This window comes from Cupressus sempervirens, chromosome 4 (genome assembly GCF_028749045.1).
Source record: "Cupressus sempervirens isolate cs-2001-9-10 chromosome 4, ASM2874904v1, whole genome shotgun sequence".
In the NCBI taxonomy this organism is placed as follows: Eukaryota; Viridiplantae; Streptophyta; class Pinopsida; order Cupressales; family Cupressaceae; genus Cupressus; species Cupressus sempervirens.
Genome location: NC_143121.1, coordinates 403,873,610 through 404,161,967, shown reverse-complemented (window position 1 = coordinate 404,161,967; position 288,358 = coordinate 403,873,610). Strand labels below are relative to the sequence as shown.

Here is a 288,358-nt window from a genome sequence, read left to right as displayed (position 1 = left end):
ATCCTTTGGATGGTCAGGTACAAAGAGCATCTGAGCAAGGTAACACACTATACTTATCTATTACTAAGGAAACTTCCCTTCCATTTTTGAGCAAGAGCAAGGTGACCACCCCTAGTTGCAAGGAAACTCTTTGATCCATCATCCCTACAATCTACATTCAATTTTCTTTCAATTGAATCTTGGTTGAAAGAGACTATTGATAGAAACAATGTAGTGCCTCTCCCATTTGATTTTTGTAAGTCATCATGATGGATGCTAGCTTCATGATCTTTCTTTGTGATGTGATTGTGATATGAATATTTACATTGTTCTTGTAATAATCTTTTAGTATTGTGCTAATAAATAATTTAAATAGATTATTTAAATAAAAATTAATTGCATGCTTAAATTATGTAATTTTGTATAATTGTTTCTTTGGCTATTATATATTGTGCATCTACACTTGATTGTGTTTGGTTGTTTTACAGGACTTATATCCCTTGTAGTGACATATGGAGTTAGGAATTAGGCCTTTCATGTTGACCCAATATCGTCCACGTAAGGATGATATATCTTTTATTGATATTTTAATCATCTCGTAATTGGTAAATCCAGATTCATAATGCATTATGTAATTAGACCCGTGAGTCTGTCTGCGCATTTAGGAATCCATAGTGGTCATGGAAGTCATTTAATTATTGTGATTTAATGTGTTAAGGGAAATTTATATTGATTTACTTTATTTTAATTATTGAAAACTTTGTTGTAGTTGAATTTCATTTAATTGGAATTGCTCAATTTTGGTCTAGGTTGGGAAGGGATTTATTTAAGTAAGCCATTTATTTTCCTATTTTAATATTTTTCTTTTAAAGTAAATATATATCCCAAAAAGTGATTTCTTTCTCACTTCTTACTTTTGAAACTTGATTTTGGAGAGAAAAATCCAAAATCCTCTTGAGGAATTATAATTTTGCTCGTTGTGAGAGTTGTGGGTGTGGGATCAGTGTGAGGTTGATCTTGTTGGATCTAGCTTGGGGAGACCTTGATTTGCCAAGCTTTTAGACAACGTTCAATAAGTGATTATTTTATCACATGCATTCTTATTTTTCACCTTTTGGCTGCCAGATAGGGCTCTCCCATTTTTATTTTTTGGCTCTATTTTAGAGTTTATTTTGGATAGCAATTTTCTAGAAGGCAAAGAACTAGTGTTCCCCTCCATTCATGTATGTTGGTTCTACTGGGTTGGGTAGGTATGAGCATTTGATTGCCTCTTGACTTGGGGTTTTGGTTTTTCAAACCATTATACTGGTCGTTTCTACATACAAACTCTAAACCCAAATTTTATTTGATATCTAGGGTTTCTATACTAGATTGTAAAAAGGGTTTTTTAATTTTTGAATTCTGATCATTTATGATTTTGCTTCAATTTGTGTGCCACCTATCTTTCTCAAATATTTCTTGGGACTAATTTTGGTTCATTGAATTGGAATATATTTTAGGTTTCCAATTTGACCATAGTTTTTATGGTATTTGTATCAGAATTTGTTTAGAATTTGTACTCTCAGATTTAGACTAGTTTAGTGAGTTCTTGATATTTGGTGTTTGTTGCCTCATTTAGATTCATGTAGAATCCATACTCCTAGATATAGGTTAGTTGAGTGAGATTTTTATTCTTTTTTTTTTTTGTGTCATTTCTCATATCCAACCCTTGCTTTAGTATTATGTGATTATTCATGAAGTTGGTTGTGCCCAAACATGAGCATGTGCATGTGCATTTGATGAGTTCTTGCAAGACCCAAACTCTCAAATATAGGTCAATTGATGGATTTTTAATTTGGGGTTGGGTTGGGAAGTTGCATTACCTCTAGGCACTCATTTTGAGATGAGCATGGGTATGTAGGGTAGACATTTGGAATGGCTTCTCTCGCATACCCCAGTTGTGTTTTGATAAGGTAGCATGAAGAAGTTCTAACAAGTGATAACTAAAATAATAAATGGGTAATAAAACTTAATATCAAATAATTGAATGCCTATATAGTGTATCTGAAGGCATGGTGTGATGGTTTCCTCGGGGATTCATTCTGCACCAGTGTGATGGTTTCCTAAGGGATTTTTTCTGCACTGATGTAATGGTTTCTTGAGGGATCTGTTCCATATCTGGTATAGCTTGGGCTTTCTAATCCCAAGAGACTTACACTCCACTAGAGTCCCTACATAGTTATCCATAGTGGATCTAACTAGTGACCTGATGTATTGCATTATCTTCAAGACCATATAGATGTTGGTATCATGTTCTTGATTGGCATGTGTGTTAGCCATGGGTGATAGCATTATGTGATTGTGATCTGATCATTATCTCCATCAGCATGGTAGGACTGGACCTATGAGTTCCACATGGTTGGGAGACATAGCTACCTATATCACTATTTGGGACTCGCATATAGAGATAGTCTATTTTCAATTTGGGGTGAGTGCTAGATATTCACTTGGTACTTCAATGTTTTCAAAGTATGTTTTCTTGTGATTTATGATTTACTTTGGATGCATTTGGTATCATGTTTAGATGATAATAGTTGTTACTTGATGCATTCCTTATTATGATTTTGTATCTTATGATTTGGATGACATTCGTTACCATCACTTTGGATAGTGTTGCTATTAATAGATTAGCATGATTGGATGTATGTTTCCCTTATGTTGGTATTGAGAGTATTGGTAAGAATAATCTCATGATACAACTCCAACTATCTTGTTAGTAATTTTAGATTCATTCTCAGGGGATGGCTAGGGCCTTTTAAGTCTCATGATGTTATTATGGAGGGAAGAAACAAGCACAATTGGTTTTATTTTGGTGGCTAAACTGCTTGTCTTTTCCTTCTTGTAATAGTTGATTTATGCTCATGTATGTTCATTGCAATGTTTCTTTCCACATGATTACATTAGAAGCTATGGATTAGATGTTTTGGATTAGAGGTTATGTTATTTGACCTCCTTTATGCTCTCGAGTGATCATTCCTAGATTTATGTGGATCTGGTACTCCCTAGTATGGAGGTTTCATGTTTTTATGCATTTTATTCTTGCCTTTTTGTTGGGTTGTTGGAATTTCTTGCATGGGAAGGGTAATTCCTTGTGCAAGAATGTATTTTCTCACATGGGCATACATTCTCCTTTGCATGTTTTTTACTTCCTCATGTGACTATGTACTTCCTTGTATAGAGAAATGAAGCCTCGCACAAAGGAATGCAAACCCTTGTGCGGAGCAATCCAAATCCTTGCACAAAGATGTGAATCCTTGCATGGAGTGATGTGATTTCTCACATGCAGGAATGTGAATCCTTCCATGCAGCAATCCAAATCCATGAATGACAAATAGTGGGCATTTTTTCTTGGCCAAGGAAAGATTGAAAGTTGTTTTGGAGACCCTTTTGGATTCCACACCTTCGTAGTTATAAAGAGATTTTATATGGGGTATAAAATATATCATTTAAGTATAAGTTGATGTATATTTAATTCCTTATAGACTTAAGATATATTTTAATATATGCAATGATTCATATGGTTAGTTGGAAATGGACTTCTATGCTTAACCATGCTAGGAACTTATTCTTTGGGCTTAAAAAGAACATCTCTCCTTGTGTGTTCTCATGATTTGTGGGATCTTTGGTTCATAAGTTATGGTTTAGTGCATGCAGATCTTTGGAAGTGTTTGTTAGACTTCCACTAGTGTAGGTGAACATGTGAGTTTAGTCATGTTCCTTATTCTTATCACTTTGTTTAGTTGTTTCATTCTTGCACTTGGTTACTATATGTGGCTATTAAGTAACTTATCTTAAGGAAAAAATTATTTAGTTCATGTTTTATCCTTGTGTTCAAAGGATCTTTGTGTAGGGCATTACAAAGAAAAGGAGATGCAAGGAAAGTGCTCCATCTAAAGATCTAATTGCACAAGAAACTCAGTCCCAACTAGTGTCAAATAAGGCAAAGAAACAAAAGACCCTAGCAACATTGTCAACTGATGCAACTACTAGACACATGCCTGTGAAGATTGCAAAACCTCAAAAGGAAGGTAGGTTTCATGAGCTAACTAGAAATATTTTCCAAATCCAAACTATTCATATGGGAATTCTAGTACATGATTCTATGGTCAACATCTAGAAATCAACAAATATGAAGATTGAAGACAAGCTAGAGGAGTTAAGGATAGAGAAAGAGGTATTGAAGGGCTCAAACAAGAAATCAATTGATTACAGTAGAGAAGCACTTGGCGATACATCTATCAATACTTTTGATCCAACTATAGAGGAGAACAAAAAATCTATTGACTAAGCTACAACAAGAGAAGCAATTTGGTTGAATTGATGATTTCTAGATTGAGGAATTGAAGACCCAAGGTCCCCCTCTCATAGTGAACCTTGGAAATCTATTGTTAGACACAAATAAATTAAGAGAGGCAGTGCTAAGTCACTAGAACTAAATGAGGAAGAAATCAGTAAGCTTAATAGATCAAGTGGACCTATTACAAGAGGTCATTATTGTAAAGACTTATATTTTTGTGACACATGTCATCCTTAAGTCAGGTTAAGAACCTTTGCTTCATTGGAAGCAATATGTAGAATTTAAGGTTGAAAGCTTAGTAAGGTCAGAAGAAGAATTAAAGGGTATATATAATTCAATAAAAGAGGTTATGGACAAAATATTTGGATATCTAAAGGTTCTACATATTGAATCATATGTCACTGATAATAACTAGCTAGTAGACATTGAGCAAATGAAGACTAAGTTTCTAGCATTTATTGAAGAAATTACCAATCTAACAAACTTCCAAGTGGAAAAGATTTTGGAACTCACAACAATTGATTGTTTCCTCAAATGTGCAATAGAGAAACTCCAATCGAAGGTCTCCAAAGTTGAAGAATTGATAGAAATACATGATCATTGGGTTGTCAGAGCTAACAACGTCCTTATGTCAAGTGTCAAAGAGCTAAAAAATGTAACTAATACTATGAAGGCACATAGAGCTAAAGCTTTAACTCCAAAGAAGAATTGATGCTTTTTTGGGGGAGTTGTATTCTTCCCGGAATGAATCTACTACAATATGTGACAAGTTTTTCCCCTTTTTTAATTTATCTTTACCTCTCTCTCTCTTTTTGACTTTGTAGCCAAATCTAGCATTCTCCTCATAAGCATGTTTTGTAATAGATGACTAACTAGTCAATCCTATTTTTAGTTACATCTACCAAAGATGCTATGTATTGTAAGCATGAAATGTAACTGGCCAGAATCTAAGGGCCTATCAATGTAACCTTTGAAGAAGGGAATAAGATCAAAAAATTATTAGTGTGGAAAAACCCCTATAGCTTTGACTATTGTGTGAGAATCTACGTCTACATTTTAATTTTGTTGTTCATGTTATCATAGTTTAGTTATGTATAGTTCTTTGGAGTGAATTGTACTATAAATGAAAACTATGGGACTAAAAATAAATTGTTTTATTACTTTCCCTATAGTGATTTCACTATCATTTATGGAATTATACCATTTCCTTTGTTCTATACAAATTAGTTTCATGTGCATTTTCATTGTTGTGTGAGAAGTTGTGGGACATGATTGATGTGAGTTGTTGAGTTAGAAGCAATCTATGGTTGTGGAATCTCAGCAATTCGGGTAGTCTATGGGTTTTTCAGTTAATTATATTTTCTCTTCTCATGTATTGTGCATCAATATTTAAGCGTACATAGTTGCATCTTGCATTTAGTAATTAGATTAGATTGCATTTTTGGAGTTATAAGAACTTCAAAGTGACTCATACACATCCATGGTCATGGAGGTTGTGAGTTATAATCATAAATTCACTTGGGTTTCTTAAAAGTTTGAGAAATCTAGTCATATCCTCTTTTACTCTCTAGTAAAGAGCATACCCTGAATTCATTGATCCACTAAAAACATTATTCATTGTAGATCTTTTCATATAAGAGATTTGTACCTTTCAATTTAGGGTTCCTTGATAGAACACCTACATTGACCTATTTTGATGGTTTTAGCTTAATCTTCCACCACAATGGGCATGTTAAGATTCAAGGTATAAACCAATTTAAGGAAGACAAACTATTAAGAAACTTATTGGACATTAAATAGATGTCTTGTCACTGTTAGTGGCATTCCCTCTTCCATCGGCTCTACATGCATTACAACCTTTTTGGCACAAACTTGCAATTATGTGAAAGATTTGCAAACATTTAATCATTTAAAACAATTGAACTAGATGCCAAAAGGACAAATATTTAGGGACCAAGGTTAAGATTAAATAATTTCTAGCAACTCAGCTTATTTATAGGCAATTTAAATTCTTCTTTCATCATTGTTCATCTCATTTTTGGTAATCAATAGTTTGGTAGTTATAGTGCTTGTTAAATTCTATTTTGATTTACTTGGTGTGATAGACTAGTAGTCATTTATCTATAACCTGTAGTCATTTTTCTATGGTTAATTATTTCAAAAATTATGAATCAAGATGGACACTCTAATTCTCTTAGCATGCAAATTGGAAGAGGACAAGAAGGCCTTTTCAGGTGACGTCCTTGATGAAAACCTGCTATCCATTCATAATGAGGTTTTTCCCACTATGGTTTTCATTATTCATGTTGTGAATATGGTTTTGGGGTGTGACAATCTACAGAATGAATAGTATTATGTTCTAGCCTTTATGCTCAACCTTGGAGAAGAAAGGGTTGACATTTTTTTGCTCCTAAAGAATACTTTAAAGCATAATACTATTAGAAATAATAGTCCACCAAGATAACTAAGAAAGGGGGGTGAATCACTTATCCATTTAAAACATTTATCAACCCTAATTAATCTTAACCGTTCAATTAAAGTAAACAACAACCATAAGAAGAATTACATACACAATTAGACCATATTTGTTAACTAGAGAAACCCTTGATTAGAGGGAAAACCTTGGTGGGAATGATGCCCACAAAGATATACTAATATATATACCTTGTTAGAGGATGGACCCCTTTAGGAGTTTATAAACACATTCAGTATATAAGATTCCATGTTAGGAGACTTTGAATCCCTATTAGGAGATTCCAACCCTATTAGGAGTTGTGCCAACCTTGTTAGAAGTTGTAAAAGGTAGAAGGACCCACTGTCCAAACAACTTCTGGGGCAAGACCATTGAACTTAACTTTCCAACAGATCTCTCAACTATTCCTTGTAGAACAATTGTTTGTATTGTGCTTTAACTTATTTACTCTATCCTATCAACTAGACCAATCACTATCAGACCTTGTAGACTAGGTTACAAACCTCAAATCCAAATATCAAACCTTAGCAACAATTTTTTCTCCAACTTTTCTCTACTCTTCTTATCCTCACATATCAACCTATCTCTCTTCTCATTCACTCTTTGTGATTCATGCAATCATTCATACATAACTAAGGAAAATGTCCTTCCTTTATACCGAATCCATAAAATAATTCCCTAAGTTGGCTATTACATCTTCTCAATTAATTATTATAGGACTTTATTAGAATACGTTATACTTAGTGATAACATTAACCTATCACCTTGTAACTTGAATAAATTTCTATATGTGTAATATTATGATGAGTAAGCTTAGCCACACCATCTCTAACATGTCTTCTACATGCCTTTAACCTTGCTTCTCAAGTTTACTAGAACATGCTTCTATAAACTCTATCTCAGACCAATCTTCACCAAAAATTGCATAACTTCTTCTAGACTTAATATCTTATGCACCCAAGGTTAGCTTCATGTTGTAGACACTTTGTAGTATCTCCCATTAACCTCACTAGTCAAAATACCCAATGATCTATCTATACCAACTTGATCTTTACCATTGTTTTTCTGTCAAATACCATAAAAAACTACTATGTTGACATCAATGAAAAACACAATCATGAAAGTAACATATTATCAAAATAGTGTTTCTACAATACTCCCCCATAGGAATATCATCAACATTCATGCTTCCAAAAATCTCCCCTTTTGGCATTGATGGCAATATAGATGAAAAACATCTAGTTCCAAGAATACCAACAGTTAAAGATTGTTATCCTCTTTTCAAATCATCTTCATCAATCATACATGCTTCTCCTCAATGTGATCCATATCAAAAAAAAAATCATGTTGTAATCTATCCTCCATTGAAATCAATTTCAAAGGTTTTAGAAACCATCTATCACTACAACAACTATCTCTAACCTGCTCAAGTGTCCAAAGACACTATTCAAAACAACATCTATCAAGAGTCCTAGATGACTCTATCCATCACAAATACTACTCCATATAGGAAGCATCAGCATGCAATCCAGACAAACAATAGTGCTTTATATCACTAGACTAATGCACTCTTGCATCATCTACTCTAATGTAGTTAGGGGCATAACCCCTAGCATACCTCACAAATACTCAAAAGTCCATTTGGGAAGACACTTAGTGAAAATATCTACAATCTACTCTTTAGTGCTTACATACTCCAATTTGATTTCCTTTACTGCAACTTTCTCACTCAACATTTGATATTAGATAGAAATGTGCTTAGTCGTGGAATGCAAAACTGGATTCTTAGACATATTCACTGTGCTTGTGTTATCACAATGTATGATAACGGGTTCACTAAATTCTATCCTTATATCCTTCAATGTCTACTTCATCCAAACAACTTGATTACAATTATTTGCTACTACAACATATTTTGCCTCTGTTGTACTCTATGAGATATAGTCCTGCTTCTTTCTTAACCAAGAAACCAATCTTCCTTTAAGAAAGAATTCTCTACCACTGGTGCTTTTTATGTCATCCATATTACCTACCTAATCAGCATCAGTATAAGAATATAAAGTGAAATCATTAGATCTGTCATACCATAATCCGAACTCTGGTGTTCCCTTCATGTATATAAATATCCTTTTAACTGCTACATAATTTTCTTCTTTGGTATTAGCTTTAAATCTTGCAACAATTCTAACTGCAATTGTTATATTCAATCTTGTCTGAGTTATATTTGCAATCCTCCAATCATATGTGTGTACTTCTTCTACTCAATAGTAGGCATCTCATCCTTTGTAGATAACTTGTGTCCAATTATCATAGATTTTCCAACTAATTTATATGTTTCCAAACCAAACATTTTCAATAGATCTTTCAAATGCTTAGTCTGAGAAATAAAGATTCCTTCTTTATCTTACACAATTTGTAACCCTAGGAAGTATTTAATTTCTCCTATCATGGCCATTTCAAATTCCTTCTTCATTTCTTTTGCAAACTTGTCACTTTTATCATGATCTCCTCCAAATATGATATCATCAAAAAAACTTACCAAAATAATCAACCTATCATCTATTTCCTTCTAGTATAAATTATTGTTTGTTATACCTTTGCTAAATCCATTTTTTGTCAAATGCTTGTCCAACCTTGCATACTAGGTTCTAGATGCTTTGTTTAAAGCCATACAATATTTTCTTTAATCTACATACCATGTCCGTGTCATCTATTAAAGTAAAATCGTTAGGTTGTTCTATGTGTACCTCTTCTTTAAGTTCTCCATTCAGAAATGTTGACTTGACTTCCATCTGATACACTTTGAATTTCTTATGTGCTGCATTGGCTAAGAATAACCTTACTACTTCAATTTTTGCCACAGGAGCATAGGTTTCATCATAATCTATTCCTTCTTGTTGTGAATAAACTTTACACACCAATCTTTCTTTTTTTCTTACATCTTCACCTTTTTCATTCATCTTGTTCCTAAATTCCCATTTTGTTCCTATCACATTCTTATCTATTGGTCTAGGGACCAATTCCCATGTCTCATTATTCACTATCTCATCTAATTCTTCTTTCATAGCTTGCTTCCAATAGTCATCTTTGCATGGCTCATCTACATTCTTTGGTCCTACTTGAGATATCAGAGATAGTTCTTCATTGATTATGCTTCTTGTCATCACACTTTTATCTCTGATGTTGATGATCTACTCTAGTGGATGATTCTTTGTCATATTCTTACCAGAAGTAGGATTTGTTATCTCAATTCTTGGCTCAGTTCTAGATCTAAGCTTTGTTCATGCCTTTTCTCACCTTCATTTTGCAAATCATTGTTAGTTTCAAAGAATACTTCATCATTCCTTGGTTTAGTAACAACAACATTCTCATCATTAGAATTGTAGTCAACTATTCTTTCTTGTATCCTAAATTTCTTGTCAACTCTTACACTTCCACTTAGAACAATAGTCTTAGTTCTCAAATTATAATATCCATAAGCTCTATTTTTCAATAAAACCAAAGAAACATACATTCATCACTTCTAGCATCAAATTTACCAACATCATAATCTCTTTTCATATAATATTTGCTGCCAAAAATTCTAAAATACTTAACTGTAGGTGAGTGACCAAACCATAGTTCCTAAGGGATTTTTTTGTGTCTTTCCTAACCTACACTCTATTCATAGTTTAAATTGTTGTATTCACATCTTCTCTCCAAAATTTCTTGGATAAATCATTCTTAGCTAACATAGCTCTTGTTTCTTTTGTTACTGACCTATTTCTTCTTTCTACAATGTCATTTTGTTCAGGGGTTCTAGGAGCTGAGAAATTGTCTTTTGGTTCCATTAGCTTCACAAAAGATGTTAAACTCATTTGAATTAAATTTTCCTCTTCTATTTGATCTCAAACATTTAATCTTCATACCCGATTCATTCTCAACTTTATTCTTGAATATCTTGAACTTGTCAAATGCCTCAAATTTTTCTTTAAGAAATGCAACTCACATCATTCTAGAAAAGTCATCAATAATAATCATTAAGTACCTTTCACCATAGAATCATTTAGTCTTTGTAGGACCACTAAGATCTATGTGTACAATCTTCAACTTTGTTGTAGTAGTAAAATTCTTTCTAGGAAAAGAAGTTTCGGTATGCTTTGCCAATACACACTCATTGCAAATTGTGTTAGTAGTCTTTAAAATCTTAGGCAAATCTCTAACTACAAACATATTACTAGTTTTCACAATGTTGTCAAATTTTATATGACACAATATCTTATGCCATAACCAACTGTCATCTACCTTTGCAACCAAACATGTCATTTCAGTGGGATTCAACTGAAATACATTACCTTTAGATCTAGGTCCTAGTCCAATTACCTTTCCATCTTTGTTTCTAATCATGCATGTCTTCTCTATCAACTGCAACTGATAACCTTCATCCACGAGTTGTCCAACACTCAAAAAGATTGTGTTTCAAACCATCAACAATATATACATCCTTAGTGTTACTCTTACCATCAAGAGTTATAGATCCAATATCTTTAACATGGCAAGGTACATTGTTTCCAACTCTGACAATGCCTCCATCATAACTTTTGAAGTCAACAAACTTGTTCATATCACCATTCATATGATGTGAACAACCACTGTTAATTATCCAATCAAATTTTTTTTCAACTTGTGATACCAAAGCCATTTTCTCTCGACTTTCTTCTTTATTAGCCACAAATCCTATTTCATCATCACTAGCAATTATTTCTTGTTAATCATATTCATCTTCTTTATTGGCATACAAACAATCTCTATCTCTTCTAGGTTTATACTTTCCTATATACTTTTTCTATCTTTTAGGGCACTTAGATGTAAAGATTTTCTTACCATATTTTTCTCTTCTTACAAGAAGGGCTACTTCTATCTTTATGTCCTCATCAGATCTACTACTACTAACAAAATCTCTTGTAGCACTTGTGCTCCTTGATAGATTAGGTTGAATGTTTATGGCACTAAAAGTTATCTCTGTTCTAGACAATTCTCCAAACTGTCTAAGCTCATTCTCAACTGCTTCTAGTCTCCCACGTAATGTTTCCTTGGTGAAATCTTTGGTACAAGAGATCAAAAATTGTATCATTTGAACTACTTACTTAAATGGTGACATTAAACTCTTCAATATCTTCTAGATCACCTCATTATCTTCCTTGGTTCCTCCTTGAGATCTGATACCTACAGTAATTTCTGATATTCTTCCTACATATGTTCTTATAGATTCATCTTCCATCATTTTAGCATCTTGAAATGAACAAATCCAGCTTTGCCACCTCAATTTGTTAGAATTTTCATCACCTTCAAAACTATTTTCCAAAGCTTTCCAAATCTTATGAGAAGTATCAATTGTTTTTACCTAGCTATACTCTATTTTAGGAAGTGCAGATGGTAGTGCTTCTCTAGCTCTCATGTCGCACATGAAAATTTCTCTCTCATCTATAGTACTAGTTTCTAGTGCACTTTCAACAATAATTTTCTTTTTTGATTTTGTCAAGATCCAATACGTTGGAACCATACATAGAAAATGTGTCTTCATCTTTTCCTTCCATCTAGCATAATTTGTTCCATCAAACTTAAGACTATCCTTTCTGAATATGTTTCCCATGGATCTCCCAAAGTTGTTAAACTTTATCTTCAAGGACTTGCTACTCTAATGCCAATTGTTAGAAATAATAGTCCACTTAACCATTCAATCAAAGTAAACAGCAACCATAATAAGATGCACATACACAATTACACTAGATTTGTTAACTAGGGAAACCCTTGATCAGAGGGAAAACCCTAGTGGGAAAGATACCCACAAAGATATACTGATATATATATCCCTTGTTAGAGGAGGCACCCTGTTAGGAGTCTATAAACACATTCAGTACATAAGAGTCCCTATTAGGAGACTTTGAATCCCTGTTAGGAGATTCTAACCCTATTAGGAGTTGTGCCAACCCTATTAGGACTTGTAAAAAGTAGAAGAATCCACTTTCCAAGCAGCTTATGGGGCAAGACCACTGAACTTCACTATCCATCTAATCTCTCAACTATTCCTTGTAGAATAATTGTTCATACTATGCTTTAACCTCTTTCCTCTATCCTGTCAATCGGACCAATCACTATCAAACCTTATAGACCAAATCACAAACCTCAGATCCAAATATCAAACCTCAGGTCTTAAAATAAAACCTCGGCAATGAAGTTTTCTCCAACTTCTCTCTACTCTACTTATACTTGCATATCAACGTGTTTCTCTTCTATTTTTCTCTTCATGCTTCATGCAATCATTCATACATAAAAAAGGAAAATGGCCTTCCTTTATACCAAATCCATAAAACAATTCTCTGAGTCAGCTATTACACCTTCTCAATTAATTATTATAGGACCTCATTAAGAAAACATTATACTTAGCGCTAACATTAATTGGTCACCTTGTAACTTGAATAACTTTTTGTATGTATAATATTATGATGAGCGAGATTAGCCATGTCATCTCCAACATGTCTTCTACATGTTGTTAGCCTTGCTTCTTAGAATAACAATTCTGCTAAGAGATATAACAAGTTTACCAAAACATGCTTTTGTAAACTCTATCTCAAAATAGTCTTCACCAAAACTTGCATAATTTCTTCCAAACTTATCATATGCACCCGAGGTTAGTTGCATATGCTAAACACTTATTAGTATCTCTCATTAACCTTGCTAGTGAAAATACTAAACAATATGTCTGTACCAACTTGATCTTTACTGTTGTTCTTCAGTCAGATACCACAGAAAACTGCTATGTTGACATCAATGACAAACACAATCATGAATATAACATACTATCAAAATAATATTTCTATAATACTCCCCTATAGGAATATCATCAGCATTCATGCTTCCAAAAAATACATGGGCGATGACATTGACATTGTTTCTCATGCAGAATTAGGGGTAGGGATCCCTTGGGTAGGTGAAATCAACAAGTTTCGAGAACTTGACTAGAATGTGGCCATGTAACAATTTATGTTGGGTCCGACTATTGGCCAATTGAAGTGCTATAAGAAATGGACATGAATTGGCAACAATATTCTCCAAAAATGGTATAATTTGAATGAAGTGACACATGCCAACTTGTGGCTTCAATAATGCATAGACTTAGTCCTCTTGTGCCTTCTAAACATACTAGTACAGTAGTTTCACTCTCTATTTTTTTTTATCAAATTACAATCATTGTACACATGTCTCCCTGTAGATTGTAATTTTCAAGGAATATCAATGAAACTTTTGAGTTCCATATAAAAATTTGTTTTATTATTATGCTTGCTTTTGCAATGTAACATTTTTGAATTTTTCCTATAAATTTTTAAGAAACAAAATATAACATTTAACATTGAATTAAAATTAAAATATTAAGATTTAATATTTAATAATTAATTTAATTAATAAATTAGTTACTTTAGTATTCACTAGTATACAATAATAGAATATGTGGAACAAAAATGATATTTACTTTTACAATCAAATTTATTTCTCCATTAGATGGGTTTATTTTACAATCAAATTTAAAGTATCATTGGAAAACTATTTTATTTTAAAAATTATAAATATTCTAATATATTTAAGAACTATATGATTAATATTATAAAGGGGATGCATCAATTACCATTGGATGAACAAAGATCAATGACTTCAGATGTATTTCGGGTTGAATTCGACAACTAACTAGTTTTTCCAAATGCACCTGTAAAGAAGACATGTAGAAAACATGTGTCAAGTGTGAAATCACTATGCTCATACTATCATCATTTGATCAATTTAGATCAACAACACGTGATGATTTTTGGGTAAATCTGGGGAAGCTCAACCATTTTTATAAATGTCACCTAGAAAGAAGATATGTGTCAACTCTAATTACTAATAAATTCATAATGATGTTTCATTATTAAATTATTCATATTGTGATAACTTTTAAATTTTAATTAAAACTTTAAGTCTGTTATCTATAAATTAGAATGATTTAACTATATTGTATTAGGTCCTCATTTATAGCCTAATATAATTATTAAAGTAGTTTTCTAACATAATAGTCAAAATATTAAATCTTTATTAACTACTCATTTTTTCATTAAAACTTTGATTATAACATACCAACTTTTTATTGTCTAATCATCATCAAAAGCATAAAATAAGATAATTATTTTGTTAACTATAAATGATTAAGTTTGAATTACACACATCCACAAATACATAGATTTTTATTTCTATTTAATTTTGTTATGAATATATTCTTATTCACTCATAAAATAATTTTAAAAAATATAAAAGAAATAAGTCATTTTTTATTAAAAATAAAACATAAAACATGTAAGGAAACTCAAGTGCGGAAATAGCTTCCTACACTAATCTCTGAAGAGAAGTATGCTGCAAATCCTATTAAAATCTTTTACACTTACACATCCAATATCATGTAAACAACAATATTTCAGCCAAGCAAGCATAAAGAAAATAGACAGAGAAAGAAACACATAACACAAAGATTTGCTGGTGGGGAAAAACCTTTCGGTAAAACAACCCCACCCCTCCAGAACCTGCACAATGTATTATCTTCAACACAAGGTTACAATACACTTGCAATGCAAGTTCAACAGCGACAACAAAAGACTCCAATAGCAACTCACAGTACCAACAATACACTTTCTTGCATCCACCTCTTCGCAACCCTAAAAATGCTTATATCATGCGCTTCACTTTTAGGGCTACTCCCAAAAGTAACCGTATTAGGGTTTTACCATTCTCTGAGAAAATAGGAACCCCACTATTGGGGTAGAGTGTACAGTACTCAAATTTATCAGTTGCCACATGTCTTCACCTATCATTGAATCTTCCTAACATAGCTCTTATGTGTCATAGGAATCCGTCATAACTGTTTTAACAATGATCTCCTTATACACAATTCAAGATGCCGACACATCAACATTATTTGCAAGAAATACATTTTACAAAACAAATAATAAGAATAGGAATTATCCAAGGTTGAGACACCTTATTCCTAACAAAACATCTTTATTCAATTTTTTTTTAACTAAAAGATTTTTATCTTTAATAAAATTATGTTTTACTCTCAACTAAATTATTACAAATTACAATAAATACAACTTGCTACTTGGCACTTGTTTTATCATAAGATGTCTTATTTAAATCTAAAATTTTAATCTTGGATGTACTTTAGATCACTTTGGACAAGTGTTTATACAATTTCAATATTATATAATATAATATTAGTTAATATTATAATTATTATAATGTCACAATTCTTAATATAATAAAGGGGATGCCTCGACTACTACTGGATAAACAAAGATTGACAGCTTGAGATGTATTTTAGGTCAATTTGGGAAGCACTCAACTTGTTTTCCCAAATGACCCCGAAATAGAAGTCTCTAACTCTTCAGAGAGAAATTAGCAATAATCATTAAAGTTAATCTCAAATTATATTGTAACAATGCATGTTTCTTAATAAATTATTATACTAGTTGTACATTGTACAATGTACATAATAGATAATGTTAAACCCAATCTCAACTCTCCTACTTCTACAATTTATAGAATTTGCTTTTGTGTAGATTCTAGGGGTTTATTTTCATTGTTCAATCTTTAATCTCTACACAAACTACCGAAATCGTGCAAAAGTATTGGAGCATCACTGATCATAAAGGTGTTACAAACTTACAATTTGCAAGTTGCAACGTAGTCCTATTCATCTAAGACAATGCATGGGCTATAGTTATCAATTTGTTTCAACTTTCTAGGAAAGATCGTAAACACATTTTTTTTAGCACAATTATTAACATTTTACTATAAGTGTAGTATCGGTCATAGAATTTAGGGTATAATTTTGAATTTATCATGCATTATAAGTCTAAATTGTTTACATTCTAGTAGCTAGGTAACTTGCAAAGTAAAATATTATAATTATAATTTAGGTTTTAAATGTCGATCACACTTGTAAATTGTAATTTGTGACTATGTATAGTTTTGTAAATTTTTCAACGTGACAAAAACATACAAGAGGAGTGGCACTAGCACTGGAAGTGCAACCCAAAATAAAATAGAGGGGACGGGGAAATCATTTTTTGACTTGTAGAAACTAATTAAAATGTTAGGTTTCACTAATGAATTCCACAATATTTGTCATCATGTTAACTCTAGGAGTATGAAAGCAATCAAACATGCAATTCAAAATAAGTGGAATGATCCACAAAAGGAGTCAAAATATATTAATAAAAACCAAATGATAGGGTCCATTGTAAATAAATTTTCAATATGGACTATGGGAACAACATAATTAGGGTTTCCTCCAGTATTCCCTTGTCTAGAATTTGTAATGGTTTGTGTCAAAAAATATGACGAAAAAAGAAAAGCAATTGTCAATCAAAATACACAGAAGGTAATTATATCAATAACACATAGTGAATTTTCTAGTTTATTGGACCTATGGTATAAAGCACAAAACCCAACCCACATTCACCTACGAAATTGGCAGAAACATATGAGAATGTATGACCAAATAGAAAACATTTGTATATCAAAGGATTAGTAGACAGATTCAATATGCCTCATGATCATAAATTGCCTTATGAATTGGATTTTTTCCACAATGGGTTGTGTCCTTGCTATCAATGTGTTTGGGAAGTAATAAGAAAGTGGGTACCAACAATCTGGAAATGATTTTCAATATTCATTGTCTATGAGATCTAGTAAGATATAATTATATTGAGCGCGTTGTTCATCACATGCAAGAAAAATTGTTAATGATTAAAATAAGTTCACACTCACACTCACAAATGACATTTAGATACACGACCTACTTGAGCTATCTTTTTTTATCAAAGCATTGTCAAATATTTGTAACAAACAAGCTTCAGCTTAATTTTGGTATAAAAAAAAATTGAATGGACACCTGTGATTGGGATGAGTGATTCCCAAAGGGACTACAAACACTTTGTAGACTTCTTTTTGCAACCCCTTTATCATAAAATTACAAGCACTTTGATTCCTAGATTCTTTGTGTCTTGTAAACAATTCATTCAACTAGGAAGTCAAATTCAATGGTTGACTGGTACTTTATGGAAGAGTACAAAGTATTAAGGTTTTACGATTCAACAATAGAACCCTACAAACTTCTAATACATGTGATAGGGAAGGTATTTTGTTAGTCTAAAAATGGTTTTAACACTTGAGTGCCAACACACTTAACCACTTTCCACATTGAAGCCAAGCACACTGTGTATGCCGAGCCACAGCATGTGCCGAGTCAAAAAATTCATCAGGTGTCGAGTGATCTTCAGGTGTCGAGTAGTCTTCAAGTTCCGAGTGAAGATTAGGTGTCGAGTGAGTACAGGTGTCGAGCATGATCTAAGTACCGAGCATTATTTAGGTGCTGAGTCTTAAATGATCTCGAGCAAGATAGGAGCATATACAGAAGCCAAGTTACAAAAGGTGTTGAGCATCAGGAAGCAGTAAGTGCCGAGTAACTCAGAATCAGCATATGAGTTTGAAACTTCACAAACTCAAATGTAAACCATTTTCATAGTCGACATAAGACAAATCTCGAAAGATTTAGGTGATAAGATCAAATCATTTATATTTCTTATGCAATCTACATGCAGCTAATAAGAAAAATGGAGAAGACATGCAACCAATAAGAGATGTGCAAGGAATAAGAAAAAATTAGAGATTAAATATGGATTGTAGATCCATACCTAACCCTAAGTCTTCGAGTGTCTTTATAAGGAAGATCAAATCACATTGAATAAGAGAGCAAAAAAAAAGGGTGTATAAGGAAGACTAATATCAGAGAAAAGAGAATCAGATCACAGAGGATCAAGATCAGAAAGAGCAGATCAAGTGCCTATATTCAGCAATCGAAGGATTGTAAGCCATTAGGTTTATTATACCTAATACTCTTTAGTCATTGTATTAGAAAGTAAATCCTGTGATGATAGGTTAGTTTAGCAGCTATTTTATAGATCCTTTAACCAGGTGACTAAATCCTTTAACAGGGTGACACTTCATGTAAAGTGTTTGTAAATCCTTTAATCAGGTCACTATTGATACAGTGTAAAGCCTTTGACAGGGCAGGCCTTTAACAGGACATACCATCAGAAGTGGTCAAACATTATTACTATAGTAATTTTGTGGGTATCATCCCCACCCCAGTTTTACCTTCTTATTTCTGGAGGGTTTCTGGGTTACCAAATCTTAAGTGTTATGTGGTGATGTATATTGGTTTCTTAAGATTGCTTAATATTTATATGCATGCATGTTCATTTCAAAAATATGTTATTAAGGATTTGAAACAATTAAAAGGTTAGTACTTCTAATTCAGCCCCCCCCCCCCCCTCAGAAGCATTCTTTCCAATAATTTATTCCAACAATTGGTATCAGAGTTGAGTTTCTCTCAAAGAAAAGCCTAACAGCTTGGAGGAAAAGATCTAAGGATGGAAGTTTTCAAACTTGGAAAGATCATTGAAAACCAGGTGATAGATGTGCATCTCGCTCTACAAAAGGTAGAGGAAACTAGAGTGAAATTAAGAAAATCTTTTAAAAGAAGAAAGGAGACAGCCATAGCTGAAAATGACATACACTACAAGGAGATTGATACCACACAAGTGTTTTCCAATGGAGACATTGAAGAATTTGATGCAGCAATGGCAGAACTGATGGAGAAAAACAAAGCTCAAGAAAATGAGATAAGATCTCTCAAGATGGAACATGAATCACAGGCCATAATGTTATGTGAAATCACTGAACAAAAGAAAAGAGCATTTGAGGACAGAGTCATGATGGAAGATGACAAAAGAAATCTTGCAAACAGATTGGAAGAAAAATGTATTGAATTAACAAGGATCTCAAACATGCAAATGGATACACTTTTTGAAATGATGAACCTTCATCATGAACTTAATATGAAAGATATTGAGATATCTACTCTGAGGATGCAGAATGAACAATTACAGAATGAATTCAATAGAGAAAAGGAGATAGCATAGAAACTCAACAAGTCAAGCGAAGCCATAAAGTACTTTGAACAGTTGTTGAAATTCCCAAGATCAACCCATGATACATCAGGACTTGGATACAATAGCACTGAAGTTGGTGAATCATTAAAGAGTGTTGAGCAAAGAAGTGACAAAGGTAAGGATTTTAAACCCACTTGTCATTACTGTAATAAAAAGGGACATACTGCTAATATTTGTAGGAGTAGAAGAATCAATCAGCCAAACACACATAAAAGCAAGAGTTACTATCACAAGTGCAAAATGCAAGGACATATGACACAAGACTATGGATCCAAAATCCCAAGAACACAAAGATTGGATGGACATTGTCATAATTGCAAAAAATATGGACATAGGGCATTTGAATGCAAATCAAAGCCCATGTGAACATCAAATCAACCAGCAAAAGGGAATGAAAGCCACTACCATTGGGATTATAACACCAGGTATAGTTGTCACTATTGTCAAGAATATGGACAAATACCCCAAAATTGCATAAGAACACATTTCAAGGGAAACTATAAAAGATGGTTGAGCCAAACCACATGCTTTAGTTTCTTGAAAATTGGTCATACTAGCAAGAACTGTCCTACAAGGTCCAAAGCACCAAATATTGAAGCCAATAAAGGAAAAGAAAATATTGATGTCATAAGAGGAAAAATGAATAAGACTTGGAAGAAGAAAGATGAATGCAGTACATCAAGCAAAAGGATCACTTCACCTAACGGGTCAAGTGATCACACTTCATCAAACTAAGCATAAGGGAGATATATGGGACTGATATACAAAGTTATATCATACATCAATCCCAAGACAAAGAAGCATTGAAAAGAAGAATTAAGCATAAGATAAGATGCTAAGACTAAAATTCGAACAATGATGCTGAGTCATCTTTAAATGTTGAGTAAAATTGCTTTTGATGCCAAGTTATCAACAAAGTAAGTAGATGCCAAGTAATCATAGTTGTCGAATGGATGCCGAGTTGAAAAACATTTGGAAGTCGAGTGACAGGTGTAGGTACTAAAATGCATTAAATGCAAAAGTTTCTTCTGTTGTTTAAAAGTAAAATTCGATTCATTCTTGAGCCATTCAAATGAAGAGCGATTACTTTGAGCATGTATGAGCGATTTTCAAGCTTTCAACCAATGATTTGTAGCAATTCAGTAACTACCCAAGCGATCTAAGTATCTATCCAGGTATTTCCTTCAAGTGCCAAGTTTTACTATTTGAGAAGTTTTGCTTTAAATTGTTAAAACCCTAGTTTAGATATAAATGGCGTCAAGCTCAAAAACGATCCAAGAGAAAATGAGCCATGAGATTCAACTTGTCAGCAACGAAGTTAAGCAACCTGAGTTTAGACCTATACCAAAGATTGCATACAAAAATGATCCCGTTGGTGCCCTATCCGCCATCCCTGAAAAAGTTGTTATGGTTCAGGATGTGCGAAAATGCTATAATTGTAAAATAGGAGCCATAGGAGATTTGGAAATCTTTAATGCCTATGACAGACTCTATGATAATGGTATTCTGAAAGATGATTTTTCTGTCATAGAAAAGAAGGGTTTAACCAAAGCCCTAATTTTTCCAATCGTATTAAAAAATGAGTGGATACGCATTATACTCAACAGAATCCATGATGGATCATTTTGGTTAGAACAAGGGAAAGTCAAGATTACTAAGAAGATGGTTCATAGGGTTACTGGCTTTCCAACCCTAGATCGGCCAAAGACCTTGAGAAGAAAAAAGAAAAAACAATTGAGAAAAACACAGGAGCAAAGTGGAACAATAGAGGCATGACTATAGACACCATAACTGATCCCCTTTTAGATTTTGCTGTAAGGATCATATCACATAAGTTTTACCAATCCATCAAATTAAATAGTGTACCCTGCATAGCAGTAGATGTGGCACATAAACTTGTAAAGAAAGATCACACTTATGATCTTGCAGAACTCTTGTTGCAACAGATCAATGAAAATCTTGGAGCTATTAGAAAATCCAAGGGAGCACAGTGCAAATTTGGTTCAGTGTTGGTTTATATGTTCTTCTATGTAATGAAGGAATTCCCTTCATTTGGGAAAGTCAACTGGAGTCAAAATAAAATAATTGTTGATCAAATTAATGATTTCATTGCACAAATGGGAGATAGCTTTGATGATCAAATGTCTATCTATTTTGAGGATTTCAAAAATGCAATGAAGAATAGAATGAGAATACCAGTCTCACTGTTAGAAAAGCATATAAATGACATATGTTCTCTTGTTGATATTGATTACACCTACATTCAAGCAGTCCTTCCTAGAACAAGATGGCTTAGACCATTAGGATATGAGCTTGATGTTGACCAAGCTTCTGCAGCCATCACAGCTTTACTTGCAGACGAAATGGACAAAACTGCCAAGGCATTTGGAACATATGACACGGTAAAATCAAGAATAGTTACAGAACTCAAGACAACCTCAGCAGTAACGAAAATGGACAAGCTGGTAAAGCAGATAAAGAAGAAATTTGGTGTTGGAGAATCAAGTGCAGTAAGTGAAGAAGAAGAGATTAGTGAAGGAGAAGAAGAAGGTGAGCCAGAACAAGAGCCACTTGAATTGCCTCAAAGTCAAGGTGAAAAGAAAGATGAGAGTTCTGGAGAAACAAAAACCAAGGAAGCACCCATCAGAGGTAGAATCATCAAAAGGAAAACAAAGACACCTCCTATTTCTCAGCCCTCACCAAAGAAAGTTGCCGTGCAAACGCCAAAGAATCCAACAACCATAACTACAACAAGGGCCTCTACCCAAAAGGCTAAAGAGGAAGCCACAAAGAAGAAAAATGCAAAGGCACAAGAAGAGCCAAAGAAAAGGAAAAGATATGTGGCCTAACCTGATACTAATGAAGAAGATCAAACTGAAGAGGTAAGTCCTCCTAAATCATCAATTGATATATTATGTAAGAAGATTAGGAATGGAGACTTAAATGAAATGAAAAAGATTGATTTCAATGAGTTCAGTAAAGAGAAACAAAATAGCATAGAAGAATCAGTCTATGCATTAATCGTACAGTTCAAGTATACACCTCTTGAACTAGATGGACAATTGCCAAAGGAATTGTCTAAAACTATAGAAGACAGATAGCATCTATGCCTAATGATGGAGAAAGAGATGAGGGAATCAACCCTAGAAAACCTACTACCAGATTTAACAAAAGAATAGGTAACTCAAGCAGTCAAAAGGCATAACAAAAGGTTTACACCTAAATATAGGGCATTCTCCATCCTGCAAAAGAAAATTGAAGAAGTTGTGCAGAGAACAACAAGAGTTTGGAAAAACTTGTACAAGATGTTTGAAGATGTTCTTGAAGAGATATACAAAGAGGAAGCTACTGCTAAACCTGAAGAAAGAAGGAAGAGGGGAGAAGAGAAAAAAGAAGAAGAGAAAAAGGTTGAAGAAGAGGAAAATAAGAAAGAAAGAGAGGAGGAAAGAAAAGATGAAGAAAAAGAAATTGATGAACAACAAAGTGTGCAGGGCACACATCTTTCACCTCCTAGCTCGCCTCACTCACCTACCACACTTGTAGAAATCATAAAGATTAAGGATGTTGTTGACACTACATGTCAAAACATCAATCCATTAATTGCAATGGATCTTACTAAGATCCTTGACCAAACAACTCTACAAGCACAATTGTGTATAAGTCCCATATTGGTCAGTGTGGACAATCTTCAAAAGTCAGTAGATAAACTCAAAGAAGTCAAGGTGCCATCACAACAACCACCTCAAACCATTCAAACTACTAGGCTTACATTTCTACCACCTCCATCACCACCAAGATTAGTCACTCAAACTCATTAGGAGCCGAGTGCAGCAACAGAGGTAATCACAAAGACAACATTTCAGATAGCGAGTACTCCTCCAGCAACAATGACACAACAAGAAGAAGACAAACAAGAAGAAGAGGATAAGGAAGAAACTCAAAATAAAGAGGAGTCTGCAATACAAACTTTGATTGAATTACCAAAAATAGCAACTCCCACCAAACCCAGTCATGAGCAAAGTACTGAAAAGATAACCTTACATGTCAGTACACCAAGTTCAAGTTCTACAAGGGTAGCCAGGACCATCCATTATGGTATTCCTGAGCTTGATGAAGAAATCAAAATACCCTACTATGATTCAAGCACTCTAAATGAGGAAAAGATGAATGAAATACATAGTGCATCGGATAAGAGGAGGAGAAAAGAGGCAATGAGAAAAGACTACAAATACAAGCAGGCACTGAATGAAATAAAAGATATATTCGTGGATGCTTTTAGTCTTCAACCTCCAGATGCAAAAAGGCCAATACTTGAGCAATTATCTGATATTGTTGACCAAGTAAATAATGAAGACCATGATACTAATGTAAATCTATTGGAATGGTCAGAAAAGAAGTTTATAGGCAAAGTCAACCAGAAAATAGCTAATAACATAATTTTGGGACAGGTTGACCTAGCCAAGAAATTGGAAAATGTAAAAAGTGTATTAAGGAACATATTTTCCCTTTACAGCAAATTTTGTGATTTTTCCAGGTTCACACACGAAATAAATGAAAAAATTTTGAACCTTGAGAGTAAATTAAAACTCTCCAGCACGCAACTACCCTCAGATCCTACATAGAGTGAAAAGAAATTTGCTCATACATTACACACTCAGAGGGAATTAGCTGCATTATCAGCAGAAGAGGCCACTATCAAAGAAAAGTTGATGCAAATTCAGGCCTCCATTACTCCTCACTTAGAAATATTACACAAGGAGAAAATGTATGTAGAAACAGTCCTGAAGAAGGATCCCAATATTTCTACACATGAAGGACTGGTTGATCTCGTAGCAGACCTTGCAATCCAACAAAATTCATTGGATATTGCCTTAAATAATTGGGATGCAGCTCTCCAAATACTCCTTGAGGTAAACAAGATATTTTTGGCCAAACATTGCATTACTATTTAGGACCCTTTCACATAAGTATCAAAAAGGGGGAGATAATATTGTGAAGATATATTAAAGAGAACATTAGGCATAACGGCACAAGACATTGGCATGATCAACTCAGGGGGAGTTATAAGAGTTATAATAATTTTGAGGTATATATTGTAACTTACAAATGTTTGATAAACCTCTGTATACATACCAAGTAGATCAGAAAACATACTCATAAGATCAGATAAATATTGCTCAGTTAAGTGTTTTTGACACTCATGTCAAAGGGGGAGATTGTTAGTCTAAAAATGGTTTTGACACTTGATTTCCAACACACTTAACCACTTTCCACATTGAATCCAAGCACACTGTGTATGCCGAGCCACAGCGTGTGCCAAGTCAGGAAATTCATCAGGTGTCGAGTGATCTTCAAGTGCAGAGCAGTCTTCAGGTGTCAAGTGAAGATCAGGTGTCGAGTGAGTACAGGTGCCGAGCATGATCTAAGTACTGAGCATTATTCAGGTGTCGAGTCTTAAACGATGCCGAGCAAGATAGGAGCATATACAGAAGCCGAGTTACAGAAGGTGTCGAGCATCAGGAAGCAGTAAGAGCCAAGTAACTCAGAATCAGCATATGAGTTTGAAACTTCACAAACTCAGATGTAAACCATTTTCATAGCCGACATAAGACAAATCTTGGAAGATTTAAGTGATAAGATCAAATCATTTATATTTCCTATGCAATCTACATTTAGCTAGTAAGAAAAATGGAGAAGGCATGCAACCAATAAGAGATGTGCAAAGAATAAGCAAAAATCAGAGATTAAATATGGATTGTAGATCCATACCTAACCCTAAGTCTTCGAGTGTCTTTATAAGGAAGATCAAATCACATTGAATAAGAGAGAAAAAAAAAAGGGTGTATAAGGAAGACTAATATCAGAGAAAAGAGAATCAAATCACAGAGGATCAAGATCAGAAACAGCAGATCAAGTGCCTATATTCAGCAATCGAAGGATTGTAAGCCATTAGGCTTATTATACCTAATACTCTTTAGTCATTATATTAGAAAGGAAATCCTATGATGATAGGTTAGATTAGCAGCTATTTTATAGATCCTTTAACTAGGTGACTAAATCCTTTGGCAGGGTGACACTTCATGTAAAGTGTTTGTAAATCCTTTAATCAGGTCACTATTGATACAGTGTAAAGTCTTTGACAGGGCAAGCCTTTAACAGGGCAAACCATCAGAAGTGGTCAAACATTATTACTGCAGTGATTTTGTGGGTATCATCCCCACCCCAGTTTTACCTTCTTATTTCTGGAGGGTTTCTGGGTTACCAAATCTTAAGTGTTATGTGGTGATGCATATTGGTTTCTTATGATTGCTTAATATTTATATGCATCCATGTTCACTTCAAAAATATGTTATTAAGGATTTGAAACAATTAAAAGGCTAGTACTTCTGATTCACTCCCCCCCTCAAAAGCATTATTTCCAATAATTTATTCCAACATATTTGCATTGGAATATGTACAACAGATGGAAAGAACATATGTACTCTTTCATGGTCAACAAAAGATACCATATTTTTTTCCTTCCTTGTAGCATGTGGAGGGTTCCCAATTGATAGAAGAGCATTCAATGGGGCACAAGAATTTTTTATAGTTTTTAAGTTTGATATTTTCAGGTATTGGTAGTATAATTCACTAAACATAATTGGTACAAATTTTGTGAACTCCGCAAGCAAATGATAACATAAGAGTATGTCATTGATTGAAAATTTTAAAAATATAGACACTTGGGAAGCGGTCAAAATAGAGATGGAGAAATGCGCTAGTGAAATCAATATTTCAATAGAGGAATTGTCAGCACAAATTAAAGAATTTCATAGACAGAAAGAAAATGTGCAAATTGTGACATCCTACAATTTCTAGCAGAAAGTGGATCATTTAAGTAAAAATCTCTTCCAAATGCCATAGATAATGACTCTATAGTCACACATTGGTGTCGATCAAAAATTATTATTTTTGGAGAAATGAGGAAGAATCTCAATGACCCTAAGACCTCTGTAGATTTTGAAGACATTCCTAAGGATGAAACATTTAGTAGATTATGGGATAATGATCATCTAGATGCACCAGCAGAATAACATGATATAGAGGATGAGGACGATGAGTATGAGGTTTTTGAGGATCCTACATCCACCGCCATAGGCACTATCACTAATTCCACTAAACCCACTCCCCAAACTACTACTAGTACTACTACATTAGCTTCAATTGGACAAGATGTTGCACTCACTGATTAGACAAGGGAAAATTATGGCATAGAGACAAAAATGATAGAAAAATGGGTTATACAAGTGATGTTGGGTTGAGCCCAATAGGTCAAGGACCTTGGTATGCACTCTACATACCAGAGCCACCAAAACCAAGTCATAAACTAGTCATTGGAGATGAACCAGATGACCCATTAGTTTCATCAAAAAAAGTTGAACCCATTACAAAAAATACATTATTCATCCCAAATTAATTTTCACATGTCATTTTTGTTAGAAATTCAAAAAGGATATTACAAGCATAGTTTAACAAGAATATTATAGTCATTGAAAGAGAAGAGAAGCAAATGGCTGTACATACTCATACTGATATAATGGTTGTAAAAAAGCCATCGAAGCAATCCACAAAATCCACTTGTTAGTGGCAATGGGGAATGATTGGGAAGGGACAAAATCATTGATAATCCTCATAATGAAATTATTACAACCATATGCATTGGTGGAGACAAGTATAATCTTGCAAGTGTTCTTTCTCCATTCAAACATCATATGTATCTACTGAGCCAAATTTGAATTTTGATAATAGATTTTTGACAAACCCAAATAATGAATAGTAAAAATAATAAGGCATTCAAGAATGATGTAGTACTTGACATGGCTTATTCTTAAGAACCTACATCCAGCAAGATATTTCCAACACATAAAAAAAACAAAGAAATGATGGAGTTCATGATTGTTTTGCCCCACAACTAGATAATAATCTACTAGAGAGAGATAAATCCAGCATATTTTCATGTTTTCACACTATCAATGGATTTCTCCAAAGCTAAAAATGTGGACAAAGTGAGTGTGGAAAAAAGACCAACTCTGTGGTCTACAATTTACTATTCAAGATGGAGAGAGAGAAAAAAGCATTCAAGAAGGCAATTGAAAAGTTAAAAGAAGACTTGGCACATTCAAAGGCAAAGGAGAAAGAAGCAAATAATAGGTGCAAAGAAATAGTAAAAAGGATAAAAATTTCTTCCTCTCAACAAGCAACTACATAACCAGAAAAATATGGAGGCAGAGATAAAAGTTCTGAAAAAATAAGTGGAAGGCAACAAAAAGCTAAGTGATGTAAATGTGGAGAGGGAAGCAAAACTCAAGAAGTTGAAGGAACAATGGGAAGAAAGAAATAATAAAAAATTAGTGATACTCTAAATCATGTTAATATGGATGCAAATGTGAAATTCAAAGAACTTGGGAACACAATGCAACTAATAAACAACTTGAGGATGAAATAGCATCTGCAATAGATATTTTCAAAAATTTGGAATCTAGTGGACTTACAATCAATAACATAAATAAGGAATTGGACAATGAGAGGGAAAAAAGAAAAATAGTGGGAAGAAAAATAGAGGAAATAAAGAAACAAAGTGAAAATCAATTGGAAAAAATGGTGGAAGAGGTATAGAAGGAAAATAAAAAATCACAACCTACGAAAACAGTTTGATTGAATCAAATTAAAAAATTAAAAATTAAGCCAAGCTAATTAATGAAAAAAAGTGGGGGGAAATTATGGCAAATTTTGATAGGTTGTGTGATTTGTTTGAATTGCATCTAAGTGTTTCAGCTCTTTGTGGGAGTATCAAAAAGAAGATTGGGAAGATAAAAAACATTTCTAAGGTCGAGAACACTATAAGACATATTATACACATAATCAACACAAACAGTTATAGGTATTTGACCAACAATGGATCGCATGACTGTGTTTGTGCATTAGTAAAGTCATTAGCTATCACTCAAAAATGTCAGAATATAAGGGAATGACAGGAACATTTGAACTCAATTGGGAGAAAGTTTACCAAGATGGATGACAAAGAAAAATTAATGATAAGTCTTGGTTTGTCTAATCCTTGCCCTAGTAATTCATCAACGAATTTCGTTAAAAGGGAAGCTTACCAAAAAGAGTGGGAGGCCAAAATGATATCTGAAGTAGTCTAGTTTCCTCAGGATACAACTCCTAAAGGCATTTTGAATTGCATCAAACCATTGGCAAATTTGAATGCACTACTAGATGTAGCATTGCTTTCAAATAAATCTTCCAAATATGGAAGTCTAACGAATGTAGGTCATCTACTATAACATAACAAATCTTCAAACTCCAAATGAAGTAGAAATCAACATCCTAAAAAAGTTGACCAAATATTCAATCATCTCATAAGATATCCATCAAAGTATGTGAAACTTGGAAAGTGTTTTTAATCATCTTTGCATTGTTTATTTTATTTCAATTTCTAATGGTTTGATATGAGTTTAAAATTTGAAGTTTGTTTCTTGAACATGATAAACATAGCAGAGTCTAGATGCTATTTGTCAAACAGAATCTAAGACTCTTCCCATGAAGCAAAAGGACTTGAAGCTATTGTTGCTCGCTTATTTCTATAAAAGGGAATTCAGGGTCATTTGCTAAATCTAATGGTTGTACACTTAATACTTATGATTATGAAAGTGAGTATCGAAATAACTTTGGCAAAATGGATTCATTGAATTATATCATTTATCATGTGTAAATAAAGTAATGAGAATGAATATGAATTTTATCATATGAATTGCTATATTTTCAAAAAAAAATCATCAAGGATTGTACCATAACAATGTATCATATGAGCATGATGCATAATAATGAAAACAAAAAAATAATAGTAATGGTAAGAGTTGAATGATTGATGGAATCATCTAACATAAAGTGTACATGTTTGTTTGACATTAAACATTTAGAAAATGAAATAACTTATTATGCATGATAGATGAATCATGATGAGATTCATAGAATATTGTCCAATATCTAGAATGTAGACTCTAGTAATTACTAATAAGTAATAAATTCAGAGTTGAAACATCATACCATGACTGTTAGAGTTGTCATAGCATCTCATCTTCTGAACCTTCAAATTTCTCACCATCAAGTTCAAACAGTCTTTCATTATGCTTCATGTTTTCTTCAGTTTGCATACCTCTTCTTGTGTGATCCTCGGCTTCAACATCAATGCTACCAATACCACTACTTGAGTTAGTGATCTCATTGTTTGTAATGTTACCCAAACCTCTTCTTTGACATTTCTTCCTCCACAATTTCAGTTCCCTTTCATAAGGATAATTATTGACTTCATATATGCATGTATACAACCTTAGGCAATTTTCCAAATTCTTGTCTAGTTTGTTTTTTACCTTTGACTTTATGATCCCCAAATCACTGAAAACTCTCTCATCCTCCACAGTCCCCAATATCATGGTCAAACATAATTCAACTAGCTCAAAAAATTCTGATATTGAATCCTGCAACACTTCACTCTAAGCTAGATTTCTCCAAAATTTGGTTACCGGTCCTTCTTCTCTAGGGTTCCACATAAGATCATATAGTTCCTTCATTCTGTTTACAAAATTACGTGACTACTTTCTCAAATGAGATTAATCTAAAACTACATTTATAGTTACCCCATTGATTTCTTTGGTTTTGCAAAATTTATCTATTAAAAGCAATAACTTATCTCTAAAATATTTAGGACTTCTTAAACTCCAATAATGGGGAAACACAACACATATTGATTCAAGTAATTTGTGTCAATACAATCTTTGTCTAATTTCTGAGGAAAGATTATAAGAAATTCCCTTCATAGAATTCATTACAGACTCCACAATCTGTTCAAACACTTCCTATGTAATAGTTATTTTTGTTGTGTGTGTTTCCTTCCTTTTCTCGTGGACATGGGCCTTCCATATTAGTGTAATGGTATCTCAACACCCCATATATTGGCACATAATTCCCCCTTTGCATTAATCTTTAAAAATTTATCAAGACTATCCAAATATGTGATTCTCATTCACCCTAAAAAAATTTCGTCCACAAAAAATGAATCTGGATTCCTATAGAGATTATCGAGGGCCATACATATCATTTTATGCAGCATATTATATTCTGCAATATGCATGAATCTTTGTTTGATCTTCTTCATTATATTTCTCATTACCTCTAGCATGGGGAGAATGGTTGCTAACATTAAGAGTGTCTCTACATTACTTAACCTTTCAAGTAACTTGCCATATTTCTGTTGACCACCTTGATCACCGTGAGTTGACTCTTTTGTACCAAGCAATGATGGATATTTTAGAAAAGCTTGATGAGTTGGTCCATCCAAAGTGATCCATCTGGCATCATTATCCTTAAGAAGTTTTCTCCAATTAGTTAGTCCCTCAACAAATAGTTGAAATTCCCTGAATTATTTAGGACTTAGACAAAAGTGTTTATAGATCTCTTTGATTACAAGTTCAACTCTGTATATTTTTTAAGAGTTTCTAAAAATATCAAAAGTTAGATTCATTTTGTGGGTCATATTGTAGTGAATGCCAACAATGTAAGGTGCAAAAAAATCTTTTAACTTTGTCACAAGACCATTATTGTGGTCTTGCATTACTGAAGCTCCACTGCTCTAACACACACCAACTTTTGGACAATCGTCATTTCATCTATACCTCCATATTCAATTAGAGAACTCTTTACTAGTTCAAATATTTTTTTAGCTATTGAATCATCCTTCAATTTAACAACAGTTAGGAGATTGGGTTGGCGAACAAAATTGTGTATAGTATAGACATGCATGCATACCTAGAAAGTATTGTCTATTGTTCTCACCTCATCTAAAGATAATGCAATAAAATTTAACTCTTTAATTTTTTATTTGATAATTTCCTTTTCAACCTCAGCAAGACATATTTCCCATTATCATCCATTGTTTACTGACCAGTGACTCCTCGGATAATAACAAACTTTCAAAAAGTGTAACAAACCACTCAATCATGAGCAGTCTATCATGATACACCATTTTCTCAAAATATAGAAGACAACACTTGATTGAAGAGTTTTACCCATTTCTTCAATTTTCATTTCTTTTCCAATAAAAGATTCAATTGAGTCTTTTACTTTAGTAGGTTTCATCTGTATTTTATCCTAAGATTCTAAGATTTTTGCATTCTTAACATATTGACATTCCTTCTTGGTTTTCCATCTTGTCAATGATGTTTACACTCCATCTATGATTTTCTTATAATACACTTTACCCATATATTTTTCTATGGTGTCAATTTTTAGCTGCAACATATTTTCCTTTTAATTTATCCTTGTGCATATCATACATCTAGATTCTACTAAAGACTCGCCTTCTTTTCAATTGCGCATGGGTTCAATGAATGGATACTTTGAGGCCCATTCTATTTGAAAATTCCTAATCAATAGATCCCAATTCTAATCTTTTTGGATTTTGCATCATGCATTGTATTTATTTTTTCTCTTTTCTAGTCATGCACCATCACCATCTTTGGAATTCTCATCCAATTTGGTTATATTATTCGAGCTACTTTGGGTATTTATATGAAGATCTTGGCTACTTTGGGCATTTACCTGAATATCTTCTTCAAGTTCATTGTGATCAGAGATATCAAGTTCGTCAACTTCTTCAATATGTGTCAATGGCACTGGCACTAGCAATGGTTGGGAATCTTGTAAATGTACTTGTGATATTGTAGCTTCCTGATTTTGGTCACTAAAATACGATGAAAAGGTTTTGTGAGTGCATTTGGTTGGCCTTTCTTGGCTTCCACCACATATAAGACTCTTACCCTTATTCATATTTGACATCTCCCAAGAAATCTAGGCTGCCAAAAAATTCAAGTTGTTCAAAACATGACAGCCGACTATTGCATATATTTATCTAAATAGTAATCATTGATTGTACGACATACACTATGAAATATAGATGTCTTATGTCTCCCTGGTTACTGCATGACTCAGTGGTACTAGTCATTGGTCCCAAGTGATAACTGGCCACTACAATCTAACTTGTACCTAATAAATAAGAATGAACTCAAATTACAAAGTACAGAGAGATAGGGATTTAAATTACTTGCCTTTGCCTAAATTGCAGTCATCACACTCATGACTCGCTCGGAAATGATCTCGACAATTTGAGAAATTGAGACTTTGTTATTGATTGAAATTGAGACAACCTACTGACCTATGAATGTATTTATACCACTATTTTTTTAGCGAATTTTGTGGAGATATTATAGTGTATAAAAATGTTTGGTGAAACCCACATAAAAAAATGTCTTATAATTTTGAAGGCGAACATGGTTTGTTGAATATATAGTCATGCATAATATAGTTGGTGAAATTGAATTACTATGTGACATGCATCCACATAGTTGTGGGGCAACTGTCGTCAATTTCCTAAAATATTTTTTAAAACCAAGGGCAAATTGAGGTCATCCAAAAAGTTCCACTTTGGAAATCATAGATGAATGTGTTTAATTTTTCGTATGCAAAAAATATTTGTGATTGGCTATTTCGTGTTGAAAGGAGAGTCGATGGCATAAATCTCATGGCAATGCGCCCAAGGGTGTGATCCATATTTGGTAAACTTAGGGTGACATGTCATAACACATGTGGAAAAAATTCTCAAACTTACCTTGGTCAATGAGAAAAATTCACCACTTGGAAAATATTTGCCACTAAAGTAAATGTTGGTTGAGGATAGGATCAAGGTCAACTAATTGATTTGACAGCTTACTTGCACATGATGGAGAGATCTACCAGAATAGACAATACACAATTACATTTTGTACCAAATAGTTCACATGTATATGCCAATCAATACAATTTAAGCTATGTCATTGGGCCTTTGGATTTGCTACCATTGTGGATGTGAAGATCAAATAGATCTGATCAATTGTAGAGAGAAGGGAAGCATCTCCTCGGAAAAATAATTAACTAGTGATTATGATTATTTATGTCTATAAACATAAGAATTATGTCCATTGTTAATATATGTTAGTAATAATGTAATAGTGGTTTTTTAATTTAGTAGAATATATTAAGTCTAAGACTAAGATGTCAATAACGCAATCAACACAGCCTCTACAAAATAGAGATGTTCAAAGCTAAATATTGTAGAGAACCAACAGAATACAAGGGACACTATGAACCCATAAACTAAACTCACCTGGAGATTATGAAGATAAGATAGACATTGCAAATATCCAGCCAAAACACAAAATACCCAAATCTATAAAGTAGAGAGAGAACTCATTAACAAAATGGATTCAAGAATAGATTCAAGAAATGAGAATATTGAGGTGAGCTTAGACACATATTTTCGGCCTTACGAGGTCCCTGAAGTGTGATCTCCTTTGCCATGTTCACCATAAGATGTATTTGCAATGCTTGTAGCCATACACCTATTCAACACGGTCCACCATTTTGATTAAAATATTATCAACCGATGGAAAAATACAATTTTTTTCCTAAATTAATAATTCAAAAATAATTTGCCAACAATTAAACCTTCAAAGAAAACCAAACACTAGTTTTAGAAATCACCCATATCCTGGTCTACATACCCTACATCAATTTGATCATTTCTAGAATAAAAACCCTAGGAAAAAGATTTGGCCAATTGTCACGACCGCAATGGAAGAACACGTGTAGAGATCAAACCTTAGATAGCTAAGGATGCATATGACAACATTGTCACCATAGACTCAAATTTTAATCACATTAGTTCATCGTTTAGACAGCTGAGTTGGAGATTCAATCATTCTGCAATCTCTCCTTACCCCATGGTCTCATGGTTGTTTAATGGACGATGAACCAGGGAATGCCTTAATGTTTCCTCAACATTCACCGTGTAATGCCCCGCCTGGAGATCCTTGGAACAAGGTTAAATAAAAGCTAAGTTTTTTTTTTTTTTAAAGAAGTATGGATGCACACAACAACCAACAAACAAGGATCCTGAAGATCACGACGGAAGACTAAACAATCATCCTAACACCAATGGATCTCCAAATGCCATTACTGACCAAAAACAAAAAACTACGAAAAATGCAAACAATTTTGAATCCGAAACATTCCAAGTTCAAAATCAAATGCCAAGGGATTCAAGAACACTATAGAGGGTAGTCAAAACACCTCTTGAAAACTTTTAGACAAATCGAAAAGCATTAGCTATCCACCCAAATAGGTTTTCCCAAAGACCCAGGTGATACTTTTATGCAATATTGTGCAATACTTTCCTACACTTTCCAATATCACATGACATTTTCTCTTTGGGTGTGCGATACTTTTCCAATATCATGCGACATTTTCTCTTTGGGCATGCAATACTTTCCAATATCACATGACACTTCTTTGGGCATGCAATACTTTATAAGTGTCGTCCAATGCTGGAACATTGCTGCCTAGGATAAGTAAGAAACGTTCTAAGGACAAATAAAGGGATAAACAGAAAGTCAGAACCTCCACACTGAAGAGTACCAGAGCCACAAATCGAGGCAAAGACACTCAAACACAATAACTACCAGATGGAAACTACATCTAACCATCTAAAATATAGCAATAAAGGAAATGTACTAAAAGCAACATCGCAAAGAACGAACATAAGAAAAATCATGTGCAGTTCCTCCCAACCATAATAGCATCATGAGACCTCGAAGATCCTAGCCATCCCCTACGTGTAACATCCCAAGCTACCAACTAAATACTCGAAGCTATCTTATGAGGGCGTTACTACTAAAGCATAATAACATCGCAAGAACAAAAAAATCTAACATGCTAACAAGTAAAGCAATAGATAACCCAACTAATCAAAACACATTATCTAATCATATGCTAAACATCATAATACTGGAATGTGTCAAATAAACTATCTAAACATGATATCCATACATTCCAATGAAAGCATAAATCACAAAGAAGCATACTCCAAAATCCAAATATACCAAGTGAAACATCGAGCACTGATCGCACTGGAATAATAGAGCGTCACTTTACACTGATCCCCGACAGTGGTATAGGTAGCTACGCCTCCCAACCACGTGAAACCCATAGGTCCACTCTCATCATGTTGATGGAGATAATGATCCAGCCACAAGCGCACATAAAGAAAACGTTCATGGCTAACACTCATGCCAAACAGTAAAATGACTAAAACCAAGATCATGAGACAATGCAAGTACTACAGGTCCTGGTCAAGCACTAAATGGATAACTATAGAGGGGCTCATTGCATAGAGAGTCGCTTGGCATCAGAAGGCCCACGCTAGTATTGGCAGCTCATACTTCCCAATGGAAGGAGAAAAATCCAAAATCTTTTTATTATCTTAGTTTCATTACCACCTAGTATTTTATTTAATTATCACTTGAATAAAACTTCTTCACACCAACCCTCGGTAAATAGTCGTCGGGCTGCGAAAATAGAAGCCCCGTTCATGGTGCTACCCTACCCTACCCATGCTCATGAGTGCCCATAGGCATGCATATTCCCAACCCAACCCCAAATGATCATAACTCAACTAAAATACAAATGGGAGATCGAACTTCGCAAGTCACTTGACAAATGCACATGCGCATGCTCATGTGTGGCGCACCACCATCACAAAGATCATAACACAAGGACTGGATGAGAACACAATAGAAATAACACTCAACCGAATATAAGCTCAAGACGACATATGTGACACACATCCCAATGCAATATAAAAGTGTGACAATGATCTAAATTCTCATCCTATAGATGATCCAAGTCCACAACCAACATCATGTCAAGAAAACCCAAGAAAACTAGGCAGCATGCAAGTCAAGGTAAAAAACCCAAAAGCTCAAAAACTTTGAAATTAAAACCCATTTGGTCTTAGGGAACAAAAGCCACGAAAATCAAATAAAATTTAGGTTCAAACACCATATGCAAAAACGGCTAACATAACGGTGCGAAACCCCAAACTCTCCTCTCAAAAACAAGAAAAAAATTCATACTTGACAACCAAACAGAACCAACAATCAGAAATAGAGGGGAGCACTAGTTCTCAGCCTCCTAATATACAGCTACCAAAAACAGAAGTAGAAACGGAGCTGAAATACAAAAACAGGAGAGTCCTACCTAATAGCAAAAGGGGCAAAAATAGAAAACAACCAGATATAATAAATATCCAGTGAAAGCTACCGAAAGTCACAGCAAAGAAAGGTCTCCTCAAGCTAGATCCAACGAGACTGATCTCGCAAAGATCTCACGTCCATAACTCTCACAACGAATAGAAACACAATCCTCCATAAAAGGATTTTAGGAAAAACTCTCAAATTCTTAATTTCCAAAAGTGAGAAGTGAGGAATTAATTTCCTGTTTGGATACTTATTCACTTTTCGAGTGAATAATTGATTAACGTAAATAATTAGAAAGCCTAGTTAAATCCTGAATCTTCCCAAACGAAAACAAACTATTCCAAGTAATTGGAATTCATCTATGGCAAAGCTATCAAAAATTAAAAGCAATCAAAATAAAGCCCAAAAATCCAAAATCATAAAAAATTTCTTAACAACTTTTGCGACAATGTGAACCCGTAAAGGCACAGACATGTTCGCAACACTAATCACATAATGCAAATAAGTCTGGATTTATCAAAACACTGGAAGCTCTAATTTAAACATTTAAATAAGATATGTCGACCATACAAGGACAACATTGGTAAATATGAATAGTTGAATCACTAACTCCATGTGCCACTATCAGGGATATAAATCTTGGACACTAAAACACATGATCAAATGCAATTGCATATAATAACATAGCTGAAGCAATAAATACATTAAGTAACCTAATTTAATCATTTATTTAATAATACCTAAATAATCCATTTATATCACTCACGTTCGCATAAAGCATAACAATGCAAGAATGAAATAAATAACCATAGCATTAAATTCAACACATAAACTTGATCAGAGATATGTCCAAATACCGAATAACTAGATATCATCATAAAACATATTGTCATCTCAAAATGGCATCATCATGCAAATATGATCAATTGAACTTTATAGTAATCTAACATCTATGCTACTGAAATCAAAGTATAACATCTAATCCTCAAGTCATCTCAAATGTAAAACATAACAAGAGTAACAAGCATCTCTCGGATCGAAATAAACAAGGTGCAGACTGAAAACACGAGAGGCACTACACACTACGTGTAGACAAGCATGCAAAATGCAAGAGCAAACTGGAGGCATGTGGAAGGAATGTCAGTGGTCTATAACTTTCTTGTTATTAATAATATCCCTATGCCCTCACATTGACTATGGTTTTCAAGTGGTTTCTTTCATTGGTATTTCGAAAGTCATTTTGTTAAGCTAGCAATACACTCAAAACTCTTATAGATCAGTTAGAAAATTGTGCATGTCTATTCTTTGCTAGTCGTCTCTCTGTATTTTGTGCTACCTCCTGCAACACACTGCCAAATGCCTTGCAAACTGTATTATCTTCCCTCATACTTTATAAAATTTGCAGACAATTCGATGCCCCCTACTCCAATCCAATCAAATAATAGATGAACAATTTTGATAAATTTTATGATTAAAAAATGTGCATCTTTCTTTGATGAAACATAGCACTCAATTACAAATTGACGAACATCTGAAAAATGCTAAAATATAATTAGTTCTTAGCATTCAATTTAATCACCGAGTATTGTGCTAACCCAGGCAATAGTTCTCTACCTTGGCAGAAACTAATAAACACTTCATCTACTCTACCACTTTTGCAAATCCCACCATTGTATAATGTGAAGAAAACAATGAGTACATCATCCTTCCTATATCCCTAGTGTGTTTTCCATTCAATCCCCTCATGCAAAGCCCTCATAAGGATGTCACAATCAAAAAAATTTGAAAGTAATTTGTCAGGTACCCAAGATAACGGATGCTTGGCACTGGGTTGAGTTGCAGGGATGCCACCTAGGTAAACAAAAAAACATATGAACATAATTTCCATCTTCTGTTTCACTCTGAAGGAAGTTGATTCTATAGAGGTTGTCAATATTTAAAAGGCCACCTAAAAGTGTGGTGATGGGATATCAAGAGGAAAGCATTTGGTTATGGACCTATGGTTGAATGTAAAAGATGGAAGGTTATTAGGTCTCCTGACTTACAAAGGGTATTAATGGACTGCACAGATTTTCTAAATTTAGGAAAATAAAAACTCACCGATCAGTAAATCGCAGGGTAACGTGACTCGCGGCGAGTCACGTGAGTCAAGCGAGTCAGCGAGCCGCGCTGACCTTGCCGAGTCACAATGACACATGACTCGCGAGCGGCGAGTCACGAAGCGTGACTCGCGTGACTCGCGAGTCACCGAGTGACTCACATGACCCGGCTTGCTTGACTTGGCCGAGACGGGCACGAAACCGGGCCATAAAAATATAATTTTTTGCATTTTTTTTTTGTGTGTTTTTTTACATATCTCACTCATATAACCCTAAAAGGGCTCCCATAATAGTATATAGTGAAAAGAAGAAAGAGAGAGAGAGAGGTAGAAGAGAAATAGAGGTTTCTTCTTTTGCAACCAGCTGAAAGGAGGAGAAAAGCTTGCATTTGTGACATTGGAGCTTGCATTTAGATCATCAAGGAGTTTATAGGAGCTCTTCTCAACACTTCCCAAAGCATTTGAAAGAGGTAAGACTTGATTGTTTAGATTTTGATGATTTTTTTGTCTATGCTTATGGGTTTTTTGCATGAATTTTTTTTGTTTGTTTATGAGTTTTTTTTTTACTTTAGATCTTCATAAAATGCAATGCTGAAATGGTAATATTTGGTCTAAAATGTCTTATTGCAGCAACCTTTACATTGTTCCTTAATTAAGTCATAATGGCTTCTGGAGGTAAAAAACCCAAGCTCTCTAAAGGCAACAAAAAAGATTAGTGTTGGAAGTTCACCATAGAATTTCCGGGTAGAAAGAGAACTCAAACAAAATGTCTATTTTACAAAACCATTAATAGTGGGGGGATAAATAGATTAAAATACCATATTGTTGCCTTACGTGGTCATGATATTGAGCCTTGTGGAGCTGCATCTGTTGAGGCTCAACGTTTTTGTTATGTAGCCTTGGAAAAATATGAACAAGAAAAAGAATTTTAAAAAAAAAAATTAGAAGAGTTAGCTTTGATTGGTTCTAGTTCCCTTCCACGCTCATCTGCAAATGTTTCTGAGTCAGTAGGCTATGTTGGAGAAGGTTCTTCCCGTCCCCCCTATCGTCCTAGTGCTTTTGTTGCTCATGCTTCTTCTACATCTATTCATGCTACTGTTGCTGCCCCTTCTAGTAGTGTTGCTCTTCTTCGTCCTAGAGTCAGAAAATCTAGTAAGTTGGACAACTTTTTTGTACCGCGTACCACTCCTGGTGCGCAACCCTCACTTGAGAGCATGGGCTGGAATAGAGAGATACATGAAGCTGGAGTAAGAGCAATTTGCAAGTTTTGATTTTGTAATGGGCACCCTTGGATGTCCCAAAAAAACTAAACCAAATTGCTGAAAGGAATTATGTCAAACAGTTTGCATTCAACTTCTTAAAACCCCTTATAACTCTGGAAATCAAACATTTATTTGTTTGTTGTGTTTCGTGCATGGAATTGGTATCATACAACATAAACAAGAAAGAAACTACAATAATATGCAAAGTGGAAATGAACGGCTGCTAATAAAATGTTATTTTCAGAATTCATAAAATCAAATACATGGCAGATTTATCAACTCGCTAATTACTTCAGCAGTATTGACATAATACTCCAGCCCATGCTTCCGAACTTGCTGCTACAATACTTTGTCCTTCAATCAGTCCACTACCTTCATAATACCATTACCTCAAAGCGGCATAAGCGTCAGACAAGTAGGGAAGGAGATATGAACAAAATATCAAATCTGCCTGTAGCCGGAAATGCAACTAAACTGCCTGATAATGAAGCCAATACGAAAGAATTCCAAAGGCCAAACCCCAAGGGAATGATGTCTAGAATGTTACAAGAGAGGATAGACGTCCTCAAATGCCAAGAACAAAGCTACAACTCACACACCAATTTCTTCTCATATTCAACCTGTCTAATGAAACTACAAATGCTTCCTTTTATTCTATTCCCACGGGTCCGCTCAACTCATATGGGCAATGTGAGATAAAGATGTGTAATATAAAACGTATATTAAAATACCCCTTATGTCTCCCTTGGGTACACATCACCATAAAATAAATATTAAAGTAACACTTTAATATTTTACAATTAAATTAGATGTTACTTTAATAAAACTTCAAGCATTAAAATGTATTAGCAATCGGACTCCGAATAATGCGAGTGATAGCTCATCGGAAAGCTCTCACCGAGGAGTATCAAATCCAATCACCAAAATTGACCTGCACTGTGTCCTGTTGACTTACTAAAAATAGTAAGTATGCCTGAAACTGAGTAAATCAACTTCATTTTGGCCCAAACTGGAAATGACTAGGCCAAAACACTCCAAGATCCCATTAAACCCTTCGTTAGCCCTCAGGACCATGTAGAACAAGGCTAACGCACACACACTTGGTCAACTGCTAAAATGGGGACATTACAGTCCGCCCCCCTTGAAATTGCTTGTCCTCAAGCAATCTCAGTCCAGCCTGCTGAATAACCTGCTCACTCTCCCATGTAGAATCTTCCTCCAGCAGATCTTTCCATCTGACCAAATACTCCTTCACTATCCTATTTCTAAGCTTCCTCTCTCTGGTATCCAGAATAGCCTCAGGTACTAACACAAGCTTCCCCTCCTCATCCAAAGGGGGTAAATCTGTAGAAGGCACTACACTCTGACCAATGGCTTTCTTAAGCCTAGACACATGAAACACATTGTGCACTCGATTGCCCTCTAGAAGCTCAAGCTCATAGGCGACTTTGCCCACTTTGCGAATCACCCTGTAGGGAACATAAAATCTAGGTTTCAACTTTTCAGCTCCGCTCTTCTTGAGCGATGACTGTCTATATGGTTGTAGCCTCAAGTAAACCATATCCCCTACCTCAAAACTGCGCTCTATTCGGTGCTGATCAGCATACAATTTTTGTTGATTCTGGGCCTATTGTATATTCTCTTTGAGCACTTTCAGGATGTCCTGACTATCCTGCAATAAGTTTTTGGCTTTGGGCACTCTACTGTCCCCCAAAACTAAATCCATGAAGCTAGGTGCTTCATAACCATAGAGTGCCATGAAAGGAGTCATCTTGATGGACATATGATAAGTGGTGTTATAACAATACTCTCCCATATGCAACCATCTGATCCAAGCCTTTTGTTGTGTAGTTACATAGTTCCTCAAATATCCTTCCACCCATTTATTCACAATCTCTGTTTGCCCATCTGTTTGCGGATGATAACTAGTGCTAGGTGTAAGATCTGTACCACACAACCTAAACAACTCTTGCCAAAAAACACTCATAAACTTACTATCCCGGTCGCTGACAATGAATCTGGGCAACCCATGTAACCTGAATATCTCTTTAAAGAAAAGATCTGCCACCTGTGCTGCTGTGTAAGTGGACGGAATAGCAATGAAGTGAGCAAATTTCGTCAAGCGGTCCACTACCACATAGATGCAATCCCTTCCCTACACTCGTGGTAAACCAGTGATGAAGTCCATCGAAATACTTTCCCATTTCCTATCAGGAATGGGCAAGGGTTGTAATAAACCTGCAGGAAATGTGTGTTCTCCCTTATTCTGTTGACAAACCACACACTCCCTGACATACCTCTGAACATCATCCTTGAGCCCTTTCCATGAAAACCGCTCTCGGATCTACCTGTAGGTCTTGAAGACCCCCAGATGTCCAGCTGTGGGTGCATCATGAAATGCCTTCAGTATCGCCTCTCTCAAATGTGATGACGGAATCAAATAAACCCTGTCCTGAACTCTGATCAATCCATCTATCACCTCATAGCGATCATCCTGTATAGTACCTGAAATCAATCCAGAAGCCCAAGCATCTCCGACATACTCTTCTATAATCCGATCTCTCCAATCTCCTGAAATCTATGCCAGAGCACATAAGTGAGGTCTCCGAGATAAGGCATCAGCCACCACATTTTTCTTACCTTTGACAAACTCTATGTCAAAGTCATAAGGCTGCAATTTAGTCACCCATTTTTGTTGCTGGTCATTAAGATCACGCTGGCTCATGAAGTATTTAATACTGTTGTGATCAGTCTTGATCAAAAAACGTCCACCTACCAAATATGATTGAAATTTGGCCAATGCATGCATTATGGCCAACATCTCCCGGTCATAGACAGAATAACTTTTCTCAACTCCTCGGAGCTTCCTACTCTCGAATGCAATGGGATGCTTCTCCTGCATCAATACTGCTCCAATCCCATCACCTGATGCATCACAATGAAGCTCAAAAGGCTTCGTGAAATCTGGTAGAGCTAGAACTGGACATGAAGACATTACCTGCTTGAAATGCTCAAAACACCTCTGTGCTGCCCCTGTCCACACGAAGGCTCCTTTCCTGGTAAGATCTGTCAAGGGTGTAGCAATCTGTGAGAATCCCTTAACAAAACTCCTATAAAAACCACATAAACCAAAGAATCCCTTAAGCTGTGTAAGGTTTGTGGGAGTAGGCCATTCTACAATAGCTCTAATCTTTTCGGGATCAACCCGAACGCCATCTGCACTAATGATATGCCCCAGGTAAAGGAGCTCAGTCATGCCAAACTCACATTTAGATTCCTTGGCATACAATGACTCTCTCTCCAGAATAGATAACACCTCCTCTAGATGATGTAAGTGCTCCTCCCAGGTCTTACTGAAGACCAAGATGTCATCAAAGAAGATCAAGACAAATCTCCTCAGCTGCTTCCTGAATACCTGGTTCATACAACTTTGAAATGTAGCAGGTGCATTGGTTAGACCAAATGGCATAACCATGAACTCAAAGTGGCCATAGTGACATCGGAAGGCTGTTTTCTCAATGTCCTTTGCTCTCATCCTGATCTGATGGTATCCGGATCGCAAATCAATTTTGGTGAAGAAGCATGCCCCATGCAACTCATCAATCAACTCATCAATCCTAGGAATGGGATACTTGTTTTTAATTTTTTTCTTATTCAATGCCCTGTAATCGATGCACATGCGCATCGTCCCATCCTTCTTCTTTACCAATACTACTACTGAAGCAAAAGGGCTCTTACTGGGCCTGATATGCCCCATCTCCAACAAATCCTTAATCGCCTTCTCTATCTCATCCTTGTGTTTCTTAGGATGACGATAGGGAGTAATCATAACTGGTTTGGCTCCCTCCTCGAGCTCAATAACATGTTCCATCCCTCTGTCAGGAGGAACCCCATGAGGAATATCGCTAAATACTTTAGCGTGTCTATCAAGTATCTTCTGGACATCTAGTGGATGACTCTTTTCTTGTGGCTCTGGTGAAGTTGGCATAATGTGGCACTCTGCCGCCCACTCTATGTCATCATGACGAAAAAGTCTCTGCATTCTCCTCAAGGACACTACTCTGCAACCTCCATCTGAAAGCCCTCTAAGTACCACAGTTCTGCCCTCATGCTGGAATCTCATCTCCAATTTCGCTAGATTGAGTGTGAACTCAACTAGTGAAGCCATCCATGTCATGCCGAGGATGACATCATAATCTCCCATGTCCACAACATAGAACTCATCCTCCAACTCGTAGCCATCTCCAAACCTAATGTGAAGATTAGATATCTTCTGAGTGCATAATAACTTATCACCGTTAGCCACCATGAATCTAAACCCATCATGCTCCTCTGTCTGTAACCCTCTCCTGGCTACCAACTGTGCATCTATGAAGTTATGTGTAGCCCCAGTGTCAATAAGAGATATCACTTTTTGCCCCTGGATAGTACCCCTGACCTTAAATGTGATTGCCTTTTGGGCCCCTATCAAGTGTGCCAACGATCTATCATCCTTAGGAATGTTGCTCTCCTCTATAGTGTTACCCTCATCTGAATCGGAGTGTTGATCCTCCCCTTCTGACTCTGACTCTTCTGCTGAAAAATACTCCATTTGATTTGCCTTAGCCTTGAGAGAACATTTATGAGATAAGTCCCAAGGCTCTCTACAATGGAAGCCCAGCTTCTTCTTTCGAAGTTCATTCAAGGTTTCATTGTCTAGTCCTTTTGATCCTTCTTTGGGTTTGCTATACTCTTTCTGAAATGATTTTTTGTCTTTGTCCTTGCGGTAGGAAGAATCTGTTGAATGGTTTTTTCCTTTGTATACCGAAGGGGCTAAATCTCGTGCTTTTTTAGTTGCTTCAGCTAACGTGAGTGGATCATGTCCCTTCACCCAACCTCGTAATGGATCAGCAAGACCATCACAAAATAACACCACCAATCTCCTAGGGGAGATATCAGTAACAAGTACAGAAAAGCGCTGAAACTCGGCAATGTAAGCATCCACAGAACCTGACTGTTTTAACTGTGCTAGCTCCTTGAAATGTAACTCGGGATCCTTAGTGTCAAATCTCCTAATCAATGTTTCGGTGAATTCCTCATAGGATGTAATCTGATTATGCCCCAAAGTCACCATGCCATGATGCCACCATTCATGTGCAACGCCATCCAAGTGCATAGCCGCATACTTGATAGCCTCCTCCTCAGGCATAGGATTTAGCTACAAGTATGTATCTACCTTCTGCACCCAAGCTCGTGCAGTCATCTTCCTTGAAGCATCATAATAAGGTAAAGAAAGTTTTCCAACTTTCTTCCTCAGCTCAAAGTTTTGATTCCTCCATCCTGCTTTAGGCATGTGTCTCATCCTCAAGTCCATATAATCTCTAAGAGAAATATCCGCCTGAAACTCTGGTCCACTAGCCTCCCAGTCCCTCCTGAACTGATCCTGTAACTCGGTAATCTGCGGTTCGTTTACTGGTTGAACCGGATCTCTGGGTGGAAAAGTGGGTAGAAGAGGTCTCGAGCTCGCAGTCCGTGCTGGGCGTGCAACGTGTCTAAAGTTATCAGCCTCATTCCCATTGTTGCCGTGTCCATTATTACCATTAATGTTATTCTCAAGACCATTGTTGTTGCCTTGGCCTTCATGGTTATTGTTTCCCCCGTTGTTATTGTTTCTCTCGTTGTTATTGTTTCTGTTGTTGGCATCACCTGGATTAATATTGACACCCATCTGTCTAGCCATGAGCTGCAACATCATGTCCATTCGCCTATTCTGCTCTTGCTGCATATGCTGCCCCTGCTCTAATGAATCTAGTAACTGTCGGAACAGTACCTCCCCCTGATCTGGACCAGCATTTCTGCCTCCGCCTAATCCTGTATTCCTGTCATCTCGATCACCCATATTATTGTCCTGATCACAGAATATCTCCTCTGTGTCTGTATGGTTGAATTCAATGTCCCCCTGCACGGATGTACTAGACTGTTTGCTTTGCAAGTCTGAAATCCTATTTTGTCTTGCTCTGGTATCGCGGAAATTATAAGACCCCTGTAGCATGCTCAAACATAAATGCTTAGCCTGTGTTTTTTACTTACTTTTTCCCTCTATCCGGCTGTTCCAAATTCCCTATAAGACCTCCACAGGATGGCAAGACTTATAGCTCTAATACCACTGTAATGGGCACCCTTGGATGTCCCAAAAAAACTAAACCAAATTGCTGAAAGAAATTATGTCAAACAGTTTGCATTCAACTTCTTAAAACCCCTTATAACTCCGAAAATCAAACGTTTATTTGTTTGTTGTGTTTCGTGCATGGAATTGGTATCATACAACATAAACAAGAAAGAAACTACAATAATATGCAAAGTGGAAATGAACGGCTGCTAATAAAATGTTATTTTCAGAATTCATAAAACCAAATACATGGCAGATTTATCAACTCACTAATTACTTCAGCAGTATTGACATAATACTCCAGCCCATGCTTCCGAACTTGCTGCTACAATACTTTGTCCTTCAATCAGTCCACTACCTTCATAATACCATTCCCTCAAAGCGGCATAAGCGTCGGACAAGTAGGGAAGGAGATATGAACAAAATATCAAATCTGCCTGTAGCCGGAAATGCAACTAAACTGCCTGATAATGAAGCCAATACGAAAGAATTCCAAAGGCCAAACCCCAAGGGAATGACGTCTAGAATGTTACAAGAGAGGATAGACGTCCTCAAATGCCAAGAACAAAGCTGCAACTCACACACCAATTTCTTCTCATATTCAACCTGTCTAATGAAACTACAAATGCTTCCTTTTATTCTATTCCCACGGGTCCGCTCAACTCATATGGGCAATGTGGGATAAAGATGTGTAATATAAAACATATATTAAAATACCCCTTATGTCTCCCTTGGGTACACATCACCATAAAATAAATATTAAAGTAACAATTTAATATTTTACAATTAAATTAGACGTTACTTTAATAAAACTTCAAGCATTAAAATGTATTAGCAATCGGACTCCGAATAATGCGAGTGATAGCTCATCGGAAAGCTCTCACCGAGGAGTATCAAATCCAATCACCAAAATTGACCTGCACTGTGTCCTGTCGACTTACTAAAAATAGTAAGTATGCCTGAAACTGAGTAAATCAAGTTCGTTTTGGCCCAAACTGGAAATGACTAGGCCAAAACACTCCAAGATCCCATTAAACCCTTCGTTAGCCCTCGGGACCATGTAGAACAAGGCTAACGCACACACACTTGGTCAACTGCTAAAATGGGGACATTACAGATTTTTCTGCGACATTCCATTTATAGTAGCCAAGTACTTCAAGTTTTCAACTTCATTTATATTTGATTGTTTTACGTTTTAAGTTTTAAAATTTATATTCAATTTTATACTTTTAAGTTTTTAACTTGATGTTGAAAATTTGAAATATGCTAATTAAAATGTTTTTATAAATGTAATAGGACTCCTTATTGGCAGGGGATGATTGATGCAATTTCCATCTGTTGTGCGGGGTTCAAAGCACCCACTGAAGATGAGTTGAGTGGCCCCATCTTGCTATATATGGTTGAGGAGATGAAACTTGAGTTGGAGGACCACTAAAAGATTTAGAGCCAAAAGGGGTGTACCATCATGACAGATGGATGGACAGATAGGAGGTCCAGAACCCTCCTAAATTTTTTTGTTTCTAGCGGAGGTAATTCATCATGTTCTACTTCTTGAAGTCTAAAATTTAATGTATACTATTATTGAATAACGAAAATTTTGTTTTATTGAGTATTGATTTTTGATTTTTGAATGATAATTATTTTGTTTAATTTTCACTTTCAGGATCCACCATGTTTTTGAGGTCTATAGATGCTTCCTCATGTGTGAAAAATGCAAAATTCTTATGTGAGACTATTGAGGAGGTCATAAGGGAGGTGGGGGAAGACAATGTTGTCCAAGTGGTGATAGATAATGTAGCTAATTATGTTGTTGTAAGTAAAATTTGAACTTCTAACTTTCTAAGTTCTACATCTAAAAAATTTGTTTTAGTTTTTCATTAAATTTTGAAAATTAAAAGTTTTTTAATACATCAAAAAATTTCATTGTTTACTAACTAATTTAAAATTGCTGCAGGAAAACTATTGATGGAGAGACACTCAAAAATCTTTTGGACTCCATGTGCGGCCCATTGCATCGACCTCATGTTAGAGGATATTGACAAGCTTGTATGGGTGAAATCATGTGTTACCAAGGCCAAAAATCTTTGTAAGTTCATCTATAATCATGCCTTGGTCCTCAGCACTATGAGGAAATACACGAAGGAAAAGGAGTTGGCTCGTCCTGGTATCACAAGATTTGCCTCTAACTTTATCACACTAAAATCCTTGTTGAGTTCAAGGTTAGAGTTGAGGTGCATGTTTGTTGGTCCAGAATGGAGTTCCTCCTCCTTTGCGAGCAGCACTGCAGGGATAGATGCAACAAAATGCATTTATGATGATGATGATTTTTGGGAGCCATGTTCGAAGATTGTGCAAGTAATTTAAAATTTTAAAAGCTTAAGTCTTAAAATTTTATAAATTAATTTGTCTCATACATATTTTTGATTTATATTCATTGTGCAACTTTGCAAAGTTTCATCATTCACTAAATTGGTTTTTTGTTTAATTGTTTTGTAGATCACCGAGCCCCTTGTAGCCCTCCCACGAGTTGCTGATGGCGAGAAACCCTCTATGGGCTACATTTATGAGGGCATGGATAGGGTCAAGGAGACTATTAAGGCCAAATATGTAGGAGTTGAGGAAAACTATGGCCCTATTTGGGACATAATTGATAGGAGATGGCAAAATCAGCGTCATAAGCCCATCCACGCAACAGCCTATTACCTCAATCCGGCATACCGTTTCCTTGATGATTTCAAGGCAAATGAGGAGGTTCTTAGTAGCCTATACACAATGGTATCGAAGATGTCTCCTAATCCCACAGAGATATTGCTTGAGATGGATGCCTATAATAATGCATCAGGGCCCATTTTTTCAAGTCAAATTTGCAAAGAAGGTCATATAAAATTGCAGCGAGGTATAGATTGCAGCTTAAGCCTTATACAATCTAGTTTATAAATTTCTAGCTTTAAACTTAAAGCTCAAATTTTGAAATGAGACTAATATTTTTTTGTTTTCTTTTTTTCAAAATTCAGATAGATGGTGGCAAATGTTTGGGCCTTCAACCAAAAACCTTCAGCAAATCGCCATCCGCATTTTGAGCCAACCAAGTAGCGCTTCTGGATGTGAGCACAACTGGAGCATGTTCGAGCACATCCACTCGAAGAGGCGTAACAGGGTGTCTGTGCAGAAAATGAATAGTCTAGTCTTTGTGCACTACAACCTGCGCATTAGGATCAAGGAGATTTTGGATAGTGACACCTCTCCGATTACTCTAGAGGAGGTTGATCCAGAGTCTGATTGGATCACTGAGGCTACTAATCATGTCTTTGATGATGAGGACCTACAGTGGCTTGACCAGGTAGATAGAGAGGGCCAGGCTGAGGCTGTGGCTATGGCAGTAGAGGACCAGAGAGCTCCAATTGTTCCTAGTGGCAGCTCACAGAGATTGGCAGAGCCAGAGGCAGAGAGTACAGTTGATCCTAGAGGCACCTCACGAGCTGATGCTATGGCTACTAAGACATCCAGGACCTACCTTAGACGCCTTACTAAGAGGCATTTTGTAGATTATACTGAGCCTGAGCCTGAGGTTGAGGCTGAGGTTGGGGATGAGGATGAGGATGACGATGATGATGAGGATGAGGATGATGATAAGGACTACGACTAGGAGCCATAGCTGTAGACTTATAGTCTTGTTTTAACTTTTTGTTTAACAGTTTAACAGTAACTTAATATATGATCAGCATTTGGAACATTTGAATTTAATGATGACTATTGAATCTTGATGTGTTGGATTTCATAATGCATAAATGATAATACATATACATTTTGATGGTTTGCATGGATTTATCTTAGTTTGACTTTAATTACTAGTAATATAGTATTTACTTTTAGCAATTTACCTTTGTAAGTTTGTAACTTTGTAGTTTGTAGTATTGTACATATGTAATCGATGTTTGACTTTTAAGTTTTAAGTTTTTAACTTTAAGTATGTGGCATGTGCATTATGATCAAATGATCTTCTATTTAATGATGTTATTGTGTCTTTATGCTTTATTCAATAATGGGTGCATGGAATGTTCTTTAAATCCTAAAAAATCTCAAAATTTCGAGATTTTTTCACTTTGCCGAGTCACCGCCGAGCCGGTTCACGAGTCAAGTTACCCTTGCCGAGTTCGAGCCAAGTCCGAGTCTCGGTACACTGGGACTCACGAGTCAAGTTACCCTTGCCGAGTCCGAGTCTCGTTACACTGGTAAATTGCATGTCATACACAGCTGGATCACAACACTGTAAAGAAGCTTGAATATCCCCGTGTTGTACCAAATATCGGTAATAAAAGATGTAATTCCATTTTCGTTAGCTTGGAGTGCATGCACAGCTTGACAGAATTTCTGTGAAAGAGATTTCATCGATTAGGATGTCATGCATGCAAGATTTAACAAAACCAACCAGGTGCTAATTTAATTTTTGACCAAAACAATTATGTCCATGACTTCATCTTACTATCATTTGTAACAAAACAATTTGTTCAAACTAGAGAGCACACAAACCACATTCTCTACGCAACATTTCTGTCAAAACCCATGATCAAGAGTTAAAAAAACTTCAAAGAGAATCTTCCCAAACATTACAGAGTAACAATATACGTAAAACTTGCAAATCTGAGCTTGAAAACATTACAGGTCAAAAGTTTGATGCAATAAACACGAGTAATCTGATTATAAACCCTGAAAAACTTCTTTTTTGTGTTTTTGCGGCTCTCTTGAGGGTTTATACTAGTGCCTATTATCTTCCTCAATCATATTTGAAAAGAAATATTCACAACCAAAACCCTCCCACTATCCCAGGAGATAGCGAACTAGGCAGACAAGCCCTCATCGAATTTGTTGATGGACACAATAAAGTCGGCAATTCCTCCTCCTTGTAGATATGTCATACTGTGGGGTTACTCATGAAACCGCCTGGTTTCCCTGGCTCAAGGTGGTTGCAGTCACCCCCAATAACTGTAACATAATACACGGCAGTCAGCTCTGAGATAAAGGCACTCCATTATGTTGATACCACACTTTATTCATCCATTTGTTAAAATGAGATATCGGATCCTTCTTTATTACTCGTGTCTTTCTCTGTGTTGCCTTAATCCGTCCCTCAAATACCTTCATGCCTCTCAATATTTTTACCAAGCAGAATAAGAGATATAGAGCTTAGTAGTGCTGTTCTATTCTAGCATACAATGATGTTCCAACTTGAGCATTCAGTTCCCAATAAAAAGAGCATATCTGATATCTAAATGGAATCTCATTGCTAGAAGAATGAGCGTGTAAGATGAATGAAGGGTTAAATATGACTCGATAGGAAACAATAGAGGATTACTAGATTATAGTAAACTTAAGAATAACCGGACAAGCTACAGAAGAGAACAAGACAGTGTTGCTCAGAAAGTGTCTTGAATATAGTTTCAAGGGTGGGAGAGGATCAAAATAAAACCATATTGCATCATCTGCTTTACTGGAAGTAGAGCTGCAATAACTTGTGCTGGCAACGATGTTCAAACTCACTGGCATTACACTAAGGTACATGGAATTCAAAAAGTGTGGTACAGGGAATTCAGAAAGTGTTCATAATACAGCACCTAATCTAACTGAGAAATCAATGCAATATACAATTTCACAATTTTTAAACAGATTTACATAAATGTTTCAGTTTGAAAAAATATTGAATAATTGAACTTGCATGCACTTTTTATTGTACTTTGCCAATGGTTCACAGTTACAGTAAAATTTACACTCAGATCTTTATCAGTCTCGCAGCTCTAAAACCAATGCATCAATGGCAAGTTTAAAGCATGCTTAGCCTTTTATAGAAGTGGATATCTTCAAAATACAGAAGAATTCTCATTTACAGCATGGGAGCCATTTCAACCTAAAATCCAATGTGAAAATGCATATATACAGTTCAATTAGTGCCGAATATTGACCCACAAGACCAAGTCGTCAAATAACAGCCTACTGAAATTCGTTATAGTTTCTCTTATCCAATAATCAAATTACAAGGATATCAGAAAAGAGCATTCACTCTTAACATTTCCGATTATCTTTAAATCCAATCATTTCTTTAAAAGAAGCTAAACTATGCTTCAAAGGCAGGAGGAGATCACCTATTCCATTAAAACCACCAAGTTGCCTGAGTAACAAGCCAGAGCCCCTCTACGGTAATATAAAAATTCAAAAGAGTAACTCCAGTCTGAAATCTATTTTTTTCCAGTCAGATATAGACGAGAGAAGATGGCAACACCACCAACAGCCAGTGCAACTGCAGCCCAGAGTTTCACAGATGATGATGATCTTGCAACTGGAACTTCTAATAAAGAAGATACCTGCTACACATAATAATAGTCATAGGCATTAATTCATCTCTTCATGAAAAAATTGAATGACCAACTCTCCTATTACATAAAGCCTTCTGAAAGAACATAAAGCTTTGTCAAGACCATAAACAGCGAAGGAACATAACTGGAATTGGTTGCTTCCAACTTTTCTTAATCCCAGACAAATGTCCTCTTCCAACAACTGCTACGACTGAGTTACTTTCACTTGCAACTTTAAGTATTGTAGATGACATATACCTGCATGGGAGAACTTCAGTACATGTTCAACTGTTATGATTACAATGATTTATACTCAAGTGCACGTTTGAAGCTTTCAGGAACGATCACATCAAATGCTAAAAAATAGCTGCATTGCACACAAACAAGACTGTTCACCTACATTGATCCATGACAAAATATGCATTCAAACAGAGAGGTGTCACACAGAAGCAAAAAAAATGGGGAAAAAAATAAGAGTACAAGAAGTATATGATATTTTTTAAAAGTTGAAGTTTGAAAGGGAAAAAATCAAGTTAAAAAATGTTGAAAAAGATACAAAACTACTTGTTTTTAAATTTTAAAGGCACTTCCATGGCATAAGAGACATAGAGCATATAAAAGGAGATAGTTTAACCCATAGAAGCATAAATCATTTGGGGAATAAACATGCAAAGCAGAGGAGTGGGATTTCTTTTTTAAATTAACAAAAAAGTCAGATTTACAGAAAGAAGGTAAAAACTAAAGAAAAAATATCAATAAATACTTTTTAAAAAAATTAAAGGACATTTCCATAGCATGGATGATAAAGTTTAGATGACAAAGGACTTGTATAATTGATTCAAAGCACTTGCACAACCTCCTCATATTTTTTACGGACTCAATCAAGCTATGATTGAAGCAGCATCAAAATATGATAGTGGCTTTCATGTTTTTCAATATCAGAATAAAGCTTTCTTTGCAAAATGTTGTCAATACAAGAAAATATTTATATAAGTAGAATTCATTTTCTAGAATTCTCTCAAGTTACTTTTATTATATATACTCAGCAAAAAATTATTACAAAGTTGGCATGATATACATAAATGTGAAGTGATGTATACACATGTATATACCAAAACAGCTTTATAAATGTTGAACTTAGAGATTGAATTGTATAAATTATCTAATTTCATTTTCAGTGGAGTTTTAAAAATCTTGCGATTTGATTAAGTGTAAGAACTTACAATTGACAAGCCTAAAATGATTATAATGATTATAATAGGATTCTTTGTTTTCTCCAAAATAAATTAGGCAAGACTCTATTACCCTTCTCTGTTAGATCATATCATCATACTGCAAAAAATAAATAAGGCAGCTTTTTTACAGTCTTCTTTTGTTTCATATTGTAATAATTTAAATATTTGAAATTCAAACAAATAAAATCAACGTCAAAAAATAAAAAGTATCAATCAAGTTATACAATATATTCAATGCAGAAAGAGAGGAAAAATATGTTTGTAATAGCCCGTCTCACATGCTACTTCCTGGCCCTGCAACACTTTCAACCCAACTTTCTCAGCTGCATCTTCAACGTCGCATGTTGATTCCGTCAAGAAACATGTCACGCTTATGCAGGTTTTTCCAATTTATGCCACTTTTAGGCCTGTAGTTTTTTTGTAGATTAACCATTGCATTTTGCTGATCAATTGCATGATAAATCGTCACAAAAAACTTTGAAAGTAGTCAACCAAAGATTCCCAATTTGAGGGAAATAAATCGCTGCACATGCTGACAGTTGATTAATCACACATAATCGCATTTGTTTTGCACTTTTTGCTTCTATGCTATTAATATATAGAAATAGTCAATGATAATTTAAATTCTGACACTACTTATAATATTAATTATAAACTGTAGGGGTTCATTGCTTTCCTATTAAAGAGCCATCTATAATAGATCATAATACTTATAATTTTAAAATTAGTGTATAATATTGATTATATATTTGATATCATCAAAATCCATGCCATGATAGCTGCTGCAACACTATCTCACATGCCCTCCACAAACCCTTTCAAATTTCAGTGATGTTGCCATTGCTCCTCCCACTCTAGTTCAGGGTTTTTCCAGTGGTCAAAAAGAATAAAAGGACAAAATTACAATTTTTTCCACACTAATTCTGCATTCACTTCACTTTCCTTGAATCAACCATATTTTTGAGTGATTCGTCAATTTTGCTAGTTTTTTGTTAGATTCTACAATGTTTTTTTTTAAATGTCAATTTTTAAGGAATTTTAATATGATTTTAATGTACTTAAAATGCAAAAAGGTCATTTAAAATCAGGTCAATGATATTTTTCATGAATTGGGATTTTTTCAAGGAAAATATTGCTTGGCTCTACGATTTGAGATTAATAAGTTAAAATCAGGATCTTTTGCAGATTTAGCCCATTAATTATCCCAATTTGTCTAAAATAGCAGAACGTAGTGTAGCGTATAACATATAAGATTTGCTCCTAAATGATTCTTTGGTAAGTCTTGTTTGAAGTTGATGAAGTTTTTGTCGAGTAAACAACAAAATAGTTCACAGAATGATAAGTGAATAATCCTTTAGTCTTTTATGAATTGAGTGGATGGTAAAACGTTACTAACAACATTGCATTTCAGACTATTGCTGATACCAAAAGAACATTTAATCATAGAGATTGCACTCTCATAACAAACCTTGAAAGCTTTGAAAACATAGTAAGACTGCAGAACAACTACAATAGACATGTTTGCACTACCCTGACATAAAAGAAAAGAACATTTTATTGCTATAAAAATTTCTGGTAGGAAATTCCAATGTAACATGGGGACACGCACCCAAGTCTAAATCCCCTTGAACCAGGTGTGTGGACATCCCCAGGATGGCTACACCATGCAACCGAGCACCCCTACCAGCAGCGGTTGGCCACAAGTCATCCCTGTCCCTGTCTGGAACACCAAGACGTCGGTGTCAAAAGACATTACCTACGGACTGCCCAGGCATCCCTCGACCACACCCAGGACAAGATGGGGTGCGGCCAGTGACAGCAGCCTCAAAAGTGAAAATATTTAGTTTTTTCCCCCCTATTGAATACTAAGACTATGTGGGTCCCAATTAGGGATGATTAGTCATTAGAGGCCTTTCATTGTTACATTTTGACGTGATTTTAAATTTTGCCATTTGTAGAACTTTGTACTCACTTTGATATTGATCATGATTCATTATATCATGCTGCTCTAGTCATTGTAGACATGATTATCTCTATGATGTATAATATTTCATATTTGAACAAAGATTTAATCATTTATATGAATCATCAATCATATCAATATGTTACTATATTGAATGTGCAATGATTCTTGTTCGTGTTTCTATTTTGCTATGTTCAAATATTTTGTATTTGGTGTGTTCTGCTGAAACATCTTTTCATAATTAGCATTTTAAGTTATATAATCAAACAATAACGGAGAAACCAATTCTCATAAAAAGTAGTCTCAAATGGGCATGAATGATGTATTTTCAAAGATTCAAGGTACAAAACGAAGTCACATCCAAAAGCTTTGCTATTATACCAATCCTTCAAATTTAGTTAAAGTGCTAACTCGTATAAATTAGATCACCACAAAACGTATTTTACGATAGATATGCATAATATCAAAATAAGCATACAAAATCACAATAATCAAGATTTTGGTGTCACAAAGTTTGGTCATATAAGTGCAATATTGGGTTACATACAAACATTAGACTGATGTTTATATGCAGCCATGGATTTTTGTAGTGCAACTTGAGAGAATGATGAAATGTTATGAAATTGGAGATGACCTATACAACTTTACCTCTTCACTTCTAGTAAGGAGACTAAATAATGAAACTACAACATTGTTGTATTCATCTAGTAAAACAATTATATGATAGAGAAATTATATTCCATCCATTTAGCCAAGAATATGGATTATTCTTTCCAGAGAACTAATTTACAAGACTAGCACTATAGAAAAAGAAGATCAATTGTTGTTAGGACCAAATAACCAACCAATCTTCAAAAATAACAATTTAACAGTGAAAAAAAATAAAAATAAAAAGTAGGATTGAACCATGATAAAGTAGACATAAAATATGAAGTAGAGACAGGGAGCTAAAAAATAATCTCAAAATATGGACCTTACACCTGTGATAAACAGTAAAATACTCTCTTTAGGTGGAAGCCTCACCAAAATTAAATAAATTTAACACTTCTATCTTATTATTTTAAATTGAAGGATCCTTCTGATGTGCCCATTGAAAATTTTATTTAATATCCAACATATCTAAGCAGGCACAAAATCAAATTGTGTATGAGTGTATTGACGGTATTGACAGTTATCCAAGCATTTGAATATAGGTAAAATTGAACAATGATAAAGCAGACAAAAAATATGATGTATGAGCATTGAGCAAAGGTATAACCCTGCAATATAGACCATTCACTTGTCATAATGGTAAAATATTATATTTTTGGATGGAAGCCAACGAAAATAAAATAGATTTAATGTTCTTTATCTTGTTAATTTAAATTGAAAAATCCTTGTGATGTGCACAAATAAAATTTTACTTTAAGAGTTTATTCATCTATTTGTATGAGCTGGTTGAATTTTGTTTAAACACTATTTATATGGCATGACCTCATAGAATGTATTTGCAGAAGATTTACAGCCAAAAATTGCAAACTTTGACTCAAATCACTGTTTGCTGACCACCTGCAAGTTTGCAACTAGTTTTTCCTTCTATACATGTCATAGCAAACCCTAGTTTGTTGTGCCATTAGAATATTGTATAATTACATTATCCATAAAATATTTCACCATGTTGTAGGTTTTGAGGGTTTCACAAGTTGGGAAGTGATTGATTGTTTCTAGATACAAATTAAATATTAATTATTATGCGAGTTAAAAGAGAAAGTTGAAAATCACAATCGACATTTTTTTTAAAGGTGGGATATTTGAAATATCCCCTATAAGGACTGGACTTCAATTTTCCCTAGAATTCCCAAATTAGGTAGCGATTATAGTTGGGAATAAAAACTGTCAACTTTATATCTTAATTTAGAGCCTACAACCAGGTTAGTTATCATTCAGAAAGATGAATAAGCATATAATCCTGCAACGTAAAAAAATAGATACTAATCCTCATTGAAATTTACATAATGTACGTGTGAGGGCTTTTCCCAACAACCCATTCACATTATGGAACACAGTGAGAGAGATCATACAAGGTGCTTTGAGCCTAAGTAACAAACCCAAGAGCCCAGAATGACACCCACCATTTGGCCTCTCAGCCCCACTCAGTAATACTCTACTTGAATGGAACCATGTGCTACTAGCATCCCTCATATCATCATATGTATATTCTCCCCTCCATAATTGGACAGCAGATTGGATTAAAGATTGAAAGGAATCTTTACCATGACTAATTATGCACGCGCGTGCACACACACACATACATGTTAATATTGTTGCTTTCGTCAGATCGAATTGATCTATAGTTAAAACTTAATCTTGTATGGTTATTGGTTAAACATTATTGCATTTGATTTTATATATTGTTTATTGCATTTGATTATATATATATATATATATATATATATATATATATATATATATATATATATATATATATATATATATATAGACACACACATATAGATTGTTGTTGTTAATAATGTCCAATGGAAATTAACTTAGAATAGCCAACATTGATTAACATAGAGACATGTCTCTTCTACTCCTATATATATGTATTCGGATCTGCAGTTGGAAAACACATAAAACATATACAGTGCCATTACATTGACGTCATCTTGAAACCTCAACACGGTATTAGGGGAGGTTGTTTGCTGCAAATTATCAGAATACAAAGCAGCCTTGCAAAAGATACCTGTTGATCTGTGTTGGACGTGATGATTGCAAAGTAAAGGTCTAGAACTTCAAGATGTGGCAATGTGTTGATACCCTCCTAGGGTATGGGGATACAATTCGCACAATAATTTCCATATCTTGTTAGTGCAAGTGACAATAAGGATCCGGATTTGGGAATTTAAAATTTGTCTCTGTCCTTTATGGTCGCGCAAAGTAATTGGTTAGCCGCCTCTTTTCATCTCAAGGAGGGTAATCAAGAAATCAGAGAGGTGGATTCTGAAGTAGGATGATACTCTCGCGTGAATCGACCAAGTTAAGGAACGTGCATTCCTTTTCATCTAATTCACAAATAGTAGGCTTATCTTATAATTCATTTCGTGATTGGGCAAGAGGGTCATGGCAAAATTTGAAGAGTGCGATAAATGATGGATGGAGGAGAGACTTGACGAGAGTATGCAATGTTGGAAACGGACGAAAAGGATGTGACCATGTTAAAGGAAGGAAATCTGAGCAATTTTATCGCCAAAAATCATTTTGTTATGGTCAAATTTTATGCGCATTGATGCGGACATTGTTAATCTTTGGCTACCAAGTATGTTGCAGCTGCAACGAAATTGAAGGGAGATGTTGCTCTAGCTAAAGTCGATTCTATTGAGGAAAATAATCTGGTGTGCAAGGATTTCCTTCTATATATTTCTTTGTTGATGGAGACACTTCTATTTGCAGGGATGATTAATGCTCTGAGACAGTTTATACTTCCTCATCTCCCTTAATAGCCCCAGACGCCATACTGAAATAGTAATATCGAACGGAAACAAAGTACCACTGAATTTGTAATCTGAAAATTACAATATTGGGAAGACATCATGCAGAATTGAAGAACCATTAAAAGAAGAAGATCATTGGTGTCGGTAGGAATCATAGAGAAATTGGTTGAATACTTACCTTGAAGATTAATGATGCAAATAATAGAATAGTTTATCAAGATCATCCAAGCCTTACAATGTCTAGATCATTGAAGCAATTCACCTTGCTCGATGATGAGATTCGACATGTTACAGCAGTTGCAGAAAATCACAAGGGACATTGCAAGGCCAAAGATTATCTCAGAGACTCAGTGTATCAGATCCATTGAGTGGCAAATGTAATATAATGTCAACTGTCAAAATCATATTATCACAAATATTTGTAAGACTTGGCAATGGAATAAGTAATAGTGGTAATAGCATACATGAAACCCACATAATCATGGGATTAGAAGAATTCATAAATGCCAAATAGACTTACTCAGTGAATGATTGATTATATCGACATATGTATTTTTGTGGGAGCCTTCAAAGAATTAAGAAGATTTCATCGTTGACTAGGAAATATACACAACCAATTGCTCAATACCACCAAAAAACAAAAATAGATTTGATGGAGTTAGTTTGAATTGTTAGATAATGGATGAACCACAGTAACCAAGTCCTTGTATTCATCTTGGAAGAATCATCGAACAAGTGTTTGAGAGGGATAATTTTATCTGAATGTCAATGTCCTAAATGCATGTACAGTGTACCATTGTCTTTGTTTACCGCATAGGTTAATTAAGAAATGCACACAGACAATGAACAGCATAACTCCCTATTATTATTCGCATATGCCAAACAGTACATTATGCTTGAATGATCATTTACAATAATCCCGAAGGGTGTATAAATACTTTCCGAAGAACCTTTCCGAAGGAGTCCATCCGCCACATACAACATGTCGCTACATAACAAAAACCTTCCCGAAGGGACCCGTTGGCTACATAACAATAACCTTTCTGAAGGGACCCGTTGGCTGATACACAATTTCTACCGACAACAGTCTTCTAAAATGTCTACAAATAAAATCTCCATTTATAATCAGGATGACAAGTTGGTATTTGAAGCCGTTGCGGAATATATAGCTTTGATGGAAGGCCTCAAGACTGCCTACTCTTTTGGACAAGATTGTATCTCAGAAGCAGTTGACGAGTGTTTTAAATGTAAAGTTGAGCCTTTTCTTTTAGTTGAAGTGATACATGGTGGTGATATTATGGACACTATAAGGAAATACAAGGATGCTAAAAAAAAAATGTTTCTCAGTGGTCAAATTGTGTGTAGAAATCTATATATGTAAACATTTATGTGAAGCAGAGTAACGAGACTCGGACTCGGCCCAAACTTGGCAAGGGTAACTCGACTAGTGACTTGGTTCGGACTCGCCTGTGACTCGGCAATGACTCAGCAAAGTGACAAAACCCTTGAAATTTAGAAAAAATTTAGGACTTAAATAAATTTCATGCACCCATTATTGAATAAAGCTTAAAGATATAATAACATCATGAAATAGAAGGTAATTTGATCACATACATAACATACATCATTTACATAAGTACAAAGGTAAATTTTAGAGGTATTAAAAAAATTTTGAAAACAAAAATTAAAAATCAGACGAGTCAAATGAGTCAGCCAAGTCGGGCAAATCAGCCCAGTTGACCCGCTAACTCGGGGTCATGGGTCATTTTGACCTGGCTGAGGTAACATGAATTGCCGACTCGGATGACTTGCCCAACTCACGACAAGTCTCGTTACTTTGATGTGAAGAGACTGAAGGAATTTATTCTATTGCATTAGATGAATCTCACTTGAAGAATTTTTTGCTTTGTTATGCCCCTTTTGCCACAAGCTATAGCGGAATTTGCAATTGCCAACCTTGTTAAAATGGTTTTTTTCTCAAAGAAATGTAGAAGAGGTTAATTCTTGTTATAGAGAAGTAGAGATAGGTGGAGGATATACGTATCCTAGACACAAAACACGTGTCTGTGAACTTCCGAATTTTATATGTCTTGGAAAATCTTGGGTTTGTGTGCCTATGATTTGGTGTAGTAGTGATTTGCTCTTATTTGGGTTTGTGCTCTCATCGTCAACAACCCTTGCTCATACAAATGTTGAATAATTTGTGTCATCTTCATATGTGATCTCCTTGTTGGCAATGTCTATTTATTGGAGACAACTAATACAATGCAATTAAATGGAGATGATGTCAAATGTTTGTAGCCTGTGTGTTTTGACTAGGTCTCCTAATTTTGGTTGAAGATTTATTTGATTGATCTTGATCAAAATCATTGATAGATTGCAATTTGCATTACTGCATTTGTGTGGGAATGAACATGCCTTCCCTAAGGAAAGTGAAATGACTGGAGCATGTCAACAAGTTTGACTTCTATGCTGCTAGATGCTTAAATATGTTGGATGAGGACATACCAAGAAGTATAAAGAGGATGACACCAAGGATGCAATAGGAAGATGAGAGATTATGCAAACTGTATGATGCTGTTACTTCCTTAATACATTTAGCTATATCTCCCACCCTCTACAGGTAATGCAAGGTGGAAACACTATTTGCGGGAAATGCAAGGTGGTAGTGTTTTCTTCAATTAAGAGGTCTAAGACCTCTTCCACCCTCTACAGGCAATACAAGGTGGAACAACCATTATTTCTGCCAATGTCAATTTATTAAGGGTATACTGACAAGGAAGTTGGGTGCGTGGATGCTTATATAGCTAGAGATTGAGTAATTAGATTTGAACTTTTTGTTGCTGGGTGAATTCTATGTTGATAAGGACTCCAAGTTTTGGCCTACTGTGTGAAGTGAATTATCAATTGAACTGAGATCAAGATGATAAATTCATTGGTGGCAGCTCTTGAGTAGATAACTTGCGTGAGGACTCTCCTTGTTGCATGTTTTCCAAAATTGATGCAAAATTGTTCAATGATATAAGAGTGAGAATTTTACATTGTGAGTCCAAATAATAACCAATGTTCCATTCTCACTTGAACCATCTTTAGAAGGGAGATGTAAGGGAAGGGACATCATAAGAGTTTCAAATCTGAATCATCTTTTGATTTGATGCATATGGGATTTCATTGGAGCAACTTGTATTAAGGATGTTGATGTGCAGAGGAATATTCTTCAAGGAAAGAAGAATGATGCATTAGAAATGTTGTCGAGTGAAAACATACGAGACTATGAAATAAAGACAAGGGGCTCTTTCATGAAGAGGGAGCAAACTACAATGCAATTTTGTTCTACAATCAAGATTGATCATTCAGATGATCTTATGACAGTCGTTCAAGAGTGAGTAAGTAGAGGATCTACTTCAATTCAGATTGGAGGATCTTGGACATTTTTTTTTCAAAGGGAGTCCAACAAGAAACCTTGGACGTAAAATTCAACAGATTGAGATCTGCTTAATGAGGAAGTTCAAGGCGAAATTCCTTGTAATGCATTGTTCTCTATGAGAGAGAAGTTTGAGTTGAAAGCCTTTGTTCCACCTTCTAGGAGAAGCTATGGTGGATGCACCCTTTGACATGGTTCATGGTGGATATCATGTGAGTTGCTATTTTGCATATGTGGATAATGTCATGAAAGGTGACAATCTTTCATTGATGTGTTTGTGAGCTCACTATTGTAAGGTGACGATCTTAACAATGGCTTGAGCTGTTATCATGATGGAGTACATTAAGTTGTTGTCTCATAATGTGTCAAGGATGATGATAACAAAAGTATCATGATAGACTACATTAAGTTGTTGTCTTGGAATGTGTCGGAGATCATGATAACAAATGTATCATGATACACTACATTAAATTGTTGTCCCAGAATGTGTCGGAGATCATGATAATAAATGTATCATGATAGACTACATTAAGTTGTTGTCCTTGTGATCATGACTGTTATCTATAAACTATATTCAGTTGCTGTCCCGAAGTGTTCCACAAATCAGATAACTCATATCCTTCTAGGATATGGCATATTCTCTTAGTAGGCACCATGGACATGATGCCAATGCACATACCAAGAGAATATAAGTATGATGAATATCATATGGTTGATATTCCTTGTTGCACCATACATAGGATGATATCAAAAAATAACATCTTTTGTGATGGATATATGTTGATATCCTTAAAAATATTTTTTTAAGAATATCATATTAAGATGATATCTCTCTATATGTTTGAGAGCATAATGTGTTCTATAACAATCCTCCCTAGTTAAGAGGGAGTGTTAGTGTTGTAGCTTCGGTCGGATTGAATTGATCTAGAGTTAATCCTCTATGGCTATTGGTTAAACATTATTGCATTTGATTAACCATCAAATATATATATAGTTGTTGTTAATAATGTCTAATGGAAATTATTATTAACTTACAATAACCAATATTTATTAACTACTCCTATATATATGCCTTCAGATCTGCACTTGGAAAACACATAAAACATATACAGTGCCATTACATTTGCAGTGATCCTGAAACCTCAATAACACAAACACATATAAGAAGCAATATGTTTATCTCCATACACTCCTACTTACTATCAAATGTGGGAAGACAATATACAAAATCAAAGTTTCATGTATCTGTATCATACCAAATGCTTGAGCAGTATATAAATCTGCTGCCTTAGTTCTGTTAAGTGATAGACAGTGAATCACCTATCCAATCAAATGCTTATGCTCTCTACTTTGATGTTGTCTTAAATCAAAACTTCTTATTCCATCCATATCTCCATATCTAGTTCGAGGAGACATCTCTTTGAAAAGAAGTGTCCATTTAAATGATCATGTCTCCTGATCACTGCACTTTGCCATCTTTTATTAACGACTGCTTTATACTTATGAATCCCTGCCTTAACTAATAAAAATTTAACTATTATTCATTGGTTGTCCTGGAATTGCTATCTTATTTTATGTTTAGTTACTGCTATCTTATTGACCTAAGAACCTAAGTTTAACTGGCAAAGGATGCCATCTGATTCTTAAATAAGGCTTTGATCTCCTATTTTGCAAGGACGTGACAATATTTTGGGGGGAACTCATCCGCACGACATATTTGCGAAAAATCAGGTACAACTGGGATTCTTTGAGACCACAAAGTGGGTTTCCTGTCATAACACAAGGCCAGGATGAGAAGCAAAGCACTCCACCACCAGCCCAAAATAAAGGCCTTCAAGACCACAAGAACTATCATGGCATGTGCAATTTTTTTCGTTTTTATTACTTTTAACCAGGGTAACGTGACTCGCGGCGAGTCACGTGAGTCAGGCGAGTCAGCGAGCCGCGCTGACCTCACCGAGTCACAATGACTCGTGACTCGCGAGCGGCGAGTCACAATGACTCGTGACTCGCGAGCGGCGAGTCACGAGGAGTGACTCGCGTGACTCGCAAGTCACCGAGTGACTCGCGTGACCCGGCCTACTTGACTCGGCCGCGACGGGCACGAAACCGGGCCATAAAAATATAATTTTATGCATGTTTTTTTTGTGTTTTTTTTCACATATCTGACTCATATAACCCTAAAAGGGCTCCCATAACAGTCTATAGTGAAAAGAAGAAAGAGAGAGAGAGGTAGAAGAGAAATAGAGGTTTCTTCTTTTGCAACCAGCTGAAAGGAGGAGAAAAGCTTGCATTTGTGACATTGGAGCTTGCATTTAGATCATCAAGGAGTTTATAGGAGCTCTTCTCAACACTTCCCAAAGCATTTGAAAAAGGTAAGACTTGATTGTTTAGATTTTGATGATTTTTTTGTCTATGCTTATGGGTTTTTTGCATGAATTTTTTTTGTTTGTTTATGAGTTTTTTTTTTTACTTTAGATCTTCATAAAATGCAATGCTGAAATGGTAATATTTGGTCTAAAATGTCTTATTGCAGCAACCTTTACATTGTTCCTTAATTAAGTCATAATGGCTTCTGGAGGTAAAAAACCCAAGCTCTCTAAAGGCAACAAAAAAGATTAGTGTTGGAAGTTCACCATAGAATTTCCAAGTAGAAAGAGAACTCAAACAAAATGCCTATTTTGCAAAACCATTAATAGTGGGGGGATAAATAGATTAAAATACCATATTGTTGCCTTACGTGGTCATGATATTGAGCCTTGTGAGCTGCATCTGTTGAAGCTCAACGTTTTTGTTATGAAGCCATGGAAAAATATGAACAAGAAAAAGAATTTTTTTAAAAAAAATTAGAAGAGTTAGCTTTGATTGGTTCTAGTTCCCTTCCACGCTCATCTGCAAATGTTTCTGAGTCAGTAGGCTGTGTTGGAGAAGGTTCTTCCCGTCCCCCCTATCGTCCTAGTGCTTCTGTTGCTCGTGCTTCTTCTATATCTATTCCTTGCACTTCTAGTGATGTTACTGCTGCTGCCCCTTCTAGTAGTGCTGCTCTTCTTCGTCCTAGAGTCAGAAAATCTACTAAGTTGGACAACTTTTTTGTACCGCGTACCATTCCTGGTGCGCAACCCTCACTTGAGAGCATGGGCTGGAATAGAGAGATACATGAAGCTGGAGTAAGAGCAATTTGCAAGTTTTGGTTTTTCTACGACATTCCATTTATAGCAGCCAGGTACTTCAAGTTTTCAACTTCATTTATATTTGATTGTTTTACGTTTTAAGTTTTAAAATTTATATTCAATTTTATACTTTTAAGTTTTTAACTTGATGTTGAAAATTTGAAATATGCTAATTAAAATGTTTTTATAAATGTAATAGGACTCTTTATTGGCAGGGGATGATTGATGCAGTTTCCCTTTGTGGTGCGGGGTTCAAAGCCCCCACTGAAGATGAGTTGAGTGGCCCCCTCTTGCTAGATATGGTTGAGGAGATGAAACTTGAGTTGGAGGACCACAAAAAGATTTGAAGCCAAAAGGGGTGTACCATCATGACAAATGGATGGACAAATAGGAGGTCCAGAACCCTCCTAAATTTTCTTGTTTCTAGCGGAGGTAATTCATCATGCTCTACTTCTTGAAGTCTAAAATTTAATGTATACTATTATTGAATAACGAAAATTTTGTTTTATTGAGTATTGATTCTTGATTTTTGAATGATAATTATTTTGTTTAATTTTCACTTTCAGGATCCACCATGTTTCTAAGGTCCATAGATGCTTCCTCATGTGTGAAAAATGCAAAATTCTTATGTGAGATTATTGAGGAGGTCATAAGGGAGGTGGGGGAAGACAATGTTGTCCAAGTGGTGACAGATAATGCAGCTAATTATGTTACTGCAAGTAAAATTTGAACTTCTAACTTTCTAAGTTCTACTTCTAAAAAAAATTGTTTTAGTTTTTCATTAAATTTTGAAAATTAAAAGTTTTTTAATACATCAAAAATTTTCATTTTTTACTAACTAATTTAAAATTGCTGCAGGAAAACTATTGATGGAGAGACATCCAAAAATCTTTTGAACTCCATGTGCGGCCCATTGCATCGACCTCATGTTAGAGGATATTGGCAAGCTTGTATGGGTGAAATCATGTGTTACCAAGGCCAAAAATCTTTGTAAGTTCATCTATAATCATGCCTTGGTCCTCAGCACTATGAGGAAATACACGAAGGGAAAGGAGTTGGCTCGTCCTGGTATCACAAGATTTGCCTCTAACTTTATCACACTAAAATCCTTGCTGAGTTCAAGGTTAGAGTTGAGGTGCATGTTTGTTGGTCCAGAATGGAGTTCCTCCTCTTTTGTGAGAAGCCCTGCAGGGATAGATGCAACAAAATGCATTTATGATGATGATGATTTTTGGGAGCCATGTTCGAAGATTGTGCAGGTAATTTAAAATTTAAATTTAATATTTTAAAAGCTTAAGTCTTAAAATTTTATAAATTAATTTGTCTCATACATATTTTTGATTTATATTCATTGTGCAACTTTGCAAAGTTTCATCATTCACTAAATTGTTTTTTTGTTTAATTGTTTTGTAGATCACCGAGCCCCTTGTAGCCCTCCTACGAGTTGCTGATGGCGAGAAGCCCTCTATGGGCTACATTTATGAGGGCATGGATAGGGTCAAGGAGACTATTAAGGCCAAATATGTAGGAGTTGAGGAAAAGCCAAATATGTAGGAGTTGAGGAAAACTATGGCCCTATTTGGGACATAATTGATAGGAGATGGCAAAATCAGCTTCATAAGCCCATCCACGCAGCAGCCTATTACCTCAATCCGGCATACCGTTTCCTTGATGATTTCAAGGCAGATGAGGAGGTTCTTAGTGGCCTATACACAGTGGTATCGAAGATGTCTCCTAATCCCACAGATATATTGCTTGAGATGGATGCCTATAATAATGCATCAGGGCCCATTTTTTCAAGTCAAATTTGCAAAGAAGGTCGTACAAAATTGCAGCCAGGTAAAGATTGCAGCTTAAGCCTTATACAATCTAGTTTATAAATTTCTAGCTTTAAACTTAAAGCTCAAATTTTGAAATGAGACTAATATTTTTTTGTTTTCCATTTTTCAAAATTTAGATAGATGGTGGCAAATGTTTGGGCCTTCAACCAAAAACCTTCAGCAAATCGCCATCCGCATTTTGAGCCAGCCAAGTAGCGCTTCTGGATGTGAGCGCAACTGGAGCATGTTCGAGCACATCCACTCGAAGAGGCGTAACAGGTTGTCTGTGCAGAAAATGAATAGTCTATTCTTTGTGCACAACAACCTACGCATTAGGATCAGGGAGATTTTGGATAGTGACACTTCTCCGATTACTCTAGAGGAGGTTGATCCAGAGTCTGATTGGATCACTGTGGCTACCAATCCTGTCTTTGATGATGAGTACCTACAGTGGCTTGACCAAGTAGATAGAGAGGGTCAGGCTGAGGCTGTGGCTATGGCAGCAGAGGACCAGAGAGCTCTAGTTGTTCCTAGTGGCAGCTCACAGAGATTGGCAGAGCCAGAGGCAGAGAGTACAGTTGATCCTAGAGGCACCTCACGAGCTGATGCTATGGCTACTGAGACATCCAGGACCTACCTTAGACGCCTTACTAAGAGGCATTTTGTAGATTATACTGAGCCTGAGCCTGAGGTTGAGGCTGAGGTTGGGGATGAGGATAAGGATGATGATGATGAGGATGACGATGAGGATGAGGATGATGATGAGGACTCCGACTAGGAGCCATAGCTGTAGAGTTATAGTCTTGTTTTAACTTTTTGTTTAACAGTTTAACAGTAACTTAATATATGATCAGCATTTGGAACATTTGAATTTGATGATGACTATTGAATGTTGATGTGTCCGACTAGGAGCCATAGCTGTAGACTTATAGTCTTGTTTTAACTTTTTGTTTAACAGTAACTTAATATATGATCAGCATTTGGAACATTTGAATTTGATGATGACTATTGAATCTTGATTTCATAATGCATAAATGATAATACATATACATTTTGATGGTTTGCATGGATTTATCTTAGTTTGACTTTAATTACTAGTAATATAGTATTTACTTTTAGCAATTTACCTTTGTAAGTTTGTAACTTTGTAGTTTGTAGTATTGTACATATGTAATCGATGTTTGACTTTTAAATTTTAAGTTTTTAACTTTAAGTATGTGGCATGTGCATTATGATCAAATTATCTTCTATTTAATGATGTTATTGTGTCTTTATGCTTTACTCAATAATGGGTGCATGGAATGTTCTTTAAATCCTAAAAAATCTCAAAATTTCGAAGTTTTTTCACTTTGCCGAGTCACTGCCGAGCCGAGTCACGAGTCAGAGCCAGGTCACGAATCAAGTTATCCTTGCCGAGTCCGAGCCAAGTCCGAGTCTCGTTACACTGCAGTTTTAACCAGTTATCAATACTTGGGAATCAATTCACACAGCTGAGATCCCAATAATTATTGATGATAAAAAATTTAAATGACAAAAAAATCAGGCTTTAAAAACGTTTCTGAAAATAATTCCAGTGGCCAAAATTCATGCAAAAACTCAGTGAGTCTGAGTGAGTTGCATGCAAAAGCACTCCAAGTTATAAGATTTTGTAGAACTCAGGCACTGTCACTCTGCAGGTGTATCCAACAAGTACTAAGGGTCAATACTGTATTTATGTTCCATAATACTCATTGTTACAGCCAGGACTTATAATATTTACCCACACAAGGTGGCATTCCAATACAACGAAAGTAACAAGTGCTATCATAATTTCTGGTTTCTTATATGGCCACTTATAGATTAAAACAGCTAACAGAAGGCTAATTGGGCATATGCATTGACCTTCAAAAAGGGAACAAAAGCATTTGCACTCTGATTAACCACTGACACTTCCAGAATAAGTGTCTCTCCAAAGTAAGAACCCTGTTGGTTCTACTCCTGTTCAACTGGCACTGCTAGATTGATGTTTTTGTTATTTTGTGTGTTTTTTGTGCTTTTTCAATATCTACGAACAGTGCATGAAAGAACAAACTAAACATTGCAAACAATGCACAAGAATTCCTCTTTCTTCAATTTAGGAAATTACTTCCACATATTAATCAATTATTGAGATCACTGACATAAATTGACAGCACTACGAAACCTGATTTTTTGATGCCACACTACAATTTGGCTCCCAAATTGTATAAAGCTAACACACACTGCAAGAAGACTCTTATGAGATCACATCTGTAGCAAAAGACAGCCCCAAATTACCTTGTGTTTCATCATGGAGGATTCTCTAAAGCCTGCACAGCTTCCATATCAGGTGCAGCTGCTACAAAACACTGTGAATTATTGTCTAAAATCTGTGATTTCCATCTGCTGTCTGTCCTTATCACCTCAGCTCAATAACTACTGAAACCTATATCATACTTCACCAGATTAAAAAGCATTCATCACCATTCATGGCTCCTAGATGAAGCCATCAGTAATTGCACAAATTCATTGGATCTATCACCAATTCAAAGTGCTCAAAGCTCGATGAATCCACAATTATCCCAAGCTGAAGTTGAAATCCTTGGGAAGTTTCCAGAGACTCCTCAAACTAAATCAGATTCGTTCACTCAACACAATGGTTTGGTTTCTCTTCCCTGACTTTTATATTTCCATCAAAAAGTTGAACCCTGAATTTCCTCAGTGAGACACTTTAATGTTTTTGATATTCCCTTTATGGGTATGCATTGACTAGCAATGCACCTTAGTTTTGGGTGCAAACATCAAAATAAACAACTAAAAACCATTAATGATGTCTTTAACCCACATTCACTTAATAGACTTTATAATGGCCTTTGATGCCAAATCCAACTTGCTTTTGAGTTGTTTTTTAAAGCATTAGCTATATGTGCATTTTAATGTCCCACGTTGACTTGGTGATGCAGAGCATCCAACAGAAACATCAAGTCACCAAGGGTATTGCTGACCCAAAACCAATTTATGAATCTTAATCTGATTCAAAAGGCCTCTAACCAGATTACAATCCTTTTCCAAATTCCAAAAATCAACAATCAGATCAATAGATATCAATACAAATAGAATTCACCCATATTACAAGGCATTCATAACCTTCACACAAAGACTGCAAATGTATCTTGATACAAAAAACATGAATCAAAACCTCAACCTTCACCAACCAACACTTGGACCACCCTTGAAACGATTTATGTAACATGACTTGACTCTACATGGTCACCATGAACACAAACAAAGCATATAACAGATTTCTGCCACCTTCATGCAGCAGCAGCCGTAGGAACTTATAGAGAATGATAGGTTTTAGAACTTGGCTTGTTGGATCCCTCAAACATCACAACTAATTTTTCTGGAAGGAAGAGAGATTTCTTGCAACATCATCTATCCGTCCATCTAGCTTTCAGGTCTTTACTCAACCATACACAATTGTACCAACATATTTTGCTAACTGGTAACTCTAGAAAAAATTCTGAAGAGGCTGCCTTCACAAAAATGATCATAAAATTCTCATTTATCCATGAAAATGGATGAAACTTGAAGCCAATTAAAGTTAATTCATAGCTAACAAGTCCCAATGGTTTCTTTCCGATGATAGGCTGTACAATTCTTTACAACTCCATGCAATTTGCCTGTTCCTGTCCCTAACAGTTTATTGGAAAAATTATTGTTACTTCCACCAAACATCATACAAAAAAGTGGAAATGGAATCATATGAAAGGTCTTTCACTAATCTATCCTTCAAAAACACTTACACCCCAATATTACATCAAATGTGAGCCTCCATGGCTCTGTAACTATTGCAGACCTCCAGAATTACATGACAGTTCAAGAGTTTAATAATTTTGACTTGGCAAGTCCCCTCCAAACTGCTCTCTCCGTTGATCAAGACCAAACATTGTTTTCATAACCTTTTTAAACCTTCCATAACTCCTTTTAACTACCTAACCAACTTGGAACAGATGGATTGCACATTTCCATCTTTTTGCACTTTTTTTGAAGTTGCAACCTTGAAAATATTTGCATTTTTGACACAATATTACTAATCTTTGCAAAACTCATAGACACCTTTAACATGACCAAAAGGACTTATTTTGACCAATTACAAATTTTCAAACCCTTTTCCCAGACATTTTGACCCTTTGACCAACCTTGACCTATTTAGGACCTTTTAGGTTTCTTTGCACAACATGGCTCTTAAAGCCTTACAATGAATTTTCTTTATAGCAATGGTCTTTTTCAACCTTACATACATTAATAAAGAAAAATGTGGTTTGACCCAATGTTACAAGGCTTGGAATCACCTTAGACTCGGCAAGTTGGTTTCTGAGCTCAGACTTGGACTAAACATTCGGCCTCGGTAAAGACTCAGAAAGGACTCAGCAAAATGAAAACCCAAGAAAGACAAATATATTTAAGAATTTAAAACTTTTTACACTCATCATTTAGTTGATAAACATCAAGGATCGAAGTTGTCAACTCGGATTCAAGGTTCAGGTTCATAGGTTCGGGCAAATCTTTTTTTCCCATTTGGGTTCGTGAGCATAAATATATATATATGCAAAAAAAGAAAAACGTGCATATTTGTAAAACCAACTAAGTCATTTCATAGTATGAATATATCAATGTTACTTGATCATTGATCAATGCCAAATATCAAAGATAAACATCAAATACTCGCTCACTAATCTATGTCCATAATGTAAAGAAAATCATACATTGAATTACTAAATTGCAAAATGAAATTTCAAAACATAAGCTAGTTCATCAGATTGATAGATAATAAAGTTTGAAACATAATGATAAATGAAAAATGTTTAATAGTTTATCAATGATCATAGACTCACAGTATCAAAGATGCAAATGGGTCATCAAAAAATGAGGGATCAATGGTTTCATCCCCAACTACATCTACATCATCATCATTGGAACCCAAACCAGTTTCACTAGCTCCAGATGTTGTCACATCCTCCTCGTCTTCCAAAACATTTAGCAAGGCAATTCTAGCTAGATCATGGACACTCATATCCAAGTCAAAGGTCTCAAGTAAATACATCCCACAACTTCTCTGGTCCCTTCTTATATCTTGGATTCTTGCATGATAGGAGGCACCATTTGTTGTAAATATATACTAAGTCCTCTACTTTCTTGGAACCCAACCGATTATGCTTCACTGAGTGGATAAAGGAGTATGTACTCCAATTCTGCTCAACAGTAGAAGAGCTCGCAAGCTAGAGAGACAACCAACAAATTTAAATTAATTAGAAATTGTAAATTTAAAATTATAATACAATAGGAATTTCAGAGTGTTAATTCTACAAGCTAAGTGGCCATAAAAAAAGGAGGAAAAAAAAAACTTAAATAGTTACCTATGACATGATCTTAATCGCAAGAGGTTGGAGGTACAAGTAACCTTGCCCATGTAAGTATCACCATCCAATGACATACATTCTACTTTGGTCATTGATTGTATCCAGGTCTGCAATATTTCCTAAGACAACGTCTGCAAGCTCTCTTCTAACATCCGATGCCACCTCAGAATCGCTAAAGAGCCTACTAAAAGCCTTCTTATACCCACTTGCAAACTAAGGATCTCTGTATGGTGTCACTCTACCAGGAATAGAAAGTATCTCACCGCTATAATACCTAGGAGAAAGTGCATATGACAGGAGGTGTAAAGGTGTAGTCATCTTATTCCAATGATGTAGAACAATTTTCTCCAACTATTTGCAGAAGGTTTGCTCAGGATCCTGACCTCTCCTCTGAATGATCTGGGATGTCAAATAATGTTCATGTAAGTTATCTCAATGTAGTGTTAATTAAAATTAAAAATCAAAATGTCTCAATAAACAAGGATAACATATTGTATAAAAATTTAAACTTACCGTTTTCGCTCTCTCTAGCATGGAGTCCATGGCATCATATATGTCCCCCAAACAAGGCTCACCAATGTTGGCAAACCGAAGCATAAATATGGTGGGCTCGGCGAATTTTAATACATATTCCACCCTATTCCAAAAATCATCAGTCAAGATCATATCCTTTACATTTTTAGCCCTTGTTGTATTGGCTTGCTTCCATCCGCCCCATTGGTTGCTAATAACCATTTGGCACAATGCTTCTTTCACCTTCACGAGTCGTCTAAGGACTATTATGTGTGAAAAAAAATGTGTTTCAACAACCTATTACCATGTTAATTCAAATTGTAAGTTAATAACACATTTCAAATATGCAAACAACACAAAAAAAAATTATTCAATTATATAAAGTATGACATAAAATGATAAATGAAACTAACTAGAGTTTAAAATTTACCTTTAGTAATTCCAAGCCGGAGAAATTTCTGAAAAATTGTTTGTGACCTATGGTGCTTTGTCACAAACATTCGCATCTCCTTACCCTCCTCATACACGTTTTTCACCCATTCAATTTGGGTGCCAATTGCTTTCATCACCAAGTTCAAGGAGTGGATGGTGCAAGGTGTCGAAAAGATATGATCATGTTGTGCCTCTACCAAAGCACTTGTAGCCCTACAAACTTTACCATTGTTCGTTATTACTTGGACAACATTGTCAATTCCCACGGACTCTATGGATTCAATGAGAGGCCTGGCAATAAAATTTGCATCCTTTACCTACCCTTAACAATCAACCACCCTCAAAAAATATTGACCCCTTAGGGGAGACAATAATCACATTTATTAATGGACGGTTTTTGCAATCTTTCCATCCATCAGAGACAATACTCACCCCAGTTTAGATCCAAGAATCTCTTATTGGTTTGAGGAGGGTTTCTACCTTCTTTCTCTCATTATGCAATATGGTGGTTCTCAAATTTTCATATCCAGGACCTTGGTTACCACAAGGTGCTTCAATTATTACTTGCACCATCTCTCTCTAATTAGGAGATATCACTAGATTGAATGGAACACCATTTGTAAAGAGGCAACGACATTCAACCTTTATGTTAAGAATTTCTCTCAATTCATTTTGGAAGGCCTTATCTAATGGGCCTCTCTTGTGGGATGGGGGTGTTTCTATTTCTTCTTCATCCATAAAAGGGGTAGGTAGGAAGGGATGTTTTCTAGTGGCTGTTTGAGAGGGTGTTGTTGGTGGTTTTTGCTTTGTTCCATCTTTTTCCCCTTGGACACTAACCTATCAACCTCTTGTTTTTCTTTTAACATGCCTACTATTTGAGAAGTTGGCAACCCCTTCTTAACTCCATCTGAGGGCCCCTCACACATGCTAATCCCTTGACCTACAACGCCTATGAAATGATGCTTAACTTGGTAATATGAGCTTCTATATTGGGTTTGGCAATAATTGTATTTCCATATATACCTTCCCCCTCCAACACATTGTTCCATTCTTGTTGTATAATTCCATGGAGAACTTTTATCGATTTTAAATTTTTGGGGTCCCTCCCCACCCACTGAACTTTGACTACTCATTCTTGCAATCTATAACAAAAATAAAATAAAAATATTCAAAACTTTTACTAAAACTTGAAAAAAAATTATAAAAATGAAAAAACTAAAAACTATCAAAGAAACAAAGGAAAGGATCAAATACATACCTGGAACACTCATCACTAACTATTGGAAGAATTTGAGACTCCACAAACAATCTCTACAACCATCTCTTCAAACTTGCAAAATAGTCACACCAAAATGAGAGAGCAAAATGAGAAAGAAAATGAGAGATTAGATGAGTGAAATGTTTCTTATTTGGCTTCTTTTAGGATTGCAAACAAAAAAGTATTAAAAAATTCATTGTTTTATGTTTTTTATGTCACTTTTTTGGCACCATGGGTCGCAAGTCCACACTGTTACATCCCAATTTTTGCCCTAAAATTTTTAAAGCTAAATATAACTATTGAACCAAAAATAATTTTTCTCACGTTCAAGTGAAATTAGTTTATGATAGTCGTTGTTTTATTATGATAGTTATAGCCGTTGTTCTATATATTCATGTTCATCTGAAATTGAAGTAGTTATCTTTAGTCGTTGCACCGATTTAATTATCCTATAAGTTAAATTAGTTAAATTTAGCCGTTGTGTTCATGTGAAATTGAAGCAGTTATCTTTAGTCGTTGCACCGATTTAATTATCCTATGAAGTTAAATTAGTTAAATTTAGCCGTTGTGTTCATGTGAAATGAAATCAATTAAATTTAACCGATGAACATTTACAATGAATCAATTAGTGTTTATGATGAAATTTCCTAACGATTTTTATCTAACGATTATAAATCATGAAATTGATGTTTTGGAAAGAATGTTGTTTTAAAGGTTGCAGGATGAAGACCGGAGAAAGAGGGGAAGCATTACGAAATGAGGTCATCAGAATGGGATGGACATAAGATTCAGTCGTCAAGAATGATAGGTTTTACCTAAAAAAAATTCACCTTGGCAAGTTTATTAAGACTCGACAACAAAATATCTTAGTGGAATCCGCATGAGCTAAAATTAAAGTTAGAAAAAAAATAATATAAATAATGATTATAAACAAAATTCTTACCTTAATTTAAATTATCAAATAATAATATTACCTTACGTTATTTTACTCTCTTAATTAAAATCATAAATATATAAACACAAGATTGCACCGTTACATTAAAATTCTAATCCAATAAGCCACCTTGTATGTACATATTTATAACTTAATGAAGACAATAAAATAATATAAAATAATACTATTAATTTGACCCTTCATTTCCTCTTTCCTTCTTTTTCTTTTAAATCGTCTTCTTCCTTATTTCCTTCTTTTAAAAAAATACAAACTATGAAAGAATTCATAATGTAACGGCAGGAAGCCGTAAGGACAAGCTTAGTTTTATATATAGCACTTGATTCTTGTCATTTTCATCGTTCTGAACCGACTACCGTTCCTCACATTTTTCCCTCTAAGAAATGCATATTCTGATCCACTAAGGAGCCGTCTGTCACTTAATATTCTTTCTTTTATTTTCTATCATCTTTTGTATGCCCGTGGAAGTCTGAGAAGGACGTGTAAAGCTCGGGAATATCAACCAATGCAGAACCTGTGTCACGTAAGAGACAGAACGCTATTTCCTTTATTTCTTTTCTTCTATTGTTATCAATGCTGAGTCGGCTTTGTCTTTTGATTTATACCTTCAAATAATGAGTCAAGCCGTATATCTTATGTAAATATTTTTTTGAAGAGTCGCTTTTTTTTTTCAAGTTTATGTTTTCTTTTAACCACGTGAACAATAACAGGTCAAGCCTTAGATAAATACAAATGTATACTCAATCTAGTCGCAAGATTAGATAAAGCTTGTCAAATGTTTATGAATAAAGTATGTAGATACAACTTAAACTCCTCTTTTAATCTTTGGTTAAGAGTTATAATAACTAAGATGGTATCAAGAAATACCACTGGCCAATGCCAAAAAAGTGATTAAGGTGCCAACCTTACAAATGAGGATAAAAGAACAGGCACCAATGAGTCACCAGCTGATGGCTCGGATTGTGGTGTTAAGATGTTCATAACTTGTTAGAGGAAAAACAAGAATATAGTCAGTAATTAAAAATTTACTCACATAAATTTAATAGATTTTAGCTCATGCAATTCCACTTTGATAATTAATTGTCGAGCTGAGTGGTGGAGATCGGGTTATAAAAACCCACCTCTGAAATCCCTGGCCAGGGCGATAATAGGCAAACTTGCCACAACAGAATAATCACGTTGTTGTCCTGATGCTTCATTTATTCAATCGAATAGCTGTTGGGACCTCAACCCATCTGAGTACTTTGATGACTTGATCAATGAAAGTCTCAAGCCCGACCTTAGGGTAGGGAGGGCCGTTCTATTAAATTAAAACCTGTGGGGATTAGTAAAAGGTCCACGGTTGGGAGGTTAAGCCTATGTTAATGCTTCTCCTCTCACCAAAGTCAAAGCTTGGACAATTAATTGGAAAAGTCTCTCAAGCAAATCAGTATGATTCTTTTTCTTTTAAATAGTATTCTTTCCTTTCAACTGAAAGATTTTTGGATGGAAAAGATAGATGTTATCATAAAAATCTAGTTCGTTTTTGGTAGCATGTTAAATGCATCTTTTCATTCCAGCATTTTAGGTCTGGAATTAAATTTCAGCATTTAGTTTAAATTCAAATTCAGTAATTGAATTAAAATTAATCTCAATAATTTTGAATTAGATTTAATTTCAGAAATTAGTTTAGATTTAATCTCACCAATTAGTCTAGATTTAATTTCAGCTGATTATGTAATTTGATCGAATATGATATAAAATGGAAACTCAATAATGTGAAAAATGAATTTCAAATCAGTTAGTTAAATGTTGAAAGTAGTTGTAGAAAAATCCTGATGTTACACACGGGTCCTCCCAAGTCCGCCTTAATTTTCCCGGGTTTGCAATGGGTCCGGACAGCATCCCAATTGGGGATTGTAGGACCCACAGTCCCCAACAAGGACCCTATCTAGACTTGCAACAGACCCGGGCTCGAATCCGGACCTGCACCTGAGCTACAAGGTCTGAACCCAACTTTCTAGACAAAGACCCAATAATTGATATAAATAAAAGCTACTCTTCACACATGCACAAGTTTATATTGATCATATAAGTATCAATGCAAATTTCTAAGGAAATTAATTAAACTAAAATTATAGAAGGTATAGATTATTTATTATCATGTTGAGAATTGTGTTCATGTTGAAGACTGTTGGTGGTATCTCCCTTGAAGTCGACTACGAGGTTGCTCCCTCAAAGTAGCATATTATTATTAAGTGTTTACAAAGAACATCATATTGTATTCTTCCACCATGCATGTTATTTCATAATTGCTTCGCTTGATTTTTATTTATTAGTAGATTAGAAAGATCATTATGAATCTTTAAAATGACATCAAGTTTCAACTACATAATTGCTTAAATGCCATCATCTTTTAACTTTGTCAAATAGTTGGTTTAATAGTCATTTATTCTTTTCAATCTTTTACAAACCTTAAAAGTGTTCATTTATTATTCTGGAGATGTCCAATTTGTTAAAAGTAATGTATTTCATTTATTGCAATACTCTCAAATTTGATTGTGTTGTTTAAAAAATCTGATACCTGGTTCCAAAACTGTGATTACAGTCTATGAGATGACATTGTTTTTTTCGCAAAAAATTTAGTGAAATCCTAATTGTAATCTTCTCTATAGACAGATTGTTATGTTTTATGCCTACTACATGCAAGACACTTTATACTACTCCATATTGATTGCTTTATTGGCAATCACCATTAAAAAATTTTGGAACTTGATATTGCAATATAATCATAAAAGCCAAAAAAATTGTTAAAAATTTTTAAATGCTTATTTTTTACTTTATGGCTTAGCTGGCCATGGAAGAGTCCTTAGCCACGGGACTCTTCAAGTCAAGAGAGCCCATGTACTCTACGAGTCCAGCAAGACTCTACCAGGACTTCGATGAGTCAAAGTCCAGAGGCCAAAAAACTTTGTAGCCTTGACTCGGCTCGACACTGGTTTGACCTCATTATACATCTCCATGGCTAAGTGCTCTTGCACCATACAACTAGCCTAGAAAATCTTCCAACTCCCTTTGAATGATAAAATAGCAACCTACGATAAATCCTCTATCCTTGAGTGATCCTCTCTCTGAAAACCTACTCCTCCTTGCCTTGGTGTCCCTCTTTGCCTTCAACCTTTCCTCTTACCATTCCTCTTTCTCTTGCCATCAAGTTTATTAAGTTTGTAGCTTCAGTCAAATTGATTCGATCATGAGATACATTGTTGATGGTAAATCATCATTTACATAAATATTTTTATATATATAATATATATGTATGTTATATTATATATATATATATATATATATATATGGTTATTTATATTATTGTTAATATATTATTATTATCTAAAGATGATTAACAATAGAGACATGTCTCTTCATGAGACATGTCTCCGCACATATTTATAAGTCTTCAAATCTGCATTTGGAACACACCAATAACAATGGCAGTGTTACTACATTTGCAAAAATCGATCCTAGATACTTCAACATGGTATCAAAGCCAGGTTGCAAATGAAACATGAATCAGAATCAAAGATTTATAAAAGAGTGTTAGGGAACTGCAGAACTCTGTGAGATACACACATGAGATTCAATACTACTAAAAGACTACTCAATGGGTTATGACAGCATGACTTTTTCGAGCTAATTTTGATACGATTTGTTATTAAAAAGGATGCCAAAAATAACGCAGAAATACGCCGCAAGAGATTTTGAACATAAGATACATGTTGTCGCCCCTCCCTTATGGGTTTAAACATTAAAGTGAAAATATCAAAACATATCTTTGTTTCCAAGATTTATCATGATATGTGTGTGAAGAAAATCCCCACAAATATGGGGGAGAAATCAATCAAGTTCAACCATCATTGGTTTAAGCACTAGTTTTGGATGCATACATGGTTTAATAAAATCAATAAAATTACGCAGCTCCTTAGTATTACCAAATTAAACAATCGGGAGGTAAAGAGACCAAGACAGGGAATGCAAAAGAAAATTAATCAGTGAGATAGTATGCGATCATTGTTATCCATCCTACCATTAAGCAAAAAACCAATGTCTTCTAAGCCATCTAAAGACATTAATGTCCATCCTTCAAAGGCTATATGAATCAACTTCACTTCAAGAAAAGGAGGAGATACATGAATACTCAAAGATCATTTTGTAGAGGATTAAAGAGATTTAAAATAGCTGTAGATTAGAATGAACACGAGCTATACAATTCATCTTATATATATATATATATATATATATATATATATATATATATATATATATATATACACCCATTGTCAGGACTTCCAAATTGTCCTTAGGCTATATCTATTGTTTCTTTTGATGAAGTGTAAAAGAGGAATCAAGCAGAGAAGGGGAGTTAAAAATATATTGCAGACATTTACAAAACATCAATTTGGCAATAAAGTCACTATGGTAGTAATAAGATTATGAATACACCACAAGTCACAATCATGATGTCACAAATTGATCCTCTTTCATTAGAAGACAATACTCGATCAACAACTATAATATGCATGTAATGTCCCCATTTTTGCAAGTATCAAAGTTTGAGAGATTAACCTATTATTGTGATCCTCTTCGGCTAATTATTGTGTATAGAGGGTCTTCTAAGGCAATGGTTTTGCTTGGGAGGGTCTTATCTTCTCCACAATTCAATAAGTTCCACGTTGGTCTTCGTTTGGCTCAAATCGGATTTCATTTGGTCATAGTTTTGTGTACTTACTATTTGTGGCAAGTTCGGTGTTGATTGAGATGGAACCTTTCTATTTTTGGAAGTGCATTTGGTCATATGGAGAAATAATAGGTGTGACTCCTATTTTAAACGAGATATTTAAATGATGAGCATTTTGGGAGTTACAATATTTTTAGTGGCCAAATTATTATTACATCATTAAATGACTTATTATAAAGTTATAATTTAACTTTATAATATCACTTGAGAGTTGAGTCATCATTGGAAGGGGGCCATTTATTTCATTAATATTATGCCTAAGCAGAGGATTAAATGTTGCCAAAAGAGTTAAGTTCAAAAGTTTCAAGAGTTGAGCTCTTTTGGGAAACTTTCACAATTTCAGAAAGTTCAGTTCTTTTGGAAACTTTTGTCAACAGAGGCATTATAAATATGAGTGTTACATCCCAATTTTTAACCTAGTTTGAAATATAGATGTTGAAGTTCACATGAAGTCAATTGGTAGTTTAATTTGATCTAGCAAAATGGTAAGATAGTTAGTCGTTATGATTTCAAGTGAAGATGACATGCTAGTTATTCGTTAATCACAAATTCATGGAATTAAGACGAAAGGTTAACTAATATGATTATTTATAATTTATAATTTAATTACAAAGAAATTCCTTGCAGGGAGCTTGTTCGAAGGGGGTGGAAGCATTGCCAGAAAAGAATTAGGCAGGACATCACCATCATTGGATAGACAGGTAGAGGACTAAGCGATTTGTAACAGTATTCATCTCTGGAACTGCATGAGTTGTTAATAATTAATTAAGTTTAAATATAAACATATTTTTAAAATATTTTTAATTATCTTTTGTCGTATTATTTTTTTTAATAATAGTTTATACATGTGCTTTTGAATATAAAATATTTTGGCATCTTTTAATAAATTAATAGATTGATGTTTTAAAAAAAAAAAATACTTATAAGTTTTTAATAAATTTTCGAATTATATAATATAACATTTAATGATACTAATAAAACTTTTTCACCTTTGTTCCAACGTTTCATATTTCCAATCTATGGAAATTAAAATCGCATTAGAGTCTTGTAACGGCAAAAGATGAAAAGTCGATCAATATCTTTTATATTGCCTTTGTCATTTTCAAATGGGGGCAACAACATTCCCGTCTGCTCTTGCCTTCCGCCATAATCACAGAGTTCTGACTTTCATTAACCCGAGTTTGTCCAATCCTTGGAAGTGTTCTGCCGTGAGATATCCAGTCGACCTTTCTGCCCCAAGCAATCAACGCCTTCAGCATCAATCTAATTTACCACGACACCAGATATCTGAGCTTACGTGAATCTATCCTGCACATCCCTGAGCGACGAAAATTCGGTAGACATTCACCAGACTGGACGCACCGTAAATCAAAGCCAAGTAAGGGTGTACTAAAATCGAATTCATTTCCTTTCACTCACGTTTTTCGTCTTTTCTATCCTCATTCTGAGTCGAGTTAATACAAAGTGCACAGATTAGAGTCTTGATGTTTTTCTTGTGCTCAGAATAATAGAATAATGCCAACAGAGCTTGATTACTTCGCTGTTTATTAGAAAGATAATCTTTTGATAGAAGCCAATTATGGAAGTAGTAAAACTTATGTTTCCATCCTAAACATTGTCGGTTATTACCAATTTCCAACACTTAATTCAAATATACTTTTTGAATAAGGATTATATTTTTAACAAACCCTACCATTAATCTACAGTTTGTGTCATGAAATGCTCTGTTCTCAAACAAGCAAAAGCAGTAATAAAGATCAACCCTGAATACCAAGGAAATTCTGAGGATGTAGAGTCTCAATCATATGAATAAGTGTAAGATGTAACGTTTCAAGCACCGAGGAGACACCGAACTAAAGATTTGTCGATGGTTAGTGAGTGCAATGAGTTGTTCTTTTCTAGTGGTGAGTTGGATATAATATGAGTTCATTCCGCTGTATCTGTGTGTATTGAGAATTTGCTTATCAAGGATATAGATATTGAAAATTAGTCGGAGATATAAGCGTAGGAGACCAGTAAGAATGTTGCCAAATTTAGAATGGCCAATTGTGTTTTTCTTTCTAATGCAACTGTTGAATCAAGAATGTTCAATGTGTCTCTTTTTCATTAATACAATTGTAGACTGAATTGAGATGGTCAGTAAAAGAATTCTTGTTCTTGGAAAACTGTCTCAAACCATAAATGTTTCTTTATTCATAAGAGAGTATTAAATATGTATAAAAGATATGGATATTCAGTTCAGAATGTATTACAAACATTCATACCCTACAAGAGTGAATTTATTGATATTAAAGAAGCACCTGGAAATCATGGGCTTGGAGGCCTGATGAGATTGAGGGGGTGTGAGGAAAGATTCATCAACAATAAGAATCAGTAATATCAGTTATAACATTTTTAATACATATCATTAATAATAGCTCATGCATATTCCTATTATGATGATCTCCTGCTACCAAGTCGTATGGCGTGTTATATATCACGATGCCCAGTGAATGGTAAGATGTTCCCTGTCAATTCCGGGTAGGGAGGGCCTTTCTCGTTAAGAGATTGTGTGCAGATATATATTGTGGTCCGAGGTTGGGTGGTAAAGCCCCTAGCAATGTTTCACCTCTCTCAAGATATCAGATATGCGTCAAACAAAGATAAGCCATGAAATCAATTGTCTATCAAAAATAGGTATTATCATTTTTGTTTATGAGAAAGTAAGATTAAATTGAGGTATTTCATTGTTATCATCATTTTACTGAATATTGAATATAAGTAATTATCTCATTTTGAGAAATTGTCACAGATAAGCAATCAGAAGGAAAAGAAATCCGAAGCCCTAATTGATTGTGTGACAACTGGAACCTTAATTGAAATGGTGGTATTGGAAGCCCTAACTGAATTTGTGGTATCGGAAACCCTAGTTGAATCCATGGTTGCGGAAGCCCTAAATTGAATCCGTGGTCGCAGAAGCCCTAAGCGGTAAAGCAGTACCAAAAGCCCTAAATAAACTGATGGTAATTGATGCCCTAATTGGTAAGATGATATGTGATGCCCTAATTTAAGTTATAATGGTATTTAGTGGTATTCATCAAATGATTTTTGAGATAGCAGTTGATTTGAGAAATTGTTATAGTATATTTGTGGACTAACCCGGGTGGTTGCAGAAGCATACTTAGATGAATTTCAATCTCTGTTTTTCCGAGGTATGTGATTTCAATTTCTGAATTAATTTCATTAAAAAGTATTTCAAGTATTTAGTTAAGAAATTTTGTTAACTGACTTTAACGGTAATCTTCTTCACATGAACATGAATGATGTAACTGCCTTCTTATGAAGTCGAAGATAAAACTGTATTCTATGCTTATGATAGATGTTAAAATTAGACCCGAGAAAACCAATTGTTACAATGAGCTCATTTCATTGGGAAAAACATGCTTGAATATTTATTTGATTTTGTTGGCTTTGTGGCTTTCTGAGATTCTAAAGTTTGTGCCCTTGCTGAAGTGTAAGTGTATGTTCTGAGGATTTGTTATACACTGCTGAAGTACAGTGGAAGATTGTCTGAAATTGGTAGTGCAAATTGTTGCTTAAGTATAGCAATTCGATTTGTCTTCTCAATTGCATTAATTGTGCAAGAGAAGCTGATGTTTGTGAGTGAACTGGTTTGATTCGAATGGGTTTGGAGATACACATTGTAAATTGCAGACCTGCGTTTTTCTTTGGAGTTTGATGTTTTCTTTATTGGGGCAGCATCTATTACATGCTAACTACGATCCACCTTAAACTGGAGGGAGCATATTATTGTACATTGTTCCTCATACAAATATGCTGTAATTTGATATCTACAATAGTCACCTACAAGTTCTTTATTTAATTGCAAATTTCTTGTGAGTTGTAGTTATGTGTTTCAGTCATTAGATTGCATGCCAAGTGTTTCTAAAAATTTCTATTGGCTGTAGATACACATTTCACAGGCTGAAATCATATGTATGTATTTGGATGGTCAAAAAAGATTGTATTTGTACTTCAGCTTCTTTGTATAGACATCTAATAACCATTTGCATGCGTCTAAACTAAATTTGAACCATTATAAGCAAGTGGAAGTAATCTAAAGATAAAAGACAACGAGATGGAGATTTCATGCGAAGTGTTTGACGAAATGTCAAACCATTAATCTTGTGAAGAAATTTTGATGTTTAATTAAGCTATCACCTGTTGAGGGTTATTATAGTGGTACCAAAGTGGTTTCCTACCATCCTATGGGATAGGAAAGTTATTTTATCTTCAGATTTGTTAATGCATTTAAAGTGACCAGCACTCTAGCATTTTCTAGCCATAGACAGACATAGGAGCTCTGGTAGTTCTAGAAGTCGGTGGAGTAATGAGGAAGTTAGCACAAAAATGAATGCTTTGTAGGAGAGTATGGAGAAACTTAAGCTTCATCAACAGAGGTTGGTAGAGAGCTTGTTGGATCTAGAGATAGTGGAGAGGGCAGCAAGGTATATGGTTTTTGCCTTTAGAAGACTGATATTGAAGTTGTTGGGATGGAAGCTTGAGTTTTCCCCAACAGGTGTCGATGATGTAGATGTACCTATATTTAGTACGACACCTGTTAGTCCTATTTGCAGTTTTGATGATAGACTTATTTCACAAGGTCATGTGGTTGTGTCAGTGGCAGCAGAGGATAGTGGCACTAAGTTTCAGCAGGTTAAGGCTCCCAGAGTTGTTGTAGTTAATGAAAAGACGGTCGATGCAGTTGTTACCACTAATACTTCCGTCTCTCTCGAGGAGGGGATTATTATTGGAGATTTCTATGTGAGTTGTCATAGTGTTGCTCCAATGCAGGAGGCAGTTGCTTCCTCAAGTGAGGCACATATGGAGTGACCCAATTGTGATGTTGGTGATGTGGGTGTTTCAGCGGAGTCAGTAGATGTGGGTTTATGCTCCAATATTACTGATTTGCATCATGACGTTGAGTCATGTTTGCAGAGTCAGGTAACGACAATTAAGGCTCTATAAGGTGGTGGGGATGCAAATAGTATGGACACCTCTAATGATTTGGTGGATGATGCTATGAGTTGCACCGAGTATGATACCCCTTGTTAGATATTGGGTGATGACTTCGAGTAGGTTTTAGATGAGTCCAAGGATCGATGTTTACAAGATCTTACTAATGAGGTGGAAGTTGAGATATGCAGGGAGATTGATATTGCAACAACTTCTATTTCTTCGGATGAGTTGTTTGAGATATTGAGTAGTTGTATCTCGGATGCAAAGGTGTGTGAGGACGATAGCACACATGCGGTGAGCAATCTTGTGGTGGGTAGTTCTAATTCAGTTTCCTATCATAGTACAGTTAGTGAAATAGAGAACTTGCATAAGAGTCAGGGGTTATAGAGGCATCATGTGACCAGTCAGTTGAAGGTGAGTGATAGTGACATTTCTTCAACTCTTGAGCATTATGATGCTATCTGTCAGATGTTAGCTACATCTGGTTGGGGTGCTCCTATGTCAGATGAGCACAATGATAGTAGTCTTTCCCTAGCAGAGATTCATGCACTTCGAGAGGTTGTCAAGATCTTAAAGCATTGTTACTCTCATTTAGTTGCTGACAGGGATTACCTTCTGAGGTGGGGTAGCACCTATTATGAGATGTTGTTAGGGAAAGAGGAGGTGGCTAGCTCACCAGGAGCTTGAGGTGACTATGGACTCACTCCAATATGCTCATTTAACTCTTTAGGAATCACAGTCACGGTTAGATGAGGTTACCATGGAGTTAGAGCAGGTACAATTGACACTAGCCCCAAACCCTCTTCAATTACATATTGTGGTTGGTGGTGAGTTTGCTTCCATGTTTGGGGATGGGATGTGATGATGTGGTTGACACGTTTGTCAAGGATACGGGTGCAATAGGTAAGATGAGGTAAGAGTATCAGTGCAGTCGAACTCTCATGATGATTTGCTTCCTCCTACTAGAAGCAAATCTATTTCATCTTATACAATTGATAGCATTGGGCAGTTGGCGGTGCCACATTTTCAGATGGATAAGCTATGGGTTGTGGGGGAGTAGGATGATGCTTCCACATAATTACCATTGCACAGAGTCTTTCATGGAGTATCTTTTGGAGACTTCGGATGTGCGAGAGGATTCATATAGTGTATAAGGGTACTCTCATCCGAGGCTCTCGTGCTATTCAGAGCTTGGTGGGAAAGATTGTAGAGACTCTATCTACCATGCTTCCCCACAGAGATTTTGAGGTTGGGTTTGCTGAAAGGGTTGCCCAAGATCTTGCTCGACCAGTAGTTCGGAGCCTGAGATTGGAGTCGTCTCCCGATTCCTAGTTTTGTACTAATGAGTCATTGATAGAAATTGGAGCTTTCTACCGACATTATACAGTGGGGTGCACTCATCATTTTTCTTTTGACCCACAAGTAGAGGATTTGGTTTCACATCGGTGTGCATTGGCTCCAGTTCATACCATCCATTATGGAATTGATTAGCACCATCTTTTGCAGATGGGATTGACAGTTGCAAGTTAGACTGCTTGTAGTATCTACATACCCTGAATAGTTTAGCAGAGGTTGGAATTAATATCAATGTTTCAGGTATCTATAGATGTTACCATCTCCACAATGTAGTTGGGTATGAGTGTCAGTTTGATGGGGACTCAGGTGTGGATAGAGTTTGGTATTTCAGTTGGGTTGAGTTCTGATGTGTTGTTGCCTTTCTCAGTGCCTACAGTTGGTTTTCAGATGATTCTAATATTGATGTCAGTTATTTGAGTAGTGGTGCTACACGAGTTGCCTGTACACAACAGGGATAGTACACAGTTCTACCCTTGGGATCCAACTGGTTTGTGATATTCATTTTCCTCCAGGATTGCTTGGGGACAAACAATCTTAGAGAGAGAGGATTGTAATGTCTCCATTTTTGCTAGCATCAAAGTTTGAGAGATTAGCCTATTATTTGTGATCCTTGTAGGCTAATTATTGTGGATAGAGGGTCTTCTAAGGCAGTGGCTTGGCTTGGGAGGGTCTTATCTTCTCCACAATTCAGTAAGTTGCAGGTTGGTTTTTGTTTGGCTTAGATCGGACTTCATTTGGGCCTAGTTTTGTGTACTTACTATTTGTGGTAAGTTGGGTGTTGATAGAGATAGACTTTCTATTTTTGGAAAGTGCATTTGGTCATATAGAGAAATAATAGGTGTTACTCCTATTTCAGACGGCCTATTTAAATGATGAGTATTTTGGGAGTTATAATATTTTTAGTGGCCAAATTATTATTAAATCATTAAATGACTTATTACAAAGTTATAATTTAACTATATCACTTAAGTTGAGGGTTGGGTCATCATTGGAAGGGGCCATTTATTTCATTAATATTATGCCTAAGAAAAGTATTAAATGTTGCCAAAAGAGTTCAGTTGGAAAGTTTCAAGAGTTGAGTTCTTTTGGGGAATTTTCACAATTATAGAAGTTGAGTTCTGTTGGAAACTTTTGTCAACAAAGGCATTATAAATATGAGCTTATTTCATTGGGAAAAACGCTCTCGAATATTTATTTTCTTTTGTTGCCTTTGCGGCTTTCTACGGTCCTGAAGTTTGTGCCCTTCCTGAAGTATAAGGATCTATTCTAAGGATTTGTTATCCGCTACTGAAGTATAATGGAAGATTGTCTGCAATTGGTAATGCAAATTGCTGCTGAAGTATAGCAATTTGATTTGTCTTCTCAACTGCATTGTACAAGAGAAGTTGATGTTTGTCAATTCGAAAGGGTTTGGAGATAGAAATTATAAGTTACAGACCTACACTTTCCTTTGGAGTTTGATGTTTTCTTTATTGGGGTAGCCTCTATTACATGCTAACTGCGACCTGCCTTAAGTTGAAGGGAGCATATTGTTGTATGTTGTTCCTCATACAAATCTACTGCAATTTGATATCTATGGCAGTCACCTCCAGATTTTTCATTTAATTGCAAATTTCATGAGAGATGTAGTTATGTGTTTCAATCATTAGATTGCATGCCAAGTGTTTGTAAAAATGTTTGTTGGTTGTAGGTACAAATTTCATAGTTTGAAATCATATGTATGTATTTGAATGGTCAAAAAAGATTGCATTTGTACTTCAGCTTCTTTGTTTCGATATCTAATAAAAATTTGCATGCGTCTAAACTAAATTTGAACCATTACAAGCAAGAAAAAGTAATCTAAAGATAAAAGACAGCAAGATAGAAATTTCATGCAAGTGTTTGACGAAATGTCAAACCATTAATCTTGTGAAGAAAATTTGATGTTTAATTAAGCTATCACCAGTTGAGGGTTATTACAATGCCACGAATAATCTTTGGAAAGCTTTCAGAACTAATGAGTACCTTGAATTAAGAACCGCTGCAGGATACAAAAAAAGAATTAGAAGGAAGGAATCAAAGATAAATACAATCACATACCCATAACTAAATTGGAGTGCAACTAGAAAAATCAAAGACTATGGAGTTAACATTCATAGCTGGAGAGTAAACAACAAAAACGATTAGAGATAGCTATCAATATTGTCACACATCAATACAGGACAAACAAACAAAAAAATTACTACCTATCGTTAATGGTGATTATGTATTCTTGAAGAAGTTTATGTTCAGTCATGGCCCTTTCTGTTTGATCTATGACATCTTTCATTGGTCGATCCTTTCTCTTTTGACCTCAACATAGTTGAGCATTCCCTCTCCTTGGGTCGGGTGTAGATTGGAAGAAATCAGGGTGAACGCTGGAGAATCACAGAAAATTATTGAATACATTTCATCAGGGACCCATAGTTGGGTGATAATATTAATTTACATATACAAGGTATCATTATTCTTGAGAAGATAATGAAGAAGAGAAACAAGTAATCCGATGGCTATGATTTAAAGAAGGATTTGCAGGTGTTGTGGATGTGTGGTGTATCGATAGTTGAGCCCTTTGTCTCAGAGCCAAGATCTCAAGGAAATCCCTTTCAGGAGAAAGTAATATCTTGATATATATCATCTTATTCATTGTTGATTGGGTTAATTCCAAGCAAAGATATTTAACAGGTTGGAGCAATTATTCATAGTTCCTTGATGGTGATTCACTTTAGATTCAAGTGGTGACAACTATTGGCTTCATCAAGTGAAAATCATAAAGCAAAATTTGTATAAATAAAACTAGAACCGTTGCTTTTCAAAGCAAATTTATGACGAAAGGGGAACCAAGAGACAAGTAGTTACTATCCTCGTCTGGGTTGCATCAGATCACCATGCTGATGTGAACTTCAGCCAATATGACTACGCTAGATTCTTGCCCAATCTCCCTAGTACTACCCAAAAAGCTTGGATGAGCATTCCAGACCTAGAAGCATATTCTCTCCAAATTCTTAAAGACCCTACCACAACCACTACTACCATGCTTATCTTGGAAGTGTTGTCTACGCATTGTACTGACAAGGCTTACCTAGGTAAAGCTTCCCTGCACTCCTATTTCCAAGAACTTCAAATGATTCCCAAAAGGATGATACTAATCACTTGGGTACAACCAAAATGGGCAATGGGACAAGTCATTCCCATCAATAGCATCCACTCAAATGTTTTTAGCACATGAAGAAAGTCATAAATGAAAGGGAGGACTGATAGAACATTTTGAGAAGTTCTAAGTGAAATTCCTTGTAATGCATTCTTCTCTGTGAGAAAGAAGTTGAGGTGAAAGCCCTTGTTCCACCCTTTGACTTAGTTCATGGTGGTTACTATTTTGCATATGTGGATTATGTCATGAAAGGCGACAATCTTATCAATAGCTTGACCTGTAATCTTGACAAACTACATTAAGTTTCTGTCCCGGAGTGCCCATAGTCATGATAACAATCATATCATGATCAAATTAAATAAACTTGTCCTGAAGTGTTGGAGATCATGATACTTGTCATGATATAGTTCATGACATTTTGATTACTAGTTATCTGATTGATTTCATTAAATTTCTATTCCGGAATGCCAAAAATCAGATAACTCATATTCTACTAGGATATAACATATTCTTTTGGTAGGCATCAAGGATTTTTGATGCCAGTGCACATACCAAAAGAAGAGAAGTATGATGAATGTCATATGATTGATAGTTGAATCATACTTCGGATTATATTGAAAGATAACATCTAAGTTGATGGATATATATTGATATCCTTAACTATGTCATTCCAAGAATATCATACTGAGATGATATCTCTTCATTTACTTGAGAGCATAATGTGTTCTATAACAATCCTCCCTAGCTAAGAGGGAGTGTTAAGTTTGTAGCTTTAGTCAGATTGATTTGATCATGAGATACATTATTGATGGTAAATCATCATATTGACAAATATTCTTATCTATATATATATGGTTATTTATATTATTGTTAATATATTATTATTATCTAATGATAATTAACCGTAGAGACATGTCTCCTCTCATATTTATAAGTTTTCAAATCTGCATTTGGAACACACCAATAACAATGGCAATGTTCTTACATTTGTCGAAATCGATCCTAGATACTTCAACAAGGTTCACCTACAAAAGGGCACAAGATTGTCCAATAACAACTTTACCAATTTTAAAACATTTATCCAAACAATAACTTGAAATGCTGAAATAGACAATTATGCACATGAGCACAGTAACACACTGATTTACGTGGAAACCCCAAGGAGAAAACCATGACAAATGAATGCTTCTTATATAAACTTGTTCTTTTACAATGCTTTGTAGGCCCCAACCTACTAGAGGCTCCAACCCCTATGTTTATGAGTACCTACTCACTAGAAGCTCCAACTTCCACACTTTACAGGCCCCGACCTACTAGAAGCACCAACCCCCTCACTTCATAGGCACCGACTTCCACCTTTGTCTTGTGTCACTCTTACAACTGATAATGGAAACTATAAAGCTTCTCCTTTGGAGTCAGTGAACTGTTCTTTACTTCTCCTCCTTAAAACTTAATGAGTATATTTATATATCAGATAATAATCTACATATATAAAATCTTTTATTTACACTTTTGAAGTGTAATATATATATATACACACACACATATATATCAGATTTAAATATCTGAATATATATTTTCTTCCTTCTAACTGCTGACTTTTACTTCCTCACACAACCTCCTCCTATCTTCTATATATTTTCTACATCTCCACCACACTATATGTATTATATATTGTTTTATCATTGCTTACATACTCCTCTTTTATTTGTCTTTCTCTTTTACACCATACTCCTAATTTATATCTATATATACAAATCAGATTTTAATCTTTGTCCCCTCCCCACAAGTAAAATCACTTAGTTGTCACTAATCCTATTTCATCACCCTAATCCTGTGTGTGTGTGTGTGTGTGTGTGTGTGTGTGTGTATCATGTCCCCTCCCCGTAGATAAAATCACTTAGTTGTCACTAAGCCTATTTCATCACCTTGATAGGCTTAAGTGAGCTGCTTAGGGCTGTCTCAAACATGGAAGTTGGTGGCAGGAGTTAATATTTTATTTATTTCCTTCCAGCCCAAGCCTTGACTTGGATTTTATGTACCGTAACATTCCTCTCTCACCACCTAATGTTGTTGCGTCATTATTTCCCTTCTCACTTTCGGTTACATTGGATGGCAACAGTCTTTCTTTCAGGAATTGCTTGTAGCATTTCTACAATCGTATGTTTCACCTACCAAGTCCCTTTTGGTGCCTGTTGATGCGCGACGATGGAGGGTGAATGCCTCACCAGTGCTCCAATTTCCTCAAGAATGAATTTGAATTCATGCCCTCCTTCTAGTGCCAGATAATGTTGATGCGAGTTTTGTATCACTTACATAACATATTAGGATTTGAATATTCGATATGGGATATCAAACATACAACTCCTCTCTTGAAAAGTTAATGCTCATGAGACATGAGTATAACTCCAATGTTCCTTACATCGTTGGATACTCGCTCAGTTTTATCGATGTGATTTGTTGGTAATCACGTAGGCGGCCTTACGCTATTCATTCAAGGATGACTTGGACTTTGGTGGAATGAAGGTGATAGTGACTCGGTTTGTGAAATGTGCGGAGGCAGATAATGTTGATGATGGTGGTGATGGAGGATGTGTCTGCCAGTGATGATGTTGATGGGAAAGCGATGGTTGTGGAAGGTGAATGGATGAGTTCTATCACTTAACTTACTTCTCTAAGCTTCGACTACCCAACTACTCACTATTCTACTCCTATTCCTATGAATGGAAGGTTAGCAAATGGACAGGGATTGAACCTAATGAGAGCTGACCAGCGGCCTCACTTCCACAGGTGCAATGATTCAAAGGAATAATAAACTAGCTTACCACAAAAAGCTTCCCAACCAGCCACTAAGATGCTAGTGGTCTAGTATTGATCCCTATCAAACATTTACCAATGCTACCATACAACTATCCATCTACTTCAACCTCACTTAAACAACTTAAACAACTTGAAAAGAAATCTAACTATGTGGAAGTAGAAAACATGCAATAATACCCAATGTTCTTAATCAACATGCAAATCGTAACAATGAAGAAGAGAGAAAATTTGGTATTATCTTCGCAACAATTTCTCCAACCACTTACAAATGAGAGAAAATGGCCTTATATAGGGGCTAGAAATACAACGAACGGTGGAGATCAAAACAAGATCAATGATCCAGATTGGATCCTAAAAACCCTAATTAGGGTTGCCACCCCATCGACCAATGAGAAGCTGCCACCTCATCAATGGACCAATGACAAAAGTGCAAAAAGTGGCAACCAATGAGAAGGCACCAAAATGGTGGCCAATCAAAAATAGACACTTGTCCTATTCTAGAAGAAAGGGAAATTGCCACTTGGGCTTACATCAAATGATCTTCTAATATAAATCTTCCCTTTTCTTTCATTTTCTTAGCTAAGGCAATGAACTTAGCTAGCCTTTCATTAACTTCTTCCATAAGAGGACAAGGTGTGTGCTTTGTCTCGAGTTCCGTTGATTTCACCATGCTGCTTGCTACTTGTAGTATCCTTTCATGATCCTTCTCATATTCTTTTGCAAATCCAATAAAAGCATTGAGGGAGGAAAGGGTGCCCAAATGCTTCTTCTTGATAGCAACCTTTCCTAACTTACCCAACCTCAATCCAAAATCTGTCTCGTTGACATCCTCTTCTCTGATATCTTCAAAATCAAAGGTTGTGTCGTTGTTGTTCATCATGGTCGTAGTGGAAGTGTCAATGCCTGGGCTGTGATGTGCAACTGCCTTTTGTATATCCTTTTATGGTACCACCATTGGTATTGGTTATTCGCCTCATTTTCAAGAAGAAGGGTGTTTTGGGCATCATATCCTCTTTGTCTTTTTAGTGTTTGTCCGCCTGGGATTCTTACTCGCACTAACATCCTCCATACTCATCGCCCTATTACGGGATGGTAGAGTGGTGGACCAGAAAGCAAGTAGAACCAAGGGAAGCAATCCTTAGACTAGAACGAAAGAGAGAAATCCACTTAAGAACCCCTTTCAACTCTAAATGATTTGAAATTATCTTTACCAATAGCCAAGGGGGATTGTCCTTCCTTTAGTCTGTCCTTCATCTATATCATGTCCACTGTACCGATATTGGTGTCAGTTATTCTCTTCATTTTCGAGAAGAAGGGCATTTTGGGCATCATATCCTCTTTGTCTTTCTTAGTCTTGTCCGTTTGGGATTCTTACTTGCGCTAACATCCTCCATGCTCGTCGCCTTATTACGGGATGGTAGAGTGGTGGACCAGAAGGCAAGTAGAACCAAGGGAAGCAATCCTAAAACTAGAACGAAAGAAGGATGTCAGCTTAAGGATCCCTTGCAGCTCTAGATGATGAAAATTCACCTTAACCAATAATCTTACAGCGACTTTTCGGAATTAAGACTTGACCTTAAGAACTTCAAATCCCTTGCAAATCATAAATTTATTATGCAATTCACCTCCACATAAAATTACCCAACCTAGGGCAAAAATCGCAACCTCTTGAAAAAATCAGAATTTTATCTTCCACAAATTTCAGCTCTCACAAATTTCGCCCTCCACAAAATTCGGCTCCCACAAATTTTGGCTCCCACAAATTTCGCCCTCCACAAATTTCAGCTCCCACAAATTTCGCCTTCCACAAATTTCACCAAGCAAGAAGAGTGCAGATCTGCTCTTGCAAAATCACCAACACCTTGAGAAGGAGAAGTGAGAAGTGAGGAAGAAATGGGAGAGAGGCCTCCTCTTATACCCAACTTTTTTACTCCCTCCAAGTTGGCCGACTTGGACCTTGGGAGCAAGAAAAATAAATAATTAATGCAAAATTATGGCTCACAATTAAATACTCAGCTAAAATTAATTTTTCCATGATGAAAATTAACTTTTTAAATTGCCAATTATTTCTAAATTGCAAAAGGAAATTAAATGGTGCCTTGGAGATGTTAAATATTTCCATTTAATGAGGATTTAGTAATTAATACGTCATTAAAATTGGATTTTGACTAACCAAAAGCCATTTTTCAATATTAAATTACCAATTTCATTAAAGGCAAAAAGTTTTCAAAGCAATTTAATCCATTTAAAGCCAAATTTTGCAATTTTAATTCAAATCAATTTAGCTAAGCAATTTTAGCATTTTAACACATAAAATTATTTCTCTAGAGCCTAAAAATCGATTTTGCAATTTGACTTCACTATCACAAAAAATAATTTTCTTCACCAAAAAAAATAAAAATTAAGATTTTCCAAAAGACCAAATTTAACAAAAATTTCATTTTTTGAAAATTATCCAAAATTATACAATTATGTCCAAATTTTCAAAAAAAAATGTCCAAGTACAAAATTCACAATTTTATCCTGCCAAATATTGCTCTTTAAAATTTTGTCCGGTCTAAGGATGAAATTGGTGGCTCTGGAAAATCAAGTTGAAAACAGGTGAAAATAAGCTAAGCCTCCCCACTGGCCCTGAAGGTGTCCAAGGTGTGAAATCTTCAAATTTGAAACCTCTAGACTGAAAAATTGCTAAGGCAATCGAAAAAAGGGGGTCCCCAAAATTTTGGGGCGATGGTGTGAAAACCTCACAACAGTGCCATCGCGCGTGTGGGAGAGAGGACGGAGAAGATAGCAGATGGAATTCTTTGTGGAGGTAAACTCTAACACCAGGAAGGATGTAGCCCCTTCTCTTTAATGGATAGGACGACACCCCTGTCTAGTCCATTTGCTATATGCTCCAGCTTATAATTCTCAGTTGCTCGTTGTCTCAAATCATTGATGCAAGGTCCATTGTTATATTGTTAAGGACCAGAGAAGAATCGCAATCATTCAGGAATAATAGCATCATATTGGTTGGTAACGGCATGAAATCATTGAGTTGGACTCTCAGGCATCGTCCCTCAACCTATATTAAATGTTTGGAACCGGGTGAGTTGCGTAAGGAATCATCTACACTCAAGACTACTCGAGCAAAACACTTCCATAAGCAATAGGAAGTGTGTGTTGTTCAGGCTCGACTTGCATATGAGTCAGGCACTGGTTATAGGTTCATGTTTCTATAGGTTCAAGCTGAGGTAACCTCATATGGTGTGGCTGGTGTCCCTATACCAAATGTTGGTTAGTCTTTAGTATCCAATTTGTGTGTTCAATAAGTGAGTTCAGATTTGTAGGTCCATTAACTCTGTTGTTTCAATTGGAATTTGCTTGCACATGGATTTCTGAAGTCTTTAATTCCAAATATTTGGGCTTGATATTAGTAGTTCATGCTAGATTTTTTATGATTAATGTTATTCAAAGAACCATCAAATAGGAGAGTTACTTAAGCATAGAGTACTAATCTCTTCAAGCAGAACCAATTATCATTATCAAACTCTGGATTTTCCAAAGGGGTATATCATAGTGTTATTAGAGCAATGACCCTGCTGCCTTGTGGTTATTTTAATGCGCTAGTAAAACAGAGAACCACATGGAATTTGGAAACCACCAGCAATCCTTGAAGGCAAAACAGTATTAGAGGTCATTGGGGTACATTCCATGGCTGAAAGAGTACCAATTGCTCCCAATACACTAGAGGAGGCAAATAGAGAGGCAATGGTGATATGTCCCCTTCTTCGCACTAGTGTTATGGCACTGGGTTAATCTATTTCCACATCCGGATAGATTAACAGCATCAACAATCAAGATGCTTACTAGTTGTCACACTGGAAATTTTATTTTAAGTATATCAATTATTATATTAAATGTGCTTGGATAAAGTTACTTTATGTTTATTAAGTCATTTACTTTATAAAATGACTTAAGTGACTACAGGACAAAATTGTTGTTTTATCCGACATCTCTTATTCCAACGTTTTCCCCTCACTTCGAGGTTACAAATAAGAGAGCTTACCTTAGGATTTACACAAGAGGTTTTATGAATTCAAAATATTCAAAACTCTGGTTGCTTGGATGTGACTGAGTAAACCTCAAGGACGAAAAACCCTTGAGAAGATCTAAAGTTGGATGTAGCCCCAGTCTTCACATGAACTTTTTTTTTTGTCAGTTGAAATCAATGGGTAAATGAAGTTTGGACAGGTGAATAGTAGTGAGGGAGTTATTCAGGAAATTGGTGCTAACACATCCAAACGCCTTGATCAGTGAGTTGGCAGTTGAGAAGGGGAACTAGCAAGTCATTAAACCCGATTTTGTAAGTCTGTATGTTATTTCCCAGACTATGGCATTTGTTAGAACTGTTCTTTGACAGTAGCAGGCCGATATTGGCTATAGATCACTCGACGGGAGGTAACTTCATGTTTGTGGAGTGCATGTTGAAGCACATTTACGAGCTAGGCGTTGACAATGTTGGTAACAGTGAAAACGTGGGTCACCTGTGTTCACGACATTGTAGACATTTCCTATACCATCCTACACTGACATCTAACCTTGGATCATTGCACTATGAGAACATTGACCTCCAATGCAAGGTAGTATTCTCCAGCACCGCATCAAGGAAGACAAGTTAGAAAGTCAGCATTCCTTCTAAGAGAACTAGAACAGTGGAGTAGCATAGTCTAGCTACAAGTCGGGTCACTAAAGGTACTCCAGTAATCTAGGTCTGTGAAAGCTCATCCATTCATCCCTGTCAATTGCTTATGTTACATGTATTGTTGAATTGATACTTTGCACTCGAAACTGTAGTTAAACTGTCATTAATTATGGGTTGTTGTGAGGCATTAATATTGAGATTTGAATTAGTTTCCCTAGTCCCGGGTTGTGATCTGAACAATGTCCTGGACTGTCATTGATTGAAAAAACAAACATTTTTGTGGTATTAATATATATGAAACAGTAAGACTATCGTGCTACCGTTCAAGCATTACTGGTTACATTGCAAGTGTTTGACAAAATTCCCATCAGTTTGGTTTCCTATTGTTGTTTCATTCTAGCATAGAATACTACAAAGGGAGACCCTACAAGATCTAACGGAAGGACATAATCAAGTGGCTAATGTCTTGCAGCAACTCACACAAGCCATACAAAAGATGACTATGGGACCTAGAAGACCTCAACGTCACCATAGTATGGGTGGAAGTGTAGTTGGGTCACCACGTGGCAGAGAGATATTCACTCGCACCACAGATAGGCCCTTAATATCGGTTTTTGCTGAACAACGGGATGAAGTTGTTAATGTGGGAGACATACCTAAAGATGTCATGGCTATTCATGCGGAATGGGGCCTATTTCCAGACAATGTCAAGGCGGTTTTGAGCTTTGTTCAATATATGAATCAGTGAAGAGAGATGATAAAAGCTAGACAGGATAGGAGGCCCAGGACTCCTAATAGAGATTTAAAACATGCTATGAACAAGCTCTCATTATGAGTTTTTTATGGTAGAATGAAAACTACAGCCAGAGCTTGGATACTTTTCTCCCACTATAACCCATGCCTGAAGCTGATGCTATCAAGCTTTCTACCATGCATTTAGAGGGGTCAGCTTATGATTGGTGACACAATGGGTTGGTAACCCATGATCATGGTATGATTTCTTCATATGAGGAATTTAGCAATAAGCTGATTAATAGATTTGACAGGAAGGACATTGAGGTTTATTATAGGGAATCTGTTACAAGATTCAAGAAGAGTTGGCAGATTAACGTATTTCCGAATGATTCATTCATTAACAGAGGAACAAATGTGTTCCTTATAAAGAATTACAAGGACATTGTTTCTAAAAGAAACAACGTAGACTGAAGACGGAATTAGAAACAAAACTAGAGACAGGATAGGAAACATTCCTATCTAGACTGACTGACGGACTACAGACAAGTAGTTGACTATTATAGAAAGTATAAGATATTATCTTAATACCCTCCCTTAATGGTCAACGTACGGATGTCGGAACATTCTGTGATAATTGAGACCCTCCCTGGATCTACAGAATGTTGAAACCAAGAAGCTTTGCCAGAAGAGTGCTATGACTCAAAATAGGTTGCATTTACAAAACTTCGTTTTTGTGGAAAAAACGGTAAAACCCAGAATCTCACACAACCTTGCGTATTACAGACAACTTGAAATGATTTTTGAGGAAAAAATCAACAAACCCAGAATCTCACGCAACCTTGCGTATTACAGACAACTTGAAATGATTTTTGAGGACAAAATCAACAAACCCATAAAAAACAGAAATAGATTCAAAAGGCAAAAAATGCAGCTTCGCCTTGATCAAGACCTGGAGAAGTCGGATGCTGCGTAACACCCAGAACAAGTTGATCGGTGTTTCGATATTTGAAGATTGCGATGATGCGCTGCTTCCAGGTTCCATAATTGCGACCATTGAATTTGGAATCATTCTCGAGCAAAATATTTGTCAGAGATGCCATGGCACGTTTTTCAATGAAAAACTGTGAAAATCTGTAAAGGCACGTTCTTCGAGGCAAAAATACGAACCCAGAAGAATCAAAGAATGACCCAGAAGAGAGCTCGAAAAACCCAGAAGGAATCTGCTGTCATTTTTTGGATCCGCTGGCTCGAAAATCGAGGCACCCAAGAAAAACGGACGACAACCCAGTTGAGCTCTCGAAAAACCCACCAAGAATCTGCAAACAAAATATTTTTTCGACCCCAAAAATTAGGGTTTCGTAAAAAAACGGCCCTGGCTGAAGAAGGCTTGAAAAAACTTCAGATTTCTTGATAAAAAATGGCAGATTTTTCTTCAAGGATCGATGTGCATGGACGAATGGGGCTAGAGTGTGCTGAACAAACACAGGCAGACCCGAGTTCGGGAATTTCTCTAGGCCAAAAACCCTAAGCGGGTTTTAGAGAAATTCAACAGAAATAATTTTGAAAAAATTTAAACAAATAATTTCAGGAAGAAATTATAAATTTTTTTGAAAAAATTTAAGTAATAGCTCTGATACCATGTTACAAGATTCAAGAAGAGTTGGCAAATTAACGGATTTCCAGATGATTCATTCATTAACAGAGGAACAAATGTGTTCCTTATAAAGAATTACAAGGACGTCGTTTCTAAAAGAAACAACGTAGACTGAAGACGGAATTAGAAACAAAACTAGAGACAGGATAGGAAACATTCCTATCTAGACTAACAGACGGACTACAAACAAGTAGTTGACTATTATAGAAAGTATAAGATATTATCTTAATAGAATCAACTTAGCTCAAGCACAGTGGATTGTTGGATGCCTACATTGAAGAATTTCAGAAGATATGTGTCATGGTTCCAGACATGACTGAAAACAAAAAAGTAATGTGATTTGAGGAGATATTGAGTGAGAGATTCAAGGGATTCGTCAAAGTGTTGAAATTGAATACTTTACAGGATGCAATCAAGATGGCACTTGATTCGAATAGTTCATCTCTAGTGGTGAGCTATCGAAGGATCCAAAGCCAATCTAAAATTATCAAATCAGACTAGGAGTGAGCCATCTAAAACTGATTTTGAGTCAAGAAATGAGCTAAGGAGGAGAAATCTATGTTTTACACATAGTTCCAAAAATTGCCTTGAAATCGCCGAAATCGCCGATTTGGCGATAAGATTCATGACTCCCGACTTTTTTGGGATTGAAAATCGCTAGTGGCGATTTTTTCTTGTGAATCGCCCAAATTGGCGATTCATGGCAAAAATCGCAATTGGGTATCTCCAAAAATCGGCCGCGCCAACAAGCATAAAAAGTTGGACTTTAAAAAAAAACACATGTTTTAGTTGCTTTCTAATTTGTCTTTCCTCTTTGTTATAACCCTAAAGAGCCTTCTATTTGCTTAGCATGAGTAGAAGAGAGGAAGAGTGAGAGAGAAGAAGAGAAAAGAAAATCCATAGGTTTCCAACCGACAAGAAGGAAGAGCACTAAAGAGATCAAAAGTCCATCTGGGGAGGCCATAAATTGCATTGGGAGCATTAAGGAGTCAATATCAACACTCCTCAACTCATTTGCAAGAGGTAAGTGCTGGGTTTTTTTTGCATGTTAGTGTATTATGCATTTTTTGTTAAATTTTTTAGTGTTCATTTGCAAATCTTTAATGTTTTTTATTTCTGCTAAATTGCAAACTAGGGTTTTTTTGTTTTGTAGTTTTTGTTTATTAGTTGCAAACTTTGATATTTTACATGAATTTTTTTATTGCAGCAGCCCTTTGCTTTCATTTTCCAATTTCCACAATGGGTAAAAAAGATGAATGCTGGAAATATAATGAAGAGTTTCTTGGGAGAACCAAATATCAAACAAAATGTATATTTTGCAAAGAAAAAATAAATTCGGGAGGTATCTATAGAGTGAAATACCACATTGCTGGCATACCTGGCCATGATGTCACAATTTGCACTCATCAAACTGTTGAAGCAAAACGCACTTGTTTAGTGGCATTAGATGTTTAGTGGCATTAGAAAAAATTGAACAAGACAAGTTGAATAGGAAAATGCAACTTGAAGGGTTAAGAGGTATTGGCTCCCGTGCTCCCACATCTGCAACCGCATCTACATTTGCATCTACATCAGCTTCCACATCCGTAGGTTGTGTTGGAGAGGGTTCTTCCAAGCCTCCTTTTCATCCTAGTGCTAGTGCTCATGCGAGTGTTAGTGCTAGTGGTAGTCGGTCTTATACTGCAACAGAGTCCAACACCAACCTATTGCGGCCTAGAGTGCGAAAAAATAGAATGGATAGTTACTTTGTGCCCCGCACTACTGTTGGCTCCCAACCCACGCTTGAGGAAATGGGTTTGAACAAGGAGATTCATGATGTTGCCAGAAAAGAGATTTGCAAATTCTGGTACTTTTGCAACATTCCATTTATTGCAGCCAGGTAATTGATTCTTTTTTCTTTGTTATCTTTAAAGTTAAAGTTAAAAGTAAAAGTAAAACTTTAATTATATCTACTTGTTTTATAATTTGAGTTTTTGACATCTAAATTTCTAATCAATATCATTATCTATTTGTGACAGGGCTCCTTATTGGCAGAACATGATAGATGCAGTTGCCATTTGTGGTCCAGGGTTTAAAGCCCCAACTGAGGCTAAGTTGAGTGGATACCTCCTAGATGAAATGGTTGAGGATATGAAGCATGAGCTTGAGGACAACCGAAAGGAGTGGATCGAAAAGGGTTGCACCATCATGACTGATGGTTGGGCAGATAGGAGGTGAAGAACACTCCTCAATTTTCTTGTATCTTGTGGAGGTGATTGATCATTCTACTTTCCTACATACATAATTTTGAATCATGATTGACTATTTCAAATTTTGATTTGTTGATTGCTAATAGTAATTATAATTCGTTGTTTTGTTACTTGTAGGATATACCATGTTCCTCAAATCCATTGATGCTTCTGCTCATGTAAAAAACGCCACATACTTATGTGAGGTTATTGAGGAAGTTATAGCAGAGGTGGAGGAACAACATGTGGTGCAAGTGGTGACGGATAATGCAGCAAGTTATGTTGCTGCAGGTAAACTTTTAACTTTTCAAGTTTTGAAAATAAATTTATTTGAATTTTGAACTTTTTCTAATTCTAACTTAGAATTTCTAAGTTTCCCAAGTTCTAACATGTTTGAAATTTGAATTTCTAATTAACTTAAAATTGTTGTAGGTAAACTTTTGATGGAGAGGCACCCCACCATATTTTGGTCCCCTTGTGTGGCACACTGCATTGACCTCATGTTGGAGGAAATTCGCAAACTTGAGTGGGTCAAGTCATGTGTGGAAAGGGCAAAAAACATATGCAAGTTTATTTATAATCATTCATTTGTCCTTAACACAATGAGGAAGTACACAAGAGACAAAGAGTTAGCTCGTCCAGGGATCACGAGGTTTTCCTCGAATTTCATCACCTTGCAGTCCTTGTTGACATCAAGGGATGATTTGAGGAGCATGTTTGTTGGGCGGAAGTGGATTTCATCTTCCTATGCTATAACCACTACAGGGATAGATGTGGTGGATTGCATATTTGATGATGATGGTTTTTGGAAACCTACTAGAGAAATCCTTAAGGTAAATTTATTGCAATTTAACATTTAATATTTTACAGTTTACTATGCCAATTGTTTAATGATTTAGTTTTACCTTAAGTTATATTATTGAATTATTCTATATTTAAGTTTTGACTCAAATTTTTGTTTTACTTTATACGTAGGCCACTAAGCCCCTTGTATCTCTCCTAGTAACTGCTGATGGGGAGAAGCCCTCTATGGGCTACATATATGAGGGCATGGATAGGGCCAAGGAGGCCATTAGAGCCCAGTATGCAAGAGTGCAAGAGAAGTATGCCCCTATTTGGGACATCACTGATAGGAGATGGCAGAATCAGCTCCACAGACCCATCCATGCAGCAGCTTACTTTTTGAATCCGGCATTTCGCTTCCATCCTGACTTCAAGGCGGATAAGGAGGTTCTCATCGGATTATATACAGTGGTCCAGAGGTGGAGTACTGATGAGGATAGCAGTGCTACAATTATTGAGCTTGATAAGTTCAATAATAAAGAAGGGCCACTTTTCTCTAGCAGGATGGCCATAGATGCTCGGGAAACAATACAGCAAGGTAAAAATTAAATAATATATTCAATATTCATGAATCTAGATTCTAAACTTAAAGTTGATTATGTAATTTTAGAGTTAACTTGTAATTTGTAATTTGTAAATGAGACTAATTGTTTTTATTTTCCCTTATTTCATATAGATGGTGGCAAATGTTTGGGGCCACAACCCCAAAACTTCAAAAAATTGCCATCCGTATTCTGAGTCAGCCAAGCAGCGCTTTTGGATGTGAGCGCAGTTGGTCCATGTTCGAGCACATCCACTCGAAGAGGAGAAACAGGTTGACAGTGCAGAGGTTGAATGATCTTGTCTTTGTTCATTACAACCTCCGTCCTAGGATCAGACAGATTTTGGGCACTGACTCCTCTCTGATCATTCTGGAGGAGATTGATCCAGAATCAGAGTGGCTCACAGAGGTTGTGGATCCAGGCTTCACTAAGGAAGACCGTGCATGGATTGACCAGGTGGATATAGAAGCTAAGGCATCTAGAGCACGTTCTTCAGGCATTAGTAGATGCACATGTGCACGCACAGACACAGGCCCTAGCGACGTTCGTGAGCCCATCTTACATGCAGGAGATATGGCTCGGCAGTCCTCTAGGACCTACATTAGACGCCTTGCTACTAGGCAAACTGGATACTCAGAGGTTGAGGCTGAGGCTGCAGCCGAGCTTGAGGATGGTGTTGAGGATGATGATGACTATGAGCCTAAGGCTTGAGCTGGAGCCTTGCTTTTATATTTTGTTTACAGATATTGATACTGAATCATTGATAGACATATGTTTCAAACTTTCATGGATCTTCATCTTAGATTCTTACACACATTTATAATTTGATGTCTTATGGATCATATTACATACATTCTATGATTTAAATCATTATGATCATTTGATTTCTATTTACTTCAGCTAGCCTACAATTTACATTTTAGATAACATAGTTACGTATGTGATGGATTTTATGTTCCATGTTTATGTATGTTAAGTTTTAACTTCTATTTGATGATGTTATAGCGTGTTTAAGTTATATTCAATAAAGGGTGCATGAAATAAGTTTTAAATTGTTAAAATCTTTAAATTTAAAGGGTTTTTTCAAATTTGCCGATTCATCGCCGATTCACTGCCGATTCACAATTCGATTTGGCCTTGCCGATTCCGATCCGATTCTGATTCACATTACTTTGGTTTTACATGCAAGGAACCTTGGTCTCCAAACCACAGATGCAAGGGAAAAGGCAAGGTTCACTATATTGAAGTGTTTCAGACGAAGAAAATGATGGTAACGAATCTGATGACAGCGAAGAGCTGGTTGATCATTAGCAGCCCCAGTTGAGTGTAATAACCCAATCTTGGCTATAACAAGAACAATTTCTGGTTTCTTCAATTTCTTATATCATTTGGATGGTTTGGCATTTTATAAAGCCTTGGCAAGTATACAGCCAGTTCTGATGTAACTAACATAATTCAACTTTATATCCAATATTTGAAATGTAATGTCCCCATTTTAGCAGTTGACCAAGTGTGTGTGCGTTAGCCTTGTTCTACATGGTCCCGAGGGCTAACGAAGGGTTTAATGGGATCTTGGAGTGTTTTGGCCTAGTCATTTCCAGTTTGGGCCAAAACGAAGTTGATTTACTCAGTTTCAGGCATACTTACTATTTTTAGTAAGTCGGCAGGACACAGTGCAGGTCAATTTTGGTGATTGGATTCGATACTCCTCGGTGAGAGCTTTCCGATGAGCTATCACTCGCATTATTCGGAGTCCGATTGCTAATACATTTTAATGCCTGAAGTTTTATTAAAGTAACGTCTAATTTAATTGTAAAATATTAAAGTGTTACTTTAATATTTATTTTATGGTGATGTGTACCCAAGGGAGACATAAGGGGTATTTTAATATATGTTTTATATTACACATCTTTATCCCACATTGCCCATATGAGTTGAGCGGACCCGTGGGAATAGAATAAAATGAAGCATTTGTAGCTTCATTAGACAGGTTGAATATGAGAAGAAATTGGTGTGTGAGTTGCAGCTTTGTTCTTGGCATTTGAGGACGTCTATCCTCTCTTGTAACATTCTAGACGTCATTCCCTTGGGGTTTGGCCTTTGGAATTCTTTCTTATTGGCTTCATTATCAGGCAGTTTAGTTGCATTTCCGGCTACGAGCAGATTTGATATTTTGCTCATATCTTCTTCACTACTTGTCTGACGCTTATGCCACTTGGAGGGAATGGTATTATGAAGGTAGTGGACTGATTGGAGGACAAAGTATTGTAGCAACAAGTTCGTAAGCATGGGCTGGAGTATTATGACAATATTGCTGAAGTAATTAGTGAGTTGATAAATCTGCCATGTATTTGGTTTTATGAATTCTGAAAATAACATTTTATTAGCAGCAGTTCATTTCCACTTTGCATATCATTGTAGTTTCTTTCTTGTTTATGTTGTATGATACCAATTCCATGCACGAAACACAACAAACAATAAATGTTTGATTTCCAGAGTTATAAGGAGTTTAAAACATTAAACAGAGACATAAGAGGTTGAATGCAAACTGTTTGACAAAAATCTCTTTCAGCAAATTGGTTTAGTTTTTTGGGACATCCAGGGGTGCCCATTACATGAAATGATTTAGAATTTCCAGCAAGACTTTTGTTTTTAATGCTTGACAACCCACAACTTGCAATACCAAAGACAGTATGGAAGTATAGAACATTAACTTACAATTTCAGATCAGTATTTTATTCATTCAAAACTCAGAAGATAATACATCTAAGAACCTGATTTAGAGGCAAAGGGCAAATTCTCCAAGTCCACATAACCATGTTGGCTTCAGCGTGTTCTTCTATACTAGCAACCACTTCTCCTTTTCCTAGTGTGAGCTTGCAACTTGAACACAAATCTGCGATTATGCTTGCAGATTTCAAATGAACACCCAACACTGACTGATATAATGAATGGCAACAATGATTTCAACCCCAGCTTGTGTCAGTATGTCTCAGACCTGACGTTGGAATGTGAAGGACTGTTGGATGCTGCAATTGGTATAGTTATATAGACGCCTCAACGCAGATTCCAATTTCCAGCTTATGCCAACGTTGCAGACCTAGTCACTTCATAATCAGAATTTCACTATGCACATCAAACACTTATTTTGTAAACAACACTAATGCCAACAGGGAATTTCGGATGCCCAGGATGATGTAATATAGAGGCCCTACTTGTAATCATGAATTACACATAGATTGGGTTTAACTAGAGAATTCGATAGCTGAAAGAAGTATGGTCATGTCTGATTTAAGCAACCAAATAATGGTCAATTTTCTTTAATGCAATAACCATCCAGAATGCTGGTTACTTTGGCCACCCAAGAACAGTATAGAATTGGCATCCAATGTCCAATCAATCCTCCCAACTTCAATCTGCGATTTCTTAAGCCAATGACCACCTCCCAGAAACAACAGTATGGATAAGGAGACGTTGAATACATATGGATTCAATCTCCTAGCCCAATCAACCCCAGCTAGCATTTCAGATTTCAGAACTTCTCCACATACAATTTCTCCAATGCTTAAAATGCATACAGATCCCTTGCTTGGAAAAGCTTCTCAGACACAGAAATAAAAATGAGAAGCTAATGCAGTGTTTGCATACAATTTCCAGAATTATCTCCAATCTCAGCAGTGATTATAAACAATCTTCAGGAATGGAATTCACAATACCTCAGCAGTGAATTACCCACGAATTCTCAGAACTCCAGATTAAGATTATTCTCCTTGGCCACAGGAATACAATAGGAAAATGTTGGCTAATTGTATACTTCAGCACAATTGCCAAGAACTTTTGAGACGAGACCCTTATACTTCAGCAAAGGCTCATAAATCAGAACCTTAGGAAAGCCACAAAGGCAACAAAAGCAAATATATAATCAAGCGTGGTTTCCCAATTAAATGAGCTCTCATTTATAAGCTTTCATTGGCCAAAGTTTCCTTAAAACTCCACTTCAGAAATTGTGGAAGTTTCCCAAAAGAACTCAACACTAGAAACTTTCCAACTTGTTTTTTAGAAATATCTCTTGTAGTCATTATTATAATAATATAAACATTATTATAATAATGCAACTCAACGATTAATATATAAATAAGAGTTCATGCAATTTATTACTTTATTAACTGCAGGTGACGACCAATTGTTGAAGCCACCCGCTGCACTGCCAAAAAAAGCAATTGCCGAAAATAGACTTACTAAAAATAGTAAGTACACAATTGAGACCTCCACAACACCTTGTTAGTTCACGAGGGTCACTATGATGAGCTAACTTCATCAAGTGCATAGACCTGCCAAAATTGGGGACATTACATCGGGAAAGGTAGATATACAGGGTTTCAGATCAACTACCTACAGTTGCTACCCTTTTGAAAGATCTTACTGGTAATCTTATTCATCTTAAGGGGGTAGTCAAGGGGTAGCGAATAGTTTGCTTGGTGCATACAGGGGCTACATTTAATTTCATCAACACTTCCTTGGCAGCCAAAAGGAAGCTACACATGAATACAGTTTCGTACTTTGATGTCAAGGTTGTCGGGGGTGGTCTTCTTAATTGCTCAAGAATGGTTTGATAGCTTCAAGTCAAGTTAGGGAATTATAACCTCGTGTCATATTTTTATGTGATTGAGTTAGGTGGTATGGATGCCATCTTGGGATTGCAATGGCTCCAAACTCTTGGTAGATACACCATTGATCATGATTAGAGATAGATTGAGTTTATGGAGGATGAGCAGTAGGTCATCCTCAAAGCAATGACTGATAGGGGTCTAAGGATCATTTCAGCCCATTGGATGGAACCCATTTTGAGACATGAGGACATTGAATGGGCAGCACATTGTTTCATCTCCACCAAGTCTGATCCAAATTTGGAGCAGCAGCATCAGATTGAGCCGTGTTAAATAAGCAAAAGAGAGTTTTTGGTGAGATTCAATCTGGTATACCTCCTGACCATGGGTTTGAGCATGTGATAGAGTTGGAGGAAGGAGCCAAGCCAGTTATTACGACACCATATCATCATCTTGGTATACATTCCAATCATGTATGAATCACATATTTAATAAGCAGTTGCATAAGTTCATTCTAGTATTCTTTGATGATATTCTAATTTGCAGCAAGACATGGGAGGAACACTTGCACCATATATAGGAGGTCCTAGGAATTATGGAGCAGCACCCATTGTTTGCTAAAGAATCCAAATGTGAGTTTGGATTAATAGAGATTTTGTACCTTGGGGATGTGATCGGTGCTAATGGAGTTAAGGTGCATCGGGAAAAGATTCAGGCTATCTTAGATTGGCCACCACTGAAGAATGTGTCGGATTTGAGAGGCTTCCACGGGTTGTGTTCTTACTACAGGAGATTTGTGAAGGGATTCTCACAGCTGCAGCACCTCTTATTGATCTTACGAAGGTAGGGGCTTTCAAATGGTTTACAGACTTGGAGATAATACTCGATAAGTTCAAGAGGGTAATGAGCACTTTCTCAGTGTTAGCATTACTTGATTTCACCATACCATTCATCTTGGCGTGTGATGCTTCAGGTGACAGAATCAAGGTGGTCCTCATGCAAGATAGGCACCCTATTGCCTATGAAAGCAGGAAACTAAAGGAGCATGAGAAGTTGTACTCCACCTATGACAAGGAGATGTTAGCCATCATGCATGCTCTAGCCAAGTTCAAACAGTATGTGGTGGGTGGACGTTTTGTGGTAAGGATGGATCATAATAGTTTACATTTTTTCTTGGGACAAAGAGCGTTGAATGAGAGGTAACAAAAATGGATCAGCAGGATCCAAGCTTATGACTTCGACATTGAGTACATCAGAGGGAAGAACAACATAGTTTCTTATGCCTTACCTAGGGGACCAGCCCATGCCACTTCTTGTTCTATGACAAAAATTTCAGCCAATTGGATATCTCACCTATTAGTCGAATACTCCAAAAATACCTTCGCTTGCAAGGTTATGGAGGGGCAAATTCAGGATGACAGGTACTTGGTAACAGATGATATCATTTATTACAAAAATAGGCTTTACTTGGTTTCTAAATCCAAACTGAAGGAACAGATCATGCATGATTTTCATGACAGCCCTACAGTAGGCCATCCTGAGTACTTTAAGACCAAACAAATTCGTCAAAGGTTTACATGGAAGGGTCTAAAAAATGATGTTTTTCGTCATGTGAGGGAGTGCTTACCCTGCCAACAGAACAAATCAGAATATGCTTACCCTGCTGGTTTATTGCAGCCCCTACCAATTCCAAAGCACAAGTGGGAGATTATATCTATGAACTTCATCACAAGCCTCCCAAAGGTTCAAAGTAAACACAATATTTTTGTGATGGTAGATTAACAAAATACGTTCATTTCTTTGTCGTTACAACTGATTGGACAGCCTCTCAAGTAGTAGCTTTGTTCTTTAGGGAGGTTTTCCGATTACACAGTCTACCCAAAACCATTGCTAGTGACAGGGGCAATAAGTTCCTTAGCATGTTTTAGCAAGAACTTTTTAGGCTTGTCGGGACTCAATTGACACACAGCACTAGCTATCATCCCTAGACAGATGGTCAGACGGAGATAGTTAATAAGTGAATAGAAGGGTATCTACGCAACTATATTTATGGGCAGTAGAGGGTCTAGGTCAGAGGGTTGTATATGGGTGAATATTGTTATAACTATGCATATCACATGACCATTGGTATGTCTCCATTCAAAGCACTATATGGGCATGAACCTTGCTCGTTTGTGGACTTAGCTTTAGCTAATAGCCCAGCCCCATTAACCAAAGATTGGTTGCAGGAGTAAAAGGACATTTTATCTACTCTCAGGGAGAATATGCAATGTGCTCAAAATTAGCAAAAGATTTATGCTGACCATCATCGAACTAAGAGAGTTTTTGACATCGGAGAAATGGTATTTCTATGACTCCAACCTTACCGACAAAGTTCACTTGAAAAGAGGGGGTCCGAAAAGCTCCAGCATAGATTTTATAGGCCTTTCACGCTAATAAGGAAAATTGGGGAAGTTGCATACAAGCTGGAATTGCCTTCAAATAGCCGGATTCATAACATCTTTCATGTCTCCTATCTTAAAAGGGCTTTGAGACAACATGCTACTGCATCCCCAAGACTTCCGCCACTTGATGAGGAGAAAAAATTGGAATTAGTTCCAATAGAAGTGTTGGACACCAAAGAAAGACAACTAAGGAACCAAACCGTTAGAGAATACATGGTCAAGTGGGCAATTTTACTAGTTGAAGACACTAATGGGAGGATGAGCAGATTCTAAAACACCCAGAACTTCGATAGCTTAGGGACAAGCAATCTCGAGAAGAGAGGATTGTCATGTCCCCTCCCTGCAAGTACAATCACTTAGTTTTAACTAAGCCTATTTTGTCACCTCGATCTAGGCTTAAGTGAGTTGCTTAGGGGTGTCTCGAACATAGAAGTTGGACGCAGGAGTTAATATTTTATTTATTTCCTTCCACCCCGAGCCTTGACTTGGATTTTATGTATCGTGACATTACCTCTCTCACTGCCTCATGCTATTGCAAAGTCATTTCCCTTGTCACCTACGGTTATGTCGGATGGCAATGGTCTTTCTTTCGGGAATTGCTTGTAACGCTCCTACAGTCGTGCGTTACTCTTGCCAAGTTCCTTTTGGGGACGGGAAAGATAGCAGATGGAATTCTTTGTGGAGGTAAACTCTAACACTAGGAAGGACGTAGCCCCTTCTCTTTCATGGATAGGACGACACCCCTATCCAGTCTATTTGGCATATGCTTCAGCTTATAATTCTCATTTGCCCGTTGTCTCAAATCATTGATGCAAGATCCAATGTTATAGTGTTAAGGACTAGAGTAGAATCGCAATCATTTGGGAATAATAGCATCATATTGGTGGGTAACGGAGTGAAATGATTGAGTTGGACTCTCGAGCATCGTCCCTCAGCTGATATTAAATGTTTGGAACCGGGTGAAATGCATAAGGAATCATCTACGCTCAAGAATGCTCGATCGGAACACTGCCAAGAGCAACAGGAAGTGCATGTTGTTCAGGCTCGACTTGCATATGAGCCAAGCTCTGGTTATAAGCTCATATTTCTACAGGTTCATGCAGAGGCAACCTCATATGGTGTAGCTGGTGTCCCTATACCAGGTGCCAGTTAGTCATCAGTTGAGTGTTTAATATCCAGCTTGTGTGTTCAATAAGTAAGCTCAGTTTTGTAGGTCCGTGAACTCTGTTGTTCCAATTGGAATTTGCTTGCACATGGATTTCTGAAGTCTTTAATTCCAATTATTCGGGCTTGATATTAATAGTTCATGCCAGTTCCTTTTATGACTAATGTTATTCAAAGAATCCATCAAATAGAAGATTTGCTTATGCATGCAATACTTATCCCTTCAAGCAGTACCAATTTCTATCATTATCAAACTCACGATTTTCCAAAGAGGTGTATCACAGTATCCTTCTTATTTATGCTTCGCACACTTCCATTACACTTCTCTTTCTTATATATTCTTCTTTACATCTATGTTCTATTTCTCTTTTTTTTCATCCACTTCTTACTCCCTTACCTTTTGAAATTACTTCTTGTATTTATTCAAACCAAATAACCAAATAGTATGTGTCTTTTGGTAAAAGACCCATCTTTCATAAACTATGCACCTTTTCTTTTTTAATTTATTCCTTGTTTATCAAATCACTAATAATTATTGTCTTCAATAATTTAACGACAACATAAAAATATTGAATCTAAAAGTCTGAATGCATATTCCATTTTCTGTATATTACTATCGATGTCCGATATCCGTATGTTCTGTCTGCTATTTAATATTGCTGAAGACACTATCTTATATCATCATTTTGAATATTCTAAGATTGCCATGTTTGGGAACTGACTTTAATAAACATTTGAACGCTGATATATATCAGACAATATATTTAATGACCTGTTGATGGTCAATGTTATCACTGGCTTAAACGGTGTGCATGATGTCTCTGTATTTGAATTAGACTTTCTCAACTCCTAATGGCACCTCCAGTGCTGCATCTTTCCTATTGGAATTCATAGTCTTTTCCTTTCATACACTGAATTGGATGAAACATGTATCCACATAATTCCTATGATATATGCACTGCCATCATTGCATATTTGTTTAAACTATTGGGAGGACCTTGGACTGTAGTTGTTATTTTTACACCCTGCTTGATAATATTTGTTTGTGCTGCCATATCAGCTATTGTCTTTACATTAAAAGTGCCTGGGCAGTTGCTATATATCTTTAACTGCTTTCTTATTTTTTAATAGAATCAGTCCTGATAATAATTTGAACACCTGGGTGCTACCACTCACATAAGCTTCCACACAATGACGTGTGTTCCCATTTCATGGTTGCTGACAGTTATCATTTGTCTCTTTCTATTTATGTGGCTAGTTTTTGTCTTTGTTTTCAATACTTATCGCTGCCTTCAAACATTATGTATTCCTTCAAACAAGCCGCTCTTTAAAAAGTATGGGCACTATATGTTATCAGTCTTGTCCTTATTATCACAGAAGTTTTATCTTCATAGGAGAACTCTGTTGCTGAATTATAACATTTATATTTTTGTCTGTTTGGATGACATGGCTATTTTAGCCTCCTAGTTATTTCTGTTTATTACTGCTGCATACATTTTTTATTCTTGTCTATTTACTGATATGTTAATCACAGTCAAAATTGTTTGTCTTTATTCTAGTTTGTCTTCATCTGATTTTTGTCACAACTATTCATTGATGTTTCTTTTTCATATTACAGATGCCTCCAAATATATAATTATTGGGTGTACTCCAGCGTAATGGAGTCATTGTATGAATATCACACTAATGAAATATTCACACTTCAAATATGAATAGATGAACTGTATCAATCTGTATATTTTCTTCTCCAAACTGTTAATATTATTATGACAATAATGATTATAATCTCTTTATAAACTGCTCACAAAGTCTTCATATGTCTGCTCAAGAATGCCTCATATCACTGTTACGAACAGATGAAGTAACTGTTGCATCATGTTCATAATATCCACATAATCATCTACCATGAGAGCCTCGTCTTAACTCTTGACATCGATGACAAAATATAGCAAACATCTCTGAGTGCTCTTGACATCAATGACAATATTTGTATCACTTCCACCAAATTTCATGCAAACAAATGCAAATGGATTCATATGAAAGGTATTTCATTAGTCTATCCGACTCTATCCTTCAAAAACGCATAACACCAATATTACATCAAATGTGAGCCTACATGGCTCTGCAACTATTGCAGACCTCCACAATGACATGACAGTTTAAGGGTTTAATGATTTTGGCTTGGCGAATCCCCGCCCCACCCAAACTGCTCTCCCCTTTGATCACAACCAAACATAAGTTTTATAACATTTTTAAACCTTCCGTTACTCCTTTGAACTGCCTAACCACCTTTGGAACCAATGGATTGCACATTGGCATCTTTTTGCACTTTTTTGCAAAGTTGCAAACTTGCAACTTTTTGCATTTTTGACACAATTTTACTAATCTTTTCAAGGCTCTTTGTAGACACCTTTAACATGACAAAATGGACTTATTGACCAATTATAAAATTTCAAACCCTTTCTTGGACATTTTGACCCTTTGACCAACCTTGACTATTCAAGACCTTTTATATCTCTTTGCACAATATGGCTCTTAAAGCCTTACAAATGAGTTGTTTTCATACCACTGGTCTTTTGTGACCTTAAATAACATAAATAATCATTACAGATGAAGAGGAATGTGGTTTGACCTCATCATACATCTCCATGGCCAACTACTTCTGCACCACTTATGAGAATTAATAAACAGGGCCCTCATTATTAAATTCATTTAACAGGGCAAAAAAAACATTCATTTAATGCACCTTTGAAATCAATTGGCCCCACTTATTAAATACTTTATAACTTTATAATGTACTTATCATTAATAAGGCAGTTTTATCAATGATAAGTAATATCAATATAGTAAGCCCTCGTCAATGACTTACTATAAATAGTAAGTCCCTGAATAGCTTCTCTCATCAACAATACCAAATCTCAACACTACCACCAACCTATTCGGTTGTTCTAACTAGTCCGTATGTCCGTCCATCTATCTGTCCATCCATCCCTCCATCCAGTCCATTGTTCGTCCATCCATCCCTCCATTCGTCCGTCCATCTATCCATCCCTCCCTCTCTCTGTTTGTCCCTCCCCTCCTTCTCTCCCTCTGTCCATCCATCCATTCATTCGTTCATCCATTTGTCCCTATGTTCCTCTATCTATCTATCCATCCACACGCCCTCCATCCAGTCCATCTGTCTGTCCGTCCTTTCGTTGATCCATCCATCCATCAGTCCATCAGTCTATCTATCTGTCCATCCATCTCTCCCTCCGTCTATTCGTCCCTCCCTCCCTTCATTTGTTCCTTCCTCTGTTCATCCCTTTGTCCATCCGTCCATCCATCCATCCATCCACCCACCATCCAGTCCATCTGTTTGTTCGTCCGTTCGTCCATGAGCTTTCCCATTTCTATTGATGTTTGTTGTTTTTTAAAGTTTTTTTTGTTATTTTTTATTAAGAAAAATGAGTATGTAAAATTTACTTACTTTTGTTGTTCAAATATAAAAAAACATAGGTTTCATGTTTGCATTTAGATTTTTCATGTATTTTGCATAGATGTAATTTTTATTGAGTTTCTTCATTAAAATGTAGTAATTGCATACACTACATGGTCTGACAACATTAAATATTTTTAAAAATGAATGAGCAACCTAGAATACAAACCTTAAACGTATAACTTACAATAGTAACCCTTAATGAATAACTTACAATAGAAACCCTAAATGAATAACTTACAATATAGAAACCCTAAACAAATAACTTACAATAAAGACCCTAAAGAAATTTTAACACCTAGAATGAAAACCCATATACTTCATTCATACACAAAATAAATAAATACCCACTAGAACATAAATCTCAAGCCCTTAACCCCTCTTCACATCAAGTATAAACTACTAGGCAAGGCTATTTACCCTCAACCAGAAATCCTATCCACCAACCTAGGTTGTAGATAATGTGCATTAAAGGAACCATTAGATCTTAAAAAGTTTATATCCTTGAGGCTCTAGGCTCTGTGTAATTGAAACTAGGCATATGTGTACCTATATTCCTAGTAACCATCCCTTAGGACCCCTTATGTATCCAGGACCCTTAGGATCCATTATGTATCCTTGGACCCCTTAGTAACCCTTATGATACTTTTGGTCCCTTAGAACCCATTAACGTATCCTAGGCCCCATTATCTATGGACCACATAGCACACATCAATGTATCCTAGGCCTCATAATTTATGGACCCCTTTAGCACCCATTATATATCCTAGGCCCATTACTGACCCCTTATGGCTCATCAATGTGTCATACAACTTTTTATGATACCAACGACCCCTTGGTACCCATCAATGTGTCCTAGGACCAATTAGAATTCATTAGGATACATACGACCCATTATGCATTATAGTGACTCATAAGATGTCATAAGGGATCGTACAAAACATTGATGGGTCCTAAGGGTCATAAATGGTCCTAGGACCCATTGATGTATCCCAGGTCCCCTTAGGAAGCCTTAGGACACTTACGACCCCTTAGGACCCATTAATGTTTCCTAGAACCCCTTATGACCCCTACAACCATTTTTAAGGATGTGAGGTTGATGGTTGTCATTAATGTCAACATCCTTTCTCAACCTCTAGTGTTTTGATAATTGTGTACCAATAGGATTTGTGTATCAATTGCATATTGATTCTTGTACACTGATAGCTTGTGTATTGGGTGTTGTGTTTACCGATGTTTGTATCTTAAATGCTTTGTCATTTTGTGCATCAGTGGTAGATCTTAGCGCTGGCAGATCTATTTAGCATGCAACATTTGGCACATCGTGCTTTTTGGGCAGATTCTTTGTGTAGCATATGCTTAATGCTTTGACCCTAGCCACTCTTCGTAACATATTGATCATAATTATTGGCACTCAAGTTCGTGATATTGTCGCAGCGTGTTTGATTGCTCGAGAAGCATTGTACTGGTCAAGGTGGTTCACATCTCATTCTCATCCCAAGAATGTTTCAGTGTGACCTATTTCAAATCTGTTCTAGCAAACTTGAGGAGAGCATCAAGTATAAATAATCACTTCAAATCGATGATGTGTCAGTGCGTGAATTTGTGATATGCTTGTATGTGATTTATTTGTAATGCAAGTGTGAATTTACTCGATTGATTGATTCGAAGAGGTGCATGTAGTAGCAGCAGACTGTATTCCAGTTTCAGAGACTATATTCTGTGGTGGATTATACTTTCATCTTACATATACTGCCTATAATCCCATTTTGTATTAGCAGTGAGGCCTATTCTATTTCTGGGTTGTAACCACATTATAACTGAAGTCTACCATCAGTAACCCTTGTTGCAGTGAGCATAACCGACAAGCAGCCTTGGTGTAAAAATCACCTTAACAGGTTTTTCAATTCATGAAGATTAGCTTCTCAATTGTTTTTCCCAAATTTGGGTTTTCCACAATTGGTATTAGAGAAAAGCTCCTCAGTATAGAACTTAACCGCTTAAAGCAGATCCGATGGCACACAAAAATAAATCCCTATGCTCAATGGATCCAACTACAATTCATGGAAAGATTAGATGAGAGATTTATCTAGTATCAGTTGGCAGCTACAAAACCTGGAAGCATGTGGAAACAAAGTATGTGTACCCTCAGAATGGTTTGCAAACTACAGACAAAATCAAAGCTTATTGGGAAAATAAGAAGGCAAAGTATGAAATTACTAGTGCTTTATCATAATCAGAACTTGCTAAAGTAATTTGTTTGACAACAGCTTTTGAAGTTTGGAAAAAGTTGAAAGAAATCTATGTTGAAAATGATAAGCTAAAACTTTCTAAGAAATTAACTGCAACGGACATTAAGAAAATCTAAGGATGTAAGACGGTGAAGACATTAAAAGTGATTTTCAAACAATTGAGAATGTTGTAAATGAAATTAAAAATCAAGGCATCAGCATTACTGATGAAGACTTTATGGAGAATATCTTGATGGCATTGCCTTACAGTTATAGCGACAAAGTATCAACTACAGAAAAGGTTTTTGATCCAAATAAATTTACCAAAGAACAATTATTTGACATTTCAACAGCATTTGAATTGGGTAAGTTTGGCAGAGACAAGAGCAGATCTGTGATGGCTTTCAAAGCGGCTAAATCTGAAGAGCCAAATGGTGATGTTGAAGAAGAAATAGAAGCTAAATTTGCAAAGAGACTGAAGAATTGTATTGGCAAACATAGAGGTATGTTACCAATAAAATACTCTAGGTGTGATAAGATTGGTCGTTTGGCTACTAGATGTCTTGAGAGAAGACCTAGGCGAAAATTCAAAAGATCCAATTAAAAGGCTTACTATGTGAATGAAGATGCTAGTGTTTCAGATGATGAATCAGATGGAGGAGATTACTGGCTTTATGCTGAAGAATAAGATGAAAAATGATAAATCAGAAATTGATCTCTGATATTTGTTGTAAAGTTGATGATGTTGAAAGTTGAAACTGCTTTATTCGTTATGAGAAATAAGAATGAATGGCTGATTATCAATGGTTGTTCTCATCATATGACTAGTGACTAAAGAAAATTTGTATCACTTGATAAGTATGATGGTGGCTCTGTTAGCTTTAGTGAAGATAAGACAGCATATATTATTGGAAAATGATCAAAATTACATTTGGTGGAAAGAATTACACTAACAATATTTATTATCTGAAAGGTTTGCATCATAACTTGCTGAGTGTTACAGGTGTGAGAATGGTTATGATGTCATTTTCAAGAATGCAGGTTGCGAAATCAGAAAAAGGACAAGAGCATTAGGACTGGCAGAAACATGTACCAGCTTGAAGGAGCTACAAAGGATGTTTGATATATTAAGTTGATAACAACTGGCTCTGGTACTGAAGGATGTACCACATCAATTTTGACAACTTGGTAAGAATAAGTACGTCCATGTTGTTAGAGATTTACCAAGACTAAGCCAACCAAACAATGTGATATGCAAAGGATGTCAAGAAGGAAAGCAAGGAAGAGAAACTTTCAAAAAAAGTTCTTTCATCTACCGGTTTATTGGATCTTGTGCACACCAGCATCTGTAGTCCTACCAGAACTAGAAGTTTTCAAGGTGAGAGATACTTTAGAGATTTTATTGATGATCATTCAAGGCCAAGCTATAGTTGGGTTGCATTTCTAACAGAAAAGTTAGAAGCATTTGAAAAAATCAAGATATTCAAGGCTAGAGTTTGGTTGAAGGATTAAATGTTTGAGACCTGCTAGAGGTGGAGAGCTTCTTCTAATGATTTTGAAAAATACTACGAGAATCATGGACTCTAGAGACAGTTGTCACCAGCTAGAACACCACAGAAAAACAGTGCTGTGGAAACAATGCAGGAGGCAGAAAGGGCCATGATCAAGAAAGCAAATCTACCAGAAAATTAACAGCAGAGAAGATGTGCACACACTAAACAGAGTTTTATAGCAAAAAAGATATTGCAACACTTCATGCGAACTATGCCGTGGAAGGATACCTACTACAAAATATTTCAAAATCTTTGAAAGAAAATGCTATATTCGAAAAGACAAAGATAATTTGGGCAAGTTTGATATTTGATGAAAGAAATCGCATCAGACTGACTAGGAGTTCTATGTGGGTCCCTTAGGCTTATGGCCTCGTGGATGTCATTAAAAAAACTTTCATTTCATTTCATTTCTACCAGAAGAAAATCTTATTGTGGTATAACAAAAGGTTCAATAAAATCGTAGATAGTGTGAATGTGAGGAATGATGAAGACTTTCACAAGACAATAGAAAAGTCCATTGATTATGAGTCTGATACAGAGGAAAAGAAAGACAATAAGAAGGAAGAAGAGTCAAAACAAACACCTACATCTACCAGTAAAACCCTAAGGTATGTGCAGAAACATCATTTCTATATCAGATTATCAGTGATAAGAACAAAGTTGTTACCAAGAGTAAAGCAGCACATGAAAAAGCTTTATTTTGTCTACTATCAAAAGTTGAACCTAAATCTACAACAGAAGCTTGTAGTGATTACAATTGGATTAAGGCAATGAAAGAAGAGCTAATCAGATTGAGAAGAATTAAACCTAGGAGCTTCTACTCAAACTGACAGGAAAGAATGTGATTGGTACAAAATAGGTGTACAGTAACAAGATGGATGAGAATAAAAAGGTTGTAAGGAACAAGGCTAGATAAGGTTACTCTCAGGTTGTAAGAATTGATTTCAATGAAACATATGCACTTGTTGCTCAGATGGAGGCCATTAGGACATTCTTGACCAAGACCACTTATGACCCCTTATGACAGCTATGACCCATTATATATCATAACAGGTCCCAAGGTGTCATAAGGGGTCGTAGCGCATGTTTACCAGTCTTATTGGGTGTAAAATGGTTCTAGGACCAATTAATGAATCTGAAGGGGTCATGGGATACATCAATGGGTCCTAGGCCCATTTATGACCCTGTACGAACCATTAATGTGACCTATGACCCTTTACAATCCCCTATGACACCTATGACCACGTACATACCATACTGATATTACTCTCTTGTCTAGTCACAGTACCAAGATTTAATATAGGCGCCTGTGTATATTCCAACCAAAAAAGGTGCAAATCATTATCCTCTTCCAGATTTCAGTCTTTGTCGTTCAAAGAAACAGTGACGGTGCAATACTAACAAATTGTCTGCAAAAGGTTTCCTTCTATCATATCATAATTATATTTGTTTGGAAGGTTGGTTAATGATTGGTTGCATTATAACATTATGTGAATGAGTAAAGTTATATTTTTTTTACATTAAAGAAGCTAATCAACAAGAACAACCAAGATAAGCAGAGAATAGACACAGTGATCAGCCTAACCAGAAAACGTGCTGACCAAGAACAAGAAGATACAGTAGCAGGATTATAGAGAGAGCACCAATTACAGAAAATACAGAGGCATCTGTAAAGTTTATTGATCATTTATTGGTGGAGACTTACTAACCCTTATAATCTGAATATATAAGTATCTTGAACAATCTTCAATTTAATTTCTTATAAATGTATTTCTGATCTGGAATGAATGTCCTTATATATATGAGTATTGATTTCTTTTGTCTTTTTCTGATATTGTTTTATATATGTGCAGATCTGAATAGACTGAGATGCAATTACCTTTGTGATTGATTGATTCAGAATTCAGAATTCAAGCAATATATATAAGTATGCCTTGAGGTATGTTTACGTAGGGGTATGATCCTGCGTATCCATACCCCAACACATACCTTTAGAAGGCACCAATCAACATACTGAACTTCTTTAATAATAATCGCAGTCTTAACAATGACTGGTGACAGTTCATAATATCGGCTATCCTCATCAACCAATACTACACTTATTCGATGCACATTATCTTCATCGATATATTATCTCATTTGATTATATTGAGTTCATCAGTTACTATATATATATATATGAGAACATATGAAACATAAAGAGTTAGATATAAATGAGTTACATTATTCAGTTTTATATATATGAATAATCAGTTTTAATATAAACCAAATATATTGCTTCAATTACCCTGAAGCTAATATACTTAACACTCCCTCTTTAGCAAGATGGGAATTGAAGGAATTATGATACAAGGTTATAAACCACTTAAAATGTGGTCAAATTATGGTGTCCGGCAAAATCTGGCCCGAAGAACCATAATAAATTTTCATAGTGTCCGGCAAAATCAGGCCTGAAGAACAAGGATAACACTTACTCAACACTTTTTGGTGCTAGAAGTTAGATCAACAATAAATAAGGTCATCACCTTATAATAGTGATCTTACACAAGAAAGACCGTCACCTTTCATAACACAAGTTTGCAAACAATCTAATTTCAATTATTCATGAATATATTAATTTACAAATGTAATTACAAATTTGTCATACCAAGTTTACCTCTAAAGTAAACTATTTTCAACTTTGCAAGAAGTTTGATGAAAATGCTAGCATTTTGCTCATTTGTGCTGATATAAATCAGCTTGATGACAATTCTGTCAGCCATGTTCTCTTATATAATGATAAGGAATCTCGATGTGCTTCGACCAATTGTGGAAAACAGGATTTGCAAAAAGCTTGATGCAACTCTAGTTATTACAATGTAATGTCCTCATTTTTATCAACATCAGAGTTTTAGGGATTAGCTTATTATTGTGATCCTTGTAGGCTAATTATTGTGGATACAGGGTCTTCTGAGGCAGTCGCTTGGCTTGGTAGGGTCTTGCCTTCTCCACAATTTAGTAAGCTACAAGTTAGTCTTCATTTGGCTTCGATTGGACTTCGTTTGGGCTTAGTTTTGTGTACTAACTATTTGTGGTAAGTTGGATGTACCCTTTTTATTTTTAGAAAGTGCATTTGGTCACATGGAGAAAAAATAGGTATGACTCCTATTTCAAACAACATATTTAAATGATGAGTATTTTGGGAGTTATTATACTTTTAGTGGCCAAAATATTATTAAATGGCTTATAATAAAGTTATAATTTAACTTCATAATTTCACTTAACTTGAGTGTTGAGTTATCATTGGAAAGAGCCATTTATTAATTAGTTAAGCCAACTCAAGTGAAAAAATCTAATGGAAGCTTCTAATTAATGTTGTGTGGCGAAGCTTCTTGAGTGGAGTTACATTTTGGCAACAAAAAGGGCATCCGGAGGTTATAAATACAAGCCCATTTGTTGACAAAAGCATGCTTGGATATTTTATTTGCTTTTGTTGTCTTTGTGGCTCTTTTTGAGTTTTGATATTATGTGGCACTTGCTGAAGTATAATGGCCGAGTCTGAGAAGTTCTTGGCAATTGTGCTGAAGTATACAATTGGCCAACATCTCCTACTACATTTGTTGTAGGTAAGGAGAATAATCTTGATTATTATATACTTATTGAAGCATCTGGCTAAGGGTTTGGAGTTTTAGAATTGAGCATTGATCCTACAGCTGAGGTATTGTGGATTAGTTTCAAGGTTTGCATCTTCCATTTCTATCATTATTGTTACTTGGAAGAAAGTGTGTGAAATTCTGAGATGTAATTAGATTCAATGTTGATGTAAATTGAATTGAGAGATAAATATGGAGTAGTTCAGTTTTCTTATAAAGTTACATGGCATAGTAAATGAAATGCAAATCTATCATCGCCATTGAATTGAGCTTGGTCATCATCAGTGTTGTTCAAAAATTGCCTAATCTTGGTGCATGTGATTTAGTCAACCTTGGAGTTCTTTTTAGTAGTACTGGCATTGTATGCTAAATATTTTCACGTAATATCAAATGTCAAAAATATTAGTATTTGTTCGAGCTATAGCCAAGCAGGGTTATTACAATGGTATCAGAGTGGTTTCTTGCCAGCCTCTAAGAATTGGGCTCAATTTGATCAGTGTTATATTTGAGAGATTTGGTTTTCGGCATTATGGATGGTGATAGGAGGTTTGGTATTCATTATACCCGCAAAGGGAGTACTTCGCCAAGGGATGGAGACTTTGGGAAACAAGGTACTGTGAAACAGTTGGATGTGCTAGCAAATGAGATGAATCAAAATCACAAACAAATGAACCAACTAATTTCAAATCTAAGATTTGATGAGAGAATGATATGGTTTTTTCGAAGAGAGAAATGTGATGATATAATTGTGGCTACAAATGCACGAGACATTTCTTATGAGTCACCACATGAGCTGGGCACAGTTGAGGTGGAATGCGATGAGAATTCAAGTCAAGTTGAGTCAGATGATGCAGTTGTTGGCATGAATTTCCAAGATCATGTATTTGATGGCGATGCAACAATCGTAGGAGTATGAGCATGCGAGGATACTGTCATATCAGCAACCACTTCTATGTCGGTCTATCCATCTAGCGAGGAGTTTAGCAGTAGTATGCATACAATTGTTGATGTGTGCCATGATGGTAGTACACATGTCATTGATGATGAGGTGAGTGGTGAAGAGGTAGAGTCATGTTCTAGTTCAGATCAGTACAGTGTGAGGCTCACTTCCTGGACAATCCTATGCTTGACATGGATGCAACATTGTCTTATGAAAAACCGCTATTTAAGGTTGATGTTGATCACTGACTAGAGTGGACTTGGACTCAATTTTAACCAACTACAGATTCAGTTCAATTTTTTGTTGTTACAGTTGGTGATGTTCCTATATCCACATATTTTGACGTGGCTACACCTATTGTTAATACAATTGGCATAAGTACATATGGTTCTCCCGTAGCTACATCTTTTTCAGGGATTGTTGGTGATGATCAAGATTCTAATCCAGTATATATTATGTGGGTGGTGACTAAGAAGAAAAGTATGTTGAGATTTCCTATGCAGTTATCTTCTGGTGATGCCCTGACTTTTACATTATCAACACAAGTACTCAGTGCAACATTGCAAGCGATGTTGATGGTCCTGATGATATTGGCATGTAGTTGGTTCAATGTTGATAGGGATGCCACACACTTCTTCATTTGGGACCTAGGTGGAGGTTGGAGTTCATGGTGTTGCCGGATTGCTTGAGAATAAGCAATCTCGGGGAGGGAGGACTATAATGTCCCCATTTTTGCGAGCATTGGAGTTTCTAGGATTAGCCTATTATTGTGATCCTCGTAGGCTAATTATTGTGGATACAAGGTCTTCTGAGGCAGTGGCTTGGCTTGGGAGGGTTTTGTCTTCTCCACAATTCAGTAAGCTAGAAGTTGGTCTTCGTTTGGCTCAAATTGGACTTGGTTTGAGCTTAGTTTTATGAACTTGCTATTTTTGGTAAGTTGGGTGTTGATTGAGATGAACCTTTCTATTTTTGGAAAGTGAATTTGGTCACATGGAGTAATAATAGGTACGACTCCTATTTCAAACAGCATATTTAAATGATGAGTATTTTGGGAGTTATTATATTTTTAGTGACTAAAATATTATTAAATGGTTTATTATAAAGTTATAATTTCACTTAAGTTGAGTGTTGACTTATCATTGGAAAGAGCCATTTATTAATTAATTAACCCAAGTCAAGTGAAAGAATCTAATGGAAGCTTCTAAGTAATGTTGTGTGGTGAAGCTTCTTGAGTGGAGTCACATTTTGGCAACAAAAAGGGCATCTGGAGGTTATAAATACAAGCCTATTTGTTGAGAAAAGCATGCTTGGATATTTTATTTGTTTTTGCTTCCTTTGTGGCTTTTTCCGAGTTCTGATATTCCGTGGCCCTTGTTAAAGTATAAGGGCTGAGTCTGAGAAATTCTTGGCGATTGTGCTAAAGTATACAATTGGCCAACATCTCCTACTGTATTTGTTGTAGCTAAGGAGAATAATCTTGATTATTATATACTTATTGAAGCATCTAGCTAAGGGTTTGGAGTTTTAGAATTGAGCGTTGATCCTACAACTGAGGTATTGTGGATCAATTTCTTAAAGTTTGCATCTTCCATTTCTATCATTATTGTTGCTTGGAAGAAAGTGTGTAAAATTTTGAGATGTAATTTGATTCAATGCTGATGTAAATTGTGTTGAGAGATAAATGTTGTAGTTCAGTTTTTTTATAAGTTTCATGGCATAGTAAATCAAATACAAATCTATCAGTGCCATTGAATTGAGCTTGGTCATCATTAGCATTGTTCAAAAATTGCCTAATCTTGGTGAATGTGATTTAGTCAGCCTTGGAGTTTTTTTCAATAGTACTAGCATTGTATGCTAAATATTTTGACGTAATGTCAAAAGTCAAAAATATTAGTATTTGTTAGAGCTATAGCCAAGCAGGGTTATTACACACAATGAATTACTGTAGGACTTAGTTGTTTTCCAAAGAGTCCAGATACTAGCTTTCTCAGCCATATTGCTTCACGTGCTCCTATGGAGGCTGCCATGTACTCAACTTCGGTGGAACTCAACGCCACTGTTGGTTGTTTTCTACTAAACTGGGATATCATTGCTGATCCAAGACTAAAGCAACAACTTGTAGTACTCTTGCAGTTTATGGAACAACCGACCCAATCAGAATCAATATAGCCTTGAAGTTGATCTCTACATTTTTGTACTTCAAACTAAGACCAATAGTGCCACGCAGATATCTCAAGATATGCTTGGCAGCCATCAAATGAATCTTTTTTGGTTCACACACAAAATGACTTAAAACATTTGTAACATAGCAGATATCAGGTCTAGTATTTACAAGATACATAAGTGATCCAATGATCTGTCTGTAAAGAGTGGGATCAATAGCATCAAAATTCTCAGCTTCTTCTTTTAGTTTGTGTAGATTAGTTTCCATCGGAGCTGTTAGAGGTGTATTGTCCATCATTCCAAATCTAGTCAGAATGTCCTAAGAGTACTTCCCTTGATTTAGAAAAATGTGATCTTTCTTTTGACAGACTTATAGTCCCAAAAAAGAGTGTATAGGCCTAGATCATTTCAAATTCAGCTATAAGATCTTATTTGCATTTTTCAATCAAGTGATCATTACTTGTTATCAATAGATCATCAACATATAAAAGAAGTACTAACATGTCATCATTAGAAATTTTGAGGAAGACGTTAGGATCAACTTCATTCTTTGAATATCCTAATTTAGTGAGGTAGCTATCTATCCTTTCATACCAAACTTGAGGTAGCTATCTATCCTTTCAAGTTGTTCAATATATACGTCTTCATTTATGACACCTATTGGGTGGATATTTTGCAACTGACAATTTTGGCTAAAAATCCAGTCGAAAAATAGGATGTCCAGCCACAGCGTGTGAGACAGAGTTTCTCCTACCTTAAAGAGAAGACTCCCCCTTCTCACCATTCCTTGGATCAACTCAAGGTAAGCAAGAAGTCGAGAGAGTTTATAAAATGGGTATTACCAATATCCTTTCTTCTTATCTTTCAAGAAAGAATCCACTTACTCGTGGAGCGAGTAATGGGTAAAGTGAATTTCTAACTACACTTCTCTCAGGAGCTAGAAACAGTAATACCGATAAACCTTCACTAACTCAAAAGCTAGCTAAAAATGTACCGGTTTGGCTCTAAGTCCGGCCTTACTTCTATTTGAAAAACTTTATAATCAGGGCACAAAGACTCCTAAAAGGAAGTATAACTTAACTATATTGCAAATTAAGAAAGGAGTATAAGTTACAGACAAAGCTTCTAGCTATATATTTCCACAACCACTCTCAGTCAAAGCTTCGGCTTCGATTGCTTCTTAAATCACTATGCTTTTTTTTGAACGCACATTAATAACATGAATCAAGAAAATAGGCACAAATGACAGTCAAAGCTTCTAATTTTCTCTATCACAATTGCTTCCAGTCAAAGCTTTGTTGTCGGTAAATGTATAATGTAGCCGACGGGTATAAATGTAAATGTCACGCGCCTGTTCGGATACTATTCTACCCATCGGCTACATTATACATTTACCGACAACAAGCTTCGAATCCAATTGCTTCTTTTATTCACTTTTCTCCCAAATTTGTACTACATAATCAAAGTTATGCTTGCACAAATGTGACAGAGATTTCATACAAAAAAAGATGATTTTTACAAAGAGGGGGCACTCCTTTATATAGGCAAAGGAGTTGAAAAAAAGGTGGACGAAAAGGTGGGAGCAACTCAACCAACTTTGACCTAGTCTAACCAAAAGAGAAAAACAGGGTTACATGCAACTCGCATTACATGTTTTACATACACATGTAACTCGCATTACATGTAATTACACATTTTCATGTAATACATCCTCTTAAATTGCACACATGAAAGAAGAAGAAGAAGAAGAATGATGGAAGAGAATTGAAACGATCCTAAGGATTGTTCTGAAGAGCCTTGTACTTGGTTATGCTATCCTGAATAATAACAGGATTGCGAGTTCCTGTACTTTGTAGCACTGCATTCACCTTGCTAATCATGGTGTTGCATCTTTTGATAGCTTGATTTTGATAAATTGTCTGCTGTCATGTGGAAACTTGATGTGATCTAGCTTTTCTCGCTCAAATTGTCATGAATTCTCCTTTGTAGATTGGTATATTCTAGATTCTCTGACACTTTGAAAACCTTCTTGATGGTGTCTGGATGTAAACTCGGAACAACTTTCCATCAGCACCTTTAACTCTCTTTTTTTTTCAAATAAAGTGCTTGGTGCATGGGAATGCATGCAAATGGAGATTGCTGATTTTTAAAAAGTCACTTAGGCTTTCAAGATGTCATTGCACGGAAAATGGATTACATGTAAATGCAATAAGCAATGGGAAATGAAAAGCATGGAAAGATGCGAAAAAATGCATTTGCTTATGGAGGCACGAATGCATATGGAGAGATGGAAATGGAAAATGGAAGGATAATCAACTTTATAGTCATCTTTAGTGAAAAGGTGAAGAGGAAAATGACATCTTTTTGACTTTTCAAAAAGTGACTTTTAATCAAAATCAGACCTTTGAGATGCAATTACATGTAAGGCATTTTCTATAATCGTGTCATGCAGATGGATACGAAAAGTGAGATGAGTGTGAATGGAAGCGGAAAATGGGATTACATGCATGTGCGGATGGTGAATGAGATAGAAAACATGTACTCACATTTGTCAGATGAGATGTGAAGTGTTGTGACATGGAAGATGGAAGTGAAACGTGATGATGCTTTCACATTAAGTGAAGCAACAAGAAGTTTGTGGGAAAAAACTTGTGACTTCTCCAAAGTCGAGAAAACCAACAAGCAAGCACAAAACACAAAAACACAAAAGAAAAACGTACCTTTGAAAAGTGACTCAAACATGCCAAGATGCAAAGCACTTCAACACACAAATTTGAAATTGGAACTTGGGAGGGAACCAAAAACATGAAAATGAACAAAATCTTCATTCTTAAAGAAAAAATCCACTTTCCATGGCATAGATTTCAACAAATGGCAACCATCAAGAAATTATGTGCATAAAATCAGCAAGATAAGCACAAATTAAATAGCAAAAAAGAAGAAGTCCATTTACATGAAGATTAAGTGCCAAAAATGGAGAAAGATACTCCAATGTTGAAAAATTCTCCAAAAACGTTTGAATCTTTCAACCTTTTACAAATTCGAATAGGAAAGGGCAGAAAACAAGGAATAGTTGTTAAAAGATGCCAAAACGTACCCTGAAATTGCTCCAAGATCCAACATTTTTAAGATGCATATGCTTGGGACATTTTTAGTGAAAAACTTTTTTCACCAAGATGCAAGACCAAATCAATTTGGTGTTTAAACACCAAAATATTCATCAACATGCAATGCAATCCCCAAATAAAGACAAATCAATTTGTATTGGAGCTAAAATATGGATAAAAAATAGAGTTATTTGTTGATTTCTTCAAAAACATGCCCTAGATTTCATGCAAACCCATCAAGAAAATCTCCATTTATGATCAAAATCGGGTTCTTGGAGGGCAACGACATGCATTTCTTCAAAATCGGACTTTTTGGAGGCCAATACACATACTAAAACATGCTTTAGTTTAAAATTGAACTTTTTAGAGTCAATAGCATATTATAAAATGTGTAAACAAGGCAAATCGGACCTTTTTGTGTCAATAACATATTTTAAAATGTGCAAGCGATCAAAATCGGACCTTTTAGATGCAATTGCACATTTTAAGTTACATCTCACATTTTAGATGCAAAGACATAAAAATTTAACTATTGATGCAGTGACATCAAAAAGGTTCACTTTTGATAACTTTTTGATGTAATGACATCAAAAAAGTCCACCAAGTTGAACTATATATGCAGTGACATGTAAAATGTCCACTTTTGATAACTTAAAGTCATCTAATCCACTTAAATTTATAAAAAAGTTATTAAATGGGTCATAAACAATATTTATCAATCATATTTAAAAATATAATATATAAACATCATTTTAAAAAGTAACATTTAAATAAGCATTTGATTTAAAAATCAAAAGTTAAACTGGAACTATATAGTTATATAGTTACATTAAGTGAAAAATTAAAAGTAACTCAAAATTATAACATAAAGTGCACTATAGTCACTTTAAGTTAATATTTTAAAGTTTAAAGTAACTTTAAAACATAACAAAAAGTGAATTTAAGTTATATTTATCAAAAAGTGAAAGTCAAATTAAAAATATATCATATTTTTAATTCATATCGTTGCACCAAAAAAGTCCACTTTTGTGGCACTAAAACAGGCATATCTATTGATTGATAACTCTGATTGAGCTATAGGTTAGACTAAATCGAAGGGAAAAGTGAAAGGCATGACATGAGAAAAATCAAAGTACTAAAAACCAACAAACGCAAACTCAAAAGCAAAGAAAAGGACAATGAAAGCCTCAAAAATCAAGCAAAGGCTCGACGGAAAGCAAAACAAAAAAAAACGTGATGAAAACTTTCAATAAAATGATTTGATATATGAATTGAAATGGATCAATCGATCAACATTAAGCAATTGAATATCAAATTCAAGCTTAGAGAAACGCGAAACTAGCTTGAAAAAGTTTCATGCTGTCACCAACATTTTGTGGTGACAAAATGCAAGACAACAACACCATTCAAGAATGTGGTTTTGACATCCTTTGGATGTTGCAATTGCAATAATTGTTCTTACGGAAGTGTAGCAAGCAACAGGAGAAAAAGTTTCCTCATAATCAATACCTGCCTTCTGAGAAAAACCTCAAGCAACAAACCTTGCTTTATGCTTTTCAATACTGTCATCAGAAGCATATTTGATTTTGTATAACCATTTTGATGAAACAACTGATTTGTCTTTTGGTCTAGGTACTATATCCCAAACATCATTTTGTAATATGGATTGATATTCTTCAACCATAGCATTTTCCAGGCTTGACAGGTTACGGCTTCTTCAACAATTGACAGTTCAGATTTAGTAAGCTTGGTTACTAAAGCAGTGTAACAAGATTTGTTCCTAGTTTTCTTACTTTCCCTGAAAATTTCATCTAGCTCAACATAATTTTCTTCAATCATTTCCCTTGCCCATAATGGCATTTTCTTGATATTAGTGATGTCTCTATTATCTATATCTAGTAATGGTTCATTCTCTTCTAATATTTTCTCCCTCTAAATTTCAATTTGTAGATTTTCATCTAAGTCTGTGATGAGCTCATCTTCCATATTTGTAGATAGTTGTAAAGCAATGTTTTCTTCAAATATGACATCTCTGCTCACTTCAACTAATCTTTGTCTAGGTATATAGACTATAACCTTTGGAGTTCTCACTATACCTAACAAATATTCCTTTCTTCCCAGATGGTTCTAACTTATTTCTTTTTTCTTTAGTTATGTGAATGTAAACAAGACAACCAAATATTCTAAGATGACTTCAGTCAAGTTTAGTTCCTGAGAAAACTTCTTCAAGAGTTATGTTTTCTAGTATGTGGTCATCTATTTTGAATGTATATGGTTGTATTGATGGCCTCTGCTCAAAATGAGAAATGTAAATTTTGATCATGAAGTATGGCTTTGGTTGCTTCAACAATGGTTCTACTTTTTCTTTTTGCTACTCCATTCTATTGAGGATTATAAAGTACTGTATACTCCCTCTTAATCCCAACAAAAGTACAAAAAGCTTTGAAATTTTCAGAGGTATATTCTCCTGCATTGTCTGATCTTGGCATTTTAATTCTTTTTGACATTTGATTTTCCACTATTTCTTTGAAGTCTTTAAATTTTGATAGGACCTCATTTGATTCTTTGACCTTTAAATAATAGATCCAAGTTTTCCTTGAGAAGTCATCAATGAATATTATGTAGCAAGAGAATCCTCATAGAGAAAGTGTTGGCATAGGTCCACATAAATCAGAGTGCACTAGTTCTAGAACTGATTTAGATTTGTGTTCACTAGGAGGAAAAGGTTTTTTTTATATTCTTTCCTAAAGCACATCCTTTATAAGTGCCTATATGTTTTGAATTTAGGCTAGCTGTTACAGTGGTGATTTTTTCTATATTTGGAAGTGAATTGAATCCAATATGTTTGAGCTTTCTATGTCATACTTCATTAGAATTTGTCACTTTACAAGTTAGAGCTTGCTTTTGAATGTTGCAAAGTTTATATAAGGTCCCGTTTCTAGTTCCTATGGTGATAGCATTCTTGAGATTGGTGTTTTTGGGCCAGTACAATACTTTGTCTTCATTGAAGGTGACTTGAAACCCTTCATCAGCAAGTCCAAAGATTGATACTAGATTTCTTTTTTATGCTTGGTACAAAAAGAACACCTTTCAATTTTAGTCTAACACCAATTCTCAGTTGTATAAAACAGGTCCCAATTCCTTTTACTAGATATGTGGAGTTGTCTCCAATGGTAACTCCTTTGGTGAGATAATTTCCAAAAGTTTCAAATTTATCTCTGAATCCTGTTATATGTTGGGAAGCACCACTATCTATTATCCATACATTTTCATTTGATTTCATCTCACTTGATAGAGTAGAATAAAGTAACAAATTTTCATCCTTTTTAGTTTTGGCTAAGGTAGCTAGGATTATTTCCCTTTTTGGACAATTTCTAAAGGTATATCCGAATTCCTCACACTTATAACATTTAACTTTGGAGAAATCATTTCTTGTGCAATTATTATTTCCTTTCCTCTCATCATATTTCTTTCCTTTGAATTTCCTCTTCTTTCTTGTGTTGTTGGAGACTGAGAAAAGACCTTGGTTTTCTCCCAAGTGATTTGAAATGATCCCTCTCGAAATTAGTCTTGATTCTACTGATGTGCAATCGTTTTATAGTTGATCCAAAGCTGGTATTAAGGATCTATTGACAACCTGAATGAATGCTTTCCAAGATATAGGTGATCCTCTAAGTGCTATTATAGATAGTTCTTGGTCTTCTACTTTGCTTCCAATAGAAGATAGATGACTGTTTATTTCAGAATTTTTTCCCAAGTAGGATGAAATTGACTCTCCTTTATTCATTTTTGTATTCATCAGTTGATTTTTTAATGTAATTAATCTGCTAGAGTCATTCATTTCAAATGTATCCTTAATTGTCTTGAATACTTCGAATGTCTTTTTGAGATTTGAGATGGATGGAAGAATATGATCTTTTACTGAATCAACAATAATTTTCCTGGCTTTATTATTTCGTCTTTTCCAAGTGGCCTTTTCTACCTCATCTTCAAGTATTGAAATGTCTGATTCAATAAAAGATTTTAGTACTAATTCTTATAGGATTGTTATAATTCGAATTTTCCATGAGAAGAAATTTGCTGCTCCTTCCAGCCTAGCCTTTACTCTAACATTATTTGACGTGTTTTGTCACTGTTGTTTCAAGAATCTAACTTTAGAAGCCTCTCCGCCAATTAGGCTCTGATACTGTGTAAAGTTTATTGATCATTTATTGATGAAGACTTACTAACCCTTATAATCTGCACATATATAAAATAGTATCAGTAAAAGACAAAGGAAATCAATACTCATTTATAAGGATATTCATTCCAGATCAGAAATACATTTATAAGAAATTAAATTGAAGATTGTTCAAGATACTTATATATTCAGATTATAAGGGTTAGTAAGTCTCCACCAATAAACGATCAATAAACTTTACAGCATCAAGCCATGACATAAGAAAAAACTGTCAATTGGAGAACCCAATTACTGATAGCTATACTTGTCATAAGGACTCATACTATTGTCTACACTATTGACATCAGGAACTATTCTATCTTTGTTTCCATGATCCATCATAGGCTCCAGGTTCAGTCTATGGTTTCCATCAAACATGTCAGAGGTAACATTGCTTGCATCATGGTCCCCTTCATTAATAAACAGCTCTTGATTGATCCTCGGGCTCTCTCGGTCAGTTCTTGGGCTGACAATGTCATTTTGAGCAATGCTTTCCAATCCCTCATAAGCTTGAATGTCTTTGCAGAATATGACTAAGTCTCCATCCTTTAACAGCAAGTTGAATCTTTCTCTAGAGATGCCCAAAGTGACAGTAACCTGTGACATAATATAGAAATGGGTGAGTTTATGATTAAACTCAGTAAGATCCCACTTCATATTTTGGAAAATCTCCTCATTCATCTGTTTCTAAATGGACCATAAAATATGGGCACTGAGCACAAACCAGAATTTGTTCAACTTGTCATCACAATCAGCACAAAACCAATAAGGATATCAAGCCAAAAAACATTGTTTGTAGTATTCCACTTGAAAGACTGACCAAAACAAAGAGACCAAATCTTTCTAGCAAAAGGACACTCAAAGAAAAGATGTTCATAAGACTCTTAACAATTGCATAAAGAGCAAACAATATTTTGAAGGCTACCATTAAAGAAAAAGTATCCCACAGTTTTTTGAGCAGGAGGAACCATCTAAAGCAAACAATTTTAGGTTCAACAAGTGAGTGCCGAAAAATTCAAAGATAAGAGCCATCTTGAGTTTAACCAGTTGGATCTCCATTTCTTATTAATGTGATCAATGATTCCCACATCTTTTTTAAGTATATTATAAATGTGTTCGCTTTTGCAATCATTAAGCTTTCTGCCATCTTCACATTTTATATAGTCCATCATTTGCTGGGAATTCAGCTTCTTTCCTGGAAAAAACTTGCCAACTGCTTTAGTGATCAGGGTATATGTCTTCTTTTGAGCCACAGGGATGTTATAACTGCTACTAATACACTCCCAGGACCCCATATGCCCATCAACCAGAATATCTTGAATGAGATAAATGCCTTTTTTATGCCAGATTTTAGAAGAACAACATTGAGAAAGAGCAAGAGGTTTGTTGTTAAAATAAATGCTCCATCAGATGGACCTGTCCTCAACATAGAAATGAGGATTTTTCCCCACAGCATACCTAGAGCAGATCACAGGTTTAACCTGACAACAAGCCCTCCATATAGAAGAAAAAACTTCAGAACCAAACACTTTGATGTCAAAGTCCCCAAAAACTAATCAGCAATAGGGATATTATTCCACTGTTTCCCCTTTTTAGGGATAGAGCTTGAAATATTATTTCTAATTAGGATTTTCCAAGGCTCATTCTCATTCATTGCCTTAATAATTTATTTATAGGCAAGAGCAATGCCTTGAGCCTGTAAATCCCTCAGTCCAAGACCTCCAAGATTCTCAGGCGAACAGCACCACTCCCATTTAACATACTGTCTTTTCTTATTACAAATACCATCAGACCAGAGAAATTCTTTGAGAATCTTCTCCAACTTATTAGTATGGGATTTTGCAAACAACCAAGTCGAAGCATAATAGATAGCATGAGAGGATAAAACTTTTTGTACCACTTGAACTCTACCAGCAATAGATAGCAGATGAGTTTGCCATTTACTATGTTTGTTTTCAATTTTAGTAAAGATCCAAGACCACATATCTTTGATAGAGGGCTTCACAGCAAACAGAATCCCTGAGTATCTTACCATAGTGTCAGGCCCAACCCATTTCCATTCCAATTGACCAAGCCATTTAGGAGGCTCAACAGTCCATCCCAGAACAGTAGACTTACTAAGAGCAATTTTTGCCGCTGATGCATGACAGAACATTTGCAGCCTATTGAGGGTATTATTAAATATGTTTTCATCAACTTCCACAAATAGGGAAGTATCATCTGCAAATTGTCCAATTGCCAGTTCATCATTGTTAGGCAGTGTAGTTCCTTTGATAGGAGGTCCCATGTCTGCACTTTTAAGAATGTAGGATAAAGCATCAGTAGCTAAAACAAAAAGGGATAAAGCCAAGGGACACCCTTGTCTAATAGATCTACCTAGAGGTATTGGTTCTAATAGTTCCCATTGACCTCAATAACCGCGGAGGAGTCTTTAAACAGCACACTAACCCACTTGCAAATATAAAGAGGCAAGCCAAGAGCTTGAAGCAAATTGATGACAAACTACCATTCAATCCTGTCATATGCTTTCTCAAAATCTAGCAGAATCATTGAAATGTCCCTTTTCTGATTTTATATGATATTTCAAACCTCTAATCATATATTTAAAATCAAACAACCAATATTTCAAAGATCCACCAATTTCTCAATAAACCCCAAATCGGGTATGCCCGAAATAGTGCCAAAAACTTCACAGCTTCACATATTATTAATAAATCTGAAAGTGGACATTCTTATAGAAATTTCAGCAGCATAACAACCTACAAAATGACATTTTCAGATCTGTATAACATTTACACAACAGCTCCCAAACGGAGGATAAAAACAATGCTCATCGGGCTCCCAAAAACAACACAGAATAGCCCGAAAACACCACAAAACACTAATAATCTATCACAGAAGTATAATCACGACCAAATACATATATTCAGCTCTATTTTAACATCTAAAATTCTGAAATACAGCAGCAACCCAAACTGATATGAAATACTCAACCGGAAACACCAAACTCTTACAAAAAACACACCCGGAAACCCACAAATCTGCACTGTTTAGCACAAAGGTAAACTCTGCATGAGCATATGCACATGGAATGGCTTTAAACTCCCGTCCTTAGCCTTCCTGGGAACCTGCAAACTCCCTTTCTTGGGTCTCCTTCTCCACATGTTTGGCAGCCTCTGAAGAACAACAAAGAAATGAGCAAAATCAAGTTCTGGAATGAGCCCAAAATGCCTCCAAACCCCTTAAAAGAGGGCATAACCCTAACTCACGTCCAAGAGGGGTTAATAAAACATATTTTAATAATAATTTTCATTTATTAGTCCATTAGCTTCCAAAAATTATCCCTTTTTTCCGAAACTTCACCTTTTTGGGCCTGCCTGCCTTAGAAAAGATTATTATTTTTAATTATTTGAAAAGAGGACATGACAAGTCCTCCCTTTCCAAATATTGCTTGTCCTCAAGCAATGGCTGAACAATAAACCAATCAATCCACTTGGATCCCAAATGTAGTCATGAACTATACTATTGTCAATTAACACAGGCTCCTGCAATATCCTCTGCAATATAACCAAGAGGAATCCATAATCAAACTGACAATTACTGCTCAACCAAACTCCAAAGTCACAACTTCCATAGTCAGAAACCCATGAGACACAAACTCTTAGAACATCAAAACCCAAGTAAAGTGGACAAATCAAACTACCAACATAGTAAATATCATCAACGCATCCCACTGGCCTATACAGAATGTACAATCCAATTCTGCAACAATGGTGAATGCTCCCGAATGAAACTGTACCATGTATGGAGAATCCACACATTGTACAACTCCTGCAGTCAAAACAACTCTGCAGATCACCGGCCATTGTCTCATAACCATAACTCCCATGCACTCCTGATGGTGAAAAGCCATCACAAGATAAACAGCAAGAAATGGAACCCAAACCAAATTTGCCTGCCATCAACTCCTCAACACAAGGATCAAATGCTAACTGATGTACATACCCTGCAATATAATGTTGATAAAAAAAACCAACCTTAGTCAATAGCTCACCATGAACAAGTGATACAACCCACTGTGACTGATCACCAGCTAAGTCAGGAGATGTCATAGCCAAAGGAGTAGAATCAATAACGACACCCGCTGAAGCATCACTCCAAAACTCTTGCTCTAAGTCATGTATTATCAAGCTGTCAACTGCAGAACCTATCGCCATGTCGTGCCCATCACAACTCTCATCCTGAGGCGTCAAACTCACAATGTAATGTTGATAGAATGCGCCAATCTCAGTCAGTGGCTCAGACTGTAATCCAGATGTAACTAACTACAATCGATCACTAACCAAGTTGGAACTGACTACTACCTCTGAAGACATCGCCAAGGGAGTAGTATTAGAACCATGCCAACTGTCGGCTCACCAACATCACACATGGTCTTTGATACAACATCTCTAATTTTCGTGCCATTAGTACTAGAGGTTACCACCATGTCAAGCATACCATAACAATCTGCTGCAGCACCCAACTCAACTGAACCTGACTTTAGTGGGGATGAACCCGATATGCCAATGTTAGTATCAAGGATGGATGCATCCCCATCTCCACTGTCTTTGACAATCTCGACCATGGACATCCTCAGATCACCAGACACCATAGTTTGTGACTGTACAGAATCTGGTAAAGACTGTAGTTGCTCTAACTCCATGGTCACTTTAGCCAAATGAAACTGTGACTCCTTGAAAGCCAACTGTGTACTCTCAAGAATCTCAGAAGTCACCTCAAGCTACTGAGTAAGCTCACTCACCTCATCTTCCTTCGCCAACAATGCATCGTATGCTATTAGCCCCACTCCATAAGATAATCTCTATCAGCTACCAACTGCATATAATCCTGTCTCAGAATCCGGAAAGCCTCCCATAAAGAGTGGAACTCTGTCAAGGAAAGATAACTGCCTCCCTGCTCATCACTAGTAGGAGAACCCCATCCATAAACTACTAACAATTGACGAACAGCATCGAAATGTTGGCAAGCAATACCAATATCTCGTTCACTAACTCTCAACTGACTAGACACATGATGGCACTGACTAGACTGTATCCTACAAACCTCCTCTGACGCACTATCTAAAGGAGTATCCTCAAGGTTACTGGTCTCTAGAGTATTACCATCCATATCATGCGAATCAACTCCAACACTCATATCAACATATGGAGTATCAAAAACTGTAGCACTGCTATCCAACTCCTCTGTACCAAAAGAAACCACCAAGGAAACTAAATCTTCAAAACTACCCACTGCATCCTCCTGGATGTCATCAATGCCAATATGATCCTGAGACTCATCTGTACATACTGCCAAATATGAAAGATCATCAACACATTCCAGCAAAAATGGTCGACTGGATATATGAACAAAGCCCAACACTGGTGTATAAAAACTAATACCAACATCGGATAAGCTACTGGCACAAAAAAAGACAACACCATGCAATCTGCTAATCAAATCCATGATAGCACCCAAACAATCACTGCTACCAAAAAGTGTTAAAGATTTCCAGTCAACTAAATCCCAAATGCCAATATAACAATCTCGAGTCCATATCTGTAAACTATAATCAGTTGGTAACTCAAGCAACCTCCTCACCTGAGTAATATGACCAATACCAACTAATTCCACATACCTGTCTGACATTGTCCCTATATCCTGGATGTGAATGCACGATGAACTCGCAACATTATCAATGACCACATATGATCTACCATTCGCAGAAAGCTAAGTATTAGGAGTGCAAGATGAAACTAAACTCAATTCCATGCTATGCTTATCCCCATGTCTCTCCCAGTCTTGTAATGCCAATGGAGTATTCACCAAAGAAGCTTGAGTGTCCTCAAGCTCGTGAGAAAGCCTGTCAACTTCCTCCTCCTTCCTCCTCAAGGCATCTGAATAGTCTCCAACAAGGCTAAGAAGATGGTCACGATCTGATAGAAGATGTAAATAACTCAACTTCATCGTTCCCATTCCTTCCCTAATCACTTGTAAGTCAACACAAGAAGACTTTGCCTGAACTCCCTTATGTCTACCCTATAACTGAATCATTTGAATGTGATCCTCTATCATATCCCGCATCCTGTCATGATGAGATAATGAAGTCACAATACTATCTTTGTTCACCTTTAGCTAGCTGGACAAATCATGTGAAGTACTACCTGCCTCAACCTCATGTGATGAAGCATCTAACTGTACCTGGTACTCTTTCTCAGCAAAGTCATGAATGCTCAATGTCTGCTCATCTCTACCAGGTATCTCACCATCATGCACAACAACATCCTCATAATCATCATCTAAACCCACTACCTCCTGTGGCAGAGTAGAATCTGAGACCTCTGCTTGGCTATAAGCTAGTTTCTCAAACTCCTCATACAAGTTCTTGGTAATTGTGTCATCCGCCCTGTGAGAAAATCTGCCAAATAGAAATCCAGTCAACTTATCCACCTTAGTTGGGTCGGACAACATGTCATTCATCATATGGTGGTGCTCAACCAACTGTTCAGACATGTCATAGCTTATTTTCCTAAGTTTATCTCGAATGTCTAAATAACCATCCTTCCTACTATTCTGACTCTGGATATCAATTGTCCAAGATTGTGTCCTCTGAGACTCTGTACTATACCTGTCCATTCTGGATAAAGTAGAGTGTAACCCCAATAGGTTATAACTTCTTCAAACACCAAGAACTAACATGCAAATGATTAGAAGTAGCATGCAACCATAGATTTTGACATGCAGCTGATTAGAAGCAACATGCAACCACCAAATTCACCAAGAACTAACATGCAAATGATTAGAAGTAGAATGCAACCATAGATTTTGACATGCAACTAATTAGAAGCAACATGCAACCACCAAATTCACCAAGAACTAACATGCAAATGATTAGAAGTAGCATGCAAAAAAAAATTTTGACATGCAGCTGATTAGAAGCAACATGCAACCATAAATTATGACATGCAAGATTTGGGTAGTTGTCAAAACTGACATGCAAATTTCTGCAAACCCTCAGGCTGGCAAGATCATAGCTCTGATACCACTAAAATGTCCCTTTTCTGATTTTATATGATATTTCAAACCTCTAATCAGATCTTTAAAATCAAACAACCAATATTTCAAAGATCCACCAATTTCTCAATAAACCCCAAATCGGGTATGCCCGAAATAGTGCCAAAAACTTCACAGCTTCACATATTATTAATAAATTTGAAAGTGGACATTCTTATAGAAATTTCAGCAGCATAACAGCCTACAAAATGACATTTCCAGATCTGTATAACATTTACACAACAGCTCCCAAATGGAGGATAAAAACAATGCTCATCAGGCTCCCAAAAACAAAACAGAATAGCCCGGAAACACCACAAAACACTAATAATCTATCACAGAAGTATAATCACGACCAAATACATATATTCAGCTCTATTTTAACATCTAAACTTCTGAAATACAGCAACAACCCAAACTGATATGAAATACTCAGCCGGAAACACCAAACTCTTACAAAAAACACACCCGGAAACCCACAAATCTGCACTGTTTAGCACAAAGGTAAACTCTGCATGAGCATATGCACATGGAATGGCTTTAAACTCCCGTCCTTAGCCTTCCTGGAAACATGCAAACTCCCATTCTTGGGTCTCATTCTCCACAGGTTTGGTAGCCTCTGAAGAACAACAAAGAAATGAGCAAAATCAAGTTCTAGAATGAGCCCAAAATGCCTCCAAACCCCTTAAAAGAGGGCATAACCCTAACTCACGTCCAAGAGGGGTTAATAAAACATATTTTAATAATAATTTTCATTTATTAGTCCATTAGCTTCCAAAGATTATCCCCTTTTTCCGAAACTTCACCTTTTTGGGCCTGTCTGCCTTAGAAAAGATTATTATTTTTAATTATTTGAAAAGGGGACATGACAATCATTGCCACATTTTGCCCGCTCATCTTAGCCCAATGCATGCCTTCCCAATAGTAATGAGGTTATCAAGAATATATCTCCCTTTTATAAACCCAGTTTGAGTATCAGTGACAATGTACTTGAGATAGTATGATAATCTTCTAGCCAGAATCTTGGCAATGATCATATAAGATAAATTTAACTGGTTATGGGCCTCCAATTTTGTGTAAGAGATTTGTCCCCTGCTTTGGGAAGCAAATTAATAACCCCTTTGTTGACATTAACCCCTAAGGATCCAAACTCATAGGCACAATCATACATTTTCTTCAGATTTTCAACAATCCAATCTCTGTTGAGCTTATAGAATTCAGTAGTAAGTTAATCTATACCAGGAAATTTATCATTTGCAAGAGACCCAATGGTTCCATCAATTTCTTCCGTTTCAATGTTCATCTGAAGAGTCCTGAATTGATCCTTAGAAACTTTTCTTGGAATCATCTTAAGACACTGGTTCATGGCATAAGTGTTGCTATCCTTCATTTCTAAGGAAAAGGGATTTTTACAAAACTTAACAAAAGTTTGCTTAATCTCAGAGTTGTCAGTAGTATAACCATCTGACCCTTGAATACCTTTGATTTCCTCCCTATTCTGCTTTGCCTTAATCAGGTTGAAGAAGTATTTAGTGCCTTTATCGCCCTCTTTGATCTAATTAGCTTTAGACCTAACTTTCATCCCTTTAATTTTGAAATTTTGGATTTTTCTCAACTAGTCTTTGACTTGAATCGTCTCTTTTTGAAGCTTGTTATTAAATTTGTGGATTTGCAACTCTCGCTCAGTCTGAACTAAATTTTTCTGATAGAAATTTTCCTCCTTCATTCTATTGTGGGCTTCATAGGTACCTATGAATTGAAACATATTTTTCCACACTTCCACCAGGTGATCCCATATGGTAACCAGGGATTCCCCTATAAGAGAAAATTTCACTAGATACGTGACAGTTTTAATAGCCTCTTCAGAATCTTCCACATGCAACAAGGAGGTGTTAAGTTTAAATGTCATCATCCCTCTTTTTTGGGAGCTTTGCTTATGGGAATTTTTTAGAATAATGCAAGCATGAATGGGAGAACGATCAGATATAATTTCTGGAGTGACACTGGATTTGTACCTAGCTTATGGCAAAGATCAAATATGGAAGAATTCAAATAAATTCTGTCTAGCCTGCAATAAATTCTACTCATATTAGATTGATTGTTGCACCAAGTATACCAAATGTTATCATATTCATTTCTCATTCCCTTGAGAGGATCTCTTAAGTTGAATTTTCTTTTGAATTTGTTCCAAAAATATAACTCATTCCCCTTCCACTTATTCCCTCCTACTTTATCTTGTCTATTCTCAATCACATTGAAGTCCACTATGAAGGACCAGTAAGCTTTAGGGAGATTAGTGGAGACCCATTCCCAAAGACTATCTCTCTCTCTATAATCATTGGTGCATAGACATTACAGATTCCCATATCAATATTATTGATTTTGATGATAACCCAAATAATTCTTTGACAGGGTGACATACCTTTGTTAATGATATGTTTTGTCCATTGAGGACCCAACAACAAAGCCACTCCTTCAATACCTTTATTATGTTTAGAGTAGAAACAAGTAGCTTTTTCCCAAAGGAACTGAAGAGAGCTATAGGCTTGATAACCTGTCACTTTAATTTCTTGGAGGCAAATGATATCTTTTTTTCCAAGTTTGTTACACCATTTCCTTACAATGTATTTTTTGTCATGCATTTCAAGCCCTCTAACATTCCAACTGTATATGTTCATCATAATTATTGAGAGGGGGTGTTATACTGGGTGCTTCATAATCTATTAAAGCACTGAGGCAAATCTGCAGATTTAGTCTTATTTTTCTTTTCTTTTGCTTCAGTGCTGTTGGTTCTTTCATATGTTTTCCTTTTCTTTTCCCCACAACTTCAGTAAAGCCATCCTCTCTCCCTTCTATGATTGATGGTACTTTTTGGATAGCATTCACCTCTGATGGATTCTCAACAATATGGAGGTGGTTTTCATTATTAATATCCTTCTGCTTCTTGGTATATTGTTTTTGTCTTTCAAGGCTTGACTTTTTTCATTAATTCTTTGAAGTGCTATCTGTTGGGCATTTAACTTAACAACATTATCTTCATTCACCTTTTGTTTATCAGCCTAAATATATTCTGGATGATTAGCAGATGGGTTGTTATCATTAATGCTTTTATACTGGTTAGCAGGTCTAACATCGAATTCCTCTTCAAACAAAGGATTGGTAAGAGACACAAACTTGTTCAACTTATCGTCCATTACATCCTTCATAGTGTCCTTATTCTTGCTTTCATCATTATTAGTGTTATGACCTCCTTTAGGAGTCTCCTTTATTCCAGAACCACTTTTACCAGTATTAGAACATTGACCGGCGTTTGGGTTAGGGTTATTATTGTTAAAACTTTGAAGATATTTTTGAGGACGGAGCATTCTTTCCTATTATGACCATTAATTTTACAGTGGAAACAAGCACCTAGATCACCAAGTTTTCTCAATACCCCATCTATAAGTTTCTCCTTCTAGATTAACAACAATATATTTGGGAAGATTAACATCAGGGTTCAAAGAAATCAAAATGAAAGGCCAAAACTCAGGCTGTAAGCTTTTTATTTCAATCCAGAAAAGAGAAGCTCGAGTTAGGTATTTATCACAATCATTTTTTGAGGACCAAGGGATGGCTTTGAACAGGGTTTGCCCTACATTACACATACCTTTGTTTAAAAGGTTTTCCTAGATTTCCATGTGTTTTGGAAAAGATAATAAATAAACCTTTCTGTATCATTCTACTAAATTTTACAAAAATGCCATGCTTTTTGCCCCATGTATTACTAATCCAGTCATCAAAGAATTTCCTGTCAGCTAAGAAATTTAAATCCATGCAAATGAAAAAGACAGCAATACTCTTTAATCTATCATGCCCATATTTTATGGCTTTGATCATATCAACATTTGGAGAGAGGTTAAGTTTCATACTTCTCAACGGGACCTTACCATCCTTTCTTCTCTCACCGTCATCATTCTCTGTATTGTTGTTGTCATTGGGGTTTCGTCTATATCCATCGAAGTCCGTCCCTCCTCCTCCTCCTCTTCCAATGACAGCATTACAAATAATGTTTCCATCGAATCCTGTCGTTTTTGGAATCACAACCACTGGACTTTCATTGTTAACCACTGCCTTATAAGATGGTTCGATGCCGTCTCATGATTCCAGTACCCTCCTCATCTTGAATGGATTTGCTGGTGTTATCTTGCCTTGTCTTCTCATCATCACCGCACGGAGAAGCCATTCAATATAAGATATGGCCGCTGGAATCTGGTTAAATGCAACAAGACTCTTACCAAACAATGATTAGGGCACACATGAGCAACACTGAAAATTGAAAGCAAAGAAAAACAGAACAAAGGAAACCCTGCAAAGAAGCTAATACAAATGGGAAACACAATCACACACACGACCCAGCATAAAGCAAAAAAGGGGTTCGATCTTCGTCCAAGTGTATCTGAGACGCTGCAACCGGAGTACGGGAAAGGCTTGTGGAAAATATTTATATATTCGAGTAGAGTTATATTGAATCATGAGCATTAAATTTAATAGCAACATTTAGAAAACACAAACAATGATCTTTGCAACATATACAAGATCTGCTTGCAAAGTGTTTGTCTAAATGTCTAAACACAAAACAAACATCTGTCACGCAACAGTATGACAAATGTTTGACAGAATGCACTTGGAGGGGAAAGTACAGAATTAGGTAATTAGAACTGTTTGACAAATGTCTGAATACTGATTCATTGAGAAGTCCAGTCATAGAGTCTCAATTTGGCCAAGATTCCTTAAGGGATCTTACAGTGGCATCAGAGCACCGAACCTGCCATCCTGATGGTTATAAGTAGTGAAATGTAAACTTTGGAAAATATGCCTAGTATGGGAAAATTTGTGAAAAATCTAGCCTAAGCACAGAAAGCTAAAAGGAAAGAAACACTTAGCTTGTTTAACAAATATGACACTCTCCCTACACATTAAGAGAGACCTATCTTGCATTGATTTCATGGACTCTCATCTAAGGCTGCATTACAAGACTAATTTGGCAAAGTAACAATACTGTAAGATAGCTCATGATCTATTTGCACAAGGAGTTTACAAAAATTTATATGTGTTTTCAGTTTCAGCTGTCACTAATCAGTCTACAAGTGAACAAAATTCCAAACTAACTATTAAGGAAAACCATATTGTTCTCATTGAAGCAGGTGATTGTGAAACAAGTACTGAACCAGTGCTTGAGTGAGCATTGAAGAGGAAACAAGTACTTTAACTTGCAACATACAGATGGTCATGGGAAAGATGTTATTGATTGCACGAGTTTCTTGGTAAAAACTTGGAAGTAGAGCATATAACATATAGTGAGCATATTGATAGCCTATATGACGATGTTTTCCAATAAGTCAATAAAGCTGACTCTATATCTTATGTGAGTGTTCATGCTTATGTTTGTCCAGGTGAAATGGTCCCTACATATGGTGCAGGTCCTTGGGATGGATCTACTTTTGACCATAGTGTTGCTCCCACTTCATCTATATAGTAGGGCATGAAAGATGGAAATTAATAGCATTGATATGTATAATGAAGGACAATCAGTTACTTCATGTGAATCTGATTTCTCTCACACCCCTGCTAGCTCACATATTTTGGAAGTTACTGAAGGAAAATTTTGTAGCTCTATTATATTTTGAAGACATACATGGGATGATTGAAAAGCACCTTTGAGAGGAATAACTGGAGAGGGGATAGGAGGGGCTCAAAGAAGAATTCTCACATTTGCAGGTGATCAAAGAAGGGATAAAAAGAATGAAATGAGGTCATCTGCTCATCTTGTTTCAGATCATGATCATCTCCTTGATCTTGCAGAGATTTATTCAAGGTCATTGAAAAAGAAGGAAGAAGTAGACACCCTTACCTTTGAGCTCTTGAGTATGAAGGATTGTACAGTATTTGCATGGTCAGTCACCACATATCAACAGCAGGGCCCAAGCTGTTGCATGTAGAGCAGGTATATGTTTCCAGCATAGGGGTCAGCAGTCATGTTGACAGCTGGTAGGCATCCCCAAGGAATTAGGAAATGGCTGAATGGGGAGTGCCAAGAAATTACAAAGCCATTGCTCTCCTATGTTTTCTTTCTAATGTTTATCTTAAATTATATATGGTTTTAGTGTTGTTAACTGTTATTAGAGAATGCTTGATGGCCTTCTTTCTGTCATGTTGCTAGTAGTATGCTCACTGCTATGCCATTAATAAGCTTGTTTAAGCAGATCTATGTTTGAAAGAATAGTAGGGATGGAACACTAATAATATTAACCAGAAAAAGGACAAGTTGCCAAAATGTGATTTTTGATAAAGAAAAGGAGATTGTTGCAGAAGAAAGAGATAGGAATATCAAAATCCAGTATTACTGTTCCATCGTATATCTTTAAGCTTATCAAATGTATCAGAATCTGTTAGTGCAGGGAAGGAATTATCACTTCCTGAGGTCGGTTGATAGTTCTATTTCAGAGATAAGGGCCAGACATTGGTGCAGACAGTAATGGTTCTTCTGTCAGAAATGCACTACAGGCCCCTACTGAATTTACATTTTTCTCCTCTGTTAGTGCACACCAGTTCAAACAGTGTTCATGATGAGGTGGGTGATAATGCTGAGGATGTTGATGCTCCTATAATCCTATTAAAAGTCAATGTTGTTGTTTATTCATCTCTTTATGAATCAATTGTTGTTCTTAGACTCTTGAATATTTTTGAATGGCGTTAACTGATTTTGTATTTATTTTGCATATAGGATGATCTTCTGTTCCAGAAACATGAAAAATTATACTTCATTATTTTGTACCAAACTAACTTGATGATTCAGCATTTATCTAAGTCAAACAGATGTGTTGTATGTACATTTCATACAATATATGACTTTGATAAAAACTGATATCCAAAAATCTCATTACAAGAATTCTCTCAAAGATAGAAGGAATAAGACGAAAAGGTGACTGGCGTGTGACCTCTCCAAAACAGTGTGACAAAAACCTTTCATTGCCATACAATTTTTGCACAGATACAATAAAATGCAAAAAAGTCAACCTTAAGACCAAGAGGTGACTGGCATGTGACCTCTCCAAAACACAGTGACAAAAACCTTTCATTGCCATACAATATTTGCACAGATACAATAAAATGCAAAAATGTCAACCTTAAACTATGGAAGACATGTTTAAGATGCAATTCATAAAGCTTTATGACATCTCGTTTCATTTGATATGAGTGCACTTTTATTTGCAGGGGAGACTTAAAATGTACTTACAAGTCGCGCTCATGAACCAATGTCTCTATCAAACTTGGAAATGTCTTACTCATTTCTTGGATCAAAAGGGTCAGCACATCAACATCACCCAGCTCCATCATCTTTAACCATCAAAAGAGTGAGTGAGTTAAAAAATCAAGAATGTATTATCATCTAAATAGAAGTACAAGAATCACCAACTAAATTAAGTTAATGGCAAACTATAAGATTATGTTAATAGAACAAAGATCCATTGGCAATAAGCTTTCAAAGTCTAATTCAATTTTCAACTAATTTGCAACAAACTTTCAAAATCTAATTCAGCTAACAGATTGATTTATACTTTTATTCCTGATGAGTAGTGAAACAAATAAATCATTTTTTCATACAAATACTTTATTAAAAGTCCCCATCCATATGTGCAGAAACATATATGAACAACAATAAAAGTAACCATCTGTTGTATTTAAATATGTAAATGAATATATCCTCAACATGAAGACTATGAAAAACAGACGGAAAGGAAGCACATGTTAGGGACCACTAGGTTAACTTGATAACCTCAATAGTGTCATCATAAAGCAATATTTTCTGATCATGATAATACCAGTTTATTATTTTTACCCAAAGAAGGTTTACCTTATTAGAATTTAATAGTTTATACATCTCTCATTCTATATAAAATCCCAAAAGTAGAACTAGTATTGTAAAACAAAAAAGGTCCAAGCATCTATAAATTGGTAATGAAAAATAAATTTTAGCACATTCTTTGTATCAGATTTTGTGGAGCAATCCAGTGCCATACATAGTATTATGAGAAATATTTATACATTTAGAAGATGAGTAACCGTGTATTCATGGGTTCAACAAATAACTAGTAGTAGCCCAAATGCTAACAAATTATAACAAACAAACAATCTATGTGGGATGAAGGATAGAATACCCAAAATTTCCCCCTTATTACATCATTGTTTCAAATTACTAATAAGAGAACCTTGAAATGTTTTAAACTTCACAGGGGTGAGAGGCTTTCTGAAGATATCAGCACATTGTTCTTGTATTAGAAGAGTTAGAGCTTGATGTTGTTTTGCTGAACATTTTCTTATATGAAGCGACTGTTGACTTCAATATGCTTCGTTTGTTTGTGAAACACTGGACTACGGAAAAGATGGAGAACAATCTGATTGTTACAATGGAGGACTATAGTCCGATTTTGTGGTTCCCCCAATTCTTCTAATATGTGATGCAACCAAACTGCTCCACACACTGCTGCACTTGCTGTATGATATTCTGTCTCAATTGAAGAAAAAGCAACTATGGCTTGCTTCTTACTTTCCCAATAAATAGGTCCTGAACTTAAGAAGAAAGCAAAACCAGATGTCCTGAACTCAGGGAGAAGTAAAACCAGATGTGGATTTCATGTCAATAATTGAACATCCATAATCTGCATTAGTATACCCTGTCAAGAAGAATTGATTACTCCTTTTATATTCCAAAACATGATTCATTGTACCTTCAATATACATCAGTACCCGTTTTGTTGCTTTCCAGTGACAAATTTTTGGATCTTCCATAAATATTGATAGATAATTAATAACTAAATTAATATTTGGTCAGGTGTAAGTCAAGTAGATCAAACCTCCAATCATCTGTCGATAGAGAGTTGCAATCACATGAGGAGATATATCAGACATAAATGATTGAAGACCCAATCCCATAGGGGTAGACATAGGTCTGGAATTCATCATTTTGAACTACTCGAGCAATGTTTTGCCATATTTTCTTTGTGATACAAAGTTATGTCATTTTGTTTGCAATACCTCGAAGCCTAGACAATATTGTAGTAGCCAGAGATCTGCCATATCATAAGCCTTCTTCAGATCATTTTTTGTTGTTTCAACCATTGCTTCTGAACTACTTGTGATAACCAAGTCATCAACATATACATTAATGGCCATAGTATCCCCCCATTGATCCTTGAGGTAGAGATTCAAATCAAAAGGATGCCTAGTGAAACCATGTTGTAACAGATGTTCATCAATTTTTATATACCAGGCTCTAGGAACCTGTTTGAGACCATATAGGGACTTGACTAGTTTGCATACCTTTTCTTCTTTTTCAAGTGCAGTGTACCCCTCTGGTTGGAGATGGTAAAATACCCATAATACATAATACACTTAATAGAGATGGCAAAATACCCATTGAATTTTGGAGATAACAATGGCTTCGTCCAAAGGTCATGTTTGAGCTAAACTGCAGAGTAAATAGAGGAGTTGAATCATCTTCAGAAGTCCTGATTGCAGAATTCATTATAGGCAGCTGGCTATAATAAATTGCAGTTTCTAGACAAAGTTTGTAAATGTTTTGAGGCAGTCTATCCATTATTACCACCCATGAGAGTCCCTTAGAGGTTGGCATCAATCTTCTAGGGAAAACCAATCAAAGTTTGGAGTTTCAATGATCAATCCATCACAGGTTGAGCGGCTAGCAGATTATATGCATTGAATGATGAATTTGAGAGGATTTGGCAGAGATTTACAGCTGTGTAGGATTTCCGGGTTTTCCTTACGAATTGCAATTTAATTTCCTATATCAATAACAGCATTGTCATCATTGTTTTTAAACTAGGATGTCCAGTTCGGCCCTGGACCAGCCACAATATTAACTAGTGTGGCTCAAGTTTGGTCTGCATGTGGGTCCGCACAGGGTCTGGCCCACAGAGGGTGGTTTGAACCAAACCGCACCCAGTTCGGACCCAAGTGGACCAGACTGTTGGTTTGAACCAAACCACACCCAGTTCGGACGCAAGTGGACCAGACTGGAAAACATTGAACCACCAACAAACTTCATCCCACAGAGGGTCAAAGTCAGCAGCCAAGTTGATTTCTTTTTGCAAATTTAATTATGTTTTGGCGTGCCTCTTGACACCATCTTGGGGCCACTGCCCCTAAACACCCATTGAAATATTTGGGGGAGAGGGGGGGCTGTACTAATAAAAGTGGGGGAAAAGTTAACCTTTGAGTCTGATTAGGCTCCATGTAACAACATCCACAACCCTAAAAAGTGGATTCCAAAGGACTATGTTGGCTTCCACATCTCAGCTTGCACTTGTTGAATTTGAAGATTTTAACTCCAATAATCTGATTGGCGCAGTTGATCCCATTGGCCTTAACTCCATTTGTGAGTCAACTGCTGCCAATGTAGAAGAAGAAGAGGAGGATGATGATAATGATGATGATGATGATGATTAGTATTAATAAATTTTTAATCAATTAGTTGAACCTGAAACAATGATACTTGATGTTATGATTTATCACTAGACATTTTAATCTTTTGATGTGGAACTTGAGTGTATGTCAATATGATGCTATGATGCTATGATCATGATTCATGATGCTATGATTACACGTTTATGGTGTTTAAATGTTTTTATGATAGTATGTGGCATTCTAAACTTAATGCATGCTTCTGGGCTTCATAAATATGTATATATAAAATATATAGTTAGATATAACTTTTATATGTTTTTGTACTAACAAACCTAAACCCCTTTCCAATATTTTGTCATACCAGCAAACCGGATGTTCAAACCTGAACTTGAACCTGAATCCAAACTAACATTCTAGTTTTTAAATAAATATTTTAAAGAGATCACTGCTAGTGTTTATCTTTTGTAAGAGTTAGATTTGCTTTGTTGTTTATGCTTGTCTTTCTGCTGCCAGCATGGTTTATCACCTTAAAATGGCTTCTTGGACGATGATTTGTTGGATGATCATTTGTTAAAGGAGTTGTACCAGCATATTTCCACATTATGTCTAACTTTGTCACACATTTGACACTTATTTTGCATTCCAGATGAATTTCAAGATTTTAGAGGTCCACTGAACTGCATAGCCATGGCATGCTCCTCCTCACCATGATCATGACTCATAGGATCTTCCTTTAAAAGAAGATTCGCTAGCTTCTCAAAAGTGGGTGTCGTCTTAGTGACATTCACATTTGTCACGAAGACTTTATATCTGGAAGGTAGTGCTTGGAGAACAATAGGCACCAGAATATCATCATCAATTGTTTCACTCAATGCTTGTAGGAATGTTCTCAACTCAACAATCCTTTTAAGAAAGGATCCTATTGCTCTCCACTCTCCGTCTTGAGGCCATATAGTTGATTTTCCAAATTTAGGATATCATTGGAGACATTTTTCTCATACATCATCTTGAGTTTGTCCCATGCATCCTTGGTTGTGGACTTGTCATAGATAATGGGTTGAACTTCATCAAACACACTGAACAAAAATAATCAAATTTTCCTTTTTGTCAACTTGATCAAGCTTTTTCTACTCATCACATTCGTCTTATGGCATGTTGGGGTTACATTGACAACATCCCAAACTTCTTCAAACTCGAGTCGAGTTTCGAGTTTGGTCTTCCAGATAGAATAATTATTCCCTCACAATAGCTGAGAATCTGGAAGAAGGAACATTGGAGAACAACTTGCCATTTTGTTAGCCAAATAAGCTGTTATCCTTTCCTAGTTATGCAAAGCAACACTACTCTATAAAAGAAAGGATAATATGGAAGCTTTAAAATATAACTGATTTGGGATGACTTAAACAATGACCTTACTATGATGCATTTTCAGTGTTCTTAATCTTATTTTCATCTTAAAGTTCCTCACTATGAGAACTACATTATAATTACAAATGTCCAATAAACGAAGAAATCTATGCTACCATTATTAGGGAGTACATAAATAGAGCCTCTCACATATGAATTGCATATACATATCCACCAAAACCATAAAAAATGATAGCAGATTCCTACCAAATTTGAGTACTTCTAAAAAGATAAAAAATAAAATCACTTATTTGCTTGCATGTGTATGTCATAGATCCACTTGGTCCTGCCACTGGTTACACAAGAGTAAGCCTCATTGCATCCAAGAATAATGTCTCCAAAGAATTTTACCACGACATGCGGTTGATGCACCAGTTTGAAAATGAAGGTGAGGGTTCAAGTTACAATGAGCACAAGACTTTGGTCATCACCAAGAATAGCTTTGATCAACATGGTCTAAATTGTCACTATTGCATATACATGTCACCGAGCTTTCTTTAAGTGGTTCGAAAGGTTTGACTACCAATATCCATTTTCATCCCAATTTTGATCTCCCATTCAGGAATTTTATTATCCTAGATGTCATTGATTACTATCCAAGATGAAGACAAAACAAATGCCCCTGATGCTTAGTAGTCGATCTAAGATAAATAGTGGGGGATCTTCAACTTGACCAATGAATAAGTGTAGACCAAGTCTACACGGTAAAAGCTATGCAAACTTCTTCATATCGACATCTCGAGGAAGTTCATGAAAATGGGCATCTCCTCTATCAATGCTCCAACACATAATGATAAGAGCGCTGCCAAACTCACGATGGATGGAAGAGAACCTGTGGATCTTGCAAAATAATGGAACGCAATCACTATAGAAATAAAATTTGTCTTGAAGCCTATAAGCTGAAGATAAAATTCTTTAACTTTTCAAATGTATCAACCATCAGCCACAATGGGAGTCATTGTCTCAGATCTGTCATGATTGACAATCTAATCCAATAGTTTCCTAAATATTAAATCTTGAAGAATATCTGAAATAGCTAAATTACTTTGCCAATTTTTTGGATGCTCTAATTTCTCACCTAGGATTACTATTCACTCTGATACCATATTAGATTTTGCTGAGCAATCTAGTATCATGCATTGTATTATGAGAAATATTTATACATGGAGAGGATGACTACCAATGGATTCTCAGGTTCAACAAATAACAAGTAGTAACCTAAATATGCTAAAAACTTAGGACACAAATACAAACAATCTGCATGGGGTGAATGATCGAGTACCCAACACTTTGATCGCAATCGTATTATGAATTTTCGTTTCTTTATGTTTTTCTGTCATATAGGGCTTCTTTAATTGATCTAAGAGTCATTATTATTATATATGAATTAATTACTGACCATGAACCTTATGTGCATTCACATATAATGTTCTCTTTTTTGAGTCAAACCTGATTAATAACATTAAAGAATTTTATTCCACAATGTTTGCAAACAATCTGCATGGGGTGAATGATTTAATACCCAACGCTTTGATCACCATGACCTTGTTTAATCGTATTACAAATTTTCGTTTCTTTATGTTTTTTTGTCATATAGGGCTTCTTTAATTGATCTAAGAGTCATTATTATTATATATGAATTAATTACCGACCATGAACCTTATGTGCATTCACATATAATGTTCTTTTTTTGAGTCAAACCTGATCAATAACATTAAAGAACTTTATTCCACAATGTTTGCCCTAGTAGAAATACTACAGTCATTGAAATACGATCCAATACCTAAAGCATTGTCGCCCAATGTTGTATCAAGTAGAGGCAAGGCTACTTCTCTCAATGTCTATTTTATTTTTCAAGAAATTCAAGCTAGGAGCTAGCCATTTGACTCAAGTCTTTTACATTTTTTAAGTAGAAATGTAAAAGGTTCTTTTATTTTCACAAACAAATCTCTTCCATGGTGCATGGTGGTACTTAAAAAACATAAAACACTTGATACATTTGAGGATCACCTACAGTTCTCTTGACATGTAATGGATCTGAATAAGGGGTCAAACAAAAGATGCTCAGTCACAAGACTAGATCATAACAGATTCAGCAGCTGACCCAGTTCAGAATTTGTGCTATCAATATGCAAAACAAAAAAGAACAACCAAAGTGTAAAACCAGATTCTATTAGTACTAACCATATGAACCAGTACAATTACCTTACAGCCAGGAAGTACAAGTCACCATGCAAAGGATATACCTTCAATAGATCAGCAAACATATCATTGAAGATCTAGTTATTACAGCCACAAATACAAGGAAGATACATAATATATGTTCCAACTTACAGGTAAATTCCATTTAAATAGCAATAAGGAATTTAAATATATCTAGACTATGATAATTTATGTTTTCATTATGTGTTGAATAAGTAGAAAAGAAGCCACTTTTCCATGAAAATACAGACAAATTCTGAAAAGCATGAAAAGGCAGAAAGAGCCAACTACCCCAGCACAAGAATACAAGCAGGGATCCATTTCACAATTGGACATAAGGTAAAGCGAATAGTCCCAAAGGTCTAATAAGAGGAAGCTTTTTAATGTGTATTCCCAACATAGACACTGCAGATATATTAGCTTTTACTTCTTATCCATTATGTAAATAGTCTATGTATTTGAGCCCCACAGCCAAATTGATTCAGCCTTTGTTTTGTTAACTATCTTTTCACATATATAAAGTGTTATAACCATGCAACTAAATTTTGAAGAGAAAACACATAATGTGGCTCATGCAGATTATTTTCACTAATAGTAATCCAATGTGTGATCATAATACATGATGTCGCGGTCAAATAAAAACCCATTAACTCCATGGAAAACTAGAATTCAAAAAAGCATCCCAAATGTACATGTCATCACATTATTACACAACTTCAAAATAAACAAAACAATTTTTTTTCTGTAACGAAACCTATATGCAAACAATCTTGGCAGTCAATCTACACCATACAATGTACATCAACCATGCATCCCCACTTGAACCGCCTCCTAATTTTATCAAGTAACAAGGAGTATTAGCTTACAACAGACGTCCCTGTTTATTCTAGTTCTGCAAAAATTTTGAAGAGGCTGCTGGAGTGCAATGATCTCAAACCATCTGGAGTCTCGGATTTCTTTGAAACAAAAATATGTCCTATAGATCAGTTTTCCAGCAAATTATCAAATCCAAATATCCCAGGACATAGGTACCACCATCCCAAATCAGACTTCTCTGCAACATTTAATTCCCAAATGACATTTCTCAAATCCACAAAACAAAATTATGAAAGCATTATGTGATGTTAACTCCCTATTTTTCGAGGTATTTTCAATTCCAAGTGATCCAGGCACCAGTGCAACCCAGGGGGTTAAATTTGTCTTTGCCTTGTTCCCCTTGTGTGTTTAGAGAGCAGTGCACCCAACGTGCAGCATCCCTTGCAGCATGACATGCATCAACCTGACCAAAACTTTTTGATGGTCATAAAGTAAAAGATTCTGGCAGTGTCAATGCTTAAGTACTAATCCCAGATCATTATGTCACATGGCTAGTGACTAATCAACTTTTTACAATTTTATCGGATGTCTCCAAAGAGACTCAACTCTTTACAATTGGTTGTCCCAGCAGCAACTCAATGCATCTCAAAACATGAACTGAACTCTAAAGTTAACCCCCACAATTGACAAGGAGTTCAAATTAATGAATTATCATATTTCTGCACAGCTTGACTGCTACATGTTCACACAAAGTTTCTGTAGCCCCCAGAATGTACAAGGATTCCACTACATTCACTGAAACACAATCGTCCTCACAAACCTCTCCTTCAGAGAAGAGTACATGAATTCTATTATATCCATAGGGACCTACCTGCTTCTTGGACTTCTCAAATCATCACATTGAAAACACATACGTGCCTATACAAACTCTGAAATTCATAATGTTATGCATTATACAATTCTGTTTGAAACTCATGTTGGCTATATTGTTCTCCACATGTGATTGTATTTCTTTTTTCTCCACACTTCAATTGCTGATTATATTTACTTATGCTATAACACATTTAATTATGTACTTTTCATTTGTTGTCAAAACCACCAAGTCATGCTCTATTGATTTACTTAAAACTAATTATGATACCATACTCGTGGAAGAAAGGTGCATTGTTCAATCTCTGCCGAAGATATGTGTATGTGATTAAAGTGTAACACAGAAAGTGAGAATAACACGTGTTATAAACACATCTGGACATGTAACTTGACAAAAAACAGTAAAATGAATGCAAATAAAAAATACAAATACAAATTTAAAAATTACCAATTACTTTAAACTATCCCTTTTATTAGATTGCCAAACTTAAGTTGTGTACTCCCAATGTAAACTTTATAAAAAAAAAAATCTCTTCAAGTTCAGACAAGCAGCATCATTGCTGTGTTAGTATTATGCTACCATGCCAAGTACTTCAACATGTGAAATTGAGTGTATAGATAATTTGGCTGCTATGGGATGAATTTAATTTCTCATTGGGATTTAGTTTTCCTCTATCTCCCATAAAGAACTCCAGCAAATAGTTCTTATAGTTCTTGTTGGGTGGGCCCCTCTGAACTACAATACTCAGTTCATCACTGTTAAAAAAAACACTGGTTTGTTATAACAAATATTTGTTATTGCTAAATTTCAAACACAATATTGGAATATGGAAATAACTGATAACAGCTGGTTATGTATAAATTATCACAAATTGCATATGAATCGGCCAATGCAAGTTATTTCTCCTCTATTCATTCAATGAGATTCACAGAGTCAAATACGAAGGCAAACATAATTAAACAATTCCAACTTTCAAATTTGTCACTCGTAATCCACTACTGATATGCAACCTCAATATCCAGGAGCAAATGAATTACAAAGCTTCATGCCAACCATACAACTCTGAATTAACCAATTAATTTTTATGAGTAAGGCAATCAAAATTTAGAAGAACCTGATCATTCTCCAACTACGCTCACACTAGTAGCAGAGTAGCAGAGTCCTAAGCAAGGTCGCAACTTCTAATTATTTGAACACAAGCTGATAAATCAGATAACCGAACCTCGAAGGTGGATTGCAGACTGTATAGGCTGAACACTAGCTCTCAAATGCTAGCCGCAGGTCACCAACAGTATCAGACAGGCTTGCAGGTGCCTGGAGATAAACACAGTACCAGCAATGGCAAACGCAGTCCCTCAATTACACCCACAGTTGCCTGAATATTGAAACACACGGCCTGTTAATTAATTTGCAGGGCCTAAATGTTGATCGCAGGCCTATGGAAATTGACGCAGGCCTCAAATAGACACAATTTCTGCCACAGAATGGACGGCAACCTCCTAGAGCATGCACAGGCATCTTCAATGAAGGAAAATAAGACTTAAACTGCGGAGAAAAGCCATGCCTAGCAGCTAGTAAACTGGGTGATCCAATCCAACTCCATTCACCAAATTCTATGACAAACTTCTCATAATGACAGACCTCTTCAATACCCTGTTATTCCAGTATCTAAATTGCTCCAATGTCAACAGATTGAATGCCAGACAGAAGGTGCTTCAGATTTTGAGATAGGAATCATCAAATTTCCACAACTTCCCGCAAAACAGTACAATATTGATAACCTCCAGCAAAAATATATCTTTCAAACCACAGAAAGTACAGTAAAGGAAGATGCCAACCATTCTCCAGAAATTCAAATGCAGACCCTTCTACCTCAGCAAGGGCACTGAAAAACAACAAACTCAGAGACTCTTCACAAGAAACAAAAGAAAATAATCAATCAGATGATCAGATCCCTTTCTCATCAAATGGACTCATATTTATAACCCCCATAGGCAGAAAATTTCCCAAATGCAACTTCACTTAAGAAGCTTCACCAACACAACATCATTTTATAACATTATTACAATAAAGTTCTATTATAATAATGAAACTTTAATAAATAATTAATAAATATGAACGAATGCAATTAAAAGCCCCAATCGGATGTAGGTGACGACCAACCAATGCCACCATCTACACTGCCAAATATGGCAATTGCCTAAATTTGACTTTCTAAAACTGTAAGGCCACAACTGAGACCCCCAAATCACCCTGTCAGCTCATGAAGGTCGCTATAATGAACTAACTCAATCCCTAAGATTGCTTGTCCCCAAGCAATCCCAGAGCAGAAATGTACACCATAGTCCACTTGGATCCCAAGGGTGATACTGTGCAATAGCTCTGACGCATACAACTAGTTCCTATAGCACCAGCACTCAAACAACGGATATCAATAACAGAATCATCTAAAAACTGATTGTAGGCATTGATGGAGGCAACAACCCACTGCAACTAAAACCAACTAAAATACCAACTCTATCAACACCAGAGTCCCCATCGAACTGAAACAAACACCCAACAACACTATGGAGTTGATAACAACCATAGATACCTGAATCACTACCAACTCCAACCTCTAATAAATTGTCTAGGATGTGACGATACAGCAAGTGGTCTAACTTGCAACTACCGATCCCATCTATAAAAGATGGTGCTAACCCATCCCATTGTGGATGGTATGAAACTAGAACCAACCCATACTGACGTAAAACCAAACCCTCTACCTGTGGGTCAAAAGAGAAGCTATGAGCACTCCTCACAGTGTAATGCCAATAAAAACTCCCAATCTTTGTCAAGGGCTCATCAGCATCAAACTGGGAATTAGGAGATGGCTCCAATCTCTAACTCCGAACAACTAGTTGAGCAAGATTCTGGGCAATCCTCTCAACAAACCCGACATCAAAATCCCTATTGGAAAGCATTGTAGCCAAGGTCAGTATGATCTTCCCACCAATCATCGTAAATCACGAGAGCCTCGAATGGTGTACCTCAAATACTCTGTATGAATCCTCCTGTAAATCCAAACTCTCAAATAAATACTCCATGAACAACTCAATGCAATAGAAATTATATGTGGAAGCATCATTCTGCTCCCTCGCGAGCCACACCTTATCCCTTTGAAAACATGGCACTGCCAACTATCCAATGCTACCAATTGTATGAGATGAAGAAATAGATTTACTTCCAGTAGAAGGAAAGAAATCATCATGAGAGCTCGTCTCCGTTGATGCCCTCACCTCCTTTGTAACTACTATACCCATATCTTGGACGAATGTGACTACCACATAATCACATCCCTCATCCTCAATCGTGGAAGCAAACTCACCACCACGCACCACAATATGCAGTTGAACTGGATTTGGGGCTGGTGTCCAACATACCTACTCCAACTCCTCAGTAACCTCAAATAAATGTGACTGTGACTCCTGGAGAGCCAAGTGACTATAAAGAAGAGAATCCACAATCACCTCAAGCTCATGAGTGAGCTCAACCACCTCCTCTTTCCCTGACAATGTCTCATAAAAGTGCTACCCCACTCCAAAAGATAATTCATGTCAACAACTAACTGCAAATAATTATGCTTCAAGATCCTGACAACCTCTCAAAGTATATGAACCTCTACTAGGGAAAGACTACTATCACTGTGATCATCTGATATTGCAGCACCCCAACCAAATGCGGCCAACATCTGAGAAATAGCATCATAACACTCAAGAGCTAAAGAGATGCCACCATCACTCACCTTCAGCTGACTGGCCACATGATGCCTCTGTAACCCCAAACTCCTATGCAAGCTCTTTGTCTCGCTAACTACACTATGATAGAAAATTGAATCAAAATTGCTCACCACATCATCGCTCACCACATGTGTGTTATCGTCCTCGCACAAATCTGCAATCAAGATACAACTACTCGGCACCTCAACCAACGCCTCCTCTAAAGCAGTGGAAGCCCGCGCAATATCACATTTCTTCCCCCTCAACAGAAAGTCCCAGTAAATCCTAATCATGGGACCCATCCAAAACCTCCTCAGGGACAACACCAAACAACTAGCAAGGAACACCAAAGCTGCTGCAGCTCATAGCATCATCAAAGAAATCATTAGAGGTGTCCATACTATGACATCTCCTAATACAACCTCAATTGTTGTCACCTGACTCTACACACATGACTTTATGTCAGGTTGTGAATCAACAACATTGGAGCATAAACCCACATGCATTGACTCCATTGTAACACACATATCACTAAAATCGTAGCTAGATAGCCCCAAGCTCTCGTCTGTCCCACCCAAGAAAAGGTGTTGCCTCCTACTCTGAAGCAACACTACAACAACTATCATATAAATCAGTGCTCACACTCTCTACATAGTCTCTTATAACAACTACCCCCTCAAAAGAGTCTAAACACTCAATGGTAATAATTGCATCATCTGACTCCACACCCTCTGCAACAACTCTATATTTCTGAACTAGTTAAAACTTAGTGTTGCTATCCACCAATAGCACTGACAAATCCACATGTCGTTGTGAAATAAGTTCATCATCAACATTGCGGATAGGACTAATGGATGTTGTAACACAGGTACATCTACATCATGAGCACCTATTGGGGAAACTCAAGCCTCTTTCCCTGCATCCTCAGAGTCAGTCTACTAAATGCAGAAACCATATAGCTCGCTGCCCTATCAACTGTTACTGGATCCGATAGTCTCTCCACCGATCCCTTCTAATGAAACTTAAGTCTCTCCATATTTTCCCTCAAAGGATTTATTTTCTCACTATTTTCCACACTACTCTCTTGGATCCCATAAATACTAGGCCCCCTGTGTTTATCCATAGCTAGAAAATGCAAGAGTGTTGGTCACTCCAATCAAAAACAGCAGATCTAAAATAATATATATTTTTCTACCGCATAGGATGGCAAGAAACCACTCTAATACCACTGTAAAAACCCCCACCAATTCACTATACCAAATATTTGTTTTTGCTAAATTTCAAATACAATATTGGAATATGGAAATAACTGACCACAGCTGGTTATTCATAAATTATCACAAATTGCATATAAATTTGGCAATCCAAGTTATTTCTCCTTTATTCATTCAATGAAATTTGCAAAGTCATATATGAAGGTTGTATGGGTGAAAATAGGCCCTCAGAGTTGGATTGCATGTTGTATAGGCTGAACACTAGCCCTCAAATGTTAGTTGCAGGTCACCAATGGTAATCAGAGATGCTCCAGGTTGCAACACAGGTGCCTGGAGATGACAAGAGGACCAGCAATAGAAAATGCAGTCCCTCAATTAACCCCATAGGTACCTGAATATTGAAACGCAGGGCATGTTAATTAAATTGCAGGGCCTAAATGTTGATTGCAAGCCTATAGAAATTGATGCAGGCATAGACACAATCTCTGCCACAGAATGGACAACAAACTCCTAGAGCACGCACAAGTGTCTTCAATGCAGGAAAAGAAGACTTAAATTGCAGAGAAAAGCCAAGCCCAGCAGCTGGTAAATTGGGCACTCCAATCCAACTTCAGTCACCAAATTCTATAAAAAAATTGCACATAGTAACAGCTCTATTTGATAGCCTTTTATTCTAGAATCTAAATCACTCCAACATCAACAAATTGAATGCCAGACAGATGTGAAACGGTGCTCCAGATTTTGAGATGGGAATCACCAAATTCCTCCACAACTTCTTCCCACATACCAGCAGAATACTGATAACCTCCAGCAAACATATATATCTTCTGAACCACAAAAAGTACAGCAAAGGAAGATGCCAACCAATCTCCCGAAATGCAAATGCAAACCTTTCTAACTTAGCAAGGGCATAGAAAAACAACAAACTCAAGAACTCTTTCATAGGCAACAAAAGAAATAGTCAATCAGATAATCGGATCCCTTTCTCATCAAATGGGCTCATATTTATAACCCCCATAGGCACAAAGTTTCCAAATGCAACTTCACTTATGAAGCTTCACCAACACAACATTATTTTATAACATTACTCTAATAAAGTGCTATTATAATAGTAAAACTTAAATAAATAATTAATAAATATGAACCCATGCAATTAAAAGCCCCATCTGATGCAGGAGATGACCAATGGCCAGCACCACCATTTGCATTTCCAAATATGGCAACTGCCTGAATTTGACTTACTAAAAATAGTAAGCCTGCAACTAAGACCCCCAAATCACCCTGTCAACTCGTGAGGGTCGCTATAATGAATTGACTCAATCCATTGCGTGAGCTCACCAAAAATGGGGACACTACAATCTCAAAAAAGTTGTTAAAGATTAGAAAGAGTATGCATAGTGACAGTTAATTTTGCCAGATTCAGCCAAAAAAAAATGTTTATTTTTACTCCAGCTTCAGTTAGGTTGAGCAAGAATTATTGTCAGTTTTTGCTATCAAGAAAATGATTTCTATCATGTGTTGTTAATGCTTTCTCTCTCTTGTGATGGTGGCCACTTGTTTCCATTCTTTTGCCAAGTTTTGATAGACATATGAAAAACATCTATTCTAGTTTTTCTCTATGTCACGAGCCCTAATTAATGTATATACAAATATTTTCTAATGTGTATATATACTTAATGTAAATGTCATCTTAAACATGTACCATCAATATAAATTGATATGCAATTAATACTATTGTTAGAAATATTCATAATTAATCAATTGATAATAATCTATATAATATGATTGATCAATCTAATTAATTAACAATATATTATTAATCAATGCATATAATAATGAATACTACTAAGCAATGTATAATTAATACTGACATTAATAATATTAATATTATCACTAATCAATATGTATTAATGTTAAGTGTATCGATAATAAAATATGTATTAGTAATAATACGATCAAGAAAGCAACCGATCATTACAAATTATACATTACAGCAATAACAAATCTATGAGCCATAGAAAACTAAACTAATATTAAACCCATCGATTTGAAATGAGGGTCTGAAATGATGACGAAGGGGATCGTATCCAGTCAAATCCATATAAATATTAGTTGGAATAAGATATTAGCCGCACAGAACAGAGAGAAATAAAAAGAAAGGAAAAAAGATAAAAAGAAATTAATCAAATTCCTTGCAAACCAATTTCCATGCATATATAAGGTCAAGACAAAGTTAATAAAAGGCGAGTTTAGAAGGGGGATAAAAGAGGTGTTAAAAAGTATATTACACAACACCGAAAGCAAGAAGTTGAATAAGGTGAGTCCCTTTTAGTAAGTTGAAAATGCAGTAATAAATTGTCCATGGATAAGTCTCATTACATTTGTATATTAAATGAAATATATGTCAAAAGTTTAGCAATTTTGAGACATATTAATAAACTATACTTGGGTAATGTTGATATAGAGGAATTAGGTAAATAGAGGAATTGATACAGAAGAACTAGGCAATATGATCTAAAGCAATGTGTGTGTGTGCATGCGCGCGCGCGATAGTTATATATATGTGTATCTACAATTATAAGTCCCATTATGTAGGGTCATGTCTCAGGAATATATACATGGTATTGATATTCTATATATTACATATATATATACACACACATATGTGTATGTATATAGAATACAACCTATTAAATATAAGGAATGTTTATGTATTCATAATTAGATTTATATGTATAAAAATTATGCGAATGTATATATTTTGATATGCAAAGGATTTAGAGTGTTTATAGGCTAACCCCTTTATTCTCTCACTATATCCCACGGAGTTGATAGATGGTGTTGTGTAGAGAAAGCAGAGTAAGACCAGAGAATGTATTGGTGTCAAGCACCTTATGACAAGTAAATCCATGCTCTCCTTAGGGTGATTTTAGGAGGGAAGTAAGGAATCAAGGTCTAAACATTTCAATTACTAAATGCATTATAAATTATATCCAATACTTAAATTATATTAATTGGGTTGCATGGTAATGAGCTCTCACATGCAGATGCTAATAATGAACAAGCTTAATTCAACTATTAAATAAAAGTTCACAAATATATTGTATTCATTTACTTGTTTCACTCGAAGAAAACCTACAGAAAGAGTAGCATTACCATTTTGTTGAGTTCTTCGGGACTTGGTAGCCAAATAGCTTGGAAGACCATGGAGAATACAAATTTAATTTTGTGCCATAAGCTCATCTTTTGCCATGTCCTTCGCAATGTAATCTGAATCATTGTAACATTCCAAAATATCTATAACGGTCTTGCCAATTGAAAATATAATCTAGAATACATGTTTTTTTGTTAGGAACAGTGGCACAAACAAAAGACTAAAGTATCAATATCTGTTGAATATTAGAGGTCAAAGCTTAATGAAATATTCTAAGCAATAAAATAACTCCAACACAAATTCGATGCAATATATAAAAAGTCTTCAACAGACAAATCAAAAATAAATAAAAATATTATCATAGTCAAATGCTATCAATGAGAAATGTTGAAGTATGCTGCTCAAAATGACAATTTAAGACATTTCAGAAAGAACTTGCCTGGACAGGACGGTCGCCCAATACAACCTTGGCACCATATGTCATTGCTTCTTCAAATGCAGTTCGAAACTCAGCACCGGGGAAGACTTCAAGCTTCTCGGCAACCTGCAAAAGCTCCTTACTAACATCAGGAATATAAAAAGTGATTCAAAGAAGATGAACAAAGCATAAATGTGATGCCATGTGGAATTGGAAAATAGGAGCACAAAAAGAACTTTTGGGAAATCATACCTTTGCAAGAAACCAGCTGTAAATAACTCCTAAAGCATTCACATTTTTGTTCCTCCACGTATCAATCATGTCACTCAAGCTGGGTACCTGTATGAAAATGTAAATATATTATTGATACAAAAAACGTTTGCTCATTTCTGATGAAATGCGTTCTGCTTCAGATACTTACAAAGAACCAGAAAGATGGCAGGAAATGGATAGAAAACATGAACATAATGGAATATAAATGTAATGAGCACAAACATATTATTCTTCAATACAAATTAAATCAAAAGTTGATGTTCAATGATGCTGCAGTTATCAACAGAACATCTTGCCTGAGTTTTAGTTGAAGACTAACAACCAGAAGGCATATGTTGTTTAAGGGAAAGATAAGGGTACTAAGAACACTGTTGTTTCAAGTTCAACATCCCAAGCTACACCAATATATTCCTTTCTAAAAAAGCAATCAATTGCAGTAAAGGAAGAAAAAGGATTCACAATCCAAAAGAATTCATAACCTTAGCATGGCAGCAAAGTGCACCACTTTTACAAATCCATTAGAGATAAGACTTATTCACTTGTCTTTGAGGTCTACCATATTCTAGAAGATTTTGTTGATTTTCAATTCACAGAATGAAAGTTCCTTATATATTGAAAAGAAGAAAAATTTAAATTGGACCTTATAAAGTTAGAAATCATGTATTTGGTCGTTATGGTGATGACCATTTCATTAAAACAGCTTTGCATTTTTGTTGTAATCATTAAGAGTTTGTAGTTCCACAGTTTGCATACTTTAGGTTAGTGTTTTTTTTATCTGGTATTAAATTCTAGATAATACTTTGTATGTGTCTGTCTGACATTTCAATTTGTATTTCTAGACTCACCATTTGGACATGAAGATTGTGGGGATAATCTAAAGATGTCATTGACACAAATTAAGCATTAGTCAGTCATAGGGATAACTTTAAGAAACCCCCCTTTGAAAAAATGTATAAAATCGTGGCGAATCCAACATTATTTTAGGAGCAAAAATTTAATTTCAATTGGCAAATTTTTTTTCCAAAATTGGAAAAATTTTAATTTTATTGGTGATTTTTTTCCCGTCGTATGATAATTTTGTAAAACCGTGGTGAAACTTTTATTATTTCAGAAAATCGTGACCAAAAGTAAAAATATATAGAAACCATAGATTTGTATCATCCAAGATACGATAACCCTATTTAATGACCATTAGATGATCCTAAATCAACGGTCTAAATCCCATTCAGGCCAAAAAGTTAAAGTACAACAAGTTTCAGAGAAAGTTTCCGAAATAATGACAATTGTCCACAATATAATCTATTTCAGGCCAAAGATTAGAAGGATAAAAATTTCCTAAGAAAGTCTCCGGAATAGAGACACTTGTCAAATATATGTACTTTACCTATAACCCGACTTAAAGTTTTACCGTAGGTTGGCGAATGTGACTATCAATTGAGACATGCCTTGGAAATTGTGGGCGAAAAAATTTAATTTACCATGTGGAAAAATTAGATTCTATTGGCGAATTCATCGTCAAAATAAACATGATTATGTATCATTATTGGCGATTGGTCTGAGCATGTGACCTAGTTTTCATAAATTGCAGGCGATGTTGCCACCCAAAAAGTGCCAAAAAATTTGCCAAATTCAAGGTCCCCAATGAGTGAGATTAGTCATTTGGCAAATATTCATAAACCCTGGTCAGTCAAATACTAATTAATCTTGTTTTCATACTAAATTTCTTGAAGATCAAATTGTTTGAATAACTAACTATTTAGTTATTTACTTAATGTGGATGTTGAGATTCGATAAAGGAAGATGAGTTTAGGACTTGAATTCTCAATCAATATAGGAGATGAAGTTGAGATGTGTCCTTTTTTATAGGCAACCAAAAAATCAGCAGAGTTGCATTTCTATTGTATTGCACTCTTCTAGGCAAGATTGCATTATGATCCCTATAACAAAATTAGTGTGGTAGCAGGTTGGAAATATCAACACAAAGTGCACCTCCCAGATTTATGGGCCAATCTTGCAGATGAGAATGAAATCAAAAAGAGAATATATTCCAGATTGGGACTCAATATGATAAAAGTGTACAAGATCATTCAGGTACCTGACAAGTGGAAGAGGATATGAACATGATCCAGTCTGAATATGACGCAGAAAGGGAAAAGTTTGTCTAGCCTTATGATTGGTCCAGGAAAGGAGTGTCGAAATTCACAAAATGGTAGGGTGAGCATCTAAATCAGCAGACTAAGGGTACCTAAAGATAGCTTAACTTATAAATTGATGGTTCATCAGCCATTACAGGAGGATAGAACAAGGCAGCCCTCAGGATTGAGAGTTGAAAAGGAAGAAATTTCACTAGAGAGTGCTCAATGAGATAAGGGAAAGAGTGTTTCTTTGGAAGTACAACTAAGATGTAAGCCTAGCCTTCACACTGAAGAACCCCAACAAAGAGGAAAAGGTCAAAGACTACTCTATCACCCAATCAGATTCCAAGTTTGCAAGAGATTGACCCTTTCAAGTTTTCAACAGAGGAGAGGTAAAAACAAGCAGAAGGATAGAACAGGAAGATCAAATGAATAGGTCGGTGCAGGACAGAAAAAGCATCAATACTTATCATGAGTTTGCCCAAGGAAGAGACAAAGTACAAGATGTTGTCGTTGAGGAAAGCCTTAGGGCCATTTTAGACAAAGAAATGATGGATATATAATTTCCTAAGGCAACAACAAAAAAGTTTTGTCATTGAGGATGAGATTAATGAAAGACCATACAAGGACAAGGGCAATTATCAGTCCATTATTCTCATCGTGTTGTTCCAGATTGGTTAAGGAAAATGCTACAAAGAAGTCAAGACAAAGAAATTGAGCTGACATTCAAGTTGCAAGAAATTCTTAACTGGGCCAATAGAACAGAAGAGCAAGGCCAGGCCAAGAGGTTTGCACAGTTCACCAGAGGAGAATCTGGATCTAGGAGCTTATAGTTTGCAGTAACCATAGTCGACAAAGCAAAAGATCGAATTACTACAGATGACTATAATAAGTTGGATGTGGGAGATGCCTCTCAAGTACAGCTTATTAAAGAATTTGAGGATTCTTCGCAAGTGATGAAGGAAAAGATGGGGAAGTAAAAAGGGAAATACCAGAAACTGAAAAGAGAGAACAAGGCTCACTATGAATATTTGAACGGCTTATCCCATCTAGTGAGGGAAGAAAGCCAAGCCTTTGTTTTTCCTACAGTTCTTCTAGCTGAGTCAGTAAAAGGTATTGAAAATATCAAGCAGATTTCTCAAAATATAGAAGCTTAGATAGAAGGCATTCAAAGAGAGGCATACAAATTTGTTGATGACTTGGTGCTATACGAAAGAGCATTGACCATCCTTTCTAGGATACATATCATAGACAGTCATGGGATGATGAACATGTTTATTAGGAAGAAGTAATCTCACACCTACAAGCTTTAATGAAGACCCTTTGGCAGATGTTGCCCGACAGTGGAGTGGTCAGAAAAGAATTGTATTATTTTGCTTGCTATAGCGCAGTAATCATGGCAAAGGAAATGTTTGATCATTTCAATGTGGAATCCACTCAATTGAAGAAGGTTGTCAAAAATATTCAGCAGGGAATTTCTGACACACTTACAATATTGTTATCGTTAAGAATGGCAGAGAATGATAGTTAGTGGCTATGTTACCCCAGGTTTCCAGGACTGGGGGACGTGGGGACGAGGAAACGGGTTTCCAAGACGGATTTTTTATTCTCAGAGTAGGGGACGGCAAGGGACGGTAGTGGGAACAACTATATAAAAAGTAGGGAAAATTTAAAATATACAGGGAAATTTTAAATATTCATATAAAAACATGGATAATGCATGCTTATATAAATTATAGAACCTTAACATATAATGTTTGTGTTAAATTATTTAACTTTACAGTTCACATGAGAGTGGAAACCAAACAAATTATCAAAACTGAAACATTAATTTTATGGGACACCCAAAGGAAAGGTTTCCAGAAGTTTCCAAGTTTCTGGGACGGGGGGACGTGGGGATAGAGTCAATTTTTGTCAAAAACGCGTCCTCGGGTAACATAGGTTAGTGGACAACTTAAGAAGCAAATTGGAGTCCTTTTGGTTGATTTAATTCACAAAGGATAACTGTGAGAACATTTTCATTTTCTCAAATGTCATCCACAGGTAGGACTCATAATTAGATTGGGAGAGCAATTTGAGCAAATCTAAGCGAGAGATGACAAATCTGGAGTTCAAGCTCGAATTGGCGCAAAGTATCAACATAGATGAGTTGGAGACCGTGTTGATTAGATTTTGAGCATTTAAGGAGCAAAATCAAACATAGGATATTCTTGGAAAAGGTGCATTTAATGCATAATAGGCATTCATGTCACCCCTCTACTACTAAATGGACATAGTGAGCATTTATTTCCAATTAAGAAGGTGGTTTTCTTTCTAATTGGTCTATGTCAGCCCATGAATTAAATGCAAATTCTCTCTTCTTGCTCTAACCCTAATTAGGGCTAAGGTGGCACAATTTGGGTCTTTGAATTTATTTCAATTTGGGTCATTCATTGCAAGACCTATATAAAGGCCTCATCTCTCAAATGTAAAGGACAGAATTTGGAGATCTTTGCTATGAGCTACTTAGATAATAAAGTTATCATTGAAATTTTATCTCTTGACGTGTCTTAGTACTTGCATGTTCTCTTTGTTCCCTCGCCTAGATTAGATTTGTTAGATTAAGTGTTTTGATTTCAATGGAGAATGTAATGATGCCTAATGAATTCTATGGCTCATACTATTGATAATTTGTCAATTGTAAGTTGTGTAAAGTTAGTCTGAGCCTTCCCTCTTATGGATGCTTAACTTCTATACTATATGTGCATTGTTCATTTTGATGGTGCCCATTGTGTTATGAAAATCCTTTGCATAACCCACTAAAAATTGCACCAATTCTTGTAGAGTTGTAGTTGATCTTGGAAAATTTTGGAATGTCCATCAAAGCATCTACTCATAACATTGCACTTAGGAGTAGAATAGAAATTTAAACCCTCATCTCTTTAGATTCTACCTATTCAAGAAAACCAAAAACAAAAGGTACTCTCATCATTATATCATCTAACAACCCTCATATCTAGCATCACTTGAAGTCAACTTGAGGTATATAACATAAGGCCCCTCGTGATAACAACATACTGTTGGTGTAAAGATAAAATTAAAAAGCTTGATTAATTCAATTCAATTCAAATCAGATGACATTCATTGAACAAAAATACCTTTAAATGGGCAACATACAACCATCCGAACAATTTAGTAATAACCACTTGATAATTATAAAGCAAGAGCTAAACTCACTAAAAGAATTTTCACTATTGTAATACGCCAACAGCCCCCTCACCCCACCACCCCTTCCTTATTACTACAATTTGAACAAGAGCGGAACATTGCAAGGGCTTTGAACCCAACCCTTCTAAAAGACTTAAATGAAGCATCTTCACCAATCGTCCTGGCTCACTCAAGAAACAAAAAACTAACTACATTTGTGGATATCTTCATTTTCTTGCTTATCCAAGAGGTACTAAACTGACTACATTAGTGTATCTCCTAACTGGAGAACCTAATTTGTACCACATAGGTGTTCCCACCTCCCATGCACAATGAGACACAATTCCTTTGAAATCCACATCTCTGAGTGTGTCTAGTGCCTCCTCTAGTGTTACACATGAGACGTCTTTCCTCTTGAAATAGTCACTTGATTGGAAACCTCAAAGTGGTCGGTCTAATTCTACAGCAAGAGTAAACACAATGGAAACAAGTATACAAAGAGAACCAAGCTTTTAACAATATTGTTGCTTCACATCTGAATCATCATTTGAACTTCCTTCAGCTTCATTATACTTGTGCAAGTCTGCAATGTTGAATGTAGGTGATATATCCATATCCTTGGGTCCATACTCTACTTCATAAGCATTCCTGGAATCAAATTTCTTTATCTTAAAAGGTCTAAACTTCCTCATCTTCAATTTTTTATAAGTCCCAACTAGAAATCTACCTTTCTTCAAACAAACCATAACCTCATCTCCTACTAAGAATTCCTTATGTCTCCTAGTCTTATTTGCTTTCTCCTTATACATTTGATTCATACTTTCAAAATGATGTTTAATCTCCTCATGTAATTCACAAATTCCTCTGCTTCAACACTCCTTTTATTCTCTTGCTTAAAATCTCTTACCTCTGAAAATTGCTTAAGACTCATACCATTAAATTAGTAAATACTTCAAATTGTGTCTTTCTTGTACTCCTATTTATCAAACAATTATATGCAAACTTTGCTTGTGCTAAAACCAAAACCCAATTACCAAGCTTATCTCCAATCAAACACCTCAACAAATTTTGTAAACTAGTGTTCACCACCTTCGTTTGTCCATCGCTTTGTGGATGAAAAGTAGAACTAAACTTCAAATCAGTATTAAAACCCCTCCAAAATGTTCTCCAGGAATAACCTACAAACTTGCTATCTTTGTCTGAAACTATACTCCTCGATAACCCATGCAACCTTACAATCTCCCTAAAGAATAAGTCAACTACATTGACTGCATCTACTGTGACATTTTAGAGAATCTATCCACCACCAGAAATATAGAATCATAACCTCTTTGTGTCTTCAGTAATCCTAAAACAAATCCATGCTAATATCCACCCAAGATCTACTAGGTATAGGAAAGGTGTATACAAACCCACGTTCTGACTAGTACCCCTAGCAACTTGACAAATTCAGCAACTTCAAACAAATTTCCTAACATCCATATAAACTTGTGGCCAATAATACCTCTCACTCACCAGACTTACCATCTTGTCAATACCAAAGTGTTCGAAAAGTTCTCCACTATGTTTCTCCTTAATCAAATTATCCCGCATTGATCCTCTAGGTATGCATAACTAAACTTTTCTAAACAACATATCACCCTAAAGAAAATAAATCCAACCACTTGCTTCAGTCAACTAGTGCCAGTTCCTTACAAGCTTCCTATGCTTCTATAAAATCAAGATATGTCTCTATAAGTTCTTCAATTCATCAAACCCAAGAATTTCTATCCTCATTTCTGTTAGCAAGTTTCTTCCTTCTACTTAATGGATCTGCTACTCTATTTGACTATTCACTTCTACGCTTCAACACAAAAGCATAACTCTACAAGAGCTCAACCCATTTCATGTACCTTTGATTTATTTTTCTTTGACTATTCAAATACTACAATGCTTTATGATCAGTATACGACACAAATTCCTTAGGCAACAAGCAATGTCTTCACTTCTTCAAAGCTTGAACTATGTGATAGAACTATTGATCATAAGCCAAATATTTCCTCTTCGCATCATTCAACTTTAACACTGTAAACAGCAATAGGCCTACCTTCCTAACACAACTCCAATTGCATTCACACTTACATCACAATCTACTTGAAATACCTTGCTGAAAGCCGATAAGGCCAATACAAGTTGTTCAAAAACTTTATGTTTTATTCATTCAAAACTCCAGTCAGCTCCATATGTCTATCTGAAACCCTTTCGATCACCTCTCATACTTTATATCATATGATTACAAACTAAATTGAAATTCTTGATAAGCTTCCGATAAAAACTAGCCAATCCACGTAATGATCCAACTTCCCCAACAATCTCTAGTGTAAACATTCCAAAATTGCTTTAACCTTTCACGATCCATTTTAAAACCTTCAATTGAAATCTCAAACCCCAAATACACTATCTCTTCATGAAATAACATTTCTTGATATTGATCAACAACTTTTCTTTATTCAAAGTCTACAACGCTTGCCTTAGGTGCAACAAATGTTCTTCCTTACTCTAATTGAAAATCAGAATATCATCCAAATACACAATCACAAATTTACCCAAGAATTTCTTCAATACCTCATTCATCAATCCCATGAAAGTACTAGATGCATTATTTAAACCAAAATGCATAACCAACCATTCACACAGGCCCTCATTAGTCTTAACTAAGGTCTTTCATTCATCTCCTTCTCTAATTCTGATATGATGATAACTACTCTTCAAATCAATCTTGGTAAAATACTTTGCTCCACTCAAACAATCCATTATGTCAACCAACCTAGACAAAGAAAATATATCCCTTACTCCGATCTTATTGATAGCTTTAGAATCAGTACACATTCTCCATTCTTCTTAGGTGCTAATACCGCAAGTACTGCTCAAGGACTCAACCTTTCTCTAATCAAGCCCTTCCTCAACAATTCTTGAACTTCTTTATTCAATTCCTCATTCTTTGCACGTGTCTTCCAATAAGGTGTTTTGTTTGGTAAGCTTGCTCCCCGAACTAGATCCATACAAAAATTGATACTTCTAAAAAGGGGTAACTCATTCGCTACACTATTTGAAATGATGCCTTCAAATTTTATCAGTAGTTCCATGATCTCCTTAGGCTGTTCATCTGGTTTTTTTTTAATCAGGTTTCTTTGAAAGCAAAGCATAACACATACTCTATTTCATCGTACCATTCAATAATTTCCTTCCTTCAACCAAGCAAATCCTTACTGTGGTGCAATTTTCAGTCTTTGGATCTCCTACCAAAGTTAACAATATTTGCTTCATCGCATTTGCTACTATGGTATAATTATTCAATCATACTGCCAAGGTCTACCCAACAAGATATGACAACAATCCATCAGCATAATATCACAAAGAATTTCATCATGATAATATCCAATCTTAAATTTCACTACACATTATTTACTTGTACCTTATGAATCCCTTGTCCATACAATCTAATAAGACTATAGGTGCTTCATCCTTGGTGATTACAACCTAGTAACCACTTCCTCGAATGCTAAGTCATCTGAACTCCCACTATTAATAATGACTTTGCAACATTTTCGTAGAACTTTACATTTGGTCTTGAACAAGCTTTTCTTCAACACCGATCCTTGATTAGGTTCCTCATTATACAGCCCTCTCATTGTATCACCTAATTTAGTAGTGTAGTATTGAATACTAATACTAACAAAAGCATATACAAAACTAAAGCAATTAACACTTATGATAGGACAGGATTATCACCAAAAGGAAGGCAAACCAAGAATGGTAAGCTCCTTGGGTGTAACCTATGATGAGTAGATATGTCCCCAATGGATAGGGGATGTATGCTCACAGTGTGCTCAAGCTTCCAATGGGTGGGGTTTTTTACTAAGAGTGTAGATGGGTGAAGGTTTCAACAATGGAGGTGTGGATGTATTTCAGCATGGTGATAGTGTAAAATGGTTGTGATGTAGTGGTCAATGGGGCATTATAAGTTTGCATAAAAGTTGATGATGGATTGTGAGAGGGAAGGGCTTTATTTATAGGCTAAGGGGTAGTGAAATGGAGGGTCAGAATACAAGGGTGGAAGAATGATGAGGGAGGGCTAAGATTTTTTGGAAGGGAAGCACATGGATTGTGCTTGTTCAAGGCTCTAGCCTTGTGACAAGTGTCACAAGAGGATTGGGTGGTCACAAGAGAGGGTAAAAAGGAGTAATGAGGGAGGGTGAGTGTGTAAGAAGGATGTAAGAGGAATTAATGACATGAAAGAGCCATTAATGCTCTCGGATAGGGATGGAAAAGGACAAGGGAGACTTCTTGACTTTGGCTTGGGTTAGCAAATCTTAACCCTTGCTTAAAGTTGTGCACATGTTTAGGAGGGGGATTAGACTTAGTTTAGAAAGGGAGTTAGGGGACGAGTGGCTTAGCTTTGATGGGATGGGTTAGTTAGAAGACTAAGTGAGGTTAGTATGGGTGAATGGGTTGGATTAGGGGTAAAGATAAAATTTAGGGATGTTTTAGGGGTTTGGATAATTTATTTAATAAATAAGGAATGTGGGATTAAATTAAATAGATTTGGAGATTTATTTAATTTAATAGAGGAATAGGGATTTAATTGATAAATTGATTTTGGGTTATCATTTGATTTTATCAATTGGACTATAGCTAATTTAATTAATTAATTAACTACGAGATGGCGATTAATTAATTAAATAATAAATATTTAATCAGTAATGTCCTAGGAGATGACTAAATACAATTACCTAGTGATGTAATCAGATTTAGGTGTCTACATTTTGCCCTTCTTTGACATAGTGTTGGAATAACATTATTTCAAAAAAGTTTGAATATAAACGACGTGAAGAAGACTTTTTAAAGCAACATGGTTGCTCCTGTTTTGAGTAGAAGAGGAGAGAATGGACTGTGTGATGCCCCCTCAAGAAAGTAGCGGGGAAAAAAAACAAGGCTTGGTGACTTCTTGAAAAGTTGCAGTACGCCAAGGGGAGCAGGAGGACAGAGAAGGATTAAAAGAGCGTGAATAAGAGAATTAAAGGGCAAAAAGAAATAATGTCGGAGGAAAAGGAGGTCGCGGGAGGAGTCATAGAGCAAGATAGGGCACCGCAGGGGGCCTATAAGTGGCTTGAGGGGGGCTAGAAATGGTTATTTGCTCTCATACGGATGGTGAGATATTGCTTCTTAAAGCTCTAATTTGGACGATACAAATGGTTGTGCTTGGACGACCAGAGCATCGAGCAGATGTGGTGTGGTGGGAACAAGTGCAACGAACACCAGATCGTTCGGTAGGGTCAAAAAACCAATCTTTAACATTTTATTTTGTCGTATGTTTAGCATTCCCACGTCATAGGAAACACAATCCTGCGGACACAAGTTCGACGAGATCAACGAGATAGCAATCCCGCAAAAAACGGCTAAAGGGGATGGGTGAAAAAGGGTGTAGAAACACTTTTCGCAAAATCGCGAATTTGTCCAAGAAGATTTTGCAGGATTGCGAATCTAGTAGCAAGAAAGTGATCCCACCTACGAAAATGCGCTCTAGGTGGCAAAAACGCTATTTCACTACACCGAGTAGGATCAATGCGGGAACGGGATAGGGGTTGACCGCTAGGGTAAAGGCTAAGAGCAATCCCGCGATAAGCAAGGTCGGCGGGATCGCCTGGTTTCAGCTCGCACGGGAATGGGCCTGCGAAAACGAGGGCTAGGGTTTGGGGGGTCAAATTTTCAAAGAGTGATCCCATGATAACTTGTTTCGGTGGGATTGCGAGTTGCGAGTGTTGCGAGAACACGATGGCGAGAATGTGGGAAAAAAGGGAAAAGGAGAAAGGTGCGTAAACAAAAGAGGGATTACAGTAGAGGGATGGGAGGTGGGGGGGTTAGAAGTTAGGTGATGTAAACATGAAAAGGAAGACTGACATGCTGACGGTTTGTGTGCAGTGGTCTCTAGATGCTCTAGTGTCATGCGAGCGACGAGCGGCCGTACTATGCGCCAAAGAACAACTTACACCGGCTGACTGGGTGAGGATTGATGGCATTGGCCTGGGGTATCTGGCGAGATTGCTCCATACACGGACTTACATGGCAATGGTGACTGGCTTGTGCAAGCGATGGCATAGTGAGATAGGCACATTTCACTTGTCGACAGGAGGATGTCTATAGGATTTTCAGATTACCAATACAAGGGATGCCAGTGATGGCAACGAGAGAGATGACAAGAGAGGCAGCGGTGCAGCGACTGGTGGGACCAAGAGTAGCATACCGAATCCAGAGTGGACACTTCCCATTAGATGAGCACTTGGACCGGGCAGCTGCGAAGAGGCGGATATACTTCTATGTATGCGGGCTAGTATCGAGGTACATTACCCCAAATACAGGTAGGACAAGAGTCACCTTGGCTTTGATATCGACCATCATGTGGATAGTGGATGTTGGAGTCCCTACGGCCTTAGGGTCTTTGATGTTGGCAAAGTTGTACCGAGATCTACACCAAATAGTCTATCAGGGGGCAAGACAGCAGGGGAGGAGCATGGGGTTTCCGACATTGTTATAGATGTGGGCGTGGGAGCATATCATGGCATTCAGGCCGATTGGACGAAGAGATAGGCAAGCATAGGAGCCAATAGCATATAGCTGAGGGGAGCCACTAACATATCACCATACCGAGGATGTGGACTACTGGCGAGTCCAGATAGATGAGATCCCAGTGGTGTCATGAAGACCATACATGGGTCTCGGGCCATGGGCAGAAGAGAGACAGCACCTGCCATACACCATATCACCATGCTTCATTTTTGGGCAACGGGAGTACATCACAGAGTAGTATTGGCTGGATAGGGCCTTATGACAGTTTGGATGGGTATAGGTGGATCCACGAGAGCCGAACTAGTATCAGCGGGTTACATGCGAGCCAATGACGATGTTCGGGCCAACACTCCGTAGAGATGGACTGCTATAGGTATGGCGAGACTTAGTGCCACAAGAGACGAATTGGTTTGGCGAAGTAGCAGATGTGAGCTCCACACAGGAGTATCGAGATTGGTTTCAGCAACCGACACCAATAGGCCGAGCACAGGTGACGAGAACCGCAGTGGTGGCAGGAGAGATAGCTCGGGCAACTAGACAGCGCAGATATGTAGCCAAGGACTATGACAACAGGCAGAGGCGGTGGCACAAGAGGAGGGGTCGGTTAGGCAAAGGCGAAGGGGTGTGAGGGAGGTGAGACAGGAGGAGAGGGGGGGAGAGCCGAAGAGGGGAGAGGAGAGGCCAGCAATGGAGAGGAGACCGCAAGTGGAGGGTAAGCAGAGGCCATAGGGGCCAATAGGTGGAGGAGGGATTGGTGGGGGGAGTGGTGGAGGTGGCTTGTTGTTGGGGGGAGGGGATGATGGATTGGCAAGCCGATACGCATCCCTACAGCAGACACACGAGGCGACCCGCTAGTTGCTATGAGACACTCAGCAAGAGAGAGATCAGTTCAAGATAGAGCGAGATCAATTGCGTCATGAGTGCGATGTGATGCAGGGACAAGCGGACAGAGCAGGGATAGAGGTGGGGACATTGCGGGTGGAGGGCAAGCGGTTGGAGGGGAGGTTAGAGGTGGTGACTACGAAGAGGCAAATGTTACAGGCGTCGATGGACACTGTCCAGGAGGAGAGGGATAGGTTGGTGGTGGTGGTGGTGACTCTGAGAGCACAGATGGCGGTAGGGGGAGGTATGGATGAGCTGAAGAAGATGTGGGGGGAGGTGGAGGAGTTGAGGGAGAAAGCAGGGTTTTACCGGGGGAGATATCATATAGCGGTTCCAGCTGATCAGATTAAGCATTACAGATGGCACGGTCAAGAACAGTTGGGACCCATACAGGCATGCAAGGAGAGGGAGAGAGTGGTTGGAGCAGTGGAGGCTCGCAAAGGACAGGTGGGTCTCAGCACACAGGGCAAAGCCAGAGGCGAGACAGGGGGATTAGTGGGAGGAGGGATGAGGCAGAGGGCTCGAGTACAAGAGGAGGACAAATGAGGCTGCCACCTCCACTAGCAGCAGTGCCAGGGGCAAAGAGGGACACCTACGAGTCCCATGATGAGGAGGCCACAGATGAGGGAGATCAGTGATATGATGCTTTTGACATAGTATTGTTGGATATATCGTTGGATGTATTTGTGCAAGCATCAACCCGATCTGTTGATATGGTTATTTGTATGATATGGATACTAGATATCTGGACTATGATGGCCTTTGGTATTTTTGCAGGAATGGGTGATTTATTCTTTTATTCTTTGTGGATGAGATATAGATATATAGATTGGATCATTCTTTGGGATGGAATATGGATGTATGGACTTATGATTTCATGAGTTTGTTTACGATATGGATGATTATATATGATTAGATGTAGATGAGAGACTGATGTGTTTGTATGCAGCATGTGATGCTTTTATGAGAGAGATGATGTTGTTGACAGTTTGTGATGTAGGATATGATGTTTATGATGAGTTTGTTTTGACAGTGCTGATATATTTGTAATGCAGGATATGATGTGCTTTATGATGAAATTTTGAAAAATTGTGTTTATGATGATGTTTATGATAACTAAAAATAATTCAGAACAAACTTTAAAAGAGAAATGGATGCAATGCGTTTGGACTTTTGGAAAAGATAAATTGAAATGAATGTGTCTAATAATAATAATAATAACATGACCTAAGAGATGAAATGTGAATGTATGATAAAAAATGGGATAAAGACAGATGCAAATTTATGATGATGATAATGCTAAAAAGAAACTTTAAACTATGATAAAAGATGATAAAATGAACATAAACTATGATAATGACTTATGATTAAATGAACACAAACTATGACAAAATGAACTTGAGTTTTATGATGATGGAGCATAATTAAAATGAACACCAACTGGGATGGTAAAATACTAAAATGCGGTGTATAATAATAATAATAAAAACATGACCTAAGAGATGAAATGTGAATGTATGATAAAAAATAGGATAAAGACGGATGCAAATTTATGATGATGATAATGCCAAAAAGAAACTTTAAACTATGATAAAAGATGATAAAATAAGCATAAACTATGATAATGACTTATGATTAAATGAACACAAGCTATGTTAAAATGAACATGAGTTTTATGATGATGGAGCATAATTAAAATGAACGCCAACTGGGATGGTAAAATACTAAAATGCGATAAGTGAACTCAAAGCTATGATGAGAACATATGATTAAAAAAAAAACAAAAAGATTGGGCGGATAAAACATGATTAATGCACCTAATATGTGATGAATGAAGTGAATCGATGATGGTGAAAGATGATAAGATAAATCCTAACAATGATAATGGGCATGATAAATGAACACAACCTATGATGAGACAATATGGTAAGTAAATTTAACACTTATGATAGTGGACATCACAAAGAAATAGAAGCTATGAGGATAAAAAGTAGGATGTAGGAAAAATTATGATGCTGGGATATGATAAACAAACTCAATCTATGATGATGAAAAATGATAAAGGCTGATCTTGAAAAATATGAGAAACGGATTTTAAAGAGTATGATGATGGAAAATGATTTGAAAAGAACTCAAGCTATGATGATAAGATATAGGATAGATGAATTTAAGTCTAGGATGTTGAACTGTGATAAAGAACGTAATTGATGATGATGAAACCTTAGCCTAGGGATTTAGGATTTGTAAGAGTATGATAATGAAGATGAACTCAAAGTTCGAGGATAAGGAAATTGAATCAAAAGATTCTGACGATGGAAGGATCCAAAGGGGGAGAAAGATGGATGATGTAAAGAAAGAATGCAGCCGAGGCAAGTGATAAAGAAAAAATAGAAGGGAGTTAAGGGGGTGTAGGGATGATAAGTGATTACAATATGAAAGGTAAGTAGAGCGATAGGAAAAATGATGTGGGGTGTAAGAGGATGGTGCAACATATCATTGATCGGTAGGACCTTGGTCGAGGGGAAGGAACAATATGCACAACTTTAAACAGAACATGTGTAGAAGACTAAGGGGAATGGGGTTGAGTAGGAGATCGGGATGATGGGGAAAGGTTAGAACATGGGGGATAAGAGTTTTGAGGGAGGGGGGGTAGAGAGGATAGGTGTGATGTAGGAAAAGAACGTGTAGGAGGGGGCGGGTACGGATGTGTGTGAGGGTGATATGAACAAGTAATTCTTCGTATGGGAGAAAATGGCGAGAGTGGGGATGTACTGGAAGCTTGAGAGTGGGGTACTTCGTAAAGAAGTACCACCATGTAGTGCGAGCACTTTATTTGATATAGGAATATTAGGGATATGCCCAGGTTACTAGGAACGTCAAGGCCTTTTCTCCAATATTACATAGGACTAACTCAAACAAGCACGCAAGGATTACCCTAGCATCACACATGAGTCCCAGAGAAATCAGCGTGAAAACGATGCTGGGTGATCCACAAGCAAACGGTATTGCCCAACTGCATCATGTGATCATAAAGGAAAACATGTTTGGAATATGCAAGGGTGATATCCAATTGACTCAAAAGCAGAAAAAGACCTTGGTCAAAACCATGCTTTCAAGTTGCCCTAGTCAAAGCACACCATGCTATAGAAGACCATGGCGACCGTGAGGAGGGGACAACTAAATCACATGGAAACAACCCATTTGAACTACGGTACAAGGATGGGATAGATATGTGAACTACGGTAGAATACAGGATCTAGGTACAGTTTTCAAACCGATGAATGCTGAAAGGAAATGTCGCGAGGTGTTTGGAGTGCGAAGGTGAAACTCTTGAGAACACCTTGGAAAATCGGAAGATGGGCGATGAAGTGTCAAGGAGTGATGGGGGAGATGTATGTCATTGATGGATAATGAATAGGATAAGTATACCTAGTGCCTAATTGCTAGGCTTTCACCAGGGTACCTATCCAAGGCGCTTGAATTGCCAAGTTTTCACCATTGGACACTAATTTTTCTTTACCTGATTTTTTTTGCAAGATACACTGAGGATTTTTAGGTATAAAATTTCTTGAGGTGAATGATGTTGGTGGGATCATTCAAGACTTCACCCTGAAGTGTGGATAGCTGATAGGCCCCTGAGCCAAAAGATGTTGTGACCACGTAAGGACCAAGCCATGTGTGCTCAAACTTGCCTTTCTTTTCTCAATCAGCTTGAACCTTCATATTTTCTTTGAGGACCATGTCTCCTTGAAATTGGCATGGATGGACCTTCCTATTGAAGTTGTGCTTGAGGCGATTCTACTAGACCATGAGGTGGTCATAGACCTGTTGCCTTTTTTCATCAAGTAAATTGAGCTAAGTAAGTCTAGCCACTCTATATTCCTCATCTGATATCTGGCCCCATAAAGAAATGTGCAGGGATGGGAGTTCAACCTCAATAGGTAATACTGCTTCAGTAACATTAACCAAGGAGTATGGGGTTGTGCCTATGGATGTATGGAACGAGGTATGGTAGGCCCATAGGGCGGGGTTGATTTGCAAATGCCAATCACGGCTGGAATCATTGACAACTTTCTTTAGGATTCTGAGTAGGATTTTATTAGTGGCCTCCATCTGACCATTACCTTGTGGGAAGTATGGGCTAGAAAAATAATGATGGATATGAAGGGAAGTGAACAATTCTTCCACATTGAGATTTTCAAAATTACCTCCATGGTAAGTAAAAATGGTAGTCGGGATGCCGAAGTGATATATTATATGATATAGGATAAATTTGGACACTTGAACTCCTGTGGCAGTGACAAGGGGGACTGCTTCTATGCACTTAGTGAAATAATCGGTGGCGGTGATTATCCACTTGTGTCCTTCTGAAGAGAGAGGTGTTATAACACCAACAAGATCAAACCCCCAACACGCAAATGGCCATGGTGGCACAATAGGTTGCAAATCTTCAACTAGGGCTCGAATTAGATTAGCATGTTGTTGGCAAGGTAGGCACTGTTTCAAAAAGTCACATGCATCACGCTCTAGAGTAGGCCAATAATATCCAGCCCAAGGGATTTGCTTGGCTAGAACTATTCCGCTCATGTGAGCACCACAAAGTCTGGCGTGTACCTCTTTGAGAGCCTTTGCAGCCTCGTTTTGGTCTAAACATTGAGAAAGAGTATCATGATAGCCACAACGATATAGGGTTTGAGCTATGATAGTATAGCGGGATGCTCTACGAATAAGGTTTTGGCGTTGGGTTTGTGTGAAACAAGGAGATATGATACCATTTAGTAGGTAAGCGTGAATTTTATGGTGCCAAGGGGATTGGGGACCAACCAAGACGCATACCCGTGTTGATTCATCGTTCTCGTGCACAGGCTCATGTAGCTGTTCAACTAAGAAATCATACTGTGTAGCCTCTCGCGGGATCTCCAAAAGTGAACCAATAGTGGCCATCGCATCCATTGCCTTGTTTTGCAATCTAGGTATCTATATGAACTGAATTTGAGTAAAATGTTCCTTTAATTGGTCTACCAACTCCTTGTAGGGCTGCAGCTTGTCATCCTTGGTTTGATATTCATCCAAAGCCCGCTTGATAATAAGCTGTGAATTGCCATAGACCTATAGCTCTATGATATTCTATTCAACTACTATTTTGAGCCCTGCAATAAGGGCCTCATACTCTGAGATATTGTTGGTACACTAGAATTGTGTGAGACCAAGAGTATGCCGACTCCGGAGCCATGGGATGTGTGAGACCCATTAAAGTATAACTTCTAGTGTGGTTGTGCATCTACTAAGCAAAGGTGTTCATTCGGGAATTCCATAATGAGAGGGTGACCCGCAACCAAAGGTGCATCTACCAAGTGATCTGCTATAGCCTGGCCTTTGATAGCGTTTCGGTCAACATATTGGATGTCAAATTCGCTGAGAAGCATGACCCATTTAGCCAGACACCCTGTGAGCACTACGTGTAACAACATATACTTTAATGGATCAATTTTGGATATGAGTTGCACAGTGTGGCTTAACATAGAATGACGCAACTTCTGAGTGGTAAATACCACAGCTAAGCAAGCCTTTTCCATTGGTGTGTAATTGAGCTCATACCCCACTAGAGTATGGTTGATGTAGTAAATAGCCCTTTCCTTGCCTACATTGTCAAGTTGTGCTAGAAGAGCACCTAGTGTTGTTGGGGTAGTTGTTATGTATAATATGAGCAGGCGTCCTGCAACCGGGATAAACAATATAGGTGGATTAGCCAAATATTGCTTGATCAATTCGAAGTTGCGTTGGCAAATGGGGTCCCACCTGAAATTCTGATCCTTTTTGAGTAAATGTGTAAATGGTTGGCACTTATCTGCAAGCTGGGAGATGAACCATCTAACTAATTGTAGTTTCCACTGAAGAGAGTGCAGTTGCCTGAGTGTTTGAGGAGCCATATCCATGATGGCCTTGACCTTTTAGGATCAATCTCAATACCATGCCATGATACAATGAATCCCAGGAGCTTTCTCGAGGTAACGCTAAAGACACACTTCTTAGGGTTGAGCATAAGGTGATATGTAGCCAATCGATCAAACACTTCCTCGAGATGAGATAAGTGATCAAGGGCATTAAGAGATTGGACTAGAATATCATCCACATAATCCTCGAGAGTTTTATGGATTAGGTCATGGAAGATGACTGTCATGGCACGCTAATATGTTGCCCCGGCGTCCTTTAACCCAAATGGCATCATGTTATAACAAAATGTCCCCCAAGGGATGGTAAATGTTGTCTTATGCTGGTCTGCTTCTGCCATCTGAATCTGATTGTATCCAAAGAAACCATCCATGAGTGATAAGAGCACATGACCTGCAATGAGATCAACAATCATGTCTATATTTGGTAATGGGAAATCATCCTTCGGGCAAGCCTTGTTGAGATCTTTGAAGTCTGTGCAAATCCTAATATCACCAGAAGGCTTTGTGATAGGTACCATGTTGGAGATCCATTTTGAATAGTCAATTGAGCAAATGATCTTTGACTCTAACAATTTTTCTAACTTTGCTTTAACTAGTAAAGCAACTTTGGGGTGCATCTTATAGAGCTTTTGTTTGACAGGTTTAGCCTTTGGATCCACGGCCAAATGATGTACTACTAACTTGGGGCCCAAACCCAACATGTCTTGATAGGACCATGCAAAGTGAGCAACATTTTCACGGAGTACTTCAATGAGGAGATCTGCCTACTCGGGTGGTAGAGAGGCTACAATATATGTGATCTATGGTACCTCGGTCAAACTGATATTGACCAGTCTAGTTTCTTCTGTCAAGACTGATGAAACAAGCAGCTTGGGATCCTATAGGGGAAGGATGAAATCTCCATATTCGGGTGCCTCCAAGAGGTTTTCACCGTCGGATGCATCCTTTATTTTCTTTTCATTTTGTGAATCATTCAATGGCGCTCCAGAAGAGTTTTCACCAGAGGATGGTTTTGTTTTGCTTTTTTGTTTCATTTTTTGGTCCATTTTTGCGACTGGAGATTTCCTCCTCCCCAAAGGAACCTTTTGGATCTAGTTTGTAGACATATGTTGATGGTGGTGGTGGCCATTTATGTGGTGTTTCTGCCTCCATGAATCTAAGGAGCGTGTGTTCTATAGAGAATTCGTCAACATAGTCAACACTTGGTTGGTCCCAATCAATGAGTTCGGGGTGAGCAAGTGATAGGTCTATGAGATTTAGGGATAATTGGCAGAGCACAGAAGCTCCTAGGATAATTTCCTCAAGGAAGATATCATCATAGGATTTCTTTTCTACCTCCTCAAGAATATCTTTGACCTCAACAGGACTGTTTTGGATGTTTGTTAAAGCATGGCCTTCTTTCATGGTGCCCCCAATTACAAGGAGTCCATAGCCTAAGCCTTTCTTTTTCTTTTCTTGGTATGCTTCTACAGGCTACTTAATGCCTGACTCCAGACGGCCTAGACCACCTCCTTGATAATCCCATTTCTCAATAGCAAGGCGATGTGACCATAGGTATTTTTGTTTGAGGTGATCAAGAAGTTCTTCACTTTTCGGAGGTGGCTCTTTGTATAGCCATGTACTAATGTTTGGAGCAGTTTCCTCGCCATTGAGGATACCCTTGGTAATAAATGTGGTAGGGCCCAGTTGTCTGAGTTGAGGGGTCATATCTGGCCTTGGCCCCTGATGTGTCAAGCGAACTTGAGTATGCGGATCAAGTGGTAAAGCGTCAATAGCAAAAGCATCTATGAGACTATATTCGCCACAACCCTGGTAGTTGATCTTAACCGTGGAGAGGGTGGAAGCTAAAATGGTATCAGGATCGTGGCAGATGCCAAAGGAACTAGCCATAGTGTGGTCAATTTCGATTCTAGAACAATGGTCAGTGTATGAAGCTTTGACGTATTGCAATAAGAAAAGGGTTCAGGATCTGCGTGGATGGTTCCCTCAGTGCCATTATGAAGAATTTGATGCACTAATGATATGTGGATGGAACGGCCTTCATGGCGTGAATCCATGGTCGGCCAAGGAGGATGTTGTATGGAAGGTTAAGATCAACTACATGACAAACTGTTTTTTGAGTGGCTAGGCCGACTCTAACAGGTAGCAAGATGGTTCCTTCGATGGTGCATTCCAAGTTGTCATATGCTTTGATGGTAATGACCTCATTAAGGATATCTGCCTCAGTGTATCTTGCTTGTTTGATAAATTTTAAAGTACATAGATTTAAAGCCGATCCATTATCTATCATGGCCCTTTTGACCACAAAGTCAGAAACCATGACAACTATGCAAAGTGGAAGTATATGATCAAGTTCAATTGCTGGGATGTCGGAGGTCTTGAAGGACAGAGCACATGATGCAGAAAGGTGGCCGACCAAGTTGCAAAACTCGGTGTCATTTATGTCAGTGGGGACGCATGACTCATGGAGAGTACTATCGAGGATCTCTTGATAAAGTGGGCTTATTCATAAGAGATCTAGAATGGAAATCTGAGCTGGCGTGTTGCCAAGGTGTTCCAGGAGATTATATTGTGGTCCTAATTGGGGTGGTCCTGAAGGTGTTCTTGATGGAGGTGGTCTTGATGGTGTAGATACAGATGGGCCAGCTATATTGAGTCGAGCTCGTCAAGTAGTAACCGCACATTAGGCATCTGGGCCTTTGATGTTTATATCATTGATAAACGGCTCAACTTGTGATATGCATTCAATAAGGTTTCCATAGTCTAAGCATGTTGAGGTATAGTTTTGAGACTTATCTTGGTTATCGCCTTGTTTGCTTTGAGCATTGTTCAATTTGTTGACGGGAGTGTTTGTAGGTGCTTTACCTATGTTTGTGTTATGGGAAGGAAAAGCATTTTGGTATATCAATAATCCTGCATTAGATGAGGCTTGTGCCCCCACTGTGATCTCTTTCTGATCGATAAGGTCTTGGACGTAGTCCTTGAGTTGCATGCACTAGTCCTTGAGTTGCATGCACTTGAGGGTGGTAATGCCCTTTGACACGACCAAATTTGCAAAACTCGTTATCCATATACCAGGATGCCCTAGACTAATTAGGTTCTAAGGGTTGTGTTTGTGGATGTCTAATAAGATTATCCTTGGCTAGTTTCTCAAAGATTGTATCAAGAGGCTCCCCCAATGGGGTGTATACATGGGGTTGTCTCTGAACACGTGCTTTAGGTCCAGCTAAGAGTGTGATAACATTAGTCTGATTTTGATGGCTAGGTATTTGGACATATTGTGGATTGTTTTGCATAGGAGGTTGTTTATAGATTGGTGGTTGTTTCTAGTAAGGTTTTTGACAAAATGTGGTAGGTATGTTGGTTGTGCCCCAATGATATGAACATGTCAGGTGTTGGTGACGCCATCAGTAACTATGTTCTTATTCTTATTCCAATACCGTGGTTTGTCATTGCTTGGGCCTCGGTCCTAGGTGTTTTCCTTGTAAATCTTGATTATACCATCCTTGATGAGCCCCTACTCGAGTCTCATCCCTTTTTCCTTAATGTCTTTATATGTTTGTAAACAGTTCATAACCATGTGATGGGCAAGACTAGTATGTGCGTTGTTAATAAACATTTTGACAAGGTGACATTCTAGGATGGTACATGAGATCCTAGTTGTGAGGGTTTTCCAACGTTGTAAGTATTCTGCAAGGCTTTCTCCCCCTACTACAAATAACTCAGCCTCGACTAGATGAGTATATTGAGCCACAAAGGCTTCAGAAAGATCAGCAAAGGTCTTAATGGTACCCTGGGGTATACAAAAAAACCATTTGAGGGCAGGGCCCCCTAAGCTTTTTGGAAAATGTCACATGAGGAACACATCATTATAGGCTACTTTTTGGCAGTGAATATAGAAATCCTTGATGTGCATGACTAGATCACTTTTTCCTCTAAATTTATCAATCTTGGGGATCTCAAAATGTTTAGGAAAAGGTGTCATTGTGATGGTTTTGTCAAATGGATATCGACAATCATTTTCAAATTGGAAAGTTTTTATCCCATCCTTGAGGGCTTTGAGAACATTTTTTATCTCTTCCCATTTAGAGTTTATAAGCGAGGTAACGGGTGCCCCCGGTCCAGGCACTCCTAGTGTGAAATATGTAGTGGATGCCGAAGGTTGGCATGAAAAAACTTGACTGTTATATGGCAGTGGTTGAAAAATAGGTTGCCCTACTGTTGGGATGGATGTCGTGGGTTGGTGGAATGTAGTTTGGGCATATTGTTGCATCTACTAGGTAGACTTTTGATGAGGAATGTAACTATGAGGCTGTTGCCCTACTAGAGAATTTTGCAAGGATTCCTAGGCATACTGCTGGTGTGATGACTGCAGCTGAAAAGATGGTAGCGCTGGCAATACCTAGGCCATGCGTTGGGAATGTATACCTTGCCCAATATAGGTTGGTTGTGCTCCAGCTTGAGAGAGCAACTGAGTATTAATATGTGCTAGGTAATTGACGTGAGGAAGAGTGTTCACAACCAAGTATTAAGGTTGAGGGGTGATTTGGCTATTGCCTAAGGATGGCATAGAAAAATAGTTGATAATGGGTGGTAATGAATAGACTTGATGAGTGAGGGATAAATGTGACTGAGGTATGGTCATGGATGCAGTGATGAAGGAGATACTAGTGGTAGGCCCTCGTGTCGTACCAAAACTCCAAGGCCCTAAAGGAAATGAGGCCGAAGTACTTTGGCTAATAACAAATGGATTAATAGTGATGTTGGGTGGGATGGAAGATGAAGTATTTGACCCTAGTGGAGGCATTCTGGTAGTGTATTGGGATGTAGGTTGGATGTTTATGGCACTAGTGAATGGATTGGATGTGCTTTGAGATGGAAGGGTAAATGCAGTGTTGCTAAGTGTAAAAGGAGTATATTGCGAAGCAGGGATATAGGTGGTGGAAGCAGATGCAGATGATACACTTGTGGTTGGTTGGGATGTGGTATGTACTAAGGTTTGTGTGAGGATGGGATGGGTGTTTTGTGGAATGGGAGCAATGACCTGGGTTGAGGGAATATTTGGGTTTGCTGGTTCTGCTTGTGTTTGTTGGTACCCGCTACTTGGTGAAAAGAAAGGATCATGAGGGACAGATGATCCTGTAGATGGTGGTAACCATCCAAATAGGGGATGTGTAGGATTTATAATGTTGGGAGGCAGCAGTCGTCCAAAATCAAAGGCACGAACATTATCTCTTAATAAGTTTTCCATGATAGTCTCCTTTTTTCAATCTACAATGACATTAACAATGGTTGCATGGCCAGGTTGATTCATGAAAGCATCAATATCTATGGAAGAACATATTTCTTTAGGAGTTTGTGGTGGTGGATCCGGTGGTGTCGTAGAAACCCCAGGGTATAGCTGAGCCTGAGCCGAGTTACTACTAAGACTAGGATCCATGTCCTTCTCTTTCTGTTTGTTCTTATGGAAACGTGTGGTGGGTGGCATGAAAGTATGACTTCCCTAAGGATGAAATGCAAAAGGATAATGATAAGTGTATGTGAAAAGATGATTTGCCTAGGTGTGACTAGGGTAGAGGGATTTCCTAAAATACAAAGGAGAATGTTTGAAAGTGTGTTTAATGATACCTAAGGAACCTAAATGATATGGTACTAAGTGAAGGAGATTGTGTTTCCCTTAAGTGTGATCTTGAAAATGTGATTGTGATATCAAACACTAAGGTAGCCTTATGACCCTTTGGAAGACAAATAGGGATCAAGTGTGTAACCCAACCTTTTGCTCAAGGTGATGTGGGACACAAGTCACATTTTATCCGAAACAAATGCTTAGTTTAAGAATAACTATGATAGTGAGATGAATGGAGATTTCTTTTAGGGAAACAAAGCTTAATTAAGGTAATGCTAAATGTTTCTAAGTGATGAGTAAATAATGGTGAGCACTAGGGCTTAATGATGCTTAATTTGGAGGACTTTGAAAACCTAAAGTTGATGACAAAAAGGGAGAGGATGAGTCTACCAAATGCCTATATGCGATGAGGAGCTAAGCCTATGAAGAGATAAGTGCATAAGTGTGTGTGAAGAAAGAAGGACCTAATCAGAGTAACACTAAAGCTATTAATAAGGCTATGGTTAACACCTCGTCGGAGAGTTAGGTTCTGAATTTTGTAATCCCACTCAGTTTGTAGTGCAATGTCTCCTCTGTTTTTCTCAATTTGGTCTAGTTTGGCGATCCTTGGGTTGGGGATATATTTCTTGTGTTCTGCTTCTATTTCCTTGTAAACTAGTATTTGTGGTACTTTAGCCTTTTTGAATTTGGTCTTGGTTTGGCCTAACATGAGATAAATCTATGAGATCAGATCACAACTGTGGGTTTTTTTAGAGCCAGTGACTACACTAAATATACCTTTTAAGCTTGGGTTGAAAACATATATTAGTTGAGGAGCAACTAAGTTTCAAGAAATGGTGTGTTTATGAAAAAGGGAGGCAAACTAGGCTCAGGTTTGTTGCAGATAAAATTGCTAACAATCCTTTTGGACAAAGGTAAGGAGGATCTATTTTGAAGATGAATGTTTTGTTTTATAAGGAAACTTTTTTTGGTCAAGTAAGATAGCTAACAAGGATATGTTGAAAAAGACAAATTTGGACCAAGGAGAAAAAAGTTTGTTTTGCAACTGGATTTTGCTAATAGTTGTATTTGAGATAGCAAGGATAGTTTTGAAAAGGGTAAAATCGAACCAATGAGACTAAAGTTGCGAATGGACTTGCTAACAACTGTTTTTTTAAATAACAAGGATAGGATCTTTCTGACGCGATGGATTATGAGCAAACAGTTTCTCAAAGGACAAAGCAACTTTGAGAAAGGCAAAGAAGTGATCTCTTTAGCAAAAAGATTTGATAGTAACCATAGAAATTGTGTGTTTTACAAATGTTTTTCACCGGTCTTAAGCACAAATAAGACAATTCAAACACACTCTTTATCCCTAAGGTCAAATTTTGGTTGCAATATGCTATTCAATGGCCCACAACTTGATGTCTCCTAATTCTAGTGCAATATGTCCTCTAATTGAAAAGACAAATCGATACAAGAGTCAATCGACAAATGATACACATCAAAGAATCTTCAAGGCATGGCAAATAGAAGTTCCCCTTCTGTGGGAACAATGACCCTTGGAGATGAAACCCAAGTAGCCTTATGCCTCTACTAGGGGAGCACAATGGTGAGTACTCTTGGGGGATGCTGTTTCCCTTGCACCGTGAATTAATATACCATGGATAAAATCATGATGACTAAAATAGGGTTGTAAATAGGTCTGTGAAGTCTCTCCAAATGGTTGTTACGTATGTGATCCACTTAAAGATCTATTCCAGACATGCTGAAATTGTGGGAAAGATTTCCCACCTCAGGCTAACCCTAGAAACACACTGCCCAAACTTGCGTGATAGAGCGAGAAAGTTTACCTTTCCCCTCATTTATATACCGGGCAGATTTTTACCAGTTTGAGCTTCTCACCAAAGGGGACACGCTTCCCAAAGGTGGATGAACTTGCTAGAAGCACTCCTAGGTTGTTGTGGATGATCTTGCTAACAATTTTCGATACATGCGTCGTGTACTTTAAGGTCTTAAGTTGCAGAAAATAGAGAAGACCAAGATGTGCTAGAGGGCACAATCTCAAAACATGCAAGGCACTTGATTCATTTCTATTTGGACGCTTTAGTGTATCCTAACAAACTAGTTTTTGAAGACACATGATATTAGCATTCAATTGTTCATTTCCAACTTCACAACGATGGTCAACAAAAGTAAATCGAGTCAACAAAAGAAAATCGATAGTGAAAGCTTTGAAAAAGGAGAGAATAAGAACGAGTTTATCCTTTAAACATTCAAGATTTGATGGATTTATTTTAAGCCCTAAAATTGAGGTGTTTTCACATAATGTTTGTTTGCGCCATCAAATGAAGGTTCATCGCATTGATTTTCTTTTTAAAACTTAACATTCAAGAGTTGATTTTGCAATTAAACTATTCAAACATTCCAATGAAAAACAGTCTAAGATTTAAACATGCATTCCATGAAGAAGCGAAAAATTGTTCATTTAAGCACTAAAAGACTGATTTCCTAGCAAACATTGTAAGAAAACCTGCAAAAACATGTTATAATCCCACTCTAGCAGATACCTGTAATAGAAAAAAATCAAAAGCTTGTCACTGGTTGGTGAAACCAATGAACCCTCGAGTCTTAACCCGCAATCCCGTAGTGCAGAAACGCAGTTTAAAAATGCAAGATTGAGGAACAGGATACTAGTGAAAAACACAGAAAAGCGGGCCACAGGAAAAAAGCTAACAGAGCGATCCCACAAAAGTGCAATCCCGCGGGCTTAGGACGTAGCGTTCCCACTGACAAATGCGTCTGCGGGTTCAATGAAGGCGGAAAAACAGTAAGATTTAAAGTTGATTGGATCGGTTTGTCGTTCCTGCAAGTTTTTATAGCAATCCCGCTTGTAAAATCTAGCGTTCCCACAAGAATAAGGCCAGTGGGAATGATGGGAGTGTTTTTAGTGGCACGTGTTAGTGGGGTTTGAGACAAAGTGCGATCCCGCCCTCGCGGGTTTGCGTTTCCGCTGGTGAAGGATCAAGATTTCGTAGTCGTAGGTTCGTGTTTTGCTGGTTGCGGGATCGCGAACAAAGGTTGTTGCAATGTTGTTGAAGTTGGAATTTGTTTGTATGGCCGAGAGTGCGCTTCTTGATAGAAGACCTTGGTGCCTACAAAAACATGATTATAGTGACCCGAATGCAAGGTCCCACCAGGCGTGCCAAAATTTATAACCTAATTTAGTAGTGAAATATTGAATACTAATACTAGAAAGAACATATACAAAACTAAAGCAATTAACACTTATGATAGGACGAGGTTATCACCAAAAGGAAGGCAAACCAAGAATGGTAAGCTCCTTGGGTCTAACCTATGATGACATAGATATGTCCCTGATGGATAGGGGATGTATGCTCATGGTGTGCTCAAGCTTCCAATGGGTGGGTTTTTTTACTAAGTGTGTGATGGGTGAGGATTTTAACAATGGAAGTATGGATGTATTTCAGCATGGTGATAGTGTAAAATGGCTGTGATGTAGTGTTCAATGAGGGCATTATAAGTTTGCATAAAAGTTGATGATGGATTGTGAGAGGGAAGGGCTTTATGTATAGGCCAAGGGGTAGTGAAATGGAGGCTCAAGATGCAAGGATGGAAGAATGGTGAGGGAGGGCTAAGATGCTTTGAAAGGGAAGCACATGGATTGTGCTCGTTCAGGGCTCTAGCCTTGTGACAAGTGTCACAAGGGGATTGGGTGGTCACAAGGGAGGGTCAAGAGGAGTAATGAGGGAGGATGAGTGTGCAAGAGGGATGTAAGAGGCATTAATGCTCTTGGATAGGGATGAAAGAGGATAAAGGAGACTTGTTGACTTTGGCTTGGGTTGGCAAGTCTTAACCCTTGCTTAAAGTTGTATACATGTTTAGGAGGGGGATTAGACTTAGTTTAGAAAGGGGTTTAGGGGGCGAGTGGCTTAGGTTTGATGGGATGGGTTAGTTAGGAGGCTAAGTGAGGTTAGTATGGGTGAATGGGTTGGATTAGGGGTAAAGATGGAATTTAGGGATGTTTTACGGGTTCGGATAATTTATTTAATAAATAAGGGATGTGGGATTGAATTAAATAGATTTGGGGATTTATTTAATTTAATAGAGGAATAGGGATTTAATTGATAAATTGATTTTGGGTTATCATTTGATTTTATCATTTGGACTATAGTTAATTTAATTAATTAATTAACTAGGGGATGACGATTAATTAATTAAATAATAAATATTTAATCAGTAATGTCTTAGGAGATGACTAAATACTATTACCTAGTGATGTAATCAAATTTAGGTGTCTACACTCATAACCATCGGGGCTTCTCCATCTTCCAATTGATTCCTCAATCTAGGTTACTCTTTTCCATAAATGCATTCCTATAAATGCTATCAATAGTCTTGCTTGAATTCCTGTGTGCACTCAAACGCTCTATGTCTTTCTCCACATCTGAAACAAGTACCCTTGAACAAACTCTTATCCTCTCTTCTGTAACTATTACCACTAGGGTAACCTCCTCTTCCTCTATATGAACTTTCTTCTTTCCATTCTAATTTACCTTTATTCGGGTCTAAAGAAGATCTTCCTCCTCCAGTAAATGTTCTACCTCTTTAAAATTTGCCACCACTTCCTCTTTGCCTATGTTCCTGTCTCTTGTTCAATTTCCCCTCAGCTTTTAGGGAAAATTGATAAGCCTCCTCAATACTTCCATCTTAACCAAACTAATCTCATACTAAATAGTTGTTATCAAGAATCAAACCATTAAGGTACCTTGTCAGAAAATCCAACCTCGTCATCCATATGCCCAAATTTGATATCCAACCTAGAAAATTCTTAGCTATACTCCTTTACATTAGATTCTTTTTGCTTTAAATTTTGCATCTCCCTCAACAAATTGACTTGATAATTGTCAGGCAAGAATTAACCTTTCAACATATTCACCATCTTATGCCATGACTTGTTCTTTTCCTTTCCTCTCCTTTCTCTATCGAGTTGCAAATGTTCCCACCATAATGATGCATGACCCTTCAACTAAGTGGTAGCAATTTCCACCTTATCTACATGTGCACTTTCATACTCAAAAAACTTTTCCATCTCAATAATCCAATCAAGCAATTCATCTGAATCTAGCTTATCATCATAATCCCATAAATTGAAATGTGGTCTTGCATTAACTCTAGTCAGGGCTCTCAAGAATCTTTCATCCCCTTGTTCCAGTATACGTTTACTATTTCTTGCAACAGCTTCCTTAGTTTCCTCATCACTCACATCTTCAATAAGTTGTCCTCTTCTTTGACTAGTTTCTATTGATTTTTTGCTTTTGGATTTGATTGTGTATTCTTTTTTGACATCAACATTTCGGATCACACTCTGTGATCCATCATCAAGATGAAAGAAGGAAGTAAGATGCCAAAATTATTAGTTTCTATTGCTTCAGGTCTACTCGAAATTTGTCTCAACATATCCATCACTATTAGATCCACACCTATCCTTCCTCGAACCATCCTTGCAGACCTCTATAATTATAGGCTAGATCTCAACTCTGTTATCCTACAACCAAGCTCAATTAGGGTTTCGCAACCTCGGATTTATAACACAAATTTACAAGGCACACAACATTTGCTATGATACCACTTGGCGCAATCACTCGGCTAGAGAGACCTCAAAGAGATCAGCTCAATAATGCAGCAAGAGTAAACACAATGGAAACAAGCATATAGAGAGAACCAAGTGAGATCAGCACTTATTCATAGAAAATCAGATGTACAAATGTTCAACACTACACCTTACCTGTCGGGCTCATACATGCCTCCTTGCTTATAACCTTTGGTTAAGTACTTTAGATCCAACTCTAATGACTAATATCTTGATACTAACTAAGCTCGTCTACTGATATCACTTGAAATACATTACATTACAATAAATAGGCATCACGACATGCAAGTTGGCCTCAAGATCCATAACATTCCCCAAGAACAGGAAATGTATTACAACAAATAGGTTCAGTCCTAAATCATAAGGAACACAAGACATAAACCGTTTGTAAGCTTGTAGCTACAAATTTAGGTCTTCGTCTGATCCAAGAACATAGCGAGATGTACAACCAAAAATCCACAATTGTAGATTTCCATCACAAGATCAAAATTCACCAACAATCATGAAAATTGGCAAGAACATGCTACACAGGAGAGAACTCGAGCAACATAAATCCAAATGAGTTGCGAACCTAGGAACATGAACAAGACTAGGTCTAGATCATATTTAAAACATCACAAATGCTGAGTCGAACAAATCAGGGATCACTAAAACAATCAACAAACTGGAATAAACCGGCAAAACTAGAAACAAAATATTTTTGGTTAATGCAAGATTACTCCAAACCCAAGATGCTCTTGTATCACCTCCATAAGTCAACATCGCTTCCAAGTGTGTCTAACATCTCCTGAAGTGTTGTGAAAACAATCTATCCTTTGTTGAACAAATCACCACCCACATGCCTTCACATGAGATGTCTTTCCTCCAAAAGTCCACATGTAATGTCCCCATCTTTTAGCCTCTTAATGGAGTTCTTAGCTTTTTATTCTCCAAAGGCTAAGTGGAGAAATAAGGAGAAATTGATTAAATTAGTTTCTTATAAAGTCATTAAATAAATTAAAATTAAAGGGTGACTTTGTATTTAATTAATTTAATTCAAAGTGACTAAAGTTAATTAAATAAATTAAAAGAATTTTCTAAAAGGGGGAATTAAATATTATTTTATTTCTTCTAGAAGGATGTCCATCTATTGGAGGAAAAAAAAAAATAGGGAGGGCAGCCTCATTGTTGAGCATCGAATGTGTTGTTTTCTACTCTTCTGGATAACTTGTGGAGCCAAGGGTTTCTGCAATTGCTACATTGATTATTGGGAACGAACACTCCCATTAATTTGCATAACTGAGGTGGTGAAATATCTTTTGAAGGGCTGCAGGTGTTGGACAAGACAAATCAATCTTTTAATTGTGCTGAATTTGTGGCCTAGGGCCAGATTTGTGGAGTAAGGGATAAGTTGGATATTGCGACAAGAACTCTGCTACAATAATGCTACTACAGTACCACTGCTACAGTGTCGTTGCTACAGTAATTTGCTACAGTGTCATTGTTGCTATAGGAACTTGCTATAGTAAAAATCCAAATTCCCTTGAGCAGTTTTTCCAGGTTCTTATCTAATTCATTTGTAATGCATGGAGGTTAGATTTGAATATTTTAGGGCATGTGACGAATTTAGAGATCATTTGTAATCTGATTTATATCAGAGTTTTACATCAAAATTGTTGCCCTAATGTCTTATTGATGTAGACACATATTTTCTCATTTATAGTCAATGTTCAATGTTTCAAAAAAATATAAAAGACATTTGTTGTTGGTTGTTTGGAGTTTTGCAAGCATATCAATTAAAGTTTGGCATTTAGAAATAAATCAGAATTTAGATCTGCAATATATATATCCCTTGTGTGCAAAGTATTTGACGAAATTCTCAGGTTATCAATCATGAAAGAAAGATTAGAATTGCATAGGATATTACAGTAGTATTAGAGCTTGCTTGCAAAGTGTTTGACGAAATGTCAAACAACTGAATTTGAGAAGGATTTAGTGTTTCGTGAAGTTATAACCGGTTGGGGTTATTGCACCACATCTCCTCAAAGTGTGTCTAATGTCTCCTCGAGTGCTCGACAAATCATATTCAAATCATATCATGTTAAGCCCCCTCGTCTCTTTAGGGACAAATTTGCCCAAGTCCCCACTTTTTAGGGACACAAATAGATTGCTTCTCATACAATGAATCATTCCTGAGAAAAAAGCTAGCTCAAAATGACAGAAAACCTCCAGCCTTTGTCGGAGTCTCCTATTATCTCTCTAGTTTTCCTAAGGCACATTATCTTTACAAATATCATTGAAAAGATCAATGGCCCTCTTGAATAATATTAGCGCATACTCAACAATAAGCATTAACACATTAGAAATTAATAAAACCAAGCCTCCAATTACATAAACTATACTTTGCAATCCCCTTTTAGGATCTAGCTTCTTCAAACACAATTCAAATCACATCACAAACTCAATCTTTTCAGCAACAATAGTATAAAGATAGATTATTTGATTGACACATCTGAAGGGAGATACAACAGCCCATGAAATCATTTAAATTCACATCTTCTCTTGACCCGCTTTTTTCATAAAAAGATAACTTCGAAGTCTATATCAGAAGTTTTGGATCTCCAATAGATATAATGATCAACAAGAAGAAAAAACCAAATATCATATCTTCTTTGTCCTTGGCCTTTTCATAGATGCAAATCCATTCAAAATATATTATCTCCCAAAATATAATGTTCAAATCACATCTGTAGTCTTTACTACCCTCAACTTTGAAATGGGAAGCCCAACATTCATTACAACCTTAAAAGAGTTTGGAGTATGAGTTTGATTAATGACAATATTGCTGCGAAGAAGTCAAATTAGGGAATATTTCAAGTTGATATACAATCACCTTTGTGATTTATTTCTTGATTACATGTCTTGCATTCAGTTATTCCATACACCACCTGTGTAATATATTTTCACTACCATGAATTGTATTTGCAAAAAAAAGAGCTTACCAATACAAAGTTCTACATTACCAAATGTATCTTTAAATCCGATAGAAGGAATAATTTTATATGCTCTCAAACCAGATGTCGTCTTCCACTATTATTTTTTTAGTTTTTCACGACACCATATCACCACTAAATCTAGAAAGGTCTCTGGCTTAATTTTTATTTTTTCCACAATTCACCTATGACTGATCTCTTTAATTGATCAATCTTAAAATTATATGCAGGCTGACTAAAACCAAACCTTGATCAACAGAGATTTTTAAAATGGCTAATGAATCTCAGCATTCATTTTCCAACAAGTCCCTTTTCCAAGTAGCTAGTTGATCCTCCAACGTCTCTGGATGTAACATAATTCAAGTGGCTTGAATAGAAAATGCTTATCATACATCCAGTGTCTTCATTCTTGTCAATATGGGCTTGCACATTGCAACAAGTTGCTTTCCTATCTCCTAGCACAAAACCGCAATTCACAACACTACACTGTATCTGAAAATTTCTAACTACTCTGATACCAAATGTTGGTGTCAAGGTAAAATTGAAGCTTGATTAATTCAATTCAATTCAAATTGGATGATATATCATTGAACCACAATGACTTCAAATAGGCAGTATACAACCATTCAAACAGTTTAGCAATAACCACTAACAGTTATAACACGGGATCTAAATTCACTAAATACCACTATCATTATTGTAATACACCAACACAAACCACATCAATTGTTGTGCATATCCACACTTAGGAATTGACATGAAAGGATTCTTCAAATCAATTATGTGATCTTTCGCAATCTTAAAATACACATCACTATTGGTAGCTCATACAACACATCTAAAATTTCACAAACCATTCCTTAAATGTGTAGTAGTGGAGAGAATCGTAATAGATGTCAGTCAATTGCCAAATCACTCAATGTACTTGGTACAAATAGACTAAATGGGGGCTCTTCACTATCTTTTTAACTCTTTAATTATCACATAAAAATGGAATCGCTGTAATATAAGAAAGTTGCAAATCACTCAAAATTCAATGTAACCAAATTGCTTTGCAACTGACATTGGCTGTTCAAGTTACAATATGATGAAGCATACTCTACCAAAAAAACATCTGCCCAAGGATACAATATAGCCCTGTTAATCTTTGAGTATCTACTCTACCAAAAAATCATTTGTTCTCTAATAAAGAATACCAAAGTCAAGAGTACCTTTCAATTACAGCAACACTATTTTTTTTGCCTACCAATGAAAAAGCTTTAGTTGTGCTGAAAATGAGAGAGATTACTTATAGAAATCCAATCATGTGAATGCAGCACATAAAAAACTATCCACCAATTGTCATATAGTACCGCATCAACAATAACTTTAGCTCAATCTCCATAGATATCGTGGAAGGATTACAATCAACAATCTAAAACCATCAAAAGATTAATAGCATACTCAATTTGAGCTATGAAAACATAAGGGTCAGAACTAAAGAACTTTGATCAGATTTTGCATGTTGCAATGGCATGGCCCTACTACCTACAATGCGAAGATCACCAACATTGATAACAAAAGAAAAACATAATGTTATCATTGTCAATTTAACATAAAGATTCAGATCAAATAGACTTCATTTCAATCCAAAATCTCAAAAATAGCTATTAAATTCCTTATATTTCATATACCAAACTCGCATAGAATAATAAAGAGGCAACAAAACTTGATGATTACTACCAAGTACCTCAAATATTTCAAACTACCCCATGTAGACAAATGCATTTGAGTCCTTGTCCAACATGGCATTATTTACATCCACTTAATGTTACCCAAATCGTCTCACATGTCTTCTACTGTTGTATTGGGCCCTCAAACCTATTCCCAAGGAACTTGGGGTGTTTCTACCTATCCACTTGTGTACTCGCAAGGGAGTCACCATCCTTCTAGGTCAGTACGAACCCTATACATTGGACCTGATTAGACTATTTCACCCTTGAAGTTCCAGTGCTTCATTTGCATTCACGACCACATATAAGTCCTCTAGACAATATTAACCAGTAAAATCCCATTAAAATGCCTCAAAATATGGTTGCATTATACATCAACAATACAATAACCAGATATCAAGTCCAATCTTAAATACAAAAAATACCAATGTTACTTAAGGACGCGTCCCAAACATATTTTCAGCTCCCCATCCTCAAAATGTCTCAGAGACTTGGGGACACCTAGGGGACTTTGACTCTGACTTCTAGAACAAATTAGGCTTGGAATCTCAAAGTAACAAAAATTTGGCTAATAAATTATGTTGATTCTTATATTTTAAGGTTCTAAATATATAAGTACACGCTTTATCCATGTTTTCATATAATATTTTAAATTTCCCTATATATTTTGATTTTCCCTATTTTTATATATCCGTCCCCATTTACCGTCCCTCTATCCCCAAAATCAGCAAAAAAAAATTCCGTCCCAGAAACCCATCCCACTGTCCCCTATCGTCCCCATCCTAAAAACTCGAGGGAACATAGGAAAATACAGTTACATTGGAACTAACAATAAGATGCACCTGTAATCCCAAGCGTGAATTTTGATATGAATCCACCACAAAGATGAATTGGGGCTACATCCAATCCACCCAAGAAGAGCCCGAAGGTTTTCCTCCTCAAGATACTCAACCAGAGAAACCTAGCAGCTTCCCAAAGTTCGCAAAAGAGAAACTAGAAAATGTCTCAAATCCAAGCATGTCCAAATGAATGAAGCCTTCCTTCTCTTATTGCCCAAAGCTGCGACCCTTCAACTCCCTTCTCCTGTCTTTCTGTCTTATTCCTCCTTTGTCACTTTTATTTGTCTACTTTATAATATTAAATTGACCCCTTCTTTAAATTTGTACTATGCTCTCATAGGTCAATTTTTAATAGTAAATGGATACGTCCTTAATTTCCTAAAGTCCTTAAAAAAGGGACATTACAAATCCTCCCTCCTCAAGATTGCTTGCCTCAAGCAATCATGAGTCCACAATCTAATACTAGGGTCCCATATCAATCTCAAGGAAGTTGCTCCACCAAGCCATTGCTCTATTTTGATACAAACAATATGTCCAAAACTGTGAAGCCGCTCATTAATTTCCCACGTCTGAAATGCACCAATCATGCTAATACCAAGATCCTACATTACTACATGTGCATAATCTATTGAATCAACTGCCCATGTGCTACTGTCATATGTGAGAAAATCCTCAATCCAACTGAGAACCTCACTCCAACTGAGATCACAAGCACTGCTAGAGTCAAATAGAGATGAGAACTCAACATCACGCCAACCAACTCCCTCAAACAATATTGACCATGCGGTTGATCCTCCTAGGTCCCACAAACAAAAAGGCCATTCACCTTCCCAACTGTCTCGAAATATCCTGTCTCTCCATACTAGAAAAAAGTAGAATGCCTAAACTATCCAACTACAACAACATTGCTCTCCTAACATGTATGTTGAAACTGTAACTGTATTGAAGAACCAAGTTGGATATGGCTTCTTCCTTCATAAAGGGAACTGCAACAACCCAAGTGCTATCATCATGCTCAACATCTGTAGCAATAGAATAATTGGAGGCACTACATAAATGAGGAGAAGAAGTAATCAATATATGCCCATCATCATTGTCCTCTTTCCCTATATACTCCTTGGCCAAATTATTACCCAAGTTACTATCCAAGGCTAATTTGTAATCAGCATTACGCCCATCAATCAAATGTAATAAATCAGTCACCTCTTGGCAGCAATTAGTATCAATCTGTGACTTTTGATCAATATCAAAAGGTGATCCATCATCAAACTTGAATAGTGGATTCTCCAATATCCAATCAGCATCTATCTCAAAGAGTAAATTATTATGCTTTGCCCAATCAATATTATGTTGTCTGATAGTGTTATCACCATCAGAATAAATATCATCATGCCTACCCTCTATTGCTGATACACAAATAGCTGATCCAAAAGATGCTTCGTCAATCCTATAGTCATCAACCAACATACATGATGTCACAATGCGTGGAGACTCCTTTGAATTCCCAGGTAGCCGATTCCCAATACCATCAACTTCATCCATGCTTACCTGCCCATATGACTGAATTTTATCTTCTTCATCCTTCTCTATAGGCTGAAACAAATATTCTTTCCTTCCTTCTACAATCTTACCCCTTGCTAAGACTGATTTCAATTTCTGTTCACATTGTTTGATGATATTGTTAACAAAACTACAAGCATCAAAAGAAGTGGCATGTGTTGATTTTAAATCAGCCAATATGGTAGATAAGAAGTTTTGTGAATTATCATCACTCTCTTAAATGATCAAGGACATAATGGATTGCATAAAGGATAAAACATCTTTTTTGTGGCCCTTTTTAACAGCAATCAAGAACTGATGGAATATATCATGAATTATATCTTCACAACCAAGATCCAACGTAATCACACAAGCACGAAGTTTTGCAACTGATTCTAAAACACTGATTGTCTTACCATAGGATGAATTATTTATATTACACAATCCTTGAAAACTTTCATGATCAATTGGTACACCTCCTTAATAACTTCCTTGCTGTAAGGATCACATGATGTTGTTATCCTCATAACATGAATGATACATTGTGTGACTGCAGGCCTCACCTCCCTATCAAGATGCCTCAATAATGTTGGCTTAGCCAAAGGTATCACAGCAAGAAGGATGTTCAATTGCTTACTTTTAGAACCTAGTTGTTCTATGGTGGACAAACAACTCTCTCCTGCATCCAAATCACCAAATAATTTATGCTTTGATTGAGGCAAATCTGCGAGTTTCTTTTCTATGTTGTAGAGCTTTTCTTCAAGGACCTGTTCCTTGTCCTTGACAATGAGTTTTGGTAGTTGTCTAAAAATTATTTTGTTTGCTGATCTGAAATACGGTGCCAATTTTTCCCTTGTTGAATATCCTTATTTTGAATCTGAGTCTATCATCTAACTTGTCAAATCATATGTTATATCAGTTTCATACATTTGACCCCAAACACTCAGCATTATACACCACCACATGATTCTCACTTTGGTTTTCATTCAGATTTTAACAGTGTTGATGCTAGACTTAAAATAGTGTTTAGAGATTCTACAAAACCACCCAACGATCAGTACTGGAATATATGTTCAGAATGTTTGCCTCTTTTTGAAGGTTAACTGTTACTGCAAAACAATCTGCTCCAGATGACTCCAACTGGCTTCCCTCCAAGACTGGTCTTTACCTAAATTTCCGAAATTGGTGCTATATTCAGACCCGATGAATCTTCAGAGAATGGTTTACACAAATGGATAAGCCAGCTTGCAGGAGCAAAGGTTCCCCTACAAAATGTCCAAGAGTGGATGGTGCGCTGCAATCATAACTTTATGTTTACAATCTCCACTTGAATACAATTCTCATATGGGTCAAAAATCAAATCACACCTGTATTATTTCCCATGATGTCTGAAAAGCACAAACAACCCAGTGGAATGTTAATATTTCATTATCATTTGACCGTTTTCAGTAGACCTTACCTGTGCATTCAAGGTGGTCTATTCCTTTCTTTAGAAATGGTCTCTATTTCTCCAGCGTCAACGTACAATCTTTCCCACACTTCAATTCCCAAAGATAGTGACTTCAACAAATCTTCCAAAATGTAAATTTTTCCCGATATCTCTACCGCTCCCAGTTAAATAGGATTCTCTAATTAAATATGCTTGATTCTACTGCTTCCGGTTTGCCTCTTACCAAACTATGCTCCATCATTCGATTCACACCAATCCTTTATTTATCAAAGTTTCCTGGCAAACGACACTTAGAGAAATATAAACACATGCTCACCAATTAAAGTACGAGGTTACATAATATTCTTTTCTCCTCTTATAAATTTCAATCATTTTAATTCCAGTTGAATTTCCCAGAACATAGTCTCCAGGATGCTCCAATACACTTAGCAAGCTCACAACAACTGCTTGTATTTTCCAGAATGAATCATTTACAGTGCGTTTCTTTCTTATATGTAAACTTTATTTCTGATAAAATAACTTCAAAACTTCTGGTAAATCTCCTTGTGTTTAGGTACAGTCCAAACATTCCCAGGAAATGGACAGCAATATTCACAGACAAATGTATTGAGAAAGGAATTCCTGAACAGTCACCGTCTTCAAGGTATCCTCTATCGCAGGTATCATTGCACCCCTGGCATGGTTGTAACAATTTCTTACCAATCTCTGTTCTTTTCTAGCATCTTTACAACCTTTGGCCCGACTATATTACTACTGTCGCTGCACACCCAGCTCTTCACCTTCTTGTATTTCCCAGATGGACAAAACCAACAGTTACTCTCAATTCCTCTGTAATGCACATGGCAAAATAAATATATGCTCTAGTCAATGAAACGTCACAGAGAAAAATGGTTACCAACAATAATGGTAATGCTTGTCTCTTGTATCTATCACTTTATCTGGCCTGCCAAAATTAAAACTTTTTCATACAATGTACTGGAGATATATTCATCCACAGTACAGTTCAATTTGAATCCCACAACCTGATTCGCTGACAATGCAGGGAAGCCAACCAATGAAGAAACTATAAATTAATAAGACTTCAAACATTATCCAATATCTTTGCAGCAGTTAAATAATTTGTCCAGAAATCATTAACAACACTGGTCTGTAACACCTCTTGTACCATAAATTCCCAACAGACAACCTCCACAATGCCCACGCAGACTCTGAGTCTGCAAATATGTTAAAAAATGGTAGACATGGGGACTGTTGGCATCTATGATTGGTCTGAAGAACTCATCCTCCACCCTAAATAGCGAACCAATAGGAAGACCAAATTTAACGTTTCTTGTCTCCAACTAAAAAAATTCATACATTTATTATCTGAAAAGGAAGCCTTCAATCTTCATTTCTCACAGCAAAAGTCTTTGCCACACAAAATATAAGGCACCTCTATTTGGATACTTAAATAAAGTCTTTCAATGGTAAACCTGATTGCCAGTGAATGAAATACATAGATGCCAATATATTCCTTACTGCACTATAGTCCCAGAAATGATAGAATGGATCCTGCAGAGTATCAATGTTAAGCAAGAGATATAAATTATATGATTCACTGCAGCCAAGGGACATTATTTCCAAACCTCCGATATGGAAATATTTGCCAGATTTCAAGCACTGAAATAATTAAATATTATCAGCAGCTCACAAACATTATTTTCGCTCCAATATTGAATTCTCAGGCAAATGTTTTAAATGATGATATATTCACAAGGAAAGAAACTGATCTGCGCAGAGATATTCATTGTATTCTTTGTTGGCGTGTTGTCTTCCTCTTACCTGCATTCCACCTCTCTTAAGCTATCTCAAGATGGACACTCATCACTTCATCTTTGACATGCAATAACTCAAACTGAGATTCCCAGTCATTCACAAAAATCTCCACGCTCTTGTAAGGCTGCGATGTCTTATAGTCCTTTTAATAATAATATTCTACACAGTAAAAATTTATCTCTTTTCCTTATAATTACAGATTATATTCCTTCGTAGACATGTATTTATAGTAATAATATTATAATTGTACAATATATTACTCTTACTATATATATGAAGAAAACTATATAATATGATATGTTGATAAAGACATAAATACTAGTGATGATTAATCATGGAGACATGTCTCCTCTCATATTTATATGAATCTGCATTTGGAAATCATCAATTAGAATGGCCATGTTAGTACATTTGCAGAAAAGATCCAAGTTATTTAACATGGTATCAGAGCACCAGGCTGCAAATGTAGAAAACAGAGCATTCAAGTAAAGAGACAACAATGAATGATTGTATATGTATATAAATTCATGGCTTCCACACATAAATTGAAGTTGCATTTGTGAAGAAGAATCTTGTTTACACCAAGAAAAACATTGACTGTCACCTACCACTAAAAACTAAGATGGAGGTCTGCACATTTCAATGTCACATTGTAATTCATTAATGACTATAGGAGTAAATGTGAGCAACGTCATTTTTCAGGAAGCCAATACAACCATGTCTAAGAAGATAGAAGGGATTATCTGGGAAATATTTGGGAAAATAATTAATAAACAAGATACATGATTCTGCACATAAATCTAACAATATAGATGACACGGAAGAGTAGCGCAATCTTAATACTGTAGACATTAACAAAACACAAGGATTTCGTTCAGATCAAGAGATCACATTCAATAAATAATATGAGTATTTCGAACCTGAAGAATTGGAAAGCAGAATAATATTGAAGCCTGACATTGGAAACAATTACTGAAGAATTGGAAGATCATTATACAAAATATATAACCTACCAAAATATCAATAGTTTTACAAGGTCAAAAGATATGTTCTCCGACTTGAGGGGGCAACCGTAGTTGGGAACACACATATTTTTGGCTATTTGCATATCATAGATAAGAAAATTATTATGGAGATCACTGATTGTCGAATATTGAAGATCCAAAGACGGAAGTCAATACAAATAAATTTATAGCTACTAGTTTGTTCCAGTCAACATATAAATTTATAGATACTAGTTTGTTCCAGTCAACATTGAGGAGCCATGTACAAGGAATTCAAAATGACTAAGAATGAATAAAATAAGAATGAACTATCTGGAGAGTCAGCATTGAAGTTCAAGATAATACACTATTAAAAAATTAAGGAAACGATAGTATACAAAAATCAACAACATATGTAATTCTGGCAGCAGAGATATTTATTGAATATGTTTATTAAATATAGAAGTCCACAGAGATAAGTATACAAGGAACATGATGTCATGGTGCATCAAATAGGGCTCTATCAAGATGATAGCAAGACTTGATACACAAACAACAACAATGTCAGCGATTCAAAGATAGTAATAGATTTGATACCACGTGTGAAGAAAGTCTCTTAGTGACATTCAAGGAAGAAGACCCGTCTAAGCACCTAAAGATGATTCAATACACAATCACGTGAGTAATATGATTATTGAGAGAGGACGTAGCAATCTGTGGATAAATTACTTGATAAAGATTATTGAAAATATTCCTTGTCACTTGGGTGATTGTTGAAGCATATAAAGTTTCAAATTTATCAGTATCCCAATGATCAAATCTCACATTGACAAGCTGAAGCAAATATGTGACACAGAGATTCTACTTGCCGTGAAAGAAGAGTTGTCAAATGTACTGAAGTTTATATCAACCCAAGTGCATACAAAGAAAGTGGATCCGAATAAATTAACGCGTATAGAGGATGGCATGCCGTTGAGAGGAAGAGCAAAGAGAACGACTACAATTTGGCGGTTCATTGTTTTGACATTTAGCATCTGTTCAAAGACCTTTACAACCTTCGCCAAGCCCACCAACTTATATATGGTGAATAATAACATAAAGCAAGGTTCCAACGTTAATGAAAAGAAAGAATCAATTATTATAACTTTGACATCAAAAAGGGTGAATGAGTCGATTTATAGAAAATGGGAAATGGTTGTAATCTATAATAAAATCTCAATTGCCACAACAAAGGATGCTAACATGGATGAAGGCACATGATTATAAAGGTGAATATAAGGTATGTTCTCTTTTATATTATTATTGAATAATATACATATATATTTTATTAGATGTTCCTCTACATTATTAAGTTAATAAATACATATGCTTTGTATTGAATATTGTAAAATATGTATTTATTCAAAGTGATTTGATGTTATGTTTAATAACCATAAAAGAGATTAATTATTAGAATTAAAAAGGTAAAAATGAAGTATAGTTAAATAATTTACTTCTATACATCACTATGTATTATGTTATGTCATGTTATAATCATTTATTTTGTTAGTAATAGGCATGAGTTAAAATACTAACATTCTTATTTGTATTTATATATGATTATAAAGAATTGAGTGCCTTGACCTTTTCCTCCGAGAATGTTATTACAGGAAGAGTGAGATTCAGATTCAGATTCAGAGGGAGCCTGAAATGTTATTAGAAGCAACCTTGAAAAAGAGGGAGAAGACTGAGGATGTTATTTAGTCAACCTTTAGTGATCTCGATCATATTGATTCAAAGGGAGTAAACCATGTTGTGATGGAATCTTCAATGATTGATAAATCGTAACAATCAAGAGGATTGTAATTCATGCAACTATGTAAATGGGCCTTACCCCTTGTGTACATCATAAGAAAGTGGTGATTTCAATTGAACCATTTACAAGTCTCTCTTTGATAAATGAAACTTGATATATGAGTTGTAGAGTTATTCAAGTGGCACAATCATACTCAATCAAGATATTGTCGTATTGTAGACGAGTTTGTGTTTGCTTCTACTATTAAGCTAACTGAATGTTTGGAGTTTAATTGAATAAAAAGAGCAAGTTAGAACTTAGAAATGAGATATCATATTTCATACAAAATTGTTCAAAGAATAAGTGGACACTTTACATTTTGGGGGAATACTAGTCAATGTTCCATTCCCACTTTTAGAGGGGAGTTGTTCCATTCTCAAATAATTTAAGAAGAAAATTATGAATCTTGATGTGCAAGTAAGTATTCTTATTTTTGACATTTATCCCTCTTATTCGTAATTTCCATACATACTATAAAGGTTATTTGCCTTGTTCTTTTCCTTTATGTTTTTGAAGATATTCTTACAAGAAAAGAAAGTTGGTACTTTACAAATCCTACCAAATATTGTGCAGACTCAATCTAATGATAGTAGCTCCAAAGACCCAGATGATCAAGATGGATAAATTAAGGCTCTTGAAGCAAACATTTTTTGATGATTGAGATTATGAGATCCTTCTACATTAAGAGGAAGTATGACACTTATTTTAAAGCTACGCAGGAGCTTAGAAGATTGATACTCAGAGGGAGTCTAGAACAGAGTAACTTGACTCGCGGTGAGTCACGCAAGTCCACGAGTCACGACCACCCTCCCGAGTCATAATGACCCATGACTCGCCTAACTCGGCCCAGCTTGACCCGACTGCGGCAGGCAGAAAATCAGGTGGTTAAAATAATATTTTTTGCAAAGTTTTTTAATGGTTTTTTTTGTTCTTCCTCACTCTTATAACCCTCAAAGGGCTCCCAAACACTCTATTGTGAGAAGAAAGAGAGAGAGAGGTAGAAGAGAAATAGAGTTTCCTTGTTTTGCAACCATCTAAAAGGAAGAGGAGAAAAGCTTGCATTTGTGACATTGGAGTTTGCATTTAGATCATCAAGAAGTTTATAGGAGCTCTTCTCAACACTTCCCAAAGCATTTGAAAGAGGTAAGAGTTGATTTTTTAGATTTTGATGATTTTTTTCTCTATGTTTATGGGTTTTTTGCATGAATTTTTTTTGTTTGTTTATGAATTTTTTTTTACTTTAGATCTTCATAAAATACAATGCTTAATGGTAATATTTGGTCTAAAATGTCTTATTGTAGCAACCTTTACATTTTTCCTTACTCATAATGGCTCTTGGAGGTAAAAAACCCAAGCTCTCTAAAGGCAATAAAAAAGATGAGTGTTGGAAGTTCACCATAGACTTTTCGAGTAGAACTAGAACTCAAACAAAATGTCTATTTTGCAAAACCATTAATAGTGGGGGGATAAATAGATTGAAATACCATATTGTTGGCATACATGGTCATGATACTGAGCCTTGTAGACTTGCAACTGTTGAGGCTCAATGTTTTTGTTATGTAGCCTTGGAAAAATATGAACAAGAAAAGGAATTAAAAAAAAACAATTAGAAGAGTTAGCTCAGATTGGTTATAGTTCCCTTCCACGTTCATTTGGAAATGTTTCTGAGTCAGCAGTTTGTGTTGGAGAAGGTTCTTCCCTTCCCCCCTATCGTCCTAGTACTTCTACTAGTCGTACTTCTTCTACATCTATGCCTTGCACTGCTGGTGGTGCTAATGCTACAACTGCTGCCCCTTTTAGTAATACTGGGCCTACTGGCTTTACCTTTCATCCTAGAGTCAAAAAATCTAGGTTAGACAATTTTTTTGTACCGCGTACCACTCCTGGTGCACAACCCTCACTTCAGAGCTTGGGCTGGAATAGGGAGGTACATGCAGCTGGAATAAGAGCAATTTGCAAGTTTTGGTTTTTCTACAACATTCCATTTATAGCAGTCAGGTACTTCAACTTCATTTATATTTAATTGTTTTACGTTTTAAGTTTTAAAATTTAAATTCACTTTTATACTTTTAAGTTTTAACTTGATGTTGAAAATTTGAAATATGCTAATTAAATTTTTTTTATAAATGTAATAGGACTCCTTATTGGCAAGGGATGATTGATGCAGTTTCCATCTATGGTGCAGGGTTCAAAGCCCCCACTGAAGATGAGTTGAGTGGCCCCCTCTTACTAGATATGGTTCAGGAGATGAAACTTGAGTTGGAGGACCATAAAAAAATTTGGAGCCAAAAGGGGTGTACTATTATGACGGATGGATGGATAGATAGGAGGAATAGGACCCTCCTAAATTTTCTTGTTTCTAGCGGAGGTAATTCATCATCCTCTACTTCTTGTCACTTGAAGTCTAAAATTTAATGTATTATTGAATAACGAAAATTTTGTTTTATTGACTATTGATTCTTGAATAATAATTATTTTGTTTAATTTTCACTTTCAGGATCCACCATGTTTTTGAGGTCTATAGATGCTTCCTCACATGTGAAAAATGCAAAATTCTTATGTGAGACTATTGAGGAAGTCATAAGGGAGGTGGGGGAAGACAATCTTGTCCAAGTGGTGACTAATAATGCAGCTAATTATGTTGTTGCAGGTAAAATTTTAACTTCTAACTTTCCAAGTTCTACTTCTAAAAAATTTGTTTTAGTTTTTCATTAAATTTTTAAAATTAAAAGTTTTTTAATACATCAAAAATTTTCATTGTTTACTAACTAATTTAAAATTGTTGCAGGAAAACTTTTGATAGAGAGACACCCAAAGATCTTTTGGACTCCATGTGCGGCCCATTGCATCGACCTTATGTTAGAGGATATTGGCAAGCTTGCATGGGTGAAATCATGTGTTACCAAAACCAAAAATCTTTGCAAGTTCATCTATAATTATGCCTTGGTCCTCAACACTATGAGGCAATACACGAAGGGAAAGGAGTTGGCTCATCCTGGTATCACAAGATTTACCTCTAATTTTATCACACTAAAATCCTTTCTGACTATAAAGTTAGATTTGAGGTGCATGTTTGTTGGTCCAGAATGGAGTTCCTCCTCCTTTGCCACCAACCCTGTAGGGATAGATGCAACAAAATGCATTTATGATGATGAAGGTTTTTGGGGGCCATGTTCGAAGATTGTGGAGGTAATTTTAATTTTAAATTTTAAAAGCTTAAGTCTTAAAATTTTATAAATTAATTTATCTCATACATATTTTTGTTTTATTTTCATTGTGCAACTTTGCAAAGTTTCATCATTCGCTAAATTGTTTTTTCAATTTTTTGTTTAATTGTTTTGTAGATCACTGAGCCCCTTGTAGCCCTCCTACGAGTTGCTAATGGCGAGAAGCCCTCTATGGGCTACATTTATGAGGGCATGGATAGGGTCAAGGAGGCTATTAAGGCCAAATATGTAGAAGTTGAGGAAAACTATGGCCCTAATTGAGACATAATTGATAGGAGATGGCAAAATCAGCTTCATAAACCCATCCACGCAGCAGCCTATTACCTCAATCCGGCATACCATTTCCGTGACGATTTCAAGGCAGATGAGGAGGTTCTTAGTGACCTATACACAATGATATCAAAGATGTCCCCTAATCCCACAAATATATTGCTTGAGATGGATGCCTATATTAATGCATCAGGGCCCATTTTTTCAAGTCAAATTTGCAAGGTCGTACAAAATTGTAGCCAGGTAAAAATTGCAACTTAATCCTTATACAATCTAGTTTCTAAATTTCTAAAGTTTGCAACTTAATCCTTTAAAGTTCAAATTTTGAAATGAGACAAATATTTTTTTGTTTTCCTTTTTTTCAAAATTCAGATAAATGATGGAAAATGTTTGGGCCTTCAAGCAAAAACCTTCAACAAATCGCCATCCACATTTTGAGCAACCAAGTAGCACTTTTGGATGTGAGCGCAATTGGAGCATGTTCGAGCACATCCACTCGAAGAGGCGTAACAGGTTGTCTGTGCAGAAAATGAATAGGCTAGTCTTTGTGCATTACAACCTGCGCATTAGGATCGGGGAGATTTTGGATAGTGACACCTCTCCAATTACTCTAGAGGAGGTTGATCCAGAGTCTGAGTGGATCACTGAGGCTACTGATCCTATTTTTGATGATGAGGACCTATAGTGGCTTGACCAAGCAAATAGAGAGGGCCAAGCTAAGGCTGTGGCTATGGCAACAGAGGATCGGAGAGCTCTAGTTGTTCCTAGTGGCACCTCATAGGCATTGGCAGAGCCAGAGACTACAGTTGATCCTAAAGGCACCTCACAGGCTAATGCTATGGCTACTCAGACATCCAGGACCTACCTTGGATGCCTTACTAAGAGGCATTTTATAGATTATACTGAGCCTGAGATTGAGGCTGAGGTTGGAGATGAGGATGAGGATGAGGATGAGGATGACGATGATGATGAGGATGAGGATAAGGACTCCGACTAGGAGCCATAGCTATAGTCTTGTTTTAACTTTTTGTTTAACTTAATATATGATCAGAATTTGGAACATTTGATGATGACTATTGATTCATTGAATCTTGATGTGTTGGATTTATCATTTCATAATACATATACATTTTGATGGGTTGCATGGACTTATCATTTTATATATGATTCTATGTTTTACTTTTATAATATTTCCTTCAGCTACTGTTTAAACTTTAAACTTTAATTACTAGTAATATAGTATTTAGCAATTTACCTTTGTAGTATTGTACTTATGTAATCGATGTATGTTTGACTTTTGAAGTTTTAAGTTTTAACTTTAAGTATGTGCATTATGATCAAATTATCTTCTATTTAATGATGTTATTGTGTCTTTACGCTTTATTCAATAATGGGTGCATGGAATGTTCTTTAAATCTTAAAAAATCTTAAAATTTTGAGATTTTTTCATTTTGTCGAGTCACCGCTGAGTCATTTCCGAGTTCGAGCCGGGTCACAAGTCAAGTTACCCTTGACAAGTCCGAGCCAGGTCCGAGTCACGTTACTTTGGTCTAGAAATACATGTGTGACTGCATGATGTTGATGGGCCTACTCCTATGCATATCATGGGGAAGTGATGACTTATCACCAGAAAATTAGAAAATTGATATCAGATTCAGAGCGAGTTTGACAAGAATCCTTGGGGGAAGAGAGCCTCTAAGGGAGTAACTACTGGACCTGACTTCCAAAGGTCATTGTTCAGAGGGAGAATTTTTGACATGCAATCCTTGTGAATGATATCCTCTCTATTTAGGAGAAGTTCTAAGTGAAATTCCTTGTAATGCATTTTTCCCTATGAGAGACAATTCAAGTGAAAGCCTTTGCACCACCCTCTGACTTGATTCATGGTGGTTACTATTTCACATATGATATGTAATGAAAGGTGACGATCTTTCATTGACATATATAAATAGAAGGTAACTATTGTAAGGTGATGATCTTATAAATGGTAGACCTGTTATCATGACAGACTTCATTAAAATGTTGTCCCAGAGTGCCGGAAGTCATGATAACGAACAGACAAAAGGTAACCATTGTAAGGTGGCAATCTTATAAATGGTAGACCTGTTATCATGGATCTTTGGTCCAGATTTTGCCAAACATGATAACAAACTTGTTATGGTTCTTTGGGCCAGATCTTGCCGGACACCATATAGACCACACTTAAGGTAGTGTTTTTAAAGTTATGGAAATTGCTTAAATTGTGTGTTATGAAAGGTGAGACATTTAGCCTCATAGTGAATTGGATATCATACTGAGATGATATCTCTTCATATTCTTGAGAGCATAATGTGTTCTATAAATCCTCCCTAGCTAAGAGGGAGTGTCAAGGTTGTAGCTTCTGTCGGATTGATTTTATCTTGAGAAACTTTGTTGATAGTAAATCATCTTTAAGATAAATATCTTATGTAATATAATATATATTATATATATTATATAATAGTATAATAATATATATTATATATTATATATTATTATATAATAATATATTATATGTATGGCTATTTAATTACTAATAAATATGTTAACTAGTGATGATTAATCATAGAGACATGTCTCTTCATGAGACATGTCTCCTCTTCTCATATTTTTATGAGATCCAAATCTGCATTTGGAAATCATCAATCACAATGGCCATGTTAATACATTTGCAGAAAAGATCCAAGTTATTTAATAATGCTACCTATAATTAATAGTTTCCAGCGCATTTGCCTTACCATTGTTGTTGTTGTTACAGACCTCCTACAGTCAGATCCAACCACCAAACTTGCCAAATATTTACCAAACAGAGTTCCTACAGCTGTACATTCATCATTTCTAGTCAAATTCAATTAGTGCGAGTCTTGAAATTTTGTATTTCAATCGTCGTAAGATGCTCAAGCATTTTGAAAATTTAGTAAGTCATTTTCAAAATGACAAATTTGTGTTTAATTCATATTCAAGGCTGTTTGATATCCTAGGAATTCATAGTTGTGTGGTTATTGGCCTTTGAAGATTAATCTATTCATTTTCAGTCATATTAGTATTTGATGCATGTCAGCATTGACTAAAAGATCTGAGTGTCATTACATGTCAAAAGGTGTTAAGCTGTTTAACCATTTCATATCAGACTTAATTGAGCCCTTTCATTTGGGTAATTTATCATCTCTAAGTTGAATGTTTCTTTTCTAAATGAATAAGTTGTTTTCAAGCCATAGGAGTTTCATAACAAGTTTCCAGTGAATCAGGTTCACTGATTTAGTTTTATTTTGTGTGGAATAATCAGATAATTGACAATAACCCTAATCCAGGACATTACAAAAATTAAGAGGTACTATCACTGCCCCTAACGGATTTGAAGGTTGAGATTCTCATTCAATAGGAAGGGTGGTGTATTTGAAAACAAAATCTATGCAATTATAGATTAGTAAAGACAACTAGAAAAACTTAATAAAGAGATGCTCAAGAAAGTAAGAAAGCATGCATGTCCTTGATTCAATTGTATTGTACCCTGAACCTGACAGAAAAGAAAAGATAATGTCATGTCCCCATTTTTGGTGACAGTTCGATTTAATTAATTTAATTAATCTGGTTGTCCAAAATAATGAATATTTTTTGAGGACGACTAATTAATTATTTTAATTAAATAAAAGTTAATTATTTATAAAGTTATCAAATAAATAAATATTAAAAGATAACTTTATATTTAATTAATTTAATAAAGTGACTTGGATTATAAAATATTTAATAAAGTCACTTAAGAGATAAGATCAAAATTGTTCTAGAAGTCTCTGGAGAAGGTGGAGAGAAAAGAATAAATAGGCACCCCGGGGCTCCATTCGAATCAAGCAGTTGTTTATCTCTCTTTCGATTTCAGATTGTGATTCAATCACGGGTGCATTGTGGAACCTAGGGTTTCTACAATTGTCACAACTGGCCATTGAGAACGATAACTCTCAATTGGTACGCAATTTTGAGGGTGTGAAATATCATCCGAATTATTGCAAATTGGAGGTGACATTCAGTCATTTCATCAGAGCGATTATATGTGGCTTAAGGCCAATTTCTGTGGTTCAGATTTAATGCTTCTAGAGACTGATATCAATTTCAATTCGTACAAAGAGTCTTGAAGATTATTGAAGATCTTTCTCCCAGCTTGGTATTTTCCGCTCCAAGAGGAGAGTTTGCTACGCAAGGCTGAATGCAGCATTGAATGGCCTGACGGCTATCTTGAAAACTCCTTTGCAACCTAGCATTACGGGTTCCCTGTTTATGGAGATTACTGTCATCAAGGGCACCTAAGACACCTACGGAACTGGTGATTGCACTCGGGCCAGAATAGCATTCGTGAGCGGATATTAAGGAATTAGAAAACGCAGTACGAGCCGAGAGAAGTGTAGGCACAGATCGGAGACAATCAGCGAAACTTTTTAAGAAAACCCGTCCTCCTGTCCGCACACCCTCAGCCGAAAAACGGAGGTCGAGTCCCACGCTTTTGATTCGAGTTTCTCCCAACGGCCCTGGAATATCAACGGACTTCTTCCAGTGTATAATCCTGCATCTACGGCGATAGCAAAAGGACGCAGTCTGGATTTGTTATCGGCAGAACAAATGAAATGGGTGGTAACTCTAAAGTTAATGTGAATTGTGGGAAATTCGGAGTTGATTGAAGAATTTATTAGCTGTTGCCAAGGGTCCAATCTCATTGCACTAAATATATCTGAATTTGTATGCATTTAAGAGTCTGCCGATTCATTCTATGGTAGCGTTTGAACATTTTCAAGGTGGGTTTTGCTTGTGGAGAAGTCTGCGTTCATTCTGGACAGAGTTATCATACCAACTTTCATTCTGCTCTTGCGCCTCCAGACCATCCGACCAGCAACGAGCTTAGATCGGACATTTATTTCGGGTCAAGTTTAATCAAGATTGATCAACAATTACTTCCGCTGAAGCCAGGAGGAGGACGGGCCCGAAAAGTTGGGATTCAACAGCAGAGTCGTGGTGATAGTCGACTGCACGGATCCGCGCAGCAGTTTGGACATCATTATTTATACTCACTTTGTGAACAGGGAAGGTTACCAACTCTTATTGCACCATTCGGCAGATTAAAAAGGGTACATGGCATCGATTATATAATGAAGCGGGCTGATTAAGGGAAGGGATTGTATCAATGATCATTTCATGCAACAGGAATAGCAATTACCAGCTGCATGCTCAATTTTGCTAAAACCCTTAGTGCAAAGAAGAGTCTACGGATCGATACAGTTACAGTTCAGCCCTGTATTGTAATCTGCAATTAGCATGAATGAAACAGTCGAAGTCATAAGTATCAGATTGTAATCAGATTTACTGAACATTGCTGTTGTTAAATATATCTCACTACATACTGGAACTGTTGTTATAACTTGGAAACACTACCCAAAGTTTCTACTGCAAGCCAAGTGTTTGAAGTTTTAGTATTTTGGTGTCTAAGAAGCAATAATCCTGTCGGGGTTATTTCAGTGGTATCAGAGCGGTTTTCTTGCCATCCTGTGGGGTGAGAACCAAATTACATGAGTGATCAGCACTCTACTTCAACCAAGATGGACGGGTACAACACAAAGTTTCCAAGGACACAATCTTGGACCATTAATAGACACAGTATGCAGAGTCGGAAGTGTGGAAAGGAGGACTATTCAGACATTCAGGATGAGCTCAGAAAAATCAGACATAACATGTCTGAACTGATGGTTAAGCACCACCGTATGATTGACAGGCTGTCCGACCCAACTAAGGTGAATAAGTCAACTGGATTTCGATTCGGAAAATCTTCTCACAAAGCACTAGCTGATACAGTGGGCAATGTTACTAGGAACCTTAATGAGGAGTTCGAGAAACAAGTGTGCAACCGGTCAGAGGTTTCAGTTCGGTCACAGGAAGAAGTGGTGAAGGATATTACGCTGATGGATAGTAACTTCAACTTGATACTCAAGTTGAGACAGTTGAATACGGGTTTCCCAAGGGTGATGTCTCAGGTACTCAGGGTAGTTTGGTTCCGACAGGCAATGATTACAGTGAGGCAAGTTCAGATGATGATAAGGATGCTGATGGTGAGATACCAGGTAGAAATAAGCAAACGCTGAGTATTCATGATTTTGCTGAGAGAGAGTACCAGGCTCAGTTAGATGCTTCGTCACATGAGGATGAAATTGGTAGTACTTCACATGATTGGTCCAGCCAGCTGAAGGTGAGCGAAGATAGTGTTGTGACTTCTTTATCTCATCATAACAGGATGCGGGAGATGATAGAAGAGTACATCCGAATGATTCAATTACAAGGAAGACGCAGGGGAGTTCAGGCAAAATCTTCTTGCTTTGACTTACAGGCAACTAGTGAAGGAATGGGAACAATGAAGTCAGGCTATTTACATCTTCTATCAGACCGTGACCATCTTCTTAGCCTTACCAAAGATTATTCAAATGCCTTGAAGAGGAAGGAGGAGAAAGTTGTCAAGCTTTCTCACGAGCTTGAGGACACTCAAGCAATTTTGGCTTTACAGGACTGGGAGAGACATAAGAATGAGCATGGCATGGAGCTGAGCTTAGTTTCATCTGGCACATCTGACACTCAGCTTTCTACAGTAAACGGACCATATGTGATTGTTGATAATGCGGTGCGTTCATCTTGCATTCACATCCAGGATACAAGGACAATGTCAAACAAATATGAGGAGTTAGTTGGTATTGGACACATTACTCAGGTAAGGAGTTTGCTTGAGTTACCAGCTGTTCCTTGTTTACGGATATGGACTCAAGAATGTTTCAGCAGCGTTTGGGATTCAATTGACTGGAGAACACTTAATAGTAGCAATGTTTGTTTGAGTGCTATCATGGATTTGATTAGCAGAATACACGGTGTTGTCTTTCCTTGTGCCAGCAGAACATCCGATGTTGGTATTAGTTTTTATACACCGGTGTTAGGTTTGGTTCATATATGTAGACGACCATTCTTGCTGAAAGGTGTTGAAGATTTTTCATATTTGACAGTATGTACAGAAGGGTCCCAGGATCATATTGGCCTTGATGATATCCAGGAGGATGCGGTGAACAGTTTTTCAGCTTCTTTGACAATTTCTTTGGGTACAGGGGAGTCAGACAGCAGTACTACGGATTTTGACACTCCGGATGAGGATATGAGTTTTGGAGATGATTCGCGAGATATGAATGATAATATTCTAGAAACCAGTGACCTTGAAGATACTCCTTTAGACAATGTGACAGAGAAGGTTTGTGGAAGACAGTTTAGCCAGAGCCATCATGTGATTAGCCAGTTGAAAGTTAGTGAGCGAGACATTGCTATCGCTTGTGAGCATTTTGATACTGCTCGTCAATTGTTGGTTGTTACTGGTTGGAGTACTTCTATGATAGATGAGTCCAGCGGTGGTTATTTTTCTTTGGCAGAGATTCATGCCTTGAGTGAAGCTGTCCAGATTTTGAAGCAGGATTACTTACGACTGGTAGCCGACCGTGATCACCTGGTTGAGTGGGGGAGTACAGCATATGAGGCACTCTTGGATCGTGAAGAGGAGGTGAGTGAGCTTTCCCAAGAGCTCATAGTGACTACTGAGGCTTTAAAGGACACACAGCGAGATCTACAAAAGTCGCAACTTCAGTTAAAAGAGGTGACCGTGGAGTTGGAGCATTTGCGGTCAAAACCAGCCCCAGACCCAATTCATTTGACTATTGAGGTGGATGATGGTAAGTACACTTCCGCAGTTGCTACTAGGGAGCATATTGTTGAGGCTGACACACATATTCAGGATTCGGTAGTAGCTGGTTCTAATGAGTTCGGGATACCGGTAGAGTCAAGTTTCCAGATTGATTCTTCTCAGATAGTTGATAGTGTGGTACAGTTGAATATGCCACCCTTACAGGAGGACCAGTTGTGGTGTAAAGGGGAGTATGTTAATGTTTCCTCATATAATTTTTACTGCACTGAACCGTTCATGGAGTATTTGCTGGATAGTGCATGTGTTCATTTGGACTCACATAAAGTGACAGAAGGTGTTCTCATCCAAGATACTAGTATTATTTGCAAATTGGTTGAGAAGATTATAGTGGTCCTCTCTACTATGCTACTTCACAGGGATCTCAAGGAAGGGTTTGTTGAGCAGAATGCACAGGATCCTATCCAGCCTACAGTCACTCAGAGTCAGAAATTGGAGCCATCTGTTGATTCCCAGTTCAGTGATGATGAGCCAGCAGCAGGGTTTGGAGGTTCTTACCGGCATTATACGGTAGGGTACGCTCATCATTTTTCTTTTGACACAGAGATAGAAGATTTTATTTCACGTAGATGTAGATTGGCTCCAGTTTCTTACCATCCATTAGGGGATAGATTGGCACCATCTTTTGAAAATAAAATTGGTAGTAGCAAGTTACTCAGCCTGCAGCATCGACACACCCGAAGCAGTTTTTCAGAGATTGGATTTGATGGCAGTAATTCAGGTACCTATGGCTGTTGTCATATCTACAGTGCAGTTGGGTGCAGGTGTCAATTAGACAGGGACTTGAGTTTTGATAGAGTTGATGTTTCAGTTGGCTTAAGTTCCGCAAAACGGTTTCTTCTATCAACATCTAGAGTTGGTTTTCAGATGATTCCATCAGAGTTGTCAGTTGTTTGGATATTGAGTACAGTTTCTCAGCTATTGGTATTAAGGAATTCTCCATGGGAGTATGATGAGGATTGGGATGATATACGGATTTACATCTGGGATCCAGGCATACTGATTGGTTTATGGTTCAGCCATTGCTTGGGGACAAGCAATTTCAGGAAGGGCGGACTGTCATGTCCCCGTTTTTGGTGACAGTTCGATTTAATTAATTTAATTAATTTGGTTGTCCAAAATAATGAATTTTTTTGAGGACGACTAATTAATTATTTTAATTAAATAAAAGTTAATTATTTATAAAGTTATCAAATAAATAAATATTAAAAGATAACTTTATATTTAATTAATTTAATAAAGTGACTTGGATTATAAAATATTTAATAAAGTCACTTAAGAGATAAGATCAAAATTGTTCTAGAAGTCTCTGGAGAAGGTGGAGAGAAAAGAATAAATAGGCACCCCGGGGCTCCATTCGAATCAAGCAATTGTTTATCTCTCTTTCGATTTCAGATTGTGATTCAATCACGGGTGCATTGTGGAACCTAGGGTTTCTACAATTGTCACAACTGGCCATTGAGAACGATAACTCTCAATTGGTACGCAATTTTGAGGGTGTGAAATATCAGCCGAATTATTGCAGATTGGAGGTGACATTCAGTCATTTCATCAGAGCGATTATATGTGGCTTAAGGCCAATTTCTGTGGTTCAGATTTAATGCTTCTAGAGACTGATATCAATTTCAATTCGTACAAAGAGTCTTGAAGATTATTGAAGATCTTTCTCCCAGCTTGGTATTTTCCGCTCCAAGAGGAGAGTTTGCTACGCAAGGCTGAATGCGGCATTGAATGGCCCGACGGCTATCTTGAAAACTCCTTTGCAACCTAGCATTACGGGTTCCCTGTTTATGGAGATTACTGTCATCAAGGGCACCTAAGACACCTACGGAACTGGTGATTGCACTCGGGCCAGAATAGCATTCGTGAGCGGATATTAAGGAATTAGAAAACGCAGTACGAGCCGAGAGAAGTGTAGGCACAGATCGGAGACAATCAGCGAAACTTTTTAAGAAAACCCGTCCTCCTGTCCGCACACCCTCAGCCGAAAAACGGAGGTCGAGTCCCACGCTTTTGATTCGGGTTTCTCCCAACGGCCCTGGAATATCAACGGACTTCTTCCAGTGTATAATCCTGCATCTACGGCGACAGCAAAAGGACGCAGTCTGGATTTGTTATCGGCAGAACGAATGAAATGGGTGGTAACTCTAAAGTTAATGTGAATTGTGGGAAATTCGGAGTTGATTGAAGAATTTATTAGCTGTTGCCAAGGGTCCAATCTCATTGCACTAAATATATCTGAATTTGTATGCATTTAAGAGTCTGCTGATTCATTCTATGGTAGCGTTTGAACATTTTCAAGGTGGGTTTTGCTTGTGGAGAAGTCTGCGTTCATTCTGGACAGAGTTATCATACCAACTTTCATTCTGCTCTTGCGCCTCCAGACCATCCGACCAACAACGAGCTTAGATCGGACATTTATTTCGGGTCAAGTTTAATCAAGATTGATCAACAATTACTTCCGCTGAAGCCAGGAGGAGGACGGGCCCGAAAAGTTGGGATTCAACAGCAGAGTCGTGGTGATAGTCGACTGCACGGATCCGCGCAGCAGTTTGGACATCATTATTTATACTCACTTTGTGAACAGGGAAGGTTACCAACTCTTATTTGCACCATTCGGCAGATTAAAAAGGGTACATGGCATCGATTATATAATGAAGCGGACTGATTAAGGGAAGGGATTGTATCAATGATCATTTCATGCAACAGGAATAGCAATTACCAGCTGCATGCTCAGTTTTGCTAAAACCCTTAGTGCAAAGAAGAGTCTACGGATCGATACAGTTACAGTTCAGCCCTGTATTGTAATCTGCAATTAGCATGAATGAAACAGTCGAAGTCATAAGTATCAGATTGTAATCAGATTTACTGAACATTGCTGTTGTTAAATATATCTCACTACATACTGGAACTGTTGTTATAACTTGGAGACACTACCCAAAGTTTCTACTGCAAGCCAAGTGTTTGAAGTTTTAGTATTTTGGTGTCTAAGAAGCAATAATCCTGTCGGGGTTATTTCAGATAAAACTAGAAACACAAAAATTGACTAACCAAATATTTATTTATTAGCTTTAATATTTGTATTATTCATTTCAATTTGATGCCAGAGGAATATAAACATCATTACAGTGTTTACACAATGCTTACTTTTGCAAAAGAAAGCTGCAAGGATTCTATTTCTTTTCAGTTCTGATTTTTAGATGTACATATCTTTATTCGTTCATTATTTTTTTCCCTGCTGTCCCCAAAGCCCAGGAAAAACTTGTCATTCCAGAAATAAAAGTCATCCATCCATTCTCTTATAGCTTCAATATAAAAAATTATGAATCTTCGATTATAAAAATGTTGTGCCACTCTAGAATTGAATACACACTCTAAGGCCTCATGATTGACATGATTTCTTATAATATTACATTTGTTGCTGGTGACATCCAGGATATTGGAATGCCTTCATAAACCACTTGTGGCATTATCTCACAATAGTTTAAACCAATATAAATGTAAGACTTTTCATAATGGATACAATTTCAATATTTCTCAATGGAAGCAATGCAATTGCTCCTAGACAAAATTCCTACCATTGACTCATAAGGCATCAATCACAACAAAGCTAAATAAAAATATAAAAAAATATCTGCTATTCTTCACTTAATGAGGTTTGGGACCCAAGTGCATCAATCTACTTCTAACGGGTTAGTCCCTAACACATTAAAAAACAGTTACATTAGGTAACACCATTATTAGCAACACATTAAAAAACAGTTACATTAGGTAACACCATTATTAGCAACTGCAAAATTCTGCAAGAGCAGAAATACATCATTGGAGATATGTGTATAAAAGAATATTAAATTTGGTGAAAATGTCATTTTCATTCAAGATGAAAATTTACAAAAATCCCAACGAAATCAATGGAAAGTGTGAACGAAAACTAGATTACCTCTAGTACTTGAGGCCTCAACATTGCCACCCGACTTGAACACAGTTCTAGAAAAACAACCTGAAATCCAACAGAATATGTGATAAGCCAATATAATTTAAGCTTAAAAACTAACTGTTATCATCTCTAAGTGGAAATCTGACATGATGGAACAAGACAACCTGTTAAATAATGCTACTGTGGGTTAATCAACCTGAAAAATACCTAATGATGAATGAAATTAAAAAAGGACAGACCTGTGGTTTCAAGAAACGGATGACAGCTTGAACTTCCCTGCAAGAATCCTGAAGCAAAGGAAATAATCAGTACTTCTTTACAAACTACTAATGTATAACAAAACAATTCATGCTACTAGAAATTGCTAATTTAAAAATGTTTGTCATGACTGACTGGAATCTAATCAACATCATGCTGAAATCTCATAGTATAAAAGTTTGCAAGAACAATAAGACATCCCTCCTGTGAGGATTGTGTCAACAAGAAACAATAACCTCTTTCCATAGCAAAAAATTGTATTCTTCTTGGCTTTATCAAGCAAACAAGAGACACAATGAACAATAAGTCTGAATAAAGTTGTAAACATATAAAATCATGATACCTTTATGTTATAAAGTGTACAGCCACATCAGCTAAATCATTTTCAAATTTTATTTTCTAAAATAGATGGAAAAAAGCCATTAACACTCATTAAATTGATAACACCGCTTGTAATCAAATGCACTTCTATACTGTCGTCGTTGAATACACTAAATTTGCATTCCTCCTAAAATTAGCCACTGCCACACTCCAAATAGCATCCAAATTGCTTCTGCCTTAGTGATATGATTAGATGGATAGTTATGAGAACCTTTTCTTGATTACTATAGTTTTCTAGGCCTGACTTAAACCCTAAAAAAGTACATTGTGACTAACAAAAGAAGCAGAAGGACAAACAATGACTAGATTGTGCTTCTGTAGCATATTTCTAATGTGAGGCTTACATTCAGATGTAAACTTACATATGCACAAAGGAAAAGACAAACTAGATTTTCAGATCAACAAATTAGTGTCGAGTTTCACAGGTTCAACAGCTACAGATTAGATCCTAGCTGTACTTATCAGTAGAAATTGTAGAGAGGAATTTACTAGAAAATTGTTCCAAGTATGGTGGTGCCTATCATCTCAAGTAATTTAGTACAGAGATGGAGCTTACATTCAGATTTAAACTTCATATGCACAAAGAAAAACAGTTGAGTTTCACATATTCAACAGCAACAGATTAGATCCTAGTTGTACTAATCAGTAGAAATTGAAGAGAGGAATTTCCTAGAAAGTTGTTCCAAGTATAGTGGTGCCTATCATCTCAAGTAATTTAGTAAATGGATGGAGCTGTGTGGCCATAAACTTGGAATTGACAACAATGACACAGTTCAATCTGGTTTAATTTTATTCTATGTTACCCCAAGTTTCCGAGACGGGGGGGACATGGGGACAGGGAAACGGGTTTCTGGGACGGATTTTTTTTTCTCAGAGCAGGGGGCGGCAGGGGATGGCAGTGGGAACAGCTATATAAAAAGTAGGGAAAATTTAAAATATACAGAGAAATTTTTAATATTCATATAAAAACATGGATAACGCATGCTTATATAAATTATAGAACCTTAACATATAATGTTTGTGTTAAATAATTTAACTTTAGAGTTCACATGAGAGTGGAAATCAAACAAATTATCAAAACTGAAATATTAATCTTATGGGACAGCCAAGGGAAAGGTTTCCGGAAGTTTCCAAGTTTCCGGGATGGGGGGACGTGAGGACAGGGTCAATTTTTGCCAGAAACACTTCCCTGGGTAATATAGATTTTACTATTACCTTTGCAGTCAAATGATGCCTAAAAAGAGAACATAAAAAGAATGTGGCAAAAATAACCTGCAAAATAAATCAAGGTTTGAACATGAATAAGCTAGAACAGTCCTAAAGAAGTAATCAATCTTCAATCAAAGAAGTTAAATGTGTAGTGCCCTCAAAATTGAATGAAACAGATATATTAGGAAAGACACAGGAGATATCTTGAGACAAACTTGTGAGATATCCATATCAAGCTGGATGCACAAGGTAAGATTAACATCAATTGATAGGAGAGTTACGTGTCAATTAGAAAGCTGTTTTCTATATGGATTTGGAGCTAGTGCAGCATGAAATTGATGAAAAAATGGATTTCCATTCGCAAGCCACTTAAGTGTTTCAAGAGTGTCTGATGAGATTTGAAGGTCCTTATCCAGATGTTTGAGGTCCAGATGAAATCTAATATTTTTAAAATATACAGCTGGTAAACTCTGTAATACTACTCTATAATTTGTAATTTTGTATGTAAGCCTTATAATGACTCTCTTTATCCAGCAGACATGGAAATAGGTACAACTACAGTGGCTTAAATAGAGCATTCAAAACAATGAAATAATGACTTTCAAAATGTTTCTTTCAGTTGGATCCACACCAATAACTATTCAATCTGAGTTCATTTGATTCCTGGATGAAACTGTGGACACTGAATCACTTCAATTCATTACAAACCATGAGGGTTTTATCCTCAGATTATTTGAACAGACGTCCAATGTTCAGGGTTTCATCCTCGGATTATTTGAACTGAAATCCAGTCTTCCATCAACGGTTAAAAATCAGAAAATAGAATGACTAACAAATATCTCTGCCTCCTTGCTTGGCCTCTCATAAGATAGAATTTACCTCTATAAGACATAAATCTTCAAATGACCTTTGATTATTTGAGAGTAATTATTATTTAAATACAATTTAACTATAAGCAGCCTTTATCTAATATCTTTTTGCAATGTTACGATTACCTTATAGCATGATGGGTACTTGGCTTTGTCATGAGTTCAATTTTTAAGAAGAGATATTAGAGTCCAACTTTTGCAAGATTGTTGGTCGCAAAGCTATTGCAAACTAGGATGCTCCTAGAATTCCCAAGCATCCAAAATCAATTTTAGAAATTTATAGTTCCCAATCTTTGATCCTCCTTATGTAGTTAGCTTCTTCTAAGCTACTCTAATATTATTGGGAATTAGAAACATTGCACCAGGTGATGCTTCTCCAATAGTCTTAAGTATGCCTGACTTGTAGTATACAATATCCCTGAAGAGTTGTTACTATGTAATGTCCCCTTTTTGACAGGCACCAGCTACTTATTTTATTTTAGCCTTTATTTTCCCCAGAGGCTAAAAAGGAAGAAATAAGGGGGAAAAGATATATTAAATTAATTACTTATAAGGTTACTAAACAATTAAATATTAAAAAGTAACTTTATATTTAATTGATTTAATATTAAAGTGACTAACATAATAAAATATCAAAAAGTCACTTAAAAGAATAAAGGGCTAGATTCCTCTAGAAGCTTCTTGGAGTTGCTTGTGAAATCTTTATAAGGAGCCTTTGGGGGATCATTTTACACATCTTGAGTTGCATATTCATCTATTGTGCTAAGAGCCTTAGTGATTGCATATTTGCCTAAAGGTTTGAAGACTCTAAGGTGCCAATTTCAGTTGTGAGATATCAACCCTAGTTGGGAGTGGAGGAATTGGTATTCAGCCAGTTCATTTGTGATTAATTGGGAGATAATATTCAGTGATTTTTGTTCAACCCGTGCATCTAATTTTTGACATCAGTTGGCAAGGAGAAAGGTTTCAGTTTTCGCAGTGGATCCGAAAAAGCAAAGCGAAAAATCAAAGCCGAAAAAACAATCCGAAAAAGCAATCTGAAAAAGCAAAGCAAAAAAGCAGAGCTGAAAAAGAAGATCCGAAAAAGCAGTCCGAAAAAGCAAATTCGAAAAAAGCAAAGCCAAAAAGCATGTCATCTCAGCTACTTATTCCAGGTTTTTTTGGTATTTACATTTGGCAATTGTAAATGGATACATTTGACAAGAAATATATGTCTTTTTGTTACCAAAGTATTCAGTCATTGTAAACATTGAAGTATTGAAGGGAAATCAACTTAATTCAGTTGTTCAGTTTGTATGCCAAATGTTTGTAAAAACGTCTCATTGCATAGTCATTCATAGGATGCATGCCAAGTGTTTGTGAAAATACCTCTTGGCTGTAGGTGTGCATTTTACATCAAAATTTCATGTACTTGCATTTGGAAAATAATAAAAAGAAGTTGCATATCACTTTGATTTCCAATTAGTTATTTTGCAAACATATGTATTCATCAATATCATTGGCATTCAAAAATCATAGCAAAACAACAAACATCAACAAACTGAAGCTGCAAGGGAAGTGTTTAACAAAATTCTTAAGGAAGAAAAACAAGAATAAAACTTCAAAAATTGTCAAGGCACTTTACAATGGTATCAGAGCTAAAGTTCTTACCATCCTATACGGGTTATGAGTGAAGAGTTTCCAAATGTTCCATTCATAAATCCTTTGGATAAATTCTATAACAGGGCAAGAAAGGGCTTAAGTCATTTAGAACTCATGGAAGAAAGCAGTACCCAACAAATGCTTAATGCTCTTACAAGAGGGCAACAGGAGTTGAGAGATGAAATGGCAAGAGGAAGAGAAGAACTGTCACTTATCCTTGGACAACTGGTAGATAACAGAAACAATGGAAATAATAGGAACCATAACAGGACTAATGGGCAGAATGGACACAATGGAGGTCAAGAAAACAATGACACAGCTCAAAGCAGTGCTAGAATAGCAAGTAGAGCTACTCCTAGGCCTCTTATGCCTACATTTTTGAGAGAACAAGATGCTGCAAATCATGACTAGCAAGTAAGAGAAGAGGGATATGGTGATTATTTGAGGGAGTACAACTCTCTAGGTGATGATTTCAAGGCTGCCATGTCACTAGTAGACTTTTGTGGTCTTCAATTGAGAAATAGACCAAGAAACAATCAACAAAGAGTGCAAAATCAAGACTTGCAGCGTAAGGTGGGAAAACTATCCTTACCATTATTTGATAGAAATAACAAAGGTACAGCTAGAGCTTGGGTTCAAAAGCTCGACACATATTTGCAGCTCAATCATATGTTGGAAACAAAGGCTATCCAGTACGCCACACTCCATTTGGAAGGTGAAGCACATGAATGGTGGTACCATGGACTTGTCACCTTGGGGCATGCCAATATTACTTCATATTTGGAATTCACCCAGAAGCTCATTGACAAATTTGATCGTAAGGATCCTGAACTCCACTTTAGGGAGTTAGCAGAACTCAGGCAGACTAATTTAGTAGATGCTTACATCACAGAGTTCCAACGGTTGGCAGTTATGGTGATAGATATTTCACAGTGGTTGGTTATGCTCTTTATTGAGGGATTGACAGAGCCTCTTCGTGGTTGGGTTAAGGCCTTCAAACCAGATTCTCTCTAGGATGCTATCATGAAGACTAGAGACATGGAATATTCTACATCTAGCATTAGGGCTCCTAGCAAGCCTTTCACATCCCATAAGGATAAGGGGAAGAAGCCATTCCAGAAAAAAAAGTAATAAGGAGAACTTTGATGAAGCCTATAGACAGGAGTGTTGGCTTAAGGGGATTTGCTATCATTGCAAGGAGAAATGGTCTAGTGGACACCGTTGCCTAGGGAAAGGCAAGGCTCACTTAATTGAGGTGATATTAGATGATGAGAGCAGTTCTGAGGAAGAGGAACCTCAAAGGGAAGACAATAACGGTTCAGATGGGGAAAATCATGATGAGATCATTGCTTCTATCTCCAGTGCTCCTAAGTTCAACTCTTTCAAAGTTCGCGGGGTCCTACAAGATCATCAGATAGCAGTATTGATTGACAGTGGAGCTACTCATAACTTTATTGATGCATCATTGGTGAACAAGCGACAAATTCCTCTAGAGGATTTTGAGGGATTCAGTGTGATGGTGGTTGATGGGCGTAAGATAGCTTGTACTCAATGGATTCTACAGTTGTCTATTATGATGGGCAACCACACAATTACAGATGATTTCTATGTGGTTGACTTGGGTGATATCCATACCATACTTGGGGTCCATGGTTGTTGTAGATGCCCTCTCCAAGAGGCCTTCAGCTTGCTCACTCTCTGAGATTTTGGCAGATTGGAAATCCATCTTACTGGTGGAGTACTCCAAGAATACATTTTCTTGTGAGTTAATGGATGGATTGATTCGGGATGACAGGTACAAAATAGTTGATGATGTGATTTACTACAAGGATAGGATCTACCTGGTATTGGAATCAAAATTGAAGGAGAAAATACTACAATCTTGCCATGATACACCCCTAGCAGGCCATCAGGGCTACTTCAAAACTTATAGACAGATTAGAGAGAGGTTTTCATGGAAAGGCCTCAAGGATGATGTGTTGAAGCATGTGAAGGAGTGCGTGACTTGCCAGCAAAATAAGTCTGAGCATACACATCCAGCTAGGTTACTTCAACCTTTGCCCATTCCTAACCGGAAGTGGGAGAACATTTCGATGGACTTCATCACAGGCCTACCCAAGGTACAAGGGAGAGACAGCATCTTTGTTGTGGTAGACGGACTCACAAAATACGCACATTTCTTTGCTATTCCGATAGAGTACAGGGCTTCACAGGTGGCTGAGCTATTTTTCAAGGAGATCTTTAGATTGCATGGGCTACCTAATAACATAGTCAGCGACAAGGATAGCAGGTTTATGAGTGCTTTTTGGCAGGAGCTGTTTAGACTAACAGGTACTGAGTTGACACCCAATACCAGTTATCACCCTCAAACTGATGGGCAAACAAAAATTGTTAATAAGTGGGTTGAGGGGTACTTGCATAATTATGTGGCAAGACAACAGCAGGCTTGGATCAGGTGGTTGCATTTAGGAGAGTATTGTTACAATACCACACACCATATGTCCATTGGAATGAGTCCTTTCAAAGCCTTGTACGGGTATGATGCACCTTCATTCGTGGAGAGGTGAGAGCAGGGCACCTAAAGCAAAAGATTGGATTCAGGAAAGCCAAGATATATTGAAGGCACTCAAGGATAATCTGGTAATGGCACAAAATCAGCAAAAGACTTATGCAGATAAACATAGGGTTGAGCGCAGCTTTGAGATTGGTGATATGGTATATCTACGATTGCAGCCCTATAGACAGTCCTCTCTTAAAAAAGAGTGGAGCAGAGAAATTAAGACCAAGGTTCTACGGTCCATACAGGGTTACCAAGAGGATTGGGGAGGTAGCATATGAGTTAGAGCTGCCTGCGAGCAGCAAGATTCATAATGTATTTCATGTTTCATGCCTCAAGAAGGCATTAGGTCAGCAGGTTATCTCTTCCACGGATCTTCCACCACTTGATGAGGAGGGACATTTGGTCTTGGTGCCTGAAGAGATCATTGATGTCAAAGAGAGGAAATTGCAGAACAGAGTGATTAAGGAGTACTTGGTGAGATGGAAGGATCTGCCTGCAAAGGACGCCACATGGGAGAATGAGCAGATTTTACAGCAACTGAGTTTGCAATTGCTTGAGGACAAGCAATTTTGGGAAGGGAGGACTATAATGTCCCCTTTTTGACAGGAACTAGCTACTTATTTTATTTTAGCCTTTATTTTTCCCGGAGACTAAAAAGGAAGAAATAAGGGGGAAAAGATATATTAAATTAATTACTTATAAGGTTATTGAACAATTAAATATTAAAAAGTAACTTTATATTTAATTGATTTAATATTAAAGTGACTAACATAATAAAATATCAAAAAGTCACTTAAAAGAATAAAGTGCTCGATTCTTCTAGAAGCTTCTTGGAGTTGCTTGTGAAATCTTTATAAGGAGCCTTTGGGGGGTCATTTTACACATCTTGAGTTGCATATTCATCTATTGTGCTGAGAGCCTTAGTGCTTGCATACTTGCCTGAGGGTTTGAAGACTCTAAGGTGCCAATTTCGGTTGTGAGATATCAACCCTAATTGGGAGTAGAGGAATTGGTATTCAGCCAGTTCATTTGTGATTAATTGGGAGATAATATTCAGTGATTTTTGTTCAACCCGTGCATCTAATTTTTGACATCAGTTGGCAAGGAGAAAGGTTTCAATTTTCGCAGCGGATCCGAAAAAGCAAAGCGAAAAAGCAGATCCGAAAAAGCAGTCCCAAAAAGCAAATCCAAAAAAAGCAAAGCCAAAAAGCATGTGATCTCAGCTACTTATTCCAAGTTCTTTAGGTATTTACATTTGGCAATTGTAGATGGATACATTTGACAAGTAATATATGTCTTTTTGTTACCAAAGTATTCAGTCATTGTAAACATTGAAGTATTGAAGGGAAATCAACTTAATTCAGCTGTTCAATTTGTATGCCAAATGTTTGTAAAAACGTCTCATTGCATAGTCATTCATAGGATGCATGCCAAGTGTTTGTGAAAATACCTCTTGGCTGTGGGTGTACATTTTACATCAGAATTTCATGTACTTGCATTTGGAAAATAATAAAAAGAAGTTGCATATCACTTTGATTTCCAATTAGTTATTTTGAAATCATTTGTATTCATCAATATCATTGGTATTCAAAAATCATCGCAAAACAACAAACATCAGCAAACTAAGGCTGCAAAGGAAGTGTTTGACAAAATTCCTAAGAAAGAAAAACAGGGATAAAACTTCAAAAATTGTCAAGGCACTTTACATACTATGATTATTCGGACTCTCTGTCTAATAGAGTCCTTCAATGCCATAATATGGTTGACGTCATTTGTATGTAATTCCATACCACATAAACAATGTTTTTCTGCCTCAAACTACCCTTGAGCTGCTTGTACTACCTTAACAAAAAACTTCATTGATGCCTCACCATCTTGGACAACACACAAACCAGGTTTTGCTGACTGAAAATAACCTTCAGCTGCTTGAACTAACTTAACCAAAAAAATTAAGGATGCCACACCATCTTGGACAAAATCAAGTCCATTTTGCCAATCCACACAATTAATCATTGCACACTCTGTTTGCCTAACCATCAGATGAAAACCCACTGAAATTGTACCCATGTACTGTAATGTCCCTTTTCCGCCCATAGTTGAGCATGAGGTTTTCATTCAACCTATTCCCCCATTTTCATAGGCTAAGTTGATGTGGTTAGGGGGCTCTAAGTCCTAAGGAGAGCTCTACCAGAGGTTTTCGAAGTATTACACCAAGCTTTCTATTTTTAGCACTTGGTCTTGGCTTCAACCTTCTCTCAATTCAGTGCAATACTTCCATATTTGACCTGGGTAAGTTCTAATGTTTTCAAGGTGATATTTAATTTTTGTCACTTAGCTTTTTATAAAGTCGCTTTATGGCTTGAGTGAGGGCAATGGGTTTGTGGAATGCCCTCTTATTCACCACCTATTAAAGTGTTGACTTAGTCATTTTCAAAGGTGAGAATAGACTCCAAAAAGTTGACGCCAAAGTATGGAGGTCTTTTAATGTTTTAACAGATTATTTTAATGCCTCCAAGTGGATGCCAAGGTATGGTGTTATATTATTTCAAAAAATTATTGTATTGCCTCAAAGTGGATGCAAAGCTTTAATGTGCACTTGTGTGCAACAATGATTTTTATTATTTACTTATTTTCAAGAAGGGTCGGGTTTATTTCATGCTGCTTTAGAAGTGAAACGAGTGAAAAAGTAATTTAAATTCAAATGCAAGTTGCCCTAATCCTTCCCCCGCTTTATAAGTTTGATTTGAGCTCTCATTTAATTATGCTTGCTTTGAAAACTTAACATTATGCTGCTGGATTGATTCCTAAAGGTCTTCCTTTGCTGGATAGAGGATGAAATTCCTTTTTCGATAGCTGGTTTCAGTGGTTAAATATCTACCCTAGTTGGCTGGTGCTTTTGGGTTGCAGTTATTCAGTAATTTTGGCTGCTTGGTGATTTTGAGTTTGATAAAGATGAAGATATATTCAGTTTTCTGATGTGAGTTTCTTAGTCTTTGGTGCGGTGTCTTCTTATTTCAAGTGCTGTGTAGTGACCATCCCCCGGAATTTAACTTGGCATATTCTGATTTTTTCCTGTTTTGCTGGTAAGTCTGATATTTTGCTCTCTTTTTTTAAGTTTGGGTTTTGACAATGATGAATTCAATACATAAATTAACCAAATGGTTAAAAAGCATCTACTTAATGCTTGATGCCAAATCTGATGTGAACTAACTGAAATTTGATTCATTTATCACATAACAATCAAATAGGACCATATCAGGTATATAGTTCATTGAAAAACAATGGATAATGTAACTTCAGCAAACCTTTGATTCCTCTAAAGCCACATGCTGGTTTCAGCATGAAAACCTCCAAGTTTTCCCTTTTGGATTGACTGCTTAAGTCACCTGGTGTCGCCCAGATCTGCCAATAATGGTCTATCCTGCTGAGGTACGGCTGACATTTGAGTGCATTAATCACTGAGACCCCTGTTCTAGATTTTGCGGGCTGATAACAGTGTTTTTTCTGCCCAGATTGACTTGTGTTCAGATCTGCAATTGGCTAGTTCGTGACTGAGCTGAGGGTGGTAAGGATAAGTTCCAGTAATGTATGGCTGCTATAGTGGTCTGAGATGACTTAGAACAACTTCTATTTCTGCTGCAAAATAATCTAATATGATCTAGTCTGCTAGAGCAAGGAGTAATTCTAGCAATACAGTCTGATAACACCTGAAAAGCCAATGTCCAATTCATATCTGATAAGAATGAAGTGTGGCTGACCATTGGTATGTAGGGGATTTGATTCCCAAACCCTCTAATTCGAATCTGTAGACTGCTGATTAAATTCTGCCCCAACAAGTCTGGTTTAAATGAATATTTTCTCCAAAAAAGATGAATATTGTTTGAACATGGGGTAAATGAATTAATGCATATAGGCAATGGATAAGAATAGCAGAACTCCTTGTATTATTCGTATATGCCAAAGACATTACATTATGCTTCTAATGATGATTTACAATGATCCCGAAGGGTGAATTTATACTTTCCGAAGAACCTTCCCAAAGGGGTCCGTCGGCTACATAACAAGAACCTTCCCGAAGGGGCATATACCGATGACATACATCCTGACACACACCCTGTCGGCTACACAATATCTACCAACGACGTCATCCCCCCCAAAAGAAAAAGTCATCTCCGGACGACAATTACAAAATATCTAAGACAAATTAACAAATGAAATACATTAACTGACTAACTACAACAAGATAGATCTGCCACATCACTTCCACATTTGTCCCGTGCTTGCACCAAACTAGTCTCCAACCCACATTGCATCTGTAGCCTCTGCTAACACAATACTGTCTCCTTAGTCAAGCTGACCTGGATAGCCTACCATGCCGCTTTCTCTGCTTCCAACCCCTGAGTACACTAAGCCAAGTGTCACTGTACTGCCTTCAATTGGATGATCAGCTCCTCTCGAGCTCTCTATGCATCCACCAAGACAACCTCATGTCCAACACCTACTCCAAGCGTATCACCTCTCTCGAAGGGCTTGCTCTGGTGCTCTCTCTACCTCTAGTACACAGACACTATGCCTGCAGCAGCTCCAGGTCTCATCAACTAGTCACACTTCCCACGACTGATAATCGCACCGACTAGGGGTCTAGGAGGCATCGCCCCCAGCGAGGTTGAGGAGCAGCACCCCCGCAGGGTCCTAGGGCAGCACCCTAGGCGCGCTCCCTGTCGCGATATAGGGTGGGGTCGCCTGCCACCAAAACCAAATTAGCACTCCAAAACCCACACAAAACTACATGGAACACACTATTTTTGTGATTTTCTACTGATCCCACACTCTTTCTGGCAACTGTTGATGTTTTACTACCTGCTTATGTCTTTCCCTTCCCTTGGGCATCATGTGTTATTCATTCTGAACATTTTTGATTTGTCATTGTTTTTTTTTAGCTCTTCCACTTCCTCTTTCCTGCAGACTCCATTTGTTCCTCTACTAGATTAAGTCAGTTATTTCTCTATACGAACCAATTGTTCTACAAATTTCTCTACTTCCTAGGTGGCAATACAGCCCTCTTAGTTGCTCTGTACTAGCCGTATATCACTTGATTTGCCTTACTAGGTGAATACCATACGCCATACGGTCTCCTGTTATCTTAACAATTTTCTCCCTTGGCCATACACGGTGCGGTAACAATTTCCCTCTCTGTCCCCGTATGACCGTACGACACACAATTTTATACCAACCTTGCTACGCGTACAAGTTTTAAACTTGTTGCGCTACTCACTTTTTCCTCCGTACGGTTCTTTTTTCATTCTGCTGAGGATGTCGTACGGTTCACTTTTTTTTTTTCACTGAACACCGTACTTCATGCCTTTATAAGCCTATCCCCGCCATATGCTTGTCTCGTTGCCTGTTCTAACACTGTACGCTACTAGCAATATACAATATGATACCGTAAGAGTGGAGGGTCGTACAGTGTTGTTCCTTCTAGAGGGTCGTACGGTTAGAGTCTACTCCTTGTTGCTTTTAAATGTTCCTTCATGCCGTATGGTGCTTGCTTTATTGGTTTAGTTGTATGGTGGCACAGTTGCCTTCAGATGATATTCTCTTAATCTTTGTACAATGACTGCATGTTGCCGTACATATGATGGTCGTATGGTGACTCTTTCTTTTTTTTTCTTTTTTCTTTCTTCTTTTTTTTTAAAAATTTTTGTTTTTGTTTTTTTCCCTTCTAAATCAATTATTCGTCGACGGGGCACTATTCCCTTCATGATAGATTTTTAACTTTGACACATTCACCATGCCCAGTACTTCCTTCCCATCGAGCGTCCATAAGGGCCCGTTTGGTTGCTGGAATATAAATTAAGCATTGGCATTCAGAATGCTAGCTTTAGGATTCTGGAATTTGGAATCCAGATTATGATTAGGGGATTCAATTTGTGACCATTTGGTTCAGCAAGAATTCATTGTGGGCATACAAATGTCCTCCGTGACAAAGAGTCGTGGAGATTGTAGAGGAACACTGCAAGCGATGAATTCAATACCAAATCGATGAGAAATTTCATTGTCGTGCAGTCCGAGATGATGGATTGTTTGCTGCCATTGTTGGAGCAGGCTTCTCAAAGTGGGAGTTTTCTTGATTTTCAGGACGTTTTGCCCAAGTTTTCATTCAACATCTGCAAAGCGGCATTCGGGATGAATCTCAACTTTGTCGACCTCACTCTCTCCAAATTTGAGTTTGTAGATGTCAAGTAAGCTTTCAACGTCGGATCTAAAGACACTCTTGCCCAAGTAGTCTGTGTTGTTCATGATTTTGCGAGAGACATAATTTGAAGGAGAAATGGGGAATCAGATATCAAACCAAACTTGGTCTCAAGATTCCTCCAATTTAGTGAAGGGGGCTTTGACTACGAAGAGTCTTTGTGAGACATTGCGGTGAGTTTCGCCAACACGCAGAGATCCAACGTCTTCTCCGACATGCTTCTTCTGAGACAGCTACGGCCAAAATGAGACAAACAAACCCAAACGCATACTTGTGCAGAGAAACTCTAGATGCGTCAAAAGTTTCGAGCAGAGCAATGTGAGCGGGAAATAAAATAGGTCAGGAGGACCTCTAACAAAACTTCATTTTTATGTATTTCGTAATTCTCATTTTGGCCAAATTGGAATTAAAATGAAAATTACATCAATTCCAACTATTTAGGTGGAATACCAAATCAAGGTTTTGGGGGTTAAATGGGCATACAGAATTCTATTTTTTTACAATTCCAAATTCGATTTGACCAACCCAAATAGCGGATTAACTTTTTTTCAGAATTCCGAATGCCAATTCTAATCTAATTCCGGCAACCAAATGGGCCCTAACTTCATCGCTCTGTTATCACCAACTTCCCGTATCTTGTATGGTCTTACCCATTTGACTCTGAACTTTCTAGGTTGATTTCATCCCGCCCGTTATACTTCAATACTAACTGGCTCGGTTAAAATTTATTCAATTTTAGGTGTTTATCATACCATGCTTTGTGCCTATTCTACATCACCTCCGTGGCCCATTGTGCCTGCACTCGTCACTTATCAAGTTTATTTAAGTTACACAATCTCTCCCTCAGGTTTTCCATATCGCCCGATTTGTTCCCGAAACTCGATACCATGAATTTCGTCGACTACCACTCCTTGTCATCAATAATTGTATTCTTGATTTTAGAACCTTCACTCCGCACTGCTGAAGCTTTTATTAAACCCTTCCTCTTTGTTTCCTATGCAGACCGTGTGATGTGTTTTCCTTCCTGCCGACACCTTTCTACTATATCCCTCATTCGACATAACATTTTCTTTCTGCGTGGTCAAATGGTGGAAGCTTTCCTTTTTCTGGGTTTGTACTATATGTTCTTCCCTTTAGCTTTAATCCTAACCGCCTTTCCTTCTTCCGCTTCTCTGTATTTCTTCGGACATTCATTTCTCTCTTCTTTCTTACCTTTGTCGACCCTTAACATATTATAGCTCGGAAAGAGCTCGTAATCCTCCATTTGCCAGTGGAAAAGGCCATTCAACGAGTCTAGGTCGTCCTCACTCGACCCTCCTTCCAATCTCAATACTCCTCCATCAGGTTCCATTCGCTTCTTCCCCTCATCATCCTCTTCACCTTCGCCTTCAGAATACGACAACGCTGCCTCCTCACCTACCATTTCTCTGTGCAGGTCAATTATGAATCTTCTACCTTTGCGCTCCATTGATAGGGTATTCTTATTCTAGTCATGCATAACCTTTTCTTGTATGAGCCATCCTCGGCCCAGAATGGCATCATATCCTCTCCTCTTCAGCGAGATACCAACGAAGTCGAGCAAGAACGATTGTGTTCCGATAGTCACTAGCTGTGCCATCAGGACTCACAACAGTTTGATCCCGTGTTGGTCTGCCGTTAATAATTGGAATGTAGGTGACCACAATGTCGGCTGTCCCAACCTCTTCCAAGTATCCTCCGGTAACACATTCACACCAGACTCTCCGTCCACAATCGTGTCTGTCAAAACAGTTCCCAGAATCCCCATCTCGATGACCGTCCGGATGTGAGGGCTAGCAACATTGGATCCTCTGCACTTGCGCCACTTTCCTTCTCCCTTCTGTCCACTATACTTGTTCCACTTTCTTGCTCCCTTCCATGTTCTCCTAGTAGTTTAGCCATTGGAGCAATGTTTGTGAGTGTCGAACGAATTTGAAGCATTGAGAGCAGCAGGTCACTTACTTTGACGGGTACTTCAATTTGTAATATCTATCGTACAATGTTTTGTTCCGCGCAGTTCCTTGCGAAGGTACCAATAGTGTCCTTCAGGGATGTTCTGCATAGGGTAAATGAATTAATGCATACAGGCAATAGATAAGAATAGCAGAACTCCTTGTATTATTTGCATATGCCAAAGACATTACATTATGCTTCTGATGATGATTTACAATGATCCCGAAGGGTGAATATATACTCTCCGAAGAACCTTCCTGAAGGGGTCCATCAGCTACATAACAAGAACCTTCCCAAAAGGGCCCGTCAGCTACATAACAAGAACCTTCCCGAAGGGGCATATACCGACGACATTCATCCTGACACACACCCTGTCGGCTACACAATATCTACCGATGACAAATATTGTATTTGTGTGGCTGATCACTGGTACATAGGGGATTTGATTCCCAAACCCTCTAATTCAAATCTGTAGACTGCTGATAAAATACTGCCCCAAAAAGTCTGTTTTAAATGAATCTTTTCTCCAACAACAATCAATATTGTATTTCCCCTGTAGAATCGCCAGTGGGTAGTAATTCAAACCTGCAGGCAACTATCTCTCTGTGAGATTTTGTTCTCCTGAAGTGTAGATCTGCTGTAAAATCCCTTGCAAGAGCTTTCCTCCACAATACTGGTAAAAAAAAATGACTTCTGGATGTCAAAACCACCTCTAAAACTTTATTTATGCTTCTTCAATTTTCCCTCCAAGAGTGATTTCGAATTAGGGTTTTTTATTCATCCTTTTAACATAAAATAATGTTTTATTTCATTTTAATCCCCTCCTAGGGTTTCAACTTCATGAAAGGTCATTATTCATCACAAACTTGGCCTCCTTTTAAGTTATAAACTTAATGTCTATGGGCTTGGGCCAAATATTAAAAAACTTTATTATATCAGAAGTGTTTAAAATAATCACTTTTCTTAATATTTTATTAAGACAAGTTTTGGAAAAATTAAAATTATTTCCAATTTATTCGTAGCTCGCTCATCTGGGCCCTAATCTGAATTTTGTCTCAAGCTCATTGTCCACTGATGTTGTTTGACTATGAACTAAGTCACAGCTCTGTCCTAAAATTTAAGAACTCTCCTAAGAAATAGGAATTGTGTCATAGTGTCTAGGATGATCCCCAAGGCACTCTGGTATGTCCCTGCTAACTCCCAGTTAATCCCTAAATAATAGGGACTCCTAAAATCTAGGATACTACCCAAAACTACTCAAGTTGGCTCGCCAATCTTGATATGTCATCAAACACCCCTAAAAGGATCCCCTACACAATTTGCTAACACGGGAAATGAAGGCCAACCCAATTAGTCACTGTCATGTCTAACGACATTACAATCTGCCCTCCTTGAGATAGTTTATCCTCAAGCAACCTCAAGTCCAGATGCTGCAATACGTACTCACTATCCCATGTAGCGTCCTCCACTAGCAAATCCTTCCACTTAACCAAATATTCCCTAATAACTCTCCTCAACCTCCTCTCGCATGTATCCACAATAGCCTCAAGGACTAAAATTAGTTTCCCCTCCTCATCGAAGGGTGGCAGCATTGTAGATATGTAGAAAACATTATGCACTCAGTTGTTAGTTGTAACTCCAACTCATAAGCCACCTAACTAATCCTCCTAATAACCTTGAATGGTCCATAAAAACGTCGCTTCAGATTCTCAACTCTACTCTTCCTAAGATTGGATTATCTGTAGGCCTTCAACATGAGATATACCATATCACCCACCTCAAATGACCACTCAGCTCTACGCTAGTTGGTATGTTGTTTCTCTTGATTTTGAGCTTTTTGGATGTTCTCCTTCAATGCCCTTGTGATATACTGGCTATCCTTTAAGAGGTCCCTAGCACTAGAAATTTTGCTATCGCTAAAAAGAAACTCCAGAAAATTAGGTGCGTCATAACCATACAATGCCATAAAGGATGACATTTGTATTGACATGTGGGAGGTCATGTTCTAGCAATACTTGAATTAAAGTAACCACTAACCCATGTCTTTTGTAATGATCCTTACTAATAGGATCACTAAAACACTGATTCTTTATACAGTTGAATTTCGTCAAACACTTGGCATGTAAACTGAACTGTACTACTGAGGAAAATGTACTATGAAATTTCGTCAAACAGTTGGCAAACAAATAACTATACTGATCCTTGCTAAAAGACTACTCACAACTACCAGTGCTGAGGTAAGAAAATTCACAGTAAACTGATGTAATAACAGTGTCAATATATTTAAGTGTTCAATACAATTGCTAATTATAACTTCCAGATTCTGACAACTTTCAGACTTGCAATTGTTTGGCACTAAAAACTACTATAAGTATGCAATGCAAATAGACCTTATGGTTTGAATTGAACATTAATATTTGTCACATATGATAGACTCAGATTTGAAATATGCAGTGTAGATAATGACTGATTTCTATGAACTGTTACAGCAATGACTGACAAATTCAAACCCTTATTACAAACTTTGACAATAATCTAGCAAATACAATAGAATCAGAAGAACCTGGAATTGCAATATAAGCACTGTAGACAAAAAACCGAACTGTATGTTGCACCCAAGAAAGCTGTCCGTACCCTACTGCTGTGCCAGGCATCACTGTACCAACAGGGGCGATTTTTTATATTAATTTTTGTCTCCAAAAACCTATGCCGAATTTGGTATGAATTGGAGCACCTAGGTTCAAGGAAGACAATGCAGTTGGTTGTATGAAGTTTGGACCAGGTATGAGGGATTTGTTACCATAAATGTGCTTCCAGCTGCCCTTCGAAATTCCCAGTTCTGCAACAATTTGTGTTGATGGCAATTTAATTCACTCTTGCAAACCCTCCAATGATAAATGATGCAAAACCCTCTCCACAAGTCTCTAAAAATTGTCAATCCACAAACAAGTCTGAATACTCAATGAAGCCCAACATGGAATGGCTGAGTACCACTTCCAATGTGCAACCTTTCAGAAGGTCTTTCACTTCCTCAGTTATGCAATCTCTTGAGAGGTATCGTTCTTAAAGATTATGCCGAATATTTGCAGACTATCAAGCTCCACAAATGCTCATAGAAGATGTAGTTGAGTTATCAAATCCTACATATCCAAATGAGAGGCCAAGCCCTCTATTTATTCACTTTTCTAAGAAGTTACTAAGAACTTCTCGAAGCATCCATTATAAAATCTCATTATAATGTACTTTTATAATTAAATAGCTTTATAAAATAAAAAGTGCAACTTAACTTAAGAATTATAACATGTAGACCCCATATAAATAAAATAATATCTCCAAGAACATTATAAGCCATCCAATCACCAAATAAATGCCAAAATGACTCTCTCATCAATCCCCATCTGCCTACGAGAGTCTGTAATAGGCAAATCCACGAACAATGCCATGTCATACTAAAGAGGGGACATTACACCTTTTGCTGCCCCAATATGTATTTTGGAAGGCATCCTCCACCCATTTATTAACAACCTCTGACTGACCATCTGTTTGGGGGTGGTACCTAGTGCTTGAGGTTACCTCAATGCCACTGAGTCTAAATAACTCTATTCAAAAATATGATGTCCTTGTCACTAGCTATACTTCTCAGCAACTCATTAAGTCTGAATATCTCTCCGAGAAATAAGCTTGCAACCCACACCATTGTGTAAGTAGTGGTGATCACACAGAAGTCAACATATTTTGTCAACCTATCCACCACCACAAAAATATAATCCTTGCTTTGGGCAAGCCCATGATGAAATCCACTCCCACTTCTTGTCAAGAATGAGGAGGGGTTGCAATAATCCCACTGGAAAAGTGTGCTCTTATTTATTCTACTAACAAAAAAGACATTCTCTAACATGTTGAAGTACATCTGACTTGAGTCCTTCCCATGTAATTCTTTCTTGAACCTGTCTATTTGTTTTAAACTATCCTCAATGTCATGTCATGGGAACATCATGAAAGGCCCTCAAAATATTTTTCATCTTTAATCCGAGTACCAATAATATTTGTCCCTTGCAAATGATAAGCTCATTTAAAATAGTATATACCTATCACCCAGTACCAAACCATCTAAAATATTGGTTGCAATGTATCTGTTACATCACAATTTTTAGCCCATTTAAAATAATCATATAGCCGTCATATATTTCATGTGAATGACAGTTGGATAGTAAACTATAGTTGAATGTTATGAGTGCATGAAAAGAAAATTATGGTTGATCGTTTTGATTCACATGAAGATGAATTGTTAGTTGTTCGTCACTATTTAATTGAAAATGAATATTTATTATTTTTACAAGAAATTATAAAAATAGTTGTTAATGGTAATGGTGGTTAGTCGTTGTGAAAATTATAAAATACTTTGATTATAGTTATCTTGATTTCAAATTGAGGAATATGTTATTATCGTGTGAATATTCTTTTGAATGCAAGAGAAGACGAAGGGGGAAAAAGCATTGCTAAAGGGGATATAAGGATTGGGGCACCAAAAGTCCATCTACAGGTTATCAAGTATGGATTCTAACCATCTTGGTTAAGGATTTTACGGCTAGGCAAGCAAGAGTATACCTTGGACAACCATGAGCTACCCAGTTGGTTCTTAAAACAAGAAAATATTAAACATTTAAAATAGCATAAATTGGTTAACTTTTTATATTTGAGACCATTGATTAATCACCAAAATGTAATTCTATATATTGACACCATGCTATCTTAACATTTGTACTTGCACCTACATGTGTATATATGTGTGTGTGTGTGTGTGCATAAATCAATATATTGATACAAAGAATTACATGATTCAATTTAAACACACGCGTGCGCACGCACGCGCACACACACACATATGTATCTATATATATATATAGATACATATGTGTGTGTGTATGTATATGTGTACGTACAACTAGACGTGACATAAATAGAATGATGCCAATATATTAGAATAAAAGATCATGAGGAAAAATAACCTTTTTGCATATCTTTATTGGCTCCTATTGATGAGCGTTTAACACCTTCATATTAGCTTATATTTTTCTTTTTAAAATTTAAATTGGTGGAGTTACTTGATCAACGGTTGGCCATTCACCACCACTCTTTATTGTAATTAAGGAAAGATAAATAGCATGATGCCAATATATTAGAATAAATGATCATAAGGAAAGATAATCTTTTTGTATATCTTTATTGGCTCCTATTGATGAGCATTTAACACCTTCATATCAGCTTATATTTTTCTATTTAAAATTTAAATTGGTAGAGTTACTTGACCAATGGTTGGCCATTCACCACCACTCTTTATTGTAATTGAGAATGCGTACAGGTGATTTATTTATTACTCTCTCCGCTTCCATGGAAGCGTTCTTTCTTCTCGCATTGTTTCTAAGCTTGTATTTTGCAAGAATTCTCCCTCACAGCCTCCAGCTGAATTGCAACTTCAATAGAAAATTCATTGTGAATCCCTGCATCATAGTACAAATAACAAAGGTTGGGATCCTATCAGCTCTGTTGCCAACGGTTTCCAGCTAGCACTTCATTGCGTTGTAATTCATTGCTCTCGAGCTCCACTAGGTAGCACATCAACCAACTACAAGTTATGCAACTATTGCTCATGTTAAATCGCCATATATTCTCCATTCATTATTGATTCGAATGTTGCAAACAATGGTGTAGTTCAGTTTGTCGTATTGACGTTGTTCATCTTTGATAATGATTGAAGCAACAACGGTCGTATTAAAAGGCTATAGAATGTTGCCTAAAGAACTGTTATGAAATTATGAACCTCTTTTTGATGCCATGCTTATACAGTATTGCCAATAATACAGACCCCGCAAATATCATAAAATGATTTGTAATCACTGTAAAGGTTTCCATGATCATTTTTTTTCTCTTGGCATATCTTGTGTATGAATATCTTATAAGCAAGCACCGATATGCTGCATTGCATGATAAATCGATCTGACTTATACAGAGGTATTGACCATATACCTCTCAGATAAGATCATCCTGCATGATAGGAATACTGAACTGCTAAATTTGATACTTGCATTGTACATGATTTTGGGATCTCCTAGGATACACCCAAGACCAGAAGGGTCAAGCTTTAATGGGTGGGGAGGAGAAGCATACCTGCAAGAACAAACGGAAGTCAATAAAAAGAAAGTAATTGAATGATATAACTATATATACTGAGTCAGCTCATGATTGTCCAAAATTATATTTCTTGTTGTTAAGTCAAGCAATGGGTGATTGGGTATAATAGTAGCCCACTGAAATCCTTGGCCAAGGTAGGTTAGTGGCATGCTTGTCACAACGATCACTAGAGGTTAGAGTGCTAGCTGACAGAGGGAGGCTGATGGAGGATGTCCACTACCTTGTTTGCTACATAGACAACACTCAAACATCAGAATGCTCGAGTGGCAGGACCATGGTGCCCCAAGCCTATCCCCAGGGTAGGGAGGGTCTTTCTCGATTGAGATTGTGTGGGGATAGTTAAGGTCCATGGTTCGAAGGTTAAGCCCATGTCAATGCTTCTCCTCTTCTCCAAATGTCGAGGCTTGATCAACACAGTCACCGTCTTCTACGTCATATATGGTACTTGTTCTTTGTACATTTCATTATCTTAATTTAGAATTATGATTGGTATATATATATGGTTATGATATCTTGAGGAAAATAAAGAGAAGTTAGTTATGGAAGTTATAGAAGTTTCACTTTCATGTGAACTTGAATAGTTCGATGTTATATTCTGTTTTTATTTAATTATTCTTGTAAAATGTAATCACTTGATAATTTTTCCTTTTCAAATGAAGAACGAATGTAACTACCTTTTTGTCACTTTGTTATGAAATCTAGATTTAATTTAGAATATGGTACTTTATTAGGCTTAGGAAAATGGCATGTTACATATGGTATCAGAGCGTTGGGTTCAACTCTAAACCTTGGGCTCATCACTTAACAACTCTGGGAAAACTGAAAATTGTAGATTTAAATGTCAACAGGATGTACACCCAAATGACTCCCCGCAAGAAACCCCAGCATCTCATATACTTTTATCTGATAAAGAACACGTTGAAGCATAACTACTCCTAGTGGTCCAAGCCTGAGGCCTTTCATGTGAACTTGAATAGTTCGATGTTGCATTCTGTTTTTATTTAATTATTCTTGTAAAATGTAATCACTTGATAATTTTTCCTTTTCAAATGAAGAACAAATGTAACTACCTTTTTGTCACTTTCTTATGAAATCTAGATTTACTTTAGAATATGGTACTTTATTAGGCTTAGGAAAATGGCATGTTACATATGGTATCAAAGCATTGGGTTCAACTCTAAACCTTGGGTTCATCACTTAACAACTTTGGGAAAACTGAAAATTGTAGATTTAAATGTCAACAGGATGTACACCCCAATGACTCCCTGCAAGAAACCCTAGCATCCCATATACATTTATCTGATAAAGAACATGCTGAAGCATAACTAATCCTGCTGGTTCAAGCCTAAGGATGATGAAACCTTAGCACAGGCATTGTAACGAATTAAGAAAGAGAGTCAGATGGACTCCTACCAGAAAGGCAATATTTAGAAATAAACTTATTGAGGCATGGAATTCCAAGCAAACCGATTCCCTTATGATTTTTTGTAAACCATGTATGAGGCAGGATAAGCCCAAGAATGAAACTGAACAAAATAACCGAGAATAGGGTATCTGATCTGTATTTACATATTCCTTTTGTTGTGTCCTCAGAAGAGAAAAAATTTGTAAATAAAGTCATTGCAGTTGCAAACAGCAATTTTGATAAGCATAATTAAATAAGCAATTAGCAATACATCTTTTGTTGTCTTTGCATCTTTTTGAGCAATCAAATACTTCTAAATGTTAGCATGATATTGATTTAGAAACATTTGTACATTATAGGAAACTCTAAAACAAAAACTTAGAAACATGGCGAATAATGGAAATACTGTAGACAATAAGGTGACTAGTGGTCCCAATCCCCAAAGCTCCTCGAATCTATAGCTCCAAGTTTTGCAAGATACGCAAACGAAATTGGAAAACATGGAAAAGAAAATGAATGACATGGCAGCCCAGATTGAGCGAGGTAAAGAGGAGACTCACTGCTCACTTCTACGTAGAGCCAAATCTAAGCATTTTGGCCACAATAAAAGGAGTACTCAAGCCTCACCTGCCCAAACTAAGAAACAGAAGAAACAAGAGATAGTTAGTGACTTGTCCTCATTTATTAAAAAGATTAAAACACCTAGGTTCTCGGGATGTGAATAGGAGAGGATGTAGAGGCCTGGTTGACTGAGATGGAACAATATTTCAAAATCAAGAGTTTCTCCCAAACTTCTAAAGCAGTATGGGGATATATCATCTCTCTGGTGAAGCAGCTACTTAGTGGGGAAACACCAAGATAGAGCTTAACATTAAGACAGCTGATATCACATGGGACAAGTTCATCTCTATTTTCAAAAATAGATGGTTGTCCCAGAGCTTTTATGATTAGAAACCGTTATATTTCCAAAACCTAAGCAAGGGGATTTGACTATACACAAATACTAGAAAAAGTTCACCTGAGTACTGAAGTATGCAAGACAAGAACTTGAAGGTTAGGAAGTTTGTTATGGGGCTGAATAATAGAATTGGGAGAGCGGTAGTTGTCCTTGCTCCATGAACTATAGAGGAAGCTCTCAAAAGAGCTGTCAAACAAGAACACAAAATAAGAAGGGATGACTCTATCCGAGATAATAAGAGAAAAACTAGCCGAAAGACTGAAAGTTCAGATACAGGGTTGTTGATATTTAATAACTTCAGCTGGATAAACCTATTATATATGTGCTTTTTATATTTGAGATATAAGGTTATTGTTATATGAGAAAAATTAATATAATATATATACACATATATGATTAAATTTGTTATTATATTAATTATCTGATTAGTGAATAGACATGTCCTATGAAGAGACATGTCTATTCATGGCCTATTCTCTATACATAAGTCTAAGAGGATGTTGCATTTGGAACACACATACCAAATATATGGCAATGCTTAGTACATTTGCAGTGATCCCAAAAAACCCAACATGGTATCAGAGCCAACTACAAATGTATGAAAGAGAAGGTCAAAAATGAAATTATCAAGAGTGCAATGATTTATAATCATATCTTACAATATAACTTTCTCCTGCCACATTATTAAAGACTTTGTCCTATCACATTATAAATGGGGCAATGATAAGCCAAACTCCGAGCGATCAATCTAAAAATTATCGAAATAACGATCTTTAATAAAATAAGAGATGAATATATATAAAAACGGAAGGAGACAGGAGAATTCTCATCGTTGGAGACTCACTTATGCAAAGGTTGAATGAATCATGGGCAGAAGTAAGTTTGTCAACTTTTAATACCATTACATTTTACAAAACTTGCCCAGTTGGCCTTCAAACTTTCACATGCTTGGCAAAACACAAAACTATTTCATGCTAACTTAGGGTTAACATCTAGGATGTCATCCCTAATTAGTTAAGTAATTGTTTGTATCCAAAATTATTCCTTAACCCGTAATTACCAAATTACTGTTGTGCTCTATTTTGCTCTATTCACTGTCTTTACTGGTGAAACTATTATATATGAAGTCGTATTGTCCGTACCATACTGCACTCTTGCACAAATCATCATGACACTATTCTATCTGTCCTTAACTGCGCACATGCCAATTGTCACTCGATCATCCGTACAAAACAAAATTGTTCCTGTGTTGCCAATGAACCTATTTGATACTTAAACAATTTTTTGTTCTAACTATGAAATACTTATATGTACATTGTGTTTTCTTTTCCTGAGATATATGTTGCCATAAATGACAACTCTAACTTGTCCTACTTAGCCATATTGCCAATAGATAGATCATATTTTGCATAGTGGATGTTCATATGGTAAGCATTATGAGAATGTGCGTGCACATACCTTATGAACATTTTGAATACATGGTGAATGTTATGCAAATTGATGTTCAAGAGGCCATTACACAGAGTACTTGGTGAATGTCAAAAGAGTTGACATTCAAGACGCCATTACTCACAGTACTTGGTGAATGCCTTGCAACTCAACATTCAAGATGCCATTGCTCAAAGAGTACGTGGTGAATGTCAAATGAGTTGACATTCAAGAGGCCATTACTCCCAATATTTTTATATTACATTGAGGTAATATATGGTCATAGGTTTATCCTCCCTAGCTAAGAGGGAGTGTTGATGTTTTGTAGCTTCACTCAGATAAATTGTAGCAAAGATATGTATATATATAGTATACATAAGATGTATATATATATATATATATATATATTAGAGATATTATAATAACTATACTTATTTTCATTATGCTAATGAATAGACATATCCCATAAGGGGCATGTATATAGTATACATAAGATGTATATATATATATTAGAGATATTATAATAACTATACTTATTTTCATTATGCTAATGAATAGACATATCCCATAAGGGGCATGTCTATTCTTAAATCAACTCTCTTGTAAATATAAGAGGAGGTTGTAGTTGGAAAAGAGATACCAATTAGGCAGTGCTATTACATCTGCAAGCGATCCTCAAAATATAACAATTACCACTTTTGGTCAGAAATGAGATGCATTGGTATGCATCAGTCCAAGGTACTTCACAAAAATATTTTTCTTCTTGGACTGATGTAATGAGATTGCACCTAAAGGGGAGTAGTAAGTAAAGAGTCTTATATTAGCCAAGTTTGGTGATTAGAGCATGATAAGATAAGCTTTTGAGATACATTATTGGATATTTGTCTTGCAAATATGTATCTTTGTCATTGGCATCAAATGGGGAGAGATAAAAATGTGAATAATGGATCCGTGTTAAGGAAAGATGAGTATACCAATATATATCCAAGGGGGAGAATATTGTATGATGGACAAAAGAGTATGTAATGCGTATGGGACAAAGGGGGGGAGATTGTTCCTCTAGAAAAGAAAATTGTTCGACTTTGAAGATAAGAAGTATTGTGGTATTTGTTTGATCTTTGACATTGATATGGTTTTTCACATCATAAGTTGCCACCATGCCAAAGGGCAAGATTGTTGGACACTTGAACAACTATGTGCATTCATGTATTTGAGAGGTGTTATCATTGATGTCAACATATTTCTCTGTTTAGACAGTGTTGCAAAAGTCGCAAGAATATTTTGTGGAAAGAATGGATTGGTGTAACTATTGTGTTGACAATCATGTCTTGCAAAGGAATAGGGATGTTAAGGACTATTTGTAGTTGTCTCATGTCAACTAGCGAAGGATCGCATAAAGGTATGAGTGAGTTACAATCAATTTATCAAAAGGTTAGTATCACTGTATTGAGGAAGAGTTCAAGAACAGACAGAGAAACAGTGTTTGGATTGGTGAGCATCGATGCGACACAATTATTTAATATGAAGGTTGTGGCATGTTCACAACTTGTTTGTGAGTCCCTAATTCGATTTGTTCATGATGATGAGGACTGCAGTCATGTTTCTAGAATGACAAAGTTGGAGAATACATAAAGAACATTGTTCTTGGTCAACTTGATGGTGTAGCATGTTGCAATGGATCCTAACATAATTGATTGAGTTGCTACATGTTTATTTAAGGATGTTATTATGGATCGTTACTATGTCTTGGCAGACATTCAATGGATCACTTCATAATATGAATTGTCATGAATAAATATTCTTGTAATTAAATGTTTAGTAAGGCCGGCCTTTTTGTTTGTACAAGGTTGATGAATTGTATAAAGGAATGTAATCATTTATAGTTGCGTACTGTTTGAGGAGTGTGTGTGTATGTATGCCATGTATTGGTGACTGTGAAAAGGTACAAGTGGAATCTAATGTACTTCATCGGAACTGATCAAGCATGTTGAAGATGTTACCAGCCAGTTCATAACTTGTGGATTGTTGTCCAAATGTTTTGTAAGGAAGTGATCCTTCCTTTGAGCAGTGAACTCTAGGCAGTGCACCTAAATGCATGTGCATTCCCCATTGTAATATGTTATACTTTAATAGAGTATAGTTTACTATGGGTTTTAGCCCCATCGTGGTTTTTCCCCTAACAAGGTTTTCATGCTAAAATCTTGGTGTCATGTATTCATGTGACGTTGTGGATATGTGTTTACATGCTTAACATTCTAAATATAAGGTTTAAAGGTTTACTTCTGCAAGTTGGTTAAATTTTATGTGGGTACAACACAACTTATTCAGCTCCCCCCCCCCCCCCACCTCAACTTCTCAATTGTATGGTGCTACTATATTTTCATCAATTTCACCTTCCCAAAGAAGGCTTGCTACTGCCAAGACATTAAATGTTGCCTCCATCTGTATTGCAATTCCAAGAGTCGAGGTACAGACCAATCAATTCCTTCTTTTTGAAGCTGACTTCGTCATTTAAAGACCATCAAAAAGAACCCCCATCCCATCACACGCTTAGAAACATTTAACATTTACTACCTTCGTCATACCTTGTTAATGTAACCATCTTTTGTCCAATTTACAATAATCTTCAAGTGTAAAGTGGAGATTATGGAAATCATCCTTATGTACTTCTCTCACCACCAATGTCAGTGACCATTTTGATAGTTTATCCACCACCTTATTTCCCTACATTTCAATATGGGAAATTTTAAAGTTTTAAAAAAAAGACAATTATTTTTTAATCGCATTAATATACTTTATAATTGCCATGCTTTAAACGATCTGCATTTATTGCTTTAACAATACATCTTCTGCCCATCTTAATTGCTTGTAAAACTGCTAGAGTCTAAGCAATTCGATACTCAAATTGTTACCTTCACTATCTCTTACAACACATCCAACACTCAATGGCCCCACATTGCATTTTGAGGCCCCATCAAAGTTTATTTTGATCCATCCTTCCTCAAGTTTGCTCCATTTAATGACATCTTTATCTACCATTACTAGTTGAACCCAACTCTACACATTAATGGACGTTTATATTTCATATATTATATTTATATATTTTAAATTAAGATGTTTTTATACTTTATCTATTATATTTAAGTATTTTATAATCAATAAATATGTTTGCCTACCAACACAAGTTCAATTACAGGTTGAGACATGATATTTGCTCTTTAATCTTCAATGCTAATGGAACTGTATACTCAAATGCCAATATTTTTGTCATGCAACCACCCCAAATGTCTCATGCACCTCCCATTAGAGATAGAAATATTCACAAGAACACACTCCAGTATTCAAGACTTCTAGGAAATAGGAATCAATAGTAAAGAGAGATTTTTCAAAAATTGTTGCAAAAGACGATTCCAAATCCATTGTTATTTCATGGTGAATGTTTGTGATGTTTTGGAGTGTTGCATGGTTTCTATATTTCTAAATTAGTTAATTGTTGTTTAAGTTGAGTGGAAGTTCTTAACTGGTGAAACTTTAAGTTCATTTATTGTTATTGTTGATGCATGGTGAAACTTTAATCATGCCTTTTACTACTAGTTGATTGCAAGTAACAGTGCATACTTAGACTGAATTTCATTTCAATTGCTTATGAACTCATTGATTTGAATTCTTTATGGTTTAGATGTGTATGAGAAATTTGAAAATCATCCATGCACGTTTAGAAGATAGCACCTTCTCCTGTTTTTGTTTAAGTTAGTGACGCAAGGATTGCTTTAGTTTCACCAAATCATCAATAGTCTCTTGCATTGGTAGGATTGAAGATAGAAGTATAGTTTAGATTCCTACACTCACATCCCATTTGCACTTTTTTCTAATCATAATTAGGATTAGTTGAAGAGATCAAATTGCCAAATCATTTGCATTTATAAAGTTGATATTCCATTGAATGAATAGTCTAAGACCCTTTGTGAGCACCAGAAAATCACATCATAAAACTAAGCTGTGTCCAACTGAGAATCCTTCGTCCACACTGTCAACCCTTGGGTCACTTCACTTGATCACACAATCATTTACATTGTTTAGCATTTGGAATGTCCTTGTTCAAGAGATGATTGAGTATTTAGTATTTTCTCTTGCACATTGGGGTGGTCACAAAACTCACATAATCACTACTCTTGGGCAACAATCGCCATGTTCCTCGTACCTAGCTACCCGTCTGATTTCTGCAGGTATAATATAGCTACCCTTGCACAATGCAATGAGACTAGTGACAATTGACGAGTGTTTGTGCATTCTAGTTATCCGTAGCAGTTGCAGACAAGTGTATGAGTAAAATAATAAACATATTTAACGTTGCCAGTCAATGTATTATTATTATTATTGCAATGACATTTTAATGGAATTGGAATTTTATTATTTAATTTGACTTTTATATTCTAAAGTTTATTGTATGTTTAACATAAGAAGGTTTTAATATATTTTTGTTGTTGTTGTTTTTATGAATGAGCCTATTTTATTATGAAAGGCTCATTTTCCTTTTAACATTTATTCCAAAATTATGGGCTTGGAGTTTTTACTTTGGCTGAAAGTGAAAATCAGTTGCATTGAGAGATCGAAGAAGAGAGATTTTCTGGGTATTTATTCTTTGGATTTCTATTCTCGGATTCTACTTAAAGTTTTATGGCTTCTTATGGAGGGGTTTGCAACTTCTTCAAATTTGTAACTCTTGCTTAGTGGAGGTAGAAATTCTCTCTTTACTCTTTTGTCCTTCAATTTTCTCAGATTTTCAGTTTGGTTTTTTAATGGTTTTGGTCTGGGCAGTTTTATGCCCAATTTAGGGTGATTTGCCAATTGGTAATGTTCTTGTGTGAAATGACCATGAATCCGATATTGTAATAATGGTTCATGTGCTTTGTGTACAGTTATGTGGTAATAATGAAATGGCACATTGAAATCCATACCAAGAATGATGTGGATCAAGGCTCTTGGCATGGAGCCAAAGGACCATATGCAATGAACATTGTCAACAAGTCTAAAGTGTGAAATTGATCAATGCAATAAGAACTCCATGTTGTGCCATTATATTTATAACTTTGAGTCATGAACTTGGCTTGGATGTACAGCCTAACTCGGGGAGTGGCTCTCAATGGGGATGTCGCAACACAAAGGGGTTGTTGGGAAAGCCAATTGAAGAGTTGCTTAGTATAAGTGATAATAAGATTAATCTTAAAAAAAGGGTCAAACAAATATAATCAAGTTAAAATCGATTCCTCATGCATGCCTTTAGTACTCTCTTAGGTTAAGGACGAATTGATAAAGTGCCTTTATTCCAACAAGTTAAGCCTCCTTGTCTCCATGAGAGGACTGCTTGACTCCACATGAGTTATTTTGGAGATTGTGACACTCTTGTTTCCAAACTCTTCACCCATGCACTATTTAGGTCTAAGTAGTGACCCTATAAGATTTGGTATAATCGGTTATCCCTTGCATGATTTTGTATTTATTTCCCTTGGTGTTGTTCCTTGTGTTAAATACTTGAATATGTCTTTAATGTGTGTGTCTTAATGCATGGTTGTTTACATTAGTGTTTGAGCCATATGGTTATCTTTGCAAGCATGGCGAGGTGAGCCTAAGGTAACATGTGGTAAGATAGCATGACCAACCACCATTGGGGACTAGTGTACAGGGATCAAGTGGTCCCAAATTGTGCTTCATCTTCATCTTGCACTTGTGCCATTTTGTTGATTGTTTACATGCTATGGTAATGCACTGGTATTACAAGGTAATAAGATGAATAGAACCCCGTAGAAGAGTAATGCGTTCATAGTAGATTAGCATGCATTTTCATTAGTGTAATCAAGTCTAGTTTTAAGCTACTATATCTTAATGTGCAAGTCAGATTCTTGAATCGATGTTTACAAGTGTCATTTGACGTTTGAGTTGATTGGCATCTCCAGTTACCAACCGGCATCTCTGCCTTGTTTAGTAGAAACATTGATACTAGTTCATGGATTGAACGCGGGGTTGGATTAGTAGATGACGAGTTCTCTTAAGGTCATTCTTGCTCATATGCTTGGCAGTAATGTGAGAATTTCATGATTGGTCCTTTTATAAGTAAAGCATTTTGGTGGTTCAGTAAATCTAGTATTGAATATCGTAGAACCCTTGAAAACATTTGATAGCCTTTCGCTTGTGACTAATGCAAAATGTTCCATTGTTCCACTTCTTGAGTTGTGTTAATGTTGTTTAGGTTTGATCAAAACATAAAAATGTTCAATCTCAATTAGCGTGTGCTTCGTCCATTGTTATGACAGTTCCTTAGTGGGGTGTTATATCTATATACTCTATTGGTGAAAGTGTTGTCATTTTTCATATCGTTAGCTGCCCTTCATACCAAAATTTAATTAACTATATTATTTTGCTAGCATTACCTTATGAATATTGCTAGCATTGCTTTCATCGTGTTATTAACTGCATCAACTTTAATGAGGGATCGATGTGGATCAAGCCTCTTGGCATAGAGCCAAAGGAGCATATGCCAAAAGTATTGTCAACGAGTCTAAAGTAAGAAATCAATCAATGCAATTGAGAACTCCATCTCGTGCCATCATATTTATAACTTTGAGTCGTGAACTTGGCTTGGGTGTAGAGCCTAACTTGGGGAGTGGCCCTCAATTGGTATGTCGCAGCACAAAGGGGTTGTTAAAGAAGCCAATTGAAGAGTTGCTTAGTGTAAGTGATAACAGGATTTATCTAATAAAATTTAAGGGTCAAACAAATATAATCAGGATTAAATCAATTCCTTGTGCATGCCTTTAGTGCTCTCTTAGGCTAAGGACACATTGAGGAGTGCCTAATACTCTAACAAGTTAAGCCTCCCCGTCTCCATGAGAGGACTGCTTAGCTCCACATGAGTCATTTTGAAGATTGTGATGACACTCTTGTTTCCAGAGTCTTCACACATGCCCTATTTAGGTATGAGTAGTGACCCTATAAGATTTGGTGTAATCGGTTATCCCTTGCATGATTTTGTATTTATTTTCCTTGGTGGTTGTTCCTTGTGTTAAATGCTTGAATATGCCTTGAATGTTTGTGTGTCTTGATGCATGGTTGTTTACAGTAGTGTTTGGGCCATATGGTTATCTCTGCAAGCATGGCGAGATGAGCCTAAGGGTAACAAGTAGTAGGGTGGCATGACTAACCACCATTGGGACTGGTGTACAGGGGTCAAGTGGTCCCAAAATTGTGCTTCATCTTCATCTTGCGCTTGTGTCATTTTGTTGATTGTTTACATGCTATGGTAATGCATTGTTATTAACTGCATCAACTTTTATGATATGGACATTGATTTATGCTTTAATTGTCTAGTCGATAATTTTAGTATGCTGCAATTTGTGACGTTCTCATGGGAGCAGGACACTATTGTAAACTTATCAATTGCCCACTGGACGAGTCAAGTTGCTTTCACTTAAACAGTGCAATGATAAATCTATTTAGCAACACAATTATGATTATGATGTTCAACATGTTGACACAACAATCTCATACAAGTGATTTGTCTGTAAGTATTATTCTATGTGAAAGGTGGTTGTGTGTATGCATGTGATTGGTTTAGCATTTTATAATAGTGGCTTGGCTATATATTACCATAATGAATTTATACATATGTTGCTAAATGGAGTGTGCAAGATTACAAGATTAACAGAATGTGAAAACAAAGAATTGTCAAGAGCAAATTCATGTCTTATTCCACACTATGGACAGACAAGATGATTTATCATGTACTAAACTATGATACTTTGTAGTCTTGGCCATATGTGGCTAAGACCCCTTGTTCTAACCATATATTATAATCGTAAAGTGTTTACCAGTAGTTTTTATTTTAATTCGTTGGTGAGAATGTATTTATTATCATCTTTTCTGGACCTTGGATTTGGAATTTTGGAGAATTTTAAATTTGTCCAGTACTACTTTTATGTGTTTACAAGTTGTGGACCCATGGATAGGTACTTTTGGAAGTGACCTGTAATGTTTTGGAAGGTACACCATATCTATCAAATTCTTGAGAAGTGCATAGGCAGAGTGTGCTTCTGGGTATTGAGAACAAGTACCTCAAGTCACTCAATCCTTCCAATTAACATTAGTTAGTGGTGTACACTTAACCCGTCTTGCATTGGGGAGACGAACAAAAGTGAGTTCATATAGGTTGGGTATGGATCCTTTTTACTTGTGTAGGATGGTCTTTAGACTCTAATGCTAGTAAGAGATTGAACCTTCAGAATTCTGGGATGTCATGTGGCTCCATCCCTTTGGTTGGGAAAACATGATATGGCAGTCATTTTTATACACTTTCCTTTGACTTTGAAAGGGTGCTTTTCATTCTGTACAAATGCTTGTTGGGTTTACGAGCTCTTTTCTTGGGTGACCTTGACTATTGGAGGTTTTGAAGTCTTAAAAAAGGTTTTTCTTCACCATTTTGAAATGGTTGATGTGCAAGGTAGGCTTCCTACTTCTTTTCTAGTTCTCAACTATGTTTTTCATGCTTTGGAAGTAAAACTGAAAAGAATATTCACCCTTTTTGTCTATGTTGTTTATGTTTCTGTGGTTTTGTTATCCCCTCCATATACTCTGAGCTTACTACTAGAAGTAAAATAGTTTTTTTGGAATATAAGGCCTTACAAATATATTTTTAACATTTATTGATTTATTATCCATGTAATAGACATTATCTGAATGTGAATCAAACCTATGATCAGTCTGATGCAATGAAGGCTATTTGCAGACTTGAGGTATACTAATACTTAGTTTGTTTTGCTGATGATAATCAGATAAGTGTGGGTCTGAATTGCAATTATATTGCAGACTGTATAACAAATCTGGATGCATGAAACTTGAACTCTGATATTGCTGATCTGTAGAGTCTAATGCATTTATGTATTTCGATGATCTTCTCTTTGTGATCGGTCAACTAATATAATATCTCCAAAAGCCATAAGGGGGAACGGTTACGACTGTTCAAGCATATTTCTCTTAGAAGAGACACGAAGGCAAAGTCTAATATGTTAACAAACCCGATTGGGTATCATTAATTATTTAACCTTATGCAAATGCACCCAATGGTTATCGGACCTGATTATATGCTAAACAAATATCACTAACAACCTCCAATCTGACATGAGTGATGGATATTTCACTTGATCCATTCTGTAGCACACATGATTGATATTGATCAGGGATTTTCAGCCTGATCAAACAGCCCGATCCAAGAGATAGATAAATCTGATCGCTCAGATTTTCATATTTGGAGTGATATGGATATATCAGTTTAATTGCAGGATGATGTCACAGAGAAACATGGCAAGTAAATTTTAATGTCTATGCATATGTGTGTGTATGCATGTATATCAGTTCACATGGTGAACTGGTATACATACATGCACACATGTGCATACAGTTGCCAATGTTGGCATATCCTTGGATTCTGACCGACGCTATCATATCTTAACACATTAAGACACGAAAAGTGAGGTTAGCACGATTAAAAAGAAAATTTTAAAATGCGAGACTGAGTTCAAGTTGGCGCATAATGACTGCAAAGTTGGAGCACTTGAGCAAACAAGTGCTGAAAGGAACTAAAGGCAGTGAGGTTTGGTCCAATGGAGGGAGCTAACTAAAATCTCTCCGCGAATACTGCTAGGGAATACTAAAAATCGTTTCTAAAGAGGACAGAACAAGAATTAAATTTCTTTCAATATTCATGCAAGCTGCCACATGGAAATTAAAAGCCCCTCTGCAGCACAACTTCAAGTTTACGTCTATATACGTGAGGCTACTACTTTACAATGAAATTTTCACTTTATTCCTGTAGTCTTTAAATTCAATGGGACGAGAAAAAATAAATGACAATTGTGATATGGCGGGTTTACAATCAGAAAGAACAAGCAATTACTCGTAAAAAATTCAATTGCAAAACAAGGGGCGAGCCCTGATTCTTTAAAGCACCAAAATAGAGGTAAATGTGTATAACAAATTGACGAAACTAACCTGAGAGACGTGAGCTGTACCCACCAAATAAACATCACAAAGTCCTCCAGGCGCCGTGGACTCGCACTGCAAAACCACCAACCTATTCCAGTATTCTTCTGGTAATTGGTGTGCAGCTTCCTCAAAACCGCCCGTGGTTTCCTCAAAACCGCCACATTGAACATTCTCCAATGGAAAATTTGAGTGTTCAGAGTTGCCAACTGGAACTGCGGCATCATCTGGGGTTTCAATAGAATTGCTTACAACTGACGGGGGTAATTTCGTGTCGGGGCTATGCTCTGCACTGGGAGCTGGATGTTGTTGAAGGTCGATCTCATGGAGAACATCTGTTTTACTCACTTTAACGAAGTCATCTGCTGCCCCGCTCTCCTCTTCTACTTCTGTTTTACCGATCTCGTCAGTTTCATTGTTGTTAAGAGTAGAATTATCCATTGAGCGATCTGGATCCATTAATCTAATTTGCAGAGCATGGAGCACAAATGACGATTTGGAAAGAATAGCCTAGGCAGATCCGCTATTACTTATAATAAGCTTGGACAGAAAATAGAAATAGACAGCGTTACCATTTCTTTTTAATTTTTTCCTATTAAAAAAGTTGCGGGAAACTAATTAATATTAATGATTATTCAAAAATAAGTTTCTTATTTACTTAAGGGAAATACTAAGCACAATGTCTCAAATCGATCCAACAAAGGGTTGAACTTTGCCCCACTACATTGTTGGACCTTTAAACCTTGGTGAATGGTCTCAATATTACATATTATTATTTTTATCTGTCTAGTTATAACCAAGTTAGTTTCCATAAAATGTCTTGTATTTTTGTAAATATACAATTGAGAATGATGGGTTGATTATAATAGATAATTTTCTTCATTATTTCTTAACATTTGAACTGAGTTTTATGCAAATATCATTTGTACATACTTTGGAAGAATGAAAGCATTTTTACACATTTCTTTCGTATGTATCATCTCTCATATACCATGCATGTACAATTAAATCAAAATATTGTTGTGTTATTTTCATGTGTTCTTCATTAGACCAATCAACTTTATCCATGTTGGATGATCAATATATCCATATGAAACCATGAATATGAGGTGATATTTTGTGTTGTTATTCATCGACACTAATAAATTTTTATGTGTATTTTGGAATGTATAATTGTGGTCATGATTGATTGTATTTGGACTACACTTTTTTTAAACAATTGATAAGAGTCATGGCACTTCCATGACCATTTGATCCTCAAATAATTAGACAACTCAAATTTTAAAGTATTAATGTATATGGATTAATTGAGGTGTATGTAGGCTTTTGGTTGCAATTCTAAACTAGTAGATATACCTTTATTTAAATTTATAACAATATGTTGAGAGATGTAAAGGTCCTTTTTCATGTATACAATTATGTAAATATAAACATAAATATAATATATTTTAAATTATTATTATATTAATAACATGTGATATATATATATATATATATATATATATATATATATATATATATATATATATATATATATATATATAGTACCATCTTAAAAGGGAGGCATCTATCTCATATTATTCTATTACTAGAAATAAAATTGGACCAGGGAGAAGGTAATAATTTTAAAGGAAAAATAGGCATATGGAGGAGGAAATTGGTTGAATCAGTCGGGGCATCTAGAGAGTAGGCAATTCTATGGGATCCTAGGAAAATAGACTTTGAATGTAAATTATCCTATGCTAATTGAAAGTGTGGTAAAGCTAGAAGCAATGAGAGTTCACTCAATTTTCATCTTATAAAAGTATATAGTTTGATCGCAACAATAGAGAAGAAGGCAGTTTGGAAGGATAATTGAGAACTACTTAGAATTGAATAAGAAAGATTTAGGAGGAGATTTTCATTGCAATACTAGATCCTAGGGAAAAATATTGTGGTTCTCAATCCATTTCACAACCTATAATAGATTTTAAATACTGGTTTTTAAAAAAATTGTTTAATAGATATCCCTACTAGTAATGGAACATTTACTACAATAGGAGAGAAGGTTTTAGTCATATAGTGGAAAGGTTGGATAGATGTATTTTTAAGGGAGATTATTCTTCTTTCAACAACTCTTTAGCAACATCAGTTTTTCCTAATGCAAGTTTTGATCATTTCTTGATATGAGAGATTAATGTAGAAAGTAAACCCTCTAGAAACCTATTTAAACTAGAGAAAATGTGGTTTAATGATTCCTAGTTTCTCAGTTTATTAGAAGCTTGGTGTAAATAGGAATCTTTTAAAGGATCTAAGATATTTTCATTGTTGTTAAATTAAAATCATTAAAATAGAAAATTTAAAGTGGAAACATTTTTAAAATATCTTTGAAGAAAAGATGATAGAGAAAACAAGATTGTAGAATTGAACAAGGAAGTCATTAAAGTAGGTATGAACAAAGAAAATTTCTTAAAAGAGAAACAACTCTTAGCTAAACAAGAAGACATCATTATTATCTCTTTGATTTGTACCATGTGTTACTCTTCACAAAAACTAGACATATATGGAGAAACATGGGATTATGGCAAGGTTGTGGATGACCGATAACTGAAATAAACCTCCAAAGAAGGTTAGCTTATCTGAGTATCACCTAAAACTAAAACTCTTTAGAATGGAAAGGGTAAGAGGTAAAACTCAATAAATAACAACCTGGCTATTGTTGTAGGAGGTGATACACCAAAATAATTAAAGTTGCACAAATGCAATAAACTATATGAATGACCATCACATGCATTTAGATAAGACACAAATTACAACTCCATGTTTGTACATAAATGTTTCACAAAATTGTGTGAAATTTTATGAAATAATAGAGGAAGAAATTAACTCTTCTCTACAATAAATTTGAATGAATTCCCCAGACACTATATGCAACCTGCAACAAACACTTTGAAACCATAGAAAAGGTATGTTTATTAGACAAAAATGAGAGGAAAATAAACTTTCACTAACAGTTTATATCAATTGAATATGCTTAATACACTAATTCTACAATGTATGAGAAGGTTTGAATGCAAAATAATGGTACACACACACACACACACACACACACACACACACACATGTATATAGCAGTTAAATTAATTTCTTATAAAGTCATTAAACAAATTAAAAATTAAAAGGTGACTTTATATTTAATTAATATAATTAATTATTGTATTACAAGGGAGAAGCTTCTAGAGTGTGTATTAATTATTGGAAAGGGGGAAGCCTCTAGTAATTTAATTTTCTAGAAGCACAATTCATTATTGTATTGCAAGGGAGGAGTTTCGAGAGAGTGCATTAATTATTGGAAGGGGGAAGCTCCTAGCACTTGTAATTAATTAATATTTGATTTCCTTCTACAAGGGTGTAGAGGAAGTATAAATAGAGGTGGAAGCCTCATTGTTTAGCATCAAATGATTGTGAATTGCATTTGATAAGAGCTTGGATGTGTGAATCACGTATCTTTCTTGGCATTAGAGGACATTCATCCTCTCTTGTAACATTCTAGATGTCACTCCCTTGGGGTTTGGCATTTGGAATACATTGCTATGTACTTGATTTTATCATTGTGAGAACTAATATTATTTCAGTTGTGGTTTAATCTTCAATTTGCATAAATTCCTTCTTGCTCATGTTGTGTGGATTGAAACCTATGCAAAGACATTTAAATCACTTTCAGCAATTGGTTAGTTCTTGGGCATTTCCAGGATGCCCATTACAGTGGTATCAGAGTTATAAGTCCTACCATCCTGTGGAGGTCTTACAAGGAATTTGGGACAGCTGGATAGAGGGAAAAGTGTTTGACAAAATGTATATCGGTCCAGATCAGGAAAATGAAATGTTCAAGTTACTAGGTACATTAGAGAAGTAGAATAGGTGAATGGATATGATGTTGCAACTTATGGCTAGATAGATGGGCATCAATATTGATGATTTGGTTGTTGCTCCAGTGCAGGAGGTAGTTGATTCCTGAGGTGGGATCAGGACACATATAGAGCCACCCAACTATGATGTTGGTGATTTGGGTGTTTCAACGGAGTTAGTAGATGTGGGTTTACACTTCAGTATTATTGATTCACAATCTGGTGTTGAGTCATTTGTGCAGAGTCAGGAGTCCACATATGAAGCTTTGTTAGGGGATGGTGATGCAACAATACTGGGAGTAGAAGACTGCAAGGAAACAGTCATATCAGCAACCACTTCTATGTCAATTGAACCATCCAAGGAGGAGTTTAGTAGTATGCATGCAATGGTTGATGTGTGTTCTAATGATGGCGCACATGTTGATGAATTTTCATCAACTACAGATCCAATTCAGTTTTATGTTGCAGTAATTAGTGTTGTTCCTATGTCCATATATTTTGATGTGGCTACACCTATTGTTGATATAGTTAGCATGATTGCATATGGTTTGCCTATAGCTACATCTTTTTCAATGCGTGTTGGTGATGATCAGGATTCTAGTCCAATATATATTATGTGGCTGGATACAGGGAAGAAAAGATTTCATAGATCTTCTATAGAGATGCCTTTTGGTAACATTCTGACTTCTACATCATCAACACAAGTTTTGGGAGCTAGGTTGCATGACATGTGGTTGGTCCTGATGATGTTGGTTTACAGTTGGTTTAATGTCCACAAGGATGTCACATACTACTTCAATTGGGATCCAGGTGGAGGTTGGAGTTCATTGTGTTGCTGGATTGCAATTTCAAGGAGGGCGGACTGTAATGTCCCACTTTAGCAGTTAAATTAATTTCTTATAAAGTCATTAAATAAATTAAAAATCAAAAAGGTGACTTTATATTTAATTAATTAAATTAATTATTGTATTGCAAGGGAGAAGCTTATAGAGTGTGTATTAATTATTGGAAAGGGGGAAGCCTCTAGTAATTTAATTTTCTAGAAGCACAATTAATTATTGTATTGCAAGGGAGGAGTTTCTAGAGAGTGCATTAATTATTGGAAGGGGGAAGCTTCTAGCACTTGCAATTAATTAATATTTGATTTCCTTCTAGAAGGGTGTAGGGAAAGGATAAATAGAGGTGGAAGCCTCATTGTTTACCATCGGATGATTGTGAATTGCATTTGATAAGAGCTTGGATGTGTGAGTCACATATCTTTCTTGGCATTAGAGGACATTCATCCTCTCTTATAACATTCTAGAAGTCATTCCCTTGGGGTTTGGCCTTTGGAATACATTGTTATGTACTTGATTTTATCATTATGAGAACTAATATTATTTTAGCAGTGATTTAATCTTCAATTTGCATAAATTCCTTCTTGCTCATGTTGTGTGGATTGAAACCTATGCAAAGACATTTAAATCGCTTTCAACAATTGGTTAGCTCTTGGGCATTTCCAGGGTGCCCATTACAATGGTATCAGAGCCCATTACTTGACAGGTACACTAAGGTATTTGGCGAGATTCTGCACGAGGTTCCTTCTGACAGGGGGATAGAGCATGTTATTGAGCTCGAGGAGGGAGCCTAACCAATCATGATTACTCCCTATCATTATCCTAAGAAACATAAGGATGAGATAGAGAAGGCAATTAAAGAGTTGTTAGAAATAGGGCATATTAGGCCTAGTAAGAGCCCCTTTGCTTCAGCAATAGTGTTGGTAAAGAAGAAGGATGGGACAATGCACACGTGCATCGATTAAAAGGCATTAAATAAGAAAACCATTAAGAACAGATATTTCATCCCACAAATAGATGAGCTAATTGATGAGTTACATGGTGCACGCTTTTTTACAAAGATTGATCTACAATTAGGGTATCATTAGATCAGGATGAGGGAGGAGGACATTGAGAAGACAACTTTTCAGTGTAACTATGGGCACTTTGAGTTTTTGGTTATGCCATTTGGGCTAACCAATGCCCTTGCTATGTTCTAGAGTTGCATGAATTAGGCATTTAGGGAGCAGCTTAGGAGATTTGTCTTGATTTTCTTTGATGACATTTTAGTCTTTAGTAATACTTGGGAAGAGCATTTACAACATCTTAAGATGGTGTTGTCCACTTTGGAGAAAGAGTCATTGTATGCCAAGGAATCTAAGTGTGATTTAAGGATGATTGGGCTACTATACCTTGGGCATATCATCAATGCAGATGGAGTTTGGGTAGATCCTGAAAAGATTACAACTATTTTTGATTGGCCTACTCCTATGAATCTTACACAACTTAAGAGATTTCTTGGTCTCTATGGATTTTACAAGAGATTTGTTAAAATATTTTCACAGATCGTTGCACCCTTGATAGACCTTACCAGGAAAGGGGCCTTCACATGGATAGAGGCAGCTCAAAGAAGCTTCAATCATTTCAATAAGGTGATGTCATTATGTCCAGTACTAGCTCTACCAAATTTCACAAAGCCATTTGAGCTTCATTGTGATGCATTAGGAGATGGGATTGGGGCGGTCTTGATGTAGGAGAAGCATCCCATTATTTTTGAGAGCAAGAAGCTCCATGGAATAGAGAAGAGCTATTCCATCTATGATCGGGAGATGTTGGCTTTAATGCATGCATTGGCTAAGTTTCAGTCCTACCTAGTTGGGGGAAAGTTTTTTATCAAAACCAATCACAATAGCATCAAATACTTCATAAGCCAACATGATTTGAATGATAGACAACATAAGTGGATTACAAAGTTATAGGCCTATGACTTTGACATTGAGTTTGTCAAAGGTAAGAAGAATGTGGTAGCGGATGCTTTATCCAGGAGACCTCATATTTGTGCTCTAGCTGAGATTACAAGAGATTGGAGAAATAAGATCACAGAAGAGTATGCAAGGGACACTTGGGCTTTTGGAGTAATTGCAGGCACCATACATGATGATCATTACATGGTGATGGACACTTTGATTAAGTTCCACAGTTCACATGGAAAGGGCTCAAGGATCTTTAAGACCTACAAGCAGATCCATGAGTGGTTCACATGGAAAGGGCTCAAGGATGATGTTTAGAAGCATGTTAGAGAGTGTGTAGTTTGTTAGCAGAATAAGGGAGAACACACATATCATGCAGGGTTGTTACAACCTTTGCCCATTTCAGATAGGAAATGGGAAATTATTTCTATGGACTTCATCACCGAGTTACCACGAGTACAGGGGAAAGATTGCAACTATGTGATTGTTGACCAGCTAACGAAGTATGCTCAATTCTTTGCTATTCCATCCACTTACATAGCAACACAGGTGGCCGATCTTTTCTTCAAAGAGATATTCAGGTTACATGGGCTACCTAGTTTTATTGTCAGTGATTGAGATAGTAAATTTATGAGTACTTTTTGGCAAGAACTATTTAGGTTGTGTGGTACAGATCTTACACCTAGCACTAGTTATCATCCATAGATAGATGGGAAGACAAAGATTGTGAATAAATGGGTGGAAGGATATTTGAGGAACTATGTCACTGCACAAAAAAGGGCTTGGGTCAAATGGCTACATATGGGAGAGTACTGTCATAACACCACTTATCATATGTCCATCAAAATGACTCCATTCATGGCATTGTATAGTTATGAAGCACCTACTTTCATGTATCTAGTTTTGGGGGATAGTAGAGTGCCCAAAGCAAAGCACTTCTTGTAGGATAGTTAGGATGTTTGGAGGGTGCTCAAGGAGAATATACAACAAGCCCAAAATCAGCAAAAATTGTATGTTGACCAAAACTAGATAGAGCACAGCTTCAAGGTTGGGAATATGGTTTACCTGAGGCTATAACCATACATACAGTCATCACTTAAGAAAAGCGGAACAGAGAAGTTGAAGCCTAGGTTTTATGGCCACTGCAAAGTGATTCACAAGGTGGGCAAGGTTGCTTATGAGATTGAGCTTCCAGAGGGTAGTTAGGTGCATAATGTGTTTCATGTGTGAAGGCTTCAGAAAGCCATCGGTCAAATAGTTGTGCCTTCAGCAGAATTGCCACCATTAGATGAGGAGGGGAAGCTCGTATTGATTCCTGAGGCCATTATGGGTACTAGGGAAAAGACTTTGTGAAATAGGGTGATTAAAGAATATTTAGTCAAATGGAGATATCTGCTAGAGGACTATGCTACTTGGGAAAGTGAGCAGGTGCTATAGCAAACAAGACTGAGATTGTTTGAGGACAAGCAATTTCAAGGGGGGCAGATTGTAATGTCCCACTTTAGCAGTTAAATTAATTTCTTACAAAGTCATTAAATAAATTAAAAATTAAAAGGTGACTTTATATTTAATTAATTATTGTATTACAAGGGAGAAGCTTCTAGAGTGTGTATTAATTATTGGAAAGGGGGAAGCCTCTAATATTTTAATTTTCTAGAAGCACAATTAATTATTGTATTGCAAGGGAGGAGTTTCTAGAGAGTGCATTAATTATTGGAAGGGGGTAGATTCTAACACTTGCAATTAATTAATATTTGGTTTCCTTCTAGAAGGGTGTAGGAAAAGTATAAATAGAGGTGGGAGAGTCATTGTTGAGCATCGGATGATTGTGAATTGCATTTGATAAGAGCTTGGATGTGTGAGTCACATATCTTTCTTGGCATTAGAGGATGTTCATCCTCTTTTATAACATTCTAGATGTCATTCCCTTGGGGTTTGGCCTTTGGAATACATCGGTATGTACTTGATTTTATTATTGTGAGAACTAATATTATTTCAATAGTGGTTCAGTCTTCAATTTGCATAAATTCCTTCTTGCTCATGTTGTGTGGATTGAAACCTATGCAAAGACAAAGACATTTAAATCACTTTCGACAATTGGTTTAGTTCTTGGGCATTTCCAAGGTGCTCATTACAGTGGTATCAGAGCACATTATAGTGGTATCAGAGTTTGCTTGCAAAGTGTTTCATGAAGTTATAACTGGTAGGTGCCCATTACAATGGTATCAGAGCTTTCTTGCAAAGTCTTTCACAAAGTTATAACTGGTGGGTGCCCATTATAGTGGTATTAGAGCCCATTACAATGGTATCAGAGCTTTCTTGCAAAGTCTTTCACGAAGTTATAACTGGTGGGTGCCCATTACAATATATATATATATATAAACAATTGAGCTACAAAACTCAAAACAGTGAAGACCCAAGACTAAATAAAAATCCTCGAGTCTCTCCTCTTTCAAAAGCATTAATTGCCTACAAAAGGTGTAAGAAACTCACTAAATAGAACCTTCAACCAACTAGGGCTGAATACAAGAAAATGGCCCCAAAAATACACCAATCCACTCTCTAAACATGAAGTTAGATACATGAAAGAGTCTCTTCAAGTCATTAACAACCCTCTAACTCATCAAAATTGTTCCTAAAAGTGCTCCATCTAATCATAAATGCCTTCCAAACTCTAGGGGAAAGTGAAATTCGACCATAATCTTCTCCAACACCCCTATATACTCTCCTCTTTCCTATAAACTAGCTCAACCTCTTGAGAAGTCCTCTAGGTCATTAATATAACTTATCCGCTCTAAATGGTGTAATTACTTGTTCTCCTCTTTAAAACTTTAATAATTCATTAACTAGTGTATAATATCAACTAGTTAATAATTATTAAATGACAACAATGATGCATGAAAATAAATCAAACTATATTATTTTATCTATTAACATGGTATTGTTATTGAAAGGATACATATTACCATGTTGGGTGAACCCATAATAGTGGGTTACACTTTTTTGGAGGAATAAATCCCTCCAAAAAAGTGAATCCATGAAATCTTCTTCATAGAGTTTTAATAGAAACTCTCATCATACTTTTGATTGAAATTCCTTTTGCAAATAGTTTTGATCAAAACTAAACCACTTACATGCTTTTGATCGAAAGTGGTTAGGTTAAAATATGGTTAAAAACCCAATGTCACCCCATCATTTTCATTGTGACAATTATAGTTTTGATTGGAAGTGAGTGGAGCAAGCATTTGACTCAGTGATCAACATTCCAAGTTGTTGTTTTTTGTTTTTAAAAAGGTTTTAGTATTTTTTTTTGTGTTTTTTATACATATATGACACATATTGTATGTATATACACATATATTGATTGTATATACATATATATGTGTACATATACATATATATTGTGTGTACGTATACATACATACATACATACATACATACATACATACATACATACATACATACATACATACATACATACATACATATATATATATATATATATATATATATATATATATATATATATATATATATTGTGTGTGTGTGTGTGTGTGTGTGTGTGTACATATTTGCTCTTTTTTAATGTATGCATACATATATATGTTTTTAATGTATAGATATGTTTAGATTTAATGATATTACACATGTATATAAATATGTTTTTAGTGTAATATTTTATGTATATATGCTTATATAAATATATGTATGTGTATATATGCATGCACGTATATGCATGTGCTTGTGTACATATGCATGCATGTACACATATAGAATGCATATATATACACGTGTGTACACACATGTTTAAAAATACACATCACATGCACACACACAAATATGTGTGTATGTGGGTGTGTTTAAACATGTGTGTACACACGTGTATATGTACATATGCATACATATATATGCATGTACCATACTCCTACCTATAAGGTCCTACAATTTAACTATAACAAGACCATTATCAAAACCGTAGAACCTAATAACTATTACCCAAACATAAACCCTTTACATGATGTACAACTTAAAACCTATGTATGTCTTAATTCCCCTGACACTATCTACAACCTACAAAAAAACACTTTGAAACCATAGAAAAAGTATGCACATTAGATAGAAATGAGAAGAAAATAAAATTTCACTAACAATTTATATTAATCATATGCTTAATACACTAATTCTACAATGTATGAGAAGGTTTGAATGCAAAATAATGATAAATGTGTGTGTGTACACACACACACACACACACACACACACACACAAGTGAGCAACAAAACTCAAAATAGTGAAGACCCAAGACTAAACAAAAATCCTCAAGTCTCTCCTCTTTCAAAAGCATTTACTGCCTACAAAATGTGTAAGAAACTCACTAAATAGAACCTTTAACCAACTGGGGCTAAAGACAGGAAAATGGCCCCAAAAATATGTCACTCCACTCTCTAAACATGAAGTTAGATACATGAAAGAGTCTCTTACATTCATTAACAACCCTCTAACTCATCAAAAAAATTCTTATAAGTGCTCCATCTGATCATAAATGCCTTCCAAACTCTAGGGGAAAGTGAAATTCAACCATAATCTTCTCCAACACCCCTATATACTCTCTGCTTTCCTCTAAACTAACTCAACCTCTTGAGAAGAATTCTTCTAGGTCATGAATACAACTTATCCACTCTGAATAGTTCAATTACTTTCTCTTCTCTTTAAAACTTTAATAATTTATTAACTGACATATAATATCAACTAGTTAATAATTATTAAATTACAATAATGATGCATGAAAATAAATAAAAATATATTATTTTATGTATTAACATGGTATTATTAATGAAAGGATACATATTACCATGTTGGGTGAACCCACAATAGTGAGTTATACTTTTTTGGAGGAAGAAATCCCTCCAAAAAAGTGAATCCATGTAATCTTAACCGTAGAGTTTTGATAGAAACTCTCATCATGCTTTTGATCAAAATTCATTTTGCAGATAGTTTTGATCAAAACTAAACCACTTATACATACTTTTGATCAAAAATGGCTCAGTTAAAACAGGGTTAAAAACCCAATGGCCCCTCATCATTTTCATTGTGATAGTGATAGTCTCGATTGGAAGTGAGTAGAACAAGCATTTGACTCAGCGACCGATGTTCCAAGTTGTTGTTTTTTGTTTTTAAAAAGGTTTTAATATAATTTTTGTGTCTTTTATACATATATCACACATATTGTATATATATACACATATATTGATTGTATATACATAGATATGTGTATATTGCATATATATTGTGTGTCTATGTATATAGTATGTATATATACATATTTGCTCTTTTTTAATGTATGCATACATATATATGCTTTCAATGTATAGATATGTTTAGATTTTATGATATTGCACATGTATATAAATATGTTTTTAGTGTAATATTTTATGTATATATGTTTATATAAATATATGTATGCATGCATATACATTATGTATGTGTATATATGCATGTGCTTGTGTACATATACATGCATGCACACATATATAGAATGCATATATAAATATACACGTGTATATACACATGTTTAAAAATACACATGCACATGCACACACACAAATATGTGTGTATGTGGGTGTGTTTAAACATGTGTCTACACATGTGTATATGTACATATGCATACATACTGATGCAGGGGCATCCAAAGGTATAAGGGCAATCCTGTGTCACCCAAAAAAAAAAATGTACTTAGACTTAGTTTCTGTTTCATGTGTTTTCATTTCTAAATACCCATTTGGTTCAAATAAAGGTTCCAACTCTCATAGTTCCACTATCAGTGTTCTAGGATAGAGTATTTGAACACCTTGAGATACGTGTAAATGTCAAAAAAATAAGAGTATGTAATTGAGCCATCATTTTGGTGAACTAGAATGTGTAAATTGGCCGGATGAATGCAATTGTAATTTAGAGCATTCCAAAAAAAAATCAGGTCAAAAGGCCCCACGGTTTGAAAGTTATTGTAGTTTTTCAGTTTCTGGAGACCTCCTAAGAATGCTCCAAAGTTAGGTTAGGGGCATTAAATGACTTCAAAAAGGGTCAAAAAATGGAGGACAAGCAAAGCTGGTCCATAGGGCTATAGAGCGCTTTGAGAGCTTTTCGAAAATGTAAACGGTTCGTCAATCGGAGCTATGGTTCAAAAGTTATGCCTCTCGAAAGTTCGGTTACCTTTTTGGATTCTTCTAGATTTGCACCAACTTCTAACGCGGCTTCTGGAGCCTTCTACTTGGTCGGTGGATGCCTACTAGCACTTTCTAGAATGTACTCCTAGTCCTTAACCCTCTGGGGTCTATTTAAGGACATTACTAGCATTGTAAAAGGCAGTTCGGAGTGGAGTTTGAGAGGAGGTACCAAAAGGAGAAATTATCTCCAGTTTTGTGCTATTGTAAGCCCTTAAGGCATGTTTTGAAGTCTATTATCTCTGTACTGAATGTACTAGCTTATTTTCATAGTTAATACAATTTCCCTTTTCCCATTGTGTGATGAACCTCCTTATAGCAATATCGTGAGAATGCTCGAAATAACAGAATACAAAGTGATAGCAGAACTCAGAATGAATCTACTGATCGCAGGCCACTTCGAGGGGGTAACCTCCTTTGAGCAAGCTCAATACAATAAATTCGTCCGTGCCCATCAAGGGCCTCAACCTATTCTTATATACTGAGTACGATCTAGAAAAGTAATACTACCTATGCATGTGGGATAATAAAATATACTCACGGGACGACTTACAAAGCATATGCGTCCAACAACACTACTCTAACAAAATAAACAGAAGGAACACACAGGTTCCTAACATCCCCTCTCCCTTAGAAAAAAGCTTTGTCCTCAAAGCTTAAGGTGTGGAAATTGTTGTTGAATCTGAAGAAGGGGTTCCCAGGTAGCATCCTCTGGTTGCATGCCATGCCACTAAATCAAGACCTCAGAGATGGAGCGAGAGCGAAGCTGGCGAGTGCGCTGGTCAATGATTGCCACCGGCTCCAGGATAATGGATCCTTCCATATCCATTTCAGGGAGAGTAGTTTGTGCTCTGACAGTGGTACCCAGAACTTTCTTTAGACAAGAAACATGAAAGACTGGATGAATGCGGGAAGAAGGAGGAAGTTCCAGTTTATAAGCAACTGAACCAATCTTCTGCAGAACCTTATAAGGCCCATAAAATTTTGGGGCCAGCTTATGACGCCCTTTCAGCTTTAGGGAGGATTGTTTGTATGGCTGTAGACGAAGAAAAACCATATCCCCAACTTGAAATGAGCGCTCAGAACGGTGTTGATCTGCTTGCTGTTTCATCCGATTACGGGCCATGTGGAGATTATCCTGTAAGGTACGAAGAATCTGATCCCTGCTGCGGAGAACTATGTCAACTGCCTGGACTGGTGAGCTGTTGGGAGTGTAGGGAAGGAGCACTGGAGGTGCCTGACCATAGACTGCTTCATATGGAGTCATTTTAGAGGCAGTGTGGTAAGAGGTATTGTACCACCATTCAGCTAAAGGGAGCCACTTGGCCCACTGATGTTGCTGTTCGGAAGTAAAGCAACGAAGATAAGTTTCCAAGCATTTATTGACAATTTCAGTTTGACCATCAGTTTGTGGGTGATAGCCCGAACTCATCTTCAGTTTGGTGCCAGTTTTCTGAAACAGTTCAGTCCAAAAATGACTGGTAAAAGTTGCATCACGATCAGAGACAATGGAAGAAGGGAGTCCATGAAGACGAAATATCTGGTCCATGAAGATTTGTGCAACAGAGGAGGCAGTATAGGGTTGGCTGAGGGCACAAAAATGACTATATTTCGAGAGACGATCAACCACAACCAAGATCACTGTCTTGCCACCGGATTTAGGAAGCCCTTCAATGAAATCCATAGAAATATCAGTCCAAATCCGTGTAGGGATGGGCAATGGTTCGAGCAAGCCAGGAAGGAGGGTCGTTTCACCCTTGTGGCGTTGGCAAGTATCACATTCAGCCACCATCTGTTGAATCGTCTGTTTCATCCCTTTCCAAAAGAAGTTTCTCCTTGCTCGCTCATAAGTTTTGAGGAAGCCTGAGTGCCCTGCTGAAGGAGAAGCATGGAGTTCATAAAAAATAGCCTGATGTAGAGCTGGGTTCTGAGGAAGCACTAGCCGACCCTTGTATCGAAGAGAAGCACCATCCCAAGAGTAATGTGGTATAGCAGAAGGATTATTGGCTAGCTGGTGAATGATTTGAGATAAAGAAGAGTCACTGTCATAGCCCTGCTGAACAGACGCTAACCAATTGGGAATGGGCATAGAAATAGCGGAAAGGGAAGCTTGATTATCAAATGTGCGAGAAAGAGCATCTGCCACAATATTCTCCTTACCCTTCTTGTAGGTGATCTCATAATCATACCCCATGAGTTTGCTGACCCATTTCTGTTGTGTAGGAGAGGATACCCGTTGGTCCAGGAAGTATTTCAGACTTTGGTGATCGGTTCTGATGCAAAAATGACTCCCTAAGAGGTATGGCCGCCACTTCTGTACAGCATGCAAAATAGCCATCATTTCTTTTTCATAAGTAGAGAGGGCTAGATTCTTACCAGAGAGGGCTTTGCTAGTGAATGCAATAGGATGGTCATCTTGCAGGAGAACAGCACCCAATCCATTGCCGCAAGCATCACTCTCAATAGTGAAGGGTTTGGAAAAATCTGGCATTGCGAGAACAGGTGTACTGCACATAGCCTGTTTCAGTTGTTCAAATGCAGTCTCAGCAACAGGGGTCCAGGAGAAGGCATCCTTTTTTAACAGAGCTGTCAATGGTGCTGCAATTTTCCCGTAATCTTTGACAAACTTGCGGTAGTAGCCAGTCAACCCCAAAAAACCCCGAAGGCTCTTGAGAGTTTTAGGATGCGGCCAAGTTTTCATGGCATCTATTTTTGTAGGATCCACCCGCACTCCATGGTGTGCAACAATATGCCCGAGATACTCCACTTCCTCCTGGCCAAACACACATTTAGATAGTTTTGCACAGAGTTGATGATCAGAGAGAAGTTGCAAGACAAGCTCCAGATGATGGAGATGCTCAGCCCAAGTTTTGCTATATATGAGGATATCATCAAAGAAGACCAGAATGAATTTCCGGAGGTATGGTCGAAATATGTTATTCATCACTGCCTGAAATGTTGAAGGAGCATTCGTGAGGCCAAAGGGCATGACTAAAAATTCATAGTGACCATCATGTGTGCGGAAGGCAGTTTTAGGTATATCCTCCTCATTAACCCAAATTTGATGATACCCAGAACGAAGATCTAACTTGGAGAAAAAATGAGCCCCATGAAGTTCATCAACAACTGGAATGGGAAACTTGTCCTTTATAGTGAGATGATTAAGTGCTCGGAAATCAATGCAGAGTTGCCATGACCCATCTTTTTTGCGAACAAGCAGAACTGGAGAAGAAAAGGAACTGGTACTAGGGTGAATAATACCTTGCTTCAGTAAGTCATGGACAAGTATCTCGATTTCGGTCTTCTGATGAAATGGGTAGCGGTAGGGCCTGATGTTGGGCGGAACACTGCCAGGAAGGAGCTGAATACGGTGGTCCTCTGGACGAGAAGGAGGTAATCCCACAGGTTCAACAAATACACCAGAATACTTGTCCAAAATGTGTTGGAGATCGGCAGGAGTGCTAGAGACTGCTGATGGCTGCATTTGAATGGAATGGAGCTGAGCGATGACACCATGTGAATTCTTCTTAAGAAGTTTTTCCATACGGTGTGAACTGATGATGCTGAGAGACCCTGGTTGTAAGCCTTCAAAGTGTGTTGGTGCCCCTCGGCTGAAAACTGAATCCAAAGTTCAGCAAAATCCCAGAGAATGGGGCCAAGAGTGCGTAACCATTGGGCACCCAAAACCACATCACAGCCACCTAAGGGTAAGGCAAACATGTCAGAGCGCATGTTATAATCGCCAATAGAGAGACGCACATTGCGACATTTCCCTTTACAAGGTAAAGTGCCCCCATTGGCAATCATGACTTCAAAGCTAGAGCAGGGATGGATAAAGCAATCAGCCTGTTTGGCTATTCGTGGATCAATGAAGTTATGAGTGCTACCAGAATCAATGAGTATAGTAAGAGGGATCTTCTTGAAGAAACCCTGGACCCGCATGGTTTGTGGAGTAGTGACTCCTGCCAAAGCATGGACAGATATCTCTTGTGGAGCTTCTGGTGAAGGAGGTTCAGGCTGGTGAGGCTCAACCTCATCATCCACTATTTCCTGAGCATCTACATATTCTTCCAGTTCCGGTGGAGAATCCACGTCCAAGAGATAGAGCTTTTGCTGAACACATCTATGGCCCCGAGACCATTTCTCATCACAATTATAACAAAGCCCTTTGTCTCGCCTGACTCGCATCTCTGTTTCAGACAAGTGCTTGATCGGAGTAGTTCTGGGAGCTGGTATGACTGGAGGGTTGTGAGAACCTGTATTTCTGAATGGAACAAAATTAGATCTGGAGCGTTGTAGAGCACTAATCTTGTCTTCCGCTAACTTAGCCAACCCAAGGGCTTCCATCATTGTAGTAGGTCGAAACATTTTGACTTCTGAGCGAAGTGCATCCTTCAGACCACTGACAAAACAACTACGGAAGAATTCATCAGACAAGCCCTCTGTGTGATTAGCTAATTTTTCAAACTCTGTCTGGTATTCTCTTACAGTGCCTGTTTGATGCAGTTTAGTGAGTGCTCCTGTGAAATCATCAAAGGAACTAGGGCCAAAGCGCTCCAAAATGAGGGTGCACAATTCTCTCCATGTTGGGCCTACATTAGCCTTGATGTACCAACGGAACCATTGAAGAGCTTCATGTTCCAAATGAAAAGATGCAAGGGGGACTTTGTGGTTATCCAAAGTATTATGCAAGCTGAAATACTGCTCTGCCCTATAGATCCATCCAGTCGGATCAGAACCATCGAAGCGTGGAAAATCAAGCTTTGGTCCACGGAAATTGCCAGAAGAGGATCCAGTATCTCCTGAATGGTTTCGGCTCATGGCTGACTGTTGAAAGTTAAGACCCAGAATTTTGTCATCCAGATCTTGAAGTTTGGTTTTGAGGGATGCCATTTCTTCTTCCATGATTTTTGCTCCTGTACGCGTAACAACCATAAAGCAAGGTTTTTTTTTTTTTTTTTGGAATTGGTAGAAGATGAGAAACAAAAACTTTTTTAGTTACGGAAAACTTGGATTTGGGTAAAACTCAGATAGGAAATGGGTGTTCGACGGGTGGTGGGAGACTATCTGGGGACAAGGGAAACAGAAAAATGAGGGTTTCAAGGGTAGGGAGGCGAAATGAGGCGAACAGTCCAAGAGGGATAAGGGAGCAAAATGAGGAATTGAATCTTGTGGCTCAGTTTGGTGGTGATTGGATGAGAGGTGAAAAAGATAGGGCAAACCCTAAAATTAGATAAATGAGGGATTTAGGGCTTTGATATGTAAAATTTGGGGTTGGGTCGCCAAGGAAGGAAGTATGCGAAATGATATTGCAGACGTTCTGCGGAAGTATGAGCAGAAACAGAAAGCAAACAAGGAAGCTACGACTAAAAAACAGAAAAAATTTTACTCTTTTTTTTTTTTTTTTTTTTTTTTGAACAGTCGACTTAGAAAAATTCACTCACAGACAGAACAACTGAAAAGAGTTATTGCAATAACAAGAGATATTAGAAGTGAGAGGAACCTGAAGGCCACGACAGAAAAAAAATTTGATGTAATTTCCACCCAGCGAGCCCAAGAGAGTGCTCTGATACCAGATGTGATGAACCTCCTTATAGCAATATCGTGAGAATGCTCGAAATAACAGAATACAAAGTGATAGCAGAATTCAGAATGAATCTACTGATCGCAGGCCACTTCGAGGGGGTAACCTCCTTTGAGCAAGCTCAATACAATAAATTCGTCCGTGCCCATCAAGGGCCTCAACCTATTCTTATATACTGAGTACGATCTAGAAAAGTAATACTACCTATGCATGTGGGATAATAAAATATACTCACGGGACGACTTACAAAGCATATGCGTCCAACAACACTACTCTAACAAAATAAACAGAAGGAACACACAGGTTCCTAACACATTGTGTCCATTCTGTGCTTGGGTTGTGTCCCCATCACATACATAGATGTGTGTGTGTGTGTGTGCACGCACACGTGCGTATCATACTCCTACCTTTAAGGTCCTAAAATTTAACTATAACAAAACCATTATCAAAATCGTAGAACCTAATAACTATTACCCAAACATAAACCCTTTCCATGATGTAGAACTTAGAACCTATGTATGTCTTAATTTCCCTGACATTTTCTACAACTTGCAACAAAACAGTTTGAAACCATAGAAAAAGTACATTTCTTAGACATAAATGAGAGGAAAATAAACTTTCACTGTCAATTTATATCAATCATTTGCTTAATACACTAATTCTACAATGTATGAGAAAGTTTGAATGCAAATATACATACATACATGTGTGTATGTATGTATACATACACACATACATGTGTGTATGTATATTTGCATTCAAACTTATACATACATACATGTGTATGTGTGTATGTATACATACATACATACTTATATATATATATATATATATGTATGTGTATGTGTATGTGTATGTGTATGTGTATGTGTATGTATATGTATGTATATATATACATATACATGTATATGTATATATGTATATGTATATGTATTATATATATACATATACATGTATATGTATATATATAATACATATACATATACATATATACATATACATGTATATGTATATATATACATACATATATATACATATATGTATGTATATATATATCTACATATATATATATATATGTATGTATGTATATATGTATGTATATGTATATATATGTGTATGTGTATATGTATATATATGTATATGTATATGTATATATGTATATACATATGTATGTATATGTATATGTATATGTATATGTATATATGTATGTATATGTATATATGTATATATACATATACATATATATATATATCTATATATATGTATATATGTATATGTATATATACATATATATACATATATGTATATATATACATACACACACACACACACACACACACACACATATACAACAAGTGGGCAACAAAACTCAAAATAGTGTAGACCCAAGACTAAACAAAAATCCTCAAGTCTCTCCTCTTTCAAGAGCATTAAATGTCTACAAAATGTGTAAGAAATTCACTAAATAGAACCTTCAACCAATTGGGGCTGAATATAAAAAAATGGCCCCAAAAATATGCCACTCCACTCTCTAAACAAGAAGTTAGATACATGAAAGAGTCTCTTCAATTCATTAACAACTCTCTAACTCAGCAAAATTGTTCCTAGAAGTGCTCCATCTAATTATAAATGCCTTCCAAACTTTAGGGGAAAGTGAAATTCGACCATAATCTTCTCCAACATGCCTATATACTCTCCTCTTTCCTCTAAACTAACTCAATCTCTTGAGAAGAAGTCTTCTAGGTCATGAATACAACTTATCCACTCTGAATAGTGTAATTACTTACTCTCCTCTTTAAAACTATAATAATTTATTAACTGATGTATAATATCTACTAGTTAATAATTATTAAATTACAATAATGATGCATGAAAATAAATAAAACTATATTATTTTATGTATTAACATGGTATTATTAATGAAAGGATGCATATTACCATGTTCCAGGTGAACCCATAATAGTGGGTTACACTCTTTTCGAGGAAGAAATCCCTCCAAAAAAGTGATCCATGAAATCTTAGCTGTAGAGTTTTGATAGAAACTCTCATCATAGTTTTGATCGAAATTCATTTTGCAGATATTTTTGATCAAAACTAATTTCCTTACATACTTTCGATCAAAAGTGGTTGGGTTAAAACAAGGTAAAAACCCAATGCCCCCCATCATTTTCATTGTGATAGTGATAGCTTCAATTGGAAGTGAGTGGAGCAAGCGTTTGACTTTGCGATCGATGTTTCAAGTTGTTGTTTTTTTGTTTTTTAAAAGGTTTCAATATATTTTTTGTGTTTTTTATGCATATACCACACATATTGTAAGTGTATATACACATATATTGATTGTATATACATATATATGTGTATATATGCACATATATTGTATGTACACACACACACGCGCACACACACACACACACACACACACACACACACACACACACACACACACACACACACATACACACACACACACACCCACACACACACACATAATGTTTATACATACATATTTGCTCTTTTTTAATGTATGCATACATATATATTTTTTTAATGTATAGATATGTTTAGATTTTATGATATTGCACATGTATATAAATATATTTTTAGTGTAATATTTTATGCATATATGTTCATATAAATATATGCATGCATGAATATATATGTATGCATGCATATACATTATGTATGTGTATATATGCATGTGCTTGTGTACATATACATGCATGCGCACATATATAGAATGCATATATAAATATACATGTGTGTCCACACATGTTTAAAAATACACATGCTCACACACACACACACACACACACACACACACAACTATGTGTGTACGTGGGTGTGTTTAAATATATGTGTGTACATATGCACACACATGTGTGTGCGTGTGCACGCGCACACACACACGCGCGCACGTACACAGACACGCACACACATATGCATGTACCATACTCCTATCTTTAAGGTCCTAAACTTTAACTATAACAAAACCATTATCAAAACTGTAGAACCTAATAACTATTACCCAAACATAAACCCTTTCCATGATGTATAACCTAGAACCTATGTGGGTCTTAATTCCCCTAACACTATCTACAACTTGCAACAAAACACTTTGAAACCATAGAAAAATTATGTTTATTAGACATAAATGAGAGGAAAATAAACTTTCACTAACAATTTATATCAATCATATGCTTAATACACTAATTCTACAATGTATGAGAAGGCTTGAATGCAAAATAATGGTGTATATATATACAACAAGTGAGCAACAAAACTTAAAATAGTGAAGACCCAAGATTAAACAAAAATCCTCAAGTCTCTCCTCTTTCAAAAGCATTAACTGCCTACAGATTGTGTAAGAAACTCACTAAATAGAACCTTCAACCAACTGGGGCTGAATACATGAAAATGTCCCCAAAAATATGTCACTATGCTCTCTAAACATGAAGTTAGATACATGAAAGAGTCTCTTGAATTCATTAACAACCCTCTAAATCATCAAAATTGTTCCTAGAAGTGCTCCATCTGATCATAAATGCCTCCCAAACTCTAGCGGAAATTTAAATTTGACCATAATCTTCTCCAACACCCCAATATACTCTCCTCTTTCCTCTAAACTAACTCAACCTCTTGAGAAGAAGTCTTCTAGGTAATGAATACAACTTATCTGCTTTGAATAGTGTAATTACTTGCTGTCCTCTTTAAAACTTTAATAATTTATTAACTGATGTATAATATCAACTAGTTAATAATTATTAAATTACAATAATGATGCATGGAAATAAATAGAACTATATTATTTTATGTATTAACATGGTATTATTAATGAAACGATACATATTTCCATGTTGGGTGAATCCACAATAGTGGGTTACACTTTTTTGGAGGAATAAATCCCTCCAAAAAAGTGAATCCATGAAATCTTAGCCATATACTTTTAATAGAAACTCCCATCATACTTTCGATCGAAATTCATTTTGCGAATAGTTTTGATCAAAACTAAACTACTTACGTACTTTCAATAGAAAGTACTTAATTACTTTTGATCGAAAGTAGTTAAGTACTTTTGATCAAAAGTGGCTAGGTTAAAACAATGTTAAAACCTCGTGGGCCCCCATCATTTTCATTGTGATAGTGATAATTGTGGTTGGAAGTGAGTGGAGTAGGCATCTGACTCAACAATCGATGTTCTAGGTTGGTTTTTTTTTTTTTTTTTTTAAAAGTTGTTTAGTATATATATAATTTTTTGTGCATATATCAAACATATTGTGTGTGTATACATATATAATGATTTTACATACATATATATGTGTGTGTGTGTACATATATTGTGTGTTCATACACACACACACACACACACACACACACACACACACACACATGTGTGTGTGTGTGTGTGTGTATGTATTGTATGTATATATACATATTTGTTCTTTTTGAATGTATGCATACATATATATATATTTTTAATGTATAGATATTTTTAGATTTTATGATATTGCACATGTATATAGATATGTTTTTAGTGTAATATTCTATGTATATATATTTATATAAATATATGTACGCATGCATATATATTATGTATGTGTATATATGCATGTACACATATATTGAATGTACATATAAATATACATGAGTGTAAACACATGTTTAAATACACACACACACACACACACACACACACACACACACACACACACACACACACACACACACACACACACAGATATGTGTGTGTGTGTGTGTGTTTAAACCATTATCAAAATTGTAGAACCTAATAACTATTATCCAAACATAAACCCTTTCCCTGATGTATAACCTAGAACCTATGTATGTCTTAATTACTTAGACATGTGCATTGAAATGTCCCTTTTCTAATTTTATATGATATTTAAAACCTCTAATCAGATTTTAAAATCAAACAACCAAATATTTCAAAGATCCACCAATTTCTCAATAAAACTCAAATTGGGTATGCCCGAAATAGTGCCAAAAACTTCACAGCTTCACATATTATTAATAAATCTGAAAGTAGACATTTTTACAGAAATTTCACCAGCATAACAGCCTAAAAATGACATTTCCAAATCTATATAGCATTTACACAACAGCTCCCAAATGTAGGACAAAAATCGTGCTCATCAGGCTCTTGAAATTAACACAAAAATGCCCGAAAACACCACAAAAACACTATTAATCTATCACAAAAGTATAATCATGACCAAATATATATATTTAGCTCTATTTTAACATCTAAATGTCTGAAATACAGCAGCCACCCAAACTGATATGAAATACTCAACCAGAAACACCAAACTCTTACAAAAACACACTCGAAAACCCACAAATTTGCATTGTTCAGCACAAGGGCAAAATTTGCATGAGCTTGCACATGGAATGGATTTAAAATCCCATCCTTAGCCTTCCTGGAACCTGCAAACTCCCATCCTTGGGTCTCCTTCTCTACAGGTTTGGCAGCCTCTGAAGAACAACAAAGCAATGAGCAAAATCAAGTTCTGGAATAAGCCCAAAATGCTTCCAAATCCCTTAAAAGAGGGCATAACCCTAACTCACATCCAAGAGGGGTTAATAAAACATATTTTAATAATAATTTTCATTTATTAGTCCATTGGTTTCCAAATATTAGCCCCTTTTTCTGAAACTTCACCTTTTTGAGCCTGCCTGCCTTAGCAAAGATTATTATTTTTAATTATTTGAAAAGGGGACATGACAAGTCCTTCCCTCTCAAATATTTCTTGTCCTCAAGCAATGAAGGTTGGAATTCTCAAGAATATGTGCTCCTTCCCAAGTTGCATCCTCCAGAGGTAATCCTTTCCATTTGACCAAATGCTCTATGATGCTCCTATTTCTCAATCTTTTCTCTCTTGTATCCAAAATCTCTTCTGGTATCAAAACTAATTTTTTTTCATCATCAAGAGGTAGTAATTCTATAGATACTATAGTTTTCTAGCCTAGAACCTTCTTCAGGCAAGATACATGGAAAATATTATGTATTTTTCTGTTTGGTGGGAGCTCCAATTCATAAGCTACCTCTCCTACCTTCTTGATGATCTTATAAGGCCCATAGAACCTTGGCTTGAGTTTCTTTGCCCCACTCCTCTTCAAGGTGCTTTTCTTATATGGTTGCAACCTAAAAAATACCAAATCTCCCACCTCAAAAGATTTTTTAGTCCTTTTCCTATCAGCATACAACTTCTGTTGGTTCTGTGCATGTTGTAGATTATCCTTGAGGGACCTTATTATGTCTTGGCTTTGCTTGACAAAATCACTTGCTGCAGGTACTCTGCTATCTAAAAGTACTAGATCAACAAAGGAAAGGGCATCATAACCATAAAGAGCATGAAAAGGAGGCATACCAATAGACATGTGATGAGATGTATTCTAACAATACTCCCCTAGGTGCAACCATTTCACCCAAGCATGTTGTTGATTTGAAACATAGTTCCTCAAATATCCCTCTATCCATTTATTAACTATCTCTATTTGTCCATCTGTTTGAGGGTGATAGCTAGTACTAGGAGTGAGTTCAGTTCCTGCCAAATGAAAGAGCTCCTTCCAAAAAGAGTTGAGGAATCTACTGTCCCGATCACTGACAATGTTTCTAGGCAAGCCATGTAATCTAGAAATTTCTTTGAAGAACAATTCGGCCACTTGTGATGCCTTGAAATTAGATGTGATAGGAAAGAAATGTGCATACTTAGTTAGTCTATCTACCACCACATATATGCAATCCTTACCTTGAACCTTGGGCAACCCAGTGATGAAGTCCATGGAAATACTTTTTCATTTTTGTTCAGGAATAGGAAGTGGATGCAACAACCCTGCAGAAAAATTTTGCTCACTCTTGCTTTGTTGGCATACCATACATTCTTTAATGTGTTTAAGGACATCCTCCTTCATACCCTTCCATGAAAACCACTCTCAAATTTGCTTTTATATCTTGAAGTATCCCTGATGACCAGCCAAAGGTGTGTCATGAAAGGCCCTCAATATCCTCTTCTTAGTTTTTGATCCTGGCACTAAGAAGACCCTGTTCTTGTAATAAATCAATTCATCAACAACCTTGTACCTGTTATCATCCACTAACTTATCCAAAATCTTGGTGGCAAAGGAATCTTTAGCATACTCTGAAATTATGGAGACTTTCCAATCAGCAGAGATAGATGTTAAGGAACACAAAATGGGCTTTCTTGAGAGAGCATCAACAACTACATTATTCTTTCCTTTCATGTATTCAATATCAAAATCATAAGCTTGCAATTTGCTTACCCATTTTTGTTGACGATCATTCAAATCCCTTTGGTTCAAGAAGAACCTGAGGCTATTATGGTCTGTCTTTATAATGAATCTCCCACATACCAAATATTGTCTAAACTTATGAAGTGCATGCATAATTGCCAACATTTCCTTATCATAGATGGAGTAACCTTTCTCTGATTGATTTAATTTTCTACTCTCAAATGCTATTGGATGTCCCCTTTGAGTTAGGAGAGCCCCTATACCTTCTCCAGAAGCATCGCATTCAACAACAAAAGGTAAAGAGAAATCTGGAATTGCAAGCACAAGGCATGAACTCATTACCTCCTTAAGCTTATCAAATGTTTTTTGTGCCCCTTTTGTCCAAAAAAAAGCTCCTTTCTTTTTCAAATCAGTCAAGGGGGCAGTAAGCTGAGAAAATCCCTTGGCAAATCTCCTATAGTAGCTACACAACCCGAAGAAACCTCTCAACTGTGTAAGATTAGTGGGTAGAGGCCAATCCAAAATTACCTGAATTTTTTGTTGATCAACCTGTACTCCTTTAGAACTTATAATATGTCCCAAATATAGGATCTCTGTCAAACCAAACTCACATTTAGATAGCTTAGCATAGAAGGATTGCTGCTCCAAGATTCCCAAAATAGTGTATATGTGCTTTAGATGCTCTTCCCATGTTTTACTATAAATCAAGATATCATCAAAAAGTACCAATTTTTTCTTTCGAAAATGCTAGCTGAATACCTTATTCATACAAGATTGGAATGTTGTAGGTGCATTAGTGAGGCCAAATGGCATAACAAGAAATTCAAAGTGCCCACAGTGACATCTAAAAGCAGTCTTTTCCACATCTTCACTCCTCATTCGGATTTGATGGTACCTTGATCTTAAGTCAATTTTTGAGAAGTATACAACACCATGTAACTCATCAATGAGTTCACCTATGTGTGGTATGGGATACCTATTTTTTATAGTCTTCTTATTTAGAGCCCTGTAGTCTATACACATTCTCATTGTACCATTCTTTTTCTTGACAAGTACCACAAATGATGCAAATGGACTAGAGCTAGGCCTTATGAATCCATGTCCAAGAGTTCTTTAATAGTTTTTTCAATTTTTTCCTTATAACCTCTTGGATGGCAGTATGGGGCTGTTATAACTGGTTTGGCACCCTATTCTAACTCTATAACATGCTCAAAACCTCTAACTGGTGGTAATCTTGGAGGCAAGTCATTGAAAACTATACTATGCTTATCAAGAATATTTTGAATTTCAAAATGGAAATTACCTTGATTCTTTGGAGAGCTTGTTGAATGGATTATGACTCCTACTGCCCATGCTACTTGTCCTCTTCGAAAAGTCCTCTCCATCCTCTTTGTAGAGACCACCTTAGGTGCTCCATTCGATAAGCCTCTCAATAAGACTTCTTTCCCATTGTAATGAAATTTAAACTCCATAGTTTGATGGTTCATGTAATAGCCTCCAATAGAGTGCAACCATTGAACACCCAATACAAGATCTATCTCCCCAATGCCAACCAAATAGAAGTCATCACATAACTCATAATCTCCTAAGGTCATCTTGAGTTGTTTCACCACTTGTGTGCAAGGCACAGTGAATCCATCAACTAAAGTAACATTGAATCCCTTAAAATCTTCTGCTTTAAGCCCTTTTTTCATGACAAATCCCTCATCAATAAAATTGTGAGTTGCCCCACTATCAAGAAGAACTGTCAACCTTTGCCCTGCTAGTACCCCTCGAATTCGAAAGGGATGGTATCTTGGGACTCCTGATAATGTTGCTAAAGTGCCATCCTTGCTGATTTCTTTTTCTTTCTCTTCTTCTTCCTCCTCCTTAGTGTCATGAAATTCCTCATGCTCATCTGAATCAGATTCTGAAGCAACTTCAATATAGTGCACTTGACCTTTCCCCAAACATCTGTGTCTCGGAACCCATGGTTCTCTACAAGTGAAAAAAAGCTTTTTCCTTCGTAATTCACTCCTAGTCTCTTCATCTACCTTCTTTTTTGCCACATTTATCACATCTTTTGGTGGTAGTGTTGGAGAAGTCTTTTTCTAAAAATTCCCCTTATGTTGCCCAAGATTTGGGGGTTTTTGACTAGTGCCTGGTTTCATAGGCATGCAAGTTTCAAGTTGCAAGCTTCTTTTGATAGCTTCCTATAAGGTTGAGGGTGAGAAAGCCTTAACCAAACCCTTAAAATAATCTTCCAAACCATCAAGAAAAAGATAAACAATCCTCTTTTCACTCATATCAGGTACCATAACAGTCACTTTTTGAAACTCTTCTATATACTCATTAACTGATTTGGTTTGCTTCAACTTTGACAAGTCTTTAAAGTACTCTTCATCATCCTTGAGGTCAAATCTATCTATCACTCTTTGATTGAAATCATCAAATGTAGTTACCTGATCATGACCTTGAGTAGTCATTCCATGATACCACCAATCATAGGCTACATCTTCGAAGTGTAGACTTGCAAATTGAACAACATCACTCTCCTTCATGGGGTTAAGTGTGAAGGTGGTCTGTAATTTTTGTAGCCATGCTCTAGTTGAAATTTTATTTGTTCCATCAAAAGTAGGTGCTGTAAACTTGCTTATTTTATTTTTGAGCTCTCTTCCACTTATATCATACTCCCTCCTATACTCTTTCTTGGGCATCAAAGTGTTCATCATATCCACATATTCTCTAAAAGGAACTGAACTGTAAAAGTCATCATCTAAGCCATTGTAAGTAGCTCTTAATGCAATCAAGTTACCTGTAACCTCTTCCATGGGATTAAGGGCTGGATTTGGTACTGGTGGCTCATTTACAGGCAGGAAAATAGTTTTTGTTGATTTAGAGGGTGTGGGTTTCAGATTTCTTGGCTCCTCTGAAGTGCTCCCTTTCTCATTAATAGATGGAACTCCTTGCAGTTTTTCTTTCAATATCCACAAAGCCTCTCTAGTTTCTACCAAACTATCCACTGTTTGCTTCTGAGTATTTTGGATGTCTTGAAAAAAATTATTTTCCATCTCAAGTTGATCAGCCATACTTTTTCCTTCCTTGGATTTTGTACTTTTACTTTTAACTAGAGGTTTGATCAAAATTTCTTTATTCTTTTCTCATTGCAAATATCTCTTTTCTCTTTCACTTGGTTGCATGCAAACTTCTACAAACCCTCAGGCTAGCAAGATCATAGCTCTGATACCATTGAAATGTCCCTTTTCTAATTTTATATGATATTTAAAACCTCTAATCAGATTTTAAAATCAAACAACCAAATCTTTCAAAGATCCACCAATTTCTTAATAAAACCCAAATCGGGTATGCCCGAAATAGTGCCAAAAGCTTCACAGCTTCACATATTATTAGTAAATCTGAAAGTAGATATTTTTACAAAAATTTCACCAGAATAACAGCCTAAAAATGACATTTCCAGATCTATATAGAATTTACACAACAACTCCC

At 36.4% G+C, this 288,358-nt stretch overlaps 2 protein-coding genes across 2 annotated transcripts; one reads left to right on the top strand and one right to left on the bottom strand.

Annotated features, from left to right (window-relative positions):
• Positions 1 to 52,241: 52,241 nt before the first annotated feature.
• LOC149561758 (uncharacterized) lies at positions 52,242 to 259,720 on the bottom strand. Its single transcript, XM_089825305.1, has 9 exons — positions 259,136 to 259,720; positions 224,209 to 224,256; positions 223,973 to 224,032; positions 165,546 to 165,632; positions 165,315 to 165,419; positions 164,878 to 164,991; positions 148,266 to 148,366; positions 53,040 to 53,151; positions 52,242 to 52,902 (listed from the first exon to the last, which is right to left on the bottom strand). The coding sequence occupies exons 1-9, from the start codon at positions 259,583 to 259,585 to the stop codon at positions 52,777 to 52,779; spliced, it is 1,203 nt and encodes a 400-aa protein (XP_089681431.1). The 5' UTR covers positions 259,586 to 259,720; the 3' UTR covers positions 52,242 to 52,776.
• On the top strand, positions 67,505 to 69,816 carry LOC149561759 (uncharacterized). The gene is made up of 4 exons (XM_089824164.1): positions 67,505 to 67,997; positions 68,116 to 68,291; positions 68,430 to 68,555; positions 69,718 to 69,816. Exons 1-4 carry the CDS (start codon positions 67,886 to 67,888, stop codon positions 69,814 to 69,816), a joined length of 513 nt encoding a protein of 170 aa, XP_089680290.1. The 5' UTR covers positions 67,505 to 67,885.
• Positions 259,721 to 288,358: the final 28,638 nt, after the last annotated feature.

Excerpts from the sequence above, each read along its gene's own strand:
- LOC149561758 (XM_089825305.1), bottom strand. The coding sequence starts at position 259,585 with ATGGATCCAGATCGCTCAATGGATAATTCTACTCTTAACAACAATGAA. Across the intron at positions 224,257-259,135 it reads GTACAGCTCACGTCTCTCAG|GATTCTTGCAGGGAAGTTCA; the intron begins GTTAGTTTCGTC and ends CCTTTGCTTCAG. Across the intron at positions 53,152-148,265 it reads TTGGTTCATGAGCGCGACTT|GTATATGTCATCTACAATAC; the intron begins GTAAGTACATTT and ends TCTCCCATGCAG.
- LOC149561759 (XM_089824164.1), top strand. The coding sequence starts at position 67,886 with ATGTCTCCTAATCCCACAGATATATTGCTTGAGATGGATGCCTATAAT. Across the intron at positions 67,998-68,115 it reads TCGTACAAAATTGCAGCCAG|ATAGATGGTGGCAAATGTTT; the intron begins GTAAAGATTGCA and ends TTCAAAATTTAG. Across the intron at positions 68,556-69,717 it reads AGCCAGAGGCAGAGAGTACA|CCAGGACTTATAATATTTAC; the intron begins GTTGATCCTAGA and ends TCATTGTTACAG.